At 41.7% G+C, this 288,358-nt stretch overlaps 4 protein-coding genes and 1 long non-coding RNA gene across 15 annotated transcripts in view; 3 read left to right on the top strand and 2 right to left on the bottom strand.

Moving 5' to 3' along the window:
* Positions 1-408: 408 nt before the first annotated feature.
* Positions 409-78,152, bottom strand: XRN1 (5'-3' exoribonuclease 1). Of its 3 annotated transcripts, XM_065410507.1 has the most exons (43): positions 78,043-78,152; positions 69,220-69,452; positions 67,193-67,290; positions 66,776-66,885; positions 66,574-66,684; positions 66,256-66,338; positions 59,884-59,971; positions 59,634-59,802; positions 52,524-52,591; positions 49,621-49,755; positions 48,193-48,259; positions 47,431-47,536; positions 46,789-46,878; positions 46,154-46,310; positions 45,505-45,624; positions 43,982-44,151; positions 42,106-42,226; positions 41,907-42,005; positions 40,693-40,796; positions 39,996-40,127; positions 31,314-31,476; positions 30,322-30,435; positions 29,487-29,585; positions 28,261-28,376; positions 26,015-26,161; positions 24,470-24,559; positions 23,543-23,678; positions 22,508-22,564; positions 21,672-21,804; positions 16,120-16,189; positions 9,716-9,941; positions 8,922-9,023; positions 6,950-7,045; positions 6,537-6,651; positions 5,938-5,999; positions 5,291-5,401; positions 4,633-4,761; positions 4,194-4,350; positions 2,816-2,997; positions 2,421-2,534; positions 2,214-2,331; positions 1,153-1,313; positions 409-702 (listed from the first exon to the last, which is right to left on the bottom strand). In XM_065410507.1, the coding sequence occupies exons 1-43, from the start codon at positions 78,115-78,117 to the stop codon at positions 409-411; spliced, it is 5,328 nt and encodes a 1,775-aa protein (XP_065266579.1). In that variant the 5' UTR covers positions 78,118-78,152. The 3 variants fall into 3 exon arrangements, with proteins under 3 accessions (XP_065266579.1, XP_065266581.1, XP_065266582.1); XM_065410509.1 differs by lacking the exons at positions 5,291-5,401; positions 8,922-9,023 and adding an exon at positions 2,111-2,125 and having other exon boundaries at positions 1,153-1,333; positions 2,210-2,331; XM_065410510.1 differs by lacking the exons at positions 5,291-5,401; positions 8,922-9,023.
* A 327-nt stretch (positions 78,153-78,479) lies between these two features.
* LOC135883920 (uncharacterized) lies at positions 78,480-81,774 on the top strand. Of its 2 annotated transcripts, none has more exons than XR_010561665.1 (3): positions 78,480-78,627; positions 79,895-80,036; positions 80,814-81,774. It is a non-coding gene; the product is annotated as an uncharacterized LOC135883920 (long non-coding RNA). The 2 variants fall into 2 exon arrangements; XR_010561666.1 differs by lacking the exon at positions 80,814-81,774 and adding an exon at positions 80,411-80,490.
* Positions 81,775-83,634: 1,860 nt separating this feature from the next.
* ATR (ATR serine/threonine kinase) lies at positions 83,635-163,816 on the bottom strand. Of its 2 annotated transcripts, XM_065410739.1 has the most exons (48): positions 163,758-163,816; positions 162,749-162,840; positions 160,024-160,167; positions 153,483-154,372; positions 152,107-152,286; positions 151,707-151,732; positions 150,949-151,131; positions 149,430-149,623; positions 147,754-147,906; positions 145,143-145,341; positions 143,951-144,210; positions 142,697-142,887; positions 142,484-142,584; positions 141,525-141,696; positions 140,594-140,764; positions 139,323-139,517; positions 138,747-138,932; positions 138,064-138,156; positions 132,989-133,119; positions 132,659-132,802; positions 130,885-130,978; positions 129,473-129,598; positions 122,974-123,180; positions 121,411-121,524; positions 121,030-121,145; positions 120,399-120,519; positions 118,273-118,410; positions 115,219-115,426; positions 114,518-114,696; positions 113,332-113,496; positions 112,095-112,186; positions 111,383-111,474; positions 110,607-110,784; positions 108,810-108,986; positions 108,232-108,391; positions 107,516-107,695; positions 105,051-105,193; positions 104,372-104,469; positions 101,992-102,224; positions 101,368-101,502; positions 100,385-100,585; positions 98,642-98,785; positions 94,982-95,132; positions 90,908-91,064; positions 90,536-90,689; positions 88,641-88,792; positions 85,474-85,579; positions 83,635-83,808 (listed from the first exon to the last, which is right to left on the bottom strand). In XM_065410739.1, the coding sequence occupies exons 1-48, from the start codon at positions 163,814-163,816 to the stop codon at positions 83,635-83,637; spliced, it is 7,959 nt and encodes a 2,652-aa protein (XP_065266811.1). The 2 variants fall into 2 exon arrangements, with proteins under 2 accessions (XP_065266811.1, XP_065266810.1); XM_065410738.1 differs by lacking the exon at positions 151,707-151,732 and having other exon boundaries at positions 149,430-149,659; positions 150,949-151,137; positions 152,096-152,286.
* Positions 163,817-196,847: 33,031 nt separating this feature from the next.
* PLS1 (plastin 1) lies at positions 196,848-250,480 on the top strand. The gene is made up of 15 exons (XM_065410565.1): positions 196,848-196,917; positions 204,994-205,157; positions 207,773-207,902; positions 211,249-211,381; positions 212,388-212,469; positions 217,455-217,620; positions 218,337-218,479; positions 220,947-221,042; positions 225,764-225,959; positions 238,839-238,917; positions 240,908-241,022; positions 242,413-242,546; positions 245,727-245,850; positions 249,744-249,868; positions 250,345-250,480. The coding sequence occupies exons 1-15, from the start codon at positions 196,848-196,850 to the stop codon at positions 250,478-250,480; spliced, it is 1,893 nt and encodes a 630-aa protein (XP_065266637.1).
* Positions 250,481-254,765: 4,285 nt separating this feature from the next.
* Positions 254,766-288,358, top strand: part of TRPC1 (transient receptor potential cation channel subfamily C member 1) — a 35,884-nt gene continuing 2,291 nt past the window's right edge. Inside the window, exons 1-12 of one of the 7 annotated variants that reach the window (XM_065410443.1) lie at positions 254,766-254,901; positions 256,389-256,543; positions 260,190-260,291; positions 262,261-262,463; positions 265,965-266,096; positions 268,654-268,849; positions 270,290-270,626; positions 275,269-275,408; positions 279,709-279,852; positions 284,886-285,061; positions 286,876-287,077; positions 287,679-287,873. In XM_065410443.1, coding sequence (XP_065266515.1) covers positions 254,766-254,901; positions 256,389-256,543; positions 260,190-260,291; positions 262,261-262,463; positions 265,965-266,096; positions 268,654-268,849; positions 270,290-270,626; positions 275,269-275,408; positions 279,709-279,852; positions 284,886-285,061; positions 286,876-287,077; positions 287,679-287,873 — 2,118 coding nt within the window. The remainder of the gene's footprint in view (positions 254,902-256,388; positions 256,544-260,189; positions 260,292-262,260; positions 262,464-265,964; positions 266,097-268,653; positions 268,850-270,289; positions 270,627-275,268; positions 275,409-279,708; positions 279,853-284,885; positions 285,062-286,875; positions 287,078-287,678; positions 287,874-288,358) is intronic. The other 6 variants (XM_065410444.1, XM_065410446.1, XM_065410445.1 and 3 more) reach the window with 6 other exon arrangements.

Genomic DNA, 288,358 nt, shown 5'->3' on the forward strand with positions numbered 1-288,358 from the left:
CCTAGGCACCAATGGATCGTGTGGTGACCTTAATTCAGGATTTTCTGGCTTTTATCAGTTTAAGTCAAGATCTTTAATCAAATTTTAACATAATTTTTATATGTATTTATCAACAGCCTGGAAAAGCCTAGCAACTGAAATGTCTTTCACTCTTTATTATACTTATTTTTTTAAAATAATGCTTTATGATTTTTTAAAGGAGATATAAACACTGGGGTAAGAGGAAAAATAAAATCATACTTAAAATGGTTGATTTTTCTAAATAGCACTATGATTTTTTTAAGGATATATATATCTATATCTCTATATCTATCCTTAAAAATCATAAATTTTATATATATGAAATTTTATATATATACGAAAAACACTGGGGGAAGAGGAAAGATAAAATCAATCTAGCTACAGTATTTATTCTGAAGATTTTGGTGCACCAAAGTTGACAGCCAGTTTTCTTGGCTTTCGTTTGCTAGAAATGTTTGGTGTTGATTTGTTATGAGGAACGCCTGGAGTAGCTACGTTGTCTTGAAAAGAAACAGCAGACTGAACAGCTTGAGGAGATTTTAAAGGAGTTGAAGTATCTTGTTGAATGAGCTTGGTGTCAGAATACATTAGCTGTTCATTCTTTAGTGGTACAGCTTGAAGGGAGCTCTGGAATTCTTTGAACTCGAAATTTTTCTTGCTAGCAGCCCTTTTTTTAGTTACCTTTAAATCAAATAAATATTATTTAAAAGAATGTAGTCTCACAAAACTGCAAATATACCACTATAAAAATGCATATAGAGCAGTTTAATAATTTTCTAAAACTAAACAATGTATCATGGGAGTGTCTTTGCAGCTATCATATCTCTATTATAAGATTACACGATTGTCACCCTGAAGCCTAGAATATTGTGGAGTCAGTGTGAAGACATGGAAACAGCTACAAGCATGGTTGAGAGCTCTCTTTGTTCAGAATATCACCATGTTGAAACATCACTGGCATTCAGGGTCTGATACGGACCAGTTTTTAAGTTCTCGGCCATTTTCAACTTATGTATACACTTGACTTTACAAGTTACAGCCATGTGATAGCATGGGCTTTCAGCTTGTATATAAATACTTTTAACATCTTTTATAAAAATATGATCTCGAGACAATTCCTGTCATGCTTACCTGTAGAGGAATAAACTGGTTGTGAGTACCAACTGGTACAGTTCCTGCAAGAGGCATATTCCCGGGATATGAACCAGGATAGTAAGATTTGCCATGAATAGGCACTGGAGCTCTCCATGGCATTGGACCAAACATGTGAGATGATGGAGGCATCATATTAGCTGTGAAAAACAACAAACAACTTTTAGTTTCTATTATTTCCTTTTAGGAGGGTGGGGAGTTCTCCAAACCCAGAGTATCTCCAGGATATTTTTTCACTTTGCTTCTTTCACCACAAAGGCCCTGTTTTACAACTGAGGAGGGCAGAATGCACTCTCTCTGGATCCAGTCAACAATGCAAAGACTGAGGAGAAGTGGGGGAGCAGTGCCTGCTTGGGGAACTTGAATCCTACACTATTGCTAACTGCCTAATTGCTGGTCACTACTGTCACAACCCTTCTTACACTCTACAAAAATAGCAGAGCATTAATGGTACCATGGGAATTTTCAGCAGGCTTTCTTGGGTTGTTACATCACGACATTGCTTGGCAGAGGGTGGCAGGCTTCCTACATAGTATCTCAGGGAAGTACTGAAAAGACTCAGGAGAGCTGGTTCCAAAAAATATGACAAAGAGTGGCTTGATTTGCCAATTCACAGATGATTGTTAGCTATAGGAGAAAATACTAGAGAACTGTTGAGATGATATGGAGGGGAAATCACAAAAGCAGAGCTTTCTGGCAGGTCCTAGAAGTAGATGCGTCTTCCCTCCTGCTGACCAGGACCAACAGTTCTAGACTGCTTCCCATTGTATTCAGGAGAAAAACCAATAGATAGCACATTGACATATGTCCTGAGAAGAACAACCGAACAAATGTTAAGGTGTGGAATTCTTTGTTTTTAGTGTGTGTGTCCAGGAGAGGAGGTTCATGAATTTCCATTTTCAAGGAGGTTCAGAGGTACATTTACATACAGCAGGACCTAAAATGGTGTTCTCTAGAAGTCACCCATCTTCACAAAATCCTATTAGAATTACAGTCAAGTTTTCAATTATTTGAAAAAAGTGTATTACTCAAATACCTACCAGTGGGTTGGGTGAAGACTGGAGGAATGGATCCAGGTGGTACAGGACCTCCCATGGACTGATAATTTGGAAACACCGGTGGAGGTGGCGGCAAAGAAAAGTTCACTCCTAAAGAGCTCTAGTTAAGAGAGAATAATTTATTATAACAGGCTCAATGCAATAAAACAAGACAAAGATACTAGGTGTTATACAATACACTGTTCTCACCAATCGTTGTAATGCAAAAAATGCAGCTCTCTCCTTGGCTTCATTTTCAGAGTGACACTGAGGTCCATGTACTAATAAGCCATTGGATAATTTTACTTGACAAACTGTCATGGTCTAAGAAAATAACATAAAATAGATTTTTTTCATGAAAGTTTTTTTGTCATCACTATATGCAAGCAAACAGAAGAGCTAAAAATTAAGACAGATTAACATAAATTAATACAATAGTTTTTAGTATTTTATTTTTGGAAATGAATCAAACCAAACAAGAGGCACTAAGGTCTCATCTACACTGGGATTTTAGTTATTAGTGCAAATTCATAGCAAAGGGCATGATTTACATGTGTGCAGCTTACTCCATCGGCCTGTAGTTCTACCTATAAAACAAGCCTTACCTGTGGTGTTCTGAGGAAGGAGAAATCTGGTTGTGGCATTCCAACCAGGGAACAAATACGAGAGAGTTCAGATACTGGGGTAGACAACGCAGACTGTGGGCCAAGGAGAGGGTGACCTCCAGTTTCCAAAACCTGAGCATTATGAGGGCCTCCTACACTATGAGGCTTGTTCATGTAAGCAGCTATAAAAAAGAAAGAAAGAAAGAAAGAAAAAAATAGTATCAGGCAAAAATATAAAATGACAATTCTAAAACACCAACACAGAAGCAAGTGTGGGGAAATAGAGGGGGGGGGGGGGGCTTCTTTTTGATAGCCAGAGCTTTGAATCTGTGGGCCCCGAAATAAACCCTCCAACAGAGATCTGTTATGCTGATGGCCTTTACACAGAGTAGAGCAGGCCTAAAGCCTGAACAACACGATTCTCTGCCAAACTCGGTCAAAGGTAATGACCAGAGGAGGGGAAAGGAAGGAAGGAAAGAAACACAGAATAATGCTAAAAGCTGCAGCAAGAAACTGCTTTAGCAATATAATAACCGCAAGTTTATGAAATCGCTCGAAAAATAGAATATCCGCTTACATTAAGAAATTGTTTTTGCAAAGAGTTAATCATCCTTGCTGCTACAGCTATTTGCAACATTTTCCAATTCCAGCTATCTGCAAAAATAGCCAATCATAGATCCTCTTTAGGCGTCCCATGGAACCCCCCCAATCTTTAACCAAAAGACCCCGGAAAATAACGTGTCTTGAGAAATGTACCCAAACTGGTGCCAAGTACCACCCCTGGGGAAAACCACCAAGCGCCCCTCTACCCAAATAAACACCCACTTCTTGGAAAATTAATAAGGAAGGTACCGGGGGGGGGGGGGGGGGGGGAGAAGAGACTGACCCCGACCCTACTTTCTTAACTCGCGGTTTGGGGGAGGGACTAACCCCAACCCTAATTTCTTAACTCATGACTATTGTTTGTACTTTGCTTGCGGTTTGACGAAATAAAGCAGCCTGCGAGCTGCTGCTCAGGGTGTTAGTCTCTGGACTACACCCCAGTGCACTGGTATGTATGTCAATAAACTGGCCTCAGGCTTGAGTCTTTGAACTAAAATGACTGCGTGGGGGTCTTTGACCACAACACAAGTATATTTGAATACATTCCTGGTATTTTCAGAATGTCTGACTTTAATACTACGCATTCAAGAGATTACTTGGGTAGTGTAGGGATTTCCAGTGCTGAATTGTAAAAAGGGGATAGAAAATATGGAAAATTCTACTGTTTGATCCTGAAAACCAGTATCAATAGCAATCTTTTTACTAATTGTAGAGATAAGTTAACATAAGGCTCTTTTGCCTATTTTGTCGAGGATTAGCTGGTATATGTACATACCCATTTTTTTTGTTTGTCTATGCTGCATGGCAGCCCCATGGGAATCCTGCCTAGCAGAGGAAGCAGGAACTTCATTAATCAGTGGCTTCGTTTCATTCTTGGTTTCTATGTCAGAGCCATCAATCTTCAAAATTTCTTTGAGCATCTGTGTTCCTTTCTTTAGAAAAGAAGAAAATATTCAGTAATCCAACGAAGTTTAGATAGCACTATTCAAAGTGAATAAAAAATACTGCATAATGATAACCAAAATTGCAACTTTTGATTTCCCTGAAAAGTAATATTTTACGATTAACTATATATGTTATTTGCTTTAATAAAAGTTAATTAAATATCATTATGTTTAATAAAGTAATATGTAGTTTTGTTTGTAAACAGAAGTATAAGAAGCTAAGAAAGCAAATGCTAAATTGTCACCCAATGGCTCCCACAATACACAAACCATAGCAAAAGACTGTGGAGACAGATGTTCTTCATTGGTGACTCTTTCTTCCTTTGGATAAGATGATTGCACTTCATTTTCTTTGGAAATTTTCAAAGATGCTAGAAGATTTTCAAGTTCATAGTCCTTCTAAGGAAGAGAGGTAAGAAGATACTAAAAAATGAATGTAAAACTTTGTACTTAAAATAATAAATGCCATGACCAGAAATAACTGGTTTAAAGAAAGATTAAGTCTACTTCGGGCTATTTAGTTTTGTCAGTGTCTGATCCTAATGTGGCTCTCTATATGTGGAACTCCATTCAAGTCAATGGGGATTGTGGGCATAGATTGACTTCCAAGTTGAAAGTATCTAAGCCAGGGGTAGGCAACCTGCGGCTCGCGAGCTGATTTTCAGTGGCACTCACACTACCCAGGTCCTGGCCACCAGTCCGGGGGGCTTTGCATTTTAATTTAATTTTAAATGAAGCTTCTTAAACATTTTAAAAACCTTATTTACTTTACATACAACAATAGTTTAGTTATAAACACACGAAACCTTAAATTAGAGTGAATAAATGAAGACTCGGCACCCCGCTTCTGAAAGGTTGCCAATCCCTCTAAGCATTAAAGGGCCAAACTAGTCAGAAGCATGCTCACATTTAACGAGCCAACTCTTACCTTCCCAGCTATACAGGACTCATCAACTGAAGCCTTCTGAATTACAGGCACATTTGGACTTTCATTCCTCTTCAAAAGCTTAACATTATATTTATTTGCTCCTGCAAAATTCTGAAAGAAATTGCAATATTGATTATTACACACTAACACCTCACAGTTAAAATGTAGATCAGCTGAAAATAATCTGCAAATTGTATTTCACAAGCTATCATTCTTGTATCTGAATGGACTACACCCTAATGGAAAATCCATGATAACATCTATGTTTTGCAATTATAGTATCAGCTTTAAACATCCGAAGCCAGAAAAACTGCAGAATAATGAAAACAATGGAAGAGATTAAAAAAACTTCTGACATGCTTGCTAGCATCAGTCTTGGAATGACATGTCATAATATGTATCATGTCTGACAAAAGCATCACCTCTCATTTTCTGCCTGTAAAGGCTCCAAGAACAATGGTACAATGTTATATAAAATTTCTAAAGGATAAAAACTGCCACAAATACAAGAACCTTCTGATAGCTGGCAGCAGAATTCACTGAGCTGCTCAGTGGAGAAAATTTGTAAAATGACGAACTAGAAAATAGTAATAAAAACAATTAAATAATTATTGGAATACATGTTCTCAATATAAGAGGAAATATACCTGTTTATTTGATATTTTGTGTGTTTGACCTTCATTTCTTGGAACTTTAGAATCTTCTTTAACTACAAATAAATTAGTTTACATTATCAGCTGCGCAAAGGACCATTTCTTTTTAACTGCTTTTAAAAGATACGAAAATAATCAAATTGACTCCAGAAACCATTATATGTCCCCAGTTAGTTTAAATCAGAATTATATTTGAGTTTATGTATCAAATATTTGTTAACTCCAACTTCACTGTTCCTATGCACTTTTCTTGACAGGATAAAAAAAGCAAACATTAAATTTATGTGATAATGCTTATGTAGCTTTACTCGTGTCTAGTAAACATGTTTACTTTTGCTTCCAAAGGTTGTACATGCAAAACATCCTCTATAAGTTTGATAATGTGGGTCAATTTGTAGAGAGGTCAGATATGCTTAAAAACAGCCAATCCTGGTCCATTTGGGCTCAGTGGGACCAGGATTTGACCAAAATATTACAGTAAAACCATTTGTTTATAAAACGTTGATGGCAAAGAAACTCTGCAGATATTTCTATAAACAATCAGAAACACAAGCCAGGTTTTTCAAAACTAGATTTCTAATTATAGTACTTACACTTTTTAAATGGCTCCTGTTTTCTTTGCTGGCCTTTAAGGGTACTCTCATTGAAGCCTGGTTTGTACAACTGGTTGTCAGTTCCTGGCTTTGTTTCTTGAGGTAGGATTGCACCCTAGGAATTGAAATATTCACACATTTAATATTAACCAGAAGACAGACACACAATCATTTACAATCTTTACAAGAGGTCATCACCTCTTTCTACAATTTTTAATAAAGTTTTATCATATTACACAAAACTAGCTAGTCTGATCTTTGATATTAGCCTAAAAATGTTTAACCTTGTGATGAATTCAGTGACAATGAAGAGATAACTCTATATTCTACGTTGTCCATACATAACATATTTTCTCTCTAAACAGAAGGAACTTCAGTGAAAATGTTACTCACAATGTCAGTTATACACTAACCTTTTCATTCATATTTTGTTGAACATGTTGAGATTTTCCAGACCCTTGCAGTGATTGCCAAATGCTGCAAAATTCATCATCTTGTTTACTCTGAGCCTGGCAAAATATTTTTAAAAAAACCTATAAATACAACTTTTGCATCAATAGAGATACAAATAAATTCTTAAGGCTTGATTTTCAAAGGTACTGAGCAACTGCCCTTCCCAATGACTTCAAAAAGAATTTTAAGGTGTTGGTAACTTCTGAAAACTAGGCCACAAATATTTATACTATGACTTTCCCTAAGTGTTTCCCTAAAAATGTTAAAATGGGATTAGTTTGTTTTGATGTTTTCCCTTCACCAGTAACCTCTAAATATTACTAAAATGAAAGAGTATAACAAAATGCATTTCAAGTTTTCTTCCAAAGGCATGCATGTTCCCAGGCCATTATCTGTTTCATTGCTAAGGCATTGATCTTGCAAACCTTCATCCAACAGATCTACTCACTTGAGTAAAGTTATACATGCATTTGTGTAGGAATGGGGCTCAAATATGTAAACAACAATTATTAAGAGGATCTTATGGCTTAAATGGGAAGATGCGTATAAAAAAATCAAAGATTTTTTTGGATTTTTTTTTTTTAAATTTAAATCAGTTTTTTTTTTAATTTTGTCATTTAAATTATACTACATTTTTCTTTTTAAAAATAAACCTGTTTAAATGAAATCTGATTTAAATATAAAATATGTTAAGGCTTAAACTTACTATAATCTCTTAAATCATTTAAATAAAAATAAATATTCTGAATCAATGAGCCTCTATCAAAAACTTTGAGTTAAATGCTCCTTTTCTATATAAAAAAAGAATCAGGGGAAAAATTCTAACTCTTGAGGTCAAGCTTTATACATATGGCACAACAGATCAGCTTAAGTTACTTAGGAGACTGTCTCATTTTCAAGAGACTTAGGTAAGTAGGAACTTAAGCTCCAGCCACTTTCACTTAGACTTATTTGAAAATTTTCCCAGGCTGACCTGAAATAGTCAGTTTAATTCACTGACTACAGTTACTCCCTCTGTTTAATAAATCATTTAGTTGGAAAAGTGAAACATGTTTCAAAAAGAGAAGTTTATGGATCCAAAAAAGTTAAGGTTTTGTTTAATAAAAATAAATTTTATATGCTGTTTTGCATGTTTAATTAAATTCCAGTTACCATAAATCATTAGCAAAAAGTTAATTATCTAGTAAATAAGCAAAATATCTTTCACCATTTTCTTATCTAAAATGTACAATAAGAATCTAAAAATAAGCAGCTATATAATTGCTTAAATAAATGAATACAGATAGTGTAGCACAAAGATGACCAAATCTAGCAAAAATGCTCTATTTAGTTGTAAATCAACACATTTTAATGGATATATCAATGACAATGCACCATTCTTTAGAAAATAACTGAAGTACAAATGGAAAAGTTAATTAAAATTGATTTAATTCAAGGCTTTCCACTTGGTGATTTAAATAATGATTTAAATTGCCTTGATTTAAATCAATCCATACTGAAATGGGGTAATACACTCACTTCCTTACAGACTCATTAAAGGCTGCCTCAGTCTGAATCTGGATTACAAAACACCTGTGTTTGACATGGGTAGTCTGGCAGTGCTAAAAATCTGTAAAGCCATGGCAAAAGGACACAACTGTAAATAGTGAGCCATTACAAATACTAACAAGCAAGCTGGAAATCCAGCCATACTCACAGCAACAGCTTAACTCTTACTGTGTATTCATTTGAATCCATTATCTTTTTATACTGTGATGATCAGGATAGTGTATAACTTCCTTTTGGCAAGTATACTTTGCTAAACAACAACCAATTTAATTTTCCGTTTGATTGTGAGTGATATTTGCACCAATGTTTTCAAAAGGTTTAAATCCATCTGCACATAAAATGAATATGGATTTTTAATACCCAATAACAAATCATAACACTTACTTTTTGTTTCTGATTGCTGCCCAAAAATGATCCTTTCTGTAGTGAAATGGAATTGCCCTGATTTTCAGCCCTGAGATTGTAATGCTGTCTTCCATTCAGTTGCTAAATCATCGATTTAAAAAAGTAGGTAAGAGGTGTTTCATTGTTTAAGTTATTTTGTAGAATGATTTTTCTTCCACAGATTTACATTATGAGAAAATTCTTAAACAAGAAATCATCCCTCAAACTCTCATTGTTCTTTAAAGAAACTGCTCATTAAGATAAAATAGTTAAATTAGGCCTATGACAACTCAGTCTTATTCATGCCATTTTTCTTGTGTATTATATTTCCAAAATGAACTGAATTCTCACCAAGGTACAAAATAGCACAGGAAAATTAAGTCTTCAATTTATTCTCAGCAGGGATACAATCCTGATCCAGAGGAACAATCACTATTGATGGGGGTGGGAAAAAAGAAGATAGTTGTCTTTCTGCCAAGGTTGCTAATAGAAAGGCTACTTTAGACACTTGCCCACTAGTAACTGGACTGAAGCTACCAACTTCTTTCACAAAGGCCATCAAACTGCTGTCAGAGGGACCAAGGTTTTGGGCAATTTGAATTTTGGATGGATCTGAATTAGTGTGTTAGTGAATTAGTGTAAAAGGCTCCATATATTACTGAGTCACTAAAATCTGTCTAAACATAACCATGAAAAATACAAAATTCTGTCAGTATCAATGAAGATCCAACCACAGTACTAACTCCATTTCTATGGAAAAAGGATTGTATATAAACTAAAGAGAAAGATCTTACTCGAGTAGGAACAAAAAGGGAACGTGGAGAATGGTTGAGACCTCCTAGATGCACTTTTTGTGAGCATACAGATGATGAATCAGATGAGCATGAGTTGTAATGATTCACAGCTGGTTGTGGTTTCACTATGGCTGTCAGTTTCTGATTTCCTGTTTCGGACCGACTACCATGAGATAGGTTAATTAAGGCACTTGTTGGCAGACGATAACCTCTAGCAGGTGAGCACCTAAACAAAAAAGAGAAAAACAAGTTAGATAATTGTTTTAAGTTGTTGATTGTCCACTGCCTGTATGCCTCAGTTAATAGTACTTTTGCCTCTGGGCTAAAAGGCCACGGATTCAAGACTGATAGCAAGACCTGGGACCATACCTAGTATTAAAATTGCAGTAATGTCCTTTGGCTATGATGTTAACCATATGATGTTCCCTCCTGCCTGCCTTTGGTGACTAGCCAAGTTAAATATAATACATAATACTACTCTTTGAGCTTACATAGCCCCTTTCAAGCAATGAGTTCAAAGCACTTTATAAATATTAGTTAATCATCACAGCATGCTTTTGAGGTCACTATTGTTATAACCATTTTACAGGACGATAAATTGACACACAAAGATATTAAGTGATTTGCCTAAGGTCACACTTCAAGCCAGCACCAGAATCAAAACACAAAACATTAGTGTCCTGGTTTCTAGTAACTTCTATATCACACAATTTCCTAAAAAAAGTGTCCTAAAATGGAAGTTGTAGGGTACTCAGTGCTTTTGAAAATATGACTACTGATTTAAGTACCTAAATATGAATTTGGGATCCATAATAGAATGAGCCGGCCCTTAAAGGGAAATTGGGATCAGCCCCACCTGTCCCTACTTTGCCTCTCAGGGGATGATTTGGGATGGTGGCTGGGTTAGGTGACCTGGATCACAGGGTAGCCCAAGAGCAAGGACTTCTGTACGAGGTTGCCTGCTCCCTCAAAGTAGGAAACCACCAGAGGGTAGGAAAGACCTAGAAGAGATCTCTCCATAGAGGGTCAGAGTCTGGAGTGGGCTGGCAGAGCTGGGACCTAATGCTTGATACAAGGGTGAAGGGAAGAGAGCTGCAGGGAACCCAGAGGGGTTCTGGGGTCAGGAAGGACTGGGGAAGAAGCTGTCCCTACCAGCCATAAGGAAAGGCATGTCTGGAGCTACTTGCAGAAGGAGCAAAATATTTTAGAGGGAATTAGGAGCTCAGGAAGGGCATGGAAAGGGGACAAGATCTAGGGAGACATTGCAGAGGAGACATCTGCATAGACTCTTCTATGGAGAGAAACCCACAGGGGGTAGAGTAGGCTTCTGGTGGTGAGGGCCTACAACAACTGGAAGAGATTCACAGGGAGCACAGTAGTCTCCTGTAGGAGGAAGCCCTGAGATTAGGAAGTGGAAGCAGAAAACTTCAGTAGCCTAAGGGAGCAGAAAAATTATTTGGATTTTCATTTGGATCTTTCAGTTACCCCAAAAGGGGGTTGAACTTTATGTCACTTGGCAGAAAGGCTGAGCCACAGAAGACCATGTGAGAGACAGACAGCTTGCAAGAGGTGCTTCAGCTCAGGATACTGGTGACATTAAGCATGGATGCAAGGGGGTGCTCCAAACTGGGAGTGTGCCCCACTGCACATTTATTTTATATTAATAAACCAGACTAGAGAAGGGGAGAATAAACAAAAAGCATTGGTTGGTTTAGCTGCAGAAAAGGGGACATTGAGGCAGCAGCAGGATCTGAAAATGGATGAGGCAAGAGCCTGTTACAGGAGCATAACTGTAGGAGGTTATTCACCCTGTGCCGTAACTGAGGCTCTTCAAGATGGTTGTCCCTGTGGGTGCTCTATTTTAGGTGATTCCGCACCCCTGTGCTTGTAATCGCAGATTTATAGTACCAGTGCCTGGTTGGGTTGCACATGCGCTGTCCCCGTCTTGCACCGCCTCAATTGGTTACATAGCACCATGCGACCAACCCCCCCCTCAGTTTCTTCTCTATCTCAGAGTATCCAGTGTGAAAACTCTGAAGAGGAGGGGAGAAGGAAGGGTAGTGGAGCACCCACAGGGATAACCATCTCAAAAAACCTCAATTACTGCACAGGCTAAGTAACCTTCTCTTCTTTTTCTAGCAGTATCCCTGTGGATGCTCCACTTTAGGAGACTCTAGAGTGCCCCTCGGTGGAAGGAAGGGGCTTCAGAGTTGAAGTCGTGACAGATGACAAAATCATAATCCGCATAAAGCATCCGAGGATGAATTCTGCTCTATGGCATAAAGTTGTGTGAATGTATGGGAGGATGCCCAGGTTGCTGTTTTGCAGATGTTCATAATGGGGACATTGTTAAGGAAGGCTATCAAAGCAGAAAGAGCTCTGATGGAGTGTATGAGAGTCCCTGGAGGGGGTTGTAGCTGTTGTTGGTGATAACAAAAGTCAATGCATCTGGAGATCCATTTAGACAGCCCCTGTTTAGATATGGCATTTCCTTTTGATCGTTCTGTGATGGAAAGGACAATTTTGGTGACTTTGTGAAAGTCTTTGTTCTTTCGATGTAAATGGCTAGCACCCTTCCGACATTCAGGGTGTGAAGTGCTGCTTCTCTTTTATTCCCATCGGGTTTTGGGAAGATGGGAGGTGAATGGGTTGATTAGATGGAATGAAGAGGCAACCTTAGGTAAGAACTTGGGATGTGGTCTTTAAGTAACTTTATTTTTGAAGACTGTTGTGCATGGGGGAGTGTGCCATAAGGGCTCCCCGTCCCCCGTCCCCCCGTGAATTGTTGTTGGGGCAGTGAGGCTGTAGCCTCCGGAGAGCTGAGGTAGGCCCAGATGAACTCCAGTTTCTGCGCTGGTGAAAATGCTGATTTCTGTGCATTTACTTGTAGGCCTAGACATGTGAAAAGAACTATTGTGTTTTAAGTAGCTTCTAGTGCCCCTTGTTGAATCAATGCTTTGAGTAAACAATCATCCAAATAGGGGAATATTATGACCCCTTGTCTGCATAGGTGAGCCACCACCACCATGAGAACTTTCAAAAATACCCGTGGGGCCGTGGACAGTCCGAAGGACAGAACTTTGTACTGAAAGTGGCTGGCTCCTAGAACAAACCTGAGGAACCTCCTGTGTGAGAAATGTATTGTTATATGAAAATATGCATCCTGGAGGTCAAGGACAGAGAACCAGTCTCCTCTTTCCAGTGCTGGAATTATGCTTGCTAATGTGACCATCCTAAAGTGTTGGGTCTTCATGAATTTGTTGAGTTTCCTTAAGTCAAGAATGGGCCTCCATCATTCTTTTTTTCCCCCTAGGTTAAAAAGTAATGAGAGTAAAATTCCCTCCCTCTATGTTGTGTTGGTACTAATTCTACTGCACCTAGGTGTATGAGATGGTTTATGTCCTGTCACAGTAGATGTTCATTAGAGGGGTACCTGAAGATGAACAGGGATTGAGGGGGTGTGTGTGGGGGAGGGACACCGAGGTAAATGGGATGGAATAGCCAGTCTCGATGATCTCTAATACCCATCTGTCTGACGCGATAGTCTGTCAAACTGGATGGAATGGGGTCAGACAGTCTCTGAATGAATGGATGGGAGGTGGTGGGTGTTTCCAGCACTTGAAATTGTGGGTATCTCGGGCCCTCAACCAAAATTGTTGTCTTGAAGTATTTGCTGGGCTGTCAAAGACTGGGACAGGGACTGTCGTCATCTTTCAGGTCTCTGCTTCAGTCTTTGAGGTTGTGCATAAGGCACAGACCGGAATCTTTGTGCTGAGCCATACTTGTCCTGTTTTTTCTTATTCTTAGGCATGTATATGCCCAAGGATTTCAGCGTTGCTCTGGAGTCCTTCAACGTGTGAGGGGATTCATTGGTTTTGGATGCAAATAACTTGGGGCCTTCAAATGGGAGATCCTTGACCGTTGATTGTACCTCTTTGGGAAACCGAGAAAGGTGGAGCCAGGATGCGCATTGCATAGAATCATAGAATATCAGGGTTGGAAGGGACCTCAGGAGGTCATCTAGTCCAACCCCCTGCTCAAAGCAGGACCAATCCCCAGACAGATTTTTGCCCCAGATCCCTAAATGGCCCCCTCAAGGATTGAACTCACAACCCTGGGTTTAGCAGGCCAATGCTCAAACCACTGAGCTATCCCTCCCCCCCACTGAGCTATCCCATGACTACGGCTGGGGTGATGGAACATGCCGCTGTGTCTGCCGAGTCCAGTGAGACTGAAAGGCTGTTTGAACAAGAAGATGGTCCTCCGAGATGGTCGCCCTGAATTGTTCCTTCTTTTCTTCAGGCAGAAACTCAATAAAATCCAATAGTTTTGAGTAGTTTGTATAATTGTACTTGGCCATTAACGCCTCATAGTTGGTGATCCTAAATTGTAGAGTTGCCGATCAATAGGCCTTACAACCAAAAAGGTCTAGTCTCTTCCAGTCCCTGTAGTACGGGGTGGTTCTGGAGTGGTGTTTTCTGCCCCATTCATTCACTGCTTCCACCACCAGGGAGTTTGGTGTGAAAAAAGGAATTCCACTCCCTTAGACAGGACATAATACTTTTTATCTGCCCTTTTGCAGGTGGATGGGACAGTTGGCGGGGTCTGCCAGATGGTTTCGGCTGGGTCCATGAGGGAGTCATTGATTGGTATGGCGATTCTGGAGGAAGTTGATGTGTGTAGTATGCCCAGCAGCTTATGCTAGGAGTCAGGCACCTCCTCTCGTGGAATGTCCAAGGAATCTGGCACTCTCTTAAAGAGCTCCTGAAATTGTTTAAAATCATCTCATATGGTGGGAGGTGGGGGCATGATGGTTTCATCGGGGGAAGAGAATGAGAAAGTTGGCTGCTGGTGCAGCTTCTTGGTCTGAAGCCTCCTCCAGTTCCTCAGCCACCTCTTCTGGAGGTTCGGAGGGTCCTGGTACAGAGGGTGAAGGGGAATGTCTTGACCTCACCCTGGGTGGGCTGGAAGCCTTGTGGTGTTGTGTTCGGTATGCTGCCCATGGTTCCCAGTAAGGCCACTTGTGGTGGGAAAGTCATAGGTCGTGGCATCCATGGGCGTCTGTACTAGCTCTGAGTTTGAGATCCCAGATGATAATCTCTGTTATGATGGACATGGTCTGGCAGATGTATGAGGAGGCGAGGAGTGATGGGCGGCGTAGATTTCCCCTTCATCCTAATCATCCTCATCACTTGAAAAGAGAGGAGCAGATCTGGGCAGTGCAGTAAGATGGCTCGGTACCGAGCATGCTGGAGTGATGTCGGTACTGGGAAGAGGAGATTCTGGTGTAGAGACCAGGAGATCCTTGTGTCAAAGGAATTGCTGAGGTACCAAGAGCATCGGTACCTATGAAGGCTTTAGTGGTGGTACTGATATCTGGGGTGCAGTTGTGGTGCAGTGCTGAGGATCGCGCTCTGTGTGCCGTGGAGGCAGAAGGTGGCACCGTAGCTTGCAGTGCTCTCGAACTGCTCAGCGCTGAGTGCCTCATCAGCTCTGATGGTACTGAGGCAGAGGGTTTTGCTTTCCCTTTGCTGCCCTTGTCCGAATTAGCCCACTTAGGGTCTTTTGCTGGTGCGGTACCCACAGTACCGCATGGTCCCACTACCTCGGAGGTGGAAGGCCCGGTATAGTTGGGTACCGATGGGGTCTGCCGAGTTGGAGAATGCAGTTTCTTGGTGGATTTCTGAGGAGGGGAAGCTGAAGCCTGCTTTTTTAGTCACCTTCTTGGCAGAGCGCTCTTTTGCCTGAGCATGTGAAGGGGAACCTCTGTCTTGGCCCATTCTGTTTAAACCTGAAAGCTTTGATTAGAGCAAAATTTTGTGGCAGGGTAAAATAGGTGAATTCTGTTGCTGCAGAATATATAGGGTACTGCTTATAATGACTGCTGTTTTCACCTACACTTGCCCCACTACCAGCATCAAAGTCACTTCCTGTTTTGTAAAGTACTTTTCAGATACTATAACCTGAGCATGAAAGGCACTATTATAAAACCAAAATCTATTTCCAGTGTGATTAGAGACATGCAGATAATAATAAATAGTATATTTTAGAAAACATTCTATTTGCAAGCACATCTGCATAGCCTAGTTCTCTAGTCCTTTGCGTGTGGCATCAGGGTGGTTGCTTTGGAAAAGCTAAGAACTTCACTTGGGGATGTCAGTATCAGGAGTAATAAGCACTTCTTCAGAGAGACAGATTCTGTTTTCATGCAATTGTCTCTAGTCAAAGAATGAGGGACAAAAATACTGAAAACATACATTACAGAAGCAAAACTGCCTCTAAATGGAGTTGGTCAAAGTTCTCATGAGGTATTTAAAAACACTCACACACATCAACAAAAAGCCAGTAATTTAAATTCAATTCAGTCTCACAAGGGTACAAAATCGGTATGAGCAAACACAGACCTTATTGTTAGGCCTCCAGGGAATTCTTCATCGAACAACACTTCAAAGAGTACATCCATTTCTCTGCTTGCTGTAGAAAATAATGACATGCACAGTCAGAAAGTAGCCTACTTGCCTGTCTACCATTAATTGCACATAGTGGTAATGAAGAAGACATAAAACTAAATTATTATTAGAGTGACATCTTAAATATTCCTATGCCCCATATATAAAAATTCATTCAGTTATTTGGAAACTCCTCAAAAAAGGTCATGTGTGATTGTCCTCTAGGATATGCATAAACTGTAAATCTACTATAAGCAACTATAAGTAGCAGTGATCTAGAGTTGTAATTTTGATAGCAGTCCCTAATAGTCTGTTATTTTCCCAACACACAACTGTACTTTCCTTTGGGTATTTAATGATCAAAAGAGGAAACATTCTTTCCTCTAAATAGCTAACCCTATATATCGGGCCTACTTGATTTTATTTTTGTTGCACATTTTTTTAAACACAGAATATGTAGTTTGTTCTCTGTACAATGATGGTATGGGCAATGGCACAGAAGCTTTATGGATATAAAACCATCTGGAAAGAGACACAGTAGGTGAATCCATACATCCAGGCAACCAGAGACCAACAGTTTTGAAACTGGCTCTCAGCAGAGGATATCACTTGTATATACTCACTAAACAGAGGAGATACTGTTTTATAATTTAATTATAATTTCATTAAAGTGACTATTAAAAAGTGCCAGACTAGAGGAATATCTACCCCACTGTTTCTCAAACTTTTTCATGTAGTGACTGCCTGCGTAGGTGAGTCCTTTCATCCAGATCCCTCAAAAGAGGTGCCAAAGATATATAGCAGTGGTTTTCAACCTGGTGGTCCACAGACTGTCTTATATTTCCTAAGGGGTCCACATCTCCATGCAAAATTTTTTAAGGACCTGCAAATGAAAAAAGGTTGAAAACCACTGGTTTATAGGGATTCTGGTATCTGAGGAAGAATGGTTGCAAGTAATACTGAAGAGAAGACTAGATCGAAACCACAGGTTGAGAATGTATGCTCTACTTTAAGGTGAGTAATATTTACTCCTGGGGAAATTCTGCACCACCGCACATGCATAGAATTTATGTCCCCCGCAGATTTCTTTGCTTCCCTGCAGAAATATGACTTTCTGATGGAGAAGCAAAGGGAAGCCACAAGAGCAGTCTTGCGACCCTCCCCAGCAGTATGTTTCAGGTGCCCAGGGCAGCTGGCAGAAATCACTGTGGAGCAGGGGGTGGGACTGGGGAAGACCTGGTGGGTGGCTCCTCCCCTGCACCAGGCTCAGCTGTTAGTCCCAGCGGGACTTCCTCTTCCCCTGCATGGCACCCGGGGACGTGTCAGACCCACCCCCAGATTTATCCTCCAGCTGTACGAAGCTCTGCAAACTCCACCCCATCGCTTCCTGCACCCATCTCTCCTTAGCTGCACGGGGAGGGATCACTGTACAGGGAGCTGCTCCCCCATCCACCCAACCCGTGCATCCAGACCCCCTCATACTCAGACCTTCCAGCCAAGCCTCACCCCCTCCCACCCAGAACTTCCCCTCCACCCACCCAATGAGACCCACGTCCCCTGCCCCTGGACCACCCCAACAAGCCACCCGCACCTGGATCCCCACCCTACTGAGCCCCAACCAGCTGCACCTGGATCCCCACCCCACTGAGCCCAACTCCCCCAGCATCTGGACCCCCGCACTGAGCTCCCCTGCCGAGCCCTATCCTCTCCATACCCAGACTCTCCCCCCCCGCCACTGAGCCCCAACCACCTTCCCCTGGACCCCCTGGCAGAGTCCCATTGTTGTTGCACTCAGAACCTCCCCAACAAGCCCCTGTGCATCCAGATCCCCCCCGCACCCAGATCTCCAACTGAGCTGCCCATACCCAGATTGCCCCACACAGAATCCTCTCAACCCACAGCTGGACCTCCCACACTAAGCCCCTCCACACTTGGATCCTGCCTTGCTGAGCCTGCGTGCCCACACCTGGTGCACCTGGCACAGAGGGGCAGGGCCCTGGGGTGTTTCTGGTGAAGGCCCAGTCCTTGTGCTGTGTCAGGGTTGGGTGCAGCCTCCCCGTCGAATCCATGTCCCGGTGGGGGAGCTGCACAGTGATCTCCCACCTCTGTGCAGCCAGTGGCCTGTGTTCCCCAATGCCATGCTGGAGCTTCCATATTTATTTTACAAATAAAATTTGCAGAATTTTTTATTTTTTGGCGCAGAATGCCCATAGGAGTAAATATTTAGTGGAACTTTATGTATGATAAAAACATTCGGACCACCACTATTGTGTCCCTCTGTTTTACTGTCTGTCTCTCCAATTTTGTCTCTTCTCCTATATGCCTTCCCCTCTTTTCTGGTATATGTTCCTTCTCATTGGCTTTACTGCCTGTCCTTTATTAAGGCCAAAGACTAAGTAGTTCTACATTCAAGGGTAGAGCTACTTAACACATGAAGTGACTGATAAATGAAACTACGTTTTAAGCATTCACTGTAGGGCTTGTCTACACATGGAGTTAGGCCAGAATTAACTCTGTGCGAACATGCTTATTCCAGAATTAAGAGTGTCCAGATATGGAGCTATTTCAAAATAGCTATTCTGCTTCAAATTCACATTTTACCTTATTCTGGAATAACTTGTGTAGACAAGCTCCTAGATATGTTACTAGGAGCTTTAAGTTGGATGTGCTGCTTAACTGGAGAATTTTAACTGAACTCTCTCACACTGCTAGAAAGTCTCCTCTCTAGAAATTCAAATTCTTTTTTTAATTGAAGTTTTCTATCACTTTGTCAGAAACTTTGGAGTATAAGCAAATTCTGTCAGTTTTCTTCCTCACTTGTTACAACCAGGGCCAATATACATGTGGGAAAGGCTGGACAAACCTGTTACACTTTCTCTAATCCCTCCCTCCCATTCAGCCAGTTAGACTGGATTCTTGAGAAACCAGAAGAGTTGTGTACTTATTTTAGATTACAAAACACACATGAAGAACAGTACATATCATTAGGAGTTTATAAAGCACTATGCACTCTAATGGAGCTATATTATTCACAAATAGCACTCTCTAAATTCTCCACTCTATCTGAGGCAATTTTTTTTGTTCCAAATGGATTTTATCTGTTCCGTCATTTTATCTTTATTCCTCCACAAGACTTTATTAGATGTGAGAAGAGTCAACAAAATATTAATCTCAGTTCCTAAATAATCCCTTCAGCTTCATTGGGTAGAGGACCAAATGTAACTGGAGACAACTTTCTCATGCTCTTGAAAATTCGAGAAACCATCTTCCAAAGCCGCTGCCTGCTCTTCCCACCCCAAGAAAAACCAAAAACCAAATGCATACCTCTCTCATTTTCTTGAGAGCATTCCAACATCATGCTCAAATGACAGCATATGACATCTAAACCAAACAATGTTACTGACTAGGGCTATCGATTAACTGCAGTTAACTCACACAATTCAAAAAAATTAATTGTGATTTAAAAATTTAATTGTGATTAATTGCAGTTTTAAACACGCTGTTAAACAATAGAATACCAATTGAAATTTATTAAATATTTTGGATGTTTTTCTACATTTTCATATAGTATTCATATAGTGTTGTAATTGAAATCAAAGTGTATATTATTTTTTATTACAAATATTTGCACTGTAAAAATGATTTAAAAATTGTATTTTTCAATTCACTTCATACAAAAACCTGCATTCAAAAACAAAACAATGTAAAACTTCAGAACCTACAAGTCCACTCAGTCCTACTTCTTGTTCAGCCAGTCACTAAGACAAACAAGTTTGTTTACATTTACGGGAGATAATGCTGCCCACTTCTTATTTACAATGTCACCAAAAAGTGAAGAGAGTCATTTGCATGGCACTTTTGTAGCCAGCATTGCAAGGTATTTACGTGCCAGATATGCTAAACATTCATAGGCCCATTCATGCTTCGGCCACCATTCCAGAGGACGTTTCCATGCTGATGCCGCTCGTTAAAAAAATAATGCTTTAATTACATCTGTGACTGAACTCCTTGGAGGAGAATTGTATGTCCCCTGCTCTGTTTTACCTGCATTCTGCCATATATTTCATGTTATAGCAGTCTTGGATGATGACCCAGCACATGTTGTTCATTTTAAGAACACTTTCACTGCAGATTTCACAAAACGCAAAGAAGGTACCAATGTGAGATTTCTAAAGATAGTTACAGCACTCGACCCAAGGTTTAAGCACCTGAAGTGCCTTCCAAAATGTGAGAGGGACGAGGTGTGGAGCATGCGTTCAGAAGTCTTAAAAGAGAAACACTCTGATGAGGAAACTACAGAACTCAAACCACCAAAAAAGAAAATCAACCTTCTGCTGTTGGCATCTGACTCAGATAACGAAAATTAACTGCATCGATCCACACTGCTTCAGACAGTTATTGAGCAGAACCCGTCATCAGCATGGACGCATGTCCCCTGGAATGGTGGTTGAAACATGAAGAGACATATGAATCTTTAGCGCATCTGGCACATCAATATCTTGCAATGCTGGCTACAACTGTGCAATGAGAACGCCTGTTCTCACTTTCAGGTGACATTGTAAACAAGAAGCGGGTAGCATTATCTTCTGCAAATGTAAACAAACTTGTTTGTCTGAGTGATTGGCTGAACAATAAGTAGGACTGAGTGGACTTCTAGGCTCTAAAATTTTACATTGTTTTATTTTTGAATGAAGGTTTTTTTTAACATAATTCTACATTTTTAAGTTCAACTTTCATGATAAAGTGATTGCACTTCAGTACTTGTATTAAGTTAATTGAAAAATACTATTTCTTTTGTTTTTATACAGTGCAAATACTTGTAATCAAAAATAAATATAAAGTGAGCACTGTACACTTTGTATTCTGTTTTGTAATTGAAATAAATATATTTGAAAATGTAGAAAACATCCAAAAATATTTAAATAAATGGTATTCTATGATACAGTGCGATTAATTGCGTGATTAATCGCGACTATTTTTTTAATCGCTTGTCAGCCCCTATTACTGACCCTTTGGTCACATGAAAGTTACCAAACGACTGATCCTGCTCTAATGGGGGAAGACCACAATATTCAGATCCTGAATCCAAATACCTGAATATAATCCTAGAGTAGCTTCTTCCTTACCTCCCACTGCAACAAGCTTTAGGGTCCCCACAACCATGAACTCTCTTCTTGGGGGTGGGGACAGAGACTTTAAACCCTGGATCCAATGGCCACCTTCCAATCCTCCCCCTTGTCTCTCCACATTTTGCAGCAATAGTGCAGAAAAGACTTCTGCACTTGCTGTTACACTGAGCCTGAGAACCCACAGATGGCACAGTAAGTGGAACGACCGCATGGTACATTACAAACCAAATTTCTATTTTTTAATTGTGCCTCATCGCCAATCTGACTCTTTATTAATACTGTTCACAATTAAATGAAAAAGAATAAAAGCTTACAGCAGTTTGTTTTCATGACAACCTTATAGCTAAAATATGATCATTATTATGAGGAAAACATTACCTCCTTTAAGTCCTATAATGGTACCTCGAAGACCAACTGGAACAGAAAAGTTCTCCCTCACATTGACAACACGGTCAAACAGTCGATACTCTGCATCTCTGTCTGGAACAACCCCATTCTGTTGTTCTAAAGGCTGACATTAACCAAAATACTATATTAATTCTAGTAAAATATAAAGATATAAGTTATTCTGATTTTAATAACAAATGAATCATGGATTTAAAACTTAAAGAAGTTGAAATGATTACATTGTTTTCAGGACACAGAAAACAATTTGAACTGTTCTCTCAACAACCAGGTAGAGAGTTACAATTATCAGAAAACATCCTTTTATTAATAATATTGCTAACTAGGAAGCTGCAGTGCTACTCAGTGCTACTGAATGAGCCCATGAAGTTGACGGAAGGCACAATCAGAAATAATGTTCAGCTTCTCTTGTGCCACCAGCTGTGAGATACCCAGCAAAGCAGCCTAGAGCATACAGGTGCCATGAAAAGAGCAAAACAGGCATTTAATATTCTTTTTACATATATTACAATTATGGAGGGAATGAAAGTTGTAGAATCAGCAAACAGACAGAAGAAGGCAAAAGACATATGCTACCAAACCACATGAGAGTCGATAATTGAATTTCTGTCCCATTTATGCAGCAGTCATTGTTATTAAGTAACTCCACACTGAAACTGATTTTCTAGGAGACACCTTAATTAATCCTGTCCCTACTAAGTGAAGTGCCCTATAATAATTTTTGAAAGTTCATGAAGTTTGTCCAGGTTATATTTATTTTACATATGTTTAATTTTATTATAAAAACTAACAGCCCTCAAATGACTTACTCTATACAGCAAATGGGGTTTCACCGTCACTCGCACCTTCTTGTTACTCTTTCTTTGCTAAAGGAAAGGGACAAAAGAATTTTAAAAACAATTAAGTAAGAAGTCTGAAAAATTATGCCATTGTTTTGCAATGTCTTAGATAAAAAATGCCCACTATCAGTCTGAAGTGAAAACATACGGGATTTTTTTTTGATGTGTTGAGCAAGCAAGCAGAACAGGGATCAGAATACAGTAGGACTTCGGAAGAAAATATATGTATATGTGCTCCATGAAAATGTACTGCAGGCATTCTTCCGGTATTAAAGGAGGAGACACAGTTCTCAAGACTTTGAATCATGCCAAAACACTGTATTTAAAAAATACTTTCAAGTAACTGGATCTAAGAAGTCAGGTTAGTCTTTCTAAACCATGGCTTAAATTATTTAACCAATCCCAAAACAAACCCAAAGTTAATATCACTTTTGCTTCTGGATCCTTCTACACAATCTGGAAGAATATCAACCACTTGTCTCATGGGGATTTGCTACACATCATGGGACTTAATAACCCATTTAACACTTAATACTTCCTTGCCTATTTTTGTTTTATTTTCTCTTTTACTTGAATAGATCTGATGAGAGAGACCTGTGAGGCTGGAGGAGACTGCCTCCTAGTTATCTGCGGATCAAAGGGAAACTATTTGGGAAACAGAATGGAAGATTGGGTTTGTGTTTGGAAGACATTGTGAGGAGTCCAGGACCTCTTTGGACACAGATTCTTTTCCCAAAATCATTCACAGTCAGGGGAGCTCAGAGTAAATCTGACTTAACTAACTAGAGAGAAAAGAACCAAAGAGTAGACAGACTGCTGAGGCCCTTTTCTGAGTTGCTATGACAATTTATGATGCAATTTAGTAGCTTACAGTTCTTCCAATAGTCTCTGTAGTATTTGCCATGCCACAGAAAAACCATTTTCTGTAATCTGAATAAAGTACTTGGACAATAAAAACAACTGCTTTTTGGTCCATCACTAGTCAAATCTATAAAAATTCAGTACCTTGCACTTCTCTAATTCTTCTTCAATTTTCTCTACAATAGCTGCATCCAGAATTTGTAAGTCACAAGATGAACGAGATAAAGCGCTGACAGGATGCGCCTTTAGCCAGGCAACAATTTCTTGAACTCTCTCAGCACTATATAAAAAAAATTACATATTGATCATAATTGTTGAAGGCTTATATATTATTGTGGACTATACGCAGTTTCTGGATTTATAATGTCACCAGATACTACAGTAGTAGGCACATCTTATAACTGGATATAGTCATAACAAACACTGCTATGTAGTGCTCCGAGAGTTTAGTATAGGGACAAAAAAATTAACCATGATAGACTGAGGCTTCAAAAATATAAACTAAAATGCAGACTCTTGAAATTCTATCTTCCAGACTAAAAATCTGGATTTTCAAACAAAAATCATTAAAAACACCCCATGAAGATTATTTTAAAAGCAAAAATTAAAAACCATAGAGAACTAAACTGTACAAATATGAGGTATAGGTGTGATAAATAGCTGGCTCTAGAAACGACATATGTAATATCCTGATAATTGTCAAAATCATCCTTTAATGAGTCTGGTCCTGAAGAAAAAGACAGGTTTCAGTTATTTAAAAAGGCCACCATTATGTGGTGGCAGCCATTTTCAGTACTGTCAAATCCCTCTTGCCACCAGTTTCCTGTCTACCAATCTTCAGGTTGGGCAGTTTCCCTGCCTGCAGATATTTCAGTACTTGAAGAATTTCTGCACATTTTTATTACAGCAAAATTTCTAGTCTAGTATTTGGACTGGATGATTCCAAAAATACTGAAATAATTGTACCCTTCTTTGCTTTGCGACTTCAGCAGTTTTTGAGTGTACAGAGGTCAATATCTGGAACTTGTCATATAGAATACTATTTAATCAAAATGAAAAAACATTGCTCACCCATTCTCGTCCTCCCCAGGCCAAATATCATCTTCATAGAATATATCTTCTTGACTATTTTTGGCAATATAACTAAACAGTTCAGGGACCCTAATAATAAAAGAGATATAGTTTCACATACAGCACAGTCAAAAACAAGTGCTTAATAGACACAAAATAATCTGGAATCCAGGGTGCAGTAGCTTTTCATAAATGTACAGAGTTTTATTGGCCAAATAGGCAGTGCAATATGCTGACTAAAGATGCAAAATCAGAGTTCTGTCCAAGATCATCTCTTGCGAGGACTCAGAACACACTAGAAGTAAAATGAGACATTCCCTTTCTCTAAGTCCACCCAACTCCATCATGCAACCTCAGAAGCAGTACTGATGGGTTCCAGAAAGGCCTGTGTCCTGTCCTCTTTGGTTAAAAGGCTGGATCTCTATGACATGGGAATAAAGAAGAAATTGGAAGATCCCACATGCTCCATCCCCTTCTCCATAAAATAAACTTACGTTATAGAGACAGACAGTTGCTGAGGGATTCTAATGATGACAAGTTACTGGAGAGGAACTTGGATGGATTGGGATGTCACCAAAGCCCCACATGATAGCTTAACATTTTGCTTTTTAGGCTGTTTATTTTTTTCCATTTATGCAGTCATTTTTACATAATTGTAGTCAGCCTCTAGCTGTTACTAAGGGGCTAGACAATGACTAAGTGATCTTTCACTGTGAATATAAATCCGTGAGATATCATGTGTACTACATGCTGAATGACAACAGCACTGGTCTAGAAATGAAAGTTTAATTCGTCTCCTCCACAAGATCACTTCCACACACTAGCCTCCTTCATTTTAGTTTTTAATTCCTCATCAATCAGGAGAGACTACAATGGGATATAAACTGATTTCAAAGTGGTTCCAGAAGGTAATATAGACAGTACAATAAAACTGGATTTCCTATGCAGTGTAACTATTATAATATGAGGTGTTTTCAAATTCCAGCACACTGGAGCAATATGTGTTTATGTCAATATTCTATGCAACAAAATGAAATAATTTAGACACCTCCCACACGCAGAATGTCTTATTACAGTTGTCACCATCTGATTTTGAAACACAGATCCTGAATTATAGCCATCTCTTCTCTTCAAATAGAAAGTGTTCCAAAGTAACTTCTAAATGTAAGAAAACTAGTGTGTGTCTACACAGCAAAGAAAAAGCCATGACTGGGTACAGATTGTACACTGATGATATGAGGAAAATATCATTTCTTTCAATTTCTTTAATCTTAGCTTTAAGAATCTTCCATGACATTCTTAATAATGTTGCTGAGTTTGTTCCTTTGCTATTTCATGTTCAATTATAGTCCGTTTTAAGTCTAAAAGTCAGAAACACCTCAAAATACTTCATTTGATGCACTTATTTCTCATTAAACCAGGATTTGGGTTACCCTACCTCCAGTCCCAGAGTCATCAATAATAAACTTTTGCACAGTGAATAAAACCCATTTACAATTTCAGTACAATAATTTCAGAAATATGACATTATTATTCAACTCTTACCTTTCTAAATACTCAGCAAGAAGTTGCTCCACTGCAGAAGAATACATCCATTCATTTCTAACCTTCTTAGTATAGCCAGGGACCTCTTCATTCTTCTTATTAAACTTCAGATTCAAGCCCACATTTGCCTTGTGGTCTCCATGTGGACTGCAAAACAAAAAATTACGTTTTGTAAAGGAAAAACTACTGACATCTGACTTGAGCCTCAGAAAAGTTGTTTCTGATAACATCTTTATCTGCTAATGAAACTGACCTACTTTGTAAAGCACTTTGAGAATTACTGATGAAAAGTGCTGTATAAGAGTTGGCTATAATCACTCTGTGGGATGTAACAGGAAGCAGGTGTTTTGAGTTTTAGGAAAGCATATCATGTGACTTTTGGATTACTATCTTTTTCACAAGTTGTATACAATTGCATATTTTTAACTGTTATTCAATAAATACATATATACAAATAAATACTCTGAAACCTGTCAATAAATACACAAATTACAAACAAACAAAGATTGTCAACTTTGTGGCATAGAGTTAGTGCTCTGTACTACAAGAGGGAACTCCAATAGAGTCCTAGTTCCACCCTGGTGTCCTCCTCAGCACTACCAAGGGCTGGACACACTTTAGAGGCATTTTGCCTGGCCTGAAGTAGCTCAGGTATCTTGGGTTGGTCAACAGTAATCTTTCTAGCCAATTAAGAACTGTTAACGGGCTTTGAATATAGTCTTCTCGGGGTCTCCTTGCTTTGGAAGGTTGGTTGTAAGGGTGAAATATATTTACAGATGAGGGATTTAAAGAAAAATTCTCACCCAAAATTCACTTGACGGAAAAGTCTTTTATACTAATGCCCCAGTTGAGGGTTATTTTTTTAATTGATTTTTCTTAAAATTTTAATAAAGCAATTTCAAATGTACAGTTTCCAGCCTGGGCCTCATTTTCTGATTGAGGCAGGAAGGGCATCATGACAGCATTGGGCGGCATAAACTCAGAACAACATCCTCTAGAATTATGGTCTCAACCTACTAGCCTCCTAGGTGCTGCTGCAGATTTAACATACTGAAGGTGTCTCCAAGAGAAGAATCCAAAAAAATATATGAAGTATAGGAGTACGTATGATTCAACTGGGATTTTTAATTTGATTTTTCAATTTTTAATCTGATGCAGTATTCTACTAATGGTCAATTAGAATATCACTGCAACTAAACAATTTTTTGGTACTTAGTAAATCTAAGCAATTCTTAGTTTAAAAAAAAAAAAACAATTAAACAACCAGAACAAAGCTCTGATTCAGAAAATTAACAAACTAAGCTTCCGTTAACTGAAGAGTGCATCTTTCTGAAAACATTGCTTATATCAAATACGCTATCAATACAATTTTATATCACAGATCCCATTAGAATTTATGAATACTGAGATGTCAAATAGGATGAAAACATAAGAAAAATCAATATAGTAAATTCTGTTTACAGTAGCTTCCACTTATTAGCAACCCCTTGGCTGCTAGCCAAAAGTTGCTATTATCCAGCAGTTGCTAATAAGTGGAAGGCTTAGCATGCTCCAGCGCTCCCTTCCCTGTGTGCAGTCTCCTGGCAGGGCATAGCCTGGAGAGTGCAAGGAGAGATATCATGCAGTTCCAACACCCGGGATGCAGCCCTCCTCCCCGCTATTGCCTATGGCCTCCCCTCCCAGCCTGCAGCCCCTTATCTCCTTGTATGATCCCATGTGCAGTAAGGTTTGCTGGGCTGCAACTCCTCTCCCCACTACTGCCCAGCCCACAGCCTCTTACCTCCTATACAGTCCCATGTGCAGACAGGTTTGCTGGGCTGCAGCCCCAGAAGGAAGCGCTGGGACACGATGAGCACCGGCCACAGGTAGGTTTGCGGTGCTGCAGCGAGGGAAGGCATGCCCCAGCCCTTCCATTCCTGGATGCAGCCTCATAAACCTATCTGCAGGGAGTGCTCTGCACATCTCAATACGTACTTCCCTGCCTATAGACTCGCAAACCTGCCTGCAGGTGGGGCCTTTCTTTAAAAAAAGTTGCTAATAAGAAGCATGCCAGTGCCAATATCCTAATCCTATCAACACTGATGTTAATGGGATGGGATTGGTTCCTGGCAAAATGTTCCCATTAACTGGAAGTTACTAATATCAGGATTGCTATTAGGCGGAATCTACCACAGCATATAATCTACAATTTTACATGCATAATTGAGAGTTTTAATTACAAAGAAATTTATTACAGTCAAACATACTTTCTCCTGGATCCTCTTCCAATAAATATGCTTCCTGTAAACCTGGAGACAAGATATCCACTCACTCCAAGACGACTGGCTAAAACGTATCCAGGATTGTACTTCACAGAATATTTCTTTAAAAATAAAAATATATTACTATATACTAGGACAGGATAGAGGCAATAAAGTACTATAATTATTTTTAAAAGCCCATTTATTTCCTTTTAAAAATTACCTTCCAACCCTATATATTTCTCTGCTATTCCTGCACTAAGGGTTGGGAGGAGAGGAAAGGAAACCAGCTCCCAGAACTCTGCAGGAGACCCTTCCATTGGTCTGAGGATCCAGAGAGGAGAAGATAAGTGATGAACATTTCCCCTTTTCCCATCCCAGGGCAGGCCCAGAGGAATTTACAAAGTTATTTGGGGCAGGGACTGTGTTGCTAGAGTGTCTAGCTGCAGAACGAGGCAGACACCTAGATTGGGACCTTGGGGAGCTATTATAAATATTGAGTAATAAAATACAATATAGTCCCTGAGCTCAATGTGTTTGAAAAACACTGAGCTAAACCAAGCGAGAACATCTCGCGTCTTGCTCTGAAACTTGTCAGCTCAGGCTCTTACAGATCACTAATGGGAACTAGTTCCCAAGGAAAGGATCATCAACTGAAAAAACCCTGCTGTCTTGTCATGAACTGCCTAAATTCAGGGACTAACTGCCAGAGTCACCCAGCTGACCTTAACTGTCACAATGACTAGATCTCCTGAACAGACCAATGTTTTAAATATTGCAGTTTAAGGTGTTAATGGCAACCAGAAATGAAAGTGAAGCCAATGCAATCATGTGAGTAAAAAAGTTACAAGCACATGGTGATCCCCGTTTCTCACTGCCCGGAAATATTGTTTCTGGTCACCAGATGCTGGTACACATAAAGGAGCAGCACAACTGGCAGCCAGATTCTAGTAGAACTAGACCATCCCACAGAGGATGCAAACCATGGGACATGGGTATGGAACTGCACGGTAAGAGTGCAGTTCAATGATCTGAACAGACCTTGTATTCAGCCTTACAATATATTAGTTAAGATAGTCTCCCTGAATGAGAATGTTTTAGTACTTCAGTCTTTTACAGAAGGATATGGATTGCGGCACAAAAGACAATTGGGATCTGTGAAGGAAATTTGCCACTGACAAAAATATCTGACACAATATTTAAGTATTTACTGGATTTACAAAAATACTTACATGCTGGTTCTGTATTAAGGAATCAAGCTGGGGTTCACACGGGATATTGAAAACTACACGAATTCTACCTTCTGTGATAACATCACATGAATCCTGCACCTGGTAGAAAACAAAGTAAGTTAATAAACTTAATTCACTTCTCTGCTGGAATAATTGAGGTAAAAACTCTAGACTTATACTTTCTGTGAGAAGCCTAAGCTACATGTGTAAATTCACTGCATAGATTTTTATTATATATATATATATATATATATATATATATATATATATATATATATATACGTATATGTGTGTGTTTGTCTGCCATATATGAGAGAGATGGTAGACAAATACTACCTCTCTCATTTAGAAAAAGAGGTCATTTAAAAACAGACTTGGCACCAGACTTTGGGGTCTATACTCTGTATAGATAAACTGGGCAGTTTATCTGTATAGACCATAGGTCAAGTGTGGGGATGGGCAAAAACACCTTAAAGCTCAACTTTGCCCTCCTCAGATCTTGGTGCAGCTTCTTTACAGGGCCAGTCCTATTGCACTTAGTTAGGACAGCTATCAGGCTGACTGCAAAGAGACCCAAAGGAACAAAACCATAGCTGATGATCATGATGTTGATGGGACATTCTGGTTATGCTCCTTTTTCCCTGTTACGTTAGCAACATGGTAGGGGAGAGGCAGGAGCTCAACCATGTCAACTAAGCCACCAAAGTAAAGCAACCTGGGTTGGTTAGACTGACTCCAGAGCTAGATTCTGCCACACAGCACCAGAGAATCTGGCCCTTGATATTTATAGGCTTGTAAGAAAAGAAATCTTGTAAGAATAAATGTTTGAACTAACTTCTCCTGTGCAGCCATAGTAAGGAGTCCCCAGCATAAAGACTGTACTTCCAGGAGGAAACAGATCATCCAAGGTTTTGATGTTGGAGAAACGAGAGTCAAAAGCACTGATATCCTACATGAAATAAGAAGATAAAATCTATGGTGTTAAAATATCTATCAATCCCAATATGTTCTTTAAACAGGTCTGCTAAATAGATATTTATTACCAAATATCGAACAATCACTATAAAGTAAACTACAAACTATTTCCTTCATGCTAACCTCACTACCTAAAATATACATCAACTCAGTTTTTGAAAGTAATACTGTCAGTGAAATTACATAAAGCTACTGGGCTACATATGGTCCAAGATGACTACTGTATTTTATTCAAAATGTCCTCCCAAAAGTTCGTGGCAATCAAACTAAAATATGCAGTAGGGTCACAACTTTTGTGACAAGAGCCTTCAGTCTAGCTCCCAACACTTTTGAAATGGGAGTTTAAATGAAAAAATATATACCATTTAATGTTGCTTTTGACAAAGTATATACTTTTTGGACTAGAAAGGCTGCACTATTACCATAAAATTAAGTTGCTGATTAACTCTTTTGTTATTTGTCTGTTTTAAAGTATGCATTCTAATCCAGGGGTTCTCAAACTTCATTGCACCTCAACCCCCTTCTGACAACAAAAATTGCTAGACGACTCCAGGAGGGGGGGACCGAAGCCTGAGCTCCACCGCTCTTGGTGGGAGGGGGCAAAGTCGAATCCCAAGGGCTTCAGCCCCAGGCGCGGGGCATGTTACCTGAGGGGCCCCCTACACACACACTCAAGGCTCAAGCCCTTGGTCTTCGGCCCCGGGCATTGGGGCTCAGGCTTCAGTCCTGGGCCCCAGCAAGAGGAATGCCAGCCCTTGGCCACTTTGGGGTCCCGACCCACAGTTCTAATCCTTTCCTAATGGAAAGGAAAATTTTATAGAAGAAAAGATTAAGAGTATTTGGAATATTTACCTTGACAATAGTTTGGTAAACAAAAGGAAGAACTTGTTTTGACCACTGCTTCTCCAAATAAACTTCACCATTTGGATTTAGCTGATATCTACGACCAGTGAGTAACTGGGCATATACAACTACTGAGGTTTCATTTATAATTATTCCTTTTCTCCTCTGGTAGCTAAAGGAAAAAAAAGGAAAACATTTATTTTGATTTAAATACATGGAACTTCCTAACACAAAAAGGAAGTTACCTTTATGGTGGCCTTAACCAATGTATTTAAATCCAAACAGAAATTATTCTTGAAATTATGAATATTTAAATAATTGTTTCCTGTTTTATAAGTAAGAACTATATACAGGTTTAACAACTCTGAGGCTAAAGTGTTATTCTAGATCCTATGTGAGTCATTCACTGTACTATCTGAACACCTAGAATTATTAGCCCCAAGATATGGGGATAAAATCAGAAAATTTCTTACCAATAATTTCCTTGCTGCTAGCAGCGTCCTCCCACAATTCTTGAAATTTGGGCTACTCTCCTCTCTTTGCAGCTCAGGGAGGTGAATCAGAGTTTTGGAGCCACATGGTCTTGCCACACCCCCTCATCTCCTGCTTGCTTCCAGATGAGTTATTCACAAATTGCAAAACTTGCTACCATCATTAACAAATATTCCAAAGATGACAAAAATAACTACATACATTAGGCCAGGGGTTCTCAAAAACTTCATTGCACTGTGACCCCCTTCTGACAACAAAAATTACTACACGACCCCAGGAGAGGGGACCGAAGCCCAGCAGTGCAAGTAGGCCAGTACACTCCGGTACGCCGTACCAGCAAGCTATTTATAGCTGGTACGGCATACCAGAAAGACACAGCAGCAGCCCTGCTGGAGGAGAGGGCTGGGGGTTCCGCTCCTTTCCCCGCTGGGAGGGGAAGCGGGAAAAGGAGCAGAATGCCGGCAGCTCCTCCAGCGGCTGTACCGCTCCCAGCTCTGCCCCCCTCAGCCCTGTCCTCGGGCAGGGCTGCTGCTGCAGTACGAGGAAGGATGGAGACGCAGCTCCGTGCCTGGAAGGGCAGGGGGCGGGTCTGGGAGTTCTGCTCCTTTCCCCGCTGGGAGGGGCAGCAGCGCGGAAAGGAGCAGAAGCTGGCAGCTCCTCCGGCGGCTGTACCGCCCCCCCGCCCAAACCCTGCCCTGCGTGCAGCCAGAGGAGGACAGAGCCCAACCCCCCCCACGGCCCAGGTAACATGGGATGGATGTGAGGAGGGGACGGAGAGAGCGTGGGGGCTCTGCGGCTTGGGAGTCACATGGACGGTCACGTACCCCCTTAGCTGGTGCCCCCCTGTACCGGTAAGACATGGATTTTCCTTGCACCACTGCCAAAGCCTGGTGGGAGGCGAAAGCCAAAGCCCGAGCCCCACCGCCCCAGGCGAAGAGGCCAAAGCCGAAGCCCCACCGCCCCAGGCGACGAGGCCAAAGCCCAAGGGCTTCAACCCCCAGACAGAGGGCCTGTAATCTGAGCCCCACTGCCCAGGGCTGAAGCCCTCAGGCTTCGGCCCCCGGCAGTGGGGCTCGGGCTTCAGCTCTGGCTCCAAGCCCTAGCAAGTCTAAGCCAGCCCTGGTGACCCCATTAAAATGGGGTTGCGACCCACTTTGGGGTCCCGACCCACAATTTGAGAATCGCTGCATTAGACCAAGGAAGACTATCATATGGTAATGATTCCACTTAATAACTGACCCTTGACTGGTGAGCCATCCAGGATGAGTAGAATTGTGGGAGACTCTGCTAGTGGAAAGGAAATTGTTGGTAAGAAATTTTCTGTTTTGCAGCCCAGCATCTCCCACAATTCTTGATGTCTGAGAAGCAGCAAGCAGATGTACGGAGGCAATAGAAAAGGTCAGAAAAAGGAAAAACCGTATCTCTTCCCATCTATAATATTTACTCAAAGGGCAAAATCATTTCCAGGCCACTGCCTACAGCACCTTCCTGCCAAAGGACGCCGCTGCAGAAGACAGGAAGTCCCCCTTCTAGTGATTGATAAAGGAGGCAGCATTTGACCAGGTGGCTGCCTTACAAATTTCTGCTGTGGTTGCATTAGCTTTCTGTCCACAAGTTTGCCAGGGATTGCATAGAGCGTGCCCTGACCCCTTCTGGAACTAGAATCCCTGATACCTAGTATGCTTCCACAATGCATAATCTAATCCACCTAGCAACAGAATACATGGCATCTCTGAGACCTTGGTGTTTTGGATAGAAGGATACAAACAGGGCCCCTGATCTCCTTGTGACTTTGAACATTTGAGGTAAATTTTCAGAGCCCTTCTGACATCTAAGGTGTGCCATCCTCTCCTCAGTGGGATGTTGTGACCTTGGAAAGAATGAAGGGAGAACCACTCTTGAGAAGCATGGAAAGAAGAGTTCACGTTTGGGATAAATGATTCCAGAGTTCTGAGCACCATCTTGTACTCAAGAAACATGGAGTAAAGTTCCTGCATAGAGAGCGCCAACAGCTCCAACATTTGTTTGGTGGACATGATGGTAACAGAAAGCAAGTTCTAATGGATAAAGAAAATGCTGACACTGATGTCAGTGGTTCAAAGGGATGGTTTGTCAGGGCTCTCAACGTAAGTGGCCCACTTGGGAAAATGAGGTCTAATAGCCAGCTTGGCTAACTGGACTGCCGTAAGGAATCTGGCTACCTAGAGGTTCTCTGCCAGAGAACCTACAGATTCTGCAAACATCATGCTACTAAGGGCAGACACCTGATGCACAATGGTGCTGGATTGAAAACCTTTGTCAAAGCCTTCTTGGAGAAAATCCAAGATAGCCAGAATTCGTGGATTTCTTAGATTTTCTTCATGTTCCTGGCACCAGCTGCAAAACTTGGTCCAGATAAAGGAGTATACTTTCAATACTCTTCTAGAAGTAAGAAGCGTTCTGATAACTTTGGAGAACAGCCCAGTGAGACCAGCGCTTCCCTTTCAATAGCCAGACTGTTAGATGCAGCCAGTTCAGATCGAGATAAAATACAGGACCTTGTGAGGAAGTGCCCCATCTCTTCATAACCTGTATTGGTGAGCCCAATTTCAGCTTTATCAGGTCCAAAAACTGAGTCTCCTCGGCCAATGTGGGGTTACAAATATTACTGTTGCCTATTCCTGATTTATTTTCTGGACTGCCTTCCCTAGTAACGGGAAGGGTGGAAATGCATAAAGGAGGCCTTGTGACCGTCTACATGATAAGGCATCTGTCCCCATGGATCTAGTGTCCACTTTCCTGGTGAAATACTTTGATCTCTTTGTGGGTATGTGATTTGCAAATATGTCAGTTGAGGACAGGCCGAATTATTTGATGATTAACTCTAAGACCCCACATTGGTGAGGAGACCCAGTTTTTTGACCTGATAAAGCTGAAATTGGGCTCATCATTACAGGTTCCGAAGAGATAGGGCCTCTCCTCACAAGGTCCTGTGCTTCATCCAGACCTGAACTGGTTTCATCTAACAGCCTGGCTATTGAGAGGGAAGCACTAGTATCACTGGGTCTGTTCTCCAAAGTTATCGGAACGCTTCTTACTTCTAGAAGAGTATTGAAAATAAACGCCTCTATCTGGACCAAATTTTGCAGCTGGTGCCAGAAACACAAATCAAATCCAAGAAATGCAGGAATTCTGGCCATGTTGGATTCAGGCACCACTCAGAGTTGTTCACTTTGTGCCTGCTAAGCAAGTCCATCATCTGGTTCAGGTCTCCCTTTATGTGAACTTCCCCGAGGGGGAGGAGAGACTGCCCTGCCCACTGCATGATTCGCATTGCTTCAGCATGTAGCGCTGGGCTTCTTATTCTTCCTTGGTTGTTCACATACGCAACCATGGTTGTGTTATCTGACTGAATCAGAATGTGGTTCCCCTTTAGGCCAGACTGGAAGCTTCATACCACCAGCTTGACTGCTCTTAGTTAGGAAGTTTATGATGTGGGTTCTTTCTCCAGGTTCCAGACACCTTCAGCTATTTGGGATCTCAGGCATGCCCCCCAGCCAGTCCTCCACCAGGCTGACATTGGTTGTGAGGATCAGGGGATCAGGAAGGCATAGAATCATAGAATATCAGGGTTAGAAGGGACCTCAGGAGGTCATCTAGTCCAACCCCCTGCTCAAAGCAGGACCAATCCCCAGACAGATTTTTACCCCAGTTCCCTCAATGGCCCCCCTCAAGGATTGAACTCACAACCCTGGGTTTAGCAGGCCAATGCTGAAACCACTGAGCTATCCCTCCCCATGCATATGGGCATGTCCTTGCAGACACTGCCCTGGGCAGACCACTATTTTAAAGAGTTGATTACCAGCACTGGAAATATCACTTATTCTTGCATGCATTCTGGGAAGTAGTCCCATACTTTTAAGATGCAGCCTTAAAGGTGCCTGATGTGTGACTGTGCCCATGGAATGATCCCTATGCACAATACTAGGAGGCCTACTGTTGAAGGCTCAAGTGCAGTTCCAAAACAATGAGAGGAGATCTTGAATCTTCTGGAACCTCTAGAGATAGACATATTCTTGCTAACGAGTTGTCTATGTCCACTCCCAAGTGAGTTATTTGGGTGGATGGAATCAAGGAGCTTTTCTCAATGCTGATAATAAAGCCATGTGCTTGCAAGAGATTCAAGGTCAGGGACGTAGCTCTGTGTGCTGTTGCTTAAGGTGGAGCTCTGATGAATATGTCATGCAGGAAGGATCCCCTGTGACCTGTGTCTGGGTATGATTACCACCAACTTCTTTGTGAAGACTGGGAAGAAGGAGAGAGGGGGCCTGAGGACAAGCTGAATGGCAGCATTCAATATTGATGTTGCTTCCTGCTATAGGGAAACCTTAGGAACCTGCGATGGCACAGTCTGATTGGGATTTGGAGGTATGCATCCACCAGATTCACTGAAGTCAGAAAATCCCAGTGGGACAGGGATAACACCATAGAGATTAGGATTTCCATCCAGAACTTCATTCTCTTCATCCACTTGTTGAGCCTTTTGAGATGTAGAATGGCTCAGATTCCCCTTGTATGCTTCTGAACAATAAAGAAGTTGGAGTAGAACATTGAGAATCTTTCTTCTGAGGGAACACTCTATTACTCCCACATCCGGGAGGTGAAATATCTCATTCTGGATTAGACCATGCTTTTCAAGATGGCAGACTGAATGAAAAACAGATGGGGTAAACCCCATAACTTGAGGAAGTATCCCTGACTCTCAGTCTTCCTGACCCACTGGTTCCATGGTTGAAGGAAATGGGAAATCCTGTCCCCTAGTTTCAACTCTGGGCAGAGACCTATGCGGTCTGTGTCATAAAGAGGCTTTGGGAGTGGCAGAGCTCAGGGCTTTTCTCCCAAGCCATAGTTTCTCTGGAGAACCTGCTCTCTCGTCACTGATACTTCTGCCAGGATGAAGGCTGAAACAAATGCCTTTGTCAGAAGGCCAGTCTATAGTCTCTCAAAGGCATCGTGTGGCCTCAGAAGAGACTGTTTAGATTTTGAGGCACTGTCCACCACCACCTTATCTAGCTTCTCTCCAAAAAGCAGGCCGCCCATGAATTCAGCAGAGCACAGCACCTGCTTCAACTAGCTATCCACCTTCCAGGGACAAAGCCATAGATGGTGCTTGGTCACGGGGCTGGAGGCCATGGCTTTGGCTGATAATCCCATCATGTCCTTTGAGGCATCAGCAATGAATGCTGTTGCCGGGGAAACTTTCTTTAAAATAGAGCTGAAGTCAAGGTCATCTATTCTTGAGGGCTCTGAGATCTTCTAGCCAGGAGGGAGATGCTTTGCAACATAAGTAGCTGCTAGGGACACCTTGAGAGAGGCTGAGGAGGCCTCAGTCTATTTTTGAGAGGGGCCTCCATTTTTCTATCTGTGGGGTCCTTAGGATAGAACTCCTCTTCTGAAGGGATAACCATATTGTTAGCCAGGGATGCTACAGCACTGTTAACCTTTGGTATCTCAGTAATTGAGACTTCTGATTCCTGGATCCAATAGAACCAAAGATCATTTCTGTTAATGTGCTTGCCTGTGTCTGGCTTACCCCATTCATCCCTGATTACTTCCTTGGAGGAGGAGTGTAGGGGAATCACTGCATCAGGTGAAGCTTTCAAGGGGAAAAATTTCCTTAGAGGCTTACTTTTGGTATTTTGTTCAGGTTGAATCTGAATAGTGGATACAACAACCATGTTGCACAGGGTCTCAAATTTCTCAGAGGGGAAAAATCCTTTGCTGAGTCTTTCCCTGGTCCTGACTGGAATCAGAGCCTGACAATTTACCATCCTCTGTGGAGGAGGGGAAGGAGGAAAAGTAATCAGAGGACTCATAACTCCGAGATCCTTTAAGCTTTTTCTTCATCCTTTTCACTTTCTTTGCCCCCCCCCCCTTTTTAAAGTGTTTTTAGCTCACTTAGAGAGCATATGAGCTCCATCGCAGGTTTGATAGGCCTTTTGCAGCTAGATTGCTGAGGGACTGAAGTCCTCTTGTGATATTTCTTTTTGAGTCCTCCTGGATCCCATCCCCTCCCAGAAGGGAGAGGGGGAATGCTTCCAGGGCCCTCCTTGTGGGAAAACTGGGAAGGGAAGTCTGCCTCCTCTGGTCTTCAAGGGCTCCTTGGAACTTAACTCTTGAGTAATCTGACTTGGATCCTCCTCATCCTTGAACACTCTCCCAACTCTTCCCATAGACTCCAGGTCCATTTTTCCCCACTGTGACCAAGCTCCGAGCCTGTACTGGTGGGTCCCGTGCTTCCAGGCGGATTCAGTGGCCTCAGAAGCTCGCTAAGGCCCTCAATGTGACCTCCCTTTCTCAGTATAGCGGCAAAGGTCACAGCTTATTGAGCTACTTTCATCATAGGCCAGTATGGGAGGTGGGAAGGTGGAATACCCACAGTCTCTGTTGCTCCTTAGAGCTCAGTAGGTGCAGTTCAGCCTCCTGCCTGGACCAAAGTCTGCTTCCCCTCTCAAGGGGATCTCTGTAGAGCAGGGGGGGGAAGGTGGGAACCCGGGCCCGCCCTCTACTCCAGGTTCCGGCCCAGGAACCGTAATGGTAGCAGCTATTGGCGGCTTTCCAGTCACCACTGACACCTCTTTGATTCCCTGGGCCACTTCCCCATGGTCCCCTTTTCCCCAGCTTCACCCTTACCTCAGGATTCAGCAATGCTTCTTCTCCTCCAGCTCCTTTCACCTGGCCCCACTTGAGAGAACTGGAAAGGAGAACTTTTAAGCAGTATGAGTGGGACCTTAATTGGTTCCAGCTATCTCCATTACCCTAACGGCCTTCACTGGTTAATTGGCGTCAGGTGTCTTGATTGGCCTGGAGTAGCCTTTGTTTGGCTATCCAGGGAACAAAGACCTGCTCATTCTGAGGCTGATACACCTGCCTTCCACTACTCTCTTATATCCTTCTGGTCTGAGTCCATCACACCATATTAGAGTCTCATCTGCTCTGGTGGGCAGGGGATCCTACATGACTGTCCCACTCATAGCTCTGGAACCTAATAGAGTTAGGAACGGAAGGCTGGGTGCAGACTGGGCACAAAACAGTATCTGCCAAGCCTGGGAGGGCAGTCTCACAGATGGAGCACTGTTTGGATTTCATTCAGTGCTTTTTAGGCTGCTCTTCCATACCTCCATGTGCACATGAGCCAGCAGGGAGGCATTGCAGCTGAGGCTCTGGGGGATTCCAACATCCAGCTAAAAAACTGGCCCAGGGCAGAGGAGAGGGTGGAAGGGCTGCTCACCACTACACCAAATTTTGACCAGAAACCCCTGGGGCAGATGTAAAGGTTGAAAAAACTGCCATCCACACAGAGGCAAAGAAACTGGAAGCAAGCAAGAACTGAGGGGGTGTGGCCAGATCATGCGGTTCCAAAATTTTGCTCCACCTCCATGAACTTCAAAGAGAGTAGAGCAGTCCAGACATCAAGAACTGTGGGAGGCACTGGGCTCCAGAAAAAATGGAAAAATTTAAATTACGATACCAAAGATGTCAATGTTATTGATCCACCCTGCATGTCAGTATACAATTAATCATCTTGCTGCTGCATGGGCACCTGAACCCCACACAGTTGAAAGACCTGTCCAACAGTCCTCCTAGGGACACCTACTGTGCTCCAAAGATCTTCAGAGTGGGATGGGGATCACAAACCCACTTCCCTCTCCAATGTTTACAGCAAATATGCAGTAGGATTCAGTAACTTCTACAGGGGGTTCTGCTGCTGTGGATTCATTCAAATTGCACTGCATGCCGGATTCCCTCATATGCAGAGAATGCATGCATTTCTGAAAGCCTTGGGAAGCCCCAGAGTGCAATGAAGATGGAATGAAGCCAGAGTGGTGGAACCTCTGGAAGGATCACTGAATGTTGCTGCAACTACAGGAAGAGAAGTGGGTGTTTCAACTCTTCCTTCAAACAAATAATGGAGGGGATCGGTCAGGAGAATTATTAGTCAACACTGCTAATAAAAAACAGTTCAGTTTACAAAGTTAGATGCCATTATGGGAGAAGTAATTATTAAGTGACTGTGTTTAATGTTTCACCCCAAATTCTTATCTTTCAACACCCTCATTCACTAGCTTGCCATCTTCTAACTAAATCCATAATGAAGCAACAAAAAGTAGCTGAGCTTTAAACAGTAAAATTACAAAATTTAATTTTCTAACTACTTACTGTTCTGAAATCCCCTGAACTTCTTTCAACCAGATGTTCTGTTCTTTCTCTCCAACATATGCCACTTTAGTTGGTGGCACAGTGTTTCCCAGGTAAAGCTTCTGTGTTCCATGTGGCTCTTCCAAGTAAAACCTTAAAGATATTATAAGTGTATAATTAACTTCAACAGATAGATCTGCACTTTACTAATTATTAATGCACTTATTTTAGTTAGAAAATATATTTGCTCTTTTTCAAGTATTGGAAGACTTATAGGATGGTTTCCATTCCACATCAACCCACTTAACAGGCCAGATTCCCCCACACTTGTGAAAAACCTGCATGGGGTGTGCAGAGAGGAAAACTCTGCCAAGAGATTCCCCTGGCAGTTTCCCTCAAATTATTCTGTCCAGGTTTCTGTGAGAGAGAGCCTCTCCCATTAGAATAAGCATGGAGTTTGTCCCACAGATCTTGAGGGAAACAATGGAGATCTGTGCCTCCATAGAACTATCCAAGCCCCAAGAACCATGTTAAACAGAGCTTCCTCTTCTAGCTGCTGCCCTGAGATGCTCTGTCCCCTTTTAAATAAGTAATTTAATCTAAGTGCACTCTGAATCACTGCTTTTAAAAAATAGTTTGACTATTGTGTAGCCTTTGGAACATTTGGGAAAGTAAATGAGTAACATAGGCAGACAACTTTCCATGCAATTGTTCTTACTTAGTTTCTCCATCTGACACTGAAATAACTCTGGCTTCTTCAAGGTGTGGCCAGTTAACAAAAACAGACTTCCCAAGCACCAAACTGGCTACATTTTCTACAGACTGAAAAACAAAAGTTACTCTACTTCAGTTATTCTATCAAACAAATAAAATTACTGCAATATGTGTCTATAAAACACGAAATTAACATGAAAGCATTATTGACTATAATAAAAAATTCTAATTTGAAAGTGATATCAGTGATACACAATGAAAAGCCTTAAGAGCTTTTAACACATTCACTTTGGATTGTGATACTTATTGTATACTTACGGAAGCCCACCATCCTCCCCAAGCTTCACAGCCTGAGCCGCTACATCTACACAGCTATTTTTAGCGCAGTAGTGCAAGCCCCACGAGCCCAAGTCTGTGACCCAGGCTAGGAGGTTCACTTTCATGAGCTGTGTAGATACCCTTCCAGTTAGCATTAGAGAGAGTAACTTCCAATATTTTAAAATGGGGACAAAATCCAAATCCTCCAACAGATTCCCACTAACCAAGGACATTTAATCACCCTAATTTCTCCTCCCCCACCCTACCCTTTATCATTTAATCTCTTTTACTATTGACTACAGTGCCGTTTATTAAAGTTTTTTTCTTTGAGCTTATATAGGTAACCATCTCCAAATGTACAGTGAAACCTGTCATGAGACTACTTGAAGAACTAGTAGAAATGAGAAGGCAATATGACCTAAAGGTCTGAGCCTGGGACTGAGACACAAGAACTCCAGGAGTTCTAATTCCAGCTTCTCTAGTGATTTGTTCTCTGGCCTTGGGCATGTAACAGCCTCTGTCTGCCTCACAGTTTCTCCCTCTGTACAAATGCAAGGGAAACTTATTTACCTCATACGTTGTTTTGCAAAAATTAGAGTGTAACACATTTATGCAAAGCTCCATGTGTAAACCAAGCATTACTGCTTGCCTAACAGGGACTGAACAAAATTATACCAAATATCTTGGTAACAATTTAAATTGGTTACTTAACACATGGGGTTGCCTATGAGAGGTGGTCCCTAGGGCAGGTTTCACTGTACGTATTTTTCTCCTTTGATTTTCTCCTATGATAACACAACACAGAAGGTGATATAAATAACCTAACCTTAACTTCTCATTGGGCATATTTAACTAATATAGTGCATAATTAAGACTATCATTAGAAAGAGAGATACTTACCGGCTCTTTTGAATCCTTGTCACATATGATTTCTAACAGCATATTCTCACCATGGCTGCTCTGCTGGAATACTTGTACCCCACTTTTTTTAAGACAGAACTAGGTGAGAGAAAGACAGCACACAAAACCTATGTCAAATCTTTCCCTAATAATTTGTGAAATAGTTGGGGTGAAATGCCAAAGTATAGTAATCATTTACCTTATGTGCAATATGTTTTAGAGTAGGAAACCCACAAAAATACAATGCGCTCGTGTTAACTTTAGTTATCTTATTGTGGGTTATTTCTACATGCCAGGCATCCAAAGATATTGTTTTATACCTAGAAAATAAAAATATTAATAAAAACAATGTATTTACTAAAACAACTTCAACAAAGAATATCATGATATCAAGGAAAAGTTAGTTCTCAACATGTGTACTGGAGAAAACTACTTTAAAACTCTTCCTAAAAAAATCTCTCTTTAAACATGATCTCATGTCCTTCATGGATAATTAAAGCCAGTAAAGAGATGTTAATAATCATAATAAAAAATGGGCTTCTTTGTTGAGCCATCTGTCAGTCATGCTTAAACAAGCAGTGGTTAGGCCCATGCTCAAGAAACCATTTTTGGATATTAACAACTTCAGTAATTGCCATCATCTCTGACTTTTCTAAAAGGTTATCAAGAAGTGATGATGAGTTAATTCGAGAAATTTCTTTGAATCTTATCAAGTTGGGATTGTATTTGACTATGACTGGAACAAAGACAGTTATCCATGGATTATCTACTTCTAACAATAGACAAGGGTATGGAATTCATGCTGATTTTATTAGATCTATTAATAGCTCTTAATTTAATTAACCGTGATGCATGGACAACAAGCCTGCAGAATCTTGTACTAGTCCTTCAATGGGTGTGCGCACACACTGAGGTCCCATAAAGTATTGTTGGGCAACTAAAAGCCTCCCTATAGGCCCTCACTTGTGGAGTCCAATCTTGTTATCCCACCTTTTCAATGAGTATGTAAAGGTGCTAGGAGAGTGAGACTCAATTCTGTGTCATTGATATACTCAACTGTGTTGACTGCTCATCAACCAGAGAGGTTACTGGCTCATTTCTTTCTCTGTGCACGACCAAAATAGGGATATGGATGAAAGGCAGCTTGCCATGACTCAGTTCAGATAAAACTGAAGTAGTGTCTGCTGGCCAGAGGAAGAAATAGGAGCAATAGGTGTAAACAGTATATACATACTGTTCAGAGAGTGTAATACTTGCCTTTTAACCAAATATTTTACAGACTCAAAGTCTTATTAGAGTCATCGTTATTGCAAAATTCTAAGATAGTAAAGGTGGCACACGGTACCTTTCATCATCTAAGGATCTTCATTCCTCTCTAATTGGAACCTTACAATAATACTCCCTTGGCTTCACTACCTCCAAACTAGACTATTGAAAATATTTTTCTTAGGGCTATCCTTGAAGATCACCTAGAAGCTCCTGTTCATAAGTACAGCTGTCTGCTTCCTGAGTGAGGCAAATAAATCACTTAACACCTGAGCTCAACCCTCTGCACTGTTTGAGCACAATTCAAAATGCTAGTGATAATCTTTAGCACTCTAGTGCTTTAGAACTGGCCTGCTGAGGAACCGCCTCTACCCAGGTATTTACATCATTCTCTTCACAGTCCTCACCCTATACCTCACTGTCACAGTTGAGATTCTCTGGGACGCTCTTGAGGTCATATCCTGGGTCTTACCTTCATAAGACTGGTAGCAAGGCTCTCAGAGCATCCCACCTTGGGAATCTGCTTCCCTTAGTGCCTTGAGAGTCACCAAACCTGCAGACCATTGCGTAAGGCATGTGGTTTAGTGTCTGGTTAATTTGTTTTGCAAAATGTGGCTGCTCTGGCTTTTAGCAACTATGACTATTATCATTCATCACGGGCAGCACAATTAAGTGTCTGTTTTTACTGTTTCTGTACCAATTGTTAGATGCTGTGACTAAAATGCTAGGAAAAAATATCAAAATTCTAAAAACAGGTTATCCAAATATTTTTTGGTTGATCCACTATAGAATAATTACTACCGAATTACCTGGTGTGGCATCTTTGTATAGCAGGGAACTTCTCTGGCCATGGTGACAGGTATTTGAACTCTGTGTCTTTGTCATACCAGTACATTAGGCACTCACTGTGAGTATTCCTTCGCTTCTCATCTTCCAATAGGCACTTGTTGCAAGATTCCATGGCTTGCAGCAATCGTTTCTAAATTAAAAATTCCACTGGTAGTTAATTTTTTTATTAAATTAAATATTTTAAAACTCGTGGTCAAAGTGAGATGAGCCATCAAAAATATTTCAAAGGAAAAAAAGTATAATCTTCCTGACTCAAGCTTCCCACTCTACTTAAAAACTGCATCTGCTATTCAAGTCAATCATCCTCCCAGCTTTCTCACTTCAAGAATTTATCTCCAAGGCAGGTGGATATCTGCACTTTGCTGGCCAACATAACTAGCGGATAAGTGCTTCCTGCTTTTTATCCTGCTCCCATCTAGAACAAAATAAAATGATTAACTTGGAATCTGTCTGGGGCATGAAAACTGGACACAAATTTGCCATAATGTAAAATTCACTTCATCCTCTTCCAGTTTAAATTTAACATACACAACAAAAACCGAACAGATTCTGCTGGACAATGCCAGGTAACAGGCTGTGAACCTCACAGAAATTGTGTAATGACTACTGTAGATGCAGATACTCATATGTATAATCATTATATTCCCCTAGGTCTTCCATATAATAGTCCCCATGTGAACAGTCATTTGCTCCCCATATCTCAGAAACTCATCAAGGCCCCTAATCGTGCTCTGAGAACCACGCAAAGCCCTCCAGTTCTCAGTGCAGGACCTGAGCCTTCATGACTCTACTCGGCTTCTTTCTCTACTTATTATTTTCCTTTCTGGGTATTCCTGTTATTATGATGATAATTTCTTTCATTCTTTGACCGGCTCAATCTTAATTTCATACAAACTGATATACTGTCAATTGTTACCTTGTATGCAAAAAAAAAAAAAAGAAAGAAAACGAAAAAAAACCTTGATCATTTTATTTCTTTTACCTTTGCTTTAAAAATAATGACAGATACTTTGAACCAAATTGAAATTTTAAATGTTTCCCTTTAAAGTCTTCTGCCTATTACTGTTTGTTCATATCAAGTGATTTTTCTTCTATATAGACTTTGTCCAAGCTGCTTTTTTTGTACATTGGTGTATTTATGAAAAAATAAGGGGTCTATGGAAAAAAAAATTCGAACTAAAACAAGCCACATACTTACAATGCCAACAATCAGAGAAAGCCAATTTTTCAAGTTTAAATTACTACTCCTTCCAAAGCGAAGGTTGCTTGTAGAAATGTAACTACCAGTATTCTGAATTAAAAACATTATATTTTAAACTTTAAGGTTAACTGTGAATTTCCAGGCAACACGTTTACATTTTTCAATGTCCTAATAATCATATGCCAATTTAAAACTTATTTATTTACAATCTTAACTGTAACTTATGCAAGAGTTTGTCTGGGTTTGGTTACACATTTTTTTTCATGAGTTGAAAGCACTCACCTCATCAATAAATGGGATTAATACTACTGCTTCCCATTCTTGCTGTTTTCCATTTAAGTCTGTTTTAAAGTCTGGAGGATAGTATTCTATGATTGGAGAATCTTCGCTAGTCATCAAATGCTAGAAAATCAGAAAGCAATACAACAGGGGAATTCAGTCTGGCTATATTTTCATAGACAATTTAAGATTCAGTCTAGGATGACAAAACAGGTGAGGCATGATGTTAAATCAAAGTAAAGGCTAAACTGGAATGAACTCATAGTTTAACTGCCTCATTCAGAAATTACATAGTGCATCCAAAGATTGTATTAGAATAATTTAGTAAATGTTATGCTTTAAAATCATATAATTACAATCTAAATGTCAAGCTCAGTTTGACAACAGGAACAGAAAAGATAGCAGAAGAAAGTTGCTTATTTAAAAAAATAATAGGTAAACCGGACCCCCGCATTAACGCGGGGTTTTGGATCCATGCGTGGTCCCGTGTTAACGCGGGGACCACGTTACCATGGATTCCAATGATGGTAAGTAAATTTGGGATCCATGCGTGGTCCTGCGCTATAACCGAATTTGCACTATATGGATGCGCGTTCTAGAGAGGGTCCGCAGTATATGATAAAACTGGTAAAAATCAAATTATAAAGCCTACCTCGTAGCATTTAGGTAGCAGATCTTTGCTAGCTGCTGGAAGTACTGCTAGAAGCTGTTCAAATGGCATGAAAGGTTTTCCTAACTCAAACTGGATTTTGAGTTTACTGATTTTGCGAATGTCTGATAGGTAAGGTGCATAATGATAAGGGTAATACCTACAGAAGAAAAAAAAGTAATTTGAGTTAATTTCAGTACTGCAACATATACAGTACAGAGGCAAACAAACATACATTAAATCAGGGATTGGCAACCTTTCAGAAGTGGTGTGCCGAGTCTTCATTTATTCACTCTAATTTAAGGTTTCGTGTGCCAATAATACATTTTAACGTTTTTAGAAGGTCTCTTTCTACAAGTCTGTAATATATAGCCAAACTATTATTGTATGTAAAGTAAATAAGGTTTTTAAAATGTTTAAGAAGCTTCATTTAAAATTAAATTAAAATGCAGAGCCCCCCCGGACCGGTGACCAGGACCTGGGCAGTGTGAGTGCCACTGAAAATCAGCTCGCATGCCGCCTTCGGCACACGTGCCATAGGTTGCCTACCCCTGCATTAAATGGTGTCAATATATTACTCAAAGTTCACTTGATCCCAACACAAGTCAGGATCTCTCATCTGACATTCATTCTCTTACCAGCTCCATGACTGAACCCCATGGTAGTAATAGTGCAAAATCCACTGTATTGCCTGGACATAACATTCAGCCTGATCAGCCAGGAAGTCACTTAAAAGAGAAAGAAATGTTACGTATTGATTTTTTCCCTTGTTTATTTACTTTTTCTAATATATGATTCAAGGGAAAGCTTCTTGAACAATTAGCAACTACACGGTCTTCTGGGCCCCTTTTGGAGTCATATCAATGGATCTTCCTTCTGGCACAGGAGGGCTTATCATGGCAAACTTCTCAGTTGACTAATACCTCTGGCTGATACAAAAAGAAGTGTCATGGCTATAGCTTAACACCAAGAACTCCTTTCCTGAGGACTGGATATGCTGCCTTAGATTCCAGATACTGAAGGTATGTCAACATACAATTAGACACCTGCAGCTGACCCATGCAAGCTGACTTGGGCTCGCAGGGCTTGGGCTAAGGGGCTGTTTAACTGAGGTGTAGGAGTCCGGGCTTGGGCTGGAACCCGGACTCTAGGACTCTGCAGGTGGGGGGGTCCCAGAGCTGGTCCAGCCAGTCACAGATCTTTAATTGCAGTGTAGACATATCTTAAGAGACCTGTCTTCTGTATTTTAAAAAGTGAAAGCAAGCTCAGTATAGACTTACTCTGAAACTACTTCCACACCCATCTTAGTCATATAATACGTTCTCTTGTATTGCCTGAACTCAGTCTCAAAGAGGTCTTCATCTTCTTGTTCATCTTCCAATGCATCTGAAATGAAGCCAATAAAGAGACTGGATTAACATTCATTTCTTAGCCAAAAGATTTCAGACTGTTCAGTGTTGACATTGTTACTGTAGTTTTATTCCTGAATTCACAGTTGAAGAGAAATATTCCTTTCTGTACAGGAAGAGAATGAACAATAAAACATGTATCATTCAGTCCAAAACCTTACTGGATTAAGAGTCTGCAAATGGTCAAAGGTTGTAAAAGTTATACAATTTGCCACTATGTGCTCTGTGACCAAAAAAACTTATGGGAGCAGGCTAAATGCTGTCAGAAAATAATAATCTGCACACTTATAATTTGAACCAAAATATAGCAAAGATTTAATAGTGACTTCTAATATCACTAAAAATTCATTGTTTTTATAAACTGACCAATATATTTCAATTTATAAATGAAAAAAATTACATATCCTATGCTTTGGTGCTTTGGACTAGTTTTAAAACAAACGCACAAGCAAAAAAGTAAATCCATTATTTTTGTCCTCACCCACATAGGTTACTAGGAAAAAATATATTGCTGTTATTTTTTTAAGTTGTATTTGTTTTCACTTCCTTACCAATTCACAATTGGTTTCCCAAATATTTGTACAGATCATCAGGGTTCTGCTGTATGTATTCTGCATAATACTTTGCACTTACTTTTAGAAGTCATAATTCCATCCTCAGTTTTCTCTAGAGCAGCCAAACACATGGAGTTTTCCTGAACCTATTAAAATTATGAATTCACAGTTGAGATAAACAAAACAAGAAATACATGGCAATATGTAGGTAACATAACACATTACCATTTAATGTGCAACTTAAAAACTAAAATGCTGAAGTAATTTTTTACTTTTTAAAACAAACACCAAAAGAGTTGCACTTGTTTTGCCCTATAACTGTTTTTCAAAAATGCTTTATATATACATACATACATACATACACACACACACACACACTTTTTTTTTTTAAAGGAACTATGAGGAAAAACCCTTTTAAATATTGTTTAATATCTATGTCTGATTAAAAAGCCTCTAAAAAAGGGGGGCAGATGGAATTTATTTGATCACATTGGCCAATTATTGTCTTCATTTGGGTGCTACATTTTTCTTCACTTATAGTAGGTGCCCGCGACATCATCAGCCCCTAATCTAGCCACTTTTCCACAGTAGCCGTGAAATTAGCCTTCTGAGCAGCTGTCACTGACATTTTATGGATCAATCAAAAAGGTTATCTACTACTGTACAGCTACCCTCCACACCTATGACAGATGAGAAAGTATCCAAGAGTACAGCTAGTCAGATTAAAACATATGCATTTTAAAGCATATGGCTTACTCTTACAAAACTGAAACAGTACTAGTGAGTGGCAGAGTTAAGTACACTGACGGAGTTGATCACAGCTGAGTTTCATGCTGCTGCTGCTGCTGCTGCTGCTACTACTGTCAGTACCACTGGAAAAATGCCACTGTGCAGAAATAAGAGTGGTCCACTTCTGCTGCTGAAGGCATATAGGAGGGGCAGACAGAATGGAAACTAGGAGTTGTGAGGATGGGGACATAGACAAAAATAGAGGAAAGAGTTAGTGAAAGAGAAAGAAGGTAATACCTTTTAAGTGACTTTAAAACAACATTGCCATTTTGATGTAAAATCTAAGATATCAGCTCTGATGGAGCAAGCTATTTACTTAATCAGCATCAAACATCTGACTGACACACCCATCTTCTGAGCTGCCAAAACTAACTTTCACAGTATGACTTCTCCCTCTGAATTATGTTCAATAGCAGCTGATGGAAAGACACACTGATTTCTTTTATTTTTTTTAAAAAGTATGTGCTTAATTTGAGAAAAATGGCAATGGAAAGTGCGTATGAATGTATAAGTATGTATAAGACAGATATATCGCTCAACAAATATTAAATTTTTCCATCATTTCGGATTTCTAAAAAGCCAGAAGTAAAAAATATAAAATACCACAACATTTAACAGTTTGAGATTTTAAAAATAATTTAACAGATCTTTACTCATATGTTTTGACAAATAGCTGAGTATTTCTACATTTTCAGAGCTGTACATTTAAAATACCAACCTTCTGTTTCTTTTGCTTATGGCTTCTTGCCTCTTCTGCTGCGATACCAGCTGCCTCATTGAGGTATTTATTGCCTACTTTGCTTTCAAACCATTTTAGGTCTACAAAGACTTCGCTGAAATGTTCACGATCAAACTGTGTACAGAGATTAAAGTAAATTTAGAAAAATTATTTTAAAGGCAATGTACACTATTGCTGAATGAACACTGTAGCATATGAAACAGAAAATGCAAGCCATTTTTGTCATCTGTAAGAGCTGCATTAGATTACATAAAATGTTATCTGCACATGAATGTTTAACCCATGAGCGGAGGCAATCTAACATGAACTACCTCTTATTATAGAGGCAGAAAATGTATATTGAAAACCTACTTTTTCTTTTTCTTGTAACCTGAAACAGTTTAAAGAAATTAGATGATTTTTGAATTATATTATCCATCCTACAATATCACAGAATCACAGAACTGGAAGGGACCTCAAGAGGTCTTCTAGTCCAGTCCCCAGTACTCAAGGCAGCACTAAGTATTACCTAGACCAGTGGTCTCCAACCTTTTTACGCCCAAGATCACTTTTTGAATTTAAGGGCAACCCAGGATCTACCCCGCCCCTTCCCCAAAGCCCCGCCCCACTCACTCCACGCCCCCCTCCATCACTCACTCTCCCCCACCCTCATTCACTGGGCTGGGGTAGGGGGTTGGGGTTCGGGAGGGGGTGCGGGCTTTGGACTGGAGCCGAGGGGTTTGCAGTGTGGGAGAGAGCTCTGGGCTGAGTCTGGGGCAGGGCATTGGGGTGCAGGAGGGGATGAGGGGTGCAAGCTCTGGGAGTTTGGGTGCAGGAGGGGGCTCCAAACTGGGGCAGAGTGTTGGGGTGCAGAAGGAGGTATGGGGTGCTGGCTCTAGGAGGGGGATCAGGGCTGGGGCAGAGGGTACGGGGTTCTGGCTCTAGGAGGGGATCAGGGCTGGGGCTTGGGATGCAGGAGGGGGGCTCAGGGTGCAGGAGGGTGTATGGGGTGCTGGCTCCAGGAGGGGGCTCAGAGCTCGGGTGCAGCCTCCCGCCAGGCAGCACTTACCTCCGGCAGCTCCCGGTTGGTGGTGTAGCGTGGCTGCCGCTAAGGCAGGCTCCCTGCCTACCCCAGCCCCACACCGCTCCCGGAAAGGGCCAACGCGCCCCTGCAGCCCTTGGGGGAATGGGGGACGGGATGGCACGTGGCTCCGCTCGCTGCCCCTCCCTGCAAGCACCATCCCCGCACCTCCCATTGGCCACAGTTCTCCATTCCCGGCCAATGGGAACTGCAGGGGCGGTGCTTGCATGCAGGAGCAGCGAGCGGAGGGAGACACCCCCCGGGGCTGGGCTGGCCGCTTCCGGGTGTGGCGTGGAGCAGGCAGGGTGCCTGTCTTAGCGGCAGCTCCGCTGTGCCGCCGGAGATGTCAATCGACTGGGAGATACTTAAGACTGGGAGGCTCTTAAAGTCTGAGAGGGGAGGAGCGGAGCAGCTCAGCTGGAGCCCGGGAGGGGAAGTGCCAGGCCGGCGGCTCGGGGTCCGGAGGCAGGGGGGGCTGCCCGAAGCCGGTAGCGCTCGGGCAGCCCGGCTCTTAAACAGAGCCGAAGAGTCAGCGGAGGAGCAGAGCCTCCAGCCGCGGCTGCTCTGCTCCTCCCCGACTCTTCGGCTCTGTTTAAGAGCCGGGCATGGGGGCTGCCCGAAGCCGGTAGCGCTCGGGCAGCCCGGCTCTTAAACAGAGCCGGGCTGCCCGAGCGCTACCGGCTTCGGGCAGCCCCCATGCCTCCGGACCCTGCGCCGCCGGAGCCCGGGAGGGAAAGTGCCCTACATGTACCACTTCCCTCCTATCCACAAGGCTTGTTACCCTGTCAAAGAAAGCTATTAGGTTGGTTTGACACAATTTGTTTTTGACAAATCCATGCTATTATTTATCACCTTATTATCTTCTAGGTGTCTGCTAACTGATTGCTTAATTATTTGCTCCAGAATCTTTCCGAGTGCTGAAGTTAAGATGATTGGTCTGTAATTCCCCAGGATGTCCTTATTCCCCTTTTTATAGATTGGCACTATATTTTCCCTTTTCCAGTCCTCTGGAATCTCACCCATGTGAGATAATGTACCATCTTATGTCTAGGTACATTATAGAATGTCAATAGTTTTTGGGTCAAATGTTCATGTGCAGATAACACCTTATCCACGTTGATATGGTCCATGCCTTTTGTCACTTCTAGGACAGATTACTGCAATGTACCATAATGGGACTGGCTCTTGAAAGCCACCTGGATTGCTTCAGCTAGTGCAGACTGCTGCTGCCCATCTTTGTGAGCATCTAACACTTCCATACTCTAAACTGATTCCCCATTTGATTTCAGGTGCAATATAAGATAATGGTTATAATCTAAAGCCAATTACTTAATTTTCTGCCTCTCTCCCCAAAATCTATTATGACAATCAGATCAGATGGCAATTGGTTGGATTGTGTGACAAAAGTGCAACTGGCAGCAGGGTCCTCATCTACAGAATTGGCTCCATCTAGTGGTTTATCAGAGCTAGAGTATGGTGCTTTCCTGGCTAAAGTTCAAGGCATATTTAAATAAGGCTTTTATGTAAAACTGAGGGACAGATCCTCAACTAATATAAGTTTCCATAGAGTCATTCTGTAAAAGATTCAGGGGCAGATTCTTAGCTGATGCCAATTGTCAAGAGTTCTATAGATTTAATCTTCTACGCAGCAGTGAGATAGCTCCTTGGGTGAATGCACTTCAGCTTTTGTCCAAAATAGGAGGCTTGAACTCGCTATGAAGACTGTATTTTGATTGCATATTTTTAAAAATATGAGGCACTCAGACACTATAGTGATGGGCAGCCCTATAACATATACACAGTACAAATAAAGGTTACTTACATCTGACAATTTTGTAAGATATTTCTCAAAGCGTTGTAAGTTCAGATGCCCACTTTCATTAATGTAGCCTATTGGGGAAAAAATCATGTATGTATTTAAAGACTTACACTAAAGTTCTATGTGCAATAATACCCCCCTTTTAGACACCCAATAAAATCTTCTCCAGTAAAATTGCAAAGCTTTCTAACACATCTGCTGAGGATGTCAATCAAATCTAACAGCAACAAAATTAACTGTCCTTACTTTCAAACAACTGAAGTTAATGTACATTCTAAAACTCTTCATAATAATTTGTTAACTGATGACCAATTAGTGCATATAGGATTGAAACTGAACATTCCCACCTGAATATTCTCCCACTGAAGCCTAGACACTACAATCTTTCATATTTTAGTTTCCATAGAAAACTCCTTCTCTTCACCCAATACCCCATCCAGTTTTCTCCATCCACTGTCCCACTACAGGCCTGAAACTCCATTAACCCTCTGCAATTTCTTAATATTTTAAAGATGCTATACTATACTTTCTTTGTTCTCCCAATACAGATTGGATACAATACTCTCATCTAAAGTCTACATATTTACCTGTGATTTCTCCATGCTACCCACTAAACAATTAATCTCAAAAACTACAGTTTATGGATAGACTTCATAACTTGTGACAGCCACATTGGAAAAAGTAAATATAGCTCTCCCATAAAAAGGAATCTTGAAAATAATAAGATATCAGTAATAAAACTGATGTATCATGTAAGCATTCTGGGGCAAGTGACAAAAAGTTTTGGTAGCTCAAAGATTTATCGGTGAAAAAGCGATACGAGACATCACTCATATCATTGCGGTCTTTGCCCCTTCCCATACTTTTTCTGGATCTTTTTTTTATTCTTGCCAGGCCAATAGCAACAAACAGTAATGCTGTGAAAAAGTGTTAATACCCATGGAATCAGATACAAAAAAAAAAAAAAAGGCAGTTACCCGTTCCATAACTGGTGTTCTTTGAGATGTGTTGCTCATGTCTATTCCACAGTAGGTGTGAGTGCGCGCCACGTGCACCGGTGCTGGAAGTTTTTCCCTTAGCAGTACCCGTAGGGGGGAGCACCGCTGCGACCCCTGGAGTGGTGCCGCTATATCGTGCTATAAGGGGAGCCACGCGCCCCACCCCCCCTCGGTTCCTTCTTGCTGGACAACTCCAACAGAGGGGAAGGAGGGTGGGATGTGGAATAGACATGAGCAACACATCTCGAAGAACACCAGTTACGGAACAGGTAACTGTCTTTTCTTCTTTGAGTGCTTGCTCATGTGTATTCCACAGTAGGTGATTCCAAGCTATATCCATTAGAGGTGGGTAGGAGTTTACGAGTTCCCGGGATGCAGTACCGCTCTGCCGAACCCGGCATCATCCCTAGTTTGGGAGACAATTGCATAATGCGCAGTGAATGTGTGAACTGAAGACCAGGTGGCAGCCCTACAGATGTCCTGGATAGGGACATGGACTACATAGGCAGCTGACGAGGCCAGAGCTCTCGTTGAGTGTGCTCTGATGATCGGTGGCGGGGGAACCCCTGCCAGATCATAGCACGTGCGTATGCACGAGGTGATCCAGCGAGAAAGGCACTGGATGGAAATGGGCTGCCCCTTCATACGCTCGGCCAAGGCAACGAAGAGTTGCGAGGATTTTCGGAACGGTTTAGTCCGATCCAGGTAGAAGGCCAGTGCCCTACGCACATCGAGCATGTGAAGGCGGCGTTCTTCATTGGAGGAATGGGGCTTGGGACAGAGCACGGGGAGAAAGATGTCCTGTTCCATATGGAAGGCGGAGACCACGTTCGGGAGGAATGCAGGGTGTGGGTGATGCTGGACCTTATCCTTGTGGAAGACCATATATGGAGGTTCCGAGGTCAAGGCCCTGAGCTCTGAGACACGTCGGGCCGATTTGATTGCTACAAGGAAGGCTACCTTCCATGAGAGGTGAGACAAGGAACACGTGGCCAAGGTTTCAAAGGGAGGCCCCGTGAAGCGGGACAAGACCAGGTTTAGGTCCCATTGCGGTACAGGGGATCTAGCATACGGGAATGAACGGTCAAGGCCTCTCAGGAAGCAGTAGGTCATAGTATGGGAGAAGACCGAGTGCCCTTGCACCGGCGGGTGGAAGGCCGATATGGCCGCCAAGTGTACCTTGACAGAGGCGGGTGCCAGCCCTTGGGTCCTAAGGATAAGCTGGAGCGGTGCAGACGATGGGGAGACTCCCCACTCCCACACCCACATGGAAAATCGGGACCACTTCGCCAGGTACGTCCGGCGTGTGGACGGCTTCCTACTTTCCAGGAGGACCTGCATGACTTCCTCAGAACACCTCCTCTCCTCGTCTAGCCACTGAGCAGCCATGCTGTCAGGTGGAGAGTGGCCAGATTGGGATGAAGGAGGCGGCCCTCGTCCTGGGAGAGGAGGTCCGGGCGTAGCGGCAACCTCCTCGGAAGGGCTGCCAGTAGGTCCAGTAGGGTCCCGTACCAATGTTGACGGGGCCAGGCTGGGGCGATAAGGATGATACGCTTTGTCTGTTTTCACTTTTTCTAGGACTTTGCCTATAAGGGGAAACGGTGGAAAAGCACAGAAAAGCTGGTCCAACCACTGCAGGAGGAAGGCATATGAGATCGCGTCCCTCCCCAACCCCCCCCCCCGGAACAAAACTGGGGGCAACGCTGGTTCTGGCGGGTCGCGAACAGGTCCACGTGGGGAATTCCCCACTCTCGGAAGAGCCGGTGAGTGACCTCCAAGTGGAGAGACCACTCGTAATGGGGGGAGAAAACCCTGCTGAGGCGATCGGCCTGTGTATTGCGGGCGCCTGGTAGGTGGAAAGCCCTCAGGGAGATGTCGTGGGCTATACAGAATTCCCACAGTCTCAGAGCTTCCCGGCAGAGGGCCGAGGACCGTGACCCGCCTTGCCTGTTGATGTAGAACATCGCGGCAGTGTTGTCCGTAAGGACTCTGGCCACCTTGCCGCGAAGCTGCGTGACAAAAGCTACACACGCCAACCGTATCGCCCTGAGCTCCCTGACATTTATATGAAGGGACAGGTCTGAGGTTGACCACATCCCTTGGGTTTACATGTTCCCTATGTGGGCTCCCCAGCCCAAGTCCGACGCATTGGACGCCAGGTCTATTGACGGGGCCGTCTTCCGGAAAGGAACCCCTTGGAGCATGTTGCCCGGGGAGGACCACCATTGTAGGGAGGCGATTACCCGGGTCAGTACCGTGAGGACCTTGTCCAGACCGTCCCGGGCCTGGGAGAACTGGGAGGCTAGCCATAGCTGGAGGGGCCTCATTTGGAGCCTAGCGTGGCAGACCACATACGTGCACGCCGCCATGTGCCCTAGGATCTGAAGGCACGCCCTTGGTTGTCACCGGAAAAGTCGTGACCGAGGCGAGACCTTTGAGGGTTTCAAACCTGCCCACTGGGAGAGAGGCTGTGGCCCTTAAGGAGTCCAGTTGTGCCCCTATGAATTCTATGCACTGCACGAGGACTAGCGTTGATTTTGTCTCGTTTACCAACAGGCCAAGATTGGCGCATGTGGACAGGAGCAGGTCCACATGGGCCCTCACCTGAGACCATGAGTTGCCCTTGAGAAGCCAATCGTCCAGATATGGGAACATCTGGACCCCTTCTCGTCTGAGGTAGGCCGCTACCACCGCCATACACTTTGTGAATACCCTGGGCGCTGTGGATAGGCCAAATGGGAGAACTGTGAACTGGTAGTGGTCGGGCCCCACCAGGATACGGAGGAAGTGCCTGTGCCCTTCGAAAATATGTATGTGGAAACACGCGTCCTGAAGGTCCAGGGCCATGTACCAGTCCCCCGGGTCCAGGGAGGGGATGATAAAAGCCAGGGACACCATGCGGAATTTGGAGCGGACCATAAAACGATTGAGATTCCGCAGATCTAGGATGGGCCTGAGACCCCCTTTCGCTTTTGGGATCAGGAAATATTGGGAGTAGAAGCCCCTGCCCTGGAATTCTACTGGCACTCTCTCCACTGCCCCCAGATGTAGTAGTTGTTCCACCTCCTGACCTAGGAGGTGAATGTGCTCCAGGTCCCCCGAGCCCACCAGCGATGGGGGGTGGTTGGGCAGGGTGAACTGAACTGCAACGTGTAGCCCTTGGAAATGGTGTTGAGGTCCCAGTCGTCCGAGGTTATTCGTGACCATTCCCCATGGAAGGCAGACAAATGGTTGCCGAACACAAACTTTATTAGTGGGGGAGTTTCCATGGCAACTGCCTTGGTGCCCCCCTGCAAATAGTCAAAACCACCTCTTTCCCTGCCTCTTGCCCTTAGAGGGCCCAGGCTGTGGGGCAGAGCGGGACTGTCGTTGAGGCTGGCGCTTTTGGTCTCTCGGCCTCTTGTAAGGGGACTCATATCTGCTCTGCGTAGGGTGAGCTGACGTCTGCAGTTTGGCCTTGCCCTTAGCCGGAGGGACGTAGAGGCCCAAGGTCTGCAGGTTGGTACGAGAGTCTTTCATCCCGTGCAGCCTGACGTCCGTCTGTTCGGCAAACAGGGCCTTCCCATCGAACGGCAGGTCCTGCATGAGGAACTGAACCTCCGCCGAAAGCCTGGACAGGAGGAGCCACGACGCCCTGCACATGGAGATCGCGGAGGCCATCGAGCAAGCCGCTGTATCCGCCGCGTCCGATGCTGCCTGCAGGGCTGCTTTGGCTGCCGTTGCTCCCTCGTCCACCAATGCCTTAAAGTCCTTCCTATCCTGCTCTGGGAGGAGTGGCTCGAACTTTGGCAGGGACTCCCATCAATTAAAATCATATCATCTCAGTAAGGCCTGATGGTTGGCCACCCTGAGCTGGAAACTGGAAGAGGAGTAAAGTTTTCTACCAAAAGAGTCTAGTCTCCTGGTATCTTTATTCTTGGGGGTGGGCGTGGGCTGGCCCTGCTGCTCCCGGTGGTTCACCGATTCCACCACCAGGCAGTTAGGTACCGGGTGAGAATAGAGGTATTCATGGTTCTTGGCCGGCACGAAATACTTCCTCTCAGCCTTCTTGGAAATCGGGGCCAGAGAGGCAGGAGTTAACCACAGGGCATTGGAGATGTTGGCTACTCCTTGGTGAAGGGGTAAAGCCACACGGCCCGGCACCGAGGGGGACAGTACATTAAAGCGGGAATCGGATGGGCCCTCCATCTCCTCGGCCTGCAGCTGGAGGCTCGATGCCACCCACTTTAGCAGGTCTTGATGCGCCCTGAAGTCTTCCTGTGGAGCAGAGGGCGGTGCCGTGATGGTATCATCCGGTGCAGAAGAGGAGGCCGGCACGGGGCTGTGGGCCGCAGCCGGTGCATCAACCCCCAGGTCGGAGTCCGAGCGCGGAGCTGACGACTCATGATCTGTCGATTTGTGCCATAGCCTAGATAGCGAGGCCGACGGGGCCTCGGATGCCCCGGCCACCGAACGGGTTACCGCCTGGGTGGGCATCAGCGGCTGCCCATTGACACCATTGTCCCTGCCATAGGGCCCCTTGCCACTATCCATGCTGCGGGCCAGGTGGCACTATCTGGTCCGGCTGATCAGTACGGCCCAGCGAGGGTGGCTGAGTGCCGAGGCCGAGGTCACCACCAACCGAACGGTACCATAGGAGCGGTGGGAGCGATGCCGTCTTCCACGGGACCGGGACCTCGACGTCGAGGATCGGTACCCCCCGGAAGTACTGCTCCAAGATTCGCTTCGGCGCCTGGAGCTGCGGTGCCGTGGGCTGGTGACACGCGGCGGGAGCCCCGTGTGTGACGTCTGACTGAGCGGGAGCGTCGACGTCGGTCGTGCTGAGACCGGCTGCGACAGCTGCGTCGTGAAGAGGAGCGCCTTTGACACCTATCTCGGTGCCTACGCCGGCTGCTGCATGGCGTGGCAGGACCCTGAGACTCCTGCCCAGGCGGCACCGAACTGGGTAACCTGGCTGGCATCGAGGGTGGTGAACGCGAGCTGCGAGTGGACCTGTCGCTGCGTGCAGAACGGGGTAGAGAGCGGTCTTCAGAGTGAGAGCTGCACCGTACCTGGGAGGCCTGTCGCGCACCCAGCAGCGGTTTGCCTCGAGACCAGGGGCCCGCCACCGGTGGCACCCCGGGCACCGGCAAGCTCAAAATGTCTCGAGCTGCCTGTAGAGCCTCCGGCGTCGATGGGATCGGGACCGCAACAGAGGTGCGTGTCGACGCTGCCGGGCTACTCCGCTCAGCACGAGTTGGAGGTTTCGAGCCCGGGGGGAACCAAGGGCTGCCCAACGCGGGACCAGCCTCTCCCCCTTCCTTCTCACAGCGCCGCTGCGAAGTCGAGCTCTTCCTTTGCTTCTTGGAAGGGGAGCGGTGCCGACTGGGGAAGGGGGCTTTGCTGCGCATCGACAATGCGGTGCCCGGCGCCGAGTCCGCTCGGCGTACCGGAGTTGGAGCCAGCGCTGATTCCATGAGGAGAGCGCGAAGCCTGATGTCCCTCTCCTTCTTAGTTCGTGGCTTAAAAGACCTGCAGATCTTGCAGCGTTCACTCACGTGAGTTTCGCCCAAACAGCGGAGACACTCAGCATGCGGATCACTCCTTGGCATGGAACGGCGACAGGAGTCGCACGACTTGAAGCCTGGGGCACAGGACATACCCCGGGCCCACAATAACAACTGAAAAACTACTTTCTACGAGCTACTAATAACTAGCTAAAGGTACCACTAAGATCAACTGGAAAGGCTGCAGCAGAGCTGGAGCAAGACGTTCCAACGCACCTTCACTGGTGGCAAGAAGAAACTGAGGGTGGGGGGAGCACGCGGCTCCCCTTATAGCGCGGTATAGAGGCGCCACTCCAGGGGTCGCAGCGGTGCTCCCCCCCTACGGGTACTACTAAGGGAAAAACTTCCGGCACCGGTGCACGTGGCGCGCACGCACACCTACTGTGGAATACACATGAGCAAGCACTCGAAGAAGAATTGACTAGCTCACACTTCAGCAAGTACTATCAAACAATATTGTTATACTAGTAAGGTCTATATAAGCAACACTTCAGTTTAACCTTTCCTTTGATTTCTGTTCCAGAACTATAAGTATGTTTCTGTTTAAATATATTTTTTAAATTACTTACCTCCAAGTTCTGGCAGGATAGCCATATATGTTTTATAAAGAAGTGGCAGCGCATCATGATTAATATGTAAATGAGGTAGATGAGGAATAAAGTCATTGCCTACAAGAAACCCCATTAAGATCCAATCATCTATTATCCTTTCAATGTCATATTGAAAGGAAATCTTGTCCTAAAAAATAAGAAAAGCTTTATGATCAAGTCTGTATACAAAGTTTTAACGTCTTTTGCCCATGGTTCCATTAATACTTACTTTTACTGGTGAAAATTCATAGTCAATATATTCTCTCATTAATGACAAGTGCAGTAAGTGAAATGTGGTTTCTTCTGGGGCACATGCTCTGTAAATTATTCAAAACATGAAATCAACTATTTATAAATATTTCTGATGTATATAATAGTCCACTATAGTTATCCAAAAATAAGTACTCAGCTATTATGTATTTGGCTGCATTGCTAAAGATTATGATGTCTGAGTACTTGTTGTCAGGAGCAAATAAATACTAATTGCATTTTACAAAGACTCTGTTTCAATAATATAATTTTGCCTTACTGGCTACCCAGGAAATGTTCTAAAAAGCAGCAAAGACTCAGACTTCAATCCAGCAAACAATTACACTCTTGCTTAATTTTAAGCATGTGAATACTGGCAGTGACTTCAAAATTAAGCACATAAGTGTTTGCAGAAGTCTGCTTTTAAGAAAATGGAGATGCCCAGTTTGGAAAAGCGAGTGTGGTCCAGTGGATTCAGCATAGGTATGGTAACTGGGAATTCCTGCGCTCTAATCCTGGCTCTGACATTGACTCAGTATATGATTTGGGGCAAGTCAATATAACTTGTGTCTCAACTTTCCCACAAGTAAAATGCGAAAAATCTTTATTTACCTACTTTGAAGATCTGATAAGATTAACTAGATAATATCTGTGAAGTGCTCTGGATATAAGAAGGGTTACATAACTCATAAGTATTAATATTGCTGGGGATCCCCCGTCATAGACAAGCCTGTGGATGCACACATACACACACTGCTGATTTTGGCCTGGGAGTAGGCTATGAATATAAAATACCCTCCCTCTGAAGTTTATCTGGGTGAAAGCCAACCCTATGCAAGGTTGGTGAACTAGGCCCTATGCAACACCTAAATTCCATGTAAAGGGAATAAATGCACAAGGGCTTCAGACAGTCAGGAAGATTTTTTTGTTTTTTTTTTCCTTCTCCTCAATGGCTCTGGGAAGAAGGATAAAGGAGTTTGAGGCGCAAGTGGTGTTCTCGTCCATCCTCCCTGTGCAGGGAAAAGGCCTGGGTAGAGACCGTCGAATTGTGGAAGTCAACGAATGGCTATGCAGGTGGTGTCGGTGAGAAGGCTTTGGATTCTTCGACCATGGGATAGTGTTCCAAGAAGGAGGAGTGCTAGGCAGAGACGGGCTCTACCTAACGAAGAGAGGGAAGAACATCTTCACAAGCAGGCTGGCTAACCTAGTGAGGAGGGCTTTAAACTAGGTTCACCGGGGGAAGGAGACCAAAGCCCTGAGGTAAATGGGGAAATGGAATACCGGGAGGAAGCACGAGCAGGAGAGTGCAAGAGGGGAGGACTCCTGTCTCAGACTGAGAAAGCGGGACAATCAGCGAGTTATCTTAAGTGCCTATACACAAATGCAAGAAGCCTGGGAAACAAGCAGGGAGAACTGGAAGTCCTGGCACAGTCAAGGATGTCATTGGAATAACAGAGACTTGGTGGGATAACTCACATGACTGGAGTACTGTCATGGATGGATATAAACTGTTCAGGAAGGACAGGCAGGGCAGAAAAAGTGGGGGAGTTGCATTGTATGTAAAAGAGGAGTATGACTGCTCAGAGCTCTGGTATGAAACTGCAGAAAAACCTGAGAGTCTCTGGATTAAGTTTAGAAATGTGAACAACAAGAGTGATGTTGTGGTGGGAGTCTGCTATAGACCACCAGACCAGGGGGATGAGGTGGATGAGGCTTTCTTCCGGCAACTAGCAGAAGTTACTAGATCGCAGGCCCTGGTTCTCATGGGAGACTTTAATCACCCTGATATCTGCTGGGAGAGCAATACAGCAGTGCACAGACAATCCAGGAAGCTTTTGGAAAGTGTAGGGGACAATTTCCTGGTGCAAGTGCTGGAGGAACCAACTAGGGGCAGAGCTCTTTTAGACCTGCTGCTCACAAACCGGGAAGAATTAGTAGGGGAAGCAAAAGTGGATGGGAACCTGGGAGGCAGTGACCATGAGATGGTCGAGTTCAGGATCCTGACACAAGGAAGAAAGGAGAGCAGCAGAATACGGACCCTGGACTTCAGAAAAGCAGACTTTGACTCCATCAGGAAACTGATGGGCAGGATCTCCTGGGAGAATAACATGAGGGGGAAAGGAATCCAGGAGAGCTGGCTGTATTTTAAAGAGTCCTTATTGAGGTTGCAGGAAAAAACCATCCCAATGTGTAGAAAGAACAGTAAATATGGCAGGCGACCAGCTTGGCTTAACGGTGAAATCCTTGCTGACCTTAAACGCAAAAAAGAAGCTTACAAGAAGTGGAAGATTGGACAAATGACCAGGGAGGAGTATAAAAATATTGCTCAGGCATGCCGGAGTGAAATCAGGAAGGCCAAATCACACTTGGAGTTGCAGCTAGCAAGAGATGTTAAGAGTAACAAGAAGGGTTTCTTCAGGTATGTTAGCAACAAGAAGAAAGTCAAGGAAAGTGTGGGCCCCTTACTGAAGGAGGGAGGCAACCTAGTAACAGAGGATGTGGAAAAAGCTAATGTACTCAATGATTTTTTTGCCTCTGTCTTCACGAACAAGGTCAGCTCCCAGACTGCTGCACTGGGCAGCACAGTATGGGGAGAAGGTGACCAGCCCTCTGTGGAGAAAGAAGTGGTTCGGGACTATTTAGAAAAACTGGACAAGCACAAGTCCATGGGGCCGGATGCGCTGCATCCGAGGGTGCTAAAGGAGTTGGCGGATGTGATTGCAGAGCCATAGGCCATTATCTTTGAAAACTCATGGCGATCGGGGGAGGTCCTGGATGACTGGAAAAAGGCTAATGTAGTGCCCATCTTTAAAAAAGGGAAGGAGGAGGATCCAGGGAACTACAGGCCAGTCAGCCTCACCTCAGTCCCTGGGAAAATCATGGAGCAGGTCCTCAAGGAATCAATTCTGAAGCACTTAGAGGAGAGGAAAGTGATCAGGAACAGTCAGCATGGATTCACCAAGGGCAAGTCATGCCTGACTAACCTAATTGCCTTCTATGAGGAGATAACTGACTCTGTGGATGTGGGGAAAGCAGTGGATGTGTTATTCCTTGACTTCAGCAAAGCTTATGATACAGTCTCCCACAGTATTCTTGCCAGCAAGTTAAAGAAGTATGGGCTGGATGAATGGACTATAAGGTGGATAGAAAGCTGGCTAGATCGTCGGGCTCAACGGGTAGTGATCAACGGCTACATGTCTAGTTGGCAGCCGGTTTCAAGTGGAGTGCCCCAGGGGTCAGTCCTGGGGCCGGTTTTGTTCAATATCTTCATTAATGATCTGGAGGATGGCGTGGACTGCACTCTCAGCAAGTTTGCAGATGACACTAAACTGGGAAGAGTGGTAGATACGCTGGAGGGCAGGGATAGGATACAGAGGGACCTAGACAAATTAGAGGATTGGGCCAAAAGAAACCTGATGAGGTTCAACAAGGACAAGTGCAGAGTCCTGCACTTAGGACGGAAGAAACCCATGCACTGTTACAGACTAGGGACCGAATGGCTAGGAAGCAGTTCTGCAGTAAAGGACCTAGGGGTTACAGTGGACGAGAAGCTGGATATGAGTTGACAGTGTGCCATTGTTGCCAAGAAGGCTAACGGCATTTTGGGCTGTATAAGTAGGGGCATTGCCAGCAGATCGAGGGACGTGATCATTTCCCTCTATTCGACATTGGTGAGGCCTCATCTGGAGTACTGTGTCCAGTTTTGGGCCCCACACTACAAGAAGAATGTGGAAAAATTGGAAAGAGTCCAATGGAGGGCAACAAAAATGATTAGTGGGCTGGAACACATGATTTATGAGGAGAGGCTGAGGGAACTGGGATTGTTTAGTCTGCAGAAGAGAAGAATGAGGGGGGATTTGATAGCTGCTTTCAACTACCTGAAAGGGGGTTCCAAAGAGGATGGATCTAGACTGTTCTCAGTGGTACCTGATGACAGAACAAGGAGTAATGGTCTCAAGTTGCAGTTGGGGAGGTTTAGGTTGGATATTAGGAAAAACTTTTTCACTAGGAGGGTGGTGAAGCACTGGAATGGGTTACCTAGGGAGGTGGTGGAATCTCCTTCCTTAGAGGTTTTTAAGGTCAGGCTTGACAAAGCCCTGGCTGGGATGATTTAGTTGGGAATTGGTCCTGCTTTGAGCAGGGGGTTGGACTAGATGACCTCCTGAGGTCCCTTCCAACCCTGATATTCTATGATTCTATTTTGGTTGGGCTTTGGGCTTGTTTGGTCTCCTTCCTCTGTCATATCAGAAATGACTACAAAAGGAAATGGGATGCTGGACAGGGTGGGCTAGTACTCTAAGATTGCACCAAGCATTCTCTCTCAGGTGCTAATCTGGGTGATTCTTGCTCGCATGCTCAGGGTCTAACTGATCATCATATGTAGGGTCAGGAAGGAATTTTCCCCCAGACCACTTTGGCAGTGATCTCTGGGGGTTTTCTCCTTCCTCTGCAGCATGGGTGCAGGTCACTTGCTGGGATCATCTGGATATAGCCCACTTAATCAATTCTGTGTCATTGTGGGGGCCTTGGTGCACCTCAGTCCCTCCTATACTCTGCTTGTGATACACAACTGTTTAGTCTCCTGTGGGCTGTAATACCTTGGTTTCATTTTGTTTGGGAGACAGACCTGTCCTCGCTTACAGACAACCCCCCAACCTAAAGCAAATACTCACCAGCAACCACACATCACTGAACAAAAACACTGACCCAGGAACCTATCCTTGTAACAAAGCCCGATGCCAACTCTGTCCACATATCTATTCAAGTGACATCATCATAGGACCTAATCACATCAGCCAGACCATCAGGGGCTCATTCACCTGCACATCTACCAATGTGATATATGCCATCATGTGCCAGCAATGCCCCTCTGCCATGTACATTGGCCAAACCGGAAAGTCTCTACGCAAAAGAATTAACGGACACAAATCTGACATCAGGAATCATAATACTCAAAAACCAGCGGGAGAACACTTTAACCTGTCTGGTCATTCAATGACAGACCTGCGGGTGGCTATTTTACACCAGAAAAACTTCAAAAACAGACTCCAACGAGAGACTGCTGAGCTGGAATTGATATGCAAACTAGATACAATCAATTTAGGATTGAATAAGGACTGGGAATGGCTGAGCCATTACAAACATTGAATCTATCTCCCCTTGTAAGTATTCTCACACTTCTTATCAAATTGTCTGTACTGGGCTATCTTGATTATCACTTCAAAAGTTTTTTTTCTCTTACTTAATTGGCCTCTCAGAGTTGGTAAGACAACTCCCACCTGTTCATGCTCTCTGTATGTGTGTATATGTATCTCCTCAATATATGTTCCATTCTATATGCATCCGAAGAAGTGGGCTGTAGCCCACGAAAGCTTATGCTCTAATAAATTTGTTAGTCTCTAAGGTGCCACAAGTACTCCTGTTCTTTTTGGGTTTAGTGTGTGAGTGCTGGAGCCTGTGATATACAGGAGGTCAGACTAGATGATCTGGGGTCTCTTCTGGCCTTAAACTTTATAAAGCATGGTCCAGTCCTTTTGCACTGGAATTTATTTTGGGTTCTTGGCTAGAGCACATCAACAAGAGCTATGTATCTCTTTAGGTACTTACATGGCTCTCATTACCATAGTATCTGAGAGCTTTCCTGTACATACAAGATAGCATGTTCTCTCTCTCTCTCCGGCCCACCCCACCACCAAGAAGTTTAGGATCTGTTTACATGGGGATAGTGATCAGAATAGCTTCCCGTGTGGACACTTTAATACCAGAAGAAGGGGCCTTCTTCTGATTTACCTTTATCTGTAGATTAAAGGAAATTGGGAAAAGGTATTCCTATACTCTGGAATAAGAATGTCCAGAGGGGAGCTATTCTGGAATAGTTTACTCCTCAATTGCCATTCTGGTCAATTTCCCCATGTAGACAAGTCCTTAGTGTTTTGTTTTGTTTTTTTAAATGAATGAATCTATAAGAACAAGAACAATCTATTGTGGGAAATAGTATCAGTATAGTATGAGCTGCGTGCCCTAGGGCACGAAGCCAGAGGCACGATGTGGTGCACTATAGCTCTCAGGATTTTCTAGCAGTTCAGTTGGTATTAGGTTCCACAAGAACCAAATTGCAGACTTTTTTTCTATTTGTTCATTCAGGCAAATAGAAAATATTTATATTAACATAAATATTAAGATTTATAAAATAAATTTATATGAATTTATAATATTCATCCATAATCAAATTAAAATACAACAATTACCTGACTGATTAAATATGCAGTCATTTAAAGAAAATATTCTAAGCAACCCTGCATCTTTTGGATCTCCTTTCTTCCTATAAATAAGATTTTTAGAAGCAGTTTACCTCTGGGATTTTTTGCCACCAAACCTGACTTCTTCTCTTAAAAGTGAGAAATGTGACTCATGACTTGTTAATCCAAGCATAATCTGTGGAAATAAGAGATTAAGAAGGGGTTTTATTATTATTCATGAAGTGACCAGTGTCAGGATATTTCCATGCTCCGTGGTTCCTCATTGTAAATTTTTAGTTTGCCATAAATGTCAAGTTTTTTGTTTAATAATGTATTATAGTCATATATTCCAACAAAATATTGAATAGATGCCCAAGTCACACACATAATAGCCTTTTGTCATTATAAGTATAAAATATATTTGCACATACCAAGTCAGCATCTAAACCATATAGACAATGTCTTGTGTTTGGATCGTAATCAGGCTTTGTTTTCTCTGATCGGATAAATTCCATAATTTTATGCTCTCCTTCACCTGGTGTCTAAATGCAAAGATAAAACAATTCAGTAAACACTATTCTGAAAATACTATTTAAAAAAAAAAAAAAAAATCAGTAATATAAACACAATAACCTCGTGGCCTGATAAGTAGACAGTTACGCCATGCCAGGATTTGTCTGTGGAAATCTTCATATTTACAAAATACTTCAGATGTTCGTGCAACCTGGCCATGAAATCAGTCCCTAGTAACAGAAATCTACAAGTTACATCTTCTGATACATTGTCATTTTACGAGTTATTCAAAATTCCATTTATACATTTATGAGGGATATTAGCGATTAGTGATAGAAAAAACAATTCATTTTTGCAAAGTGTGGAAGGTGGAGTACTTTTGAAGAGTTTTCAGGTTTTAAATATTAAATTTGGGTGGGATTTTCAAAAGTGCCCAAGTGATTTAGCAGAACAAATCCTATTGAAAAATCAGATGACAGAAAGGCAAAATGATTAATCACAGCAATTCTCCTGTAAGTAACCAGCACATTTTCCTACCTGGTGTAATACAATTGGAGTCAAACCTGGCTTCTGTAGGGAGAACATCTCCTTTTTCTAAAGCCTTCTTTATTTTGTCCTCTGCTTCTTTTGCTGACCTAAAAAAACCATTGAATTTTACAGCATTGTATGTACACTATTTTTTCCTCAAAAAATTAAATGTAGAGTTCCTTCTTAAAATAAATTAAAAAGAAAATGTAATTCTTAGTCAGTCTTTTAATTTTGTTTTTAGTGCACATAGAAAATAAAGAAGCTGTTTTGAATTTTCTACAGCAAGGATAAGATGTATGCTGCACATATACTAGTAATATATACAGGGCTGAGAAGACCATTTGGGGGCCAATGGGAGGAAAAGAGAACCAGCTGGCAGCAGATAAATGGCAAGTGTCAAAATACTGACTAAGCTAATCTTTCCCCCCTCAGAATTAAAGGACATAGAAGAGAAAATAATTTGTGGACAATCTCTTCATTTTTATCTTGATGCTTTCCTCCCCACTCCCACCTGTCTTCCTTCACATTTTTCCTGATATTGTTCTATCCTTTTTTAATGTTTTAATTTTTCTTTAAAACCCTCTGGCTTTCTTATTTGTTCTTTTCACATTTATTTTTTAGCCACAATTATTCTCTCTCATCTCCTCCTCAACCCCATGCCAATCTTGCCTATTGCCCCACCAGTTGTTTTTCTTGTCCTCCCAATGGTCCCCAAATGGTCTCCTCACATCTCCAAACCTCTGGCTTCCTTCCTTACCCTTCTAGTGACAACAGTAAGAGGCAGGTGAAACCTGAAGAGAAACAGTCTACAGTGAATGGAACTCCCCATAGCACCCACTGGTGAAGAAAAGGAAGTACTGTAGTATCAGTTGTTCAGAACAAAAAGAGGAAATGGCCAGCCCTATCTCCAACTTCCAATATGCCCTGTCAATGTGGCTGCTGTCCCCAAAGTTCACAAAAGCTGCTAGGGCAAGCAGTAAACATCAAGATTTTAATGATCTTTACTGTATATGATCTAGATGTAAACTACATTATTTAGCTAGCCTGATGGCCAATGTTACTAGAGACTAGAATTTTATTAGTTCTCAAACCTCAGTCTCTTTCCCTCCTCCACACTGGCTGTCAAGGAAAACTTCACTATATACAGTGACCACAAAGGCTTCTTTAAGATGGCATTCACAGATTCCAAAAGCAGCCCTATTACTGCTTCTTTGCACAGTGATAAACTGGAATATGTAGATTTATAGAAAAACAGTCTTAAAGATGGAAAAAGAAGCAGCACCTATAACTTCTGTTCCCAAAAGATACATGCTGTGCTAGATCACCATTCTTGGGTCCATGCTCCTTTGAATGACCAAGGCACAAATTTTACAAACTCAAAGTTCTAAGCCAGGGGTTCTTAAACTGTGGGTCGGGACCCCAAAGTGGGTCACAATCCCGTTTTAATGGGGTCGCCAGGACTGATGTTAGACTTGCTGGGGCTTGGGGCTGAAGCAAAAGCCCGAGCCCCACCGCCTGGGGCCAAAGCTGAAGTTTGAGAGCTTTAGCCCTGGGTGGTGGGGCTCAGGCTTTGGCTTCAGCCCTGGGCAACGGAGATCAGGTTACAGGCCCCCACCCAAGGCAGTGGGGTTTGGGCTTTGCTCCCCTCTCCTGGGGTCATGCAGTAATTTTTGTTGTCAGAAGGGGGTCACAGTGCAATGAAGTTGGAGAACCCCTGTTCTAAGCCATTGGTTCCAATAGGAGATGATTTATACTAGCCTCTGTAGTGCTGTGCAAACTGCAAGTTCGCTTCAAAAGCAAAAGATGAAAAGTACTCCCTGGTATACAGGTTTTTTTCAAATGCACTGGCAAAAAATCCTCAGTTCTGATTTATGACTGCCCAGTTATTATTTAACAAAACCCAAACAATGCTATAGTCAAAAGCATCATTTAAAACTATGTATTTAATACTTATTTCAATTTGTAAATTTAAAAAATCTCATAAAAATGTGCTGTCCTATGGATTTATAAACAGGGCAACATTAAAATGTTTTCACCTAAAACGTCTCCCACGCTGCTGGTTCATTTTTGCTCTTGGAGCCACTCCATCAACTGCCATGAAGAAAACCTTTCTTGGTTTAATAATGCGAAATAATACTTCCAAGTAGTGAAAAATATCAGCAAAGATCTTATCATCTGAGATTCTGAAGTGAACATCGTCATCATTAGGGTGTGAACACTGATGGATGATACCATTCATATCCAGGTACAAGTTGTCAAATTCTGGAATCTAGAAAAAAGTCACATATAATATTAGGATATCAAGTTATGTTAGTACTGTAAACAGCACCTATCAATCACAGACCTAGAAAAGGTTCCCTTTCTTCAGTGATAGCTGAAACAATAGAAGCTGCCCTCCAAGGCAGGAAAAGCACAGCAGGACCTGAGCTGTGTGAGCCAAGGCATTTTCCTGGGGACTGATTGTAAAAATAGGGGCTAGGGCATTGATTGGGTCCAGCAGACTGTATCAGAAGGAAAAAGCTGCCAGAAAACCAGCAGACAATGGAAGATATGTAGAGACCATGGCCTTGAGTAGAGAGCAGAGACAGAATTCCTTGGGGCACAGGACTCTCTGGAAAAGGCAGGCTTTCAAAATGTGAGCAAGGAAGCTGTCTGCCATTTGTTCCTACTATTTCCAGGAAAATGGCACTTTGTGTACATTCTTTGTAAATAAACAGAATTGCACCAAAGAAATATCTTGCTCGTATAAATAATGCAGCACGGCTCCAAATATTGGCTAACTGTTTGGACCAAAGGGCAACAGTACCATCATATTTTTGTCCAAAAAACATAATACAGACAAGGCCAGTCTGTAAGAAAACATATACCCATTCTGTACACATATCTACTGCTTGATTTGTAAGTACTCCTAATCATAAGTACTCCTGGCAGTTTCAGTAGGACAGTTTCCTCACTTCCTGTGATGACCTGTTGTGTTGTTGCTGAACCATCCTCTCACCTGGGCCAAATAACTTGTAGGGCAGGGGTCGGCAACCTATGGCACACGTGCCAAACATGGCATGTAAGCCAATTTTGAGTAGCACGCTGCTGCCTGCCGCGGTCCCGGCCCCCAGCCCCACTCAGCCCCCCCACCCACTGCTCTCCCCTGCGGGGGCAGGAGGCAGAAGCTTGGTCCTGCCGCAGCCAAGCTTCCCCCTTCCCCCGCTTCTTCCCCCAGCGTGGTGCTTTCCTGCCCCTCCTCCTCTCCTTCCCTGCGCTGATCAGCTGATGGCCCTTGCGAGGGAGAGGGGGATGAGTGGCAGAGTGCTCGCTGCTCCGTAGAGGAGGCAGACAAGAGGTAGGGACGGGACCTTGGGGAAGGGGGTGGAACAGGGCATATCCCTTCCAGCCCCCTGCCATGAGCCGCTCAGGGCAGGGGGCTGGGAGCACCCCCACGAGCTGAGCACCCCAGCCCTCTGCCCTGACCCCTGAACCTCCCCACACCCAGCCTTCTGCCCTGTACCCCCACACACCCCCAGCCCTCTGCCCTGACCCCTGAACCCCCCCACACCCAGTCTTCTGCCCTACACCCCCCCACACACACCCAGCCCTCTGCCCTGACCCCTGAAACCCCCCCCACCCGCACTGCTCTCTGCCCTGACCCCTGAACCCCCCACACACCCCCAGCCCTCTGCCCTGACCCCTGAACCCCCCCACTGCTCTCTGCCCTGACCCCTGAACCCCCCCACACCCCCACTGCCCTCTGCCGTCCCCCACAGCCCCCATCCCTCTGCCCTCACCCCGAACCCCCCACACACCTCCAGACTTCTGCCCTGACCTCTGAACCCCCCACACACACACCCAGCCCTCTGCCCTGACCCCTGAACCCCCCCCAGGTCTGGGGTCCCGGCTGCCAGCCCCTTGCCAGCCGGCGTCCCGGCTGCAGGCCCCGCTCAGCCCGCTGCTGGCCTAGGTGAACAGAACCCCAGGCTGGCAGCGGGCTGAGCAGGCTGGCAGCGTAAGATCAGCATTTTAATTTAATTTTAAATGAAGCTTCTTAAACATTTTGAAAACCTTGTTTACTTTACATACAATAGTTTAGTTATATAATATAGACTTATAGAGAGAGACCATCTAAAAAACGTTAAAATTTATTACCGGCACGCAAAACCTTAAATTAAAGTGAATAAATGAAGACTCGGCACACCACTTCTGAAAGGTTGCCTACCCCTGTTCTAGGGGAACGTTTCTGGGTTTGCGTTTATAATCCAGAATTCTAGATTTAGGAGAAGCAGAGTACTGGGGAGCATGGAGGAAAGGAAGAGGTAGAGGCAGGCTTAAGACAGAGGTAATACATCTCTAATCTCTAGCAATACCTAGCAGTCTTGTTGGATATGGAGCTCGATCTGCAATGTATAAGAATGCAGCTGATGTATGGTGCTCACTAATTATTTCTCTGCACTTCCTGGAATGGCATTTAGTCTCTCTAATAAAGGAACTAATTTTGTGGTCTGAATAAAACTGCACGCCCAAAGTCCATCACATCCACACAGACACCAGCTCTCTAGTCCCAAGGGATGGTGTGTTGCATTGACAGCACTCTAAAAAGCTGCAAAACCTTGGTGATCCACATGCCCTTTTCACATGAAGCAGAACATATGGAAGGGTAGCAGATGACATTTTCTACATATGAAGATGCATGCTGTGATGAAATTTATAAATAATCATCTATGTTTTACATAGAAAATGCCTTTTATGCCCTCTCTCTTCTATCACGTTTTCTGCAAGAGCAAACAGAAGAAGAAACAACGTAGCCCTGTCCAGTAGTGCCCCCTCCCCCTTCCTCTCCTTCAAACAAAACAAACCCTTGCTTGTTTCTTCAGTATTTGAGTAGCTGGCCCAATATTTTACATCATTCTAGTATTCTCACTTATGAACTCTTCTGAAGATAAGAGAACCACAGAGAAAAAGTATGTCTCACCTTCACATGTATTTAAACTGTTTGCATACAGCTCCTAGTATTTTGAATTTGTTAAAAGAACAGGAGTACTTGTGGCACCTTAGAGACTAACAAATTTATTAGAGCATAAGCTTTCGTGGGCTACAGCCCACTTCTTCGGATGCATATAGAATGGAACATATATTGAGGAGATACATATACACACATACAGAGAGCATGAACAGGTGGGAGTTGTCTTACCAACTCTGAGAGGCCAATTAAGTAAGAGAAAAAAAACTTTTGAAGTGATAATCAAGATAGCCCAGTACAGACAGTTTGATAAGAAGTGTGAGAATGCTTACAAGGGGAGATAGATTCAATGTTTGTAATGGCTCAGCCATTCCCAGTCCTTATTCAATCCTAAGTTGATTGTATCTAGTTTGCATATCAATTCCAGCTCAGCAGTCTCTCGTTGGAGTCTGTTTTTGAAGTTTTTCTGGTGTAAAATAGCCACCCGCAGGTCTGTCATTGAATGACCAGACAGGTTAAAGTGTTCTCCCGCTGGTTTTTGAGTATTATGATTCCTGATGTCAGATTTGTGTCCATTAATTCTTTTGCGTAGAGACTATCCGGTTTGGCCAATGTACATGGCAGAGGGGCATTGCTGGCACATGATGGCATATATCACATTGGTAGATGTGCAGGTGAACGAGCCCCTGATGGTCTGGCTGATGTGATTAGGTCCTATGATGATGTCACTTGAATAGATATGTGGACAGAGTTGGCATCGGGCTTTGTTACAAGGATAGGTTCCTGGGTCAGTGTTTTTGTTCAGTGATGTGTGGTTGCTGGTGAGTATTTGCTTTAGGTTGGGGGGTTGTCTGTAAGCGAGGATAGGTCTGTCTCCCAAGATCTGTGAGAGTGAGGGATCATCTTTCAGGATAGGTTGTAGATCTTTGATGATGCGCTGGAGAGGTTTTAGTTGGGGGCTGAAGGTAACAGCTAGTGGTGTTCTGTTATTTTTCTTTGTTGGGCCTGTCTTGTAGGAGGTGACTTCTGGGTACTCGTCTGGCTCTGTCAATCTGTTTTTTCACTTCAGCAGGTGGGTATTGTAGTTTTAAGCACCTACAAGATCTCTATCAAACATTCTTAAAACTACAATACCCACCTGCTGAAGTGAAAAAAATATTACCAATATTACTCCTTCAACTTCAACAGAATTGCTCCTGACTGACACCAGCAAGAGAAGAGAATCAGGCCTTCATGTTTAATGGTTTCTATCTGCATGTAATACCTGCTCATTCTCTATTAAAATACTGTACACACTGGATAGCAAGTAGACTAGCATGTTGCTGGACTGTAGCAAATATAAAATAGTGAAACATGTCCAGTCTGAATTCAGTTTCATAATAGTCTTTGTAATTAAATGTTAGAATACAAATTATCCTGCATCTTTTTGCAATGAAGATAAATAGTGGGAAGAACACTTTACAATATTAATTTAGGCAAACATGTATTTGTACAATGTGTAAAGACAAAAATGTGAATAGTTCCAAGAAATAAACAGAACAGTTTCTCCTTGTAGTGATTAACTGAATGGGGGAAAAAATCACACAGTACTTGCCAATTATTTAAAAGATATGCAGAATATGCCGTTCTTCCAACAACTATGGAAAACTATGATATAGTTAACATGACATCATTCTGCCTCCTACAGAATGTTTTTAGTTTGAGAGTTCAAAAGGAAGTAGCAGTAATAAAACCAAAATCAAATAACTAACACTAAAAATTTTATTGCTCTGATGGTAAAAGAAGATAAAATAAATTTTATGAGTCAATTAGACTTCGGAGGCTTTACTCAGTCAACCTGTCCACACTTGGTAATGCATAATGCCTCAGCAAATTCAATACAGAGAGCACCAAATTATTGATTACTAAAGCCCTAAATGTTCTGGTCATCAAAAATTAATGGTCCATCTTGCTCCAGTTCTTGACTTTGCACTCAGCCAACTGATCACCAGAAACTGTCAATCTGTAGAAGGCACCTCCCCTTCCGGTTCCAGAAAATAGACCAAGGGTGAACATTTCATAAATCAGTCTTTCTGCCAGATTCAAAAAGATCAAAACATAGTCTCTCTGGATATATAAGGAATTCTGGGGGTACTAAAAGTTAATTTTCTTTCCTTGAACGCATGGAATTATCTCTTGGTTGAATGATGGATAAAATACTCAGAGTTTTCCTTTATTCCTACTTTTTTCCATGTAAAGAGCCTTAAGATTGGTGGTAAAGTTATATAGAGTCAATCAGCCTATGAAAGTTGACCCCACAAAGAATCAATCTCCTAACCCTACAAAAAAGCCCACGGAGTCTCGAATTGCTGACATCAACAAGGCTCCCCAGGCTGTAAAGGACTGTATTCCCACAACCAACTTTATGCTGTGATGGTGCTTTGCAGGCTGGCTCCACAAAGGAAGGGGTGGGTGAGCAAGGAGGTTCATGCTAGTACCTTTCCCTATTCCATCTGGTTCTGCTAGCAGTGGCTGCTGCTGAGTTTCTATTCTAGGAGGACACTAGGGCCTTCATAAAGGATATCAGATGATAAATTCTACACACTGATATGAATATGAATAAACCTAGTAATTAAGAGCGCTGAGTGAAGACTGCTTCTTTTTGTTCAGCGAGACTATAGTTAAAAGCAACATCCCTGACACTGGGAAAAAAAGTGGTACAAAAATTAGTTATAAATAACCAGAATGACTGTGTAGATACACGGGGCACTGTGCTAACATTTCAGAGTTCAAGCATTGGCTTATAAAAACATTTTTTTATCTACTTCAGACAGAGCCTCTCTTTCATACAGAACATGTCAACTAACACATTTTAACAGTACTTTTTAGGTGTTGTCTCGACCAGGATTTGAAGGTATGATGTTAGCACGTGTTAGCTAACACAGTAACAAGTTCTTTAAGTCTAGTACAGACAAGGCACTGTATATTTTCAACAGCTGCTAGCTGGTTATATTAAAAGACCATTCTAACGATACACTTTTTATCCTACTGTTTCAAAGAAACAACTTACACAGTACAGCCCCAAAGAAGGCATAACTACATGGTTTTCTGCTTAAAAGCAGACTACTCTAAGTGCTCTAAAATCCACCACATGCTTACTTGGATTGTCTTGAAATTTGCTGTACCTCGTGGTTCCTAAAAGTTTCCTAGTTCACGTTAATGTAGTCCTCTTCAAACAAGACTACATTAATGTGAACCAGGAACCTCTTAGTTCGTGCCCGCAACATCTAAACAGAGGAGTTACAGCGCAGTACTTTGGTGCACATTCCTATTCAGACCTCCATAGTCTAAACTGCATGGCCGTGTAGACATAGCTGAAGTCTTTACTAATCACTCAACTGATCTCAGTTACTTGGCGTACTTCTTAGCTAATGCATAGCATTCAATGTTCCTTTGGGGAAGCAATACTGAAAAAGTTATTAATCTTAGAGTCTGTATCTACAGGTCGGCTTGTGCTCAATTGCTGAACCAAAGAGACTGAAATGCGCATATGTAGCAAGACTCTGTCAGAGTCAACAGCCAGAAATTTTTTTGGCAATCTGTTGTCACAGTAACTGGATGACTCAAGTGGACATGCTGTGACCATTAAACCCATGCACAGCTGAATGTGAGCCCTATCCATGGCAGCTTTCTGAGAATGTGTGTTGTACATGTTCCTTGCTCTCTGCCTGCATTCAGCAGGGAGCTTATTTTGGAATTTTTGTCCTGAGACCAAAATTTCTTGTTTAAGTGCAATATTTTAGTGTGCTCTAAAGTTCATGTAGTTTTAAAAATCAGTTTTCGAAGAGGCTTGTCCCACAGTTGGGAATGCAACTTTATTTTAAAAGGCATTTAAAACCATTTTTAAGTAAAGGATTCACTTACACTAGGCTATGTTAAGGAACTACTTTAAGAACCACGTTGAATTTTAAACTTTGTTTGGTTCTGTCTACACTTTCTGGCTAAACTATGTTAGAAATTGGTTTAGTCAGAACCACATTTAAATGAGGAGAGGCTTAAGTGTCAACAATTATGATGCAACAGAAATCAAGGGCCTTGAGTGTACATACATTTGCTCCCTGTGGAAGCCAGGTTCAGTTTAATTGAAACCTGTTATTAATCGATGACTTAAGCGAAACTAAAATAAAGCCAGGTCTACACCTAAAAGTTTTGTGGGCACGCTATCAAAAGGCCTAGCGTAGACAGTTATACTGATAAAAATAGGGTGCTTTAGCCAATATAGCCTATTTTGCTCACTGAACTGGAATAAACTATACCAGCAGAAGTACTCTTTGGTGGTATAGTTGTATCTACACTAGAAGGGTTTTGCCAGTATAGCTAAACGAGAAAAGTTTTTTTAATTGTAGACAGCCTCATAAAAACCAAAATAAGAGTGTCTACAAAGCCTTCCGCACTGGTTTAACTAAACAGTTTAAAATCACACCTTATGTTAAGTTGGTGCAACTCTGGGCAGATAAAGTCAAAATGAACAAACAGTTGACTGGGAGTATGATGAAGCATCGTTAACAAACATTGTTTTATGCTTTCAACCCCCTCTGAGCATCCAGCATAGACTCTGGTAATTTCGAAGACTAGGATATTACTGCCCCTTTATCTAGGGCAGTGAATCTCAACCTGTGGCCCAACCAGCACACAACTTCAGCCCATGTGACATTCTCAGGGCCATACAGGTAGTATATATATTGTGTGGATGTGGCCCATATAACACAGAGAGCTGCATATGCAGCCCTAAATGATAAAAATGTTGAGAACCACTGATCTAGGACAAGAGGTTAGTAGTTTAATTGTCCTTTCATCTTTGAAAGTCTTCTTTTCTGTTTTCCATTCTTTCCTCTTTCTAACTACTTAGGGTTTGTCTACTTGGGGAATTATTCCAGAATAGCTATTCCTGATTAGCTCCATGTGTGGATACTCCTTTTCCAGAATAAAAATGCCTTATTCTGAATTAGTTTACCATGATTTGGAATAAAGCACTCTTATTCTGGAATAAAGGCATCCAGACATGGAGCTAATCAGGAACAGTTAATCTGCTTTAAATTCCTACCTTATTCTGAACTAATTTAAATGCATAGACAAGCCCTCCACCCACTAACTATATGATTTTCAACCTCTCTTTAATTTACTTTAAAATAATATGTAGCTATTCTAATAAACATCAACATGCTGACTACAGCAATATATGTCCACGTTTCCTAATCATATAATATTTAGATGTCTACTTTATTTACTTTTAGATCACCCTCAATTACTTAGATAGAAGCAGAGTTGGACCAAGGCTAAGCACTTTAAAAAACCCCACCATGATGTTGTCTTCTACATCCAAGCAATGCTGTCAAGCAAAACAGCTGCATTCTATCTTTTGAAAGGCGCCTTCCAAACGTACCTAGAGGGGTTGCTAGCAAGTTTATTATGCCGTGTTATAAAAGGCCAAACTAAGCAGCTGCTGAGCTAGTCCTAGACGTGTTCCGGGAAAGGAAAATAAATCAACGAACGTAAGCGGGAAGGCGACTAGCAGGCACTGCTCTCCCCATAACGGCAGGGCTGGCACCTGCCCCAGCCTCCCAGCAGCTGTGTTTGCGGAGGCGTGTCAGCGGGGCCCGCTTCAGAGCTCGCTCCCTGGCACCGTGGCCTGCGGGGAACCCTCGGGAGCGGCCTGGCTCCTCACAGGGACGAGGCAGGTCAGCGCAGCGCCAGAGAGCCGGGCACGAGCCCGGAACCGTTAGCGGTGCCGGGCCCGCGCTGGCTCCCGGCCGCCCTCCGCTGTGAGCTGGCTGCGGCGAAGCACTGGGACACCCTCCCGTACCCGGAGAGCGGCTGGGACAAGGCGGGTGCGCACCCCCCAGCCCGCTACCCCCGGCCCAGCGCCGCTCACCTGATGCTCCTTCAGCACCTGGCTGAGGCAGGGATACCGCTCCGAGACCCACCGGTAGAACTTGGGGACCCCCATGGCCGCCGCCTATCCCAGCCCGACCGAACCCAAACAGCCCTTCCCCCACAGCCGGCTTCCTTCCGGCGCGTCCTATTGACAGCCAGGCCGCCCAGCCACCACAGAGAGCGGCGCAGAGCGGCTCTACTCCACCCATAGAGACTGAGGCAGAGACAGAGCGTCTTTCCTCACAACCTTCTGTCCCCCGCCGACGCTGGGGCAGCCCTGCGGGCAGGTGCAGGAGCTCGCTCCCTCCCCCCACCCGCAGGGAGACGAGCCAGCGCAGCCTGCCAGCCGGGCGCCCCCGACTCTCGTGAGTGACCCCACCCCGAATGTGCCGGTGCGTCCTCCGCGCTGGGATAGCGCAGACCTGCCGGGGTTAGCCCGTTCGGGGCGGCAAGAGGCCACCGCGTCAGTGAGAGACCCTACCCTCTCTGCCTCGACCGCCGGTGTAGTAGCCCAAACTCAAACTGCTCCCTGGCAGAATTTCCTGTGCCACTACACCGGCGCTGCGGTTAGTGAGTCGCAAAGGTGAGGTATGGACGTTTGAGGTACAGACATCTGTCCACCAGCAGGCACCCCACAGTGGGTACAAGTTTCAGGGCCGCCCAGAGGTGGGGGCAAGTGGAGCAATTTGCCCCAGGCCCCATAGGGGCTCCGCGAGCCCTGGCCCATCGGCCGTCCGGGTCTTTGGCAGTATTTCGGCCGCGGGGGACCCTTCAGTCGCTCCGGGTCTTCGGCGGCGGGTCCTTCAGTGCTGCCGAAGACGTGGAGCGACTGAGGGGCCCCCCCGCCACCGAAATGCTGCCAAAGACCCGGACCGCCGCTGGGTGAGTACAAGTGCCGCAACTCCCCTGCTTTGCCCCAGGCCCCCTAAATCCTCTGGGCAGCCCTGACAAGTTTGGGTCCATAAGCGGGCAAGGCTCTTTAGCGGCCCATAGCAAGACATCAGCCAAGCGCTGCCATAGGGACAATGATCTATGTGAGCCTTGCAAAACTGGTATGAAAATGTACAAACCCACGTGCCATTCATCCACCTTCCCCTACAATGCTTGTACAAAACCAAACCCCACTCACCCTGGTTGAGTGGAGCTTGCCTATGCTAGGGAAACACCTGAAACTGTTCCCCTGCTTAACAAAGGCCTAAGCAATGCTAAGAGCTCAGCTGCAGGTAACTCAATGGTTACAGCTGCTGTGCTCAGCACCATGCTATCTCACCCTGCTGGGAAAAGAGCTAATAAACAGGATGCTGAAAACAGCATTAGCAATCAAGAAGCTTTTCAAAACTTTTCCAGGTGTAGATCAGGCCTGGGGAGCAGAATGTTGCAAGGCAGATCTAAATAAGGAGCTGAGCTAGATATGAACCAAGGACTGGAAGGCTCCCATTAGGTTTCCTGGATCACTGAGTTACTTACACCAGGGATCGGCAACCTTTGGCACACGGCTCACCAGGGTCAGCCCCCTGGTGGGCCGGGCCGGTTTGTTTACCTGCCGCGTCCGCAGGTTCGGCCGATCGCGGCTCCCACTGGCTGCGGTTCGCCGCTCTAGGCCAATGGGGGCTGCGGGAAGCGGCGCAGGCCAAGGGATGTGCTGGCCCTGAGAAGTGTCCCGGGACCTTGCTTTGGTCATGTTGTCATGTCACCTGGTACTAAACACCATCTTGGACTTCTAGTGATTTTCCACTAAAAGGAGGGGGAGGTCAAGACTGGGAAACAAAAGATTCCGGCCTTATGTAAATTCTAAGTAAGGCTGGGGAGTAAATTGATCTTGGTTCACTCTTCACTGAATCCCCACCCAGGATGACAGCTGGAAAGATCTAAGAAAGGACGAAAGACACCGGGGGGAAGATGAGCCCTGTCTGGAAAAGGGATCTGGTCTCTGAAGATTTAAGCTGCAAGCAGGGTAGCTAACCTGCATTCTGCCCAAAAGCAACATTTAGGGTGAGAAATTACTTTCTTGAAACCAGTCTCTAAGATTTTAAGCTTCGTATTTGTGTTTTATTTGCTTAGTAATCTGCTTTGTTCTGTTTGCTATCCCTTAATCACTTAAAATCTGTCTTTGTAGTTAATAAACTTGTTTTTATTATAAAACCCAATTTGTGCAATTTATAATTTAAAACTGGGGCAAGAAGTTGTGCATATCTTCCTCCACATTGAGGGAGGGGGTGAATTTATGAGCTTACATTGTATAGAGTTCTCTACAGTGCAAGACATTATTATTTTGGGTTTATACCCCAAAGGAGGTGTGCATGTGAATGTCCAAGCTGATTCCTCCCACACAGAGCTAATCTCAGTGTCTCTGTGTCCACTTGCAGCTGGGTGTGTGCCTACCTGTGTGTATGCCGGAGAAAGCTTGAGGGCCTGGCCCAGCTAAGACAGGGTGAAGAAACCCAGGTTGGTGGAACTGGCAGAACAAGTGGGACCCTAGCACATCAGGTGGCATCCCAGATGGGAGGTCCAAGCTGTCACAGTGGGATTGTTTCCAGCTTCTTCCTATCATAGGCACTGGTCATCAGTTGTGTGCAGAAGTTCCTTTTCCCTCCTGCACAGTTGTGCGGAGTGCTGCACAGCACCTTTTACATTGATATCATGGAGGCATCAGCTAGGCTCATGCCCAGCAGAAAATACAGCTTTGCAGCATCACTCTGTGCTGTGACTACAGCACAGTGGGTTCCCCTGTAGCTTTTGGTCACTTGGCCTTATGGTTTCTGTTCCCAGGAAGAGGCTACCCTTTCACCAACCTACCCAGAAGGGTTCTCCGTTGGCCACCTTAAGGAGGACAGAAGAGGAATTAGAAGGGAAAGGAGGAAATACCAAGGATGAAGGGTACCAGGGAGAGATGAGATATTGAATTGAGAGAAGAAACCAGCATCTGTACACAAGGTTTTGGGGATGACTGCATAAGAAGCAGAGAATGGAGAAGGAAACATCTGAAAAACACACAAATTCCTTTAAAAATTAAAAAAGAGAAAGTAGAGAAACAGAAGGAACAAATAAATAAGGCAATACTGAAGAGGATATAGGTATTTAGAAAAAACAGGGCTCATAAGGGACTGGGTAGAAACTGCATAGTTAACTATAGTTCTAGTTCAAACGTATAGATCTTAATCAGAATATGTAAAACAGTATAAGAACCTCCAAGCTAGCTTTAGCTCGACAGTGTTATTTACATTTCAATTTGATGTATCATACATCACCACCTTATTGTAGTACAAAAATTACCCAGCATAGGATCCAAGTGATGGCATTTTAAAAACAAATATACCTGGAAGCAGGTTTGGGCAAGCTAATGTATTCATAGGACAGCATTAATCCATTTCAGCATCATCTTTAATGTTGTCTTATTTTAGATGACCGTCCAGGTTCCCAGGAGAACAATGGCAAAAAGATATTTACAGTTCTGCATAGTATTTAAATTCAGAGGGGCATTGCAACCTATTTGAAATTCAGATTAACTAGGAATGACTATTTGCATCTGGCTGCAGAACAATAGCTGCTACATAAAGGACTATTACACATGTATACCTGCCTCTTAACAGAAGAAACTTTCAAAAATTATATACTAGATTTGCCACAATATTTTCTAGCCCGTGTCGCACAGTTAATACTTTCTTTTGTTACTGATTTAGGAAGCACTCTGGACATTTGTTTCTCCCATCAGTGAAAATTGAATATATTCAAAAACACATTACTTACTTTTGTTTCTAGAAAAACTGTCTCTGACTTGAGTGGGAAATAACAGGGGCTGGAAAATTGCTTCACATGGGAAAACCTACGAGAAAGCAATGCGAAATAGATTTGCCAACAGTGGAGGAAACAAGGGGTTCTGTCCAGATGCTAAAAGCAGGGGGTCCTGTGCCTGAGCAATGACTCTGAGGGGCTGCTCTTTCTGCAGCAATGGAGTCACTGTGCTAAAGATTCCTCTAACCACTTCTCTACGTTTTCCCTTAATTGGGTTTCACAGTATGGCAGGCTGGGGCAAGGACATTAGTGCAGCTTCAGGATACATTAACATTTTGGCAGATTCCCCACATTATGTTGGTGGACATGAGTTTGCCCCTCCCCACCAACAAAAAGATTTCTATGGTGTGAAGGGACAGTAACACAAAGGCCCCTCAATCCCTTTACTTTCAGAAGGATGGAGATCCAGCCGTGCGTGGAGGGGCTATTCTGTGCACAGATCCCAAGGAATGATTCTCTCCATTATAATGTATTACTCCTACTGCACCATATATGTTCATGACACTTCATAGACAAATTCTAGATCTCTGCCCCAAAGAGTTTAATTTAAGTTAGATAATACACATGCAAAGAGCAGGGAATTAGAATACAGGCCATTTGATTACTTTAATTCAGATTATGTATGCACCTTGTAATTCTAGGTGGGGTTTTTTTGGTGGGGGTGGGAAATGGGAACAGTAGAGATGGAGTGTTATTTTCAAATGGTGCTCAGAGGCAATAATGGTCATAGTATAACACATTTCATTCTATTTGGGTTCTTAGTGGAAGGCTATAAAAAGTGTTTCTGTGGGGGCTGAGGACTTTCTCAAAGTAAGGTGGGGTTGAGTGCACAAAATGATGTTTTCTAGCATAGGGGAGGGGTGTAAAAACAAGAAAGTACAAGTAAAAGAAGGAAATTAAGGGCATGAATGATCTCAGTCACTTCAGAAGGCTAAATCAGGAAATGCTATTGTCTTCAATTGGAGGAGTTTGTGTGTTATAAACCTGCCTCTTGGTGACACACACCATATTATGCTCTACTGGGTGGTTTAGAGGAATGAAAATAGGTCAAACAGGTGCTACTAGTTGATACAATAGTTTGAAATGCCTGAGGGCTTCCCATGAGCAATAGCAAAACTTCACAGAAACCTAGGTGAGAATGAATATCTTGCAAAAAAGTTTCTAGTTTTGGAAAACCCCTCTGAAATAGGTACATGAATACAGTTACAGCTAAAAATCCCATTTCAACCATGTTGATATAAAATTCCATTTTATATACATTCTCTTTTTTAATATCAACTCTTGTCTCCTACAAAAGAAATTAATTAGAAATAGAATAAGTTTATCTCCCTCCCTTAAAAAATATATATAAAACATTTTATAAAACTAATTTGACCCTGCTTAGATGTGGGAGTATACATACACATTCATAAATATTGTAGATGAATGCAAGTATACAGGAAACCACACACCTGCATCATTGAGATGACTGTATATTCTGTTTAGTAGTTCATTTATTGTATTCTGTATACATAAAACAGTCTCCATAAATACAAATATCTATGTATAAATGTATGTACCTTCAAACTCATACAATGCAATGAGTGCATTTATATATGTATACAACATACACAGCATATGTACTACAACTATATAGTATATATTACATAGACTGCATATTAAGTTGCAATATAGATATGCACAAAATCAGAAATCAACAAAAGTAGTAATTGTAGAAAATATTACAGTGACTAAAAGAATTCAACAACGTTTTGTTTAAAAAAAAAATTATAGCAGCATAAGTTGTGAAGGCAGTATTTCACATATATGGAGCCCAGCCCATGTACATCTGGCAGAGCAGGTTCTCATTGTTTGCTTCTTGAATAAGGTAATGAACATGCCCTTCAATAGACAAGGGCAATCCTTTTACCCGGTTCCTAGTCTTAATCACACCCTGTAGCCGCTGTTCTATGTCAAGGACATGAGTCTTGGCCTATGACAAGGAAAAAGAAAACTTAAAATTCACATGTCCATACATTTGTCACATCTGTAACAGAAACAGTTCCTGTTCTTCCAAATAAAATTTTGGACAATTACAGCATGTATTCCAGATCCCACATAAACAGATTTAATATACAAATATCTATGAACTTTTTCTGAAAATAGTTTGAAGAAAATGAACAAAGTAAATCATTCTAAAGGACTGATTGCTTGTTGGGCAAGCTATAGCCTTAGCATTACTTTTACAACAAGACCTTATTAAAGATTGAATAAGCTATTGCACCACCTCTTGAAACAGGTAGCAATGAAATGTGGTTTATTCTATATAAATCCTTTCATTATCACAGTATGTATATGGCTCAGTAACACAGAGGCCAAGAGTCAACTGTAGTCAAAAAAGTATGTTCCAGAAAACATTCAAACATATTACGTTCAGAAAAGCAATTTTTTACCTGAAAATGGTGGGGTTTTTTTGTTTGTTTTTTTTGACTGATCTAATGTGGGCCAGATTGGAAGAGTTTTCCTCTGATGTCAAAAAGTGAGTCTGCAAGTATGAACCAGACTTGAGCCAAATAAAGTATTTTGACTAATTCTCAACAATGAAAACAGGCAAAACACACAACTATTATGCCATACACATACACTTACACTGAAAGAAGCTATATATTCCTTAATAAGATCACTCATTCATTTATCTTGTATATTGTATAACATACAAAAAACTACATTAAAAGAACAATAAGACTGTAAGGTCAAGCTCTTAAGAGTTAGGAAATGCCAGAATTAAAGTTGGCTGTACAAACTTACTTCAGTCCCCTTATACGTACTCAGCCCCATTATGATACAGATTTTAATTACATGCTTGATGCTGCTCACATACCCTCCCCTCCCCCCCCAAGATCTCATATCTTGGAATCTCTTGCTTACATTATCCAAATTTAGATCATGAACTCTAGCCAGTGTCCCCATAAGGCACAGAAATTTTCAAGATAATCCATGTAAGCATGTGAATTTTACAGTACTTAGAAGAGTGGACCTTTGAACAGACAATGCTGCTCAACCATAACTACTGCAGAGCTGGCACTCCCTAATAATGTTCTTTTAATGTAGTTTTATGTGTGTAACTTGCTAGGTTGTTAAAAGAGCAAGAGACTCCATTCCAGACTCTGAGCAAGAGACTGGGTTCCATTCCAGACTCTGGAGGGGACTGTGCTCTACTGGGTTAAGATACACTGATGGTAGAAACAGTGGAATCCATAGCACAGACAGGGCTCAAGTGGCATCATCACCATGTCATCTAGTAGCTTTGGATAACGTGTTGGTAAAAATGCATGAGCCCTCTCTACACTACAGCTTCCATGACAGATGGAGCTGCACTTATGGGTCCTAATTTTACCAGTATAGACACAGCCTTAGAGAATGATGCGAAAAAGGTACAGTAGGTCTCATGAAGGTTTTTATTGAAATATCAGTCTCATATTTTAAGGATTAAACAACAGCAGAGATATTTAATAAAAAACAGCTGGAATAGGTTTAGAAGAAAAAAACCCAGGAAAGTAAAGCTTTGCATAAATTAGAACAAAACAATTGATGATACTGTGAAATATAAAATAATGAAATGTTAGTTCTAGAGTAGATCAAACTTCTTGCAACTGACCTTTTCATTGACAACTTCCCCAGTTTCATTCACCTGTGCTTTTGTATTACCTTTCACTGGTTTACTCCACTCTACAAGGGGATCGTGGATAAAAGTCTTCAAGACACTAAAAACATACAAACAAAATAAGTGTTCATTATGTGGGAAAAGGATTAGTTATAAACTTCTTTTGACCATGAAAAATTAAATAGAATCTTTTGACTATTAACTTTAATTTTTAAAATGCAAGACACTTTTTCTGTTTGCTAAAATAAAACATTACTGCTTAATATTCATAATTAATCATCTGTAATTCTTTATTTCCTAAAGGAAGGAAAAACATTAATGAAGCCCCTCCTTTTATTTTAAAGAGTCTATTTCCTTTACAGTTCTCTCCACAGTATCACTACTGGTAATTTCATAAAGGTTAGCTTTGTCCATGACTGCAGTCATAAACAACACAATTATTCTTTTGAATCTGATCTTGTATCCTCTAACAGCAGCTTTTGCAATTAAAATAACAGAGCAGCATACCTTTCAGAAGGCAGTCAAAATAATGGCTTTATTACTCGTCTGGATAGGTTAGTGGAACAGTAATGTAACTGACAGCCCTCAGAACATGAGCTATCTTCCATGTTTCTCTGAGTAAAGATCTTAAATGTGTTCTCAAGTTAATGAACAGTCTAGTGAAATATGTAGCAAGTGTGTGACAACTCCAGGAAGTAAAAGCAGATTATAGAACATCCAATTTAAGCACGAATCCTCTACAGACTCTTAGTCTGTATTACAATTAATCCATCATGATCTAAATATTGGCAGGCCAAATGCTCAGAAATGGGATACAAGCACAAAGGAATAAAGACACTCTATGCCTGTCATCACAACTGCGCATCACGGATTCAACTCACAATGGATCAAATTTTGGTGCCCTTAACCAAACAAAACTAACGTTTATTTAATGGACATTTTGTATAACGAAGGACTCCACCGTTTGGCTCCAAGTGAATATTAAATATAAAAATTGCCATTTTAATGAGAACTGCTACCCTTCATAGCTCCCCAAAAATTCTTTCAATAAGATTACTACTATCTGTTGCTAGCTTTAAAAAACACATGAAACTCTTTTACATAATGTTTTCTAGAGAAAAATTAAATGATTCTTTTAACATGCAACAATACCACCACAAACAAAATTAACGTTTGTTAAAGAGAACTGAAGAAAACCTGTCGTCAAATCAATGGTCTCCATTTATCCCCTATGCCTGGACTTCAGTTTGAAAAAATGTGGGAGTCAGCATTCAGCCAAATTTTTATGCCACTTGTGATAGAGGTGCATACTGTTTAATATATAAAACAATACAGTGAAACCTGCACTAAGAATCATCTCCACGCTGACTTATGCAACCATTGAAAATTATCCAAGGTTTTCAGTACAGTTTGTTTGTGCCTTAGAAAGTCACCTGGTACGAGGTAACTTTGTTTTTGCTGTTCCATTGGGTAATGGTGCAAGATGGACTTCATGGTATCTGTTTTGAAGGTATTTTATCCTTATTTTGGACTTGGAATGTATAACTAATCCTGCACAGACAACACTGAAACATGGGCAACTTCAGGATGTGTGTCACTGGAGCAAGACCATACACTCAAGCCAAAAGTTTAGAAATTTAAAAATGTTGGACTCACTCTCAGGGTGAGAAGGCTACTAAGAAAGTTTCAGTTTTACACTCCAGAGTAGCAGCAGATAATGGGTCAGATCTTTTGCAAGCCTCTTTGCCCTGAACTAGGTGACTGTGACGCATGGCTAGAAAGGGTTAAACATCCTGCAAAATAAATAACCCTCAAAAGACATGTGGGGAGATAATGATAATTCAGAGGTCAAAAGAACATCCTATCATTTAAATGAATTGTAAACCTGGGATATCTCTGTATTCATCTCTCTTTGAAATGTATAACAAATAATCTGTGAATGGTGGAGGAACAAGCAAACTTCTTTATGTTAATTCTATACCTAAATACCGGTGATGGACCTCCTTCAAAGTCATGCTAATTACCTTTTGAACTCCCAACCACTCAAAAGACATGAAATTGTATAAAAGATCCTTGGGTCCTGATTCTGTCATCTCAGATCTGCTTAGGCTTCATCAGGGGAAATTTGAGTCACAAGACTGAGGTCCCCATTATGCTGGTTCGCCCTGAATATGAGATTTGGACATTGGACTATAACCTATGAACTATTTCTGAAAGAACTCTTTGCAATTACAAAGCTCACCATCTATCCTATGAATCTGAACCTCAGTGAATTGAACTCATGTCTAGATGTATATATTGATCTTCTAACCATACTTTCTTTCTGTTGTTTTTAAATAAATTTTAGTTTAGTTAATAAGAATTGGCTGTAGCGTGTATTTGGGTAAGAGGTGAAACATTCATTAACCTGAGAGATAATGTGTCCGATCCTTTGGGATTGGCAGAACCTTTTCTTTTATATGATGAAATAAGATTTACAGAAATTTTCATCATATCTGACATGGGTATCTGGATGGAGGCCTGAGGCTGGATCACTTTAAGGGAATTGTGTTGTTTGGACTTCTGAGTAACGAGTAAGGTAATAAAGAAGCTGTTTTATGCTGTCTTGGTAAATCTAAGTAGTGGAATATCCACCAGCTTTATGGGGATTGTCTGCCCCATTCTTTGCAGTTCACCCTAATTGAGTGATCATAGCTGGCCCCCATTGGGACCTCGGTCACCGTGACTTACAGCTTTCTCAAACAGGCAGCCAAGGATTCCCCCAGTACCTGAGAAGAGCAATGCAGCTGAGGATCTAGCTCAAAAGAACTAAGCAGAAGAGGGTTAAAGCAGAGACAATTTGAGGTAAATAAAAACTAAAAGTTATATTTTGAGAACAACCAGAAGTTTAGTATAAGACGGTAAAACTTCTATCCACAGTAAACCTTGGTACTTTTTCTTATTACTAGTTAGAAATTAACTCTATAGTTAACAAAATGTGTTGACTAGCTATACAGTTTTATACATAAAGTGCATGTCAGACTCAATCTGTGTTACTGGAAGAGAAGTTTTTTCTCTCTCCAAAATAACTGGCTCAGGGACCAGCAGTTAACATTTCAAGTTTATATCATAAACTAGATAATTTTATTATAAAAACCTCTTAAATACGGATTGCTATGTACCTCATTAGAGGTTCTCTCTGATCACGCATTAGCCTCATTGTGACTTCACAAGCTCTTCGGAAGAGACCTTCTGTTCCCATTGGACCCATTCCATTGACCATATTATGAGTGAGGCGAAAAGGTACAATTTCTGGAACGTCAAAAGTTTCCCCCTGCAAATTAATAAAAAGTTAATTAAATCTGAAGTTAACTTCAGAACAGTTTTTCTGATTTATTATTTCTATCAAGTTTCTTTTCCAAATTGTATGTCAGACCACTGCAGGCCAAACAACTAACTTATCTTGCCTAACTTTTGCCATTAGAGTAAACCAAATTCAGGTGATTCTGGCATAGAATTGAATTGGGTTATGTCAGCATTGCTTCTGGAGGTCTCATCCTAGCTAGCAGACATCTGGCCATATCACAAGTCCATCTCACCATTTAGGAAAATTTGGCATGAGCAAAGGATTGATATGGGATATAGAATAATAAAGGTGACAAAGACTAGGATTTTGGTGCAAGATTGATGAGAACTACCAAAAATTCTTTAATGTTTTCTGTTTTAAATCATACACCAGCTTTCAAGATTTAAATTTTATCTTTGTTCCACCACCTCAGGCAAGTTCTGATGATAGTTTTAAAATCCTCACTATTCTCATAATTTATAGATACATAGTCAAAACATTTTGTTTTAAAAACAAGGTTGAATAGGACCAATAAGGCCAAATGGTTGGCACTGAAGATTTAACAGGGCAACTAGCTGAACAGGACCCAGGGCCGGCTCTGGCTTTTTTGCCGCCCCAGGCAAAAAAGCCTCCGGCCGCCCTCTCCCCCCAGAGGGCGGCCGGAGCCCCGGGGGGAGGGCGGCGAGCCCCGGCGGGGGCTCCGCTCTCCCCCCGGCGGCCAGGGGGAGGACGCCGGGGGGGGAAGGCGGCGAGCCCCGGTGGGGCTCTCCCCCCGGCGGCCGGGGGGGAGGATGGCGAGCCCCGGCGGGGGCTCCGCTCTCCCCCCGGCGGCCAGAGCACCGGGGGCAGGGCGGCGAGAGGGCGGCGAGCCCCAGCTGAGGCTCGGCTCTCCCCCCAGTGGCCAGAGCGCCGGGGGCAGGGCGGCGAGCCCCGGCTGGGGCTCGGCTCTCCCCCCGGCAGCCAGAGCGCCGGGGGCAAGGTGGCGAGAGGGCGGCGAGCCCCAGCTGGGGCTCGGCTCTCCCCCCGGCAGCCAGAGCGCCGGGGGGAGGGCGCGGGGGGGGAGGGCGGCCAGAGCGCCGGGGGGAGGGCGGCGAGCCCGGCTGTGGCCCCACTCTCCCCGGCAGCCGGAGCGCCGCGCTGCCCCCCTCCAGGTGCCGCCCCAAGCACAAGCTTGGTGGGCTGGTGCCTGGAGCCGGCCCTGACAGGACCCATATTACATATTTTTGAATTAAGCCAAGCACCAACTAGATTGTCCAATAGAAATACCAAAACCCATTCTGGCCACAGTTAAAAAGAAAACACCACTTTCTTCCTCGGCAAATTCTCTTTTGAGTGACTGATGTACAAAACTACATTATTCACAACAGCAGTGACAGACAGAAAGAAAGAAAGACTAATTGGAATGTTTTGTAAACATCGAGCAAGTACTCTGACGTGTGCTGACATTTTAGTGCATCCAAAGAAAGCTCGTGATGCTGCCTGAACAAAAGACTGCTTTAATTATCACGGCATATAGAACAATAATGCCTTTGTGTACGATTTTTTTTTCCATTGGCTATATAGGTTTATATACTCTAAAGCATCTGAATAGGAAACACAATGATATATGAATATCATGATAGATATTCTGAGTCTCAAAATAAAAGAAATACTGAAAAAGCAGGAGAGATTTGTGGATTTTGAACTTACAAGTGTTTAAAAAATAAGCAAGATCAGCAAGACATTTCCTACCTTATTGAACAAACAGTTGAAGTCCACATGCACACATTCTCCAGTCAAAGAATCAAAAAGAATATTTTCACCATGGCGGTCTCCCAAGCCCAGTATGTAACCAACCATTGACATCACTGCAGTGGAACGACAATAGGCTGATCTGCTACTGTACCTACAGAAAATAAGGATCCAATGTAAAAACCTAGGATCACTTGCCCTTGCACAACCTTTTAGACAATTTAGAGCTTTTAAATAGCTTTTGTGCTCTATGTGAAAAGCTCCAGTCTTATTTTGCTTAGTACATATTTCATTTTCTGTCTGCTTTATCTTCATTTACATTTTGTGAAAATAAACTAGTGTCATTAAGCTAACATGATCACAGCAACTGACCATAAAGTAGGATCAGGGAATGTTCTCAGAAACCATTCATGAAAAATAGGAGGATGTCGGGGCAGAAGAGTTTCTTTGAACATTTTCAGCTTTTCAGATAAAGGTGCTGACTTCGGAAGCATGTGTTGCCGTAGCTCCTTTCCAGTCATATAGACTCCTGTAAAAGATTTCAATCAGATGTAACAAACCAAGTCTTATTATATAGTCTCCCCAACTACTATTTAGAGTTCATCAAGTGTAGCTTAAAATACCAAAATTAGAAGAGGTTTTACTGTTTTAATTAAATTAATATTTAAAAAGTACTCAGGCAACTCAGGAAAAAAGGCAGCTGTGCAAGCACATTACAAATTCAGATCTTGGCTGAGCCAGGTTACATGAAGTAAACAAATTCCCTTCCACAATAAAATCCCTAGGATCCATCAATCATGCCAGTTGACACATGTGAAAGACAAAGCCTCTATTGTCATCTGCAGCTCAGAAAATTTTGAGTGCTGTGTGGTTGACCCAGATGAAGTAGAAAAAAAGTAGGGCTGTCAAGCGATTAAAAAAAATAATCGTGATTAATCGCGCTTTTAAACAACAATAGAATACCATTTATTTTAAATATTTTTGGATGTTTACTACATTTTCAAATATATTAATTTCAATTACAACACAGAATACAAAGTGCACAGTGCTCACTATATTTTTTATTACAAATATTTGCACTAAAAAACAAAAAAAAATTATTTTTCAGTTCACCTCATACAAGTACTGTAGTGCAATCTCTTTATCATGAAAGTTGAATTTACAAATGTAAAATTATGTACAAAAAAAACTGCATTCAAAAATAAAACAATGTAAAACTTTAGAGCTTACAAGTCCACTCAGTCCTGCTTCTTGGTCAGCTAATCACTCAGACAAACAAGGTTGTTATAGTTTGCAGGAGATAATGCTGCCTGCTTCTTCTTTACGTCATCTGAAAGTGAGAACAGGCATTCACATGGCACTGTTGTAGCTGGCGCTGCAAGATATTTACGTGCCAGATGCGCTAAAGATTCATATCTCCCTTCATGCTTCAACCACCATTCCAGAGGACATGCTTCCATGCTGATGATGGGTTCTGCTCTATAACGATCCAAAGCAGTGCGGACTGACGCATGTTCATTTTCATCATCTGAGTCAGATGCCACCACCAGAAGGCTGATTTTCTTTTTTGGTGGTTTGGGTTCTGTAGCTTCTGAGTTCTGTAGCATCAGAGTGCTGCTCTTTTAAGACTTCTAAAAGCATGCTCCACACCTTGACCCTCTCAGATTTTGGACGGCACTTCAGATTCTTAAACCTTGGGTCGAGTTCTGTAGCTATTTTTAGAAATCTCACATTGGTACCTTCTTTGCGTTTTGTCAAATCTGCTGTGAAAGTGTTCTTAAAACGAACATGTGCTGGGTCATCATCCAAGACTGCTATAACATGAAATATATGCAGAGTGCGGGTAAAAAAGAGTAGGAGACATACAATTCTCCCCCCAAAGGAGTACAGTCACAAATTTAATTGACGCATTATTTTTTTAATGAGCATCATCAGCGTGGAAGCATGTCCTCTGGAATGGTGGCCAAAGCATGAAGGGGCATATGAATGTTTAGCATATCTGGCATGTAAATACCTTGCAACGCCGGCTACAAAAGTGCCATGCCAACCCGTTCTCACTTTCAGGTGACATTGTAAATAAGAAGCAGACAGCAGTATCTCCCGTCAAAGTAAACAAACTTGTTTGTCTGAGCGATTGGCAGAATAAGAAGTAGGACTGAGTGGACCTGTAGGCGCTAAAGTTTTACACTGTTTTGTTTTTGAGTGCAGTTATGTAACAACAACAAAAATCTGCATTTATAAGTTACACTTTCACAATAAAGAGAGTGCACTTCAGTACTTGTATGAGGTGAATTGAAAAATACTATGTCTTTTGTTTATTATTTTTACAGTGCAAATATTTGTAATAAAAATAATATAAACTGAGCACTGTGCACTTTGTATTCTTTGTTGTAACTAAAATCAATATTGAAAATGTAGAAAACATCCAAAAATATTTAATAAATTTCAATTGGTATTCTATGTTAGAAGTGCAATTAGTTGTGATTAATTTTTTTAATTGCGACTAATTTTTTTTAGTTAATGATGTGAGTTAACTGCAATTAATTGACAGCCCTAAAAAAAAGTTTTTCCAATGGTCAACTATGATTTTATGACGCTGCTCAATGTAAAGTTAAGTTTGTTGAAAAGCAAAGGATTCTGATTTTTCACTGGAAAGTCATTGTGGCAGTTAATTTGATAAATGATAAAGATTAAAAACAAGTATAATAAAAATGACAAGCAAAAATTAAGAGTGGACATAAAGCCTAAGACAAAAGAAAAGCCAAGCATTATTTTATTGCTCAGTACTGTACACATATTCCTTTTAATGACAATGAGCTTCAGCAGCAGTACTAGTGACATAAGAATGGATTAAGAAGATTAAATTCTCAGCACTAAAAGAAAGCCACATTAGGTTTATCTTTGTGATGCCCTGAAAAACATTAATAGCAAGTTTAGATATTCTTGCATTTATGAGTACAACAAAAAATCTGCCAATGGTGTGCTGGTAATGGCGAAATAATATCTGCTGCATCTTCCCAGCATTCAGGACAGGATAAAGAAATTTCTTACAAGATAATTTTCTTTCTGCTAGAAGCTTCTCTCCTCATTCATAACAAATGGGAAATTCCTTCTGGAGGCTTCAGTTGAAGGTCAGGGCTTAGTCCTGGAGCCTCTAGCAACAACACTGGAACATCTCCAAAGTCCATAGATGAGAGCCATTACCCATTTGTTATGAATTAGAAGAGAAGCTCGGCAGCAGAATGAAATTATCACACCTTCTAAAGCTCAGTTTTGTCTAGAAGTTTGGGGTCTGATCACTTGCTTTCTGTCTCATTTACTGAGAGCTACAATCCCATCCAAACAAAGGCAGCATAAATCAGCCACATAACTCCAGGTTTGAGAGGTACTGTATAGCCAAGTAAGATAATGCATCACAGAGCTCATTTTTGCCTAAAATTTATAAATCTAAAAAGATTTTCTATAAGCGTGTGATGGGGTGTATCAACCCCGCACTGGTACAGCAGGGGTTAACCCTTCTCTTTTAGCTGAGGAGGCCACACTCCCCCAGCTCTGCTGGGCATGCTCCAGCTGGAAGCAGGATATAAAACCCAGCAGAGCAGCTCAGTCTGGGCTGACCTCCGTGGGGAAGGAGGTGTGTTGCTAGCTCCTGAGGGAGGACCGCCTGCACTCCAAGACGTGGAGGCCAGCCAGTCAGAGACGGACCCCGACACACTGGCATGGGACATTGCAGAGAGGGGAGAGACTGGAGAATCCCTGAGACAGAGAACCCCAGACACTTGGGTAGGAAGCAACCCAGGGAAGTTTGGCAGGGAAACAGTTACAGAACTGGACCAAGGCTTGGCGTGTTTTGTTTGGAGCTCTGCCGAGCTGGTGGTGGGCAACCCCGCCACCTATAGGGCCCTGGGTTGGGACCCAATGAAGAGGGCGGGCCCAGGTCCCCCTATCCTGGCCACCACCCACCCCAGGGTGCTGGTCCCGCTCACCAGTATTACGGACTCTGGCCCTAGGCCGCACTGCCCTGAGAGAGGGCCGTATCACCGACTCTGGCCATTGGGCTGCACTGCCCCAATAGTAAGGGCGGTAGTACAGACTCTAACCGCTAGGCTGCACTGCCCTGACAGCAAGGGGCTGAAGTATTAACTCTGGCCATTGGGCCCCGTTGCCCTGTGATTAAGGCTGTATTACAGACTCTGTCCACCAGGCCGCACTGCCCTGAGAGCAAGGGTCGTATTAAGGACTAAGGCCACGAAGCCACGCTGCCCTGAGACGTTGGACAGCCCTTCCAACTCAACAGCGGAGCTGTGATGCACCCCGACCCACGCCCCCCCGGGGTGATGAGGTGTATCAGCCCCGCGACAACAACGTATGTATCTCTACTTTATTTCATCTCATTGCTCTTTGTCTGTCCCCCTCACATGAATTATTATATACAAGTTTTTTTACCCTTCTCCTTGTACAGTTTGATCAGGATATTTCTTAAGCCAGCCGTGTTGTTCACCCATTCAATTATCCCACATTCATCATTTAGTGGAATAACTGCATAGGTTCGAATATGCAGTTCTCGCCTACGTGACTCGGCATCCTTTCTTAAGCACTATTTATAAAACAAAATAAATAAATAACATTACCAAATATCATCACAAACACAAGATCAAAATAAACTGATAACTTTAACCAATTTGTCCCGCTGGGGAGGGAACCCCAGTTATTAGGAAGAGCAAGGTAATAATAATGGGGGATTTGATTATTAGAAATATAAATAGTTGTGTTTCTGATGACCAGGAGAACCACATGGTAAATGGTATGCGGCATACTAAGGTTTAGCTGCTAGTAAGAGATTAAAGCGCAAGACCTCCAAGGTAGCATTCTCTGCAATGCTTCCAGTTCCATGCACAAGGCCAGAAAGACAAGCAGAACTGCAGGGTCTCAATGTGTGGATAAGATGATGGGATAGGGAGGAGGGTTTTAGATTTACTAGGAACTGGGGAACCTTTTGGAAAAGGAGCAGCCTATACCAGAAGGATGGGCTCCATCTCAATCAAAATGGAACCAGGCTGTTGGCATGTAAAATTAAAAAGGTTGTAGAAGATTTTTTTAAACTAAGAGCTGGGGGAAAGCTGACAGGTGTGGAGAAGCGTATGGTTTGGGAGGAGACATCCCTTAGGGATGAATTTATTAAAAGAGGAACTCTATATCTTAGTAAAAAGATAGGAAAGAAGTTGATAAAGTACACATAGGAGCTAGTGAGGAACAGTCAAACATAAAAAAGAGTCCCATTTAAATATAACACATGAAGGCAAGCAACTGAATATTGACAAAATGTACAAGTGCCTATATACATATGCTAGAAGTCTAAATACTAAGATGGTGAACTAGGGTGCCTGGAATTAAATGAGGATATTGATATAGTAGGCATCACAGAAACTTGGTGCAATGAGGATTATCATCAATGGGACATGGTAATACCAGGATACAAAATATATAGGAATGACAGAGTAGGCTGTGCTGGTGGGGGAGTGGCACTATATGGGAAAGAAAGCGTAGAGTCAAATAAAGTAAAAAATCTTAAATGAATCAAACTGTACCACAGAATCTCAATGGATAGAAATTCCATGCTTGAACAATAAGAGCATAGCAGTAGGAATATACTACCAAACACTTGACCGAGATGGTGACAGAGACTGTGAAATGCTCTGGAAGAGTAGAGAGGCTACAAAAACAGAAAACGCAATAATAATGGATGATTTCAATTATCCTCATATTGACTGTCACCTCAGGGATACAGAGATAAAATTTCTGGACAATATAAATGCCTGGTTCTTGGAGCAGCTTGTCCTGGAACTCACAAGAGGAAAGGCAATTCTTGATTTAGTCCTAAGTGGAGCACAGGATCGGGTCCAGGAGGTGACAGTTGAACTGATCAGTGATAGTGTCCATAATGTAATTAAATTTAAACATCCGGGGGTAGGGGGACAAAAGGGTGCCAAAGAAACTACCACAGTAGCATTTAGCTTCAAAAGGGGGAACTATACAAAAATGAGGAAGCTAGTTAAATGGAAATAAAAAGGAATAGTAACAAGGGTGAAATACCTGCAAACGGCATGTAGACTATTTAAAAACACCACCACAGAGGCTCAAACTAAATGCATACCCCAAATAAATAAAAACCCCCAAAACCAGTAAGACGACAAAAAATGCCACCATGGCTAATCAGCAGAGCAAAAAAGGTGGTTAGAGGCGAAAAAGTATTCTTTAAAAATTGAGAATCAAATCCTACTGAGGAAAATAGAAAGGAACATAATCCTGGAAAGTCAAGTGTAAAAGTATTAGGAGGCAGGCCAAGAAAGAATTTGAAGAGAAAAATTTTAAGTACATCAGAAGCAGGAAGCTGGCCAATCAGTCAGTGGGGCTACTGGGCAGTTGAGGTGCTAAAGGAGCACTGAAGGATGACAAGGCCATTGAAGTGAAGCTAAATGAATTCTTTGCATCGGTCTTCATTGCAGAAGATGCGGGGAAGATTCCCACACCTAAGCCAGTCTTTATAGGTGACAAATTTGAGGAACTGTCACAGATTGAGGTGTCAATAGAGGAGGTTTTAGAACAAACTGATAAACTAAACAGTAATAAGTTACCAGGACCACATTCACCTAAGAGGTCAGAAGAAACTATCGCAGAACTAGTAACTATGGTATGTAACCTATCCCTTAAAATCAGCCTCTGTACCAGATGACTGGAGGATAGCTAAGGTAATATGATTTTTTTTAAAAGGCTCCAGAGGCAAAACTGGCAATTACAGGTCAATAAAGCCTAACTTCAGTACCAGGCAAACTGATTAAAACTATAGTAAAAAACAGACTTATCAGAAACAAACACGATCTGTTGGGGAAGACACTCCCTTTGTAAAGGAAAATCATGCTTCACCAATCTATTAGAATTCTTTGAGGGTGTCAACAAACATGTGAAACAGGGTGATCCAGCTGATGTAGTGTTCATGGATTTTAAGAAAACCTTTGACAATATCCCTCACCAATGGCTCTTAAGCAAATCTCGGCTTGTCTACATTAGCACTTTACAGTGCTGCAACTTTCTCGCTCAGGGGTGTGAAAAAACACCCCTCTAAGCGCAGCAAGTTTCAGCCCTGTAAAGCACCAGTGTAGTCAGTGCACCAGCGCTGGTAGCTACGCCCCTCGTGGAGGTGGGTTTTTTTTAGAGCGCTGGGAGAGCTCTCTAAAAAACCTCTGACTGCCAGAATCTGGGCCTAGACAACAGGGGGTGGATCACTCAAAATTGCTCTTTTCTGTTCATTCCCTCTGAAGTATCTGGCACAATCAGTAGACAGGGTACTAGGTTAGATGGACCACTGGTCCGACCCAATATGGCCACTCTTATGTCTACATCTAAATTTCCCCCACCATAATCTAGGGTTTTAAATTCTGAAATTCCACATTTGCAGTAAATCAAAAGTAAATAGAATTCTTAAATCTCCTCCCTACTTGCCCTCAAAAAAAATAAATAATGATTTTACAATAAAGATCACTGGCTGAATAAACCCTTTAAATAGAATGTCTGGGTTAGTTAGTAGGTTAGTATTCCAGAGCCACTACCATTTTCCTTGACCTCACTGAAAATATAGTATATTAACATTAGGTGAACTAGTGAAAAAGACAATCTGACTAGGATAAAAATAGTCTCTTTCCGTAGTTGTTAATGTTTTGCCATAATCACTGTTTATCTACCCATCATTGCCTAGCAATGAAGAAATCCTCAGTAAGAGGGAGGTGTAAAGGGGAAACAATTATCAGTAGACAGGGTTAGGGTAGGGTAGGGGCAGAAAGATAACAAGTAACTCCTCCAAATTTTACATAGACTATTGTTTTCTTGAATAAAGTCCCAATTCTGTGAGCATCCTCAACTCCCACAGAAATCAGTGGGAGTTGAATGCATTCAAGACTTTGTAGGATTGGGCACTAATTGAAGTAATATTTTTTCCCATAAAGATTTCTTTTTCAAGGATGTAGGGAGTCAAATACTTTTATTTGTTGATTACTTTATCATTTTTCTAGTCAACAAGCATAGAGAAGATTTGCAAAATCATCTTCAAACCTTATTAATCAAGGAATTAAACTCCATGAGTCGGCAATCTTTTCTTAGGTCATCTTTTGGCTTACACATCATAATATAGGTTTTTCCATCTGAACCTTTTAAAGTAATCTTTTTTGGTTTTTGAAGAGATGCAAGGATTTCCACCTAAAGGAAAAATGGAAGTAGTCATTAAATCTTGTGGTTATTCTTCAACAAAGTCTTGGGAATCTTAACAGCCACATTTGTGCTAGCACTTCCTATTTTAGTTAGTTTACAACTCATTTGACCCTAGCCAAAACTTGATCTTAGTACCAGTGCCCTTCTTTCAGGTTGTAGTACCAAAAAGCTAGCCATCAATCTGGTCCTCAGTGCTCCTTTTAATTAGTATGCACTCTTATTTGAGCAGTAAATATAATTATTAAGAAACCTCTCATCATTCTCACCACCTCACTTCTAGCTAATTAAGTAGAAAAGTCAACTTAGCTGCAATTTATTAAAATGACATCTAAACTATGAGCAGAGAAGAGGTTTACCGTATCATAGGGTTACCATTCGTCCGGATTTACCCGGACATGTCCTCCTTTTTGTGTTAAAAATAGCGTCCGGGGGGGAATTTGCAAATCACTAAAAATGTCCGGGATTTCCCCCCCAGGCAGAGCGAGGCGCGGCTGGGAGGGCTGCAGGAAAGTCAGCCGCTCGCATGGGGCTCTGGCAGCCAGAGCCCTTCCCCCGCAGCTTGCCGGGCTGGACTCCGGAGCAGCTGTAGAGCTCCTCCTTCCCGCCCCTCCTCCCCCGCATTCTGAGCCGGCCGGCCTGCCGGGCCGTTTGCATCGGGCCTCGGCAGCTCCTCCTCCCCCCACTTCTCCTTCTCCCCTGCTCCCTCGCTCCGGCAGCACTGTGCGGGGGCAGGGACCGGGTTGTGTGTTGCGCTGGGGAGCGCAGCCACGTGTCCGGTTCCGCACAGAGCCCAACACCATGTTCTGAGCGGCAGGGTAAGGGGGGCAGGAGAAGGGGCAGGGAGATTTTGGAGGAGGCAGTCAAGAGACGGGGGGGGGGGGTCGGGAGTTCGGGAGGGGCTTTTGGGGTGGGGTGGAGAAGGTTTTGGGCAGTCAGGGTACAGGTAGGGGGTAGGGTCCTGGGGGGCAGTTAGGGTGGGGGAGGGTCTTAGGAGGGGGCAGTTAGGGGACAAGGAACAGGGAGGCTTAGGTAGGGGGTGGGGTTCTGGAGGGCAGTTAGGAGCAAGGGTCCCAGGAGGGGGCAGTCAGGGGACAAGGAGCGGGGGGGGGGGGTGCTGGGAGTTCTGGGGGCAGGGCTGTCAGGGGGCAGGGGTGGGGAGAGGGATCGGAGCAGTCAGGGGACAGGGAGCAGAGGGGTTTAGATGGGTCGGGAGTTCTGGGGGAGGCTGTCAGGGGGTGGGGAGTGGTTGGATGGGGCGTGGGAGTCCCAGGGGTCTGTCTGGGGGTGGGGGTGTGGATAAGGGTTGGGGCAATCAGGGTACAGGTAGGGTACTAGGGGGCCAGTTAGGATGGGGGGAGGGTCTCAGGAGGGGGCAGTCAGGGGACAAGAGGCAGGGAGGCTTAGGTAGGGGGTGGAGTCCTGGGGGGCAGTTAGGGGCAGGGGTCCCAGGAGGGGGCAGTCAGGAGACAAGGAACGGGGGGAGGGTTGGGGGTTCTGAGGGGGGCGGGAAGTGGGAGGGGCAGGGGCGGGACTAGGGCGGGGCTCCTCCCGTCCTCTTTTTTGCTTGCTGAAATATGGTAACCCTACCGTATCATCAAAGCCCGCAATGTAGGCCCAGCGTCCAGGAAAAGGGTCATGGTTAGAATGTGTGCCAGGAATCGATGGAAGAGTTGGTATCATTACAGACTGTAAAGGAATGAGGATCTCACTAAATGTCTGCTCTTCTACTAGCTTTTTAAGTGTTTTGAAATGAACACTCATGCTTAATGTTGAGTTGTTCCCATCAACCTAAAATAAATAAAAATCAATCAATCAAGAAACATTTTGCTTAAAATACTGAATAAGTCCTCATAATAATATCACTATCTTTCTCTTTAAATTATGGAATAGTTTTCACCAAACAGTGAAAAAATATACGATGTTTCAAGATTTCTATTTGTGCTAAAATGTGGTCCATTAGAATAGGGTAACTTAACTTTTATGATGTCTCTATATTTTAGTTCTTCTCCCACTTAGTTTCATTAAATGCAGTTGCTGAATTTTATCCCAATTAACGAGTTCAGGGGTTCACCACTAACACTAGAGATAGCCTACTCTTTTGAGCTAAAATCTTTTAAAAGTTATTGGAGGGGGAAAAAATCACTGACCATAAGTAATGGAACATACAAGCAACATAAAAATGGCTCATAATTCAAAAATATTGTTAATATAAATAAGATGCTTATTTAGAAAAGAATTCTCTATACAAAATTGACAGGCAATCTTCCTAGAAAACTTAAATATTTAAAACAATCATATTAGTTCGCTATTTAAGTTTTAGCTCCAAAATGTTTATTTCCTCCTGTCTAATAGATTTCAGATGTCAACAGAACATTTTACAAGATACCCCAATTTAACAGAATTACTCAGAGACTATTTAATTTAATTAGTTGATGCAAGCTACAGAAAAATATTTTGCATAGCACATTTAAAAACATTTTATTTAACATTAATTGCTATGTCTGATCTGCAAGTCTTGTTTTTATATGTTTGGTTGGTTTTGTTGTTTCTTTTGTTTTTTGGACAAGTACCGGTTTGTTGCATAGCTCTAGTAGTTTATCTGTCAGGCGTGTTGCATCTCCAATAAATTTTCCTAAAGATGCCTTCATATGAATAGCTTTGTTTAGGATTTCCTTGCATCTGTTCACACGCATTGGGTAAGAGGACTGCAAAAGAAGATAAAGTTAAAATTTACTAAACCTATATACCTAATCTCCATTACACAATCCTGAAGTGATTGACAAATTGTATTTTTTGCAGGATATTTAAAGTCAGATAGTTTAACAAATTGGAGCACAAATCAAAGATATTCAGTATTAAGTTTCATTAAAAATTCCACAGCTTTTCAAGACTTCATATTTTCACACCAGGTAGTAAAAGTATCAAAAAAACAAAACTGCTTAAAGTGACAGAAAAAAGCCTTGAGATTCTTGAACTCTACATTTTTCAAGCTATAGTCTCTGAATTTATAACACAATGAAATTATAATCTTTGTGGCGTGCAAAATGGGGCAGAATATCACATTCTTATATCTCAGTAGCTGCCCATTTAAATACCTCGTTTAAACATACAGTAAACAGGTTATTCAAATTTCTCTCTTGTAGATAGATTTTGTATGAACTTTTATAAAAATACAGCTATCCTTATCAAATTACCTTGGATACAGCTGTCACCATCCACATTGCTTGTTGAGGGTAGGTTAGAAACACTTTGGCAACAATCTCCATCAGAACAACAAAGACTTCCTCATGAGAGTGGCAGATTCGGGAGATTAATTGAGAGAATGCTGTCAAAAACTGATAAGGAGCCAACTGATTTGTGTGATCTGTAATCACCTTATTTATTTTAGCTAAATCATTTCTCATCTGTACACGATCCGGACGACCAACTGGAAAAACACAATACAGTAAGTTTAGAGTCATATTTCTCTGAACTGCAAGTTTATAAAAAACAAGCTACAAACCTAAAGAACTACGCTCATTTGTTAATGATTTTTTGTTTTGTTTTTTTTAAACAAAAATCCTTCACCCTAAAGTTTCTCTGAGTATTATACACAAATTCAGTGCACAATTCTACATTTGCTTTGCTTGGGGAACTCCCACTGTCATGGATAAGCAAGCCTTTAAGTTGAAAAATTATTTGCTTCTCTCAGCCCCATTTCTTGTCCCTGAAAACAAACTAAATTAACTGGCTTGTGTACAACTATATTTTCTATATGGCATACATTACTGGGGTATGTGCAAGAGTAAGTGATTTATAGCATATTTGCTACATAGCTTGGATTGCCAACATGGATTTTATTATAGTATTTCAATACACCGCTACCTCGATATAACGCGGCCCGATATAACACGAATTCGGATATAACGCAGTAAAGCAGTGCTCCGGCGGGGGCAGGGCTGCACGCTCCAGTGGATCAAAGCAAGTTCAATATAACGCGGTTTCACCTATAACGCGGTAAGATTTTTTGGCTCCCGAGGACAGCGTTATAGCGAGGTAGAGGTGTTGGTGTCACTAGGCCTGAGTGAACCAAAGTTCTTCCATGTTTAACTCTAATCAACCTCAAAAGCTAGATGCATGGAATGTGTAAACAGCCAGTTATCAATTACAACCCCCCTCACACTGGTACCAAGCGGTAATAACGAGGCCTGTATGTTTCTGACTGGAGAGGAGATGATAAATCAAGGGGAAACAGGACCAGATAACGGTTTAGAGAAGTGTTACTAACAAGTTAGATTTATAGCCGCTAGAATGATTTAATTGCTTGAATGTATAAACATGGCTTTTGTAGAAGAAGGGAGAGGGAATGGGGGAAGGAAGGGGGGAGAGAAGGGAGGGGAGAAGGGGGGGGCTTAGTTGTAAAATGTATAAAGAGAGAAAAACTGTTTATGCTGGTGTGCTTGATCTGAAACTTGACTGTCTCCTTGCACCACTTTGAGATCTCAAATAAACTTTGTTTGCTTCTCCACCCTGGTGTGTTCATTGGCGCGAAGCACACCGGGCAACGAACCCCGCTGTTGCTGTCCTCGGGCCCTCTGTGCCGGCAACAGAGGTGTACTTGGTAGTAAAAAATGCTACAGGTAAGGCCATAAAACCACTATTAATGCTAACGCACAAAGCCAGATTACTTCCCCAGAATAGTGCACAGGGGGCTGAAAGCCATCAGATCTCTCCAGGTAGAGATTCTGGTGTGTGTATCTGGGGCAAGACGAAGAGAGGAGGAGGAGAAAAGAGTCCTTGGAAAGTGTGGAGCAGGCATACGAGTTCCTATATCACCTCACCCACTACAGCACCCAGCAGATATCAGGAATAGGAGGAGCTGTGGTTGCAATGCTACTGCACTCTGAAAAATCTCATGCTGACATTCAGCCACTGACATATCAGCTGGCATATGCCAGAACAGCCCCTTTTGTGTCTCACCCCATGCCTGCTGTGAAATTTCCAAAGAAAGACTTTTGGACAGAAATGCTGCATGCTTGGACACTGCCCAAAGGAAAAGATTTTGCTTTGGTTTGGTTTTAAGTTTGAACAAAACTCCTTCAGCTACTGAGTCCTGCAAAGGTGAAAAAATTGAACACTTTACTGCAAATGTTTTCACAGTGAACTGGCTTGATGTTGGTGAAAGGGTACATGCAACATATTTATTTTTCTCTGTTTCCTTACTTTTGGCAACTTTAATTTGAAATTAATGTTGCATGCTTAACAAACGTTTGCAATTATTAATTCAATTCTGAGGGGGTTATAATCACATGTAAAATGCTTTTAGGTGACATCTGGTAATGTATAACTTTTTTTGCTTTAAATTATGCAAATTTTTGGGAAAGAGTTTAAAGTTCACCAGTTATATACTTTGTGCATATAACCTTAGGCACTTTCTTGTTTTAGTCCATATAATGGATTGGGTCATTTTGGCTGCATTTCAAAATGCATGGTATACAAGCCAAAAAAACAGAATTTTATACAGGTTTCACAGCTCTTTCTACATCCTTTTATGAAAATGTAACATAGCAGAAAAACAGTACTAAAAAGTTCTACCTTTTTCATATTCATATGCTTTTGCTCCAAAGTCAAGCCACAGAGATAACATTCTTGGCATTGACTGATAGATGAATTGGTTTCCATACTGTAAAGACCTGCAATTACATATCCACACCTATAATTAAGATTCAGCCTTTTATACCATATATTTAAGAATGTGCAAACAAACGTAGAGCTTTAAAGTGATGTACATATCTATTCTGATGTTTATATGTCTATTTTAGGCTTTTGTAATGTCTGTTACTGTAACATATAATGCTGACTAACTCACATCCACAGGAATTATCTGCATCTATCACTTAGAAACTTGCTCCAATCAAAAGCACAAAGATAATCATCAACTTAGTAACGGCTAGCCTTGTCTCATTTCATTTTGAGACAGCAAACACCAGCTCATTTTAAATGGATGAAAACATAAGAATCTAACAATTAATTTCCCTTTAACTAACAAAATTAATACAATATATAATTAATACAGAACTGGAATAAAATAATTTTTCTACAATTCCATGCTTCTTCTTAAGAATTATTGCAGAAAAATTTGAAGTCAGACAGAAATACATAAATTTTAGCATTCAAAAACAAGAACAATTTTTGGAAAATGAATTGGTTTGATTATGTTATCAATATAATTCTCTTTCTAAGAGACCAAAGCAAAGACACTATATCATCTAACCTTCCAAAATGATGAACTATATATCTAATCAGATCTCCCTGCTTCTCCATCTTGTTGTCAGTTACCATAGGCATCAGTTTATCGTAGTATTTAGCAAGATAAAAGTGTCCATCCTCCCATTCTGGCAAGAAAAAAGTAACATCCTGCAACAAAAATGAAAAAAAAAAGTTATCTTTCTTGGAAGAGGATTTAAAATAAGACAGGTTTTGTTTTTATGACAGAAAACTTTTATTATTTACCTCTGTACAAAGTGGGTATAAAAGAGTATCACACCAATCAGTAGTGCTTTATATCCACTCTGCACAGGTGTAAGTGACTATACAAGGTACAAGGGAGAGAGGTATCAATCATTTGTGTCTGGTTTTGGTCCACCTCCCTGATTTGGTGACAAGACAGCACAAAAGGATCCTTGTATGCAGTGTTGTTGTATCTGTATTGGTCCCAGGATATTAGAGAGACAAGGTGGGTTAAGTAATATTTTTTATTGGACAACACCTGTTGGTAAAAGAGACAAGCTGCTTCTTCAGAAATCTCAGTGGAACTCGAAAGTTTGTCTCTCTCACCACAGAATTGTTCCAATAAAAGATATTACCTCACACACCTTGTCTGTCTAAAAGATCTTTGAGGATATTCCCAATAGGGGAAATTATAGTTTATTTAAAACTAACATAACCAAGTGTTTCACTACAGACAGGACGTGACTGCTTTTTTTCCCCATTTTTGACTAGTGAAACACCAGAATCGTTCATTGCTTCTCTATTTCTTTTCTAAAAGTAAGATCTTTCAAATAAATGCAGGGAATTGTGTCACAGAAGTTAGAGGGGAAAGAGTATATTAAGTCATCCAGTTTCTGTCTGACAATGCTGAATTGTTCCCAACAGTACCTTTTCTAGCATTTTATATATTATTGGCAGAAGAGCTTCTCTCACTTCTCATTGGAGACTACCACATAGCCTAAGACAATGGTTCCCAAATTTTTCATGGCGTGACCTCCTTTGGGCTCACCTCCATTAATGCGACCACCCCAAAGTTTTGAAAGGGGAGGGGTCAGAAAATTAGAACAACAAAAAATAGGTCTTGCCACCAGAGGTTGGGGGGTTACAGAATGAACCCACCCGCACTCACCCCTCAGCGGTGACTCAGCTCCCTGCTCTGGGCATTGTGACCTTGCCTCTGGCGCACAGGTTCGTGTCAGCACCGCTCAGTTTTGGCCCAGCCCCCGATGGCGGGCAGCCAGGCTAAATTTGAGTGAGCGGCATTGTGACCCCATGCGCCAGGCTGCAATGCCTGAAATGGGGAGCCAAACCCAGCCAGTCTTGCAGGACAGGAGCCACTTCAACTGGGACATATTCTGGCTTTCTTGAATTTTCTTTTCCCCCCTCTTTTTTCTGTGTCTCATGACAATTTGGGACATGCTGGGTAAAAGATTTCAGTCAAAGACTATGAGAGTCAGCCTACAATTTCCTTTCTTAATTCCATACATTTAGCATATAGGGTTGGATTCTCCAGGCCACTAACTTCATAGTCTATTTAGTACCATAAACAACTTGTGATCTGAATGACAAAGCTATTGACAGTGAAGTTTGTGATACACTTTTTAATTTTTTTTTAAAGCAATATTGCAGGAATAGGGTGGCACTAAAGGTAAGATTCAGCTGTGCTCGTCCTGCCACTTGGAGTAGAACAAAGGTGAGGTGTACCAAATAGCTCAGCAACTCCAAAAATATAGCCCAATGCTGGGATTCCACTGCTTTCCATGTCGAGAGCAGTGTGAATTTGATTTTGAGACTCTCTCTATGCTTACTTTTCTAAATGATTTAGCTACAGGATTATTATTAGTTCTGTAGTAAGACAGAAATATGAATGTGGAAAATCTCAAGTGTAAAACCTTGAGCAGGCTTGTATTTAGACAAGCATTAGAAAAAATGTTTGATAAACTGGTGATTCAGTAGGCAACACTCTTCTTTCCAAGTCAATATGATGTTATTGGGCCCTGTGCTCTTTTCTAGCTCTCCAGAGGGTGGTAGCATCACCTCCATGACACTCCCACAGTAAGATTAAGGAGGATCAATAGACATTATTCTCTACACTGGACAGTGAGAGAGCACTATCTGCCAAGCTGTCCCTTCAAAGTAACCCAATGACATACCGGTGAAAAATTCCAACCCCTAAATCCATTAGCAAAAAACCACAAAATTATTCCTCATATTACTCCATTGACTTCAATGACACCAAAGATAGGTTTAGCTCTTGTTGAGAGTTACAAACTTATGTATCAAGAGGTTTAACTAAATTATCCTAGACTGTAAGCTCCATAGGACAAGGACTGTCTTTTTTTTACTACATGTTCATACAGCACCTAACAGTGAGGACTATATCTCTGTTTGAGGTCTCTAGGCTCTACTTTAATGTACATAATAAATTATGTATGAATATATGATTACTAAATACTGTGTTGTTTTCACCTTGTATTTTTTCATAACTGCATTGCTTTCAAAGTTGGCAGTTTCTTCCATAAATCTGCCAACCAGCAACATAGCCCGACCATGGATTAGCTGACTTTTGGTGTCAGATGCTGCTTTAATCTCAGGAAAACATAATTCAACTCCCTTCTGAAGAACAATGAGAGCCTGATGCACTTCACCCTTAGAGAAAGAGGGAAAACATTCTTCAACATATGCCTTTTGTTTGTTTATTTTAAAGAAACAGAACAGCTTACTTTTACTAACCAAGAAAAAACAATGTTATGTTCACAGCTGTAACATCTTGGGGACAGGTAAGTAAAAGCCTTGGTTTATGATTGCACAAACGAGGCTCCAACAATCCCTTTAGCTTTCTCTACTGAAACATCCACCTACTGTCATCCATTAAGTCACTGATAAATACTAGTTTCAATAATAAAAGTTAGAGCATCTACCAATTTTCTTCATTTTGTCCAGGAACTAAGTTTAGAAACTTCCATTTACTGCATGCTTGACCTCCTCCTCAGTTGCACCTGCAGTTCAATTTACTACATTTATTTTAATTGCATTTCTCAAAACCACTAGCACTCAAGAGTCAATTCATAACTCTTACAAATGCATTAACATTACAAATTTATTGTATTTTTGTTTAAATTAGATACTTACTTTTACTCTTTTATGCATCTTAATTTGAATCATTTCATTTCTTTTTTGCTTACCTTGGACCACAGCCACTTTGCTCGTTCTATATACAGTTCAGATAGCGTGGATTCCCCAGCATTCAGAAGAGCATTGTATGCAGTTTGGTGATGACCAGCTTTTCTTGCAACTCTGGCACTCTGGAGCCAACATTCTCCAACTAGTTCACTGTAATCCTGTCTGTGGTGATTTTTTCCAAAACAAAGTTCCACTTATAAGTGCTGCCATTACAATCTCAAATACATATAATAATGTATTGAAATAAAACACAAATAGCTTAACAAACTGTTTATTACAAAAAAAGTCACTTTAAATAAACATTCATAATACTTTTATTCTCTGTTGTTTATCCCCCCTAAGTCTGGAAATAATTATTTTTCCCTGCTGATCGCATCCTCTCTCACATGGAAAACACCGCTTTTGTCTTGTATTTGAAATTTAACAGGGCTGTTTTTGTTTATAATGTAAATTTCAGTAGATTCTTACCATAACTCACTAATATGTGCAATACTATGTGCAATACTATTACTGAATAAGAGAAAAGCTAGTATTCGATTGATATGCAACATGGAAGGATAAGAAATAATCATAGCTTCACCTTTTATTGAGGCTAAGCAAAGCCCTTCTGAGTGCTAAGATGGGTTCTTTTGCTCTATAGGAGTTCTGTGTCATTTCTATACGAGCAATCCAGTTCAGAGACTCTTTACCATGGTCACCATCCATTTGCTGAAACAATGGTATAATACTGTGTTCCAGTTCACACAGCATATGTAACCTATGGTGAAAGGATACGGAAATGTATTTTAGAAACTGTTTGCCATTTTCAGTTACATGTATCGTATGTTTAGCATTTGTCATTTCATTCCCAAAGCTGACCACATGAATACTCCAAAATACCATGCTTCCTTAAAAGAAAATACATCAAGAACATCTAAGTTAGTGAACTGGTTGTTGTTTTCTCACAACCTCCTCTCTGAACAACAAATAAACTGAGCTCAGAAGCAATGCAGTTTGCTAAGTATGGGCTCAATCCCGCATTCCTTCTTCAAACAAAACTCTCACTGACTTCAATGGCAAATCGAGTAACCTGGGTAATGAATGCAATATTTTTAAAACAATTATAGCCATTTTCTTTTAGCAATAATTCTTATGAAAATATAGCACCACCATTAGAATAACTTTTATAGAAATGGTAAAAGATCTTTGTCACCGTTGAAATTCCAAAGTTAAGAACTTAAATAGTTCTTATTTCTCATTAACTAGTAGACTAAGTTTGGAGAGTGTATAGCTGACGTGAGAATAGTGACGAGATGAAGGCTTGTGAATAGTCAAGAGCAGGGGTCCCCAACGCGGTGCCCACAGGTGCCATAGCACCCGCCGGGGCGTCTAAGTGCGCCCGCGTACTGGCCGGCGGATGAGCATCCGCCGAAATGCCATCGAGAAGCAGCGTCATCCAGAGGTGTCGTCGCCGAAATGCTGCCGATTTTCGGCGGCATTTCGGGGACGCCTCTGGATGACGCTGCTTGTCGGCGGCATTTCGGCGGCGACGCCTATTGACATTGTCGCTTGTCGGCGGCATTTCGGTGGATGCTCGTCCGCCGCCACAGTCCTCCGTGGCTCATCATCTGGTGCCCGCCAGACAAAAAAGGTTGGGGACCACTGGTCAAGAGCATTTGGAAATGTAGAATTCTTTTGAATGGCATCTTCCAATATAAGCATAAAACCTATCTGGTACATAAAACAGAATTTTTTTTAAAATTGAGTTGGCAAGCAAGTTAAAATGTATATTTTGCATGAAGCCAAATATCTTCATTGCCATGTGGAGGTATAGGATATAAAAAGATAATACTGAACCTTTTTCTTATGCAACTTCTACAGCATTTTAAGTTAAACTTCAGTTCAACTACACTAAACTGCCTTTAAAGGAAAATAATCTCTACTTGTGTTGAGTCTAGAAATGAAGGACCAAATTCTGCTCTCAGTTACAGATGTATAAATATAAAATCTCACTGAAATTAGTGGAGTTAATACACTGGACTAAATTTCAGGTTTTAGCTGTAGTGTTTTTAGGGCAGGAATTGGTCTGAGGTGTTCATTTTCTGACATGCATATATGAATTCGCTTGCTGATTTTCTGATGAGAGTGCAACAAAGAAAAATTATGAATATTTCCAGGGGAGATATAACACAAAATCTCAGTCAATCAGGAAAGGTTTGCAATTGGTATTGTATATGTGTCTGTTGTCAGAAAACACAAGACACCAATAGGTCAGCACCATTTATCATCGAAAATGAAGAGTTCTTACTGTTGATTACATGAATGAGATACATGCATTTTAAAGTGAGTTCTTTAGTTCTTGAACACAATGAAGTGCTATACAGAAGCCACAAAATACCTGATAATATGTTCATATCCTCGCTGATAGGACCCTCTTTCAAAGCTTGCTGCTGAGAGGGGTACAATCTGCTCTGCTCGAACAACTTTCAGTGTCTCATAAAAAGCTGCTGTGTTTTTCTTTTTGGCTGATAACAACAATTGTCCCAGTCTGACACTCCAAGTACTGGACTTCACATCTAGGGAACAAAGAATCAGAAAATGCATTTCATTAGCTGCTCAGGCATAGCCCATAGGTGCTGAAACTAGGGGTGCTACTGCACCCTCTGGCTTGAAGTGGTTTCCATTATATACAGGGCTTACAGTTTGGTTCAATGGCTCTCAGCACCCCCAACTACAAAAAATGTTACAGCATCCCTGTCATAGCCTGTCAATAATGTAACATTTGAGAAATGTTTAGTGGAAATTCTTGATCAAACAAACTTTCATCAGAATTGGTCCAAATAGATTTCAAAAAATTTATGACAACATAAAAAGGAGTACAACTTTAATATTTTATTATTCCCAAGAGATTTCAAGCAATTTGTGCCAATATGTGCTTTTAGAAATCCTATAGGTGGAATTTTCCAAGGAGCCTAAAGGGTGTTTGGCCTGAAGATCCCTTGAAAATCCCAGTCATAAAGGATCAGATAAATTTACAAAAACTGTAAAGTTAACACCAGCTGATATTTCACAGATCAAGAAATTTGCAACAAATGCCTTCTGGTTGAAGCTGGCCAAATTTGAACATATATAATTGCACAAAAATGTTCTCATTTTGACATCTAGTTTTACTACCTGCAGCCAAATAATTTTCCAATAAATCCCAGTGTGTTAGTTTCCAGGCTGCCTCCACTCTATATGTGTTCAATTCAGATGTCCACTCCGGCCTATAAAAGTACACACAATCAGAACACAGTACAAAACCAGCCAGTGCTATAGCTATTATATTTTCTTGGCACAAAATGCATTAGTTCTACATTATATAAACTAATTAACTCTTAAACAGTAAAACCCCTATATTACTTGAAAATCAAAGGTATGTTAACTTGCTATGAATAACGTTAAGTAAAAAAAAAAAAAAGTGATCAATTTATAGTAATTTGAAATTGACATCCCATAAACTGAGTCTTCAAATGGTATATATACTTTACTAGGAACATATTTTATGATAAAAAAAGGATGAACTTTCTGGTCAAAATTCATTACTGTGCAAGGAAAACTGTATATTGGAAAAAAAACATAGAAGAAAGAACAAGTATGTGACAATCAACAATACGCTAACAATGAAGGATTCTTTTTTCCTTGAATAAATTAAAGCATATATCTATCTGCACTGAGTATTATACACAAAGGAAGTAGCAGTATTTCAGACAGTGTTGAAACCCTGAAGTTAGAGAAATTTTAAATGTTTTCATTTTGTCCATAAAATCCTATTTCCACACTTCTAGATACACCTGCAGTATTAGAACTTTTTATTATTCAAACAGGGGTTGTATTAAATTATTACCTGTTGGCAAGCACTCCATTCACCTGAGTGATTACAGTAGATAACTGACCAAGACCTAACATGGACTTCACTACACCATGATAATGAATGATCTAGAAATGCAGATAGAATAGATCAAAATACACATTGCGTATAATCAAGAGATATCATATTGGTAGCTTCTGGGTGCATGTACATCAATTTTGTTTTTTTCATTATTCTTTTACATTTTTTTTGTTATGAATAGGACATGGAAAGAAAAAAGTTTAAATAATTAAATTATCACAGCTAAAAAGAATAACCAAATTCACACCAAAAAAATCAAATTTGGACAGAACTCCCTGGAAAAGAATCTCAGCTGATATAAGTAATTTCTAAGGTGTGTTTCAGAACAAAGTAAAACTTGTTTTTTAGTACATATGTTTGAGAACTGCTAGGGAAAGTTGTGAACAATAATGTAACAAACTCACTGTCACGGGGTAATATACTCCTGTGGCCCAGCAACCCAGGGGCTAATGCGGGTACTGCCAGCCAAAGCTGACTGGCAGCCTCACAGCAGCTAGGAGAATAAAAGAGCTAGGAAGCAGAGAGGCAGGGCAGCTGCCAGCGGAGCAAGCAGGTGGAAGAGGAAAACTCTGACAGCAAGCTGCTGAGAAGCAGTGCAGAGACAGAACCCTGAGAAGGGCCGATCGGATCAACAGGCTGAAAAGCCTACAGAGATAGAGACCAAGAAAGGTAGGAAGGAGCTCAGGGCACAGCAGGAGTTATGGAGTCCTGATTCTGCCTGTCTGTCTTAAGGGCCCTCAATTGGAACCTAATGGAGTGGGCGGGCCTGGGTTCCCCAACTTATTTCTCAGAGACTTGAGAACTGAGGTTTCCAGACTCCCTGGGGACCAGGACCACATGACCCCACCAAGAATAAAGGGAAAATTCCTGCACCTCACTGGGACTCAAGCAAGGGGAACCGACTGACTGCCCTGCCATATCAAGCAAACTATGGTGCAATCCTGCATTTGGCCAAAGGGGCCACTGTTGCATCAACACACTCGCTCCCATACACATCTCAATTTCACTTTTAAATTAAAGGTGTTTGGAAGCTAGAGAATGACTTGCTCCAGTTTGCCAAGTATTGTTTATAGTAACTCATATACAGTCATTGCAGCATTATAAATGTTCATATTTTACATATATATTCTAAGCCTCTATCATTATATTTTTTCACCTTTTTGTTGGATGATGAATGTGACTTTCATTTTACCTGGTCAGATTCCAGCTGAATAGCCCTGTCATAACAAGCTGTGGCATCTCTCAGCAAACCAATGCTTTCATGTTCAAGGATTTGTTCTTTGAGAGATGGCTCTGCTTTCCGAATTGCGCTTACCCCAGCTACTCCATCTGGTTCATGCATAGCAGCATATAATTTCTTTTTTTGAACATGGAAAATATTACAATTGAAAACATAAATCAAACACAGTGGTTCAGCTATAAAGGCCAACAACAAGACATTTGTATAATGTGTTAAGAATCAAGCATGTTACTTAACTGTCATGTAAAACTGCTCCAAAGCAGAGTTCTTAGTTACAAATTATGACTCTAAGACATCACATAACTGAACAATAAAATCTTTAGACATCTTAGAAGATTTTGCTGGCCAAACTTCCACATGAACTTCAGTCATTCAGTCATTAATTTTCATATGTCTCAGTAACAACAATCTCATGTTACTGAATGGGTACCATATCAAATTTATTTGAAGCAACTTACACAAAGGATAAAATAAAGTACTGTATTATGCAGTAAGTTGTATAATACAGAGTTGCAAATGCATATGACTCTTACACATCACAGAAGGAGTGTTCTAGATTATTTTTCAAATTAGGAAATCATTGGGCAACTTCAACCATGAGAAGAAATGAACTCTAACAGGAACTCAGCTAACATATAAGTTAACTATGCCGCTTGAAAATAATTCTTCATCTTTGTAATACACACGGTGTGCACTCTTCCTCTATTTTAGCATAAATTACTTCACTTTACAAAAAGATTTCATAATTGTAATATTTTATTTATGTAAATCATGATTAGCTTTTATTTATTTTAAAAAGAGAGTCACGTTCATTGAAAGACAAAATTGCTCTTTTTTGAAAAAAGGAGCCATTTTAGTGATAATTGTAGATTTTTATTTAATTTTCTTGTTTTCTTCTAATAAAGAGAAACCTCCTCCAGCTTATCACATAAGCAGACATAATGAGCAGGGGGAAACAGCCCTTGCTACTTGAAGATAGATAACTGTCTATTGCTGCTTCAGACAGCAACAGCATAACCACATCTGCAATCTTTGAGAAAAGACAAAGGGAGGGGTAACCTTAAGTGTTGACAACTCTAAACATGGCCCACCTCTGTTTTCATATTCATTTTAAATGAAATCAAAAATTAATTAAAACCTGCAAAAATCCAAGATGCTCCTGAATATTTTGTTTCTTTTCTGTGATGAATGATTCAAAGTGCATTACAGCCCTTGTGTATGCTTTAGAGCGAAAGGAAGCAGCAGCCAATGTATCCTGAGGTATGAGGTCTAGAAAACGTGTCACACTTTGATATTCTGCATAATCCTCACTTGATGCTATGGAATAAAACAGTTTAAGAAGTTTATCATCCAAGTTTCATTTATAAAGTTATCATTAAAGATTAAAGTTCAGTTCATCCATTACCCCAAATTAATCATTTAATTAAGAATAAAGAGTCTCTCTTCTATAAATATAATTTCTTAAAAGCAGTGTAGCTGCATGTTCTTAAGATTTTCAAGGCATCATATATATATATATACACATATATAAACTTAAGTGTTATAGAAGATTTCTAAAAATAAATTCAAGATAAAAGAAGAAGTCTTAGAACATCTGTTTCTTAATTTATGAATCCATAGGTTTCTCAAAATAGCAGCTAGAAAACACTATGAGGATGGCAAGGGGATACAGTGTTAGATTGCCAGTAGTATGGACTTAAGAAATCATAGCAATAGTCTAACACTATCTTGGCAGCGAAGTTCCATTCTTATGTGGTCCTAATTTGAAGGGACGTGTCTAAATGTTTATTTTAAGAATACAAAATTCCTTTTATATACAATACAAAGAACATCACTAACCTTTCAGATCCCCTCTGTCTTTGCTTGACTTACTAACAGTTTTCTCAGCAATAAGCATCTGGAATTTATGTCTAGCCCATTGTGTTAGATGATCAAGCATGGAAAACACTGTCTGTGTACTTAGTTGACTCAGATCTGATGCACTATCCTGGAGTCTTCTAGTGCACAGGTCATCGTGTTTAAGAACAGCCATGATCTCTGCATACACCTACACAGAGGTTAATATGAAAAAAATCAAAACGTTTTTAGTTTCATCAAAGTCTGCAAAATATTAAGAGACAACAGATGAAACAGAGGTCAACCTAGAAATATTCAACATTGTAACAGCATTTGTTAAGTGTTGGCAGTGTTTTTGGGGCAGTATAGAGTTCTTGCCCCAAGGGCCTAAAGACAGAAAAGAAAAGAAAAGAAAAGAAAAGAAAAGTGTACCAATAAGTACTATACATGGAAAAAGACACAGGAAAGCATGGTGAAGCATTTTGAACAGCTTTATGAAGAACAGATTACTGTTCAGCTAAGTGTCTTCAGAATATAGGTAAGTAAATGGTGCTTCCATGCAAGTTAGACACACTCTAACTTAAGTAAAATGACTAACAAGATGACTATTGGTTAGTGGATCATGGGATGGCTAGTTTTAATTTTATTTTTGCTTTTATCGGGGTTAATGAAATGTTGCTAGATCTGTTGACCAAGATGTAAGTATGGGTGTGTGAGAAAATATTCCCTTCCCACCGCCCCAAATACATACATACACACACGAGGAATTTGGCAGTTTATGACAGAGAAAACAATGGTAGTTTCCCCAGAAATGGAACATGCAAGTAGGGACATCTTAACTAACTATAAGATTATAAAACATAGTTAAGTCTGATTAATTTGCAATTCCCTTCTCAGAGTTTTGTAGGGCTGGAAGGGACCTAGAGAAGTCATCAAGTCCAGCCCCTGTATTGAGGCAGGACCAAGTAAACTAGACCATGCCTGACAGGTGTTTGTCCAGCCTATCCTGAAAAACCTTGAATGATGGGGATTACACAACTTCCCTTGGAAGCCTATTCAACAGCTTTACTACTGTTATAGTTGGAAAGCTTTTCCTAATATCTAACCTAAGTCTCCCTTGCTGCAGATTAAGCCGATTACTTCTTGCCCTGCCTTCAGTGGACATGGAGAACAACTGATCTCAGCACTTTATAATACCCCTTAACATATTTGAAGACTTATCAGTTTTCTTTTCTCAAGACTAAACATGCCCAGTTTTCTTAACCTTTCCTCATAAGACAGGTTTTGTAAATCATTTATAATTTTTGGTGCTCTCCTCTGGACTCTCTCCAATTTGTCCACATCTTTCATAAAGTGGACACAGTGCTCCAGCTGAGACCTCACCACTGCAGAGTAGACTGGGATAATTACCTCCCGTGTCTGACATACAACAATCTTATTACTACACCCCAGAATATTAGCCTTTTTCACAACTACATCACATTGTTGACTCATATTCAATTTGTGATCCACTCTAACACCCAGAACTTTTTTAGCACTACTACTACTTAGCGATTTATTTGCCATTTTCTAGTTGTGCATTTGATTTTTCCTTCCTAAGCGTAGTACTATGTACTTGCCTTTACTGAATTTCATCTTGTTGAATTCAGATCAATTTGTCAAGGTCATTTTGAATACTAATCCTGTCCTCTGTGCTTGCAGTCCCTTCCTGCTTGGTGTCATCTGCAAACTTTAGAAGCATACTTTCCTCTGTTATCCAAGTCATTAATGAAAATACTGAATAGTACCAGACCCAGGACTGATCCCGGTGGGACACCACTATATATGTCCTCCCAGTTTGACAACAAACCATTGATAACGACTCTGAGTATGGCCTCTCAACCAGTTGTGCACCCACCTAATAATAATTTAATCTAGACCACATTTCCCTAGCTTGCTTATGAGAATGTTGTGTGGGACAGTGTCAAAAGCCTCACTAAAATCAAGATACATCATGTCTACTGCTTCCTCCCATCCATTAGGCCAGTACCCTGTCAAAGAAGAAAATTTGTTTGGTTTGGCATGATTTGTTTTTGAGAAATCCATGCTGGCCACTCCTTATAACCCCATTATCCTCCATGCACTTACAAACAGATTGTTTAAAAATTTGTTCCAATATCTTTCCAGGTATCAAAGTTAGGCTGACTGGTCTACAATTCCCTGGGTCCTCTCTGTTTCTCTTTTTAAAGATAGATACTATGTTTGCTGTCCTCCAGGCCTCTGGGACCTCACCTGTCCTCCAGTTCTCAAACATAAATGCTAATGGTTCCAAGATTGCTTCAGCTAGTTCCTTAAGTACCCTGGCATGAATTTCATCAAGCCCCGCTAACTTAAATGCATCTAACTTTTCTAAATATTCTTTAACCTGTTCTTCCCCTATTTTGGCTTGCATGCCTTCCCTCTTCAACATATTCTACAGCAATATTAAGGGCCAGATTCATTCTCCAGTTTCTCTCAGGAAAAACCAAAACAAAACCCCCAAAACCACACGCACAGAAATGGAACCCAGCCTGCGAGCTCCTAATAACAAGAAGTCCACACAGAAAGGTTGTGGCACAAGACATGCATGAACTCTGCTCTACAGGGGGACTTGTGCTCAACCAGCTTTTCCCCTAAAATGAAAGTCATGGCCAGGTCAGGGGAAATTAGAGGACAGAGCACCCTGAAGATGCACCAATCCAATTTACTGCCTGGGCAGGGTGTGGAATGCCTATTTCCTCCTTCTATAACTCTAGCTCCTGATGCTGCTGCAGCCCTATTTGGATACATAGCCTCCCCGCTTCTGAGGTCAAAGCACAGTAGACTACTCAGAGGAAATAGTTTCTCTGTAGAGCTGATGCACCACCTATCAGCAGTAACTTTTAAGACTTACTCAAAGCCTGGCTGAACATTTATATTATTAATACAGAAGAGTGTTAAATACCTATATTGTTTCCTTATATTGAGCCCTTCAAATATACTGCTATGCTGCTTCAATTTTAATTCTTATGAAGAATGTACAGGAAAACATCATCTCACCTCCTGTTGGTCCTCCTGATTGCATCCCAATAAAACATAGACAAGAATGTGTGGAAGAAGGTAGATCGTCACTTTGAAGTCATTTTTCATCATAATACTGCAGCAGCTGAAGACTTTGCTGGCAAGATCATGTCGCACCTGTAACAAAAATTGTATTTTTCAGGAAGAGTGTTTTTTGTAGGTAAAACGTATGTGGCTAGCAGAATTGTTGGAAGTTTTAGACAATGTATAAAAATACAGTTCTTGTTACTGCTGAAGATAAATTATCCCATCCAATTTATTGGTACCTGATACTCTCAGTCCAACGAACCATAAACAGATCATCAGACTTATACTTACAAAAGTGAGGGACTATCGTATGTGGGAGCTATGGATATAGGGAGGGAAATACATCAGCATTGCTACTGTCTGAATGTTTTCAGGATTGGCACACTAGTATTAGCGTGCCATTGTGGAGTTGTGTCTACAAAGAATTTCTGGAGAGCAGGGCTCTTCACGCAGCCATAAGTAGAACCCCTTCCTCTGTCCTACAAAGATGCCAAGGGAATGGGGATATAAATTGTGATAGACCCAGGCCAGCTGGGAACAGCAGAGTAGTAGAAGGCAGATATACTGGCCACTGGATAAGCAGTTTTCTGTTCCCTGACTGACCAAAGCAGGGGCTGCTCCAGGCTAGGGTGGACACATGACTCCAATTAACCTGCAAAGAGTCAGTTGAAGCCATTAGGCTAATGAGAACCCTTGACTCCAATTAACCTGCAAAGAGTCAGTTGAGGCTGTTAAGCACCTGACTCTAATTAAGGCCCCTCTGATACTACAAAAGGGCTCACTCCAGTCAGGTCAAAGAGAGGCAGGGGAGAGGAAGTGTGGCTGAAGGGCTGGGTAATGCAGACACCCTGAAACCACTGGAAAGGGAGCCCTAAGGTAAGGGTGAAGAAGGTGTTGAGAGAGAGAAGCGGGGGAGCTGTAGGGAAGTGGCCCAGGGAAATGTAGCAACTCTGGCAGTAAAAGGTCAGTTGCCAACAGCTGCTGCCATTAGGGTCCCGGGGCAGGAACCTGGAGTAGAGGCCGGGCCTGGGTTCCCCCCAACCTGCCACTACAGAAACACCTCCTGGGAAGGTAAGACAGGCCCCGTCAGGACAGGAGACTCGACTGTTCTTGAATAAGCCCGTAGGGACAACAGCGATTGTGGGAGTTCTCTCACCAACCTCCTTGCTGGCTTATGATGAAAAGGGCTCAGTAGACTGTACCCTGGCCCTAAAGAGAGAGAAGGGCTACGTGGAGGGTTGCAATGAGCCTCTGATGCTAGCATAAACTGCCTGGAAGTGCAGGACCCACGGGGATAAGGTTGGAGATCTGCCACAAAATCTATTCATACTTTTGTCAGCAGAAAAAGCCACTGTAGCTGGTGAGTTAGGGTGGCTCCCTTTTAGTGTGGTTCATTTAAAAACAAAGTTTTGAATGTATCACCTACATATGATGGCATGGGGGTGGGTGGGAAAAGGAGGACAACGTAGATGGTTTCTATGTGCTGGGATTGTGTAACTACAGGGATATGAAAAATGTGACAGGCTTCCTTCCCTACATTTCTGAGAAGGAGATTTGAGGTTTATATCTTCTCAGAAACACCTGAGATATTAGTGCTCCTGGCAACTAATAACGTATTTTACATTTTTAGTTTTCTAAAATCTACAGAGAGGTGTTAAGATCTTGTTAAAGCCAAAAGCTTGAAAGAATCTTAACTATGGTGCTGCCAATATGCCTCCACAACAAGTGACAGAACTAGAAACAAAAAGTTCATATTATACATAAGGACTGTGGATGGTTATATGGGTGTGCCTTGGTGATACAAAAAGTGCTGTAATTTGTGCTAAAACCATGCCTGTAATCAAAAAGGCCAATCCCTCAAAGGGCCAAGTATCCTTAGCCTCTACTGATTGCAATGGATGTTAAGCGTACCAAGTATCTCATCGAATTGGGCGTAAGTGAGATTTTTGCCCATAGTTTTTTCCTCATTTCTTTAACAGACAGGATTTGATGAAGACTAAATATACTCCACAAACATTAGTATACTAGCTCACCAGTTATCTTTTCATTCAAATGCATATAGCACACATTGCAATTACCTTTGTTATAAGATAACCTGCCCAGGTTGCTGACCATTCTGCAAAATTGTTGCCTAATTTGCTTAAGTAAATTGGCTTCTTCATCTTAGACCAGTTTACAGCCTTCTGGTAACTCTTGTATCTGTAATTTTAAAATCCAAGTTTAGTAAATGGGTACTGTTTTCCTATGTGGAAGAAAGGACACAGTCCACAAATAACCAGGAAAGAGTTGAAGTTAGCTTCTATGTTTTTGTAAGAATCAAAAAATCTCAAACATACAGTATGTAAAAAGGCTTGAATCCTATTGGAGGTCATACCTGTACTTTAATGAAAAACAGAGATAGGGATGATTTCATGGCAGTTTTTAAAATCTCACTCTGAGGACAAACTGCCAGGCCTGAATGTGTTATCTGTGCACAGAATATTTTTCTTTGTGATTTGCAAGTCACTGAAGGATTTAAATAGTCAAGTGAGAGACAAGTTAGCATTATGCAGAAAGAATAGGGCTATATTTGAGTTTTATACCTATGCACACTCTTCCAGGGAAGTTGGCAAGAGTGGCATGCACATAAACAAAACCAAATTATTGTTAACTTGGAGAAAGATTTATTTTAAAAGTTGTACTCCAAAGATTTATTTCAATGACACATACCGTGTATTTAAGTGAGGTTCCAGTATTTCTTGAACATGCTCAGGAAACCTCCTCCAAAGCCTGGAGCCTGGACAGTCAGTGTTTGTCTCTCTACAGTCATAGATGGATAGTAATTCCTAAAAATGTATTAACAGAAATACCATCTTTAAAACTGCAAATTACTCAAAATTCTAGTAGCCATATGGGATTTGAGGAGTTAAAAACTCTTACAGTATCCTGAATCACATACTAAGCCCACCAATATTTTAAGTGAAATGTTAGAAAGGTCAAATATATAAATATGTTCCTTAAAAATATTTGTTGTACAGATTCTGCATTTCAGTGCAACAAAGAAAACATTCAATAATAAAAACAAATGTTCTAACAAACATGCTGCCTTACCTGAATGGCATACGCTGCAGAATCTTGAGCACGGACATTATCAGCATAAGCCATGAATGCTCTGGTTAGTTCCATTAATAATCCATGGCCAAAATTTGGATCCTCCACTCCAGCCTCAGTAACAAACAAAAAAATCAAATTTATTTAAGAGGCTGGCTACTGGCTCAAGAAAGAACTTTAGTCTATCACCTTTGGAGCCCGGTTTCAAATTGGGGTTAGATGAGAAAGGAGGCTGATGTTTGATGATATCTGGCCCACAATTCACATTCACTTTCAAAGGGACCTGGGGGCCTAACTCACTTAGACCCTTTAGAAAATCCCAGTCTGAAGGAAAAAAGCTCTATGCAATACACAGTGAGAGTAAATTTTCAGTTTCTGTGGAAATGGATTGAAAATTAATTGGTGCATGGTTTTAATCCCAAACTGTACACGTCACAAGACTACCACAATACTGATAGACTTGCGAGTCTCTATGAAACAGCCCCAGGTTTGGAATAGCAGGCATGTTCAGAACTGAGGTATTTTGAGAGAGTTTTGGTGACTGTTGCCCACACCATGACTAACTCAAGCCAGTACTATTAGTCCTTCACTTCCATGAGCAGTAAATTCACTTTCAATTCATGGTCAAATCCTGAAAGGTGCAGAACATCTACTGAGCTTTTGCCACGCCCAATGATTTCAGCAACTCTTAGGGTTTAGCCCTAACTGAAATGCTTGAACAATTCCTAACAAATGACATTAGTCATTACAAAATCACTACAAGATATAGCACAAATCAAAATCTTTATTCATGGAAGTGAGTTACTGACAAAGAAAGAAGGCTACTACTATCCATATTTGAGATAATATTTCTGTACAAGTAACTTTCACAATTGCTGTCTGCACTGTTTAGCTCTAGATAGTGCTAGGAGCTTAATTTTCAGGAAATTTCTCCACCCACAAATTATGTATTTTATAATGAAGACATTCATAGTTAAACAAACCCATACACTCCATGTCATTCTACTTCCATTAAACCACATTATTTATTTTAAATGTTCATCCACATTCTCCACTGGTCTCATATTTAGACATAAATTTTACAAAATGGTGCCTAGGGACTGAGCCTCATGACTCCAATTAAGGTTACCCAGAGCTGCACAGCTACGTCCCTGCATAATACTTTATAAATGCATCCTTCGGAGTTGACATTGCTCTGAAGCATAACCGTTTTCTGACACTCAGAAATGTTTACATGTATAATGAAACGCCAGCGTCACTGATTTGAAAAAGTATCCAAGTTTTGTTTTTAATTGAATTATAAACTGATTTAGTCTCTCAAGAACTTTATTTTAAATGTCTTAAACAGAGCATTTTGTGGAACCACCAGGGATGAGTATTGAGATTCGCTTACCCTAAGTCAATTAACAGCTTTTAATAAAACTTGATGCTTTCAATTTGTGCCATTCTGCAACATTTTACTACCCAACCAACTATTTAATTCAATACAACATTTCTCTTCTGATTGCAGTTTCAAAAGTTCACAGTATCATATGATAGAAACTCCAATGTAATGCTCCTTACCACAAATGTAAAATTATTTCCTTGGGTTTCACTTGTTGAAAAGTCCAGTCTACCTGGATCTATGGCTCCCAGCTCACCTAAACATTCTCCACAAAGCAGTCGGGCTTGAGAGTTTGCATCCTGACAGCCAATTAAAAGCACAGTTACTAACTGGGAGATGACTGGCTCCACAGTTTCACTGTCTGTTGCATATTTTATCAATTTTTCCTAAGAAATTGAAAGAGGAACAGAAAGAAAACAAATAATCAATTATAAGTGTGGATATAGCAAAGTTTATCTTATGGAGAAACAACAGTAAAAGATCATCTTTCCTCCATATTTCACCATTCCATAACCCTTATGTTTGTCATCTCCTGCCTGTTCTGTTTAATTTACGGCTCAATTCTTGCATCGTCTACCTGCAATGCTTACTCACATCAGAAGTAAATGGTGGTACTCGTGTGAATAAGGGACACAGGATCTGGCCCTCAGTTTGTCTCCTACTCGAAGTCTTTCATTATCTATAAAGAATCGCACACTTCTATGGTACTGTAGAAACAAAAATTTGATTTGTGGGGACTAGGACATGGAGCCTGGTTCCAATTCATTAAACAAAACAGATATTGTCCCACACATTACTTTAAATCTTATTCTTATCTATTTAATTTTGTTAAATAACTTGTTAATCACACAACTGCACATAATTACAGGAAGGATTTGTTCTAATGAGAAATAACACAGCCCAATATTCCACCACAAAAGAGAGCTAATCTGACAGCCATTTATTAATGTATCAACACAACAAAAGTCATAACACACAAGGACAATTTACAATCTCTTATCTGGCTTCATAAATTAGAGGAAATGCCTTGATATTACTCATGCCCATCTGTAAATAGTTCTGGCATTAGTGAGTACATATGGATGAGAGAATGTATTCCCATCAACCACTTTGTAACTATACTTGTGCACAATATGGTTGAGTTAGAAAATGCAGCGAAGGGCTGAAGTGTTAAATGCCTTCTTTGTTTCAGTTTTCACCAAAAAGGTTTGTAGTAAACGAATGACAAACATAAAACAGGTAGGATCTGAGGCTAAAATAGGGAAAGAACAAGTTAAGAATTACTTAAAGCAGGGGTTCTCAACTTTTTTCTTTCTGAGGCCCCCCCGAACATGCTATAAAAACTCCACAGCCCAACTGTGCCACAACAACGGTCTTTCTGCATATAAAACCAGGGCCGGTGTTAAGGGGTAGCAAGCTGGGCAAGTGCTGACTTAAGCTATGGTGGTGGTCTGCACTAGAAAATTACATTGTTTTAACTACAGCACTTGGGGTTTGAAAACCCACATCCTGGAGCAGCATAGTTAAGCTGGTTTAAGTCCCTGTGTAGACAGTGCTAGGTTGATGGACTAATTCTTTCGTCAACTTAGCTACCACCTCTCAGGGAGATTGATTACCTATGCTGACAGGAGAACCTCTCCTTTCAGGCTTGGAAGTATCTATTCTGAAGCCACTACTGTGGCTGCGCTGTTGTAGCTTTGAAGAATAGACATTTCTTATGCTGATGGGAGGGGTTCTCCTATCACTGTAGTAAAGAATTCTTCCATCAGCCTAGCGCTGCCTACATTAGGACATATGTTGGCTTAACTACATTGCTCAGAGGACATAGCTGAATCCATCAAAGTTTCTAATGTAGACCAGCAATTAGTCAAGTTAGATGTCTAAGTTGGCAGGGGCTGATGAAATACATCCTAGAATACTCAAGGAACAAGCTGAAGAGATTGCTGAGCCATTAGTGAGTGTCTTTGAAAATTCATGAAGGACAGAAGAGCTCCCAGAAGACTGGAAAAGGGCAAATATCTATAAAAAGGGAGGAAAGGACAACCCAGGGAATTAGACCAGTCAGCTTAACTTTCATACCCAAAAATGGAGAGAATAATCAATCAATTAATTTGTAAGCACCTAGAAGATAAGGTGATAAGAAACAGTTAACATGAATTTGCTAAGAACAAATAATGCAAAACCAAGCTAGTATTGTTTTTTGACAGGGTAACAAGCCTTGTGGATGGGGGAAGGCAGCAGATGTGGTATATCTTACATTAGTAAGGTTTTTGACACTGTCTCACATGACCTTTTCACAAGCAAACTAGGGAAATATAGCCTAGACAAACCTACTATAAGGTGGGTGCACAACTGGTTGGAAAACATACTCAGAGTAGTTACTAATGGTTTACAGTCAAGCTGGAAGGGCATATAGAATGGGGTCCCACAGGGATCCGTCCTGGGTCAAGTTCTATTCAATATCTTCATAAATGATTTGGATAATGGCTGAGAGAGTACATTTAATTTGTGGACAACACCAAGCTGTTAGAGTACGCAAGTGCTTTGGAGGTCATGATTAGAATTCAAAATGATCTGGTAAGTCGAACGTTGGAAACTATTTGAGCCCTGGACTGACTGACTGACTGACTAGCCAGTCGTCTAGATAAGGGTAGACCTATGCCCCTAACCTCCTCAGAAAAGCCGCCACTTCCACCATACATTTTGTGAACACCCGCAGAGCTGCAGACAGGCCGAATGGGAGGACCGTGAATTGGTAGTGAGTGGTTCACTACGAATCTGAAGAACCTTCTGTGTCCTTGATATATCGATACATGAAAACAGGCACTCTTAAATTGACGGCGGCATACCAGTCTCGGGGATCCAGTGAGGGGATAATGGATGCCAATGTGACCATGCGGAACTTAAGAAAATAAAGATAGTTGTTTAGCTGACACAGATCTAAAATCAGTTTGAGACCTCCCTTGGCTTTTGGGATTAGAAAATAATGGGAGGCGATCCCCTTCCCTCTTACATTCTGCAGAACCTCTTCCACTGCTCTCATATGAAGGAGAAATTAAACTTCCTGGACCAGAAGCTCTTTGTGAAAGGGGTCCCTGAGGAGGAAGGCTGAGAAGGAGGGGTAGAAATAAAATGGAGGGTGTATCCACTTCCATCGTGCTCAACACCCAACAGTCCGTGGTGATATGACCACGAACTGAGAAAAAGGAAAAGGCGGTTTGCAAATAAAGGAGAAACGGGGTCTGGCATCACAGAAACTGGTATGGCGTCCTCGAGTGTCCCATTAAAACGCCTGCTTAGAACCCCAGGCATTGATGTCGAAGTAGAAGGGGGTGGTGGCCTACGCCTTAAACCCCTGCTTCTCCTGATGGGCAGCTGGGACAGAGTAATGGAGAGGCTGTTGAGGCCTGTAGTGCTTCCTTGAAGGAGCTAGGGTGTACAATCCAAGGGACTTAAGAGTCGCTTTTAAGTCTTTTAGACCATGAAGTTTCGCATCAGTCTGTTCTTAAAAAAGTGAAGCTCCTTCGAAAGGCAGGTCTTGAAGTGTCTGCTGGACCTCCTGCAGGAGTCCCGAGGACTGTACCCATGAACTCCTGCGCACGGCAACTGTTTAAACCATGGACCTGGCTGCTGAGTCAGTCGCATCCAAAGCAGCTTGTAAAGAAGCCCTCACCACCGATTTTTTCCTAATCCACTAGCAAGGAGAACTCTTGCCTGGTCTCTTGTGGGAGTAAGTCCTTGAATTTCTGCATAGAGTCCCACATGTCAAAATCATACCTGCCCAGCAGCAGCTGCTAGTTTGCAATTCAGAGTTGTAAACTCCCCCCCCCCCCCCCCCCGGTAAAATAAACTTTCCTACCAAACAAGTATAATTTCTACGAGTCTTTTGATTTTGGGATTGCACCCTGATGACCTTGTCTCTCTCTCATTGGCAGCAGATACCACCAGGGATTAAGGGAAGGAGGAGAAGATATAGGTATAAAGAAACTCAGAACCCTGGGTGGGAATAAAGTATTTTCGTTCAGCCCTTTTTGAAGTGAGGGGGAGGGATTCAGGGGTCTGCTGCAAGGTCTTAACAGGGTCCATAATGTCTTCACTGAGAAGCAGGGCTACTTTTGAAGAGCCTGCTGCAGCTAAAATGTCAACTAAGCTATGGTAGGATTCTTTCACTACCTTCACCTATATGCCCAGATTTAAGGCCACCCTCTTCAACAACTCTTGGGGAGCTTTATAGTCATCCGAGAGAGGCAACATACCCCCTCCTGAGACCACCTTGTCTAGAGAAGAGGAGGCGGCCAGCACTGGCCGTGAAAGCTCTTCCTCTCTTTCTGCATCAGCTAGATCCTGTTGAGCTGGCTCTTGCTGTTCAGTACTGGACTCGGTACCAGAATCCAGATCACATGCTGCCCAATGGGACAATGCCGCCCTTCTTTTCGAGGCCACCGAACAGGAGCGTCTGGAATAAGCCTTGGAAACCTGAGGAAAACCCCACAGGTTCCAAAAGGGCCAATGGACTGGTGTAGGTCCCCAGTGAGCTCCTGGCCAACCACTTGATGGTACTCCTGTGCCTGGGACCATAAACAAGTGGAAATGCCTGGAAGAGTGGGGAAGAGCAGTTCTTTGGATGGAAGGAGTAAGACCCAATCTCCAACTCAGAAGATGAGTCTCTGTCTGGTGACCACTGTGGTGCTACTCCCACCGGTACTAGAGACCAGTGCCATGGTGGAGATGTCCACACTGTGGCAAGCATAGCTGGTTTCCTTTTTGATGGTACACAAGGGCACAGTACCGAACTATGGAAGAATCCCAGCGGGTTCCCTCCTGTCCACCAATAACATCGACTTCTGTACTGCCGGCAATACCGATACTGACAGCTAGTGAAGGTCTCTGGCAGCAGCAAACGCCTCCAGTGTGGTCGGTATCGAGACAGTATTAGTACCTAGCTGTGCCACAGATGTAGACAGCTCTTCCTGTACCGGATTTGACAGTGTCTGCATAGGTGCTGGCATCAATGGTGACAACGTCTGTGGTGCTGAAGTAGAGAAGTGTTTTGGCTGAGATCAAGCTCTACTCTGATCCCCATGCCTGGCAGTCTTCAGTGCCAGGGATCACTCCTTTCGGCCGGCTGTTTCTTATGCCTTTTTCTATGCACTGGGGATAGTGATCGGTGCTGAGACTCTGGTACAGTAGGAGGAGCACTCCTTACCGAGGCACTCGGTGCCGAGTCTGACTGGCCTGGCTCCAATGGAGGTCTCAGTGCCACTGCCATGAGGACCCTTCTTTCTGCAAAGCTTAAAGTCCTTGTAGATTTGACAATGGTCCTCAATATGAGCTTCTCCCAGGCACTTTAAGCAGCTTGAGTGCAGATCGCTCAGGGGCATAGCCTTGTGGCAGAAGGCCCGGTGACCAAGGCACCGCCTTGGCACCAGGGAATGGACAAGAATTTCGCAAAAACCTGAAGTTACAGAACTTCACTAAAATGAACTAAAACTAACTACAACTAACTATGTTCAGAAAGAAGATGACTACTACCACTGAGAGATCCTTGCTTTTGCAAGCTAGCAGTTCCAGCGACTGTAACAGGCAGTAAAAAGGAACTGAAAGGGCGTAGGTGCTTTATACCAACGCATGGCAGCAAAGGATGGTCAAGCTGCCCCTATGGGTACCACTGAAGGAAAAATTTCTGGCATCTGTGCTCGGGACACGCATACACCTAGAATGGGGATGCACACGTGCAATCACTTGAAGAAGAAAATTGGGTTTGTTTAGTCGAAGGAGAAGACTGAGGGGTGGGGGGACATAATAGTCTTCAAGTATATAAAAGGTTGTTATAAAGAGCAGGAGGATAAAATTGTTGTCCTTAACCACTGAGGACAGGACAAGAAGTAATGTGCTTAAATTTCAGCAAGGGAGATTTAGGTTACACATTAGGAAAAATTTCCCAGCTGTAGTTAAGCACTGGAACAAATTACCTAGGGAGGTTGTGGATTCTCTGTCATTGGAGGCTTTTAAAACAAGATTAGACAAACACCTGTCAGGGATGGACTAGATAATGCTTAATCCTGCCTTAGTGCAGGGGATGGACTTGATAACCTATCGAGGCCCCTTTCAGTCCTACATTTCTATGGTTCTACGATAAGCCCAGGAGCAGATACCTTCATATTAGGTTTTAAGAAAACTTTTTCTTACAGAAAAAAGAAAAATCTACATTTGAGAGTCTGCAATTGATCATGGATTTGTTAACGCAGCCTGCTAAGCCAGAAAACGCTTTAACAGAACAAAAAATAGCAGATTACTTTTCCCAGTAACAGTCCCATTACAAAATCCCTCTTCAGTTCTGGATTGATTTATTTCTTGCAATGCTGGGCTAGCACTAGAGGAAGAGAACGTGTTTACTTCTGAACAGCTCATTCAGTTCTGATTCAGCAAGGATCCCACACAAAAAGTAGGGTTTGAAAACCCTGTTAAAAGAGAAAGTTAGATGGGAACCTACCACCTCACCCATTCTGAAGTCAAAGGACATCTATATGGGTAAACTGAGAATACAAAGACACCTCATCTACCTTGCTGCTTATTGTAAGAGAAAACAGCATCCCAAGATAAAGGAAAATGATACTGTTGGTCCAGACAGTATCATAGTTCATCTTTAACTGCATTCATCATAACAGCTTTTTATACCTGATTTCTATACAAGGTTTCCTTCAGACTGGTCAGCGCGTGGATACGAACATCTACATTCTCATGCTGAATAGCTTTCATGGATAGCTGAAGTGTTGGCTGCAGGTCAGTGCTTTTGGAGGACTCCTGAACAAAAATACACAGCGTATAGCACAATGATTAACCACATCAGGAACATGGTTAAAATCTCCAAACACCTCAAAAACATGAGAAAATACACATCAGCCACCTTTTAAAGTAGAAGTCTCCTAAACCCATATCCATACCCCATAATTTTTTGTTTGCTCACAGTGGGAGGAAAACATATTTAAATTAATTTTGTTCTCATAAAAGGTGTCATATTGACAGAAGGTTTTTAGTTTTATTTTCTTTCAATTTAGAACACTAAAGAGTTCCCATACACAGGCCCTGAGCACCCTGCCAAGAATTTCACATTACCAAATGAAATACTATTTATTTTAATCAGCTCACTACTCCTACCAAACAGTAACTCTTCATACAGGTACTTCTTCCCGGCCCGGCGCACGCACGCACACACACACACACACCCCTTGTAACGCCTTTCCAAGGCGAGGCAAAAGAAATAGGCCCTGCACTGTGCCCTGCAAATAACAAATTTGGGCTATTTTGGATCAAGGGCAAAAGGCCATTCCAAAAAACAATGGTTTTCTTCACAGTATTCATCATTATAAGATGATATATTATAGGGACCAGTTTAGGATTTCATATTCTGAAATATGATAGTATTTGGTAGTTTTTCTAACAAGATATTCATTGTTAAAAGCTAAGCTGGTAAGGAGTGAAGTGTTTTTAAGATTATGAAGAATATTAAATAAAGCACATAAGATACAGGGAAGTCAAAAATTATAGAAATATTAACTCTTACACTACTCTGGGAGTGTAATGTGTCAATGAGAATCTGGCTCTATTGTGTGGTACACATTACCAAGTTTTCCTTTATCTGTATAAGTATTATCTCCATTGTATAGCTGGGCAAGTAACTTAACTTCAGTTTCCACAACATCATACAGAGAATTGTGGCAGAGCTAGGAACTGAATCCAGTAGTCTCTCTGTTTCCAGTTTCCTTCACTGACCAAAGGATAATGCTTCATTTCAATTACGAAATGTACACATGCATATATCTAGATTTTTACCGTATTAGCCTGCCATTTTGTGAACACGCATTCTCTTCAAAGAGAAGCACAATGGTTGAGATTTTCAAAACAGTAAGGGATTTAGAGACACATCTTCCATTACATTAAAATTAAGTGAAAACGTGTTGGCTAAATTCCCTAGATTGCTTTAAAAATCTCACCCATAATATATTATCAGTATAACATACAATACTATATTGCCACACCTGGGTTTACATCATTAATTCTTTTGGTACATAAAAATATTAAAGCTGTACCTTTCTATATTCCTGAAGGACTATTTGAATTTCTTTCAGTTCAGGATGGTCAGGAAGAAAATATATTTCATGAAGAAAGTCTTGTACTGCATCTCTAATAATGTGGTGTTGTTTTTAAAATAAATATTACAAAGATAAAGAAATTAGTACAAATTAAATTTGGGTCAGAAAATCTTACAAGGCTATCAAAATAAAGTAATAAAATGTAGTAACAATAGAAGAACAGAGCTTTGGTGAAAAATAGGATAAAATGCATTCAATATGTTAGAAATAAGTTTTCATTTAATTAGTTAACCTAATTAAAAAAAAAAAAAATTACTTCTCTGGCTACTGGACTTTATCTGAAATAAGTGTTCTTTCCCCCTCCCATAATCAACTTGGTCTCTTAAAAGATAATTCTTTCCAACCGTGGGAGCATTTTAGCTTCTCCATCCATCACTCAATCCCTCTCGAGGTACGTCTACACTGCAGCTGGGACCATGCTTCTCAGCTCAGGTAGACAGACACGCTAGCTCTGCTTAAACTAGTGTGCTAAACATAGCTGTGTAGCCAGCGGTAGCATGGGCAGTGGCTCAGGCTAGCTGCTTCAGTATGTACCCAAAACAACTAGGCAGGTGTGTATTCAGGCAGCTAGCCTGAGGTGCCATCTGTGCTACCCCTGACCACGCTGCTACATTTAGAAAAATAGCTCAAGCAGAGCTAACGCTCGCCTGTTCACTCAAGCGGGGAACAACCCTCCCAGCTGCAGTGTAGATATTCCCTCAGAGAGGTGAAACTCTCCTCCTCCTGGGAACTGGGAGAAGGGTGAGAATAATCTAGTTTTGTTTTGCTTCCCATTCTGGGAAAACACACACAAAACATATCTACCCAATGTGAACCAATATAGCAAACCAATGTGCTCCAACGATTGCTTAACCTATAGTGCTTCCCGTTGGCCAGGAACAGCGAACCGCGACCACTGGGAACTGCGGGTGGCCGTGCAAATGTAAACAAACGATCTGGTGGCCCGCCAGCAGATTACCCTGATGGGCTGTGTGCGGCCCGTGGGCTGGAGGTTGCCCACCACTGTTTTATAGGCAACATAGTTCTTGACTAAGATTTGGAAGATTTTTTCTGAAATATAGTATGGCTAATTACTAAGACTTGGGTCTATCATATTAGAGACCTGGATTCTATTCCCAGTTTGTATGACCTCTCAGTGGGAAAGGAGGCCATACTCAATAACATGGTTGTGAAGGGCACAGAATTATTAACACCTGTCACTGGAACAAACAAGTCTAGAACCCATGGGCCTTTGGTTCCCAGCCCAGTACATCTTCCCCTTAGTCCAAAGACAGTTTGATGGGGGAAACCAGCACTAACAGGGGTGACCACCATTGTCATAGCATGCCACAGACAAAATGACAGAGGCAAGACAATGGGACAGTGTATGTGCAATGCTAATGGAATTATCAATGGATTTTGGCAGCAAGCCAGGAACAAGCTGTATTAAGAAATACACAGGCAGGAAAATGGCAATCTTTCAACAGATTGGAACGTGACTTCATGAAAATTTGTTAAGGCTTGGCCAACATAAAGACACCTCACAGGAGCATCTGCTCCCAAATTTCAAAGTCTGCTGCATGTTATGGAGGTGTTAGAACTCTTGAAAAACACCTTTACACTACAAAAAAACCTTACCATTATTAGACAGTTTTAATATAAGGGTTGCTACCACTCCCACTATCATACTTGAGCCACTAATGCATATGCAAAATATTTCCAGTCACAATACCTGTTCTCAACTATGAGAAAATAAAATATTGCTGCAGTTTCTTTTGGCTGGACATGTATGAGGGGCAACAAAGCTACTATCACATGACTGAGCAGGGAGCCAAGGTAAGCGTGATCCAGGCATCGAACAAAACAGTCCCATGATCTAAATGAAAAGGAAAAACAACAAAAAATAAATATTTTTTTCTGCATATGGGCATTTTAAGTGAATCATGACATGCAAACACTAAGTATTTAAAATAATTTTAGTTTCATGAGCTATAGGTATACACCAGAACACCCATACACAGAATTTGAAATAAGTTGCTGTCTGAGTACATTGTCAATTCACCTGCAGCATAACTCTGGAAAGTCATCCTTGTATCTTAAGCCTGTTCTCAGTGTAGTCATCATCTTCACTCTCACTGAACTGATATGTTTGGAACCCATAAGCTTCATTAAAGACATCAAACTGCTTAAGGCCTGAAAATAAGGAAAGCTCTCTTGAACAAAATAGATATTTGATAAATTAATTGTACAGTGAAATAAGAAATTAACTGTTAGATGTTAACTTTTGTCCATAATTTGCAGCTGAAAGTTTTATACAAGAGTTTAGTTGTTAAATCATTAATTTAATTAACATTAATTTAAAACTTTATGGTCAAAATTAAAACCACACACCATTTTCTTTGAAACCATTAAAGCAACTTCCAAATTCCTATTGTATTTGTATACAATAGTGTCTTGATTAGCTGCAATAGCAAGGCTATTGAGTAAACATAGTAAGTGGACATAGTGTACTTAGATTTCCAGAAAGCCTTTGACAAGGTCCCTCACCAAAGGCTCTTATGTAAATTAAGCTGCCATGGGATAAAAGGGAAGGTCCTTTCATGGATTGAGAACTGGTTAAAAGATAGGGAACAAAGAGTAGGAATTAATGGTAAATTCTCAAAATGGAGAGGGGTAACTAGTGGTGTTCCCCAAAGGTCAGTCCTCGGACCAATCCTATTCAACTTATTCATAAATGATCTGGAGAAAGGGGTAAACAGTGAGGTGGCAAAATTTGCAGATGATACTAAACTGCTAAAGATAGTTAAGACCAAAGCAGACTGTGAAGAACTTCAAAAAGATCTCACAAAACTAAGTGATTGGGCAACAAAATGGCAAATGAAATTTAATGTGGATAAATGTAAAGTAATGCACATTGGAAAAAATAACCCCAACTATACATACAATATGATGGGGGCTAATTTAGCTACAAAAAGTCAGGAAAAAGATCTTGGAGTCATCGTGGATAGTTCTCTGAAAATGTCCACGCAGTGTGCAGAGGCGGTCAAAAAAGCAAACAGGATGTTAGGAATCATTAAAAAGGGGATAGAGAATAAGACTGAGAATATATTATTGCCCTTATATAAATCGATGGTATGCCCTCATCTCGAATACTGCGTACAGATGTGGTCTCCTCATCTCAAAAAAGATATACTGGCACTAGAAAAGGTTCAGAAAAGGGCAACTAAAATGATTAAGGGGTTGGAACGGGTCCCATACGAGGAGAGATTAAAGAGGCTAGGACTCTTCAGCTTGGAAAAGAGGAGACTAAGGGGGGATATGATAGAGGTATATAAAATCATGAGTGATGTGGAGAAAGTGGATAAGGAAAAGTTATTTACTTATTCCCATAATACAAGAACTAGGGGTCATCAAATGAAATTAATAGGCAGCAGGTTTAAATCAAATAAAAGGAAGTTCTTCTTCACGCAGCGCACAGTCAACTTGTGGAACTCCTTACCTGAGGAGGTTGTGAAGGCTAGGACTATAACAGAGTTTAAAAGAGAACTGGATAAATTCATGGTGGTTAAGTCCATTAATGGCTATTAGCCAGGACGGGTAAGGAATGGTGTCCCTAGCCTCTGTCTGTCAGAGGGTGGAGATGGATGGCAGGAGAGAGATCACTTGATCATTGCCTGTTAGGTTCACTCCCTCTGGGGCACCTGGCATTGGCCACAGTCGGTAGACAGGATACTGGGCTAGATGGACCTTTGGTCTGACCCGGTACGGCCTTTCTTATGTTCTTATGTAAAGGGCTCTTTGACCTGAAGAGATTTCAATCACATACAACTATTATAGTATTTCAGTGAGTTGATTGTAAAGGAAGGGCAGCCATCATGCAGAGAATTTGTATTGGAATTTGAAATCCAGTCTCATTTTAGTTACTCAGCTAATTATTAAGGACTTTCATTCATCACTATACTGCTTGTCTCATACTCCTATAACAGTTTTATCTTCAAGACTTCAGAACTTTCTTCAAGATCTTTTTGCTGCTCAAAGTAATATAGTGGTTGTCACCACCTTGATCATGGTCTTCTCAATGCTGAACACTAACTGTTGAAGAGAAGCTTTACTGCTGTCATCCCTCCTTGCAGCTTATGGTTATAATGACTACATAGCACATATGGAGGTTACTCTGTCCAATAGTTTTCTAGGATTTGTGAGGGGGCACACCCTCCCTCTAATAAGAGAAGGCTAACAAGTTCTTCTGGGCTCAGCCAGCACTAACCAGGCACACCTAGAAAGGTTTGCTCTGCCTGGAGAGAGAAAGCTTAAAAAGGCAAAGCCTGACAGAGGAAGGGATGATGACTAGGGAGAAGCCTGCTGTATCTCAGGGCTAGGTCTACACTACGGGGTGGGGTGGGGGGTCGACCTAAGATACGCAACTTCAGCTACATGAATAGCATAGCTGAAGTTGCGTATTTTAGGTCGACTTACCCGGCTGTGAGGACGGCGGCGAGTCGACTGCTGCCGCGCCGCCGTCGACTCCGCTTCCGCCTCTTGCCGCGGTGGATTTCCGGAGTCGACGGCAGAGCCATCGGGGATCAATTTTATTGCGCCTTCACTAGACGCGATAAGTCGATCCCCAATAGATCGATTGCTATCCACCGATCCGGCGGGTAGTGAAGACGTGCCCAGAGACTGCAAGCTAAAGGGACAGATCAACATAGAAGAAGACAGTCACAGACCTTGCAACTCCTGAGACTGCATGGACCAGGTTTAAAGTGGGAGTGACCCAAAAGAAAGGGCTGAAGGCAGATCCTAACCCTGATTAAAGACGCTATACCTGCAGATAAGCCAAACCCCAAAAGGGTGACAAAAAAGATTGCACCACCTTTGTCTCTTTTTTATTCTGATTATCCCTGTCTCAGGGGAGGGAGAGAGAAAAGAACCTTTTTGTTTGTTTTGTCTTCTTTGGAGAATTCCCTGTGTGCCACAAGCAAGGAATGACTCTATAAGCAAACCAAATCATGGGGGGGGAAGGGGAAGGGGAGACTCCCCGCCACTGGACACCAAAAAAGAACTGCAGCTAAGGTTTCTAAACCTCCCATCCTCCATTTTAGTACTTTGTAGAATTCTCAGCAATTTAATAAAGGGAAATACTGACATATAAAGTTTTCTGGAAGTCCACAATAATTCTGTAATCATGCCATTATATAAGCATCACAATGAATTCTTCTCTCAAAGAAGAAAATCGTTTGCAACAATAAGAATACGAGCCATAAGCCTCCACCATTACAGAATTTACAGTCTTTCTTTATGTAATCTCTGGGGAACAATAACCAGACGACTAGCAAATTTCTATTATAAAAGAATGGAAATATAAATCCTTAAGTAAATATTCATTTTACTTTTTCCCTTTAAAACTTCAAACTTTGGACATGGTCATTCTCCTAAATGGTATAAACAGAACACAACATTTTTCTTTTTACATTTCACAAGATCCACATAATCTTTCCATTAAGCATTACCTTCTGTAAGCATGTGTAATAAATTCCCTTTGTATAAAAATGTTCTATTCAGAAAATAATGAATTTTCCCTTCACATTTTAAGAAGCAGGGAAAGAATCTTCCAGGCTCCCCAAATTTCACTCCCCCCCCCCTTTCTAGAGGTCCTCATGCTGGAGAATTGTTTAATACTTATATAGTGCCCTTAGTATGCATGGCACTTTAAACAAATAAAAAAATATGATTACTTTAGAATGTAAGCTCTTCAAGGCACGAGAGAGACAGATAAGAAATGACAAAGAAAGGGAAGAGAAGGATGAGGATTACAATAGATAAAGAATGTTAAGCGTGTATGAAGCATGAAAGAAGAAATTCAGGAATAAGTTAGGGCAAGGAACAATATGCAAATAACTTCAGAGGTAAATCATGAAAATTAGATGAAAGGAGATTTTTAAATATAGATTTTAAAAGGCACAGAGTGAAGATGCTTGCCACAAAGAGGTCATTCCAGACAAAAAGGGCCATAAAAGACATGAATGGAAAGATTCAGTGGAGCGGAGACAGAACGTAGGGCAGGTGAAGCAAAGGCTGAGATGTAAGCAGGGGTAGATTTATGCAGCACCTAGAAAGTGAGAAGAAGTTTACACTTGATGTTCAAATAGACAGGAAGCCAACAAAGGGATTCAAGGGGTGACAACAAAAACAAGGTTACTCTAGCGGCAACATGTTTGATAGACTGAAGGAAGAGTCAGTAAGGCCAGAGGAAGTGGTGACTACAGCAGTCCAGGCAAAAGAGACAGAGAACCCTGTCATGAATCAACAGTGGGATAGAAGAGGGGACAGATTTTAGAAATGTTATAGCGGGAGAGTAATAAGATTTGACAAGAGACTAGTTGGGGAAAAAACAACAGAGTGGAACTGAATTAGTGAGCTTGAATGACTAGGAAAATAGTGGAGCTGTCAATGGTTATGGTGAAGGAGGCAGAGAAAGAGTATATAGCTGCGAAACCTCAGCAGATGTTTTAGCCTTGTTACATTTGAGAGAGTGGCAGAATATCCAGGAGATATCAGAAAGACAGGAAGAAATGTGAGCCCAGACTATGGAGGAAACGTCTGGGTCCAGAGGAAGATTTGAGAATCATCAGGCTGGAAGCAAGACAAGAGATCATGGGAGGACAGACTTCTAGGAACAACAGAGAGGGGGAAGAAGAGGAGTCAATATAGATAAGGTGGAAGGAGTGTTCACCTAAGTTAAGAGGCAAATCAAGCAAGGACAGAGCCATATAATGTAAAGATGAGAGTATCTCAAAAAGAACTCTACAATATCAAAAGCGGGAAAGAGATGCAAAGGTGACCTTTAGATTTGGCAAGGCAGAGGTTATTTCATTTCAACTGGAAGCAGCTCCACAGAAACGGTCAGCACCACTCATCTGCCAGAAAGGGCTGCTTAAGAGAGAACCTGGCACGTTTCTCATGGCTAAAAGGTATTGCCTCAGAATTGCAGAATTTTCAGATTTTGCCATGAGCTTAATACCAATTTCAAAGCAACAACTTAATCCTTGCAAGGCAGCTTACTGTGTTGGCCATCATGTTGCCTGAAAACACTGCATACTTGTCCTTGTTTTACAGTTCAAACTGATGTTCACTCACCATTTTCTTATCTTCAACGCCAACACTGGAGCTCAATAACTGCATGTTAAAAAAGGCCAAGATACCCAGCAATTTAGGTTGTAGATAATCAGCCTAAAAAAATAAATAATAAACTTTTACCAATAAGACATTCTGAAATATTTAGAGATTAAATATTAAATTGAGACAATTTATCCATTATAGTTCCTTGTTTAAGTAAGTTTCACAGCATATTAATAATTTTTGAACAGCATGTCAGGTTTCACATTTTGCCTGACTGCATAAAGTGAATGGAAAGACATTTCACTGTAAGCACATCTTTATGGTAAAATAAAAAGGGAATCTATTAAGATAACCTAACACACATCCCAAAGGGCAAACAAAGATCCTCCAATATATATATATAATTTACTTTGAGAAAGGCATTTACAGAAATATCACTGGCTGCACAGACACCGTTCTACTACTTCTATTATATGGAAGTTTCTTCAACAGGTTGTGCGTTTTTATACTTATTTGTGTGTTTTGTCTCCACATTACAGAAGTTCTATTTAATGTAGGGTACTGAAATATTAAAATTTCTTCAGGTTTTTATATATTAATTTTTAAGAGGTGCTCAAAATTTACTACACTTCCTTTCCCCTTCCTCACAGTGGAGAGTGAGATTGTTGAATTAAAAACAGATGTAACTTATTTCTCCTTACCATTAGCTCAGGTGATGTTATGTCTCTGGGTCCCTGATACAGATCATCATTCGATGCAAATGAAGCCAATATTGACAAACCATTGAAGACCTGCTGATAGTGCTCTCCTATACGTAGCAATAATTCATTATGCAATCCCTGGTAGTCTTGTCTCAACAAGCTGCCCAGTTCTATTTCTGTTTCATTCTATAAATCAATACCAACAGCAGAGAAAAAACAAATGTTATTATACTCAAGATATACAATACAAGGTAGATTGTCTTATGGAAAGAACCTTTGAGTCCAATAGCTCTAAGAAAAAACTTACATTCATATAACAGACAATTCAAACCTTCCAAGGTAGAGCTCTAAATTTAGCTGCCAGCTCAGAAGAAATTTGTTCACAACCAAAAGGGACTGACTATAAGCTGACAAAACTATTCTCCATATACAAAAAATACATTTAGAAAACGAAATTGGTGTAATAACTTCTCATGTATTTAATATATTGTGTTTAAAGAGGAAAAAATATCCCCAGCTTGTCATCTATTATTGCTCCTAATCTGCACATGTAAAGCTGGCAAATGCTCAAGTTACCTTGAGGTAGTGAAGTGCTCGCTCCAGCTCATCCTTAGAACAGGAACAGACCAAGTGGGAAAAGATGTATTTGAAGTTGTTGATTAAGATTTCTCTTCGGTTTACATTCAGCTGTTTTGCTATGGTTCGAATAAGTGCAGACGCTGCAGGACTAGCCTTGGCAGCAAGGTCAGGCAGTAGAACTTGCAGGGTTCGCTGATAAATTAAAAGCACAACACTTACAGAAAAAAATCTGTATTTAATCTTGGTATGCTAATATGAAATTATACCTGTACACCTATTATCTTGATTTAAGGTTGACTTAGTGAGAGCGACTCAACAGGGATACTAGAGAGGAAAATATCTTAGTCATGGAAAGACTAATGGAAAAAGAGTAATTTCATAGGGCTGCAATAATAGGAGATATGAATCCATACAAATGGCAAGTGAAAGTATAGTTCGTCTAGTTAACCTCTCAACAAAAGGAAATCTAGAGGAAAACAAGAACAAACAAACCACAGCCAGAACACTTTGTCCTGTCCAACTGTTGCACATTTCCCCACTACCAACAAACCAGATGCTGATCAAAAAAGTTTGAGCTTGTGTGAAAACTTTGGCTATGTTCCTAGTTCATATTAAAGTAGTCCTCTTCAAACAGGACAACATTAATGCAAACTAGGAACTTATAGTTCACATCTGCAGCAGCCACACGGGAAGTTACAGCGCAGAACTTTGGTGTGCACTGCTATTCATACTCTTGTAGTCCGATCTGCAGGGCAATATAGATAAGCTCTTTGACCTTAAAGAAAATAAGCAGTGTTTATATTAAGGAGGGCAACAAATGAAGATGTTATTTAACCAAAGCATCTTGGTATTTTCTGCTTGAAACAAAGAACAGAAGGTTACTTAGAGAGAAGGGGGAAAAATATCCTGAATGAGGGCTCAAAAAATGGGCTCAAAACAGAGACTTTTGATTGAACATCTTATCCACTCAGAAGCTGCAGAAGCCAATAAATAATAAATGAGTACTTTTGTTTAATACTTGGGTAGTTTGCCTCCCCTCAGACTCTGAACCACTCAATATGCCGCAGTTTCTGGATTGAACATCTCCTCCCTGCTTAAATTGCCAGCAGCAATTCTAAATTATCCCAATTTATAGCTACCAATAATTAGAGGAGGAGGGGGTTAAGAAACAAATCCAGAGTTACAAGATTTACAGGAAGATAGTGGACTAAAATTTAAAAAAAAATCCAAGCTCACAAAATTCAGAAGTAAAAAACCTATCAACTCACAGACAGAAAGCGGTTGAGGTCTGGGAAATCAAATACATTGGCAATTTCAGATAACGTGTCCAGGGCCATCCTTCTCTGATGAGCAGCCTCTTGTTTTTGTAGCTCATTACTCTGGCATGGAGTGTTAGAAAGTACTGCCATCTGGCTGGAGTGCAGGGATTCCACTAGAAACTAAACATTAAAAGATAACTTTCAATATTAGTTTTCCACCTCCAGAACATAAAATCCACACTCAACAAAGATATACAGCCAAGCACTTAATCTAAGGATAAAAGTTTTAGCTTCTCTTTCTTCCTGTCTACATTTTTCTTCTATTTACACTAAATTGAGGATGACCAAAACTGAAAACCATGGATCATTACATTTGACGATACTCAAGTTGTAGTTTAAAAAATTTACTTTGGAAACCTTAATGGTGGCATGTCATCCAGCTAGAAACTGATGTTACATTACTGCCTTCTGGGAATATATAAAAACTGAAAAGAACTTAACCTTTTAAATAACCTGTGGGAAAAATCACTGTTGCATTATGAGTGTAACATAAGATCAAATGTAATATCAATTTTAAAAGTAGAGGAAGTGTGCCATATAATGCAAAAGATTATGTGGTTCTATTATTTCAATACTTAGGGAGCTGGGACATGAGAGGGAAACAGAATGACACTGCTGGTGTCACAAACCCAGTCAAAAGTAAGAGTCCCAGTCTTCCTTGAAAAGGTTAATTTCTTTTAGAAAATTATGTCAAATAGAACTCCTCCTATTTGTACTCTACATAAAACAAAAGCTTTTTTTTAAATTTTACTTTCAGCACCACTTTTAAAAGTGAATGAGGAAAACATTGCCACACAAATTCACATCTGTGAGGCAATGTTTTCCTTTGCAACCTAGCAATATAATGTGTGCTCCCGAAAGTAATACTCTTTTTCCTCACCTGACAGATAGGTTTCTTGTACTGACTGAAAAGGGCTTGCAGTTTTATAGACTTGGCGGCAGCCAGTGCTCTAATTTCCGTATATGCTGCTCCAGCCACGGATGCTGACTTTGACAACAAACAGTGCAACAAATGCAAGAGCGCAAATGGCACCAAATCCCCTTTCGCTGCCCTTTCAAAAGTGAGCAGAAAAAAATTACACTGTTAGCATGAAATGCTAGTTACAACACTAGTCAGACTACCTCTAACATATGCAGGTTACCATGATAAATACAATTTGTCACTGTATTTTTATATAATCTCCTATTGTACACAAAATGGATGCCATGGTAAAGAACAGATGATTTCAACAAATATGAATATATAGTATTTAATCATCATTTAGTATAAAGACTTACTCTTTGAATGGACTTGTCTTTATTAATTATAATTAGGCTTGGCAGAATTGAACTTTTAAAATTAATTTTGAAGGATAATATCTTTATTTTATCAATTTAAATTTTCACACTTTTAGGAAATTATGGGATGTCAGACAAGAATTATTTAGTGATAGTAGACAATGAGATTCCAAAAGGTAAATACTGAACCGTAACCATAATCATATGTGGAAATATTTGTCAGTTTGTGTGTGTACAGTGAAATCAACTTTTCTCAATAAAAATTGAATCCTTCCAAAACCAAATTATAATGCTATCTTTTCCTAAAGAAAAAAAATACTGTCACTTGGGCTCTGACCCTACACAATTGGACCTATGACAGAAGACCCTTCCACGTGGAACCCTAGTGAATACACCAAGGCTCAGTACAGATGCAAGGGTCTGCCTGTGTGGATGTATCTGCAAAGATGGGGCTCTGAAGAGTATTATTCTTGTATTCACACCTGTGCAACAAGTTTCTCGGAACTATAAACCGAAAATACTTACGAATGGTTCAAAATAAAACATACAACCAAAAGGTACCTTCCAATATCCCCTGTTGTTAGAATTAATGTATCCTTCAACTCATTATTTCTTGAAATTTTAGCATTTGTATAGGCCTCTTTCATTCTTGAAACAAAAAGCTGAAAAAACAAATTTGAAATGGACAAAGTATTCAACATATTAGTTAAACAAGATTGTTTTTGTTGTAACAGTTTTGCATTTTTGGCATCAGAAAAGAAGTCTTGGGTTCACCTCTTTTATGAATCCTTCCTCGGAGTCCAAGGATGCCAATATGTTCCTGATATTGTCACTGAATGCCACTCTTACATCTTTATCTGGATCTTCCATTAGATTTAGTAAAGCTCCAACAAGAATCTTTACATCCGATTCATCATCTCTAAAGTCCAGATGTTTGCAAAGATGAGGTATATTCTCTATAAATGCTAAGGGAGAGAGAAATGGGTTGAAGAAGGAAAAGGAAGATAAGTGTTTAATTCTTTTAAAAACATACCAGAATAATTAATGATAAAATAATATACAAAAACATCAAACAGCCTGTTTTATATTTCATAAAGCTATTAAAAAAAGTGTCAAACAAAATGGCTATTTATAATTCAGATTTATATCAAATGTTAGACTTCTACTGAAAGGTACAGAATGAGTAACTACAGTAGATATTAGATTTAATTGGACTTAACATCTACAACTAACATCTGATACTAAGTTAACCATGCTTGAAAGTTCATGTTTATATATCTATAGTGACATTTGTTGAGCAATATGGTGTACAGAAATACACAAGTGGCTACTGTAGTTTGCTTACACTGTGCATCACCATAACTATTTTGTGAATGCTGACTGTACGTTAGCCAATAAAAATATTAAGATGTCAGTTGTGTGGGTTGAGGAACAGAAGCTGATATGATATGTCAAGCATTCATTTTTTTTGCTTCTGCCAGCTAGAGCCAATGGAAAATATCATGAGCACAATTTCTCTTTGCTTCCAGAAAGCTTGTATATTCGTGCTTCCAGAAAGCTTGCATATTCATCCACCATTTCAAAAGTCAAGTGCTTGACCTATTTGGGAAGGAGGTCTACTATTAATTTATAACATACTTAAAAGAAAGCAAATAAAGATTGAGAAAATGGGATGGGAGACAAAAAAGACCAAAAAGAGTGGAATTAGTGAAAGGTATTAAATAGAAGATACAAATTAACAATTAAGGAGAGGCCCTTTAGTGCTAAATGCTAAGCAACCACAATCCTCATTGACTTCAACACGAGTTGAGGGCACTCAGCGGTGAGGTATCACACGTCAGACTTACCAACACATAAGTTGTGTTGTCAGACCATACGCAAACACTCTTCTTCTCACCTACTGTACAAGTTGCAGGTTGATAGAAGGAATACAACACAGAAGTCGGGTGGCGAAAAAGGACAGTGCAAGTAATTTTAGTATACTACATAAGAGTGTGAAGGCTAAGAAAAAAAATAAAATCACTTTACCTAGCTTTACTGAACTAGGTACTTTGCTTTCAAGAAGATTAAAAAATGGCTTGAAAATGGAGGCTTTCACTGAACATGTATTTTCATGAGCAGAGATCACCGTGAGGCTGCTACATAAAATATCATAAGTTACATGCTCAATATCAGGTTCTGTTAATTGAGGACTTAAATTAAATGTCCCAGCAAGACAGCAAGCTAATTTCCCAGCAATACTGGCACAAGCCTTCTTGACTAACTCAGAAACATCATTGATTTGGTCTCTGTAATGAAAGAAGAAAAAAAATCTTCAGTATATCACTTAATGAGTCATTTGCAATTTATATGCAATACATTCAATAATTTCCATATATTTAACAAGTTAAATTTTAAAAAGTGTTTACATAAATAGTTGCTCTCTATAATGGCTATTTGTTTTTCTTTTTTATCACTGACTCAAACTCTGTGCTAAATCTACAAGGGAGGTGGACAGGGTAGAATGTAGATGGAGAAAGAAGGTATCTTTAATCTGGTATACTAGCACAGGAATAGGCAGGCTGCATGTGCAAAATTGGGCAGAGGGTAAGGCAGGTACATGGGAGGGGGACAGGTGAAAGAAAACAGAATGGGACTGTATAAAAAGCTATGAGGCACAAGCATAACTTCTTTCACAGTTTGTTGCACAATGAACCCCCTTCCCCATGTTTGTTTTTGTTTATCTAGACCAGGGGTAGGCAACCTATGGCACGTGTGCCGAAGGTGGCACGCGAGCTGATTTTCAGTGGCACTCACACTGCCCGGGTCCTGGCCACCGGTCTGGGGGGCTCTGCATTTTAATTTAATTTTAAATGAAGCTTCTTAAACATTTAAAAAACCTTATTTACTTTATATACAACAATAGTTTAGTTATATATTATAGACTTATAGAAAGAGACCTTCTAAAAATGTTAACGTGTATTACTGGCACGCGAAACCTTTAATTAGAGTGAATAAATGAAGAGTCGGCACACCATTTCTGAAAGGTTGCCTACCCCTGATCTAGACTAAGATTGATGGGCAGAGAATGTGTCTTTTATATGTTCTGAGAGATCCCTAGTACATTTTGGATGCTATATAAATAAATAATAAAATAACAATCCACCAACACTAACATTCCTGCACTAGTTTTCTTTTTCAAGCATGTAATCGGAAAAGTGAAAGCAGCACTAATACATACAAGAGAGATTTGGGAATTATGCTGTAGGATTTCACACTTAATTGGTGCAGGAAGACAGGGAATCCTTTAACACAACTAGCTCGGATGACTTCATGGGGACTCTGTAGTGCCCAATGGTAAACACATTTTCTCCAATCCAAACATATGTTTTTTGGGAACAGAGACAGAAGGAATACACAGTGTGACTGAGTTTGAGGTGCTATGGAGGAGAAGAGGGAGAAAAAACAAAACAAAAATCAAACATTACATAAGGCTTTGAATACTATTAATTCTTTGTTGTTGCCAATAGGATAGAAAGAACAAGACAAACTGGTGGAAAGAAAATATACTGTAGAAATATGAGACAATTTCTTTAAGGCAATTAATACAAGGCACACCTATGTCTCAGGTTTCGCAAACAGACTTAATATGCTATGGTTTATATACACCATTCCTTCTGTTTTAATCTTTGCTCTCTCATTTAAATAAGCTATTTTTTTCCCCTCATGCAGTGTTAACCTAGCCATATTGTTCTCATATTAGGCTATGTTTTAGTCATGGGTATTTTTAGTAAAAGTCATGGACAGGTCACCGGCCGTAAACAAAAATTCATGGGCTCAGTGACCTGTTCATGACTTTTACTAAAAATACCCACTATGACTAAAACTTGGGTGGCGGTGCTTGGGGGGGAGGAGGCGGTCCGGGGGCGCTGCGGGTGCTGGGGGTGGTGACCCGGGACCCACGCTGGGGGGGAGGGGAGAGGAGGCGGTCCGGGGGCACTGAGGGTGCTGGGGGAGGTGACCCGGGACCCGCGCTGGTGCTGGGGGTGTTGGTGGGGTTTCCTACCGGCTCTGTTCCTGCAGCTCCTAGGTGGCAGAGGCAGGGGCTCCTCCGCTGATCCCACCACAAGCATAGCCAATGGGAGCTGCGGGGGCAGGCAGCGCTCAGCACAAAGACGCCCCTCCGCCACCTAGGAGCTTCAGGGGGCCCCCCCACCCCAGGTAAGCACGCCACACACACCCCTGCCCCTAGCCCTGAGCCCCCTCCCACACTCCCAAACTGCTGCTGCTGGCCGCTCAGGCAGCCCCTGGTCAACACCAGCTGCTGCAGAAGTCACAGAAAGTCACGGAATCCGTGACTTCCATGACCTCCGTGACAAACTTGCAGCCTTAACAATTAACACAGGCCATAAAACAAAGGTATACGGTGTGGCCAAGTTAACATTGTAAGAAACTTCTTCCCCAAACCTTACTACTGCATCAACTCTATTTTTACCATTTAACATGCTTATACATGTTCAGAGGTGTTCCTCTAATAATTCCATATTTGTAGGTGACACAGTCCTTGCAGAAGCTGTTTGGTGATGTATTGGTATCTAAAGAGACAACTAACGCACTTACTACTAAAAAGAGAGATAGACTTGGGAGTCCTTATAAATCATAAAGAAACCAGCTAGCTTGGAAGACTGAGCCAAAAGAAATCTGATGAGGTTCAACAAGGACAAGTGCAGAGTCCTACACTTAGGATGGAAGAATCCCATGCACTGCTACAGGCTAGGAACCGACTGGCTAAGCGGCAGTTCTGCAGAAAGGGACCTGGGGATTACAGTGGATGAGAAGCTGGATATGAGTCAACAGTGTGCCCTTGTTGCCAAGAAGGCTAATGGCCTATTGGGCTGCATTAGTAGGAGAACTGCCAGAAGATCGAGGGACGTGATTATTCCCCTCTATTCAGCACTGGTGAGGCCACATTTGGAGTACTGCATCCAGTTTTGGGCCCTCCACTACAGAAAGGATGTGGAGAAATTGGAGACAGGCCAGAGGAGGGCAACGAGAACGATTAGGGGGCTGGGGCACATGACTTACAAGAAGAGGCTGAGGGAACTGGGCTCATTTAGACTGCAGAAGAGTGAGGGGGGGATTTGATAGCAGCCTCCAACTACTTGAAGGAGGGTTCGAAAGAGGATGGAGCTAGGCTGTTCCCAGTGGTGGCAGATGACAGAGCAAGAAGCAATGGTCTCAAATTGCAGTGGCGGAGGTCTAGGTTGGATATTAGGAAAAACTATTTCATTAAGAGGGTGGTGAAGCACTGGAATGGGTTACCTAGCAAGGTGGTGGAATCTCCATCCTTAGAGGTTTTTAAGGCCCGGCTTGACAAAGCCCTGACTGGGATGATTTAGTTGGGGTTGGTCCTGCTTTGAGCAGGGGGTTGGACTAGATGACCTCCTGAGGTCTCTTCCAACCCTAATCTTCTATGATAGCTTTCTGGCACTTTAAACGCCTCCTCTCAAATGCAACATATGGCTGGAAAGAGATACAGATTTGAGGATTTGGTTGGCCAGTTCACTGTTCTCTATTGTGTCAGACTGACTGGATATTCATGGATACAACATTGCACCAGTTCACATTCAGAAGATTACCCATACAATCATATGGGCTAGAATCTTCAGTGAAATTTTATGTTGAACATAAGTTGATAGGTAAGGCCTGGTACATACCAAGTTATGCTTCCTGTTTGTCACTAGCAAATGGATTTATGAAGCCCATATGAAAGGAACAGCAATGTATATGCAGCATATTAAATACACAAATGTGCAATCATAGAAGAGCTCTAATATGGTATCCATACTTACAGAAACTATTTGCAATCTGTTGGCTCAGATCTAGAAGATCTGAGCTGAAAGGAGACAGCTTGAAAGAAGAGTCATCAGAATGGCCATATATCCATGGCAGAGATAACATTCCACATACATTTTCAAGAATCTGATCATTAAGATGGCTCTTCCCTAGGGAAAACCCACATAAAACCATATTTGTTAGTCTACATGGCTTACAAAATGGATGTGTATATTATACTTTATTTAGTTACAGAGTAGAATACATTATATTTTCCTAAAGAGAAGTATAGTACCAATCCACCCATGTTATCAGAATTCTGCATTTTAGAAATGAAACAGTAAAGCAATTATGTATTAGAGCAAAACATTCTAAAGTTATGTGAAAAAGTACCATCTACAAAGTTCATTTCTTAGGCACAGTCACTGTCCACACATCGGTTTTGGCCAAAGAAGAAGAGAGACAACAGAAGCACACACAAATGAAAAAGGAAACAGTTTATTAGTTTTCAAGACGGATGCATTCCACAAAGAAAAGTCTTCCCACAACCTCCCAGTTGATGAAACTGCCTTTAATGCAACTAGGATTCCTATTGTGTACAGTAACTCCTCACTTAAAGTCGTCCCGGTTAACGTTGTTTCGTTGCTGATCAATTAGGGAACATGCTCATTTACAGTTGTGCAATGCTCCCTTCGAACGTCATTTGGCAGCCTCCTGCTTTGTCCACTGCTTGCAGGAAGAGCAGCCCGCTGGAGCTAGCTGGTGGGGGCATATAACCAGGGTGGACCGGCAGCCCCCCTATCAGCTCCCCACTCCCCTAAGTTCCCTGTGCAGCAGTCGCCCAGCAGGCTATCAATCGGCAGTTCAGCTGTCCCTCCCCCCACTGCCATGTGCTGCTCCTGCCCTCTGCCTTGGAGCTGCTCCCCAAGCCTCCTGCTTACTGGGGGGGGGAGGAGAAGGGGGAGGGCTAATGTCAGGGTGTCCCCCTGCTCCTACACCCTGCTTACCCCTTCTCCATATAGAGCAGGGTGGGGACACGGACGGAGAGAGACAGAGAGAGCTAGGGGCAGCAGCTGCTGTCTCAACTTCCTGATCCACTTAAAAAGACAATGCACTTAAGAGTGGGTCAGCTTACTTAAAGGGGCAGTGTGCATTTCTCTCTCCCACACACAAGGTGCGTGTCTGTCTCTGTCTGCTATGCTGTCTCCCCTCCCCTCCACTCCTGCTGCCTTTAACAACGTGTTAACCCTTGAGGGCTCAGCCGAGTGCTAGTTCATCAAGGCATTCCCTGGGAAATACCCCACCCTCTGACTACACCACCTCAACCAAGCTTCACAATCATCATAGCTGTGAACAGTATTAAATTGTTTGTTTAAAACGTTGTGTGTGTGTGTGTCTGTGCCTGTTGAAAAAAATTTCCCTGGAACCTAACCTCCCCATTTACATTAATTCTTATGGGGAAATTGGATTCGCTTAACATCGTTTCGCTTAAAGTCGCATTTTTCAGGAACATAACTACAACGTTAAGCGAGGAGTTACTGTACATTGAAAAGTGGAGCATTAAGCTCAGGCACAAAGTCTAAACTTTAATAAATTCATCCATCACAACAAACCAGCCAACTTCTATCTGCATTTTTAAGTTTATCAAGTATCAGAATTCAGCAAAGAGCTTTTAATTTCAACAGCTTCTCACCTTGCATATAAAATAAAGCATCAAAGATTTTCACTATTCTGTCAATCACTGGCTCCAGGTTAGCAATCTGAGCAGTAGACGCTAAAAGGTTCCTGCAGACTGTCACTACTCTCACAACGAAGTCAGAAGAAATCCAGATCAGTTGTAAATTCACCTCAGAATCTGAAGACCAAGCAGCATTACGTTTATGACTGCTTAAGCTACACATATGAGCAACTTTATGATCCATGCTATTAAAGAAAAAGATTTAGAAATCATGTGAACGTTGTAATGTTGTGAGTTTTTTCTAAATTATAACCAAAAGTCTATCTATGAAAACACTCCTATTCAAAATGCAGGCAGCTTTCCTGCAGTTGCATGCAGATACAGTAACTCCCCACTTAACGTCCTCTCGCTTAACGTTGTTTCGATTTTAGGTCCCTGCTCAATTACAGAACATGCTCCATTTAAAGTTGTGCAATGCTTCGCTATAACGCCATTTGGCTGCCTGCTTTGTCCACAGCTGGCAGCCCCCCATCAGCTCCCCTATGCTTCCCCCCCCCACAGCGCCTCCCACCGGCCAGCAGACCCCATGGATCAGCGCCTTCCGCCTCCTCCCCCCGCCTCCTACCCGCGGCAATCAGCTGGCTTTTGGTGTTCAGGAGGGAGGGGAGAGGAGTGAGGATTCAGCGCGGCGGCTCCCCCTTCCTCCCTTGCCTCCTGAACGCCGCGGTCAGGAGGCAGGGGAGGGAGGGGGGAGCCTACGCGTCAAGTTCTCGCTCCTCCCCCCTCCCTCCTGCCCCCTGAATGTCGCAAGCCAGCTGATTTCCGCGGGCAGGAGGGAGGAGCGAGGATGCGGCACATCTCCCTCCTCTGCTTCCTACCCGCAGCAATCAGCTGGCTTGCGGTATTCAGGAGGCAGGGGAGGGAGGGGGAGTCTGTACTCCGTGTCCTCGCTCCTCCCTCCACCCCCCTGAATTCTGCAAGCCAGCTGATTGCCGCGGGCAGGAGGCAGGAGAGGGAGAAGCGAGGATGTGGCGTGCGGAGTAAAGGGGGAGGGAGGGAAGAAGAGGCAGGTTAACGGTGGGGGCTTGGGGGAAGGGGTGGCGTGGGCGGGCCAAGGGTTGAGCCCCTAGCCCCTGGTGCTTGCAGAGTAGGGGAAGCTGACGCTGCTGAGCAACGTGCATCTCCTAGCCTACAGCACCTTCAGCCTCCTTGCCTGCCTCATTGTCTCCAGTGCCAGTGGGCTGTGCCTGTGTGGGGTAAGGCGGGGGCACCTCCCAACTATTGTACTGTACTGTATGGCAAAATAATTTTCCTGGAACCTAACCCCCCCATTTACATTAATTCTTATGGGGAAATTGGATTCGCTTAACATCGTTTCACTTAAAGTCGCATTTTTCAGGAACATAACTACAACGTTAAGTGAGGAGTTACTATATGTACACAGGTAATCTTATAGATGTTACATAAGTTTACAAAGGCGTAATTACACATTTACAAGACACCAGTAGATAGATGGTCAACTTGGTACTTTTACCTGTTAGAATTCTGAGAACAATGAACAGTACACAGGGCAGCTAGTCGTAGTACTACTGCAATCCCTTCTACAATGTGAAGAATGTCTGATGTCAGAGCATCTTGCTCCAGGAGAAATACTAAGGAGGCAGCTTTCTTGTTTATTGCATTCCACAGCATGCTCTTCATTTTCATGTTCACGGGACTAAGCCTGTAATTAACCACATTATTTTTTAAAAGTATTCGTTCAGCAACATACAATTCCTTGTAAATGATGCTAGAACTAACCAGTTTTGGAGGTAGGAATGTAGCTGTAGAAAAATGACTACTTAATTCTTATATTTTGAGTGAACCCAAAAAAACAACAAACAACTTCAGAAGCATAAATTAATATTAATTCATGAGGAATAAAGCTTTGGTCAATTATTCTTGAAAAAGTCAGCCACACATGAAGAGCTGTAGAAGACGCAATCATCTTTTCTAAAAGTGTTATCATGGGTCAAAGATGTAACTAACTGAGAAAACAGAACAATGGAGTGCTTTAATGTTGCCCCTTGGGTGAGATGGGTTTTTGATGGTCTCTTTTGTCCATTAATTGCAACATCAGGATCTAAAACGTGATCATTCAATTCTACAAATAACGAGTAAGTTTAAATAGGAATAAAACTGTATTCGTTTTTAAAATTACGAATATCTACACAAATATTTTTAAAGTGAAAATGAAATACATGTGGATTATATATTATGATGGAGTATTTCGGATTCCAGAACAAATATGACTGGGTTATATGTTGTGTTTTGTGTGGCTTACACAAACTCACATAAAAACTATGAAACAGACAATTTTAAAATATTACATACTCTCTATTTTGCTATTTTAATGTATAGCTATACAAAAAATCAAAGGTTGTTTGATGTTGATGTATTAAGCAACAAATGGTATCCTTTTTTATTTTAAATTAAATTTGGCAAATAATGATTTAATCCATAAAATGATCTCTGGATATTTATACTTTGAAAAATAAAATTGAAAAAAGTAGATCCAATGCAAGTGTTGCATTGTAAGATGCCAAGAAGAATTACATTAAATGCAACTATTTCACCATCCAGTTAACTGGCAAGATCTAACCAAACTGCTATAGAAGATAGTTATTGAATAAATATCATACGCTGCTGGCACCGGTGATTTCTTTGGATGCTTCATTGATAGACTTAGTCGTTGCTTTTTTTCTGGAATTTCATCACTACTGCTGCTCCATCCATCTGTATCAGAGGTATCCAGCTGGTTCTGACACTGAAGCTCCTGAATGATTTCCAGCCCTTCTGTTTTTAATGCTGCATAAAGTGGACTCACCAGATACTACAACAGACAAATGTGCACACACACAAAAGTAGTATTAAGTATGCTGTTTCTTGTTTTGTCAAGAGAGATGGGGAGGTGGCAATATTTTGTACAAACGTTTCACAAGTTTATGTCAGCTCCAGAAAGCGGAAAAAACTCCTGTACAAGAATCTGATTCCACAAACACTTATACACATGGAAAATTAATTTACAAGAGTAATCCCACTGAACTCTATAAAACTACATAGAAGTACTTATGTGAATAAGTGTTTTCATGCCTCTCAGTTATGTGTCAAAAGCTTTCATATACCAATGCAGCTTTCTGTGCTCTTTTCTGAGAGTGGACTGCTATTGCTAGTTCTCTTTCATTCACATTATATAGCCATTAGTCAGGATTATCCATTCAGTCTGTTTTATTCCCTTATTTTAGCTATACAATAAATATCAGGGAAACATGTTACTTCTATGCCATTTATTTTTGTACTCTACTTAGGTTTAGAAACCAACTTTGCACAGAGACCTTGAAAATCCAGCACGGGTTTCCTGCTTGCTAGACTACAGTGCTGGAGGTAGTCTTTATCTAGTCAGGTAATTTTACCAGGGTTGTATGAAATTGTTATCTGCTCCTGTATACTGTTATCCTGTCCTGTCATAAACTACATAGATATCTGTAGCCTCTCCTAAATTTCACAGAATTTTTTAATAAGTTCAATAAGATTCCCCCAACCACCATACAAACACATCAGTAGCATCTTGGCTGGAAGAAACATTATCTAATTTCTCAATCTTTTACATATAACTAAAGATGACCAATCTGCATTCATTAAAAACAACCTATTTATTAATAGAACTCAAAAAATGTGCTAGACACTTTAAAGTGTAAATAGAGATACACTGTACATTCTTCAGGACAGGGACAATCTTGAGCCTCAATTCTACATTATGATGTGTGTGGGCAAGACCCTGTATCTGCCTGGAGCTCCACTGGCTTCATGTGGCTCCATGCAGGCATAAAGGTCCACCCACACACATCACATAGCAGAATCAGGGCCTGAATTTAGATATTATATAATTACAGAAACAGAAAGAAGGACATGATTTACCCGTAACCCAATAATCTACCTTAAGGCATTTCTGAAACACTTAGTTTCTAGGTATTCTTCCTTACATAGATGGATTACAAAAACAACAAATATTTTTTCAGATTAACCTACCTCTTGTTCTTCTTGACTTCCAACTACATCAACAAAAATTCCGCAGATGGTACAGATATGGGCCTTTCTTACTTCTAAAGCAGATTCATATCCAGCTGGAACAAACTTCAGAAAATACTGAAGTATGTGACACAAAGCAGCTTTCAACTTTTCAGACTTAAGCTGTCTAAGCACATCAGCTTCAAACAGTGCTCGAAGCTTCTCTAACAGCATATTTAGGTAGACAGGTTCAATATTTACATAAGAATCTGTTTCAAAAGGAAATAATGTCCTCACCAAGCGTAACAGTGGTTCTCCAAAGAGTTCTAATTTTCCAACATCCATTTCAAGTACTGACTGTAAGATTCCAAAAAAGACTGTGAAGAAAATGCCAGCAGGCTGTTCTGGTGGCCCTCCTAATTGGATCAATTTTATTAAAAGGTTCAAGGCTAAAGCTTTAATTTTTGGTCTACCATACTCCAACAGTGAGCAACCTATCCCCCACAGAATAAGGTCCTCTCTTGCAAAAAACACATCAGAAACAATGTCAATCAGAATGGTCATTAATGTAATTTCCAAACATTCCACATCATGCATGCCCATCAATTGTAACGTGGCTGAGGTTAAATAACCTAGATTTTCATTTGTGTTGCTTAAAAATCTGTTTACCACCACTGGCCAGGCTAACAAGTTCCTCTGAAGCTGCCTCTGTATATTTCTTTCATGCAAGAAAATTAGATCTTGGAAAAGTTGCAGTAAATCCTTTGTCAGCACCTCAAAAACAGTGCAGCTTTTCACTTTAAAAAGCAACAGGAGAGAGCAGATGACGTCACAGATGTTCTTGTGTAACACATGGCAGTTTGGAGCTGCAGCAATTCGCAGAAGCCTTGTTATAATCCAATTACTAAATTCTAAATAGAAAAAGAAAAACACACACAAAAGAAATATTGTGATTCATATGCTACAGGATTTACTCTTTAGAGAAAACTATACAAATAATGTTTCACTAACAACTATACTTAACCCTCACACCCCACCAAAGATGAGATGAATATAATTAGCCACAATAAATTGTATTAGGGTGTCCAAAATACCCATCTCATGCCACAGCCCATGGCTGACAGCCTATTCCAGCACAGTTTCCTTCTTTCACTATGGCTACTCTAAGCCCTGGTCTATACTATGAGTTTAGGTCGAATTTAGCAGCGTTACATCGATTTAACCCTGCACCCGTCCACACGACGAAGTTTTTTCGACTTAAAGGACCCTTAAAATCGATTTCTGTACTTCTCCCCCGACGAGGGGATTAGCACTGAAATTGACCTTGCCGGGTCAAATTTGGGGTAGTGTGGTCACAATTCGACGGTATTGGCCTCCGGGAGCTATCCCAGACTGCTCCATTGTGACCGCTCTGGACAGCGCTCTCAACTCAGATGCACTGGCCAGGTAGACAGGAAAAGGCCCGCGAACTTTTGAATCTCATTTCCTGTTTGACCAGTGTGGCAATCTGCAGGTGAGTGCAGATCTCATCAGCAAAGGTGACCATGATGTAGTCCCAGAATCGCAAAAGAGCCCCAGCATGGACCGAATGGGAGGTACGGGATCTGATCGCTGTATGGGGAGACAAATCCATGCTATCAGAACTCCGTTCCAAAAGACGAAATGCCCAAACATTTGAAAAAATCTCCAAGGGCATGAAGGACAGAGGCTATAACAGGGACCTGCAGCAGTGCCGCGTGAAACTTAAGGAGCTGAGGCGAGCCTACCAAAAAACCAGAGAGACAAACGGCCGCTCCGGGTCAGAGCCCCAGACATGTCGCTTCTATGATGAGCTGCATGCCATTCTAGGAGATGCCCCTACAACAACCCCACACCTGTGCTTTGACTCCGTCAATGGAGTAGCACGCAACAGGGATGCGGGTTTTGGGGACGAGGAAGATGATGAGGAGGCTGAAGATAGCTCACAGCTAGCAAGCGGAGAAACCGTTTTCCCCGACAGCCAGGAACTGTTTCTCACCCTGGACCTGGAGTCAGTACCCCCTGAACCCACCTAAGGCTGCCTCCCGGACCCGCCAGGCGGAGAAGGGACCTCTGGTGAGCGTACCTTTGTAAATATTATACCTGGTTTAAAAGTAAGCGTGTTTAATGATTAATTTGCCCTGGCATTCTGTCCAGGTCAGCTACTGGAAAAGTCTGTTAACGTGTCTGGGGATGGAGCGGAAATCCTCCAGGGACATCTCCATAAAGCTCTCCTGGATGTACTCCCAAAGCCTTTGCAAAAGGTTTCTGGGGAGGGCAGCCTTATTCCGTACTCCATGGTAGGACACTTTACCACGCCAGGCCAGTGGCACATAGTCTGGAATCATTGCATAACACAGCGTATGGTCCCGGTATTTGCTGGCATTCAAACAACATCCGTTCTTTATCTCTCTGTGTTATCCTCAGGAGAGTGATATAATTCATGGTCACCTGGTTGAAATAGGGTGATTTTATTAAGGGGACATTCAGAGGTGCCCGTTCCTGCTGGGCTGTTTGCCTGTGGCTGAACAGAAATGTTCCCACACTGTTAGTGGGGGGAGGGGTGAAGCGATCATCCCAGAGAATTGGGTGTGGGGGGGGGGTTAGTTGGGTTTGTGATGCACGTTAACCCGAAAACCGCAGCCCCTCCTTTTAAATTGCCAACCCATTTTAAATAAAGAGTCTACCCATTGTTCTCTAAAATGTCTTTTTAACTACCACTCTCCCTTTTTTTCCCTCCACCAGCTGCTGATGTTTCAACGCTCACACTATCTTCTCCTTCCCAGAGGCTAGCGAAGATTAGAAGGTGAAAAAAACACACTCGCAATGAAATGTTCTCTGAGCTCATGCAGTCCTCCCACACTGAAAGAGCCCAGCAGAATGCGTGGAAGCAGACAATGTCAGAGTCCAGGAAAGCACAATATGAACGCGAGGACAGGTGGCGGGCTGAAGATGATAGATGGCCTTCTGTCACCAAGCTGATGCAAGAGGCAATGCTGAGGCTACTGGAGGAACAAACTGATATGCTCCAGCGTATGGCTGAGGTTCAGGAAAGGCAGCATGAGCACAGACCACCGCTACAGCCCCTGTGTAACCAACCGCCCTCCTCCCCAAGTTCCATAGCCTCCTCACCCAGATGCCCAAGAACGTGGTGGGGGAGCCTCCAGGCACCCAACCACTCCACCCCAGAGGACTGCCCAAGCAACAGAAAGCTGGCATTCAATAAGTTTTAAAGTGCAGTGTGGCCTTGTCCTTCCCTCCTTCCCCACCCCACCCGGTGCTTCCCTCCTCCCCCACCCCTCCAGGGCTACCTTGGCAGTTATCCCCCTATTTGTGTGATGAATTAATAAAGAATGCATGAATGTGAAGCAACAATGACTTTATTGCCTCTGCAAGCGGTGATTAAAGGGGGGGGGGAGGGTGGTTAGCTTACAGGGAAGTAGAGTGAACCAAGGGGGGCGGGGGGAGTTCATCAAGGAGAAACAAACAGAACTTTCACACTGTAGCCTGGCCAGTCATGAAACTGGTTTTCAAAGCTTCTCTGATGCGCACCGCGCACTCCTGTACTCTGCTAACCGCCCTGGTGTCTGGCTGCGCGTAATCAGTGGCCAGGCAATTTGCCTCAACCTCCCACCCCGCCATAAACGTCTCCCCCTTACTCTCACAGATATTGTGGAGCGCACAGCAAGCAGTAATCACAATGGGAATATTGGTTTCGCTGAGGTCTATCCGAGTCAGTAAACTGTGCCAGAGCGCTTTTAAATGTCCAAATGCACATTCTACCACCATTCTGCACTTGCTCAGCCTATAGTTGAACAGCTCCTGACTACTGTCCAGGCTGCCTGTGTATGGCTTCATGAGCCATGGCATTAAGGGGTAGGCTCGGTCCCCAAAGATAACTACAGGCATTTCAACATCCCCAACGGTTATTTTCTGGTCTGGGAAGAAAGTCCCTTGCTGCAGCTTTTGAAACAGACCAGAGTTCCTGAAGATGCAAGCATCATGTACCTTTCCCGGCCATCCCACGTTGATGTTGGTGAAACGTCCCTTGTGATCCACCAGTGCTTGCAGCACTATTGAAAAGTACCCCTTTCAGTTTATGTACTCGCTGCCTTGGTGCTCCGGTGCCAAGATAGGGATATGGGTTCCGTCTATCGCCCCACCACAGTTAGGGAATCCCATTGCAGCAAAGCCATCCACTATGACCTGCACATTTCCCAGAGTCACTACCCTTGTTATCAGCAGCTCTTTGATTGCGTTGGCTACTTGGATCACAGCAGCCCCCACAGTAGATTTGCCCACTCCAAATTGATGCCCGACTGACCGGTAGCTGTCTGGCATTGCAAGCTTCCACAGGGATATTGCCACTCACTTGTGAACTGTGAGGGCTGCTCTCATCTTGGTATTCTTGCGCTTCAGGGCAGGGGAAAGCAAATCACAAAGTTCCATGAAAGTGCCCTTACACATGCGAAAGTTTCGCAGCCACTGGGAATTGTCCCAGACATGCAACACTATGCGGTCCCACCAGTCTGTGCTTGTTTCCCAGGTCCAGAATCGGCGTTCCATGGCATGAACCTGCCCCATTAGCACCATGATGTCCACATTGCCGGGGCCCATACTTTGAGAGAAGTCTGTGTCCATGTCCTCATCACTCTCGTCACCATGCTACCGTCGCCTCCTCGCCTGGTTTTGCTTTTGCAGATTCTGCATATACTGCAGGATAATGCGCGTAGTGTTTACAGTGCTCATAATTGCGGCAGTGGTCTGAGCGGGCTCCATGCTTGCCGTGCTATGGCGTCTGCACTGAAAAAAGGCGCGAAACGATTGTCTGCCGCTGCTCTGACGGAGGGAGGGGCGACTTGGCTTACAGGAAATTAAAATCAACAAAGGGGGTGGGTTTGCATCAAGGAGAAACACACACAACTGTCCCCTCAAGGATTGAACTCAAAACCCTGGGTTCAGCACACCAATGCTCAAACCACTGAGCTATCCCTCCCACCACTATTCAGGGAGGGAGGGAGGAGCAAATGAATACAAAACAAATCTGGTCTCTTTCTTGTTTTGATCCATTCCATCTCTCTTATACATCTTAGGCTGGCAGCAGACTGTGCAGTACAACTGCTAGTCATCGTCATCTCCTGGGTGCTCGCCAGAAGACGGTGCAGTACGACTGCAGGCAGGACTGAATCTCCATGAGACGAAACTTAAAAAGAGAATGACCTGGAGTCACTCCCATTTATGTCCAGGTGCCCCTGACAGACCTCACCGAGGTCTGCCAGGATCACCCATGTCTGCCCAGGTGCCCCGACCGACCTCACCGAGGTCAGCTAAAAGAGCACCCAGGAGACGACGATGATGGCTACCAGTCGTAATGCACCATCTGCTGCCAAAAGGCAATGAGCTGCTGCTGTGTAGCAATGCAGTGCCACGTCTGCCAGCACCCAGGAGACGTACGGTGACGGTGAGCTGAGCGGGCTCCATGCTTGCCGTGGTATGGCGTCTGCACAGGTAACCCAGGAAATAAGGCTTGAAATGATTGTCTGCCGTTGCTTTCACGGAGGGAGGGAGGGACGGGGGACGGGGGGGGGGGGGGGGGGGGGCTGACGACATGTACCCAGAACCATCCGCGACAATGTTTTTGACCCATCAGGCATTGGGAGCTCAACCCAGAATTCCAATGGGCGGCGGAGACTGCGGGAATTGTGGAATAGCTACCACAGTGCAACACTCCGGAAGTCGACGCTAGCCTTGGTACTGTGGATGCACTCCGCCGAGTTAATGGTCTTAATGGTCTTGAGTGGGGACACACACAATCGACTGTATAAAATCGATTTCTAAAAAATCAACTTCTATAAATTCGACCTAATTTCGTAGTGTAGACATACCCTAAGTCTTCCCTGCTTCCTCTTAGGCAAGTAGCTAACCTCATCACCCTCACTGCCCACCAGTTTTCAGCAACTAGCCCACTCTTCAGCACAGAGCCATTCTTGATTTCATGTAAGAAAATTTCCATCCCTTAGCCTCTGTTGCAACCGCACCCTGCCTCCATATTGCTTCTTCCAGGAATGGGGCGTTCGCTGAAAAGGATTCAGGAAGAGGAAGTGAATTCCAACTGGAGGAACTGATTTTGGGTCAGGACGCCTGTCTCAATATACACTCCCAACCGCTGCAGATCCTTCTTCTGTCTCTTTGGCACGCCACCTCTTAGCATGCTTGCCAAAACCCAAGAAATTACCACATCTTCAGGATACCTCCCAGATGGGAGCTGGCCACTGTCTTTATGGACAAGCAACAGTGATGAACAAGAGGGTCAGACTCTGTCCTTGGATATGTATTATGCAGTCCACATGTACAGAAATCTAATGCATCATACATTTAAAACAGGCTATCAAATATTCATTTAATTCACAACATGCAAAACAAGCACGTGAAAGAGAGCAAAAATGGGGACGCGGATATTTGTTTAATCTGCTGGGTATAATATTGAAATGTAATAGGTTATTTTCAGTGCTTAAATTAAGCAAAAATGTTTAAGAAAACTCACCTATGCAACTGCACTCAGTTTCCTGGTGATTTTCACTCACATTTACAAACATAAGGGGTGAAGATTTCATGATGTGTTGAATAAAATCAAGGAGCATCACAGAACTTGGCTGAGAATCAGTTTTCTTGACAAGTTCCAAAGCAACTGAAAAGAAAATAAATAGTCCCATTGCTACTGCACCTTAGTAACTTCAAACTTCAAGGAAAGAAACATTTCCATATGGGAACTACTGTAGCGCAACACAATATGGATTTTGTATGGCTACAAATCAGGAGAATATTTCATTATTACGTGCTCACAATATACATATTCTCAACTGTAGATACTGTATGTCACATCAATATATATGAAGAATTCAATTGTACAAAAGATATTTGTCTTAATTACTCATATGGGTACTATCAACGTGTATTAAAATGCAATTCTTTTAATACCACTTATATATACAAACAGTAGAAAATGGCAAACAGTAAGACTTGCTGTTTTTCCCAACCCAAACTTGATGAAAGTTAGAGAAACCCAAGCAGAAAACACAGTAAAAATTATTCTAAGGATGGAAGAAATGTAAGGCCCCTCTCACCACCACCACAGCCTGTTGAATCCAATACATTCAATGAAATAATTAAGAAATCCTGGATTATCCCATAGTTAGCTTGCACAACCAACCAAAAACCTCTAACCCGTCACTACACCATCTCAGATTTTTCTAAATCCTCATGGTTTATAGAAAAAGACCGGGGAGAAGTTATTTATACAAAATTTTCAGGATCAGATAGCAATTAAGTTACCAGAGGATTTATGTGATAATGTCCACGTATTCAGAAGCAACATTCAAAGCAGATTTTTTTTATTAGTAGAAAAACAGTGAGATAGAATAGAAGATCTCAATCACCTCATGTGTCTCAAGAAATAACAAACACATCATAGTGGATGTCACATATGTGCGTGTTACTTACATGACCAGTTCATTAAGCAAAGAGCCATATCTAATCTATTGGATGAGATCATGTCCCTGAAATATCTATTTGTATATCTGCAGCAAAGTTGTTATATAAATACAAGACAAAGGGGATGCATGTATTCCAGAAACAGCAGAGCTTTGTTAATTCCCACTGACAACTAGGAGCTCCACTATGAATTAACAAGTATTAATATTTATTATAACAGCATTCTAAAATTAAAAAATTAACTACAAATATTGACATAAGAACTAATCCTGCAAATCCTTTTTATGTGAATAGGGTCCTACCAATTTCCTGGCCGTGAAAGACATGTCATGGACCGTGAAATCATCCCTTCCCCCATGAAATCTGCTCTCCTTGCTCATGGAAGCCCAGGACTCCTAGCTGATAGTCCAGACACGCTGGGGAGGGACAGGAGTTGCCCTTCCCCTGCATGGCTGTTCTTGGTGGGGAGATCACACCCACCTCCAAAGGCAATGCAGAAATGAGGGTGGTACACCCTCACTCCTGCATTGCAGGAGCCCAAGAGCTGGACTCCAGGCTTCTGTGCCCCCCACCCCTGCATGGCTCCTGCTGCAGTTCCAAGCGCCAAGCTCAGGGATTCCTCCCCCAGTGGCTCCTGCTGGGCTGGGGGCTTCTGCTCCTGGTGGCTGCAGCCGGGGCAGCCCGGGCTCTGGGGTTCTGCACCCCCACCTCGCAACTCCTGCCGCAGCTCCGGGCACCGAGCTTCCTCCCCCGGCAGCTCGGACTCAGGGCTTCCGCCCCTCTCCACCGCGCCAGCCGGGGCTCGGGGCTTCCACCTCCCCCCAGCCAAGGCTGCCAGGCTCTGGTCTTCTGCCCCCTGACACTCCAGCCAGAGCTCGGGGCAGCTTGGGTTTGGGGCTTCTGCCCCCTAGCCACAGCTCAGGGCAGTCCGGGCTCGAGGCTTCAGCTCTGCAGCTGGGGCTCGGGGCTCCTTCTCCCAGGGCTCCTGCTGGGGCTCAGGGTGACCCATTTGGGGCTTCCACCCTAGGGCTTCTTTGGGGGGCACCCATTTTTCTAGGGGGGCTCCCAAATTGGTCAGGGGCCCCTACCTTAATCTGTCACTGGCTTGGACTAGCAGCTAGGAGCCCCCAGCTGGAGTACTCCTAGCAGCATGGGGGAGATCCTACCCACTTCCACTTCCGGGAACCTCCTGTAACTGCAGGAAGCTCAGAGATTGCTGCCTAGGCAGCACAGAAGTGAGGGGTGGCAATCTTAGGAACCCACCACACACAACAACTTTGCAAACCCTCCCTCCCCACAATCTCATTTTGGGTCAGGACCCCCACAGTCACAACAGCATGAAATTTCAGATGTAAACATCTGAAATTTTTAAACTGACCAATTTTAAAACCCTCTGGCCGTGAAATTGACCAGAATGGACCATGAATTTGGTAGGGCCCTACTTATCTGCAAGTAAGGGTTTTCAGGATCTGGACCTCAAAAGTACATTTTACGATGCAGAAGCCTTCATATTTAATGCATCATAATAGCTGTTTGTTTATTCTGACAATTATAGTTTAGGTTTAAATATACTAATTTATATTATACTAGTAAGTACTTTGTTATATATTTTATAAAAATAATTAAATCAAGAGAACATGAGACCTAGTTTTGTTACTAAATGTGTGTTGAAGTGAGAGGAAGAAAGTACCAAGTTTTTGATGAGAATGTACAAAATGCAGATTAGCAGGGTTCCACTGAAAGAAAGGGATATGCCACTAAAAACCTGCTTTACTTACCAACATCTACATCTGTAAGTATTCTGTCAATGAACTGGCAGAGAATTTGTCTTGGCTTCTGCACAACAGTATTATATTCCTCTGGACTGGCACTGAAATTAAAAATAAAGCTAGTTATAAAATGTATATTACCACCTGAATACTTTTTCATCTTAAAGTAAAAAAAAAAGACCAGTTATTTAAAATGTCTGAGCAATTCAATATTATACACTGAATTTCAGATTTAGCATTGGTTCCTTCTAAAAGTCTTTAAAATCAGAAAAGGTTGTACTGTGTATGAGAGAAGCAGGATTGTCAGGTACTGCACTGGGATGCAGCAAATCTGGTTTCTATTCCTGGCTTTCCCATAGTCTTGTCATGTGACTTAGAACAACTTAACCTCACTGCATCTTAATTTTCCTCTCTGTATAATGGTACTAATAATACTTTCCTACATCATAGCATTGTTGTGAAGATAAATCATTAGCATGTCTGAGGTGCTAAGATATTGCAGTGAGTGAGCATCGTAGATAAACCTATAAACAAACAAGTGGTCCATAAAGCTTTGCAGAGTTAAATAACACAAAGACAAAGTTAATAAAAAAACAGCAGCAGAGAGATAGTCAGAGGTTCAGACACTGAACCTCTCAGGGCTTCATAGATTTTAGAATAGATGGAGAGTAGATGAGGTCAGAGAGGACTGTGCCAGGAGTTCAACCATCATGATGGGGGATTTTTTGTAATATTTGTTTCAAATAATATTTAAAGTGTTATTTCTAGTTGTTTTTAATAGCGCTGCATATAAATCATCATCACAGCTTGGGGACCCAGCTGCCACTGTACATAAGGAAGTCATGTTACGGCTCTGCTATAAGGCTCGTCTAGGGACCAGCGGTGGCAACCCAGCGTTTGCTGAGTGGGTTTCCACGGGACATGTCGGAGCTCCAGCAGGCGCAGCCGGACCGGAGACTCCTGGCTCCTGAAGGGAGCGAGGAAAGGCGGTGTCTGTGCGGGGTCGCTGCAGACCTACCTGCCCAGCTCCCTGAGGGCTGGGATCATAGAGGCCAGCTCCAGCCCCTGCTCGGCCATTGCGGCAGCAGCCTCATTGACTGGGAAACGCCGCCGCTCGCGCTGCAATCTGAAGCGGGAGAGAGAGCTCTCGACGGTGCCCGGCTGGGCTCAAAACGCCTCAGTCAGTTCCTAGCAGGCCGTAGAGTAAACGCGTTCTCCTTGCTCCCTGGTAGAGGCTGGTCTGTTGCTCTGACGCGCCCCGCGCGCGCGCAGCTTTGCCTCAGCTAAGAGCAATACATGAGAGAGATCAGTGATGAATGTATTACAGCGCAGACTTTGAGGGCTGGAGATGAAACACTTTTTAACAAATACATAATTAAACTACCGCTGATAATTCACTGCAGATCAGCAATGCGATGACTGCAGGAGTTGTTCATTCGGGTTTTAAAAATGAAAATGCAGAAATAACATTCTCTAGGCAGTTTGTGCACCCCAATTGCGCAAATCCGCATACTGGCAAGTATGCAGGGACCTTAATGTCTTTTATTGCTACGGGGATGCCAGCGCCCCAATTTCTCTGTCTCAAATACACTGAATGCAATGGCAATCTTTTTCATTCACTCCAATATTGTACAGACAACATTTGAAGCCATTCAATCCAGATTATAGATTTACAAGTACTATGTATTTATTCACCTGATTTAAAACTCAAGCCGTTTTTTCAATCCCAGGTTTTAATTACCCTCGAGAGATTTGTCACTGCCAACAACAACCTATCAACTTTTCAGGGATCACGTGTGTAAAACAAAAGGAGGGAGGGAAAACGGTCACAAGGAAAATAGGAATGCAGGAAGTTCCTCGTGAGATGGAAGTCATATTTTGTAATCATCAATAACATTTTTCTGCTTCGTGAGCTATTTTTCCCCATTGGTGTCTAGTAATTAAAGAGGTCTGAGGTAAATTTGGCTCTAAAATTAGGTCTCGTGGATAATTATGCAGAGAAAGTTCCTTCAAGTCACCAGCAGACTCACAGCACAGCGCAAGTCTGAGGAGCTCCCCCGGGAGATAAAGGGGAGGAAAAGTTCTCACTCAGACTCAAGGCTGGCTTTAGGCGTGTGGGCAACAGGGTACTAGCCTAGATACCAGATTTAAGGGGTCGCTGAACCATGGGTTCCTCAGTGCGAGCTGACCAGTATGGGACGCCCTGGCCCACGATTATTTTTGTATAATAGGCTCATCTCGCTATTCTTCACTATACCGGAGCAAGGATACGCAAAACCGGGGCTCCTATTGGGGAGGCAGCCAGCCCGCTCCTTCTCCCTGCCCGGAATGGGGGGCGTGGACTCTGCCCTGCATCATCCCATGTTAATACTTCTTTTTCAAGAGGGTTTTAAAGCAGTGAATTCTGTTGCTCTATGATGCCCCTGCGCTAAGAAACATGCCACCCTCCTGGTTACCTCACAATTTCCCAGCAAGGGCAGGGCCCCTGGTTTCCCCCTCCATCTTTCTCCTCAAGGGCAGGGATTCTTGGTACCCCCATCATTTTAATTCCTTCAGCCACAGACTGTCTAATGAAGACACTGGACACGGACACCTTGGTAGTGCCACTCAGTCCTGCCCAGCCCTCTGGAGGGAGCTCGCCACTCGGAGCCGAGCCCCACTCCAGGGACGCAGTAGGATTGGCCTCGGCAGCTGCCTGTCCAGCGGATGTTCGGTGGCTCCCGGTAGCTACTAGCTGGTGTCTTCTAGTTCGCAGCAAGTATTGTAGCCGCGGCTGGCACAGACGCCGGAGCCGGAGCAGGAGGAGGAACTGATACAAGACCAGCAGCAGGTAAAGGGGTCTGGACAAACCCTTGTGTTAAATGTGCCCTCCAGCCACCTTTTGGAGGGGGGAGGAGGTTCCTTGGCTTTGCTGACAAGATGCATTTAATGTGGTTCCCAGAATATCTCCGGCACAACTTTACGCTTTTTACAATGCATTCTAGCCAGCCAGCTGCTGCTCTCATTGGGAAGGTTATATTCAATATATTTTAAAACATTCAGGTTATTTTTACATTTTAATCATTTTAAACAAACAGACTTTAACACATAAAGTATGAAAAACAGAATAAAATCCCCCAAAAGGAGCTTGCAGCAAGTTGATCATGAGGAACTAGACCTATCAGATCTCACCTTGACAACATGCTTCCTCACACCAGACACCAAATTAAAGGTATATTTTAATAGAGTGAATAGGATATGATGGAGAATACGGAGCTCTTTTGAATCATATATTGCCCTATATAGTCAATCTGCAGGATATGGAGACAAAGAACGAGTTTTCTCAGTGTGTGAGTCTATATGTAGATATTAATAGCCAGGAGACTAGGCAAGGGGGAATTGTAGTTTTGATTTTGCTTTCCTAATTGGGACGTAGTGTCTTTATTGTATTTGTTTTCAATCATATGAACCTCTTGCTTGCATTGTTTATGGTGATGCATGTAAGCACACGCTGAAATAAAATCCTCTTTTGTGGTTTCTGTTTCTGGTGCCAGTTTCCCAGCTCTGAAGCTTGAATGTTGCATGTAAAACAGACAAGGAAATGAAATGGATGTGCCTGTGTCCCAATTTCTGAATCGTTTTAAATTAATGCTCTTCAGGAAGTTGTTGGGAGTTCACTTTTCATTCATAACTGGTCACACTCCCCCCCCCCCCCATGATATGCAATATATACAGCTAGATTTAAATAGCTGTCTGCTTGATCTACCCTTTCAAAATCAAAGCCCTATTTGATATGATAGGAAGGAACTGGGATATTTCAGAAGACTTTCAAACACACAATTGTGTTTAATCTTTATTTTTTAAATTATTTATTGCAGTATTTGCTGCTAGTTTAACATACATACCAACCCCTTTGAGTGTCATTCCCAGTATGCAGTCAGCAGCCCTAAGCTTTGCCTGGTGCCTGCCATGTGGCATTGAATTATGGAATGAAAAGACCAGAGATCAGATTAAACCAGAGATCCAATTTGCAATTTTCTGGTAGGCATATACATTTCTGCAGAATTTAAGCTTTAATTTAAAAAACAATTGTCCAGCCCTTAGGGTTGTGAAGATAACCTTCCAAATATGAACTGATGCAGCACTGTTTTCCTGAGTCTGCAGCTAAGCAGAAATAATAGAAAAAAAATGTGAACTGCACTATTTGTGTTAACTTTGTACACAGTGGCAATTCAAATGTCAACATTATTACCTGTTTAATTGCTGGTAATTTTAGGGGGAAATCTAGCTATTTTGGGACTGTAGGACCAATGTGGGTAGAGTATTAGCATTTTTTTAATTCCAATCGCAAGCCCAGAGAGGGTATATAACACAATTTTATTAGGCCATAGGGTACATAAGAGCCCGACTACGACACAGAAGTGCTTAAATAAGTATTTTTCCGTACAAGCCTCCTAGTCCCGCAGTGAAATCACAATAATGCTTTTATGACATATATTTCTATAACATTTCACTGTGTTATAAATTCAGGATTATATATAATTTCATTTTAAGACAGGGCCAGTTACTAGCATATGCCAATTATGCCAGTATGTGATACTCCTGCTTTTTCTGTGAGTGCCTCTTCTATGAAATGGCCTTACCCAACAGTCCACCACAACCAAGTCCCCTGACAAAATATGAACAATTAATTGTGGGAGCCTAAGTTTCTCCCATTTGTCAAAGTCCCCCTGCTATTTCCTTCCAAATGATGTAATCTTATTGCCAAATGTCCCTGTGTCTGCCCTGCCCTATTGCTAAAACTCTCTAATATTCCCCTAATGGCAAGAAACCGTGACCCGCCCCATACTCAAATCCCAATGTGCTATGTGGGCTATTGAAATCTTCTAGAGGCTCCATATGTCTTACATTTTACAGAGCCCCACAAAACCCAGAACCATCCCTGTTTCAGTATCCATTAGCAAAGACCAGACAGACAATAAGTTGCTCAGTAACTTTTTTTTTTTTTTTGACGAGGATCACTTCTTCTATCTCCCTTTGCTGACTTTCTCATTTTCTTTTGAAGTCCCTGCAAGCTCCTAATTAGCATTTGATTTAGTATGTTAATAGACTTCTACTGTAAGAAACATAATCATTAGATAAGGAAATATGTGTCTCCCACCTACTGTCTGGAGAAATTTGTCTCAAGACATGACTGATCTCCCTTTAACTACACGGTCTTAAGAACATACTTTACAATGTGTATATACATATCTTCTTACACACTATCTGCACATACATCTCACAATTATCATGACCAGTGTGACACAGACTTTCATTAGAGGCCTTACATGACATTCCTTGGCAGACTAGTATGTAGACACCAGGCAGAGGGCATCCGTGTAACACTTACGTACCTCTGAGCCCTCTCCCAGTTGGTACAAAGAGGTCCCTGGGTCACAACCATGTCACCGACTCACCTGAGCCAGGGGGCATCTTGAGAAATAAGCTTGCCTAATTTTCAGGAGCCCAGTTAATGTCTAACTCAGGATGAGCCACCTAAGCCTTACTTTCCACAAAATAAATCATAAGTCTCTCATTGACCTAAACAAAAAGTACAGTCAGACTTAGTCTCTGACCAGGCCTGACTTCACACAGAATTGACCTTTAATAGAAGCAGCCAACCTTTTTTATCTGGCCTGATGGGCCCTTGTTGGCCTCTGCCTGCTCTTAGTCCTTCTAGATGCAGGAGGACTAAGTAGTTCTTGTTCCTCCAGCAGCTGACCCAAGGCAAACCCTGAAGGGCCAAATTCACTGCCCGTCTCTTCTTAAAGAGCCACTTCGGAGGGCAGGATACACTAAGGTAGTCAGGTCTTTGGCAAGAGGCACAGAATGCCTGGTACACTCCATCATAAACCAACGCACAGTGCAGCTGCTGTGCTAGCATTTGCTGCACTAGGAAATGTTGACCCAGTGGAGGATGGCATGATGATCAGACCTGCTCAGAGAAGGGCAGTCAGGTTGGTGGAATGAATACCTGGGCCTTATAGATACCAATTTGATGTGAGAGCAAGATTCTGATTATAATTTATCAGTTGTATGGGGCTACAAGTACACCTGATAGCCTATGTGTTTACCTGAAGGTTTATTTCCATATATGGTCATGAAGGTTGCACTAACCTATCTGACAGAATGGATGATTGCCTTGTAGATTGTACTGTTTCCTGTACATCATAAAACTAGAATGGAATGGCACAAGTTAAAATGAAAGTAAAATCCAGTCCTTAAAATGAATCCAATAATTGTAATATTAGTTTGATTACTGAAAATAGAATAAGAGATAAATAAAAATTGATTAGAAGAAAAGATTTAAAAATAAAACATTAGGTAAGGACTGAAAACTAACTGGCCACTAAAAAGCAAATGGGTAGAAATTCAACTATATGACAAAAGCTGTTACAATAGATAGAGCAAGTAAAGAAAATATAACACATCACAAACAAATAAAAATGTTTCTTGTGTCTCTTTTGTTTTAGATCTATATGTTATCTATATAAGCCCTGATCTTGAAAACACTTATGCTTTAGCTTAATTTAACTTACATGAGAAGTCCTACTGATTTAAATGGGTTTACTCCTGGTGTAAATTTAAGCATATGTGTAACTGTCTGCATAATTAGTAAGTTATTTGGGGTTGGGATTGGTCTTGCATATTTGTAAAGCATCTAACACCTTTTTGGGTGCTAAAAAAATTGAATTCTGCCAAGCCTATTTATATTTTTATTTTTCATATATGTAATTTTGATGGATAATATCTGTGCTTCACAGTTGCTGGAGATTATGGAGGTAGGTCTGGAAAATTATTAAATAATAGTAGATATTAAGATTTTAAAAGTTAGAGCTTCATAAACTGTCAACATTGGATGTCAAAATATGCAAAGTAAATGTCCTTAAATCAACAAATCATACCTGTTTTTACAATTAATTGAATTGAAAGGATGGACTTTATGTTCCCAGAACTTCTGCATTCCACCAGCATAAAGTCAAAAATACATGGGCTTTGTGTGGATGGAACAGATTTCATTTCATACAAAAGTTTGCACCCATATCCTTATGTTTAGCACCCATATCACATGCCAATAGCATCTAGGGCCTGCCTTTTTATACCAGTGACTAATTAAAGAGAATATTTTCATAGCACTCAGAAAGACATGTGGAATACTTATGGCAGGAATTCTTCACATTCTTGGGTGGTAATTGTTGCTGTGAGAAACCAAACAGTCATTGGATCTAAAACTGATCAACAAAATGGCACTGGATGATACCTGTAATAGGATCGGATTCCAGCAAATAGAATAATCACCAGGGGTGGCAGGTTTGTAGAAATTTTGGTGGTTCCCAGAACCCGTCCCCCCCAACTCCTCCCCTCACCTGCCTAAGGCTCTGGGAGGGAGTTTAGGTGGGGGGGGGGGAGGTCTGGGGTGTAGGCCCTGGGCTGGGGCAGGGGATTGGGGTGCAGGCTCTGGGAGGGAGTTTGAGTGCAGAAGGGGATAGAGGTTGGGCTCTGGGAGGGAGTTTGGGTGGGGGAGGGAGTCTGGGGTGCAGGCTCTGAGATGGAGTTTGGGTGCTGGGTGCAGGCTCCGGGCTGGGGCAGCAGGTGGCGGTACAGGAGGGGGTGAGGGCTGCAGACTCTGGGACTGAGTTTGGGTGTAGGCTCTGGGCTGGGGCAAGGGTGGGAGTGCAGGACGGAGTGAGGGGTGTAGGCTCTGGGCTGGGGCCAGGGGTGGGAGTGCAGGAGGGGGTGAGCGGTGCAGGCTCTAGGAGGGAGTTTGGGGGCAGGAGAGGGTGTGTGAGAAGGGGGTAGGGGTGCAGGCTCTGGGATGGAGTTTGGGTGTGGGCTCCGGGCTGGGGCGGGGGCATGTGTGCAGGAGAGGGTGAAGGGTGCAGGCTCTCGGATGGAGTTTGGGGATGGGAGGGGGTGCGGAGGGAGGGGGTGCAGGCTCTGGGAGGGAGTTTGGGGGTAGGAGGGGTGCGGAGGGAGGGAGTGCAGGGATGAGGGCTGTGGGGTGTGGCTGGGGATGAGGGGTTTGGGGTGTGGGAGGGGCTCAGGGCTAGGGCAGAGGGTAGGGGTGCAGGGGGGTGAGAACTGGGGCTGGGGATGAGGGGTTTGGGGTGTTGGAGAGGCTCAGTGCTAGGGCAGAGAGTTGGGGTGCAGGGGGTGAGGGCTCTGGCTGGGGATGTGGGCTCCTGGGTGGGGAAGGGCATGGGATGAGTTTGGGGTGCATGCAGGTTGCCCCGGTGCTGGGGCCAGAAAGGAGGTCTCCCCTCAGCCCTCTCCCTGCTGGCAGCAGTGAGCTCTGGGGTAGAGGCCCCCCTCTCCCTCCCGGCAGCACACTCACCCCGCACCACTGTCACTGCACGTGCTCCTAGGGCCCCTCTCAGGTCCAGGAAGCCTCACTGGGGGTGGGGATGGGGCTGCCCCTTGCCCAGTGTTGGGCAGGAGTGGTGACTGTGGGCTGCGGGGCCCCGTGTGCTGGTGGAGGATCCCACCGGAAAAAGGAAGGGACTCCGAAGCGGAAGGGCAGGTGCAGGACAGTCTGCCCTGGCATTAGTAGATGGGGGGCACTAAGACCCTGCAGCAGCAGTTGATGCCAGGAGCCAGAAGAGTGGAGTCAGGGTGGAGCTGCAGGGGAGAGGCAGGGATGCTCTGGGGCCTGGGGAGGTGCATGGGGGCATCAAGTGGGGGCTGGGGGACACTCGGGGAGGTGTGGGGGGGCAGCAGGTGGAGCTGGGGGAGAGACCCGGCCCCAAACATTGGTGGAGCTGGGCCCCCAGGCCCTGATTATTGCTGGAGCTCGGGCACCACGGCCCCATATAACTCGCTGCCCTGATAATCACAGTAGCTAAGGAGCCCATATCCTGACTAACTATTAGGAAGCAATGCATTCTACATGCAGTACTAAAAAAAGAAATCTGGTCAAGCCAAGACTTTTGGGTATAGAGGATTTGGGGAGGTTTGTAAACCATGACCTATAGAATGTCATAACAAAACACCAATCCATTTCAGCCTCAAAGTTCAAGCACTTGACTAATGCTCATCACTTATTATGGTATGGAAAAGGACATTTAAAAAAACTAATGTTAGTCAGATGGAATTATATAAATAAGGAGTTCTGGTTATTAATGTAAAAGACAACAACACCTTTGAAGTCTATATGATGACTACAAGTCTTCGTAGTCTTTCATGTCAAATTTTATTGGGAGACCATTTTGACTTTATTGGAGCTATTTATGTTTTAAAAAAAGAGGGGGAGGAAGGGCAGCAGAATCTAACATTTAGTAAAGGGGACTCCTCTTCTGCTCTCCCATATGTGTGTGATATAATTACTAGTTACATGATTTAAGCTTTGGTTCATTGACAGATTATACAGACCTTTTGAATGTTTTCCGTTTAATCAGAATGGGTGTAGACACCCATGTACCAGCAATCGCCTTATTATACTATGTTTGTTTTTCATATTACTAAATATAAAATAATGGATGAGTTCCTGGGTTTTTTTAGACTCTGAATTATTCTAGTTAGATGTTTCTAAAAGGAATAAAGATGATGCATTGTAACAGCTCATCAGTGAGATTACAGTAGATTCATTTACAGCATCACTAAGCCACAGGGATAAATTATTTATAAAGGAAAAGAAATGTGTATGTGTTGGTGGGGAGGTGATTATCATCTTTCTTCTGGTGTTCTCTTGTGCATGTTCCCTTATCAGTGACATGTATTAGCCAAAGCAATCTGCTCAGGTATCAAAGTTAGAGTATTAATTCATTTAAATTAGCTAACTTTTTTCTCCTATTATAGTCATTGGTAAATTTCAGTCTGCATTTATGAGCCACCCTCTGGTAACACCTCTTCAATGAGATAAAAGCTGATTTACCAGGCCTTATATGATCAGGAAGATTTTGTTTACTTGAATGCTAATTTAAAGGATTTGTCACAGTATGAGCTGTAGGATTGAGTTGTTTTTGATAAGTAGATTTCAAAGAGTTAGTAGGGACTTTGATCTGTATTATGTGTCACTAGGCAGCTGCATAGTACTAAATTATTTTCGTAAGAATCACACCCTATGTGTTACTGTTTGTAGCAGTAAAGGTAATTGTGGATTGCTCCAATGTTAGCCAAAAGCACAAGTCTTCCTTTTCTAAACAGATTTAACAGAAAAAATCCTCAGTACATTCAAGGTTAATAAATGCTCTAAATAAAACCATGCTTATTCAGTACAATGGTACACATTGCTAGCCAAATTCTGCCTTAGTTTCTTCTTTGCAATCCAAATCTGGCCCAGTGCAATTAAACTACTACTCTAAATTGTACTTAAAATGTATGATTTTTCTTTGTGAAGAAAAATGATTTCTGGATTTTCTTGGCAGATTCCTTCCCCATAATTATCATTTGAGTGACTGATTTTGCTCCCTCCCTTCCCCCCCCCCCCAGTGTACAGCTGGTGAAAGCCTCATTACACTGAGAAATATCCCATCCCCCCTCCCACTGAGATGGTTTACAGATGTTATCGTGCATGTTTTAATTTTCTTAACAGGTTCACATTTTTAGACTTGCTATCTTTCTGAGACCTTCTAGCTCCTCTTTGAACCCTGAGCTTTCCCCTGGTACATAGTCCATCTTTGTGTCTATTTATTTAAAAGAGATTTTTGTTTATGCCACAATGGCCAATTAGTACTCTAAACAAAAACAGTTCATTTTTCCTACCCAGGCCCTGAATGATGTTATCTTCAGCTCTAGGGTACAATTTTTAAAAAATGAACTTTTTTTGTTAATCCAAATTTTTTGTGTTCCTCTTTTAAATTTTTCTGTATTAGGCTTCTGAATTTCTATTTACTCAAGGGCATTTCTGTGTCAATCTTTCAATTTCTTACAGTATTTTTACCTGCTTTGTCTGCTATTTCACTGAGATCCCAGCTAATGCTACACATATCCCCAGCTGCACTAACTCTGTTATTAGAAATATAATTTCATTGATTAAATCACTATTCCATACTGAGACACCCTTTTAATCACTGTAAGGCCTGAAATTGAATTAAAAAAAAAATAACTGCCACTGTTGGGCATACACATTCAAGATCCAGTTTAGTGCTAGCATAATTGCTGCTAGTTTGGCTGTCATGACAGCTACAAAATTGGATATTCTTTTAGACGTACTAAGTCAAAATTATGCTATATGCTTTTTCTGCTTTTTCGATGGGCATTGTGGGACACCTCCTGGACGCCACTTAGGGTGACATAAGCAAGGCAATGTCTACACTCACACTGTGTTGCTCTGACTTTGTCACAAAAAGCTCTATGCCTCCCATCCAGATGTTTTAATTATGTTGGCATGGCAGGAGAGTTAAATTGGTGGGAGGAGCATTGCAGAGTCTACACCTCCACTGTTTTGTTGATGAAAGCTGACTTCTGTAGACAAAACTCTGTAGTGTAGACATGGCCTAAGTATTACGTCCTCAGGTGGAATCCCTCCCTTAAATGTAATCAGCACTGCTGTTGATGGCTTGCTTTCTCCTCCTTGTTTACTAGTTAGTTAGTTGCTAACTTACTAACCCTTTATCTTTTCCTATGCTTTCAGTTATCTCAGGGATTGGCAACCTTTGGCATGCAGCCCGTCAGGGAAATCCGCTGGTGGGCTGGGATGGTTTGTTTACCTGTAGCGTCCACAGGTTCCATGTGGGTTCAGTTGTAAAGATCAGACCAGAAGAGATTTCTTTTTCTCAGAATTTTCAAAATAATTTCACATCTTTCTTAGTGCCACTTGGATGCGGGTAAAAACTACTGAACAGTTTGAGAGAGTACCTACCACCCAGATACTATGGCTCTATAAATACCTTGGATAAAACCAAATACAACTTGACTGATGTTAACCTATGTAGATCCTGCTATGCCGGGGTGGGCAAACCTTTTGGCCCGAGGGCCACATCGGGGTTGTGCAACTGTATGGAGGGCCAGGTAGGGAAGGCCGTGCCTCCCCAAACAGCCTGGCCCCCACCCCCTATCCGCCCTCTCCCACTTCCCGCTCCCTGACTGCCCCCCTCAGAGCCCCCAACCCATCCAACCCCCTCTGCTCCTTGTCCCCTGACCGCCCCCTCCTGGGACCCCCACCCCCTATCCAACCCCCCTGCTCCCTGTCCCCTGACTGCCCCGACCCCTATCCATACCCCCGCCCCCTGACAGCCCCCCCGGGACTCCCACCCCTTATCCAACTGCCCTCTGCTCCTCATCCATTGTACACGCCCTCCTGGGACCCCCCGCCCCTAACTGCCTCCCGGGATCCCACCCCCTTATCCAACCCCCCCTGCTCCCTGTCCCCTGACTGCCCTCCCGACCCCTATCCACATCACAGGCTCCCCGACAGGCTCCCAGGGACTCTCACTCCCAACCCTCCCTGAAACTGAAAGTGGAATAAATTTCTTCTCTCGAAGTCCTCTCTCTGAGAACTATGTCTTGCCCTTGTAGGGGAGTTGAGTTGTCAATAGGATGATAATGAGGAGCATACTTTATTACTTTACCAGCAAGAGGAACCCTTTGTATACAATTTAGCTTTACTGCATGTATGGAATTTTGCTTCCTCAAGTGCTACAAAATGTGTAAGAGCTGTCATAGAAAATTTGTTGTGCTTGGTTGAAACATTCCACTTTAATTTGGGACACTCTTGATTGATTGATTTATATTGCAATGTTAGAAATGCTAATACAATTAACTAAAAAGCAAAAAGGCATCACAGCAAGTTGGAAAGGCTACAATTATTACTATTATGTCTTGCAAACTTGGGGAATATTGTAGCATTATATTCAGAGTATGAATCTACACAAACTGTCACATACAGGGTATGTCATTGTTAAGCATTTTAAAAGCCTATTTTTAAACAAGAATATTATAAATTTATGTTGATATCCAGAATACTCAGAATCCAAGTTTAGCTGAGCAAAAAGTCAAAATGTAAAGTAAAGGTGATCTGAGTTACAGGCTTACAGGATTTGAGCTATAATAAGTACAGTGTTCTATAATTGGTAAGGTGAAGTTAAAGGCACATCTTTCTTCACATTGTGGAATTCTAAGTCATTAATTTAGAGTAAACTTTTAGTAGACCTTATGCATCTTCCGGTGCAGGAAGACTGATGATGAAACCTTTAAATATCAAATAATGTCTTAAAAAATTTTCAGACTGCATTTTAAGTTTGTATGCCCTGACCAACACAGTTCTGTGAGGTTAGTGTTCTTCCACTGCCGGAAAACAGTAAATAATCTCTCTAATGCAGCCATGCAATATTCTACTCATTGATTTCCCAAAGGTGTATAAAATATTAGATGTTTTCAGTGTGACAGTAAGGATGGATGATTTTGCGAGTCTGAGGCTGGTTAATTTTCATCCTGATTTTGCATGGCTATTATAATGTATCCTTGAGCTGAGTGATTTTTGCTGTGGTCCAATGAGGAAGATTAAAATAAGATTTCAGTAAAATATACAGACTTTTCAGTGAAACCAGTCAACCTTTCAGCCATTGATAAAAGAGCCTATACTTCCCATATCAAGTTAGCACAGGAATAATATACATATATACACACTCATATATCAAGGAGAAATAGGGTTGCCAACCCGGCTCCAGGATTGTCCTGGAGTCTCCAGGAATTAAAGATTAATCTTTAATTAAAGATAATGTCATGTGATGAAACCTCCAGTAATTCATCCAACCAAAGTTGGCAACCCTAAGGAGAAATAATAGGGCACTGTCAAGATTGGGTGGGCCAAAATGTTACTTTGTTCTGTTTGTAAAATTATGAAATTCTTTACCTGTGTTCACCCTCTCTAGAATGCTTCAACGCAACCCCCCCCCCCCAACTCAGCCCGCATAGGCACCCCTATAAATAGCAAACCAATGGAACTAGGTTTTCAAAAGGACTCAGGGCCAGGTTTTCAGGTTGTCACCATCCATAACTGGGACCAGATTTTCAAACTGCTCAGTGCCTAGTAGCTTCCATTGTGGCACATATGGCTGGATTTTCAAAGATTCACTTATACTGGCACTTAAATAGGAACTCTTTTTTTTTTAAATTTATCTCCCTCCCTTCTTTCTGTCCTTCCTTCCTTCGGGAGAGGTCACCTGGCAGTGGTCGGCTGAGGAATCTTTGCCTTTACCCAGGCCTTGCTTCAGGAGCTAAGGCCTGGAGATCTGCTCTTCTTGTTGGTCTGCCACCAACTGAGCTCTTTCCCCCACATTAGCTTATTAACCATATGTTGCCTCCTCTCGGGTAACCCCCTGTGCTCCACACACATAAAGAACAGGATATTCACCAAGCTTACGCTCATGGAATTTCCTCTTAATATTTACTGTTCGCCTCACTGCAGAAGTGGCAAAGAGTTCAGTATCCAGTAGACCTAGGGATCTACCAGAAGCAAGAGACATCTGCAGTGCCACCCATTCCTCTTGCTACCGTTTGAGTAATATAGACTTCCTCCCTGCAGCGGCCAGGAGCTTCTGGCCTCATGGGGAGGATGTTTCCCTTACTGCTGCCTTTGTTATACTTGCTCCGTTGATAAATACTGAGGAATGCCAATCTGCAGTATTTCCAAGTCCTATCTATTAAAAAAACACAAATCAGGCCACATAAAAACATATGTTTTGCTTAAAATTATGAGATTTGGGGAGTTTTTAAAAATGAACAATTTGGGAATCACTGTATTTGTCTTCTGTTTTCTGAGCTTTATGGTTAACTTGGGCCACATTTTCAAGTTTTTCTCCACATCCATGGCAGCTAGAAACTTACTGTTTAAAAAAATTAAAGCTGAGATTCTCACCTAAACATGTGGAGTTGGGGCTTTGAGGAAAAACATTAAATAAGATGAGACTCACAATAAAATCATCAGATTTGGTAACACTAAGTTTGTAAACTTTTACCAGGACTAAATTTATTTGTTTGATTATGTGGTACAGTACCAGTAAGTGAACTTAATTTGTGTTCCAAACAAACTGGCTTCTGGGGCTTTGAGCAATAAAACTTCTCTTCTTCTTCATTACCAAACACTATTTATCAACCCAAATTTAACAAATATGTATCTTCTGAAGGCCATAAACTGAATAATAGATAAAATTTCTCAATCTGTCAAATCTGCAGAGGACATATGGATTTAAAGTACTGCCATTTCCACTAACTTTCACTTGCAGATTGGTCACATGAGGGGGAAGGAGAGACTTCCACAATGAAAAACATCCTGATGAATTTTCCATGACGAAAAATCCTGGCTTGCTGATAGTGTAGTATCTGATCAGTCTAATCTGCTAATAATCTTTTGAACCATGTAGAGCTGGACAGGAATTAGCAGGATAACAGAAGGCCATTTTCCATCTGATAATTAATAAGAATGTGAATTCACTTGGAATTGTGTGTTAACAATAATTGCAATGAATTAAATTTCCATACATATATATGTTAGATGTACTGCTGGGTGGAGACTTTTGTACATTTTGTACTACTATACTTAATGATCATTACATAATTAACTTCTGGGGTGACCTTAAAATAAGCTCCTTAGTATTGGCTAGCCCCATGGCTGTCGGCAGGATTTCTAGTGATTGTAGCGACCTAAGGACTCTTACTTCAGAGACTAGCAGAGATCAGGCATGTTGAGAGAGAGACATATGGTTTCCTGGAGATTGATGACAGCTACACCAAGCTTAGACCACCCACTGCCTATCATGCTACTTGTTTACTGATAGTTTTGTTCATAGGATTTTAAGATGTCTAGTGCTAACCACATTAGTATTGTTATACCCCAAAGAGAGGGAAAATGGGTCATAATGATCTTGTCTTAAAGGACAAATAATTTCTGAAGGTATGACTGATATGGAAGGCTAGATTCTTCAGTGAAAAACATTGACTTGGTACAATCTGTTCTACCTCTTAAACAGCACTGAATCTAGAGCAAATAGAGGCATGGGAATGTGGGGGAAAGGGATTGTTGGCTGGCAAAAGGCATTAAAGAAATATGTGATTTTTAATTACAGAAAAACTTTTGTAGACAGGTACCATTAAGTAAATTGCAGTAGTTTGCTGGATTTCACATTCCAGTAAGAAGCTCTGGAAAGATGATCTATACAGCACTAAAGGTGTGTAATTGTAATTTACTGGTAGCAGCAACAAACATTGAGTGTGAAATGTATTATGATAAGCACTTACTGGGCAAGCAACTATTAGATACCCTTGGGAAGGTGTTAGTGTTTAGTTTTAATTTCTTTTATTCCCTTTCTGATTACTTTCTTCCTCTTATTATATATATGTGTTGGGGTAAAGATGATATTTGACTGAGGTAGGCTAATATTTGAATTGAATAAGATGAAGGGGTCTATCATCACTTTTAGTCATGGGGTATTTAAAGATGAAGTATGGTCTACTGAGTAGGACAGCAGATGGTAAGTCAAGATTTTTGCAGTGTTGCCAACTTTCATGATTTTTATCACAATATTTGGTGTTTCTCTAAAAGCCTCAGCTCCAAGAGTTGTGGTGTTATGTAAGAATCTCAGTTTGTTGTAAAAAAAAAACCCCAAACTAAGTTTCCAGCTTGTGTGGTAGTGGATAAAAGATTGATAATGTGATCTAAGTGTAATGTGAAGTCTCAGAAAACAGAAGGCAAGTAGAACCCAGCATTTATTATTTTTAAAAATCTCATGATTCTTTAAGCAAATCTTATGATTTGCAGGGGGACATAGAGACTGAATCATGATTTTTGAACACTTGGGGCTGCCATTACTGCTTCAGGGTCTATTTTCTGTTCTGGCACTAGCTGTGCAGTGCTGGGCTGCATTGTATAGTTTACTATGCCCATCTGTAAATGGGTATAATATTTTAAACCTATCTCACAACGTTTTTTTAATCTTAATATTTGTAAAATGCTGGAAGATCCTTAAAAGGTATTATATGAAAGCAGAGTGATATTATTGGGTCAAATCTTGATTTTCTGATTCAAGTTTTACTGAGTCCTTAGGCAAAACTCTCAGTGAAGTTAATGCCTAAGTACAGAATTTAGGATTTGTCTCATTACCCAATATATATCTCTATGATATGTATGCTGTAAATTCCTATTAACAGTAGTGGGAGTTAGTGCATAATTCCACTTTCATGATGAGAGAATGTATCTGCATAAATCTAATTTAAACTGAGAAAAGCAAGGACATTTAGGGTTGAGGCTGCCATTCCATCTTTTACTCATTCCTGGTATTGCAGTAAACTTGATATGTAAGATCACCGTAGGCATAAAAGGGTGACTTGAAGACACAGTGGCAAAGGGATTGCTGCAGGTGTAGACTGTGGAAGGGGAAAGATTCTGGAAGAGGGATAGGTGGAAGGGCAAGAGAGATCGGCATAGCCTATGTGGGTTGTTGGGGGAAGAAGGGAAGGCCTCGATGTACGGGAGGGTGGGGGTGGGGGTGGGGCTGTGGAGGAATGTTGGGCAGCTTCCTCTCTTCTGCTCTCTCCCCATTAGCTTCCCCCATTCTGTCCCTATGTTCTGTCAGTCCCTTTCCCCCATTATGTCCCCTTTCAGCCCCATTTCTTCCCAGTCCCTTTACCTCCCTGCCAGCAACACACAGCACCTGTCACCTCTTAATTCCCTCATATCTTGGGCTCCACATTGACCAGACACTCACCAGGGGACGAGTGAGGGGAGGCAAGGAGATTGCCTAAAACCTGGCATCACAGTTGCTCCCCATCAGCCAGGAGAAGGAACTTTAGCTACATACCTGTGTGACATAGAAGCTGGGATAAGGGTGAATGTGACCATGCTGCCAAATGTGTGAGTGTCAGGCAAGATGCATGATGTTTGGCAGCCCTGCCCTCCACACCCTCTGTAAATGGATGAATGCTGTGTATATTGGGGGGTGTTATACTAGCACAGCCATTCACAAGGGCAAAGACCAATACTGTGAGCTGACGGTCAGTGGGGCTAGAGGATTTCTTAGTGGGTAGGTGCAGGAGAGTTCTGCTTGTTTGAAGAGACAAGGAAGCACCTGAGTAACCATACTTACAGTATGGAAGACTCTATCCTTGGGAAACAGTGACTCTGAAAAAGACTTGGTGGTCATGGTAGATAATCCACTGGACATGAGCTCCCAGTGTGATGCTGTGCCCCAAAAGGGCTAATGTGATCCTTGGATGTATAAACAGGGGAACATCAAGTAGGAGTAGGGAGGTTATAGTACCTCTGTTTTTGGCACTGGTGCAACTGCTTCTGAAATACTGTGTCCAGTTCTGGTGACCTCAGTTCAAGAAGGATATTGATAAATTGGAGAGGGTTCAGAGGAGAGCCACAAGAATGTTTAAAGGGTTGGAAAACATACCATACATTCAAGCAGCTATATCTATTTAGTTTAACAAAGAGAAGGTTAAGAAGTAACTTGATTACAGTCTATAAGTGCCTACGTGGGGATCAAAAAATTGATAATGTGATCTTCAATCTATCAGACGAAGTTATAACAATATCCAATGGCTAGAAGTTGAAACTGAAGAAATTCAGGCTGAAATAAGGTGTACACTGGTTGATGCTGATGATTATGAAGAAGTGTTAATTTTTATTTTAGTACGTGTGTTGTAAAATCTTTGAATTAGGGATCATTGTCTTGTTCTGTGTTTGTACAGCACTTAGCAAGCTAGATTCCTGGTCCATGAATGGGACGCCTACGTTCTATCACAATAGAAATAGTAGTAATAATCAGTTACAATAATTATTAATGATAAATAATAATCTTCCTATTTGTAGGTTAAGTCAAATTGTGCTATAATTGTTCATTTATGTAAGCCGTCAAATTTAGATTTTATTGGTAAATTATAATGCGTGTTTGATTTATAGTCAATAAAATATAATGACATTTTTAAAAGAACAGACATTTGGTCTATAAAGGAGACATATTACCTATTATGTGCCACACCTGTCCTGATACACACCAACTGAAAATAACTGAGATTCCATGTATGGATCACCAGCTACTGATAGTCTTACTTTAAAGAAACCCAGGAAGTTAATCAATATGGATTTGCAGCTAGTGATTTTGAGCTTTTTCTTAAAATTTCCCTCAGGTAGCTCTAATTGTGGTAGCAAGAAGGGGGAGCTGTAATGTTGATGAGGTGCTGGCAGCCACAGACGTTTTTGCCATCCTGTTACCTAAACTTGCAGTTGAGCTGGGTTAAAGAACATGGGGGTAACAAGCACTGGTGCTGTGTCTATACTAGAGCTGCCACATTAATACCACCAATGGGGCTGCATCAGTGGTAATGCAAATGCAGAAAACTTTAAGAAAAAGCTCCATATATACAAAGCCAGAAGAGGAATAGGTGTTTCATTTTGCCATTTTACCCTTTGCACCTTTTGTAACTCCTCACCTGATAAAATGACAGTAACTATTTATGTTGTAAGAAAAAGAAAGAAATATATAAAGAGAGTTTAAAAAATTGATTGTAAAATTTTTTAGATGGCAAAATAAGATAATTTATTGTATTTCAAAAGCCAAAGAAGTTCAGATTCTTACTACATCTGCACTTTCATTTTCCTTCTCTGCATTTTTACTGACATAGGTTAAATACCACACCCACAGAGTAGGCTGGACTTTTACCAAGGCAAAGGTCTTCTATGATAAAACCGAGAGTTGGCAGAACCTTTAGCAGACTCCTTTTTTTTCCAAACATTCACTTTGGGGAAGAATTAATTGGAATCCTCCAGTACAAGATTCACAGTTGATTTGATTGATTTAACATATATCTGGACAGTAATTTCCTGGTGGTGTTTAGTTGTCAACTAATACAGGTATGCTAATTAATTTATCTTTTTATAGCACAAACTGGTGAGATAATGGTTTGGGCCATAATCGCTCTATTATCTACATTGGCATCTGTTGAGCTGGGAGTTGAAGGTGCTGCAAAGAGCAATTGTAGCTCAAAAAGTGGTCAGCACCAGCCAGGAAGGGATGCAGCCAGGGAGCTGGTTAATTACCATAGTGGTGATTTGCTGTGGCACTTCTGGACAGGAACTAACCCCCCGCAGAAGAGACCTCACCAGCTTCAGTCCCTCTATTTTACTATCATTCTATCAGATATTTTCAGATTATTTACAATGCCAGTATCCTCATAATGTCACAACTTCAAAGTTTTAAAGAGGCCTGTAAATGGTTCCTGATTTTGATATTTTGAAACTGTTTTTAAAGATCTGTATAAATCCAGGAGCTTTATACTACCGTTGATTCACACCAAATTCCTATAGAACAATGGCAGGATGTGACGCATTGTTTGGAGAAATAATAGTTTTAGCTTGTGAGAAGATTCCCTTGCTGTCCTGAGGCAATATACATTATTCATATTACCTGTGTGATCTTAAGGCAGCTAAAATGTCTGAATTATGCCCCAACTAGGTGTGTAAACTGCAGAAGTTACTGCTCCCTTTCATAGCAGTAAGGTGCATAGTGTTTTTTGTAGATATCTTTTTTGAGACCCACGTGGACTACCTATCATTATTTCCTACTACTCTACCCACATTTTCACATACAGTGCCCCCATTTCAGAATGCTGCAGATCTTCTATGGACAATGTGCATAGTAGCATATCAGGGATTGTTGTGGGAGGAAGGAAGAATGGTCCAGTGGTTAGGGCTCTAGTTTACTTTCCTCCTCTGCCACAGACTCTCTGCTCTCAATTCTAAAGTTCTGCTCCAGTGACTCCTGGCAGCCAGGAGGAGCAATTTCCTGGAGAGACTTCCCAAGCACCTGCTGTCCTGGCATAGAAAATGCTCAGTGCAGATAGAATCTTTGGAGAATTTTGCTGCCACCTTCTAGCAACATCTGCTGAGTATGTGCAAACAGTAATTTTCAGAGGCTTATAACTCAGTTAAATTTGGATGGACTTTCCTGGGGATAGCAATAGGTACATCTGATTCCAGAGTGACTTTCCAGCCACGCTCCAAAGCATAGAGGTGATAGAGCTTCTCAGTGAAACAGTTGTAGGAATTTTCTTCCTTTGGAAAAACAATGTCTTTTTCCCTAACCCCATTCGCAGGGACAGCTAAACCACTTTTGCTGAAACCTTTAAAAAATTCAGCCTAAGGCAGAAACCCAACATGAAAAATTTCAGCTCAAATGGTTAAAATTTGACAAAGTTATAAGCAGTTGAAAACAGGATCTTATAATGCAGAGTGTTTAGACAATCTTAACTGTAGTCATCGATACCAGCTCTGCCTGTAATAATAATTCTGAAAGAATGTTATCTTAATGTTGGCCTTGCTGCAGTATCCAACCTTTCTATTTCAGTGTTTTCTTACTGATGCTGAATACAACAGTACAAAGCATGTGTATGCTGAGATCCTCTTGAATGATGTATGCTAAGGTAACTGTGTGAAGCTGATACTACTGATGAATTTGCATAGCTGTTCTATGTACTCAGCAGGCAAAGGAGACTTGAGGCGTTTTGTTTAAATGAAAAGCTAGCTTCTAAAAATGTTTGTTTGCCCTTTTGTACAAATTGGCTTGATTCTGATCTAACAATCATTAATTTTTCCTTGGAGTGATTCCAGTAACTAAAGTGGAGTTGCTTCCAGTTTATACCAATGTAAGTGAGATCAGAATCAGGTCCATAAACTGTGATCTCTAATTTAGAAAGGTCATTGTTTGACTATACCAATTCTTGACCCACCCATATTTACTTTTAAAGGTCACATACAGTACAATGGAAAATGTTGATCATATTATACATCTCAGAATCGCTGTGCTGAATGAAGAATGAATAACTCTTGTGTGTGAATTCTATAGTTAATATCATACAGCACAAGAAATAAGTTTTATTTACTGAAAATACATTTGTCATGAATCATTTTAATTAATCTGGCTAATCTGCCTCCAGGAGAAACCAATACATAATGCTTTGGAAGAAGGAGAAACACACCAACTCCCCCACCCCCAGTAATGTATCTGTCTACTTTCATAATGCTGTACATGCAATGGATGGGAAAATTCCATGTTTGATGAATTTATATCTTGAAGCATCACATTTGATCAACCATTATTGCACTGTTTTTCAATTGCATTGAATATCTTCTTGTTCTTGTACTATGAGACAGAGTAAAAAAGAGGAGTTTGTCAGTTTGTACTCGTATGTTACATAATTGAGGATAATGTACCTAAATTGTGCCTCTGCATCTCCAATCATCAGGAATGCTGATAGAAAAGTAGTTTTTCATATATAAATCTCAACATATATCTAATAGCCTTCACTGACTTTTTCAGCTGTCTTAAAATTAATTGATCAAATTTTGATGCACTCCTTCAAGGGTAGGGATGCCATTGAATAATATATTGTTATACATTTATTTTGTGTGTGGTTTTCTCTCTTTTTAAATGTACCCAAGCATCCTACTTGTTCTTTTAAGTGCAATTGCATTCTGGGCAGACATATTCTCCAAGGACACCTATGATTTTTCTTCATAGCACTCAGTGTTAAGATCCCATTAGTCTACGGGTTATGAGAGCTCAAGGAATCCTTTATTATGTGTATTATTTCCAATGTAAATGACATCTGCGACTATGATGCCACATTCCCCCAGTGTGTTTAAATCCATTTGAAATTTCTCCAATCTTCAACAATTTATACTAATTGAGACTATTAAGTATTATCTGCAATGTTCATAAACTCGCTGGCTATTTTTGTCCTCCATTTGTCTCAAAGAAGCCGAAAATTTCAGCGCTAAAAACTGAACGTTGCCATTTATAGAATCCTATTGATTGGTATGGATCTCCAGTGACTCTTTTGCAGTAATTCATCCTTCTGCATTGTGAAAGGATTGACTTAGCTGACCTAAAACATCCTTTCCCGTTGAGTATCTTATCAAGTCTTGAATAGTTCCAGTCAAGCTACCTTTGTCTGTAATCTCTTTGGAGCAGGAGCCTTGTCGTCTTATCTTTCTATGATACAGATGCTGGTAGCACACTATTGTCTCTATTTGAGTAATAAAATAGCGAGAATTCTGTAAGTTCCTGGGTAACTTGTTCCACTGTCTAACTCTGCTCATCGTTCCCATGCATTTTTACTATGTTTAATTAGCATTTCCCCAGGTGCTGCTGCAATGTAGTATTATTTCCTGTTCTATTCTCATTGTCTAAAGAGAATAACTGGTGTCTGTTCTCTTTGCAAAATTCCTTTTGGCTGTTTAGTAGTGTTATGTTTACTCTCATATCATGTACTATGGTGGAAGCCCTCCCCAAATTAATGGGTAAAGCCTTGCCCTCTTCTCCTTCAAATGTAACCTCAGGATTCATCTGCAAAGTGGCTGGAGGTTTGGGGATTTTTGCTTCTTTATGATATACACAGAAGGCCTGAAAGATTTTTGTTTGTTTTTCTTTCTAGCCGAGTTTTTTCTGATTATTTTTTATTATGGAAAGAACAGGAATAAGTCCAGGCTTCTCTGGTTGTGCTGTAGGGCCTCCTGCAGGATCTCCGGGATGTGTACTGTTACAGTGGCAGCAGAAGTTTGCTTTGAATGGGGGAACAGAGATGCATAGAGAAACCTGAACATCCTAAGCACCATGCTAATCCTGGCGAGCAGGGAGTTGGGGAGCATAGCTCTGTATGGGGAGCATGGGACGATCAGGGTGTAAGGGATAGAAGGGGAAGGAGGATGGGTGCTCTGTGTGGAGAGTGCGTTGAGGTACTGAGACTCAGCCCAGTCACCCTAGTTCCTACCTGCTCCCTGGCACTGCATCGGTCACACCAGCCTCTCTGGGTCCTGCTCTTGCCTCTCTCCCCAGCAGATCCGGAGTCCCACTGGGTCTGAGAGCATGAAACAGCTCACTGAAGAATGACACAAGGGTGGAAACAGAGATTGGCTCCCACAATATTTCCACTATGAGAGCACTAACCCCCACTGCTCCCCCGGTTCCACTACTCCTGTACTAGTAGCCCTTACATTAAGGGACAGGGGTGCTGAATCTTTCACAAAGACTTAATTGAAGTTAAGTAGACCTTAACAAAACCAAAACAGAGTTTTAAACATTAAACAAAATCTTTTCTTCTCTTGATTGCTCAACTTTTACTTTCTTGGCACTTGTGTCACCGTTTCACTAGCTTGCCGGTTATCAAAGGTTGTCTACGCTGCAAAAAAAGATCCACCACAGCAAGTCTCAGAGCCGGGGTCAACTGGCTCGGGCTCATGCTGCGGGGCTAAAAATACTAGTGCAGATGTTCGGGCCCAGGCTCTGAAACGCATTGAGTGGGGAGGGTCTCAGAGGCTGGGCTCCAGACCAAGCGCGAACATCTACACTGCTACTTTTAGCCCCGTAGCATGAGCCTGCGTCAGTTAACTGGACTCTGAGACTTGCTGCACAGGGTTTTTTTTGCAGTGTAAACGTACCCATAAAGTTTTCCAGGAACTACATAGGAATTAAGTTTCTCATATAAAAAAACATACAACACTCTTTGAAACAAAAATCCTTATTTGTACACTACATAAAAGCAAAACAGGGCACAACCCCCCCTTTTTTCCCCTTTTCAATTAGATTGTAAGGTTTTATTGCATAGACCTTGTCTTCCTGTAGGACAGTGCCTAGTACTGATTCTCATCGGGGTGAAACCCTGGCTCCACTGAAGATAATGGCAAAACTCTCTGACTTAAATGGGGCCAGAATTTCACCCTAGAGCTTTAATACACATATTCAATACTAACATTTAGTTTGCATGGCTCCCCACAGCACACATTGTACTCAAGATTAATGTAAAATCCCTCTGAAAACTGGTTTTGTAATGACCTCACTGCTGGCTAGGAGAAACTACCTTTTTTAGGAAAGCATAAAAACTCTCGTTGAATCAGACCTGAGCTTAATTAATAGAGATTCCTGTTTCTTTTGACTCAAGAGAAGTGATTTCAGAAAGATTGATCTGTGCTCAGCACATTCGTTTAAAGAATCCTAAGTAAACTGAAATACGAATGCCAAAGGTTAAAGTACAATAATATTGTACTAAACCATATAACAGTCTCTGTCTCAAAGCCTCAAAATACAGAGACAGAAGACCCTTTGTGCCTTTTGTAAATACCAATAACATAAAATGTTCAATACTTAATTTAGAAGCTGTAATTTTTCTGAACAACATTCATCTGGAGAATTATGTTAGCCTGCTTCCGATTTCGAATAGGGAGGATGCACAGCTATAATGAGGAAGGCTGGATATTTGCACCTGGCGTAGGAGAGGTGTGTCTTTAGCAACAGACAAAAAGAACAGTCACAAAAGAAAATGGGCTCTGCAGACAGCATTTGTCATGTCCATTATAGTTACAAAGGCAGCTGCTGCTTAAAAAGCAGGCAGATGAATTTGAAACACAGGCTAGGGCAGAGCTGGAAAAAGCAAATTGCCAATTGCCTGCAGGGAGAGGGGAAACTATTGGGCCCTCTTGCCAACTCACGGCTCTATTTTTTTCTGGCAGATTCAATGGTGGGTGAAAAAGAGAACAGGAGGTGCTGTTTGGCCTCCTTACTGTATCCTCAGCTGTCACTCAGCCGAGGACACTCCAGGAACATCAGGGAGGCACCAACAGCACTCTCTCTCAACCATATAGGGACAGCTCTAGGAACCACCACTGCAGGGTCTCCCCCGTGCACTCAAGCCACGCTCTGGGTGCAGGGTACAGGCAGTAGAGCTTTTGGCCAGGCTCAGTGTGTGCCCATTGAGTAGAGAGGGCAGGATTCCTCAGAAGGGGACATGCTTCCTGGGACTGGCACTGGCACAAGGGCTGGTGGAAGGACAGAGAGGAGACAATATGTGCTTTCACAACTATTCTAGGGCTGCAGAGGCTTGTTCAGCCCCTGGCACAGGCTATAGGAACACAGGCAGAGCATCCCTAACTTGTACTCCAGTTGCAACATCCTATATGTTCTATACCAGGGTGCAGAGTCATACTGCCCATGCCTCTTCCCACCCCTTTCTCCTCTGATTCATGGTGGGGGCTCCTGCAGAAGCACCTCTGGGCCTGGCCTATAGTCACCTCATACCAGAAGTATTTGTAAGCTTTGTCTTACAGCTGCCCTACAGGTAACTGGTTCAAAGTGGCCATAGGCCAGTTATGAATCAGGCCCAGTACAGACAGGAGACATGACAAGCCCAGAGTGATTATTAATTACTGTGGGGTTTGCAGAAGAAGTGTCTTTAGGAAGGGCTTGATTGTGGAGGTACATTATGCCAGTTGAAGAGGATTGAATAGTTTGCAGCCACAGCACTAAAGCCACACAACCATCAAACAGATTGCTGTCTATCAATGCAAAGTGCACCCATCTCATGACAGAACACACTTGCACATTTCCAGACTTTATTTTGAAATCCCTATTAGATCAGTAGTTTTGATCTTAGAGCTTGCTATGACTGGGCTCCCAAATGCATCTTCTCTCTCCACACAAACAGGTCTTAGAGGACTATTGGTGTCCCCAGTGGAAATGGATACAATTCAGAGCTGGATCCAGATCCGAATTTCTCCAAAACTGGGATAATGGGATTGAGAGTTTTGTCTTAGATTATAATAACTAGAAACCTGCTGTGAAGTTCAGACCTGGACCTGAACTTTCCAAGAGTTTGAGGTGTTCAGGTATGGACCTATGTCTGAAATTAAGTCCAATATTTTTACTGGGTTCAAGTACTACAAAAGTTGTCTGATTCGACCATCAGTTACTTGAAATCTTTTTATATGAAATATTAGCCTAATAAATACTTAAAAGGTTTTGGATCAACTAAAATAAAGGGAAATTATTGTAGCAAATTAAAGATTTAAACAGCTCTCTGTTACAGTGAGTCAGAGTTTATTTACAGCATCAAAACTTTTCAGAAATCTGTTTTGATTCTTTATTTACAGAGTAATAAAGTAAAAAGTAAGATCTATTTCTAGGATGCACATAGAGGACTTCAACCCCCACGATATTTAATTGCATAGAATGACTACGGAGGCTGAGCCAATCTAACTTAACTGAAAGACTTCCATTGATTTAATAGGCTTTTGGGTCAGGCCCTAAATGATGTTCTCGCAAGAGTGAACTTCCATTAATATTTTATTCATAACAAATCTGTGCTAAACACACTAAAGAGAGAACTGCCTTGAAGAGTTCAAAATGAAAGAAACATAGCATAAAACACGTGAAGAAATCAAACCTGGTTAATAAGCAAGTGCAACTATTAATGCAACAGAACCTTGTGAGTCTTGAGGCTACTTTTGGGTGCTAAAGAACCTGCATATTATGTCAGGCATAAGTTATTCATTGGTTTAAACAGAAGCCAATACTGGAGCTGTTTATAATAGGAGAATCTGGCACACTTTAAAAATGGTACTTTGATAGCTAAAAATAGCCATTTTCTGCACCCCAGAAATTTAGTTAAACCATGTTGGCATTTCACTGATCAGCATGGTCATCTGTAATTCTATCATATGATATTTTAGGCTGCTCCTTGGAAGAAAATGTGTTGATCTTATTTATCTGTTTCATTCAAGGACACAGGTTTCTATTTTTAGTTACTCATGTAACCTACATATCAGAAATCAGAGGGTACAATTAATCTGAAATAGAACACAAATTATGAACAAAAGAGAGTGAAACCAATAATGATCATATATATCAACTTGTGAGCAATTATTTCTGTTGAGATTTGACCAGTGGTTAACTAGTGATGTAGAGGTGTTGCAGTTCTCTGCATCTGGCTTGCTAAATATTTAATCTTGGCTTTGATGGTCTAATCCTGCTCCTGAAAGGATTGTCCCGACCATTATTGCTGTTTCACAGGACATTAAGTTTCCCTGGGCACTTCGATATGAAGGTTAATTTTTTTTAATTTATCTATATTTTGCAATTTTTCAATGTTTAGTTTAATGTCCGTTTTATATATTTATTAATTCAAGCATCTTACCAGCCTACTCTTCCTCTGCACTTCTGAAAGGCCTGCATATGTATTTGTATGTATGTGTAGAAAAAGAGAGTTTATACATTGCAAATGAGTTTTGCAAAATGCAGTTGTGGGGAATAGCATTTAAACAGCTAGGATCTTTTTTATCTAGTTCTTAACTGAGATCCAGTGACAGGTAGAAAAGAGACTTAAATCACCATCCACACAGGGCCAAATCTCATCTTACTCATGGGAAGTAGTTCCAGTGGAGGCAATGGAAATACTCTCTTGAGTAAAGTGAGCAGGATCTGGTTGTTTATTGCCAAAACAAGGCTTTAAGAATGCTTTAGCTTTCTTATCTGATGTTATAAAACAGGGATCGGCAACCTTTGGCACGCGGCTCCTCAGGGAAATCCGCTGGCGGGCTGGGACATTTTGTTTACCTGCAGTATCCGCAGGTTCGGCCGATTGCAGCTCCCACTGGCCGCGGTTCACCGTTCCAGGCCAATGGGGGCTGCGGGAAGTGGTGTGGGCCGAGGGAAGTGCTGGCTGCCACTTCCCGCAGCCCCCATTGGCCTGGAACGGTGAACTGCGGCCAGTGGGAGCTGCGATTGGCCGAATCTGCGGACGCTGCAGGTAAACAAACTGTCCCGGCCCACCAGCGGATTTCCCTGACGGGCTGTATGCTAAAGGTTGCTGATCCCTGTTATAAAAAAACAAATTAAAATACATTCATTTTAAAACAGGAGACATATTTGCTGAAATGAGAATCAGATTCATAGAATACACAAGTCACACCCTTTATATACAATACTGAATCCAGATAAATGGTTAAGAGAAATCCTCTTATTTACACCCACCAACAATCAGCTAACATGCTTGTGATGGAGGTAGTGCCTGGATAAATGTTTTGTTTTTGTATTTCATTCAGATGCTTTCCACTCATTGTCATATTATTCGAGCAATATTGCGTGTTTTACTTACACAAGTAGTCGGAGCCACGCAGAGTTGCCAACTCTCACTGTTTTAATCCCATGTCTCACAGTGTTTGGTGCTCTTTCAAGAGTCAGGTTATAACATGAAAATCTCAGTTTTCATGTTTTTTTAAGGAAATTTCTAGCTTTCAGGGGGGAAGGAATAGCTCAGTGGTTTGAGCATTGGCCTGCTAAACCCAGGGTTGTGAGTTCAATCCTTGAGGGGGCCATTTGGGGCAAAAACCTGTCTGGGGATTAGTCCTGCTTTGAGCAGGGGGTTGGACTAGATGACCTCCTGAGGTCCCTTCCAACCCTGATATTCTATGATTCTATGGCTGCAGAGAAAAGCTTGAAAACATGAACTATGAAGATTAAAACAAAGAAAGGAAATTAAAAATCATTACATTTAAAAAAGATAATAAATGGTTATTTTTAAGACAGAAATTATTTTGGGGGTTCTGACTCATGTTTTTTTAATACTTGGAGTTGGCAATACTGATGAAGTCAATAAAATTGCTCACATGACTAAGGCATGTGGGATATGGCCAGCTATCTGCAGCATAGACTTGTCAGTCTTTCTTTCTTTTGGCCCTCCCAACATCCCAACACTTCCTGCTGAGTGTTCCTCTCTCACTAACTCAGCAAAGATTCTTTCTTAGAGCCTATGGTACCCTCAGTCATTGCATGATTCCATTGACATCAGTGGGGGAGTTGTATATAGACAAGAATAGAATATGGCCTTGAGCCTTCTGCACTAGAACTACTGAAGCAACCAAACCAAAAAAACCTAGCAGTTTAAATAGACACTGCAGCTACTGTCAGGAAAAAGTACTTAAAACTGGTGAGCTTTTATCCTTAATTATTTTTATTAAATAAAGGGATGGTAAGAATACATATAAAATATATAACAGATATAGATATAGATAGGTTAAAATAGCCCATAGTCTCAGATGGAGCCATGTCATGATCACTAGAGATTCTATAACAATTTTTGTACAATTGCAGTGTTAGCTGGCTAAATTCCATTGTCCGTCTACCTAAATGCCTCCTGAATATGATATTTTTCATATTTTTAATAATACATACTGGAATCTGTCTAATCCTTTTTGTTTTTGTTTTTTGCCAGTATGTGTTCTGGCTCCTGTTTCTCCTGATAGGTGCTATAAGTGTGAGGAACATTAGCATATTGAGAAATCAGGCCAGCATTAGGAAAACATGGCCAATCAGAACACAAGTATAATGAATAAACAAGAGACAGAATACAACTTGGCCTGAAGAGGTTCGAACAGATTCCAAAATATATTTAACACCCTCCCCCCTCGAACTCCAGTAACATGTGACTATCAGGAGCTCTGATGTTCCACCAATTGGAGCCCAAGGATGGAGCTTTCTATCTGAGCTGGGCTTCAAGGAATCCTGGTTCTAGATACCAGTAAGCCATTGGGTGGAGAAGTGGAGCCTGGTGACTCTGTGGACCCAGGTTTGAGACCTGTGGGTTATGACACAGCAGGAGTGAATCTGTGGCACCACCTGCTTTTCTCATTGGTGAGTGGGGAGAACATGCTGCACTCTGTTGTAGGGTGTATCAGCCTTTGATGTCACAAAGGTGGTGTTCTTGCAGTAAGACAACTAACTCACAATAGTTATCTCACTGTAAAATCCTGAGTGAAGACAAGGCACTTATAGTGTTTATTGTGAGGTAGTTAGGTGAGGTCACCGCTATACCCACCCTGACCATGGTTGACCTTGTCTAGTTTATCTGTGATAAAACTGAAGTCCCTTGTCTCCACTGCCAGATAGCTAACACGTCAGTTATCCCGTAGTAAAAAGACACCCTATTTGGCGGAGAAGACAAAGCCTCAGTGGCTTCTCCTTCATGCACTCTTCCAGCTTAGCAGGAGGAATCTATCTGACTGTTCTCAATAGGCAGAATGCCCCATGGAACTGCTACTGCTGGCTACCCCCTTATGTGATTGTGGCTAAGCAGCCACAATCTGGATATGCAAACTCATTCATGATTGCTTCTTTAATGAGAAAACAGAAAGCAGGATGGGGAGGAAATTTAAGTGGTTAGAATAGGAGAAGAACTTGTTTTTGTGAGTAGGATTTTAGATTGACAAGAATGTTTTATATAAACCAAATTCTGATTCCTGTACATCAGACGGTTTGTATTTATTATTATTTATATTACAGTAATACCTAGGGGGCCCCATTGTGCTAGGCACTGTACAGACTCACTGTAAACAGACTATTGCTGCCCTGAAGAGCTTACAGCCTAAATAGATAAGACAAATAAACAGGAGAGGAAAATGGACACACACAGTTGTGAAGTGACTTGCCCAATAGCACACAGCAGTTCCATGGCAGATTTGGACATATAATCCATCTCTCCTGACTCTCAGTCCAGTGTCCAATCCATTGGGCCACATTGCAGTTTTGAGAAAAGAGTACAGTTTAGGACATTAATCATTATTTTTGTGCACCTGCAATGGAGGTGCAATTGCTTATAGCAGCTCTGAATTTGACTATTATGATGCAAATCCTGGTCCCACTGAAATTAATGGGAAGATTGCTAGTGACCTAAATAAAACCTGGATTCGACCCTTAGTGCACTGCAGCCTTGATGTACTGGACAAGCTTGACCAAGATACAAATCTGTCATTTTCTCTTTTAATAAAAGTGAAGATTCAATATTTAGCTGTAGGGACTGTTGTGAGCTTTGTGCTGGGGCAGTAGGGACTGCTAACAGCTGCATATAAAGAGCATAACAACGTGAAGATGGGTGGTCCAAAGGCCTGAATTTGCGTGCACAAATGGGGCTTTTATGCTGCACAATTGCAGGTACAAATATAGACTTGCATATTGAGAGAATGGGATGAGGCCCCTTTGAAAATGTGGCCTTAAGAACAAGGGTCTAAATTATCCCCTTTCATGTTAAAATCCATGGGAGGGGGCTCAATGGGAGGAATTTTCAGGGAGGAACCCTCACGGAGTTTATCAGTCCTTCCCTGTGAGGATGGTGTTTGGTCTCCCATGGAATTGGCTATGAGGCCCACCCCAATGTGACATTCCCCTCTGGTGTTATCTGGACCGGTGATCTGCTAGGTCACTCTAATCCTTGACTCTGGGAGCCAGCCTTACCCTGCACTGCTGTGAGAACCCCCACTCCTGGGCTGTTCATGTACAGGCTCTGGCATGTAAACTGCTCCCAGCTACTTGCAACCGAATGACACTAGCCAATATCTCTGGTCCCAGAGACAACCTTAGAAACCTTTGTCTTGCAGTGCCTATGCCTGCTGGACGCTGCAAGCTTATATGAGTTCGTCAATTTAACAAAGAAATTGATATGTATCAGGCTTGTTATCCCAAGGAGAGCCTCTGACACGCTTCAAACCAAACGCACTGCTTCAGGTAGAATAAACAAACAAATGTATTAACTATGAAGATAGATTTTAAGTGATTATAAGTCAAAGCAGAATAAGTCAGATTTAGTCAAATGAAATAAAAGCAAAACGCATTCTAAGCTGATCTTAACACTTTCAATGTCCTTACAAACTTAGGTGCTTCTCACCACAGGCTGGCTGGTTGCTCTTCAGCCAGGCTCTCCCCTTTAATCAGCGCTTCAGTCGCTTGGTGGTGGTGGTGTCTGTAGATGTAGGTGGAAGAGAGAGAGAGAGCATGGCAAATGTCTCTCCCTTTTATCATGTCCTTTCTTCCCTTTTGGCTTTGCCCCTCCCCCGCCCCCAGAGTCAGGTGAGCATTACCTCATCGCAGTTCCAAACTGACCAAAGGAAGGGGGGTGACTCCCTCTAGAGTCTAACAGATTCTTTTGTTACTGCCTAGGCCAGCGTCTTTTGTTCCTGTGAGGCTGGTCTGGGTTTGTCCCATACCTGCCCTGATGAGGTGTGAACTGCCTCTCTGCTCTTGGAGAGTTTTTGTTTGGGCTTGCTTTAAGCCATGAGGATACATTTTCAGCCTCATAACTACATACATGAAATTATAACTTATAACCTTACTATAACATTACTGTAACAATTACTATAACATCACTATAACAACCATGCTCAGGGCATCATGAGACTTCCGAAGACACCCAACATGACAAACTTTGCATTGGATACCACACAATCATTTTATAAAGATGAACATGGGGGTGTAGGGTGTTCCCCGAAGGTACAGAGTGTCACACCCAATCCCTAGGGAGCCTCAGGAGGCCAGGGCCTCTTTAGCTGCCCTGATCTATGGCAAACCCAATGGTGCCTGGTAGGCAACTTGATTGGAGCCAGGCTACCAAGAACTCCCCATGTCTGCTGCTACCCCTCGAATGTGGTGCATGTGGGGGGAGGGAAAATAATGAAGTCCCAGACTGTATTATTTTTCCAGCAAATCTCCAGGGGGCCTGCCCCCAAACTGCCCAGTCTCCCCCCATTCTTCGGTATGAACCCCAGACCACACCAAGCATCTTTAATGGGGTCTGGAGCAGGAACAGAATGGTGCTATGGAAGAGGCCAACACCCACCTTCCTCCATGCAGGAAGGATAGAGCTAGATGCAGAGGGTCCCCTATGCATGGATATGGGGGGATGTTCTCTGAATTAAGATTTGTTTCCACACAGCTATCCTAGGCCATTTTATAGGGCTCGATCCTGTGAATGCTGAGCATGCTGGCTCTAATTGCAACAAAGCACTTAAGCATGTGCTTAACTTTCAGGATATGAAACAGCTCATTGAAGTTAAGTGCTTTGTTGGATCAGGGTCAGAGTGCTCAGCACCTTGCAGGACTGAGCCCATAGTGCCAATCATTGTTATACATTGATAATCTGTTGCAGTTGGAAATGAATCATACTGTAGCCTGAGATTTCTGAAATTTGAGATGCCTATTTCATAATGAAAAATTGCTCAGTGAAAACCCTGCAGATTATAGGTACATGTTTATACTATGAGGAGGTGAAAATGCAGGGTGTGTAAAAATAGGTGTTGCTATTGTAAATTCTTAGTCATTGTTACAATAGAGAGAAGTGCTAGATGTTTGATATTCTCAAAAGTTCTATTCATAGCACTATAGGTGGGGCAATCCTGAGAGATTACTTTGAGGACATAGTACCTCTTATGCCTATTTACAAGGTTCAGTGACTTAAGTAAGTGCCTGTTTGTAATTGATGCTTTATTATAACACCGATCATTTATTATTGCTAGGCATAAGGAATTGAAGACAACTGCTGTCTCTGTCAGAAGATGGAAAACAACATAACCACAATTTCTCGTGAAGAGCTGGAAGAACTCAGAGAAGCATTCAGTAAAATAGGTATGTTTTCTAGATGAAAGAAAATAATCAGCATGCCGTGAACAATATGAAGCTATACAATTTCTTTAAAAACAATATCTTACAGGGATCATGTAGTGTTATACATTGTATGTTTAAAAACACCATGTCTCCTCACTGGTATTGTTAATAACCCCTAAGAAGATAAGAAAATGAAAGAATTTTCACACTATTTTTATTTATTTATTTTTTAGCACTAGCACTTTGTTGCAATGTAAGGTTTTAAACACAATGGGTGAATGTTTAAATGCAAATAAAATTCTATTTTAGTTGATCTAAAGAAGACTCTTGAAATTTTTATTTTAGTATTAGGTTTTGGGCTAAAACCAACGGGCAATTTCCTTTTTCATTTGGTTACAGGTTTTAGTGGATTAATAACTAGTTCTCTTGCACCAAGTTAAATCTGATTTACATTTCTAAGTAACCTGAACTTTGTGATCCTTGATCTTGTCTTTGTAGAGAGTAAGTCATGTTAATAAATAACTAAATATAATTTCATATGCTTTACACGGTCTCTGCAGGTAAAGCCTAAGGCTATGGTCAGAGTACAGCTTAGGTTGATATAACTTATGTCGCTCAGCGGTGTGAATAAGCCACCCCTCTGAACAACATAAGTTACACGGACCTAAGCACCGGTGTGAACAGCGCTATGTCAGTCAGATCGCTTCTCCCACTGACATAGCTATCACCACTTGCAGGCACTGAAGTAATTAAGTCGACAGGAGGAGAGCTCTCTCCTGTCGGCGTAGAGCAGGGGTCAGCAACCTTTCAGAAGTGGTGTGCCGAATCTTCATTTATTCACTCTAATTTAAGGTTTCGCGTGCCAGTCATACATTTTAACGTTTTTAGAAGGTCTCTTTCCATAAGTCTATAATATATAACTAAACTATTGTTGTATGTAAAGTAAATAAGGTTTTTAAAATGTTTAAGAAGCTTTATTTAAAATTAGATTAAAATGCAGAGCCCCCCGGACCGGTGGCCAGGACCCAGGCAGTGGGAGTGCCACTGAAAATCAGCTCGCGTGCCGCCTTTGGCACCCGTGCCAGAGGTTGCCTACCCCTGGCGTAGAGCATCTGCACTAGCAGTGCTACACCACTGCTGTAAGCTCTCTAGTGTAGCCATAGCCTAAGAGTAAACATGAGTACTAAATCATTTTGTACTATATTAACTGACCCTCACCTCCATGCTACAATTGGAATGCTGACAGACTCCGATCATCAGCGGGCGGGATCGAACCGGGGAACCTCTAGAGCTTAGTGCATGAGTCTCTACTGCATGAGCTAAAAGCCAACTTACTCTTAGCTAAGGCTGTAGAGTTGTCTCAGTGCCACTAGATGGGACAGAACACAACAACCAGAAGGCGTGTGGGTTACATAATGTCTTTGTGAACATTTAAGTTTGTCTGGTTTACTTTGTTTTCTGTTCTTCCTATTAAATATTATTCCACAGTTTGGATACTCAGAGTAGATATCTCATAGTCAGAGTCACAGTAAATGGGTCTGAAATGATCCTGGCCAATATATATGGATGAGTGTGACAAAGTGGGACTGTTCTTAATGTTTCCTCTGAATACTGTGTGAGTGCCTCAGTTTCCCCTATGCATTTCTTAAGTCTCTAGGTGGTGGGGAAAGTCCAGTGTGCATAAATCACTGACACTCTGTCTCCCTGGCAACAAATGGCCAGGGTCCCTTCCCCCCCCTGCAAGGAAATAGCTAAAGGTAAACAAAGAGATCAGGTGACCTCCTGGCCCAGGAAAGAGACAAAGCCCAGAGAAGGAGGGGCTGGAGGGGGTTTGAGAGTTGGAGCTGGCTGGGGAGAAGGACTGAGGGAGGACGTGGGTGTCTGGCTCTCTGAACCCCATAATGGACCCGGCCGAGGGGTCCCGTTCGCCGCTGTACCTACAAGCTCTGTTTTAGACCGTGTTCCTGTCATCTAATAAACCTCTGTTTTACTGGCTGGCTGAGAGTCACATCTGACTGCAAAGTGGGGGTGCATGCAGGACCTCTGGCTTCCCCAGGACCCCGCCTGGGCGGACTCGCTGTGGGAAGCGCACGGAGGGGCATATGCTGAATGCTCCCAGGAGAGACCCAGGAGGTGAAGCCGTGTGAGCTTCTTGCCCTGAAGACAGTCTGCTCCAAGGGAGAGGAGGCTCCCCAAAGTCCTGACTGGCTTTGTGGGGAGCAGTTCCAAAGCATCACCTGGGGACTCCGTGACAATGAGCCTCAGACTTTTTTCATGGATTGCTTGCTGAGCTGCACAGAGATACTTATAACCCCACCGTAATTGCAGGCAACTAAGATTCTAGAGCAAATAATTAATAGATCCTTCCCTACTAACTGTAAGCCAACCAGGCTCAGAATCCAAAATAAAGTGGAAAAAAGTTGACACTAGAATTTGGGGGTTTAGCAATCAAACATCAGTTGAGAACTACATATTGGGGTATTTACCCATGAATTTGGGCCTCTCATCAGCACAGCTTCCATAATTTCTGAGAGCAGCCATAATCACAAAGCAAATGATTTTATAGAGGTGGAAAAGTAAATCAATCCACAGAATGCAACAGATATGTCAGAATCTAGTGGCCAGTAATTAACCACATAAGTTTGAAGGAATCTGGACACCATTTTTAGAAACAGTTAACTAAGAAACACACAAGGGCCAAGTGGCCAGTCCAAACCTCCTTTCCACCCCTCTCCCCTTCCTCCTTCCCCTTGACGCTTGTCCCCTTTTTCCCCCCATGGTTTTCATGCTTTCCCTCCCTGCCTTGTCAGTGTTGTCTCCCCCATTAGTTGTAAATTATTGATTCAGTTGATTTTACAGTTTAATATTAAAGTTATTAAAAAGGTTTTTGCATGTGTATGTTATGCTGTGTTGTATGTTACAGATGGCAATTTTAAATTTATAGTTTTTATTTTTTGTTGTCTTTTTTGGTTTGTATTGATTTTGGCCAGTGGATACATTTAATGACAGGCCCAGTAACCATGTCCCTTGATTTATCCAAGCTCCCCCGGCATGCTGCCGAGGAAAAAGTCTCTAGTAAGAAGTGCTTAACTTCATGCAGGAGAAAGGAGTTCCCCCTCTGCATTCAGCTTAGTGTACAAGAACATTTTGACAGGATAACTAATAAAACTGCTAAGCTAGCACTTAGTAAACTAAAAAGATTGAGATTCTTTCCACGGAGTTTAGTGCATGAACTCTGGACCTATGAGACTTAACCCCATGCAGTATTTATTAATTGATATTTTGAATAAATAATGCATTGAGGGAACAATGCCCAACAGCAAAACAATTTGCTGCATGTCGGGAAAGTGCTGCCACTAGCAGTGTATAAATTTTGCTTATGTAACAATGTGCTTGGTTTAAATTATAAAATATACTTTAATGCCTGGTGAAACCGGGTCAGACCCTTCATTGCATAGAAAATCTTCCAGTACTTTCTTATAGCATTTTCAAAAGGACTCCCAACACATAATAGAGTCCACTGGAAGCAGGAGGACAAGAGGATGCAGCAGTACAGATCCCTCACAACAAAGCTAGCTAACAGGTTAAACAAGGTCATTTGTAATATAATAGACATGGGCCAGATTGGATTTATTCTTCAGGGGCCAGTCTCACCACTATCATTAGAAATAAACAACAGATATAGGGCAAGAGACAAAATATATAGAGCAAGTAGTTGCTACCTCTTTGAAACTGGTTGCATCAGGTCTGAATTCAGGCCATAAACTACAGCTATTACTATATGCAAGTGACATCTTGTAAGTAAGAAGAGAATTAATAACAGACCATCCACTCTATTTGGAAGCTGATAGAGGATTTTGGCATAGTCTCAGGATATAAATTAAACTGGTCAAAATCCAAGGTTTTTGCTATTAATAAGGGTTTGTGACCTTGCCAGGGCCGTCCTTAGGATTTATGGGGCCCTATGCAGTATTATTAAACTGGTGCCCATATGCCCGATGGCAGCCCGGGCTTGCATGTGTATTTTAGATAAAGGTGGTCTTTTGAATGATTTATTTAAAAAACTATATGTCTGAAGATCCAAGCATTTAAGGCTAAAGATGAGTACTCAGATTGTGCATCTAAAAATCTATGCAAGCATTTTTTAGAGATGTGATTTTATAATCTTCAGCAACACACTAATGAAATATTTTTAAAGCAAATTTTAAACTAAGGTCCTGTAGACTAACATATTCTGAGTAAATATTACAATAATGCACAACTGTTTTTGTCAGTAAATTCAGAAACTGACAATATACACCTGGGGGTTGGCAAATGCCTGTTAAATGGTTTCATTACCACTTGAAAAATAACAGGAGTACTTGTGGCACCTTAGAGACTAACAGATTTATTAGAGCATAAGCTTTCGTGGGCTACAACCCACTTCTTCGGATGCATGCTAATAGGTCTGGCAGGCTGGAAGGCTTTTTCACTTTTAAGTACTAGATCAGTGGGACCACTTGAAAATTGCTTAATGATCTTTCCAAATGTTGTCTGTACTGTTAGCTAACTATTGTAAAGCGCTTTGGATAAAAGCGCTATATAAAAAAACCCTAAATAATTAACATTTTTTTGTTCTACAAATAAAAGCACACAACTCATATTTTAATATCAGTAGTCTTACCTTTCTAATGCAATGGATGTGCCCTCTCTCCCCTGCCACGGCAGCCCCTGAGCTTGGGCTGGGAAGGAGGGGGGGTCTCTCCCTCTTTCCCCCACTGCAGCAGCCCCCAAGCTGGGGCTGGGAAGGAGGGGGGTCTCTCCCTGCCACAGCAGCGGCAGAGCTGAGGCTGGGAAGGAGGGCTGTCTCTCCCCAGCAGCCGCAGCCCTGAAGCTGGGGAAAGTCGCCTCTTTCTCTGGCCACCGCAGCCCTGCATGTCCCAAATTCCCCCCACCCCCTCTTCTCATCCCGCTGCCCCCTCCCACCTACCCCTTATTCCCCCCAAGCCACCACCTCACCTTACATGTCCTGTCTTCTCCAGGGTCCAGGCACCTAATCAGTGGAGCCACACCTGCGCGGCTCCACTAATTAGGTGGGTGGCCCTTCATTCTCTCGTGTGCGGCCACCCAGGCATGCACCTTAGAGGGAACTATCTGCAGACCACCTGAATGGAGCTTGCGGACCACTGGTGGTCTGCAGACCACATTTTGAGAACCACTGTACTAGATCCCCTCTGGAGGAAGACTCACAAGGCTACAGCAGCCAGCTGTGGTGGGAGCCTGAAGGAAGGGTCAGAACAGGGATAGGAAGAGGTGGGAGCAGGGCCGTCCATACGCAAAGTACGTCCATACGCAAACTTTTTTCCTGGTGCCCTGCGCAGCTGCATGCTGCTCCAGCCCCTGCCCCACCTCTTCCCCAGGCCCCCCGCCCCAGCCCTGCCTCTTCCTGCCCCAGCTCTGTCCCCACTCCACCCCTTCCCCAAAGCCCCCGCCCTGCTCCGCCCCAGCCCTGCCTCTTCCCGCCCCTGAGGACTGCAGCAGGGCCGGGCATGCACTCACCGGCGGCGGGAAGTGCAGGGACCTGGCCCCAGCCGTGCCACCCACATGGAGGCCTGGGGCCAGCTCCCGACCCCCACCCCCGTGGAGGCCTGGGGCCAGCCCCCCGCATCCCTGCAGAGGCCTGGCACCACCCCAACGGAGGGGCTGCATAGGGCCCCAGAATAGCTAGGGACGGCCCTGGGTGGGAGGGTGGATACTAAGACCTAGGGGTGCCCCAAATTTTTGGGTGCCCTACGCAGCCGCATATGCCTAAGGACGGCCCTGGACCTTGCTGTGTCTTTACCTTGAAAATTTAAGAAGGTGCCTAAGAAGTGTATAGCACAATTGGGCCCAGGCCTCTAGGTGCTACCACAATATAAATAATAACTTAAACTGTATGGACCAGATCTTCAGCTGGTGTAATTCAGCATAGCCTATTGATTTCACCGTATGGTGATTTACACCAGCTGAGTATCTAACCCAGGGGTCGGCAACCTATGGCACGCGTGCCAAAGACGGCACGCGAGCTGATTTTTAATGCACGCTCCGGCAGGCAGCAGCGTGCCATTAAAAATCCTGCCCAGCCCAGTCCGGCCCGGCCCGCTCTTCTCCGCCCTCCACCCCCCCAACCCCCTCCCGTGGGGGCAGGGGGCAAGGGGCAGGGGGCAGGGGGCAGAAGCTGGGTCCTGCCGGCTCCTGCCGGCTCCCCTGCCTCTTCCGGCAGCGTGCTGGGGTCCTGCCCCTCCTCCTCCTCTCCCTCCCTGCCGGCCGATCAGCTGATGGCCCTTGCGAGGGAGGGGGTCAGGAAGGAGCAGAGTCAGCCTGCTCACTGCTCCCGGCGGAGGCAGAGAAAAAGCGGGGGCAGGGCCTTGGGGAAGGGTGGGTGGTGGAATAGGGGCATATCCCCTCCAGCCCCTTGCCCTGACCCCCCCTCATATCCCCTCTGCTCTGATACCCCCTCACACACACCCAGCCCTCTGCCTTGAGCCCTGCGCCCTGCACACCCCCTAGGTCCCTGCCCTGAGTCCTGCGCCCTGCACACCCCCTAGGTCCCTGCCCTGAGCCCTGTACCCCCCTCACACACACCCAGCCCTCTGCTTGACTCCTTCACCCCCCCACAACCCCAGCCCTGACTCTGGCACCCCCACACATACCCAGGCCCCCCACACCCCATGCCCTGACACCTGCACCCCTTCACATGCCCCCACCCCTCTGCCCTGACTCTTGCACCCCCCCACATCCCCAGCCCCCACCCCATACACCCCCCACATCCCCACCCCCACTCTGAGCACCAAATGGGAGCTCCTGCATGCCCCCCCACATTCCCACCTGCACCCCTCGCACCAAATTGGAGCTGCCCAGGTAAGTGCTCCACACCCAAACCTCCTGCCCCAACCCTGAGCTCCCTCTCTCATTCTAGCTCCTGGCCAGACCCTACACCCCAACCCCCAGCCTGCTCCTTCACCCCCAGCCCCGTGCTCAGTGCACTCCCACCCTCAGCTCAGTGCAGAGAGAGAGGAAGAGAGTGGGCCAGAACCAGGGAGAAGGTAGGTACCCACTGTATGTGGGCAGGGCTGGGACCCCAGACCGGCAGCGGGCTGAGCGGGTCCGGCAGCCAGGATCCCGGCTGGCAGGAGCCGGCGGATGGAACCCCTGAGCGGCAGCGGGCTGAGCCGCTCAGCCCACTGCCAGTCTGGGGTCCCGGCCGCTGGCCCCGCACAGCCCGCTGCCGGTCTGGGGTTCTGGCTGCCGGACCCTTGCCAGCCGGGGTCCCGGCCGCAGGCCCTGCTCAGCCCACTGCCGGCCTAGGTGAACAGAACTCCAGACCAGCAGCGGGCTGAGCAGGCCGGCGGCGTAAGCTCAACATTTTAATTTAATTTTAAATTAAGCTTCTTAAACATTTTGAAAACCTTGTTTATTTTACAATACAACAATAGTTTAGTTATATAATATATAGACTTATAGAGAGAGACCTTCTAAAAAACATTAAAATGTATTACCAGCACGCAAAACCTTAAATTAAAGTGAATAAATGAAGACTCGGCACACTGCTTCTGAAAGGTTGCCGACCCCTGATCTAACCTATGTGTATTCCTTTGTGATTAATATATATAATATATGGTACATTCTCAGAAAGAAATGTTGTGCGATAGATAGTAATCTAATTTCTCACTTTCTGATCATTTTAGACAGCGGGGGCTGCAGGCAGGGTGTCTGGGGCGGCAAGCTGCGGGGGGCGCCCTGCCGGTCCCTGCGAGGGCGGCGGTCAGGCTGCCTTCGGCGGCTTGCCTGCGGGAGGTCCCCGGTCCCGCGGATTCGGCGGCAATTAGGCGGCGGGTACGCCGAAGCCGCGGGCGGACCTCCCACAGGCATGCCCAGGTCCCCGCGGGACCGGGGACCTCCTGCAGGCATGCCGCCGAAGGCAGCCTGCCTGCCGTGCTTGGGGCGGCAAAAAAGCTAGAGCCGCCCCTGATTTTAGACCATCACTCTGCTAAAATGTTCCTTCCCCTGATTGTTGCTTGGTAGTAGTGTTATAGCACAAAATAATAAAAACATAAAAACAATGTTTTCATTTTACAGATATTGACAATAGTGGGTATGTCAGTGATTATGAGCTTCAAGATCTTTTTAAAGAAGCAAGCCTTCCCTTGCCAGGCTACAAAGTGCGAGAGATTGTAGAAAAAATTATAGCAGTAACAGATAGCAACAAAGATGGGAAAATCGACTTTGAAGAATTTGTGTCGGTAAGTAAGACAGTCCTCTCAGGCTACCCTTTAAGACAGAATTATTTGGATTTGGTACCAGAAGGCTATACATGCAGTATGAGATAATTATGAAACTGTATTTTAAAGAGCATATTGTGTGACATGGTGTAGGTTTGCCATACAGAAAACACCACCAGGTCCGGTGTACAGTATGCACTAGGCATGCAATTTAATTATGCTACAGGGATGGAGGTAGGAAAGGACTGTATCACAATATTTATTCAAGGGTATAGGAAAGTCATTCCTCCTGGACTGCTCATTGGTGTTCAGTGTTCTGGAAGGACCACAACTACTGATAGGGCATTAGAAAATCAACACTTTGAGAATTACAGTGTGTAGCATGAAATTCAATGGGCATTGCGTGCTTCACTCCCCTGGGCTCCTTTGAAAATCCCAGTGTTAGTTCTTTTCTAACATATTACATATTCAAGGTATTGTATAAACTTTGAAGGATCAGTTACCTTGCCTAATAGGAGATGGAACTCTCCAAAGTGCCCAGCATCTCTAGGAAGATGGAGTAGGGTAGCAAAATTAAATGAAATCGCTGGAGAATATTTCGAGAGCAGCATATATAGTAATTATAAACCTTCACTGATTTCTGAACGGGAAGATAGTTATGACGACAGCATGATAGTTGATTGACTATTATGCAGCAACTGGCCACTCTAAAAAAAGTTTTTTAAGAATACTAAAATCATTTATCTCTATTTTTTCCCCAATTCAATAACTGTTTTTAGCATAATGCTGGAAAATTGCTGTCTCCATCCACCCTTTTCTTAAAGGAACAAGTTTTAACAAATAACAACAGAGAAGCAGCTGGCATGCTGGTGCCACAGCCTACATCATGCTGACTAGTATTGTCTGTTTTCTTGTCCTCTCTGTCTGTCTGTAGCCACCCGTCATTTCTTTTCTTATATCTAGATTGTAAACTCTTTGGGGCAGGGACCATCTTTCTGTATGATGCTTCTGAGGTGCCCAGCCCAGTGGGGTCCTGATAAGGGCTGGGATGCCTAAGCACTACTGAATATAAATAAATAATGTTTTAAATGGCATACAATTTTTACGCTGCATGACCTGTTCTCTCCAGCTCTCATTGTGGTCTTTGGGTTCCAGTTTTGGGAATAGAGTATAAGAAGAACCATACCCCAGAGAATGCTCCAGCCCAGTACAAAGAAGCACCATATTATTGGAGGTGCTGTCTTTCAAAGGAGATGTAAAACTGTGGTCCTGATCACTAAGTCATTTAAGATCCTATGGTACTATTCATAAGAGTAGGGCATTAACTTGGTGTCCTTGCCAAATTCCAACTTTTGTAATCACATTCAGACTCTAAATTCTCTCTGTAGTTTCAATTAGATAAAATATTATTTGCTTCTGGTCATATAGATCACTGTGCTCACATAACAATGTAGTTTCTCCTCCTGTTTCAGTGCTGGATGAAGTATCCCTATGTATGTCTGCTGGGATCTTTCATAAGATGAGATAATATTTCAAACTTTCTTTCTCACCTTTACTGGCTTTAATTTGGACAAAGTGTGAGAACTCAGAGCTAGTTCTCATGAGTGCCCTTTTCTGCCTCCTCAAAGGAAGCGGTCTGTGCCCCTCACCTTCAAGAACTGTCAATTCAGCCCTTCCTTTAAACAAAGTTGGATTATTATAAATTCCAGCCTTTAAATCCTGTTTGTGATACAAGATGCCTGTACCATTGCGCTGAATCACTGTGCCATATTTAGGACTGTTTATTTTTAAAAATATATTTAATCTGCAGGGGGACCATCATTTTTTACATGGGTCAGTGGCTGGAGCGCTTCATTTGTGAAAATCAGCTTCAGACTGATTATTTTCTTGCAAGCAAACAATTTTTGCTTTGAATCTACAGTATTGCAGCTGTTTATACGAATAAAACAAGCAATTTGTTACAATTTGCTAGGGTATGTTGGCATTTCTACTGGAAATTCTAATTTACTTAGGTTCATAACTGAACCATAAACACTTGTGTATCAATATTGCAGCCCACATAGCACATAACTTCACAACCAAGTCTGAGATCCCTACAACACTTAGGCATAACGAGTAAATACAGGACAGAGTATCAGTTTTATCTGACAATTTCCTTATTTTGGTGGGAAGTTTAGACATAATTTTAATGTTAGTGTTGGTGTTGGTATTTTATGACTGTTGTGCATGGAGAGATGTACCAACTATCTCCCTAATAACATGCATCTCTGTAAGTGACATATAACATCCTAGTATAAGAAGCAAGACAAACTGAATGGGGAAATATTAAAAATCTCTTTTCCCAAAAATATCTTTGTTTGATTTAAACAGTTTTTTTTTAAATCAAAATATCTGTGAAAAGATTTGTGGGTTGTGAATCTAATATTTGGAGATTAATAACATGGCTTAGTAAGGCTAGAGTCTTAGCTATTCACAAAACCAGCAGACGTCTATAACCTCCTTATATTGTACTATATCAAAGAAAGAGAGTCAAAATAATTACCAATATTTCAGTAGTTAGGTGAGTTGATAGTTTAATAGTCACCCTAAGGTTATGATAATTGATTAAATGCTCTTTCTTTTATGTCCTATTCCAGGTTATTCATGAATTGAAAAGCAAAGATATTAGCAAATCATTCCGAAAATCAATAAACAAAAAACAGGGTATTACAGCGATTGGAGGAACTTCACCAATTTCCAGTGAGGGGACACAGCACTCTTATTCAGGTAAAACACTTGTCCTTGGCACTAGAAAAAAAGAAGAAAAACCGTAATTGGGAAAAAAAAATTCTCTCAAAACCAAACCAGTATAAGGTGAACCTCTGCAGTGCAGATGCCAGGGCTCTGTTTTGTAGAGATTGTACTGTTCAGTTTGCTGGTCACAGTTCTGTGCTGCTCCCAGAGGTAAGTCAGACTTTGCCAGAGCAGAAAGTGGAAAGAGAAATCTGATTACAAGGAAGCAAGAATTAAAAATAGAAAGCCTTTTGTAACAGGTTTTATACTAAGGGTTTGTGTTTGGTTTGTTAATCTACTCTGTGAACCGTTGTTTTTTTCTTTTACACTCCTGTTGAGATGTATACAAGGGAACCCACATTTTCATTTCCATGGTGCAGAACCAAAAATTAAAAAAAAGTTTACAGTACATGTTGGAGATGGGAAAAGCCTATTCGATCATCTAATCTGCCCCCTTGCCAATGTGGGGTTGTTCACTACAGTATGTTTTTTCTAAAGCTTTGTTCAGTTTAATTTAAATTTACCAAACAATGGCACTTCAATCACTTCCCTTGGGGAGATTTTTGCACAGCCTTTAAATTTAATAGGGGGGAAGCTTTCCCCAATATTCAACCTACATTTTCTTTCTTAATTTCATCCTAATATTTTTAGTTATACTTTCTTCACCTATGATGAAGAATTCCTCTGTCTCTATTTGATGATTACACTCTCTAGATATTTATAAACTGTTATCATGTCCGCTGCTTAGTAGTTTTTTGTATATACGTAATTTATCATCCTGATCATTTCTGTTGTGCTTCTCTGGACTCCCTGCAATTTGTCAATATCCTTCTGTTTACCAACACTTTGCCTTCATTTATCATGAGTTGCCAAATAACTCACTGACAATATATTGTCAAAGTAGGACTGTATGAGTATATAAGAGAACAAGTCATCCTGGATCTGTCCAGATAGCAAGGCACCTGTACTTTTCTACTTGGGAAGAGGAGGGCCCCATCAGTAATGATTTGGTTTTTGGTGTCATTTTATATGATGGAATGAAAATGTAATGCAGAAAAAAATACAATTGAATGCATTACTCTTGTCCTGATAAATGTCACTTCTTAGGGATATTGCATTCCTGGCTTTGTAAAACATAGCTTTACAGACGTCTAGAACGTAGTGTTCAAAGGGTCTCTGTTTTGTGTATATGTATTTATTAGTGCATGCAAACGCAACATTTGTGCATCTAAATAGGCCAGGGGTCAGCAACCTTTCAGAAGTGGTGTGCCGAGTCTTCATTTATTCACTCTAATTTAAGGTTTTGCATGCCAATAATACATTTTAACATTTTTAGAAGGTCTCTTTCTATACTTAATTGGCCTCTCAGAGTTGGTAAGACAACTCCCACCTGTTCATGCTCTCTGTATGTGTGTGTATATATATCTCCTCAATATATGGTTCACTCTATATGCATCCGAAGAAGTGGGTTGTAGCCCACGAAAGCTTATGCTCTAATAAATTTGTTAGTCTCTAAGGTGCCACAAGTACTCCTGTTATTTTTGCGGATACAGACTAACACGGCTGCTACTCTGAAACCTGTCATTCTATAAGTCTATAATATATAACTAAACTATTGTTGTATGTAAAGTAAATAAGGTTTTTAAAATGTTTAAGAAGCTTCATTTAAAATTAAATTAAAATGCAGAGCCCCCCGGACTGGTGGCCAGGACCCAGGCAGTGTGAATGCCACTGAAAATCAGCTCGCATGCCACCTTTGGCACACGTGCCATAGGTTGCCTACCCCTGAAATAGGCGTTTGCCTGTGTAGATCTTTAATTGTGCACCTATTTACCTGATGTATACAATTATCGTTTTGTGTGTATAACTAATGGTTTTGGTTTACTGTTGTTTTGTTTCCGTGTTGTTTGTGGGGGTTGCTCACACACCAAATGCAAAAGAGAGACAATTTTTAAAAATAGGAAAATGTGATTGTAAAAAATCACAAAGAGGAACTCGGGGCAGATAGGGTACCTGAAAGGATTTTTAGCTTTCTTTTTAAAATTGACTAGATTCTAGATTGATGTTTTCCATTTAGGGCTCAATCTTGCAAGATCCTGAGTGCGCTGGCCCTGATGCAGCCAAGTACTTAAGTGCATGCTTAACTTTATTCACGAGAGTGGTACCACAGAAGTTAAGCATCTGCCTAAGTGCTCTGCTGGATCAGGGCCAGAATGCTCCGCATCTTCTAGGATTGAGCATTTAAACAGTAGATTGTTTTTTTTAGTTACATATAACGTAGTTAATGAGTGGCAGTTTTGAATTTAAAGTTCCCTGTGATATTTAGAACCATAATTAAGATTCTACATATTGGACATGGATAATTTGTGTTGGCTGAGAGTTCTGTATGTGATAACTCTGTACTATCTGTGTTCTGCTCTTATAGCATCGACTGCTTTGTTTAAATATTTCTCCACAGCATTGGATATAACCTGTCTCAGGCCATGTCTACACTTACCGGGGATTGATGCTGCTGCGATCGCTGCAGCAGGGATCAAGTTAGCAGGGCTAGTGAAGCAGGGCTAAATTGACCGCAGAGTGCTCTCCGGTCGACTCTGGTACTCCACCGGAACTAGAGGAGTAAAGTGAGTCGATGGGAGAGCATCTCCCATTGACGCAGCATGGTATAGACACCGCAGTAAGTTGACCTAAGCTATGTCGACTTCGGCTATGTTATTCACACAGCTGGAGTAGCATACCTTAGGTTGACTTACCACGATAGTATAGACAAGGCCTCAGACAAAGACTGCTTAGCTCTCAGGAGCAGGGACCCACTATATGGAAACTGAAAACCCAGTGAAGATACAGATATTGTAGCTTGATTGTTTATGGGCTTAATAAGCATTCTTAGACACAAGTATTGAGTTCTGTACACATCCCCTAGATATGAAAAGGGAAAGGGTCTTTCTTTTTAAGTGTTTTAAACAAGAACAGGCCATAAATCTCCTAAGGTTAAATATAACACAATAATTCAGACCAAATTCTTAGAAGTGCTGCCAGCCTCTGAAAGACAGAGTAGAAAGCAGACTGATCTATTGCCATGTTTAAGCAGGGTCCTCTCTGCTCAGCTCTGGCATATTTCAAATATACTAATTCCCCTCCTGTTTAACATAATCACAGAGACACTGAACTTCTGTAGTAAGTTTTAATAATACTTTTATCCTTATTACTGTGCTTGGCAAGTAGTATTGTGATATTCTATGGACAGTTAAATAATATTTGTCCACCATAATAATAATAGATTATTTTAATGGTGTCCTGGCTCTTATATTACTCAGTCGTTAATTTTTTTGTTTTTCAGAGGAAGAAAAGGTTGCTTTTGTTAACTGGGTAAATAAAGCTCTTAAAGATGATCCTGACTGTAAGCATCTCCTTCCCATGAATCCATCAGATGCCAGTCTTTTTAAGTCACTTGCAGATGGCATCCTCCTTTGGTAAGTCAAGAACTAAAGAAAGAATAAGAAAGTTGTTCTCTGAAGGTCAAATCCTGATCACATTGAAATCAATGAAAGTTTTGCTGTTGACTTCAATAACACCAGGGTTTGACCTTTAATCAATACTTCTAACAAGTCATAGGATTGGGGGAAATCCTTGTCCTATAAATCCTTCTTTAGTGAATATATATTCTAAGTCTAATCTATTTAAAGAGTCCTTCTATTTAAAAATGATGTGCTTTGCATAACTGTGTGTGTGTTGTTATAAATCTGATTGGCTGGAGAGTTTTCTACTTTAAACCAGTGGAATTATATCTTGATCAATGCACATACCAGGAATAATCAGACTCTTCAGAAATTAGATCATTGTACCACCCATCATGCTCATTAACAGAAATAATTAGACATCTCTGCAGTTTCTAATATTAGAAAGCATTATCCAGTGGTTAAATCACAGCACTGGATAGTCAGAAGATCTGAATTTTACTCTTGACTCTGCTACAGATTTGCATGATGTCTTTCAATTTCTCTCTGCTGCAGTTTTCCCAATTAGTAAAACTGGTAATTGCCCATGTCATAGGAGTACTGAGGGCTTAATTCATTATTAATTAATAGAAAAGGGCTTTGAGACCCTTCTATGGAAGGCACTACAGAAGTACAATATGTTAGTTGTAAGATTTACACTACCATGTTAGAGTGGCTCTCAGCATAAGTATATTCAATTCTGCAGTTGTCTGAATCTTCCTGAGAACTTCGTTAGCAGTACAATCAGAGCTGGATTCCTAAGCATAAATCTGACTACTCCACTTTCTTATTTCCATGTAGGTTCTATGGTTTCTGGTTTTATTGGAAGTTGTTTTTGAAGGGGAAAAATAGGAATTTCCCTTGGTGCTTTCAATATATCAAGCAACACTTTTAGACTTCCCACAAAAAAGTGATGCTAATGTTTTGCTTGAAGTACCATTGTTTAGAGAGATGGAATAAATTCTGACTTTTTCTTCCCCAGCAAAATGATTAATTTATCCCAACCAGATACAATTGATGAAAGAGCTATTAATAAGAAGAAGCTCACTCCTTTCACTATTTCTGTAAGTATGGCATCTTTTCTGGCACAAACTAATTATATTTCAGGAGGCTATTCATATAGCTTTGTTTAATAGCAATTTTGCTGTAGATTGAAATGGGAGCAGATCAGGTCCTATGTGTGGATTTCAAGGTGTCAGACAGCCAGGTAGCATTGTTTGCTTGCACGGCGTTGTGTTTTCTGGAGATCCATAGTACACTCTAGTCCTTGATGAAATGCAGAGCTGGCATTTCTCCTTTCAGCTTCTAGGTCTTTAATATTTTCATGGACTGCTACCTACCTTCTCTACTTTCCTGGTCTTTCCCCTTTCCAGGTGTCACAAGTGGGGCTGCTTCTTAGCACTCTCTGCAGTGCCAAACATACTATTGCTGTTGCTCCCTGTTTTAAGTCCTAAATTGGGCCACCTGCTAGAAGTAGGGCAGCCTGTGCCATAAGCTGGTTGTCAGTCTCTCAACAATTAAATAGAAAGAACAAGCTCGGAATTTGGCTGTCTGCACCTTTAAAGAAACAGATAAAACCACAAAGGCAAGTACTCAGTTGCAGCGCTTGAAAATAAGGCCCGGGGCCTCTGGACTAGCTCTGAGGGGCTCCTCCTCCATCTCAGTCTCACCCAGCACAATCCCTGAGCAGCTGCAAGCAAGCCTTCTTAACTGGCCTGCTGGCTCTTAATTGGTCAGTGTCTTCTCCTGGTCCTTCTAGGCAGGGGCGGCTCTAGCTTTTTTGCCGCCCCAAGCACAGCAGGCAGGCTGCCTTCGGCGGCATGCCTGTGGGAGGTCCCCGGTCCCGCGGATTCGGCGGCATGCCTGCGGGAGGTCCGCTGGTCCTGTGGCTTCGGCGTACCTGCTGCCGAATTGCCGCCGAATCTGCGGGACCGGCGGACCTCCCGCAGGCATGCCACTGAAGGCTGCCTGACTGCTGCCCTCGCAGGGACCGGCAGTGCGCCCCCCGCGGCTTGCCGCCCCAGGCACACGCTTGGTGCCTGGAGCCGCCGCTGCTTCTAGGTCTCTGGAGGACTTGCTGAAGCTTACATTGTTCAGGTGCCTATGTGGTAATGGGGAGGTATTATCACATAGTCGCATTTCCCCTCCAGGAGGACTCCACTGTTCAGTTCCCTTGTGATTACTGTGCTTTTGTTTTTCCTCTGCATTGCAAAGTACTGGAGCAAATGAGCCATACAAAATAATCAGCAAAGTAAATTGTTCTTTGTGTGGTTATCTTTTTTCCAAGATGGACTCATTATGGAAGCCCATCTTCAGTAGTTTCTAAAGTAGGGGTAGGGTTAGCACTAGAATACGTTTTTAAATTGTCTGAAACCACCTTTTTGTACTTCTGAACTACATACTGAGTGCTCAGTTACTACAATGATAGGGCCACATAAGTACCTAACATAGGTAAGTATGCAGACAAAACATTGCTTACATAGTGTTTTGGATAAACAAGAAGCACCCTGACATGGTTCATTATTAATTATTAATTATTATTATCATGATGTATTTATATTAACATAGCACCTAGTAGCCAAAGCTATGGATCAGGACTTCCATTGTGCTAGGCACTGTACAAACATAGACAAAAGACGGCCCCTGCTCCCAGAGAGCTTACAGTATAAATATAAGACAAGAGACAAATGGATGCAGACAGATGAAGGAGTACAAGGAAATGTACAAGGAGACGATATTGGTCAGCATGAAAGGCACTGGTATTAGCAGCTTAACCATTGTCAATTTTATTGTAGGCATCATGGCAGAGGAGAGTTTTTAGGAGGAATTTGAAGTAGGATAATGAGGTAGCTTTGTGGGAGTTTATGGGGAAGCTAGCATCAACCACTCCATAGTGAATGAGAGATAAGTAGAGCGGCGATTGGCCAAAAATGGCCGTGAAAGTGAAATAAATCAGCTTATGTTTGATGCAATAGGAAAGGGGAACCAGAGGAGGCATTCAAGAGAGGGGCGAGATGGTCAAAGGATGGACTAGGAGAATTACCTTTTCAGCAGTATTCTGAATGCATACAAGTTAGGCATGACTGCATTTGTCAAGGCCAGAAAAAACGATGTTGCAATAATCTAGACATGAGATGATGAGAGCCTGGATGAGTTTTATCTAGGGCAGTCGATTAATCACAGTTAACTCACACGATTAACTCAAAAAATTAATCACGATTAATCGCACTGTTAAATAATAGAATACCAATTGAAATTTATTAAATATTTCAGACATTTTTTTACATTTTCAAATATATTGATTTCCATCACAACACAGAATACAAAGTGTACAGTGCTCACTTTATATTATTATTTTTATTACAAATATTTGCACTGTAAAACTGATAAAGAAATAGTATTTTTCAGTTCACTTCATACAAGTACTGTAGTGCATTCTCTTTACTGTGAAAGTGTAACTTACAAATGTAGATTTTTTTGTTACATAACTGCACTCAAAAGCAAAACAATGTAAAACTTTAGAGCCTACAAGTCCACTCAGTCCTACTTCTTGTTCAGCCAATCGCTAAGACAAACAAACTTGTTTACATTTATGGGAGATACTGCTGCCTGCTTCTTATTTACAGTGTCACCTGAAAGTGAGAACACGCATTCGCATGGCTCTTTTGTAGCCGGTATTGCAAGGTGTTTACATGCCAGATATGCTAAACATTCGTATGCCCCTTCCATGCTTTGGCCACCATTCCAGAGGACATGGTTCCATGCTGATGATGCTCGTTAAAAAAATAATGTGTTAATTAAATTTGTAACTGAACTCCTTGGGGGAGAATTGTATGTCTCCTGTTCTGTTTTACCCTCATTCTGCGATATATATGAGCCGTAACTAGCTATTTTTGCGCCCGAGGCAAGAATATAAAATTGCGCCCTCCCCCGCTCCTCTGGCAGCGCCGCCCCCCGTTGGCTCCTCTGGCCGCACCCCCCTCTTGGCTCCTCCGGATGCGCCACGGCCATGCTGCGCCCCCCCCACACTCCTCCAGCCGTGCCCCCCCTTGGCTCCTCCAGCCGCACTGTGCCTTGCCCTCCCTTGGCTCCTCCGGCCGCGTCCCCCCCTTGGCTCCTCCGGGCGCGCCACCACCATCCCCCCCCCCCCCCGGCTCCTCCAGCCATGTTGCGGCCATGCTGCACCCCCCCCCGGGCTCCTCCAGCTGCGCTGCGGCCATGCTGCGCCCCCCCTCGCTGCTCCTGCCGCGCCACTCCCCCCTTGGCTCCTCCGGCCGCACAGCAGCAGCACCTCCCCCTCTAGCTTTTTTTTTTTTTGCTTGGGGTGGCAGCAAAAAAGTTAGATCCGGCCCCCGCTCCTCTGGCAGCGCCGCCCCCCTTTGGATCCTCCGGCCGCACCCCCCCCCCCGGCTCCTCCGGATGTGCCGCGGCCATGCTGCGCCCCCCCCACACTCCTCCAGCCGTGTCCCCCCTTGGCTCCTCCAGCCGCACCGTGCCGTGCCCTCCCTTGGCTCCTCTGGCCGCGTCCCCCCCTTGGCTCCTCCGGGCGTGCAACCCCCCCGGCTCCTCCGGCCATGTTGTGCCCATGCTGTGCCCCCCCCCCCCTTGGCTCCTCCAGCCGCGCCGCCCCCCCCGGGCTCCTCCGGCCACGCTGCGGCCATGCTGCGTCCCCCCCCCCTCGCTGCTCCGGCTGCACCGCTCCCCCCTTGGCTCCTCCGGCCGTGCCGTGCCCCCCCCCACTCCTCCGGCCGCACCGACCCCCCTCGCACCTCTCTCCTCCGGCCGTGCTGTGCCCCCCGCTCCTCCAGCCGCACCGCCCCCCCCTCGCGCCTCGCTCCTCCGGCTGTGCTGTGCCCCTCCGGCTGCGTCCCCCCCTCGCGCCTCGCTCCTCCGGCCGCGCCATGCCCCCCCCTGCTCCTCCGGCTGCACCGCCCCCCCTTTCGCTCCTCACTCCTCCGGCCGCACCGCGGCAGCGCCTCCCCCCCCTCGCTTTTTTTTTTTTTTTTTGCTTGGGGCGACGGCAAAAAAGTTAGACCCGGCCGTGCGCTCCCCACCCCAGCTCACCTCTGCTCCGCCTCCACCTCCCTGGGCCTGAGCGCGCCGCCGGTTGTTTCTCCGTGCTCCCAGGCTTCCCGCGCGAACAGCTGATTCGCGGGAAGCGGGGGCTCGGAGAAGCAGGGGCGGAGCGTTTAGGGGAGGAGGCAGAGGCGGAGAGGAGGTGATTGCGCCCCTCCCCTTTGTGCGCCCGAGGCAAGTGCCTCACTCGCCTCGCCCTTGTTACGGCACTGCCATATATTTCCTGTTATAGCAGTCTCGGATGATGACCCAGCACATGTTTGTTTTAAGAACACTTTCACAGCAGATTTGACAAAACGCAAAGAAGAAACCAATGTGAGATTTCTAAAAATAGCTACAGCACTCGACCTAAGGTTTAAGAATCTGAAGTGCCGTCCACAATCTGAGAGGGACAAGGTTTTGAGCAATGCTGCAATTTTGTATTGTATTCTAGTGAATTACAAAACCTAATCTGAGTGTTCGTCTAATGCAGGGGTGGCCAGCCTGTGGCTCCAGAGCCACATGCGGCTCTTCAGCAGTTAATATGCGGCTCCTTGTATAGGCACCAACTCCGGGACTGGAGCTACAGGCGCCAACCCCTTGCTCTGCCACAGGCCCTGCCCCCATTCCACCCCTTCCAGCCCCCTCCCCTGAGCCTGCTGTGCCCTCACTCCTCCCCCTTGCACCCCCAGAGCCTCCTGCACGCCACGAAACGGCTGATCGGGAGGTGCTGATCGGCGGGGCTGCTGGTGGGTGGGAGGCGCTGGGAGCAGGATGGGGGAGCTGATGTGGGGTTGCTGACGTATTACTGTGGCTCTTTGGCAGTGTACATTGGTAAATTCTGGCTCCTTCTCAGGCTCAGGTTGGCCACCCCTGGTCCAATGCATTGGTTTATGTAACTTTAGAAACTCACAAAAGAAACAAAGGTGGTGACTACTGTTTTAAAACTAACAAACTGACTGGCTAATTTAGTTAATGTTGATGTTTTAATTAGGAAAACCTAAATCTTGCCCTGAATTCTGCATCAGCTATTGGCTGTACAGTGGTCAACATTGGATCACAAGATCTAAAGGAAGGAAAACCACACTTGGTATTAGGTCTCTTGTGGCAGATCATTAAAGTTGGTCTTTTTGCTGATATTGAGATCTCCAGAAATGAAGGTAAGAGAGGAAGTAATGTCAGGTGTTCTCTCTCTTTCTCTCTCTCTCATCTCAAAGCAACTTTTCAGAAATCGGGAGCAATTCAGCATCACCTTTCATTCCTGTCCAGGACTTGTTCTTCCATTAAGCCCAGCCCTGCCATGTCCCTAGTATGAAGTCCTGCCGTCTGATTGGTGGTTGGTCCCAGGTCTGACTGACCTTTGTTGTGTTTGCATTATTTTCTTGGGCATCCTGTCATCTGTTTGTCTTCTGCAATGCCCCACCATCATAATCTTTTAGACTACAGCCATTCCTGTATCCTGAATTCACATTATGCTCTCCTTTTAAATTCTTCATTTGTCTTAAAATCATTCCACTTTACACTGGCCATCTTTCAAAGAACTCTTATCTCTACTGCCTCTAGCTTTCTGGTGTCTATTTAATTTAATGCAGCTGTTTTCAGACCATAGAATTACTGTTAGTACACTGGTTTGATACTCTCACTTTATGACTGTAATGTTTTTATCAATACATAATTTCGACAATTTCTGTGTGGCACTTGTGGCTAAGGCACATCTTTTAACCTCATCCTTGATGGAACCGTTGGCATTGGCTTCCTAGGTACACATAGAAGTATACTTATTGTGGTGTCAGGTGCGATAAAGTATACAATCTGGGATTAAATGTTTTGTGACCATGATAGCAATAATTCAGCTTTTTTTCACATTTGCTTTTAGCTCTTATTGCTCTGCTAAATGAAGGGGAAGAACTAGAGCAGCTACTGAAACTTTCCCCAGAAGAGCTCTTGCTACGTTGGGTGAACTATCATCTGGCCAATGCAGGATGGCAGAAAATCAACAACTTCAGTGAAGACATTAAGGTATATACTTGTCACTCTAGTAAGTGAATACAGTCGTGCCAAAATGTCACATTTTTAGAAACAAAAGATTGAGACCAGAATTAGTGATCTGCTTTTTATAGGTACATAGTCACCAAATGTCTCCTAGCACTGCACATTCTTTTGACCACACATGATTATACTGTTTAGTTGCTGATGCTGTGTATCAACTAAGGATATGCAGCCCAAACCAAGCACTTTCCACATAGCTTAAATAGCAGCCCTTATTCAGGAATCTAAAAATTCCAAATTGTAATTAGAACCATTTGGGATGAATTGCACACTCCCACCCACAACTTTACACCTTGCTCTTTAACCCTTCCCATGAGGCATAGGCGCCGACTCCGTGGGTGCTCCGGGGCTGGAGCACCCACGGGGAAAAATTGGTGTGTGCTTAGCACCCACTGGCAGCTCCCTGCCCCCCCCCCCAGTTCACCTCCGCTTCCGCTCTGGCTCCGCCTCCTCCCCTGGGTGCACCGCGTGCACGCTTTTCCCCCCTGGCTCCCAGCGCTTGCGCCGCAATACAGCTGATTCGCGTGGCAAGTGCTGGAAGGGAGGGGGAGGAGGGGGAACGCACCGCACTTGGGGAAGAGGCGGCGCCGGGGCAGGGATTTGGGGAAGGGGTCCAATAGGTTCAGGGAGGGGGCGGAGTTGGGGCGGGGACATTGGGGAAGGGGTTGCAATGGGGGTGGGGCTGGGGCAGGGAAAGGGTGGAGTTGGGGCGGGTCAGGGGCGGAGGGGCGCGAGCACCCACCGGCACCGGGGAAAGTTGGTGCCTATGCCATTAGGCCTCACTTACCTTTGTTATCTTGTGGGGAGGAGAATGTGGCTTTCAGCCATCACCTGGCTCATCTGTAACAATAGGTGATTGTCCCTCCGCCACAGCTAGGGATGTCAAGAGACCACTCCCAAAGAAGACACATCTGGTGGGCCTTTTGGCCCTTTAGGGGGGGGAGGGATAGCTCAGTGGTTTGAGCATTAGCCTGCTAAACTCAGGGTTGTGAGTTCAATCCTTGAGGGGGCCACTTAGGGATCTGGGGCAAAATCAGTACTTGGTCCTGCTAGTGAAGGCAAAAAAAAAAAAAAAAAAAAAAATAGGGGGGAGGGATAGCTCAGTGGTTTGAGCTAAACCCAGGGTTGTGAGTTCAATCCTTGAGGGGGCCACTTAGGGATCTGGGGCAAAAATCTGTGCTTGGTCCTGCTAGTGAAGGCAGGGGGCTGGACTCGATGATCTTTCAAGGTCCCTTCCAGTTCTAGGAGATGGCATATCTCCATTAATTATTATAATTATTATTATTATCCAAGGAAAATCCCTCCCAGTTATGGTCCCAACCAATCCTGCAACAAAGGAGGCATACTAGTGCCTTGCTGCTGATTCAATTCACTGACTTCATGGGGCTGAAACACGCTCTGGGTCCACTGTGGAAGCTGGTAGATGTATCCTTCTCCTTTGTCTAGTATCAGCCATGCAGTATAATGTGTGCTCAATGCTGCATTAAGTCCAATAAGAGACAGCAGCACTTTTAAAATTAAAAGTGAAGGGGCAGTGTTCCCTGTGGGTAATAAGTGAGGGGACTCTATGGACATCTTCCCTCCACTAATTTCAGAATAACCATTAAAGATAATTATGTAGCTGTCTCTGTATTCTTTATGAAATACTGAGGAAGAGACTATTTACAAAGAAAATAAACAACTAGCTTTCTTTTAATGGACAAGTGCAAATCTAATCAAAATGTCCTTTAATATACAGGACAAGTATTAAACATTTTTAATATTTGCTGCTGTTATCAGAAGGACAGGTTTATCCCTCTGTCTTTTTAGTTTTTAAGGGAACAGGGAATGCAAAAACATGTATTGAACATTGCATCTAATAAATATAATGAATGATAAAACAAATAATAGACTCCCTTTAACTGGGGCATCTTGGTCCACAATCTATTGTCCAAGTTAATTGGCCTATTAAGAGAAGAGGACATTTTAAAAAAATCAAACTGTTTGAAAAGACTTATAATTAACTAAAATATTGTACTGGCTCATAAATATTAGATCCACATCATTTCATTTTTATTTTCTTTTTATGAAAACTTTATTTAGTAACTTTTGTATCAAAAGACTGGAGCTAGAATTTCACTCCTATTTAACACCTGCCTTAAATATCTTATAACTCTTAGAACTGGCTAGTACATTCCCAATAAGAAGAATTTATTCTGTCATGATTAAACAGCAGTCATTCCTATTCACTATGTCATTTGGCTAAACTGTGAAATGGCTCAGTGAAATGGCCTTTTTGATTAAGTAGATCTTGACTAAGGGCTTGATCCAAAATCCATTGAAATCAGTGCAAGTCATATTGATTTCAATGATCTTTGCATCAGAGCCTACGTGCAGTATACTATATTCAGAGGAGTAAATATTTGCTTATTCCCTACTATTGTATTGTTTGTTTTAGGATTCAAGAGCCTACTACCACCTGCTGAATCAGATTGCACCCAAAGGAGACAAAGATGATGAAATTCCCATTAACATTGACCTTTCAGGGTTTAATGTAAGTATCCTGAGGGTCAAAAAGATACCTATGTCTATTTAACAGAGACCCCATCTACATATCCAGGGACTTGGTTACATGCAGAATACAGTTCCATTTTGTAGTGCAGACAGGAGCATAACCAGATTCCTGCACCATGGAAAAGCTTTGAACTCTGCAGAACTAGTACAGTTTCAGGATACTGTTGAAACATGATTAGGTGCCTGTCACAGTTTCCAGGGGAACTGTATCTGTATTTCCCCCTGCCCCCATGGTCCATTTAGTGCCCAGTTATATCTCAGGTCTCCAGCCATCACCTGTGTCTGAGCAGGGACCCTTGTCCCATTCTTTCTGACCAGTGGATTTTAAGGCTGCACAGCTCTCTGCCTTACACTGTGATATCCCCAGTAAGCCAGTCTGCCTAAAGGCCAGTGCCTGTGCTTTGGTTTCTCTCTGAGGTCTATGAATAGTGTATCGCAAGCAGTTACCAGTTACCACACAGCAATTTCTAAGCAAGCATCTTTATTCTTAAGGAAAAACATCACAGAGAAAATATAATAAAACCATAAATAGATTTAAACACACACTAAACTTACCAGGAGTCACCAGTCTTATGGGGGTCTAGTTACCAAAAGTCTTTCCAACCCTTCTGCAAGGTTGGGGTTCCCCGTGGACAGAAGGTCCTGTCCATTTCCTGAATCAGAAAGAAGGCCCTAGCCTGGGTCAGTTTAAACCCAGCCTTTTTATATCAAAAGCCCTTTCTTTGTCTGTTGGCCTCTGGAAAACTTACTGTGACCCAGTATATGCAAGTCTAAACCAAAAGTGGTAACTCTCTGGAGGTATTTACAACCTAAGTAATTCACCTTAATCACTCCTATGACACTTTTTGGGGTTAAATGAGGCTGTCTGTGGGAATTTCTACCACCTGCACACAGAATGAAGAAGGAGCTTTGTCTGTGCCAACCACGGGAAAAGCTCCCCAATTACTGGCTGCTGGCAACACAAGCGCGCCACTCCTGCTCTTTCCCAATACAGGCTAACAATTTACACACTTTGTTACACTCAAGCGTCCCATCCCTTATGTGCTGGGCACCAGCAATGTACACCAAATCTGCTGCCTCCGTGGAAGCAGTGCACCCCAGTTCACTGGTTTCACCTCAGTTCAACAGCCTCTTTAGCACAAGGCACTTAGATGTGTCCATAGTAAAACCAAACTGAAGTTTATTTAACAGAGCTTGAGATACAGTTTCTAATAAAAGCAAATATAAGGGTTTGGAATCAGAGGGTTACATTTAAAAGAAAACCATAAAACGCAATCTGTAGCCTATTCTTCTTAATAAGTTACTTTCCTGTCTAATGAGGTATTTCTCACCCAACAATCCGTCTTTACAGCACTTGTCCAATCCAGAAAAAGCTGGGATTCACCTTTCATGAGACGCTTCATGAGACAGGCAGAGTGTCTCCTCCAGAATGGATAGCATTGTGTGCCCTTTCTTCTTCTCTTAAACAGTTCCAGTCTATTGTCTCTTAGACCTAACGGTCCCCTGTTCAGAGACTTTTATTGGAGTTCTTTTATCTTTGTAAATGCTCAAGCCTACATCTGGTCCAGACAGTAAACACAGGGCTGGCTCCATGGATGTCAGTTGTTCTCAGTGCTGATTGAGTCAGCTCTGAGACTCCCCCACAAATTTCACTTCCCTCAGTTTTGGAATACAATATCCTAGATGTTACATAACTCTAAAATTCTTTCCTGTACAAACATCTAACGATAACCATGACAATCAGCTAGTTCTTAGCTTTTGGTAGAGATCATGCATGACCCCCTGCGGTGAAATATTGAGAAGATTGTCAGACACAGGGGTAATGTATCTGCCTGGGCCAGAGGTGAAAGGAAGCCGGTACGGTACAGCGTACCGGTAAGAAAGTGGCCGCCAGTACACAGCTGACCGTACCAGCAGGGCCGTTGATGGGGTGGGGCCAAAAGGGGCAGCTGCCCCAGGGCCCGGCGATTTAAAAGGGCCCGGGGCTCTCGGTAGCGGATGGAGCCGCTGGCCCTTTAATTCGCCGCTGCTACCCTGGGGCTCTAGCAGTGATTTAAAGGGCCCGGGGCTCCCAGCTGCCGCTGCCATTACCACGCCAGTGGCTGGAGCCCTGGGTCCTTTAAATCTCCGCCAGAGCCCCAGGCAGTGCAGGCCAGGCAGGCAATGCTGAAGGGCTGGCTGGGGGAGTCTGGCCCCAGCCCCGCCCCTTCCGCCTGAAGCCCTGCCCCTGCCCAGAGCTGCCCCCCCAACCTTGCCCAGGACCCCAGCAACCCTGCGTACTGGTAAGTCCGTTAAGTTACTTTCACCCCTGGCCTGGGCACATCTGTGCATGTCTGTATCACGACCCCCACTGTTTCTAGTTCCTAGAGAAGCTGTGGTAACCCTCTTCCCCCCCTCCCTGAGTTGCATGCAATCCCTGGCCCACAGTGATACATAACCCATTCATAAACTTAATACAACATAGTCCCCAAGAGATTGCCTGGGGTTGCAATATCTGTCACAGTGCCTTCTGCCCTACAAGGTGGAACTGTGTCAGGGGAAACTGTTTTGCAGTCGGGTCCCCCAAATATAGATGTCATCTTAGCATCCTATTCTGGGGTCCTATTCTCTTTCTCAGCTGAAGAATTCTAACTGGGCTGTCCAGCTTTGTTCTAAAACTCAGACTGGGAAAAAGAATGAAGACTTGTAACCTCCTGTTGTTCCTTCAAACCAGATGGCATTTAGAGGTAGGAAGGTTCCCTTCCATTCATCAGCAATGATGGAGGGTGTGGGAAACTTCAGGCCACAACCGCAAAGGGGCAGGAGTGTTCAGAACCCTTCTGTTGAGCCTTAATCCAACTGAGAGTGAGAACATTTCTCCTCTTGAGGGGTGCTGAGTAAGGTTGGTTGAAAATTTTCCATTGCAACTGTTTTTTGACAGAAAATTGGGTTTTTGGCTAAATGAAATTTTTCATGGAAACTTTGTTTTCTGAACATTTTAATTTTTTGTCAAAAAATAAATACCACAACCCTGCAATATTTTGGCTGAAAACCAAAATATTTCTGTTTTCTGCTGAAAAATTTCAATATTGATATTTCTACCAAAAATTTGAATTTTTTCTATGCCTCCCCGCCTATATTTTGACCAGCTCTATTGCTGAGTACAATGAGCTTACTCCAATACCAGGGTTATACTGACTCCTCTCAGAAAATGACAAGCTGACCTAGAGTTCTGAGTTGCTGAATATAGAAAGTGGGATTTCATTATTTATTGTTATCAGGCTGGCCCGGGACTCCTCCGGGGATAACAGAGTGTCAGCTGTCAAAATACTCCTTAGTATTTTTAGTAAATTGTCCTGGTAAATGCTGCATCTTATGAAAGCCATAAACGTATTGATCACTTAACTCCTTGCTGCTGCTAGAATTACAATAGCAAGGTGGTTTTGAGGAAGAGTGACTCCCCTAGAACTACTGATTTGTATCAAAAAGCGTGGGAAATTCTAGTACCGGAAAAATAAATTAATCATGCCAGAATACCTCAAGGGAGAAGGAAAAAAGGTAACTATTTAGAAATCTGGTGAAACTTTTTTGAAGTTTGCTGGAAAAGGGTCATCACCCACCACCAAACCTGACAGTTTGAGAACTTTTTTGAATACTAAGGAAGGGAGAAATCCTTTCAACAACAGTGAATGTTGAACTAAAAATTAAGATATTAAACTAATGATAACAGATATGAGGGAAAAGGAGAAAAGTTTAATATCACAGAGTTTTGGTAATATAACTAATAAACAGGTTACATGTTTAAATGTAAGAAAACCAGAATTTTGGACATAAATTATGAAAGACTTTAGCAAACACTACCAACTGACAAGCCAGAAAAGGAAGATAAATAGTAGAAAAGCATCAGCCACAATATGTGATCAATACCACAAAGTTGAAAAGAGTGACTGGTAGCAGTTCTCAAAAGTACAGCTATAGGGACTTCCATAGACCAATTTGTAATTGTTTATATATTAAGTTTATCTCTATTTAAGTTGTAAAACAAGTTTTATAAGATTTCTATTAAAAGAATGAATCCATTAATAAAATAATAAGAATAAAAAACAGCTACAGAGTGACATAAAAATACACAGCACTTTTTTATAGGAGATCTCTTCCTCAAGCTACTCCTGTGCCAAAGCTCTACGATGGAGAGACCTGTTTTTTCTTTTGGATTTTGGGTGGCAGCCATGGCTTTCCAGAGTCTTGCCCAGCCTACATGGCCATGGATATTTATTGGCTGTGATCTGAGCAGAAGATGAGCAGTGACTATTGGGACTATATGTACATCTACATGCTGCATATGATGTGGGTTGGGTAGACCTACTTCTTCTAGGTAAATGAATAATGCAAATAAACAAAAACCCCTTCTACAAGTTACACAAACTGCTCACTAATTGATGACATGATTTTTGATTGTCAGATTATGTTCACTAACTATGGCAATTAAGAGGATTCAACAAGTGTTTAATTATGTTCTAGAAGAAAAAAGGATGTCACCTTCTGAAAAAGGTCCAAACAATACCTTCGTTCTGAACAAGGTCTACATCTGTATATTATATTCTGGGCCTAATCTTTAATTATGATGCAATTAAGATGAGAATCCAGAGAAACAAAAAAGAACCAGAAAAGTCAAAGTTCATTCAAAATGTTTTTTGTTTTTGTTTTTACTTTTTTTTCTAGGAGAAAAATGACTTGAAGAGGGCTGAATATATGCTTCAGCAGGCAGACAAACTGGGCTGCAGACAGTTTGTCACTCCAGCTGATGTAGTTGCAGGCAACCCTAAACTTAACTTGGCTTTTGTTGCAAATCTCTTTAACACATACCCAGCCCTGCACAAGCCTGACAGTTCCATGTATGATCTCAATTTACTAGAAGGTAAGCTCTTTCAACCTATACTAGCGGTGAGCAGAGAAATAAGAGCATTAGAGAGTGGGTATAACACATAAAAATTAGGTCTTCTGACTTATAAAACCGCATTCTTCTTCGAGAGATGTCCCTGTGGGTGCTCCACTCCAGGTGTTGGTGCGTCCCTGCGCCTTCGCTCGGAGATTTTTCGTAGCAGTACTCGTACTGGCCACGCATGCGCAGAGGCTGCCCCCCGCTGTGAGTCTAGGATAATAGTACGCATGCATGGCCAATCTCCTCAGTTCCTTCTCTACCGTCCCCGGCCTGAGACGGAGCTCAGCAGACTCGTTAGGAAATCCCTCACTTTCTTACAATTACCTGTTATAGTAGTTAGTTTGTTGTCAGTTCTTGTTAGTCTAGTTTATTAGTTCTTTATCTGTAAAAAAAAAAAAAAATTCTCTCAGCCGCAGCCGCTTCTACCATGCCTGGCTCCACAGGCTTTAAGCGCTGCTCTACGTGCAAGGATGCTATCCCACTCTCTGATGGCCATTCTCTTTGTATAAAATGCCTGGGGGAAACACACATTCCCCAAAAATGTGCCCACTGTACCAAACTCAGTTCCAGGGCACGAAAGGACAGGGAGCTCAAATTGAAACTGCTCCTCCTGCAGAAGTCTCTCGGGTCAGTTTCAGACCCAGCCGCCGGCTCTACTGCCCGACACAGCCCCCCTGCTTCAAAAAACCTGAAGAAAACTTCAAAGAAGGGGCAGCCCTCTCCAACAAGGAAGTTGGTGAGGCACAAAAGTGCCTCAGGCAGGTCAACAGTTTCCCTGCCTGTGTTTCCTCGCCTCAGCACTTTTGAAGAGCCGGGCTCCTCAGGCACCGCACGAAAGCCGCCTCAGGTTGCGGCGGCGGCGCGAGGCTCCGGTGCCGAGGCTTCAGGCTTTCAGTTGCCTGCCTCGTTTATGGCACCGTTCGGCACCGAGATGGACGCGGTGCCGACATTTCCCGCCCTGGCTGACCCTCAGCGGGCTGATGTTGCCCCCCCGGCACCTACCACGGCACCGGCAACCGCGGCACAGACTGACAGGGAGATCAAAGGCAAAACCCCTGCTCAGAGGAATGTTCCCTCAGGGCAACTTCCTCCTCCACAGTTTTCACCTCATTCAGGAGCCTCACCTCTTCAATTTACTCAGACAGCAGATCTATCGGTGTCACCTATTCTGCAGTCTCCCCTGATGACTGCCTGTTTTTCTCCAGTGCATGACTCAGGATCAGAACAACCTTCCTCCAGTGAGGAGGAAACTGATCCACAGGCAGTTTTTTCTCCTGATCAAGGCTCCCACACCACAATCAACAGGGGTTACAAACAAATCACCTCAGCCTGTTATCAGGATCCTGCCCCATGGGGAGTGAACCCTTGGATGGCACCACCTATGCCCTACCCACCACCATGGCAATGTTGGGCACCATGGGTATCGTACCCATGAGAACGCATGCGCTACGGCACTTCGACCAGGCGCAACGCCGGTTTAGCACCGCCACGTGACGGATCTGCCGGTGACATAAGATACCAGGCAGCACCGTCACACTCCCAGGAGCAACTGAGTCCTGCTCCTATTCCAGCAGAGCCCGACGTAACGCCTGAGGAAGCCTTACTTCCCCTTCCTCCAACACCGTCGGATGACTATGCAAAATTCCAAGACCTCTTTAAAAGAGCTGCCGGTGACTTAAAAATTAACTTGGAGGAAGTCACTGAACAACAGCATGAGCTAACAGACATCCTGCAGCCCTCTTCTTCCTCTAGAGTGGCATTGCCAATCAACATAGCCCTTTTAGAACCTGCTAAATCCATCTGGCAGAATCCAGCCACAAGCCTACCTACCTGTAAACAAGCGGACAGGAAGTATTTCATCCCTTCAAAGGGCTCTGAATTCCTTTTTACCCATCCGGCGCCAAACTCATTGGTAGTGGACGCAGCGAACCAGAGGGCCAAACAACAGTACGCCCGCTCCACCCCAGCCAACAAAGACAGTAAACGCCTGGACCTCTTCGGCCGTAAAGTATATGCATCCTCGACGCTACAGTTTCGCATAGCTAATTATACCGCAGTCCTTGCAAAATATGACCACAAAAATTATAGTAAGTTCATGGATTTTATTGATCACATCCCAGAGCAGAAGAAACAACAATTCACAGCTCTGGTTTCCGAGGGACAAACCATATCACGCACCGCTCTCCAAGCGGCCCTCGATGTAGCTAACACTGCAGCAAGGTCGACCGCCACAGCAGTGGTCATGCGACGGGGTTCATGGCTCTCTTCCTCCTTCTTCCCTCGAGAGGTCCAGAGCACCATTGAAGATCTTCCCTTCGACGGGGAAAAACTTTTTGCCTCCACCACAAACGACATGCTTCATTCGATGAAGGACGCAAGAGCAACCCTCCGGTCCCTAGGCCTCCAGCCACCTGCGACCAGAAGACGACAATTTAGATACCAACCTTATCAACGTCCACGCTACCCCGCATTTACACAACATTCCTATAGACCGCAGGAACAACAGCAGCCGCAACAACGCCAAAGACCAAGATTCCAACGTCGTCGTCCTAACTCTACAGGGGCGCTGCAACCCCCTCCAACTAATAGGCAGATTTGAAGCATTGGTCGAGGGTTTAGAAAACAGCGTTCCCACTTCAGCCGGCACACCTATCTTTGGACACCGCCTACGACCATTCTCTCATCAATGGCAACAAATTACATTCGACAAATGGGTCATAGAGGTAGTTACAATTGGATACGCCATCCCCTTCCTCTCCCTCCCTCCCACCCACCCACCCTCCCCGTCCCTCTTCAGGGACCCATCTCACGAGCAACTACTCTTCCAAGAAGTGCAGCATCTCCTTCAACTGGGAGCAGTAGAAACTGTGCCAGAACGACACAGAGGGAAGGGGTTTTATTCCCATTATTTCTTAACAGAGAAGAAAAATGGGGGATGGCGACCAATCCTCGACCTCAGGCGGCTCAACAAATTTGTCAAAAAGCAAAAGTTCAAGATGGTCACTCTCACCACTATAATCCCAGCGCTGGAGCAGGGCGACTGGTTTTCAGCCCTCGACCTACAGGACGCCTATTTTCATGTGACTATACACCCATCCCACAGACGATTCCTACGCTTTACTCTCGGCTCCACACATTTCCAATACCGGGTTCTCCCCTTCGGACTGTCCACGGCCCCCCGTGTTTTTTCCAAGATCCTAACCGTAGTTACAGCCTACCTCAGAAAACAAGGGGTCGTAATATTTCCTTACCTAGACGATTGCCTCCTCAAAGCTTCAACGTTCGACGAAGCTCTCCGATCCATACAACTTACCATCGATTGTTTCCTATCTTTAGGTCTGCAAGTAAACAAAAACAAATCCACATTATACCCCACTCAACATCTGGAGTTCATAGGGGCATACCTAGACTCCCGGACGGGGTTGGCATCTCTCCCACCAGCCCGCTTCAATTCTATAAGTCAACTGGCCACAACGATTCGCAACAGTCCCCAGGTGACTGTCCGGGACTGCCTACAAATACTAGGTCACATGGCCTCGTGCACCTCCGTCGTCCAAAATGCACGTCTACACATGAGGTGCTTCCAAGCGTGGTTGGCCACAGTATACAGACCGAATGTGCACCTTTTAAACAAGACTCTCTCCATACCTATCCGAGTCAAAGATTCTCTACAGTGGTGGACAATTCACTCCAACCTCTGCTCTGGAGTCCCCTTTCTTCAGCAGGCTCCATCCCTCATACTGACGACCGATGCATCTCTGACAGGATGGGGTGCACACATGTCTCACCACACAGCCCAGGGGCTTTGGTCTTCAACCGAGTCCTCTCTCCATATAAACGTCCTAGAACTTCGAGCCATTCGCAATGCGTGCCGTCAATTCCTGCCACTGATCAAGAACCAAAACGTACGCATAATGACAGACAATATTGCATGCATGTTCTACGTGAACAGGCAAGGGGGAGCTCGATCCCACTCTCTGTGCACAGAGGCTCTGAAGCTCTGGAACTGGTGCATTGCGAACAACATCCGGGTATCAGCGGCCTATCTTCCCGGAGTGATGAATACCACAGCGGACGAACTAAGCAGACGTTTCCCGTGGGATCACGAATGGGAATTAAACGAGCACACCATTCACAACATATTCCGCATTTGGGGCTACCCAGAAATAGACCTCTTTGCAACTGCAAAAAACAAGAAATGTCCCAGTTTTTGCTCCAGAGCAGGGCTAGGCAAACATTCCTTGGGAGACGCATTCATGATCCCATGGAACCAAAACTTACTCTATGCGTTTCCCCCGATACCGGTTCTGAACAGGGTCCTGATAAAAATACGAACAGATGGGGCCAAGGTGCTCCTAATTGCCCCATCATGGCCCAGACAGCCCTGGTTTCCGTTTCTCACCAAAATGTCGATTCGACCACCAATCCCCTTGCCTCTCATTCCGAACCTCCTATCACAACAACACGGCCGTTTTCTCCACCCCAACCTACCCATGCTCCACCTCAAAGCATGGTTCCTCCATGGTTCTCCCAAACCGAACTAGATTGCTCTGAACAAGTTCAAAGAGTGCTCCTACATAGCAGAACACAATCTACTCGCACCACCTATCTATGTAAGTGGAAACGATTCACACACTGGTGTTCAACTAAACAACTTAGTCCCACGTCAGCATCTCTTCCGCTCATACTTGAATACCTATTGGGCCTTAAGCAATCCGGCCTTTCTTCCAGTTCCATCAGGGTCCATTTAGCTGCTATTACAACTTTTCATGACAAAATCGATGATACTTCTGTATTTGCTCATCCGATCACCAAGCGCTTCCTCAAGGGACTACAAACCCTATACCCAGACATAAAACCACCCACCACTCCGTGGGACCTTCATCTAGTTCTATCTTGCCTAACTCAGCAACCATTTGAACCCCTAGCCACGTGCTCCCTTTTACACCTTTCGATGAAAACAGCATTTCTAGTGGCAATTACCTCCGCCAGGCGGGCAGGAGAAATAGCAGCTCTTATGGCAGACCCACCATATACGCTATTTTTCAAAGACAAGGTTACCCTCAGGTTACACCCCAATTTTCTTCCTAAGGTACACTCGTCATTCCACATTAATGAGCCGATACACTTACCAACCTTTTTCCCGAAGCCACATGCGAACTCATTCGAAGCCTCAATGCATACACTAGACGTACGTAGGGCCTTGTCCTTCTATTTGGATAGAACCAAACCTTTTAGAAATTCTTCCAGACTTTTTGTCTCCATCGCGGAGCGTTCCAACGGTACGCCTATTTCTACCCAGAGACTTTCGAACTGGATTTCCCAGTGCATCCGGTTGTGCTATCAGATAAAGAAAGCTACACCTCCAGACGGCATCAGAGCACACTCCACTAGATCTATGGCTGCCTCTGTAGCATTCTTACGCAAAGTTCCCCTGGCTGATATCTGTAAAGCAGCCACCTGGTCCTCTGAGCACACATTTGTTAAACACTATGCCCTTACTCAAGGCCCTCTATCTGATACACGTTTGGGCAGGGCTGTACTATCAACGGCGTTCCTATCAGATCCGAAGTCCCTACCTCCTTAAGATATACGGCTTTTAAGTCACCTGGAGTGGAGCACCCACAGGGACATCTCTCGAAGAAGAAGAGGAGGTTACTCACCCTGTGCAGTAACTGACGTTCTTCGAGATGAGTGTCCCTGTGGGTGCTCCACTACCCACCCTCCTCCCCTCTACTTCGGAGTTGGGGTAGCCTCCGTTGTAGAGAAGGAACTGAGGAGATTGGCCACGCATGCGTACTATTATCCTAGACTCACAGCGGGGGGCAGCCTCTGCGCATGCGTGGCCAGTACGAGTACTGCTACGAAAAATCTCCGAGAGAAGGCGCAGGGACGCACCAACACCTGGAGTGGAGCACCCACAGGGACACTCATCTCGAAGAACGTCAGTTACTGCACAGGGTGAGTAACCTCCTCTTCTATCTCTATGTGATTGTGCCTATGTAAACACTAATATATAAAACTACAATTAGTTTTTCAAATATTAGCTTGTTGTAGGAACCTCCCTCATTCCAGATATCAGAATGTGGGTTTTCCCTCACGGATGTTGGCTCTGACAAAAGGCCGATTGAAGGTTGGTCTACACTATTAAATGTTTCTAGGATAGCTATGTTGGTTGGGAGTGTGAAACAGTCCCACACCCCAGCCAATTTAGCTATGCCAGCAGCTCCTCTGTCGCAGCTGCAACAATTCTGACAGACGAATGCTTGTGTCAGCATAGTTAATGTCATTCGGGGAGGTAGTGTAGCTATGCCAGCAAACTCCTTTTGTCAGCATATGCCACCTTTCCATTAGGCGCTGTTGCTGATATTGCTATACCGGCATAATTATAGCAGCAAAGGCTCTGTATTGTAGATAAATCCTGATTCCTGAATAACCTTCTACCACTTCATTTGCTGAGCACAAAATTCCCCCCCATGAGCTCCTTAGGATCCCCCCCTCATCAGATTACCATGAGCATGATGTTTATACTCTGGTTGGGAAGGAGGGCATGTGGCTTCCTCCATAGTTTATGGCAATACCACTACCTGGGTTGCATGCCAAGAAGCGCTTGGTATCTTGGTGTTGTACTGCACTCTCAGGGTTTTTTATACGAACATTTCATTGCACATTATCTGGACTTTCTTTTAGGAACAGGGTAATAGATGTAGCGGAACTGCACTATTCTCTTAAAAGGGTAGAGTAAAGACAGGCATATTCTAAAATTCTTGTCCTAGTATCCCTTCACATGACAAACATAATTCCATTTAATTTTCCAGCACTTTTAAACACAAAGAGCCAAGAACTGCTATTAAAAGTCCCTTGGAGATGGTTGCTTGTACCCAAGAGCAAAATAAGGCCTAAAGTCATGGGCGGCGGGTATAATAGGCCATGGGAGGCGCAACCAGTAGGCAACTTCCTAATTTCTGAGGTTAATATGTGTATATTAAATGGCCCAAAGCTACAGAGTTCAGATCCAGACCCATAGAGTGAGGATGTCAAGATCTGTAGTTTTGATTTCATACATTATATTGATAGGTGTCAACTGAGAAATTTGGGGCTGGATTTGTATCCATACTTCCCCAAAGTTTGGGGATGCGTGAATTCAGGTCCATCTCTAACATTAGTATTGTATATAATTACACCTCTACCCGATATAACGCGACCCGATATAACATGAATTCGGATATAACGCGGTAAAGCAGCGCTCCGGGGGGAGGGGAGGCTGCGCGCTCCAGCGGATCAAAGCAAGTTCGATATAACGCGGTTTCACCTATAACGCAGTAAGATTTTTTGGCTCTCGAGGACAGCGTTATATCGGGATAGAGGTGTATATACAAAAATAGCAAAACTATTTGCTGACAGCAGAGGAACACTAAGGCTCGAGAATACTGAATTCTATTCCTGGTTCTGAAGGGGAGTGCATTCTAGTGGTTACAGACCCTTCTGCCCTATCTCCTCCAGCCTGCCCCTCCTATCCCTCTCTCTGCTCCTGTTTTCCCACAACCAGTTCCTGTTCCTTTCTGCTCCCATCGTGCCTAGCCTGTCCCTGACCCTCATTTCTTCTATCTCCCACAACCTGGATTTTTCAGTCTGCCCCTCTGTCTCCAGCTGCCTCTCTGTGTTTCTCCTCACTTCCCACCCTCTGCATTCCGGCAAGTCAGGTTGCTGCTTTCTTCTCCTCCAGGCTGTCTGGCGGGCAACCGTGCGGGCACTGAGAGCATAAGATGTACAATCTCCCTCTTCTCAGTTTTAGTGTCTGGCACCACAGCTATCCTTGACACCCAGAAGGAACATTTGCAGGAAAAGTCCTATTCTTTCCCTCAAGACTTGGGATGCAGCATGCTTAGTCATTCCACGAGGAAGGCACATGCTCAGTACAGTTGGCATGTAGGAACTTTGTGGGGATGGAATATACTCAGTGCAGTCAGAATCTTCAGAGAAATGCTGCCAAACTTTAACAAACCTCTAATGAGTTGCAGTTTTCAGAGACTCAAAACTTGGCCAAATTCAGGTGGATTTTCACATGGATGGCAAAAGGCACATCCCTTATGCTAATGTAACACCTCTGCCAAATTTCAAGTCTCTGTACCAAAGCATGGAGATGTTAGAGCTTCTCTCACTGAAATGGTTTGTATCAACTTTTTTAACATGGACATACAACATTTTTTTTCTCTAACGTCATTCTCAGAAATAGTTGAATCATTTTGCTGAAACTTTACAAAAATATTTAGACCAAGCCAGAGATCTGGCATGGAAAATTTCAGCCTTACCAGTTAAAATTTGGAAAAATTATAAGTAACTGAATACAGGGTCTTGTAATGTAAAGTGTCAGGCAACTTTAACTCACAACTCTATAATATCCATTTTAGAGATGAGGAGAATCCTAATACTGTTATCTATATCGTGGCACTGATACAACTCTCTCTTCTTCTCCCCTATCTATAATATAACTGTGCAGTCACATAAATTTGCATAATCAAAATAAATATATTTCAGACAGAAGGCGTTACTGGTAGTGTTTTGTTCTGCTCTTCATTTCCCCTTGAGTACTGTAGTATGAGCAGCATTTACACCAGTATTGTTTTTCCCCCGGTGTTGTTATATAAAAGATAAAACATTCATTTCTTTATAGTTTTGTCATTGATGGCTGTCATAATCTGACTCATAATTTATAACACTTTCCTATTTTGCCTCATGAAATGCAGATTTGACCCCTCCTAATGTAGGTACTGTATTTAGTACTTTTCTATACTCCGTAAATGTATTTGTCCTGAAATCTTTTTGATTTTTCTATTACTATAACCACTTCTGTCCTTTTCTCCTGGTTGGTTTTGCATTGTTCTTACACTGCTATCTTTGTTTTAATATGCCGTCACAATCATGAAAAACACAGATATAACATAATGCATTTATAACATGGGGGCAAGTCTTCCTCAATTCAATACAAATGCCATCTAGCTTCTTTCAGTGGAATTACCCACACAATTCTCTTGAATTACCCACCCAGTGGGAGTGGGACCCTTCCAAGATCCAGGATCTAATGCCTAGGAAAAGTTGGCTGGAGGGTAGTTGAAACTTTAACTATACACCTACAGGAAAGGCTTCACTTTCCTGCTTTAAATTCTTCCCCTTCCTACTAGTGATTATTTCCCCATGAAAGAGCAGAGTGTAGTCATCCCTGTCCTTTCCTGTCTTGTTTGAGTTTAAGTTAATGAAAGCTGGCTGAGCATTAATTCTGTCCTCCTTTCCATGTATTGGATAATGCTTAATCTCTGTGGTGATCTGCATGTATAGGGACAAAGGACAGGCCCTTTCAAGGTGCTCTTCTTCCCATATAAAACTGCAGAGAAGAAAAGCACTGACCCCCATAGTTGCATGACCTTTATTGGGCTACTGCTTTTTTGCATTGTGCCCTCTGGGAGTGGGATCTGTCAGGAAAGTAAAACAACTGGGGGCAGGGCTTCCATTTCTCATAGAAGGCTGAGTCCTAGAAATCTCTGTCCAATGAAACATCGCCCATCCATGTTCCCCCCAGTATGCTTTTTGTCTCCGCTGTGGTGTCACTGCCTGGCCAACTGGCAGCTCATACTCCTTCCATGGGCTGTTAAAGCCACAGAGAGGAAATTATTTCTACTCAGAGCAATAGTAACTTATGTAGCAAATTTCACCAAAAGTTCTGCTGCGCTGAGAGAGAACTGTACCATGCTAAATAGCTATTCCTTGGACACCTATGACCATCTTCTTGGCTACTTCTCACTCAGCTGCCTAGTACAGTGGTGTCAGAGAGGAGAGAAGTGGCTGTGTGATATGAGGAAAGCTATCTCATAACCATCTTTCTCCTCTGGATGGCTCCATGCCCCATTTCTGTGGGTTTTCCATTATTTGACGTTCTTTTGCACCATGTAGCAGAATATATGACCCCACAGTTGTTCACAAGATATTTTTTGAACAAGAAAATGGAAAAATGGCTGGTCAGTTTTCAGCCATCTGGAAAACTTAAGAATTCTTATGTGATGCATCATAAAGGATCTTTTTTAGAGTGGCATATTAAATATAGTAAGCTATTTTTAGTTCCTGAATTCCTACTAGTCAGAACTGCACTTTTCAACTTGCACGCTATTGCTCCTATTTGTCTAGTTTGGATTCTTTTGGCAGTGTTCAGCATGCTCTTTAAGATTCTCAGTGTGAGTGGAGTTGCTCAATATTTCCTTTAGTATCTATGTTTCCTTAGTATGTTTTCCTGGAAGCATTTGGCTTTTGTCTTGGGAATGGACCAATGTCCTACATTTCAGTCAGGGATTGATTTTTAGTTACCCCAAACTAACTAAGATCGATAGGTCTTAAAATCTCCACTAATCCAAAAAGGGATTTAGGTCCAGAATATATCATTTCTATTCTCCTTAAATTAGTACTTGTCAGCTTGCCAGAAGCTGGGAGTGGATGACAGTTGGTGGACTACTTGATGATTGCCTGTTTTGTTCATTCCCTGTGAAGCACCTGGCATTGGCCACTGTCGGAAGACAGGATACTGGGCTAGATGGACCATTGGTCTGACTCAGTATGGCCGTTCTTATGTTCTTAATATATAGTCTTTCTAGTTTTGAGTATTTTTAACAGAAAAATATTGGAAAGTTTTAAATAAATATCCTGTTGTACAATCAAATTGTTTAGGCCTAATCTGGCAACTTTTTGGCATCCTTTAGCCTCCCACCTAGTCCTTCAACTATGAAATTGACAAGAAATGATGACAGAAATGCAGGGAGTGGGTTGAGTGTTAAAATAGTTTCCATTTTGTTTTGTTTTAACACACATTTATCAATAAATGCTTCTTCTTTTTTTGGGTAGGTTTTTATTAGTAAACATCAGTTTGAAAGTGAAACCAGGAATACTGAATTACACATGACTGAAAGACCCCAAAACTTAAAAAATCTGCTATAGAATGAAAGTCTTGTAAGTTTCCAATGTGCCTAAAATTAATCCCAATACTAATTACAATTAGAGTGGGTTGGAACATTTTTGACTAAAGGTAGTTTGTCGGAATACATTGTATCATTGAAGCTGATACATTTTACAGAGATGTATCATTTCTGACAACATTTTAATTGACAGGTTTCTGAGATCCGGGGCTCTCTTGCCACTGCTGACTGGAGAGACACCTGAATAAAAAAACTGACCTTTTTAATCTGATGATGGTCGTTTTGACACAATTCCATTTTGCAAAAACATTTGAAAGGTGTTGATTTTGTTCCAGTGGAGAATGAAAACAAATTTCAAAACCTCAAAAGTTGTTGCAAAATGGAATTGTCCTCCGTCCAGCTCTAATTACAAGACCAAATGAGATTCTTCTGCTGTTGTTTAACCTAGTTTGAACAAACTCAGTAACATTAACTATTAAGAAACAAACAAAATGTAAATCAAAGCTTCGTTCAGATGCTGCTGCATTCAAGTTCTGTGACTATCACTCTTCCACTGTTTCAGGATAGTTCATCTCTCTTAAATAAAAACATCCCTGAGCGGGGAGAAAAAGCTGTAACTTGTGTCCTGCGGATCATCATCCTAATAGAATAATAAGTATTTTCCAGGCACACATTTTCATCTTAAGTGTTTCTTATTGTTATTTCTTAAATGTGCTATTTATTGAAAAGCAAATGGCATGTGCTGTATTATATCATAAATAGTGTAACACAGATGTTTAATGAAAAGGTACACAAGGAAAAGTATTATAATACCAGGTACTTCCTGGTCAATAAAAAGGATGAGTGAGAGAGGAAGTTGGGAAATAAGAGTGCACATGGGAAGCGTAGCTCCACAAGTAGTAGGGAAAAACCAGTAGCCTGGCAAATCATTCTGTCAGAGTGGGAAAGTAGCCTTATTGATGATAGGTACTAGTCATCAAGGTAAATAAGGACAATTCAAATCTGTGGAAAGCGCAGATTTGTTTTTCCACAGAATTTTCTGGATTCCCCAGAAGCAAAGTTGCCATTTAAAACTTCAAGAAGCATTTAGCCCTCTTGGTTGGGAAGACATCTTAACCAATGCAATGCTGTCATATTGAGTCTGCAGCCATGCAAACTGAAAAAATGAGGTCTATTGCACTGGAAAAGTCTCTCAAGGGAAAAGATCATGTCTCCAGTGCTTTGAGCTCCTGCTGGGGAAGTACTGTATGTAGAAGCAGAAAATACTGGGGTTCTCTGGAGAGAGGACAGAAGTTGTACTGTCTTTAAGAGATTAAGATACCATGACAATAGGTGCTCTAGAAATACCTTTGACAGACAGATGCCACATAAAACAGATTTAAACATGCTGTTTATCACAGTATCAATCAAACTAGCTTCTAGTGGATTTCACTTGATCATTAACATTGCTATTACTCCTCAGCACTTGCTCCACAATACAAATCTTAAATGTCTAAAATACAAACCAATAATATGTCCGATATTGTATTGTATGGAAAAACATTTTTATAGAAAATATATTCCCCAAGTCTTCCCTGTGATGTGTCTGGCCTTATGCCCAGAATCCGGAGATCTTGAGTGTGTCAGGACTTTCTCCATCCCTTGGCCAATAGAGATTACTCCTATAGAAAAGTTTCAGAGTAGCAGCCGTGTTAGTCTGTATCCGCAAAAATAACAGGAGTACTTGTGGCACCTTAGAGACTAACAAATTTATTAGGTACACATATTTTCAAGAAAAAAACTAGCACAGGAACTATTCAGAATAACTTTTGGTGGTGTATGCGTATAAATGATTTAAACCTGGCCTTTTAAAACATCTTCTCCAAGTCATTAATATGGATTACATCTATTGCTATAGGAGAAAGTAAGGAAGAGAGGACATTCCGGAACTGGATGAATTCTCTGGGTGTAAGCCCATATATTAACCACTTGTACAGGTAAAACTTTGAATTCTGATTTTTATTTATTTAGTCATTAGCTCTTTTAGATGCAATTAAATAGACATTTATGTCTCACTGGAAAACCCCACAAAAACAATATCCAGAAAGTGAAGCTGCATTTCCAACAGAACTATAAATAATAGAAAACAGCATTACTTAATATTTTTTTAAAAAGCAAAAATCAAGTAGTGAGCCTATTGCAGTGAGTTTGCAAGTAGAGCACTGGCTAGTCTAAAACATTTGGTTTGGGTGTTACCTAGAACCTGATACGGAATGTCAGGAATTAAGATAAGATAAGTGTTAATTGTTCGAGAGAAAAGGATTTCATAATATACAGCAAGTAAAACATGTTATGAGAATTAGTGTTGACTATTAAATGATAAGAGTAAATGTCAGATATGTCAGGAAATTTACATCCAACTCTGACACTTTTCTCTGGTCCCATAGCATAAGCAATTGTTGTGGGGTGGATGACTACACTATGACATGATGATTAAAAGAGTTGTTGTTTCCAGCACCTCAGATCTTCCATTACTGTTACCACCAGTGGATCTGTATTGGTAGTAGCTCCAGGAGGAAGTCTTGGGCAAAAAGTCTACCCAATACAAACCCTTTGTGTGCTTCCATTTATTCATCTGTAAAAAGGATATAATAATATTTAAACTATCTCAAAAGGATTTTGGTGAGACTTAAGGTTTATAAAAGACTTTTGAGATCCTTGGATGAAAGAAACTAGAAAGTACAAAATATTATTCATTGTTTCAGTAAGTGATGTAGGCAATTAAGATCATTTCTGAACTAACAGGGAAAATATAGATACTGATATAGTAGACTGGGAGGAGTTGCAGGTGGTGTGATCATGGTAGGCTCACAGGGCTAACCTCCACTCATTTCACAGTAATATCTGCAAGCTAACTAGAAAGGTATTGCTGGCTTCCTTCAAATAGTTAAGATCTGCTTGTACTTTTTCATACTCTGTTGCATCCAAGCTGATTTGCTAAACCTTCACATTCACCTAAAAAGAACCAAATCTTGGAAGGTACACTTAACACTGACAAGGATTTCCTCCCTCTGCTATGTCTCACAGAGACTAACTATAGCAGACATTTTTATATTTATTCTTTTACTAGTTTAAATAGGAACTTTTGTACTCAGGGAATCTTCAAATATATAGGGGGTTAAAAAAATTAAATCCACTTTTCTGACATTTCTCATCATTTTTGAACTTGTGCTGCGCAGGGAGTTAGTTCATATCCAAGCAAATTGAAAATGTAATATAGCGAGCAACAATGATGTGTATATGTTTAAATGTTGTTGGTAAAACCAGATTCCATGTGTTCATGCTACTAGGATTCATTGGGCCATTTTGTTTTATAACTCATATAAAGTGAGGTTGTCTATAGTATAGATTGTTTTAAAATGGACAATAACAACTAATGACTAATTTCCAAATGTAGGTCTGTTTAAAAAAATAGGAATGCTACTTATAATGGGGAAAATAATAGTTTTCTTAACTCTATTCTTACTCAAAGACTATTTTTGCTTAATCTTTCTAACTATGTTCACCTATGGACAGAAACCAAGCATGGAGAATTTCAGCCTTGAATGTTTCAGAAAGATCTGAACAACTTAAAATGGAGGATTTTAATGGCAACTGTTTGGCAACCTTAACTATTAGTGGTTGCTTCCCTACCACCAGCTATAAATTCAATATCTAGGGACAGTCAGTGGTCCTGCCTATTCAGTGAGAGTTGTGAGAATAACAAAATTGTGAAATTAATTTAACTTATGGGAGGGATCAACCAATGGAAGGTATAAATGTGGAGAAACCTGTTCCAAGACTGGTGCAGGGTTTTGTTTTGTTTTTTATTTATGTGAGTGGAATTTCTTTTTTGAACTCTCTCATCTGTTCATTTTCAGGGGTCTCATATTCTTGTTAATATACTTAAAAAGCACTCTCAATTGTTTTTCTGCTGCTTTGATCTAGTGACCTTGCTGATGCTTTAGTGATCTTCCAGCTGTATGAAATGATTCGTGTGCCAGTCGAATGGAACCATGTTAACAAACCTCCGTATCCTGCACTTGGTGGTAACATGAAAAAAGTCAGTAAATATTCTGTGGTGCATTCCAGTTATAAGGGACACCTGCTACTGCATTGTATTGTATCATCTTGAATTGTGTGATCTTGTGTCCCTGGACTGTTAGCTCTTAGTTAAATTGGCCATATATTTCAGTTTTACTGAGACAATCCTGCTTAAAAGTACCCTGGGGTATTTTCCCAAGGAAGAAGGAGTATTTTTGCTATATGTATCTTCTTGGTTTTTACACACATCACTTTTTGGTAGTATGAGAAGCTGGGAAAATTCATTTAATTTATGAATGCTAGTCTATGCTGTATGAGTTCTGCTCAGTATAGTACACTTGAGTTACTTCAGAAACTAACATTTGTTCACATTAGAATCCTTGTGAAAAGTAAAAGATCATGACCTAGATATTGGATGAGCGGGTTAATGTGGGGGATGTTCCCTCACAGTGCAATTTTACATCAGGCTGTATGAGTTTGTACAGGCCTTGCAAAATCTAGGGGTTCTGGTCAGTTATATGATTATGGAAACACCAAAAATGGAGACCAAGTGTATTGATTAGCTGTTATTTAAACTAGTCTGTAAAGATTTTGTATGCTAAATATAAAAAAGACTCACTCTGATTGTTTAGGATTCATATTCATAGATTTTTAAGGCAGAAAGGACCATTATGATTGGAGTATGGTCAAGTGAGAACTCCTTTTTTCCACGTACATTGGCAGTTTTAGATTACAACACAGGATGCATTCACTTAGATTCATTTATAACAGACACATTTATTTTATATTTTAGAATCTCAGCATCTATAATTAGGATCTTACATTTTACAGTGAATCCCATAACCCTTCTCCAAGTTCCTACGGCTGGGTCTGTCTTTTCCTTATTTTCTCTATGATCCAGACTCAGCCTTGATGTACGCAAGTGCAACTTCATTGACTTCAGTGGAGATGCAGCAGCTTACACCAGGTGTCACTTTGACTCCATGTGCTCAGCTCTGTCAGAGAGAGAATGCAAATGTAATGTTTTCATCAGGGGTGCTGGAACAATTTTTATAGTGTGGGTGCTGAGAGTCATTGAACCAAAGTGTAAACCCTGTATATAATGGAACCCCCTTCAAGCCAGGGGGTGCTGCAGCACCCCCCTCACCCCTAGTTCCAGCACCTATCGTTTTCATTCATTCAACTGGGAATGAGATTGTCACAGGAATCTTAAAAATTTGTATTTTGATCTTCAAAAATGGTGCAGCAGTATAATGACTTAAAAGTAGTTCTGAAAGAGTTAATAGACCTTACATGGTCCCCAGTCTCAGCATGGGTAACATTGGGACAAGATCGCTCAAAATATTATTAAGCCTATATGTGATATTAATATATTTTATACCGATAAAGTTTAAACATTTCATTTTTAGATTGAGAATTGTAATTATGCAGTGGAAATTGGGAAGACAAAGGCCAAATTCTCCCTGGTTGGTATTGCTGGACAGGACCTAAATGATGGCAATGCAACTCTGACCTTGGCATTGGTGTGGCAGCTGATGAGAAGGTGAGGAGTTTTTAAAATTGTTATATGCATGAAGAGCATAATGGTATCCACACAAAACCATCACAAGTTAGTCAGTTTTTTGTACCCAGACTGCAAATTTGTTCATAATCTAAGGGCTAAATTCCCCTGTCTACAGTGAAGACTGAAATATTTGGACCTAGAAATTATAGAAATATACAGTGTGCTGCAGTGAAATACTCATTGTTGCTGTCCTCTGTATGAATTAATGCTACAGGAAGTATTAAAGAGGGACAGTAGTCCTCCCCGTTTAAGACTGAAACCTAGCCTTTTGTACTGTATTAAATTAAATCAAGACATATTTCATTAACACCAAATTAAAATAATAATTTTGTGGATTAAAGCAGAATCTAAATAATTTCAGTTCAAATTCTTGTTGAAGTAATTATCTTGATTTTGAAATCAAAAGTAGTAATAGAGCTTGTTTATATTCTTAACATTTTTAATTATTTCAATTCAACAGAAAAATCTTGGCTTTTTGTAAATTAAGAACCACCATCAATGATGACAGGTCCAAAATTTCCCCTATCCCATAAAGTACTTATGTATTGGCTTTCTGAAAATATCAACACCTAGAAATAAGGCAGCAACACTGCCAACAGTCCTTGTTGGAGCTATGGCAGTTTATACCACCCAAAGATTTGTCCCGTATTATGGAACTGTGTAAAACTGCAAAAATACTGAGTGTACAACAAATAGTGAACCAACTGTGATGGGTTCCCCCAGGGGTGCCACCTGGAACTGGGGTACTACTGAGCCCTCTGACCCACCAGCCTGGGCTCTCTCTCACACTGTGCTGCTGTGACAAGCTGCAATGCCCTCCAAGCTTGCACTTTCACCAGCATTCACACAGGTAGGGATACACCCAACTGCAGTTACATGCAGGCTTTCTAACCACCAGCCTCCCAGCCTACGACCCCAGAGCAGTACTGTCCTGCCCTGGTCAAATCTGGCTGGGTTTAATATCCAGTCCGCCTCTCCCTCAATGTGAAGAGGACCATGCACACTTGTAACCAAGCTGAGATTTTCCCCAGAAACCTTAGTCAAATGCACACTGGTTTGGATTAAAACATAAAATAAATTTATTAACTACAAAAATATAGATTTTAAGTGATTATAAGTGATAGCAAACACATCAAAGCAGATTACATAGTAAATAAACAAAAATGCAAACTGATCTTAACATACTAGATAGGTAGGATATGAATTAGCAAATTTTCACCCTGAGTGATAAACGGGCTGGCAGATTCTTAACGTACAAGCTGCCTTTGCTTTGCAGCTTGGGTTTCTCAGGTTTTCATACACAGTCTATAAATCCCTCTAGCTTGGGACCATCACTTCCCCCAGTTCAGTCTTTGTTCTTCAGGTGTTTCCAGGTGTGTTGTTGTAGGGAGAGTGAGGTACCATCATTATGTCATTTCCCCCATTTATATCTTCTTCCCACTTGCTGGAAAGCTCTTTTGCTGTGACCTGGGTCGAACAGTTCCCATTGTGTAGTGTTATCTCAGAGAGGTTTCTACACAGATCTGGGGTAATCCTTGTGCTTGTGTGCATTTCCTCAATAAGCCATTAACATGGTTTGACCTTTTTAATGTTGTACCTGAAAGGCTGCTTGTGGGTGTTTTCAACCTCACAATATGTTTCAGTAACACATACATAGCCAGACTTCATAACTTCACATACGATGATAGCACATACAATCCAACAAGATATTAATGTCTATCAGATCAAGACTTTTAGAATGATACCTCGCAAAGCATACTTTGTGCAAAACATATCCTAATTATCTGACAGTGGTGAATAAGGGGGTGCCAGCGTGTCACACCAACTATTGGGACAAAATGAAAATTCTCCATGAGATCAAAGTTCTCTTGGATATCTCTCCTTAAGATGATCCTATTTCTACTTAAACAGATATTCCTGAATGTTTTTTCTTGTGCAATTTTATGTATTGGCTGGTAATGGAAATCTGGAAATGTCCCGGCATTACATATTTGAAATTCAGAATTTTCACAGTGTACCATTATTGAAGAACTGGTTTATGGACTAAGAAATAATGACAAGAATTAAAAAAGTCATAGTTTCAAAAAACCCAGCAAACCAAAACAAACACCATAGGTGCCAACTCCATGGGTGTTCCAGGGCTGGAGCACCCACAGAAAAAAAATTAGTGGCAGCAGCTCCCCCCCCCCCCCCAGTGCTGCCTGCCTGCCTGCTGCCCCACCGATCAGCACCCCCCTCCCTCCCAGCGCCTCCTGCCCACTGTAATCAGCTGTTTTGCGGCATGCAGGAGGCGCTGGGAGGGAGGGGGAGCAGTGGGGAGGGGGCGTAACTGGGCAGGAAGAGGTGGGGTGGGGCGGGGCAGGAAGAGGCAGGGTGGGGGGCAGGACCTGGGGTGGAGCGAGGGTGGAAAGAGGCGGGATGGGGATGGGGCGGATGCAGGAAGAGGCGGGGTGGGGGTGGGGGCTTGGTTAAAGGGGTGGGGTGGGAGCGGGGCCTGGGGTGGAACGGGGGAGGAATCCGGCGCCTATGACAAACACCATCCTTGGACAGCATTAATGCTATAAAGTAGATTATTTATTTCACTTTACTCCCCATTTCCCTTATTGTATGGAGCAGCGATTCACTCTGGTGGATCCCAAAGCAAGACTGAGATCTATGTTTGTGAAATCAAAGTCCTCCTAGTAGATCTAGCAGGAAATTCTACAATATCTTGTATAATAATTTCAACTTTTTTTTATAAAAGAAAAATGTGATTCTAAGCCACAAAAACTGGCAGAGAGATTCAGGGCAGTGTATTTACACGACTTTTATTTAACTTTTTAAAGTGATTAGAGGTCAAGTTGTTATACCATTTAATTTCACCAAATGAAGTTAGTTATGATATGGTAAATAAAATATATGTAGAAAATCTGATGGTGGATAGTATGATATCTGGAATATAGTTATATTCTTGTGACAGCTAACAAAATATTTTTGAAGTAGAAAAATAGGTTACAAAAATAGCTTACAGTGTAAAATAAGATGTAAAGGTGAATGGTTTGTACATACTCCTCTTGTCCTGAAGAAATATTTTACTATCTTTTACTGCATAATATTAGGAACACAGAATAGTTCTATATTTAATTTTTAGAGTCAAACACTGTTTTCTTTTGGTTACAGGTATACTCTTAATGTACTATCAGACCTTGGAGAGGGGGAAAAAGTAAACGATGAAATTATTATTAAATGGGTAAATCAAACTCTTGCAAATGCAAACAAGAAAACCTCAATTACCAGCTTCAAGGTAATCAAGAGTCTATATCAGGACAGAAGACAAGTAAATCAATCTGATATGGGCTTTTTAAAGGGACAGTGCTATATAGGTTAGGTTCAACATTGGCTCTACCTTCAATTGGCATAATCTGATAAAAGAATGTCTTTGGGATTCTATCTTCAAAAATGTTCCACAACTCTTGTGATAAGAAATTAAAAGCAAAATCAAATGACAGTTACTGCTTATCTAAGATTATAAAGCCAAATTATTTTCAATTTTTTATTTTTATTTTGTCAATTTTTATTTTATTTTTAATTTGTCAATAATTTTCCATGTGCCAGTGTGGCTAACTAGACACTTCCCTGATTTGCCTGTGCAAATATGGAGGTTTGGGCACTCTGAGATTTATGGATACAAATATAGAGTACAATTCTGAAAATGTATCTTGTTTTGAAATAATTTCTCAGCACTTTTGAAATATTTCAGCCCTTTGAAACTATTTTCTCCTGTGCTGTAGCAGAACAGCAGAGGGAGCACAAGTTAACCACAAACTGTAGTCACCGATTTGTGCTGACACCTCTACGAATGCACAGCAGACCTAACAAAACAGATCAATGTCAGCTTGTACTTTGTAAAAACACAGGGGAAATATATTTGCCAAATAGAAAAGGAGAAAATTGATAGAAAAAGTTTATCCTTCTGCATTTAATACACATCTGCCCAATCACTCAAGAGTGTCTTTATCTCTCTCTTTTGAAATGATAGATTGATAACCACACTTGCACATCAGTATAACCCCACTATAAGCATGCAACTTCAATGCACACTTTCAAAGATTTAGGCATCTATGCTGGCCACGGGAGGAGATGAAGAGCCAAGCTATTTAAATATTTGAGATCTCACTATGTTGTGCAACACAGTTATTCAAGGATTTCGCTCAACAAAATGGCCAATTTTCATTTAAACCAGTGTAAATCAGTAATAACACTGGTATAAATCAGGTGTAAATGAGAAGAGAATCTGGCCCATTATCTTCATTAATAAACTCTTGTTAAAAATTGATTGGTCCGACAATGGTAAGTCATAAAAATTACTGAAAAGTATTTTTTCAGTGTCTCATTTTAGATCTAGGGAAATATTACTTGATATATTCCCCCCCTTCACTTAAAAAAAATACTGACTGTTCTATATACACATGCATCAGTAAGAATAATTAGACATTTATTATTTGGATTTTTCTTCAGTCTTCGGTTTCCAACAAAACCAAATAGCATGCATGTATAGACTAGAGAGGGTCATGGGTCACTGAAATTCATTATAGACCATTAAAGTAGAACCATGCTGGATTGGCAACAGCCCAAGTAATTAGAATTACAGAGATTTTTTGACCTCTGAATTTGGGGAGACATACGTCAGCTTAATCTTCTCAAATAAACTAATGAAGTGCTATGATTAAATGCACAGATTCTGGTGGCACTATGAGAATTGGAGTGAACTGGAAACCTTAGGTTTAATCTGGTTGGTGAGGGCAGGCACATCACTTGGATTATGTGATGAGCTTTTAGGGAATGGAGCCAACTGCTTCCCGGCTTTCGCACCTCCTGCTGATTGATCTCTTGACTCATCTTGCACTAGGCTGCTCATCTGCTGTAACAGTTGGACGGAAGCAAATGCAGCAGAGGCACCTGCTATTTTAAGGTTAAGAGGAAGCACATCTTAGAAACAAAATTCTCAAAGTACCATCTGAATTCTAGAAATAGACAGACTAGGCCATAAACTGGCAGCAGGAAATAGTTCCATTAGGAGAAAGGGGAAAAGATGAAAATACTCATGTACACTGAAATGTTATTCAGGCAATAACTTTCTGATTTTTTAAAAGAAGCTTTAACAGTATTTGGACTGCTTAGGACTCCTTTCAAAGCTTGGTCATTTATTTATACATAGGGGAAAATAGCTTATTACCTTGGAAATAGGAGAGAACTCTGAAAAGTAGGGCAAGAAGTAAAACAGCAATATGGGGAATGATGTTCTCGCTTCTTATACAAGTGGAGGGAAGAAAACAACTGCACATGTGAGGTGTATGTTTGGGCATGGAGGGCTAGACAGAGACATCAGCTATGCTGCTTTCCGCATCTCCACAGCAACACTGTAATGGGGCACTGCTAGCTGGTGAGGAACAATGCCTTGATGTGGCACGATCCCCTGGGGATGGGGGACTAAAGTCCATAGCAAATTGGTGCAGCTGTTACTGTTGGTTTGACAAGCGTTAACTCCTCTACATGGCATTAATATTTAATGAATGGACAATGCATGGTTGTAGGTGGGAAGTCAGACCACAGCATAAGATGATTGTTTCCGGAGTGAAACAGAAGATTTGATAACTGCACAGGAAGGGTTGAACTTGGCAAGTGTGTAGGGGTCAGTGAGGGTTGACCCTGACTTTTCCATTATATAATTGCATGACATGTCATAGAAAAATATAACATGAAGTTGAAAGTTGCACCTTTGAAGAAAAGATTAGGGAGCAGCTCTTCCACCCCAGTGGCAGCTCCAGGGGCCTGTCACAGTGTCTGCTCCACTCACTGCAGTGGCACCTCCTTGTGGTGTATCTGGGGATTAACTCGCCACTTGAGATTTCTCAGCCCTTTGTCCCAATTTCTCACTCTGCAGCCTCCTACTCCTTTCTCTCAACCCTGAGAGTGACTGCTGAAACTCTTCCCACCCCTTCTGCTCTTCTCTCACTGGTTTTATACAAGCCCAGCCTCATCCTGCCCTGCTGGGCTTCAGGTTCAGTTAGGATTGTATATCTCTCTTCCCCCACCCAGCTCACCCACGTGTAGCCCACCCTGTCAAATAGCCCCTTCTGAGCCAATTTTGATCCCTTCATGGGATGGTGTGGGGTCAAGATCCCATCACAGGGCCATAAAGCTAGCTCACCTGGTCAACTGCGGCTGTTCCCTATGTTAGGAATGACCAGATGACATAAACTTGAGGGCATGGCTTGAGTGCCAGTAAGCTCTATCAACCCCTAGCTGCCAGAACTGTCTTTGGGGATGCTGGCAGCCAGGCACAAATTAGAGCAGCCCTGAGGACATCTTTGCCTTTGTCATGCTGTCTAGAGTGGGTCACGATCATGAGTGCCTGCCTCCGGACAGACTGTCAAGAAAGCTGTGCAGAGACCCCAAATGGGTCTAATGTTTTGTAATTAGATTTCACCAACCCGGTAACAAATGTGAACTCCTGAAGCACTATAACAGTCTAACCATGGAGTCACAGACAGTCCTCTTGGATATTCCAGTCTATCTTGCCACCCAGGCAAGCTGAACTTAGTTGGTTGCTATACAGCAAAGATCACAAAAGATTTAGTTTGCTTTAAGTCCCAAGAGACCAGTCACTTACCCCAGGTCAATTTGTACCTCAAAGCTCACACCAAAGACATTGCTTGTGGCCAATTCTGTAATGAACTAACTAAGGATTATTAACTAGGAAAAAGAAATTTAGTTTTTTTAGCATCAACAATGTGCCCAATACATAAAAATTAAAACCATGGCTGTCTTGAAGATCTTACAATCTAAAAGATCAGTCACTGCTGTTAATAACAATACTGGTGTCACTAAATGAAGCAAACTGTTCATATTTGTTTAGCAGTACCAGTTCTGAAAGAGAGAAACTATATGGATTATTAACCTGATCTTTGAAAACTCCTGCTGACTTTACCGTAAGTTTTCCACAGACAAGGAAAGCAGGATTGGGCCTTTAAGTAGTAAAAAGAGAAAATAAAGTAGAAGAATAAAGTATGATGCTATCTTTAAAAAAAAATTAGGTTGCCATAAATTTTTAGTTTGCATTATAAAAATACTACTAGGAGAATTAAAGGAAACCTATTGATTAATATTAATTAATTCATTAACTCTTTCTTTTAGGACAAATCTATTAGCACTAGTTTACCTGTACTAGATTTAATAGATGCCATTGCACCAAAAGCAATTCGTCAAGAAATGGTCAAGAGAGAAGATCTTTCTGAACAAGACAAATTGAATAATGCTAAGTAAGTGTTTAAATCATATTTTATATTTTCTTGCACAGAAATCAAGCTTCTGAATTACTGATACATCAAAAGAGAATTATATTCACCTACATTTGTTTTTTAAATATGGATAAATTACATTTTAAATGGTAAAATTTCTAGACACTTTTTCTAGCATATTGAAAATACCAAGCCAAATTCACTGCTGCTGTAAACTGGCAACTCCACTGAAGTTCTTATATTAATAGTCTGACATAGCCCCTAATAGTTAAGAAAAATAAATGCTCTAGTAGATTCAAGCAAAATAAATGTCTCAGTGCAACTGTTAATACCTATTTTCGTTCAGTCAATTACATTCATTTCCCCAACATTGAAATATTGACTGGATGTGTATATTTTACCTTTTTATCAAAATGTGTTAATAGTTATGGTATGTCTCAAAACATAGGGAATAGATACTAGTAAAATAATATTATTTTCTCTCTTGTTTTTTCAAGATATGCCATTTCAGTTGCTCGAAAGATTGGTGCTCGTATTTATGCACTGCCAGATGATCTAGTAGAAGTGAAGCCAAAAATGGTTATGACAGTGTTTGCATGCTTGATGGGAAGAGGACTGAACAAAATAAAATAATTAAGACATTTAATAAAAGTTTCTGCCATGTTAAACACGATAAATGCCTCACAGTTTACAAGATTCTGAAGTTTAGTGGATATAAAAACAGAGATAAATTTGTATGTGCAAGTATGGATATATATTCATTAATTACATTTTAATAACTTGTTTATACTAGTGAAGGTTTCATTCAAACAATTTCATATTACATGAATTATTTATGCGTTAATAGTTCTATCAGAATATGTTCATTACCGAATTAAGGTTACATTCTTGTATTGCTTTTTAAAAAATCTTGTAAATCAAGCCTGGTTCATACTGTTTTCATAGAGTGAAAAGGATCAGCAGCTTTTAAAATATGTTATTTCAGGATCTGCTGTGAATATATATTTTTGTGGGTGTTGTTTATGTGTAGTCATAGCTGTGTGAAAGTCCATTTGAACACTGTTATATTTTCCCTAAACTGAACAAGGATCAGCATCATTGCCCTATTCTCTGAAGGCCTGATCCAATTCCTGCTGAAGTCAATGAGAGTCTTGCCACTGACTTTAGTGAAGCTAGTTTGGACCTGTGATCACCATATTGTCTAGAATTTAGTGATGTTATTCATAATGTTGTTGAATCTTTCATATGGGAGTAAACACCTAAATGTATCAGATTGTTTTTTTACAAAACAACAAACTTTCATCAAAGTGAAGAATAACACTAAATAGTAAGGCAAATGTGTACCATGGACATTACTGGAAGATCTGTGTTTATATTAACCCTTGCAGCTGGAGTAAATATCTGAACTTTCATAAATTGTTGTATCAGAAAGCAATAAAGAGAGCTGGCCAGTCCAGTTTGGGGACTCAGCTTATATGTACTGCATTTTCTTTTGGAATTTTATTTTAAATGAACACGTGTATATCTATTTTTCTGTCAGAGAAGATCAATGTCATAGAAAGGGTGCCTTGATTGCAAGAAATTCTTCCTGGAAACATACAAAAAACAACACATTGCAGTATCTTCTGCACGGAGAAAGACTAATAGTTATTTGATTATGATTTTGGAAATGAGCATTTGTATTCCTTTGTCTGTACCTATAAATGTTAGCCAAACACTTATGGTACTTCAATTTTTAATAAAATTATTTTAAAAGCAGCCAAATAAGGCAGAATACTCAACTAAATACCTAGTAATTGTGGAGTGAAAAAAAAGTAAAAGCAGCCACATTGTCTCCCAAAACATGAAAACAATAAAAGCAACTAAAAGCAAGATACAAGAACAATGAACAAACAGGATTAGACTAAATATTAGTAATCTAATATCTGACACAGCATACTGACACGAAGAGGACACCTCAAACTAGATGATATTATATAAGGTGATACTGAATGGCTGTCAGAGGATTAGTGATGGGGTACAGAGCCTTTCTTTGCTTGGTGATTCATAGGGGCAATGCCCACCTGGTCCATAATAAAGCTGTTAATATTTGCCAATATTATTCTATTATTATTTCTATCCTCAGTTGCATTAGAAGACATCCAACCCATGGCCAGGGAACTGAATCTTCTGACACAAGATTTGATGCACTTAGCTTGGTTCTGGAGACAAGTTAGTTCATGGCTGGAAGTCTTTATTTAAGATAGATTGAATCTAAGTCTTTTTCGCTCAGCCTCCATACTACAGGAACTAATGCTCTACAGTACCATTATCCTTCTTCCTGAGATACACAGCTTCAAAAGTGAAAAAAATATTTTTCTGACCAGGCTTCTCTGACAACGGGTTGCTCTGTATGCCCCACTGTCTGTTATAAACTATTGCTAAACTGTCACACTAGAAAAAACATGACAGTCCTGCATGGCTCACTCCCAGGTGTGCAGAGTTACTCTGATTGTTGTGAACATGATTTCTAGGGATAACTACCTATTGATATCTGGGAGTGCCTGAAGGTCTATCCTCCAGCCTAAGGGGAGGAGCAACTGAACCTGGGGCTCAAATGATTCCGGAGGTCAATTAATAAGAAAATAGGAACCAAAGTGTAGGGAACCTGAGGGGGACACCGTGCTGCACAGGCACTGGCTTCCTCCGGGCCCTGGGGGTGCTCGAGCCTCACTCCACCCCAGGCCCCGCCCCACCAGGCCTCTTTCCCCAAACCCCCACCCTGTTTCTTCCAACCCCTGTTCCGCCCAAGCCCCCTCCCCACACCATCCCAGCTTCTTCCCACCCAGTTCCGCTCCCTCCCCCAGGCATACCAGTCCCAGCTCCTCCCTTTCCCGCCCCTTGCCTCCTGCACACCTGGGAACAGCTGATCCGGGAGCAGGGGAGGAGTTGATTGGTAGGGCCAAAGGCAGATAGGAGGCGCTAGCGGAGAGCTGGCTGCCAGTGGGTGCTAAGCACTCACTAATTTTTTTCCATGGGTGCTCTGAGCCTCCAGGGCTGGAGCACCCACAGAGTCAACGCCTATGCTGAGCAGAGAACCCCAGACAGCACCCACTGCTCCTCAAAGGGATCTAAGGAGCCAGTGGAGGCAGCCCAGAGGAATTCTGCTCAGATGCGTGATCAAAGGGAGGAAAAGCAGCAAAGAGTCCTGTGGCACCTTATAGCAGTGTTTTTCAACCACTGTTCCGCGGCACACTAGTGTGCCGCGAGATGTTGCCTGGTGTGCCGTGGGAAAAAAATATTAAACCATGCTTGAATGTCGGAACTGGTTACTAAAATTTTTGAATCCCACCACTGATGTTAAGGACTATAAATAGCTCAGAATATCAGCTTTGTGTTCAGCCAAACAGGCCCAGGTTGCGCACTGAATAAAGTATTTTATAATTTTTCATATTTCTGTTTACTTACTATTTCATAATAAAGTAATTATAAAATACTTTCTTTGTGTTTATTTGATTCCTATTCAAGAGAATTACTTTATATATAGTCAATATAGGCACAGAGTTAAATTTTTTAACATTTTCTAATGGTGGTGTGCCTCGTGATTTTTTTCATGAAACAAGTGTGCCTTTGCCCAAAAAAAGGTTGAAAAACACTGCCTTATAGACTTACAGACGTATTGGAGCATGAGCTTTCGTGGGTGAATACCCACTTCGTCAGATGCATGTAGTGGAAATTTTCAGAGGCAGGTATAAATATGCAAGCAAGAGTGAGTCAGGCTAGAGATAACGAGGTTAGTTCAATCAGGGAGGATGAGCCCCTCTTCTAGCAGTTGAGGTGTGAACACCAAGGGAGGAGAAACTGCTTTTGTAGTTGGCTAGCCATTCACAGTCTTTGTTTAATCCTGAGCTGATGGTGTCAAATTTGCAGATGAACTGAAGCGCAGCAGTTTCTCTTTGAAGTCTGGTCCTGAAGTTTTTTTGCTGCAGGATGGCTACCTTTAAATCTGCTATTGTGTGTCCAGGGAGACTGAAGTGTTCTCCTACAGGTTTTTGTAAATTGCTATTCCTAATATCTGATTTGTGTCCATTTATCCTTTTACGTAGGGACTGTCCAGTTTGGCCGATGTACATAGCAGAGGCTACCCCTCTGATACAAAGGGAGGAAGGCAGTCTTGCGCCATGGACAGAGTGTGCATTAAAAAATCCCCCCACATTTTAAAGTTCTTTTTTGGAGTGCTTTTAGGACTCATGTTTTCTCCACAACCATGAGGGCTAAAAATATACTGTTTTTTAAAATGAAAGCTGAGCGTCTCATGAAATCACGTGACTTCTTGGGGGGGCAGGGTGAAGAAAATCACCACATAAGACTCATGATAAAATTGTGAGATAGCAATAACTAACACCATCATCTTTTTGGTGTGGTAGGTACTGAGCTACCCCAGCACTGAGGCCGCCTCTCATGCTGGATAAAACCTGCCCCCCTTGCCCCAGAACAAGGGACACCCCTGGGAACAAGGGGGAGAAAAGGGACTCAGGAGGAACAACGAGATGAGGAGGAAGGGGGGGGGGGCTTAGGAAAACAAGGAGAACGGCCATGGCGCGGGGCCGTTAATGCACCTGGCGGGAAGGCGGGGGCAGGCTCCCCGGGCGGCCAGCGCCGCTGAGCGGAGGGAGGGGGAGAAGCAGCTGCCACAGCCTGAGGCATCGGAGTCTGGCCTCCCTGAGTCCCGGGTCCCGCCCCGCGTCCTCCAGCCAGGCCCAGCCCCTCCGGGGCCCGTGGCTCCCATCCGCGCCTGCGCAGCCAGCGGGGCGAGAGGTCGCTCCCCGCCCTGCTCAGTGTTGACAGTATCGGGCTTACGGTACTGTTGTCCCGGTGCGAGGCGGCTGACTGGTCCGGCCCCCCCCCGCACCCCGATGGGCCTGGCGGAGCCGGCGCCATGGCCGCCCTGTACCAGAGCGCGGACCCGTCCGCCTCGGCCTCCCCCAACAAGCTGCTGGCGCTGAAGGACGTGAGGCAGGTGAAGGAGGAGACCACCCTGGACGAGAAGCTCTTCCTGCTGGCCTGCGACAAAGGTGCGGCCGCGGCCCGCCCCACGGCCGCTATCGGGGTCGTGTGTCACGGGGGCGGGACTCCGCCCCTCTTCGGGGGCCGGAGGTGGCCTGCACCGGGTCTCTGCCCGCCGGGAGCTGCGCTGGGCAGCGAGCCGGCCCGGAGGGGAGCCGGGCTCAGGCCCCGCAATCCCTTTGCTCCCAGTGGGATTTCAGGCATAATTAGGTTAGGGCTGTGGTCAAAGGTCTCCTCGCAGCGCAGGCTGCACAAAGCGCCTCTTTAGCCGGAGACCTTTTTTGCCCATTGAATTGTTATTGGATGTTTACATTAGAACACAATGAAAGAAGCCCGGGCACCACAGCGGAAGTTAGCAGGCAGAGGAGACAACTATCCATCATATGAACTTTTACACACAGGGAAATATAAAGGACATAAAAGGCAATAAAAGTAGAGACGAGGGAAAGCGGGAGACTTCTTATGGCTTGTAATCAGTTCCAGGCAGGGACCATACTTTCCTGTGTGTTGCACCTTGTGGAGGCCCCTGCACATAATAATTTGCTTCCTGTCCCATAACATGGATCGCTGAGTCCCAGGGGAAGTTCTGTATTACTTCTCTCTGGTTTCTTCCTCCTGTGTGAATCAGGGGTGAGTGGGTTCAATAATGCTGCATCATAATCTGAGTGTCCCCCTTTTTATAATTAAAAACTTGTAACACTGACAAATAAGAGTCAAATTAGAAAAGAGCCATTTAAATAATAGAATTGAAAAAGAGACAAACTCTGATTTGGCTCCTCTTTGGTCTCATACAGTACATAGGCATCATTGCCCTGATTATTGAAAAGTACTTATACATGAGTTTGTACTGGTGGGACAGAACAAGGAGCAATGGTCTCAAGTTGCAGTGGGGGAGGTCTAGGTTGGATATTAGGAAACACTATTTCACTAGGAGGGTGGTGAAGCACTGGAATGCATTACCTAGGGAGGTGGTGGAGTCTCCTTCCTTGGAGGTTTTTAAGGCCCGGCTTGACAAAGCCCTGGCTGGGATGATTTAGTTGGGAAATGGTCCTGCTTTGAGCAGGGGGTTGGACTAGATGACCTCCCGAGGTCCCTTCCAACCCTGATATTCTATGATTCTATGACATAAGCAGAAACTTAATACTTTCCTGAATAGAGATAGATCTAAGCATGTGCTTAAATGCTTTCCTGAGTTGGGATTTATGAGGGGTGGGGAAGAGTGACTTAATTGTGTTGTTTAATTTCACATCTAATGTGAATAACCCGTTTCTAGTTTGGCTGCCTAGCAGCCTTTTATGTTAAATATTTTTGGTCAGATGTCATGGATTACTGGTAGAGTATTTCATATTTAATGACATCTTAAATTTTACAATGAGCATATGCTTTGCATTTTATTCTAATTGATAAAAGTATTATGTTTTATTTAAATTTCAGAATATATACCAGTAAAAATGAATCCAAAATACTAAGACATATTCATACGTTGCTTTTTTAGGTGACTATTACATGGTTAAGAAACTCTTGGAGCAGAACAGCTCAGGTGACATGAACATAAATTGTGTGGATGTGCTTGGGAGAAATGCTATAACCATTACCATTGAAAATGAAAACTTGGACATATTACAGCTTCTTTTGGATTATGGCTGTCAGGTACAGAACCATTACACACTCATTATTGTCCTTGTTGTTTTCTGTTGTCTTTTCAGAACCTGTAAGAAAAATGTTATCAATTTTGTCCTTTTTCAGTTGGTAAACACTGAATATTTCCCCCCCTCCATGCCTACCTCATGTTTCTAGTGAAGCTTAAATAAACTTGGGAAATTTGTTTATTTTTATGTTAGTGCATCATCATCTTCAGTGATGTCAGTAGAGCTCTGGAAATAATTTGGTTATTTGCGCTGCAGAGCAAGTACACATGTTGTTCCCCAAACAAATTACTGACTACTTTTTAATATTCTGCAATGGAATTGTAAATTCTTAAAATATTTAGAATGCAAATATCACTTTGCCACTAGATTATAACAACTTTTAGGATGGATGAAGATTGAAGTTAGAACATTAAATATTCTTTTCAAGTATCTTAGCTCTAGTCTAAAGCAAGCATATATTTCTGTAGTTCAGAGTTCAGGTACAGTGTATTCTTAAATACACCTCTACCCCGATATAACGCTGTCCTCGGGAGCCAAAAAATCTTACCGCGTTATAGGTGAAACCGCGTTCTATCGAACTTGCTTTGATCTGCCGGAGTGCGCGGCCCCGCCACCCCGGAGCACTGCTTTACCGCCTTATATCCAAATTCATGTTATATCGGATCGCGTTATAGCAGGGTAGAGGTGTAATTACATTTTACATGATCTTAAAAGTTAATTACGATATAAGAAGTAGTACAGGTTTTTTTTCCTGTTTCATTTCAGAATTGCAGAATGTTGCTTCTTTTCCACACTGCGGTTAGAATGAGGCTACGTCTACACTACAGGGGGGGATCGATTTCAGATACGCAAATTCAGCTACGGGAATAGTGTAGCTGAATTCGACGTATCTGATCCGACTTACCCCGCTGTGAGGACGGCGGCAAATCGACCGCCGCGGCTCCCCCGTTACGGCGCTTACTCCTACCTGGGCTGGTGGAGTACGCGCGTCGATTCGAGGATCGATTATCGCGTCCCAACGAGACGCGATAAATCGATCCCCGAGAGATGGATTTCTACCCGCCAATCCGGGCGGGTAGTGAAGACAAGCCCTAAGGTTCAATGTAGATCTCTGACTGACAGGGATTTTAATCCAGTGGAATAATGAAAGTGCATCTACCTGTGAATATTTAGTTTTGACTTACAAGCTTTCTGTCTGAATCTCTTGCCATCCCTCAATTCTTCTTTGCTCCCAGGGTTGTTCATGTGATTGTGATGATGGCTAGCTCTCCCTCCAAGCCTGCTTTCTCCAACTGTCTTTCAGGCAGTGGAAGCATGTCCTGCCTACCAAGCTTTCCTTGATAAGACGCTGTTTCCTCTGCTGCTAAGAGGGGACAAGTTTCTATTCTAACTTCCCCCTTGTTCTTTGTAAACTTTACATTTTTGTTTAAAAACAATGTAAAGTGAAAAATAAAAGGTGGTTTAACTTAGCCTTGCAAAAGCCTCATGAAAAGTTACCAGCCCAGACAGAACCTACCCTCTCACCTTTACCATGATGGTAATGTAGAGAAACTGATATTTTACTCCCACTTTCAAAATAATTATTTGCTCCATGCAGGCTAATGGAATTTTGGAAGGTTGGCTTAACTAAAGATGATCGCTATTAAAATTTATGATTGATCAGCAGTAAAGTTGAAAAATGGTGGAGGCTGGGGGAAGAGTTACAAAGCAACAGAATACAGTAACTTCTCACTTAACGTTGTAGTTCCTGAAAAATGCGACTTTAAGTGAAACGATGTTAAGCGAATCCAATTTCCTCATAAGAATGAATGTAAATGGGGGAGTTAGGTTCCAGGGAAATTTTTTTTTGCCATACAGTACAGTATAGTACTATAGTTGGGAGGTGCCCCCGCCTTACCCCACACAGGCACAGCCCACTGGCACTGGAGGCAATGAGGCAGGCAAGGACGCTGAAGGTGCTGTAGTCTAGGAGAAGCATGTTGCTCAGCAGCAGCGGCAGCTTCCCCTACTCTGCAAGCACGAGGGGCGGGGAGCTCAACCCTCGGCCCGCCCACGCCACCTCTTCCCCCAAGCCTCCACCCTTAACCCGCCTCTTCTCCCCCCCCTTTACTCCGCATGCCACGTCCTCGCTCCTCCCCCTCCCTCCACTGCCTCCTGCTGGCTTGCAGCGTTCAGGAGGAAGGGGGGAGGAGCGAGGACATGGCGCACAGGCTCTCCCTCCCTCCCCTGCCTCCTGAACACCGCAAGCCAGCTGATTGCTGCGGGCAGGAGGCAAGGGGGGGAGGTGCGCCGCATTCTCGCTTCTCCCCCCTCCTTCCTGCTCATGGCAGTCAGCTGGCTTGTGACGTTCAGGGGGAAGGAGGGAGGGGGGAGGAGCGAGGACTCGGCACGCAAGCTTCCCCCTCCCTCCCCTGCGTCCTGCCAGTGGCAATCAGCTGGCTTGCGGCATTCTGGAGGCAGGGGAGGGAGGAGGAGCCTGCGCACCGAGTCCTTTCCCCTCCCTCCTGAACGCTGCAAGCCAGCTGATTGCCGCGGGCAGGAGGCGGCAGGAGAAGGGGAAAGGGCGCTGATCCACGGGGTCTGCCGGTGGGCGGGAGGCGCTGTAGGGGGGGATGTAGGGGAGCTGATGGGGGGCTGCCAGCTGTGGACAAAGGCAGCCAAATAACGTTATAGCGAAGCATTGCACAACTTTAAATAGAACGTGTTCTGTAATTGAGCAGGGACATAAGATCGAAACAACGTTAAGCAAGAGGACTTTAAGTGGGGAGTTACTGTAGCTAAGGATCAGTGTACAACCCTGTACAGCTTCATTCTTGATTATGGTTCTCTGAGCTCATCTACAGTTTTACCACGCCAAGTAGAGATATTCCAGGTAGGAATTATATTTTGTGTTGCTAAAACAGCAAGGAGCTAGAGACTCTTCCTTGATCCTTCTTGAATGGTTTGTGTCTCTTTTTCCCTCATCCCAGACAGGATACAACATAGGCATTTTAAATAGCCCTCAATGTTGGTCCTTCTCTCACATTTCTTTAAATTATATCTTGTTTCCAGGACCTAGGAGTGAAGTTTGTTGAGGAGGATCACTTTCCTTTTCAGATCATTGTTGGTCACTCTTGCAGTGGAACAAAACTGTCACAGTGCCATGTTAACTCACAGAATGACCCAAAGATTTGAATCTTCACCCTATACATGGTAGTGTGGATGGATAATGTTGATTAATGCTGCAGATTATGCATTGTTTTAGTGGGACACACTCCTATGGATTTAGTACTGACTTCGAGCTACAGTGTCTTTGCTTAGATTAACAAGGATTGCAGGTTTGGCCCTGGAGAATAGTAGTGCAGGAGAAGCTTGTTTGTATTAGTTTTCTATCTATCTTCCATTATGGTGTTTTTAAGATCACTTTTATTCTAAAATGAATTTAATCTGCTCCTGCATATTTCTTATATCTGCCTATAATTGTAGTGATTTTTCTTTAGCATCTTCATCATTTTATGGCAGTCTTTTAAAAAAAAAAATCTCTGTAGTTCTTTATGTAGTTGAGTACATCATTTGCTGTTTACATTAACTTCAAAATTCTACTTTTTTTTTGCATACTATCTATTTTACTGTTGCTTCAGATTTAACCTCCTATTTTCTCTCTTCAGTCAACAGATGCACTTTTGGTGGCGATTGACTCAGAAGTGGTGGGAGCTGTTGATATATTACTTCATCATCGACCAAAACGATCCTCAAGACCAACTATTGTAGTTAGTACTCTTAATTCTTGTTAATTTTAGTCGGTACACCAGAAATTAAAAAAAATATCCTCTAAGGCTAAGAGACTGTAAAAAATTAACTGAAGACTAAGGTCTAAATTCTGTCCTGTTACAGCTGCAAATCTTCATATAAGGATCTTGATTTGAATAGTATATTTACACTCTTAATTTAAAGTTAGTGATAACTATCATAATACATACATGAAAAGAAAAAAATCAGTGCTTGTAAATCCTTTTTGTAGTACAAATTATTGGCAGGTCTGACTGACAAAAAACAGTATATTTTGGGTAAAACTTCACTGAACTTAAGATTCATCTGAAATTTCTACCTTCATTTAAAACTAATAATTTGAGATCCTTCCTTACAATCATTAAATATCAAGGTGCTTTAAAAAGTTTTACTGAGTGGAAAAACCTTGTAGTGAGTAAGCATGTCTGTAATGCTGCAGGAGTGAGTGAGGTGAGTGTGCGTGTGTACACGTGCACATTACAAATCAGTTGTGTATAGCTTCTCTGCACCTGAATACTGGAATTGGCAAAAAAAAATTCACCCAAGAAAAAAACACTAATTTATTAATGAAAATTAAAAAAAAAAAAAAAAAAAAAAGATACTGAATTCTATTTTTCTATGGGCAACTTTTAACAATTTTCTTTCCTCATAACAAGATTCTCATTCTGACATTTCCATGTGGAAAACGTTTTTAATCTTTTAAGTTTTATTCCAAGAGGAAATAAAAAAGGAAGAGACACAATGAAATAGGGCTCTTAAAAGAAAACAGTTGGGGTTCTTACATATTGTACCAGGCTGTCTCTCTCAGAGCTACAAAATGGTTGAATTTTTGTGTGTAAATGGCTCATGAATATATAAGTGGATTTCATTTAACCTTAACACTGTTCCCTTTCAATGTAGTATTCCTTACAATATATATAGCTCCGAGTATTCCATGTTGGTACAGTACAAAGCAGAATTCAAGAGAGATTGCCTGTGGGTGGGTTATGAATTGCGTATTTTATTTTGTGTTAGGGATGACTGACTCACAAATTGCAGAATGAAGCAAAGTCATGAGTGAATGGAGCGTGAACATTATCTTCTCCAACTCACGAAGAAAAATTTTTTTTGATACTGACCACCTGCTTTTGTTATGAATTATAAATTATTTCTTCCTCAGCAGCCAGGATTCCCCAAAGTTCTGAAGGACTCTTATTTTGCTAAAGTCATTGTCTCATGTTTCTCACAGTATGTTGAGGAAATCAAGAAGGTAAACTTTCCTTTAAGTGGGAATTACATTATAGAAGGGGTGAGCTCCGATTTTAAAGTAAATGAATTAAAAAAAAAAAAAAAAGACTCGAGTATGGACATATAGAATTTTATCAGAGAAGTAATGGAACATATAGAGAGAACTCCTTTACAATACGTGGGGGAAAATGCTGCTGTTTCCATCTAGGTCTCTCCAAGTAATGCAGGTTGCAAAAATTAAATGTTTATTTTTCATTGCTCATATGAATTTTGTATTGGTGAAAGGCACCAAAATTATTGCCCTAAAGACTAAAAGTTCTTTCTTTATCCTCAGAACAGGTGCAATGTGAGGAGCAGCTGAGTAGTCTTTCCACACTGCTCTGTTAATGTTGTTTAACCCTAATTGAGGGACAGTTTCTGGTAATGTGAGGGTTCAGTCTTCATGAAGACTGTCCTTTTTGCTGACCATAATTAATGTGAATATTTGTCCTCTGAGAACTGAAATGAGACAATAGTGTAATTGTATCTGTAGAAGGCAGGCAATTTCCAGTATTTAGATAGCTTACAAATTTGTGAAATCAAGATTATTGGTGGGGGGAATATTTTAATCAAAAGTTCACTGTGGCCTATGTTGATCAATCATGTTGTACACTAATTTATAGATAAACGTTTTAATAAAGTTGCATGTGATAATCTAAAACACTTGTCTAAATGTTATTTCAGAAACTTATGGAGCGTATTCAGAACCCAGAGTACTCAACGACTATGGATGTAGCACCTGTCATTCTAGCTGCTCATCGTAACAACTATGAGATCCTTACTATGCTGTTAAAACAGGATATATCTCTACCCAAACCTCACGCTGTTGGCTGTGAATGCACCTTGTGCACGGCAAAGAACAAAAAAGATAGCCTACGGCACTCCAGGTCAGAAATATCAGATCTTGGTAATAACAAAAAATCCTCAAGGTATACCTAACTACATATATCTATGGCATCATTCAGAGTCAGGTTTGACATGTCTCTCTTTAAGTTGGGGTTTAGCGGTGTATTTTATCTTATATGTTTATTAGGGGATAGATTGAGCTTGTATGCCTTAGTGGAGGTCAGTGGGATTTCCTTCAGTTTCCCTCTATGATCTGAAGGTGTTTATTCAGATTTGTTTTAAATATGTCTTTTTGTGAGGTGTTGGGGATTTTTGGGTGCGGGAGCCATAGAAATAAAATTTGCAAATAAAAATAAAGTATTTTTATTAACTAATTTCATGAAGAAAAAAGAGAAAAATTCATATATAGTAAGTTACCTAATTTCTTTCAATAATTGTAATTTATGCTAGAAGGAGGGTTGTAAGCCTAAGAAAACAACAGATTATCGGAATTTACTTTGGAAAATGGAGAACTAAAATTCCAAACTTGTAAAATTAAATGGAATTTTGTATTTTACATTTTATGTAATTATGATGTAAGGGTGCAAATGGAAAAGCAGTTTGCTAACTCAAACCACAAATTTTATTTATTAAACTCAACAAAATACTTCAAGACTGGAAATGATTAGATATTTGAGGCGTTTATGGAATAATTCCCACACACATAAAGGTAGTATAAGTGGACCGTAGCTACAGTCTTACATTTTGAGCAACTCTTGTGTGTCTAAATGGCTCAAAACTAAATTGAAAGCACTGGTATTGGCATTCAAATACCAAGGGCAATATTCTGATACCCTTACCCACATTGGGTAGTACCTTACTCCACGAGTATTCCCATTGACTTCAGTATAAGTAAGAATATCAGAATCTACCCCAAGACATCAGTGATTTAGGCAATGTCTACGCTATGGACCTTACAGTGATACAGCTCTACTGCTGCAGCTGTGCTACTGTAAGCTCTCCTGTGTAGCTGTTCTGTGCTGGCAGGAGAGCTCTCTCATGACCGCATAATTAAACCACCCCAATCAGCGACGATAGCTATGTCGGCAGTGTCCACACTGTTGCTTTTGTCAGACGGGGTGGGGTGTTTTTTTTTTTTTTTTTTTTTTTTTTTCTCTTCTCACACCCCTGACTGACAAAAGCGTAGACGTAACCTAAGGGCTGGTCCACACTACCCGCCCAATTCGGCGGGTAGAGATCGATCTTCTGGGATCGATTTATCGCGTCTCATCTGGACGCGATAGATCGATCCCAGAAGCGCTCCCCCGTCGACTGCGGAACTCCTGCTCGCCGAGAGGAGGAAGCGCTGTCGACGGGGGAGCCTGCCTGCGCCGCGTGGACCCGAAGTAAGTAAATTTAGTTCGATATAGGAAATGTCGACTTCAGCTACGCTATTCTCGTAGCTGAAGTTGCGTTTCCTATATCGATCCCCCGCCCCAGTGTGGACCTGCCCTTAGAAATACCTAAGATAGTTACATGTAGCTGAAACTGAAATGAACTATTGAGATTTGACTTGACAACTTTGTTCCAGAGTGGAAGTGTAAAGGTGGTGTGGGAAGTATGATGCACATGTTTTGGAACTGTGAAATTACATATACATTTTGCAAAGGGAAAAGCAGTGCTGTAAATGAGATTAACACACCTACATTTGCTACTTTCTCTGGACTTCGGTATTCTGACGTTATAGAAATTGCTGACACTTCCTTTGCAGATACAATGTGGATTACATGAGGTAAAACTCTAATTGTGATGATAATTTAAGAGAGCTATTGTATTAACTATAAATTACCGCATTTACAGATTTTTTTTTTTCCGTTATCGTTCTCATGACACTCAAGACTAGAGCACAGTGGAGCAAATTCTCCTCAAAGCTCTGACCTTTTGAAATCTTATGACAAATTAGCATGTGATTTATTTTTTAAACGTTTTGCTGGTTGCTGTTTAGTTCAATATAATAAGTAAAAGTTGTAGTGTTGATGGAACCTAAAATTCTCAGTTGCAGAGCATGAGTTGGAAAGACTTTTACTAATTTTATATTCTAGTCTTTAAAAAAGTTTTTAACTAGGTTTACATCCTCTCTAGCTGATCTGTTTTGCATTTAAGTGAAACACTTATTTCCTTGTCTAATGGAAATAGTTAAAAATTGATTTTTGATCCATTAACAACAGATATTTTTAAATTGGAATTTATCCTTCTAGTTTCCAAAATAATTTTTACATTGCTTTTTAGAGATCTTTGATGGAAATCTTGGTAACTAAAATCTTTCTTGGACTATGTTTATGCAACGGATTATGAAGTTTATTTTTATTGTACTTACAGCCCATTAATTTTCCTTTAAAGTTCATACTTATTTTACATACTACAACAATCTGATATTAGCAGGATGAGAATTACTGGTCATTACATAGATGAAGAGTATTTCCTGATCCTTCCCCCACCACACAAGATAGGATCATGTCTTTTTTTTTTTTTTAACCTTCCTCATAGCAACCCAGAGTTCTGGCTAGTTAGGTAAGGTAGTTAAAAGGGAGGGAAAAACAAACCCAAAACTTTGTTGCAACTTGCAGCTGGTGTCCAGTGCATTTAGACTGAATGGGCAACATGCTCTTGGGGTAAAAAATTGAGCATGGAACCCAGGAGGCTACTGGCATCAACCTGGGTTGGTTTGGAATGAGGGTGGTCTTAAATCTCATACAAGCTAAGTCACACTAGTGAGTACTCTCATCTCACGAACAAGGGTGGGGTATAAGGATGTTGTCTTCCTTCCCTCTTGGTTACTGTCAACAGTTTTACCATACTGGACCCAAATAGAGGCATTTTGCTTCCTGTTCTCCATTGCTTTGAGATTCATTTAATAAAGTTGAGGCCTCTGCCCTATTTAATACATTCCTTTTGACTTTCTTTCTGTGGGTCATGATTAATGCTATGTGACCGTGCACCTTTGAAATTCATGTCATTTACCAGTCCTGTTGTCTGATTGGAACAAGCATTACTTTAACTGATGTCTTCTGCTGCTGTACTGACTGTGGTTGGAATAGCAGTGAGGAGAAGAGAGCGAGCCAGTGTTGCAGCCCTTCTATGATATAAACTCCATTTAAAATAGTGGGAGTTCTGCATATAAGAAGGACTACAGAATTGGACTCAAAATCTTTTCCTCCTTTGACACATCACATTAAATGCTTCTCACTTCAAAACTCTAAGTGACCCAGTTTGTTGTCTTTAGGCCTAAAATAAAAATAAAAATCAGTAGGCATAAATGCTCTGGGAGAGTATAAATGGAACTTTAATTTCCTTTTGTCCTTTTGCAATTGACTTCAAAGTAGATGCGAGCACCCTACCTAGTGAGATTTATGAACCCCTACCCCCGATTTTATGGCTGTAATCTCTCTTTAAATTAGTTTTAGCTTTTCTGAGATTTCAAGACATATTGTGATTTGCAAATGCTAATCAAATGAAGCTGCTTCATCTTAAGAAGTTGCCTTACTCTGAACCTTTCGTCTCAGATTTCGTCTTGACATCTATCGTTGTTTGGCCAGTCCTGCCTTAATAATGTTGACAGAGGAGGATCCAATCCTGAGAGCTTTTGAACTTAGTGCAGACTTAAAAGAGCTAAGTCTTGTCGAAGTTGAATTCAGGTAGGAATGAAAAGAAATACAAACTTACTTTTATCTCTATTTTGTTTTCCACATAGCTCATGTTTTTGTGGGTTTTTTTTGTTTGTTTAGCACTGTAGTTAGCTATTTAAAAAAATCAGATTGAGAATAATGGTGGGGAATGAATTAAGACTGATGAATAATCAAACACATTTCGAACACATTGCTGAGCAGTGTCAGCCTCAGTATGGCAAAATGAAAAAGTTTTGGCAATGTTTAAACTACCATTTATGTCAGCAAAATTTATGTCGCTCAGAGGTTTAAATATTCCATGAGAGATTTTACAGCGGCGCAGCTTCATCGGTACATCGATGCCACTGTAAGCTCTCTAGTGTACACATAGCCTTAATCATTTGATCCACACTTGAGTGTGTTTAGTGTCATCAGCTTTTCACCTCCCCAGATCTGAGTTGAAATTTGAAGTGAATTGTTATTAAAAACTAGTTGGACACCACAACACTTAGTTCCTAGCCCACACAATTTCTAGCTTACTCATATCTCAAACATATTGTGTAATTTGCCAGGACTAACATAACAAGGAATTCTGCAAGTCAGGATTGGGGTTCATGTACACACTATACAGCACTTATCCACACGGAGTCTGAACAGGTTTGTTTTTTTTTCTCTTTGCTTACTCTATATGAACACTAAAATGTAAAAATAAATAAATAAATCTTTGATACCAAAACCACCATGTCTATATTATAAACCAACAAGCCACATGATTTTATGTTAAACTAAGCAGGCTTTTTTCTTGTTAAAAATTTCAAAATATTTGGCAACTGTTAATTACCACTTCTATTTAAAGTATTCATATAGAGGTTGGATTTAGCCTTTTGTAAAGAGAAGGGAATAAAATGATGCAAGCTAAAGAACTGCTGTTAGATGTTAGTTTATAAGACCATTAAGACTTAAAGCACAGGCTTATTCTAATAAGGAAAAACTGTGAAGACCCTGAAGACCTCCTGGAGCTGCAGGAGGAGCAGATCTGAGATGGGGGGCACAGAATTGATATGATGTGGGAACTTGGGGGACAGAATTGATTTGGCATTGGGAGGGGGCAGGAAAATGTGGAACTGAGAACTCCTGCAGCAGCGGCCAAAATCACCTTACTATACATTTGGGAGAGTTGGCGATGCTAATTGCCTATCTGTGGGAGGAGGTGGAAGTTAAAAAATCAAGACACACCAAAAAATCACAATATTATTTTTAATATTGTAGTAGTCTTAGCTGATTAAACAAGTTTAGGCTCTGCCCTGACACTGCTTTTCATACTGAAGTTACAGCCCCAATATCTTAATACTCTATTCTGCTGTGAGATCTGCTTCAATAATACAACCTCCAGTGTATGTTGTGACCAGTAGTAGGAGTATATTTCTGATATAATAGATTAAGTTGTATCTAATTTTTGCTTTCTGTTGTAAATGGAGATCTCTTTAGAAACACTCCTTTTTATAAGGATAATACATTAAACCACTATTTTAAACACATCAGTGTATTTTTAAAATACAAGGCTGCTCTGAAAAAAACTACTTATTTACCATTATTAGGTACATTTAAAAAAAAAAGTTCAAGTAATTAAAAAAAAAAAATCTTTCATGCATTGGAATGGCTAGTCATAACCGCATCAGAAATTTTGTAAAAGTTATTCTGTAGTAAAAAGAGGTTAAGCTTTACATTTGAATTGTTGCATGAGTCACATGGCTCTTCCTAATTCTCTTCAGAAATGCTTATCTGAGCACACAGTCTTGAGTCTCTGTATCTGTATTGCAACAAAAATGCAGTGGTTGTATCTTAGTCACAATTTTTAAAAAATAAAATGGTTGAAGGAAAAAAGTGAAATCTTTGAACAAGGATACAAATGGAACCAATTTAAAAACGTGAAGATAACTTGTATTGAAGTATATCACATTCCCTGGTGAGCCCAGCGGAAAGTGTGATTTTTTTTTTTCTGTATCTATAATTCTATGAATTTAATAAATCAGTTCCAACAAATAGACTTAACTGTGAACTGGTGGGATTTAAAAAAATTCCTACATAAGAAATGGTCAACTTTTTCCCATGCTGTGAATTATCATAAGATAAGAAATTACCGTACATAAGAAATGGTCAACCTTTTCCCATGCCGTGAACTATCGTAAGAAGATTGTGACTGTTAGTAAATTTTTGTGAGGGAGACTGGGAAGTGTACATTTTAACCTGTGGAGATTGAAACTCTTAAGTTACAAGAAAAAAGAAGGCAAATATTATTAGACTACAGCTCTGTTTAGTAATTTCACCTCCATAGATCCGTAAGATTAGGATACAAAGGATGGTGCACACAGAATTGAAGTACATTGTCACACTGGAAACTTGCATAGATCTGACTTCACTGTGAATTTAGAAAGTGCTGTTGTGCCCTAATTTTATATAACAGATTCATATAACTCAGTTTTGTTAAGCATAACTTTCCATCCCCCCAATTAAGAGATATAATTAATGTGTATATTGAAGTCTGAGTCAGAGATACATTAATATCTGCTACTTTTGTATTTTCTAGAAATGATTATGAGGAACTAGCCCAGCAATGCAAAACCTTTGCTAAAGATTTACTTGCACAGGCACGGAACTCACGGGAGCTGGAAGTTATCCTAAACCATACAGCTAGTGATGAGCATGTGGACAAACGAGGATTGTTAGAAGAGAGGATGAATTTGAGTCGCCTAAAACTTGCTATCAAGTATAACCAAAAGGAGGTATTTCGGTCTTTCTCTATTAATTTATTATAGATAGGCTTGAAAGGATTAGTTTTTTGTCGGTAAATATAGATTTCACTGTACACACACAAACTGATTAAACAATATTTCCTTCAACGGCAATCAAAATTTACAGATAGGCAAAGTAAGAAAAATTTGACAGGTCGTATAAAAAAAACAACCCCAAAACTATCTACAGTGAGTGAATTTGCCATACTTACAGCCACAGTGTCATAGAGTTTAAGGCCAGAAGGGACACCAAATAATCTGATCTGACCTCCTGTATATCAGATGCCGCCACCACCATCACCCAGCACTCGCACCCTGAACCCAACAATTAGACCAAAGTATTACAACCCACAAGAGACTGGACTATTATGTGTCACAGATAACTGTTAAGCAAACATACAAAAAGTATTTCAGATGCACTTCAGTTTTTGATCATACCTTTTTTACCACTGTGATTAGATGAAATATAGCATCTTTTTTTCCTGTGTGGTATGAGAAAAGATCCATCCATCCCTCTCTCCCTCCCTCATAAATAAATATTTTATTGCTGGCAGGTTTGTTATAGTGGGAATTTTTCATGATAGGCTTTCTGAACTATTATGGTTGTGAAGGAGGAATTATTTTTTCTATTCATCTTGAAATTAAACTTCAAACTGTACTGAAATACAAACAGTTTCTGACACGTACTTTTCTAACAGAATTTTTATTTAAATCCGTTGATCTACATAATATTTCAGACTGAAAGTTCCTGCTTGTGTGGGCCCTGATTTAGCAAAGCACTTTAAAAACAAGGTTAACTTTAAGTGACAGCTTAAGTTCTTTGCCGAATTAGAGCCATAAAAAATAAAAGGTAGATCTGACTGGTATAGGATTACTTGGTCATTTTAGCCCTGATTCTGTAAGGCATTGAGGGTCCTTAATTCCTGTTAATGGCAAAGACATCACAATGCACAACACAATGATGTTAGTGAACTTTGGGGGCACATAGTACCTCACAGAATTAGTCCCATAGGAAGCAGCAGGTTTTGGAAAATGGCATGGCTTTTAGGTCTGTATAACAGTTTTCTAAATGATAAAAAAAAAAAAGAAACAGTTAAATCATTCTTAATCTTACTGTTATCCTGGCCTCTCAAGAGATCTATTCTTGATATCCATAAAAAAAACTAGTGCTGTGGAATCCATGTTCTAAACTTGTGGGTGGGAAAGGAGGTGAAAATATTTCAAATTTGTGATTATCTTACTAATATTTTCCTTTTGTCTCCATATTAACATTTTAAAAAGTAACATTTAAAAATTATTCTTTCAAGATAATTATTTCTACTTGCTTAGCAGAAAATGTGTAATACCGTATGATCTATAACTGACTTATAATGGCTTGAGTATAGATTTTTAATAATGGTTACCTTAATCAGGGCTTGTTTTTTTCCCCAGTTTGTTGCCCAGTCTAACTGCCAGCAGTTTCTCAACACTGTGTGGTTTGGACAAATGGCAGGCTACCGACGCAAGCACACGTGTAAGAAGATTTTGACTGTTTTGACAGTTGGCATCTTTTGGCCAGTTCTGTCTCTCTGTTACTTATTAGCCCCTAAATCTCGAGTAGGTCGAATAATTCACACTCCTTTTATGAAGTTTATTATTCATGGAGCTTCATATTTCACATTCCTGCTATTACTTAACTTGTATTCACTGGTCTACAATGAGGATAAGAAGAATACAATGGGGCCAGCACTTGAGAGAATAGACTATCTTCTGATAATATGGCTTATTGGTAAGTATCAGATGGGTAAAAAGTTAGACAAAAGGTTCTGACATTGGCCATTTCATTGATCCAGCAATAATGTTGTGTGCTACTCTGTAGGAAATGAGAATTCCAATCAATGCTTGGCATCCCTTGGCTGGCTGGAGGATAAAGGGTGAAGGAAGTGACATACTTATGATCTAATGTTGTAGCAATTCTTAGTAGTCAAAGAAAGTAACATTTCATAGAGCTCCCTGCCAGAGGGAGTGACCAGGAATGCTATTTTGGAAGGTTTGGTAGAGTGCTGCTGTCTCAGGCAAGAATGATCATGTGTGATATGGTTTGGGATATTAAGATGATAATGTGAGAACTATGTATTTTAACTAAGTTGTGGGACTATTTTAAATAATGACAAAAAAAGTAAGCACATGTGTTCCTGATATGATTAGTTACTCCCTCCATAAGAGATAGTGAGAGATTGCTAGTGATTTTTTTCATTGATGCCAAATTGAAAATTAAGAGTTCAGAGTTCATCTTAATTTTCAACACCCTTTTCATGATTGGGTCGTTTTGTTTGTTATGTCGGCTGTTCAGCCATTGTGAGCCAATAGGTTTTTTTTGGTCAGCCACCTACAAAGCAGCTGTTTAATTTCTGCTAAGTCCTGCTTTTCTTTTTCTCTTTTTTTTTTACAAAAATGTAGCTTTCGTTTGGAATTTTTAAAGTGATCTTGGTTCTCTCGTGACTTGGGGCAAGGTTTGAAATTAGGCTGATGTTTGATAGAATTTCAGTATTGGTAGTTAAAAGTTTCAAAAGGTAGAGAAAATGTAACTTAAAAGATCATATTAAGCTTCTTGGAAAAACACATTCAGTTAAAACTTTTCATGCACTTTATGCAAGTTGATAAAATTTATCTGGGTTGAAATACTTACAGATTCTTGGAATAAATATGTATTTATTTCAGCTCAATCAACTCCTATACCGTGTTTTCTTCTATTTCAAATTGATTTTGTTACTGTATGAGTTGTGGATCTCTGGAGCCATGAGGATTTACCTATATTTTCCCTACTCAAGGCCCTTTATTGATGCAGCTTTAAAAAAAAAAAAAAAAAAAAAAAAGGATGGAATTTGGTCCAAGTGTTTGCTGCTGAGCAGTGCAAAATCTCTTCCTTCTAAGTTTTAAATAGGAAACCTCCGCAGCAGTCTAGTCCCCTACAATCCAGGGAGGAGGAGACCACCAATTGAACCCAGTTTCCTGTGTGACAGTATAGAAAAAGATTGGTAACTTGGCCTTGCATTTCCAGTTCTGCTATGTTTGATTTTTAGTTCAATTTCAGATAAAAGGTAGAGCCACTGCAGAACTGGAAAATGGCTTAAGAAGAAAAATATTTGATTTTAGTCTTTTATGTAAAATCCTCTTATTTGGTATCTGAAAATCATTGATTTTCCTTTTTCTCCTTTTGTTTTCTAATGGTATTTTAAATTTGTCTCCATTATATGTACTTCCTTTTTATATACCAATATCATTGATAATATCAACACATCCCAGAGAAGCATATTTGCAAGTTAATTGTGGTTGGTGCAAAACCAGTAGAGGGAGCACAGATACTGCTTTTGAGTAGAGTAGGTCCCAAAACTTTCACTGTTCTGTTTTATGAATTTGTCAGCCCTTTTAATGGTTTTCTTTTAAAGTTGAAATCTCTAGGACTTTGAGAACCAAATTCTAACAGCCTTAACATATGTTAATACTTAAGACTATAGACAGACGTAATCTATATCCTCATTTGTTTGATTGGAAGTTTGTAAAATACTAGTGTTGCAAAGTTTACTGTTTGTGTCTAAATTGATTCTATTACTTTTAAAAATATATACTTTGTTGAATGTCTAGAAATCTAAAAACTGTTAAATAATTCATAAGCATTTTTTAAACTGTATTTACTCAAAAGTACCAGCAAGTAATATCACATTGTGGATTGGTGATAGTTTAGGTATGTATTAGCCCTGTCAAGCGATTAAAAAAATTAATCGCGATTAATCGCACTGTTAAACAATAATGGAATACCATTTATTTAAATAGTTTTGAATGTTTCCTACATTTTCAAATACACCTCTACCCCGATATAACGCGACCCGATATAACACGAATTTGGATATAAGGCGGTAAAGCAGTGCTCTGGGGGGGCGGGGCTGCGCACTCCGGTGGATCAAAACAAGTTCGATATAATGCGGTTTCACCTATAACGCGGTTTTTTTGATTTTTTGGTTCCCAAGGACCGCGTTATATCGAGGTAGAGGTGTATATTCATTTCAATTATAACACAGAATACAAAGTGTACAGTGCTCACTTTATATTTATTTTTATTACATATATTTACACTGTAAAAAAACAAAAGAAATAGTATTTTTCAATTCACCTAATACAAGTACTGTAGTGTAATCTCTTTATCATGAAAGTTGAACTTACAAATGTAGAGTGATGTACAAAAAAAACTGCATTCAAAAATAAAACGATGTAAAACTTTAGAACCTACGAGTCCACTCAGTCCTATTTCTTGTTCTGCCAATCGCTTAGACAAATAAGTTTGTTTACATTTGAAGGAGATAATGCTGCCTGCTTCTTGTTCACAATGTCACCTGAAAGTGAGAACAGGTGTTCTCATGGCACTGTTGTAGCCAGCGTTGCAAGATACTTACATACCGAATGCGCTAAAGATTCATATGTTCCTTCATGCTTAAACCATCATGGACATGCATCCATGCTGATGACAGGTTCTGCTCAATAACAGTCCAGAGCAGTGTGGTCCGACGCACGTTCATTTTCATCATCAGAGTCAGATGCCACGAGCAGAAGGTTGACTTTCCTTTTTGGTGGTTCGGGTTCTGTAGCTTCCTCATCGGAGTGTTGCTCTTTTAAGACTTTTGAAAGCATGCTCCAGACCTCGTTCCTCTCAGATTTTGGAAACCACTTCAGATTCTTAAACTTTGGGTCGAGTGCTGTAGCTATCTTTAGAAATCTCACATTGGTACCTTCTTTGTATTTTGTCAAATCTGCCGCAAATGTGTTCTTAAAATGAACATGTGCTGAGTCATTATCCGAGACTGCTATAACATGAAATATATGGCAGAATGCGAGTAAAATAGAGCCGGAGACATACAATTCTCCCCTAAGGAGTTCAGTCACAAATTTAATTAATGCATTATTTTTTTAACGAGCGTCATCAGCATGGAAGCATGTCCTTTGGAAATGGTGGCCGAAGCATGAAGGGGCATACAAATGTTTAGCATATCTGGCACGTAAATACCTTGCAATGCCGGCTATAAAAGTCCCATGCGAATGCCTGTTCTCACTTTCTGGGGACATTGTAAATAAGAAGTGGGCAGCATTATCTCCTGTAAATATAAACAAACTTATTTGTCTTAGTGATTGGCTGAACTATAAGTAGGACTGAGTGGACTTATAGGCTCTAAAGTTTTGCATTGTTTTGTTTTTGAGTGCAGTTATGTAACAAAAAAAATCTACAGCACTCAACCCAAGGTTTAAGAATCTGAAGTGCCATCCAGAATCTTAGAGGAACGAGGTGTGGAGCATGCTTTCAGAAGACTTTAAAAGAGCAACACTCCAATACGGAAACTACAGAACCCAAGCCCCCAAAAAAGAAAATCAACCTTCTGCTGGTGGCATCTGACTCAGATAATAAAAATGGACATGCGTCGGTCCGCTCTGTTTTGGATCGTTACCAAGCAGAACCTGTCATTAACATGTCCTCTGGAATGGTGGTTGAAGCATGAAGGGATTCTTTAGCGCATCTGGCACGTAAATATCTTGCAGCGTTGGCTACAGCAGTGCCATGTGAACGCCTGAGCGATTGGCTGAAGTAGGACTGAGTGGACTTGCAGGCTCTAAAATTTTACATTGTTTTATTTTTGAATGCAGGTTTTTTGGACATAATTCTACATTTGTAAATTCAACTTTCATGATAAAGAGATTGCACTATAGTAAATAAAAATAAATAAATAGTACTTGTACTAGGTGAATTGAAAAATACTATTTTTTTTTTACAGTGCAAATACTTGTAATAAAAAATAAATAGAAAGTGAGCACTGTACACTTTGTATTCTGTGTTGTAATTTAAATCAATATATTTGAAAATGTAGAAAACATCCAAAAATATTTAAATAAATGGTATTCTATTATTGTTTAACAGTGCGATTAATCCTGATTAATTTTTTTAATCGCTTGACAGCCCTAATAAATTGTAAAATCCAGAGAAATTTCTAGTAAGATTAGGAGTGATAATGATTTAATCCACAGGTGGAAAGAAGCCTCTTTAAGGAAAAACAATAGACCTAGCATACTTAAACCAGCCTCCAGTATAACAGTAGAGACTGTGCACTAAAGATATGTTCCATGCTTCATGAGTAATTCTATGAGCAACACATATTTGACAACATTTTGTGTCTGGACAAAGGGAGGACAAAACTCAATACTATTCAGATAGAGTTACAAAATTCCCCCTTTCCTCCTTCTCATTAAAACACTTCAAAAAGAAGTAGGTGCCCTTATTTTAGTTTAAAAGCAAAACAAAACACCCATCTGGAACACACTAGAACTAGTAGAAAGCCTATACAGTATAATACAGTGACATCTTTTTGTTTTCTTTTTCTCTCCACCAGGAATGGTGTGGTCAGATGTCAAAAGACTTTGGTATGAAGGCCTGGAAGACTTTTTAGAAGAATCTCGTAATCAGCTTAGTTTTGTCATGAATTCCCTCTATTTGGCAACTTTTGCTCTCAAAGTAGTTGCTCATAACAAGGTGAATATCCACAACTCAGATCTCAAGCCCAACTGGGGCTGATTGGGGGGAAATACAGAATTTTTTTTATTTTGACAAGGGCTTAGGAAAAATAATTCTGCAGTCCTAAATATTTAAGGCCATAGTCTCATCTTAGTCTGCACATATTTAACACTGATGCAGAACATAAGCACATGAGGGGCTAGCAACAGTTTCTATTTTGAAATTATAGTTTTGCTAGATGTAAGGATGTTTTGTTGCATTTGCTTAAACTCCAGAAATAGGGTATGAACTTATACACATACCCCTGTCTGAAACTGGCACGTCAGCTACCCTGATTCTTTAGCTTTTTAGAGAGAACTAGATTTGACCTATATTAAGGTTGCTGAACACTTTCTATTATAGAACATTTTTTTTTTTTTTTTTTTTGAAACTCTAACGCCTCAGTTGTATGCAGCAGGCCTTTTAAATTCAGCAGGGAGAAAGCCCTGAGGCCAGAAAAGTGCCTTTTCTTTTCTCCATTAAATTCTGTTGACTGAGGTGTATAACCTTTGAAAATCACCATTTCCTTTCTGTTGGTTACATCATAAGCAAAGTTTTGTCAGCTTGCAGAAATAACTGAACATGAATAGTCTCAAAGTCTGGGCTAATGCAGCAGCAGCAGACACTGCAATGGGAACCTTATAGCAGATCTCCGCTCTGGCAAATGAGAAGGGAGAGAACCTGGTCAGGCATCCCTGAACCTAGCACATGGTTCATCTCCCCTCTCCGTGGGTGGGGAAATCACATGGGAAGGAAACTTCTGTTTCCTGGGGGGGAGGCAGAGCGTGCCAGGCTGTCCCTGACTACTTGCCCAGATCCAGCAAATAGGTTTGGTGGTCATTCCCCTGCTGGGAAAACAGCCTTCTCCTGCTGCCAGCTAATTTAGTTATCTTGTACTTCAAGGTGTGCAATAATGTTGAAAATTCAGAGTTCAAACCTAAGTGATGATGAGGCATTATAAGTTTCTTCAGTGACACATGACAGAATTTGTTTTTACCCTTTCCTTTTAAAAAAAAGTCTAGGAAATTACATACAAAAAAATTTAACAAACCTCATTAAGATTGAAAAATCAAGTATTCGGATGTTAGGAAATGCCAGAATGCAGGTTGCCACTTCAGCCTTCATTCCTTAATCCACCTGGCAGGTGTGTACATTATGAAACAGTCTTTTGTTACACAGTCACGTACTATTTTTTTTCCATGGGATCGCAGCCTCATTTAGTGTACAGGATAGATGGTGTTCAGGGTGTGAATCAGGATTGTATAATCATTGAGGCTGTTTGAAGGATCTGTAACTCATTTGCTCTGTAAGGTGTGTGGAGAATAAGGTAACAGACTGCATGAAGAGAAAGGCTTGGCTTGTTGTTAAGGTGAATGCCACCTAAGAAAACTGAATTCTGTCCTTCCCCCTGCCACAATCTTATGTGTTGCTCAACAAGTCACTTAAACCAAATTTCTGACAGGTGGCCTCTAATCCTGTGTTCCTCATTTTCTGTGTAGCCGTCTTGAGATAGCTGGGGCCTGACTTGTAAACGTGTTGAACATTCATAAATGAAACTGAAGTCAATCAGAGCTGTGAATGCTCAATACCTCTGGCAATAGTGCTTGCAACCCCTCCCATCATGGTATCATCTGCAGACTTTATAAGTGTACTGTATGCCATTCTCCAAATCATTTATGAAGGTATTGAATAGATCCAGGACTAGGACAGATGTCTATTGGACCCCACTCGTTATGCCCTTCCAGTTTGACTGTGAACCACTGATAACTACTCTCTGAGTACAGTTTTCCAATCAGTTGTGCATGCACCTTAAAATATTTGTGAAGCACTTGGTGATGAGCACACTAGGAAAGACCATTAGAAAATGAATTCTATATTCATTGCAGGCATGGATGGTGTGCAGTAAATAAGGCAGGGACCACTAATTGAATGATGAAAATAAAAAATATTGAACAGCTTCCTCATTCCATACTCGGGGAAGAAAAAGCTTACAGGGTTGTAACGCCTCATATGATTATACTTGGTGCCTTCTGATAATGAAACAATAAACAGACAATCATTATTGGTACATGAGACTATAATCACAAACAGCTTCTGCCCTTCCCGAGGAGTTGGAAAAAGAAGTAAAATCGCAGTCATTCAGAGAGAGTCCTCTGACAAGAAATATGAGGATCATTTTCTTATTTGCTAAATACAGAAATATTTCTGTAACCTTGTTCTCTGATATTTCAGTCTGATAATTATGGAAGGCTTTTCAAGAGGGATGACCCTCTACAAACTTCTAGTCCATACAGTTCCACCATTCTTTTCAACCCTTCTGTTGTACATGGATGTTTAGTCTACTTCCCAGTGGCAACACTGTAATGTCAGCATTAATTGTGTTATTGCTGATCATTTTTTAGAGGATGGAATTGTTTTAGCGAGCAGTAGGGTGGTCCAGTGTTTAGGTTGCTAGCCTGGGACTTGGGAGATCTGGATTCAGTTCTTACTTTGCCACAAACTGCCTGTGTGGACTTTGCCAAGTCACTTAGTCTCTCCATGTCTTGGTTCCTCAACTTTAAAATGGGATAATAGCACTTCTGTACCTCACTGAAGTGTTATGAGGATACAAATATTAGTTTGTGAGGTGCTCAGATATTACAGCCCTATATCAGGGCCTATACCAAGGCCCAGTGTGGTATGTTGTTCATGCACATAGTGAGTGTCCCTATTTCAGAGTTTACAATCCTAATAGACAAGACAGAGTAGGAGGGAAAACAGTATCTTAGATATAATGGGAAAGGGGAGTTTGAAGCCCATGAGGCTCTGAAATGAGAATTGGTACAGGGAAAGAAATGCAGAGGGAAAACAGGAGAGAGACAAAGACAGAGAAGAAAAAGGAAACTAAAAAAGGATGAAGCCGAAGGGTGGGAAACAAAGGTCAGAGATAGCAATAATCTTAAAGTTGATATATTGTCCTATGGAGTGCTGAATGTGATATTGAACAAATAATAAAACAATTCAGTTACACATTAAAGTCGTAGTCTACCCTTGGACATTTTCAGAAAGTTCTATTGGGAGTTTTACTGTGGATTGAGGGGAGTATTTAATCCTAAATTTATACCCCTTGTCAATGGACAGTAATTAAAAGTGGAATTCAGATCTCTCCATTCTGAGTGATCATCCCTTTCACCAAAACCTGAACCTCTCCCAAAACTCGTCATTGCTTTTGAGGTCCTTATGCTGAGTTTTTTTAAGTATTATCTAGGAAGATCTTGGGGTTGGAAATAAACCTATGAGCTGTTACCTCTGCTTGGCTGTCATAAAAGAAACCTTCCTGATAGATCAAATTGGCCATTAGACTACTTACTTTTCTTCTGGCAAAATTCCTCCTCAAGACTCAAAAGCTCATTCAGTCAGAGCATTCTCCACATCATGGACAGAAGGAAACAGAGCATAAAGAAATCTGTAGGGCAGCTGTTTGATCACTGGTGCATTCCATCATCTTTCAGTATAAGTGATCCTGGGCTGGATTGCTATCATTTGGGCCAGACATGCTCCTATCTGCTGATGCAGCTTTCTGCCATACCATAGTCTTATGGCCTGCCATGAAATAATAAATGCCAAAATTATGTATGCTCACTCCTGCCCTCCCTCTCTTTTGATCTGTTTCTTATTGCTTATGATTTCTCAAGTGTGACCTCTTGAGAGTGGCAGATATCAGATGTGTGAAGGGTAGAAGTGTGTGTATACTCATAAGACATCCATCATTCTAAAGGAACCATTATCTCTAAGTCCTCTCCCCTTCCAAAATTGGTTAAGACCTGCAAGTCTATCATCATTACATAAGTTGGTTTGTTCTGTGTTTTACAGTATTTTTTTACTTATCGTTATTTGTTTTACAGTAGTGCCTATATCAGGGCCCTGTGTGGTAGGTGCTGTTCATGCACATAGTGAGAGTCCCTATTTCAAAGAGTTTACAACCTAAATAGGTAATACAGAGTAGGAAGGAAAACAACACCCAGAGAAGAAGTGACTTTCCCAAGCGCCCACAGTAGAGGTGAGTGGCAGAGCCTTGAATTGAACCTAAGTCACCTGACTCCCAGTTCAATGCCCTATCTACTAACCACTCTGGCTTGTATCTGTATAAAGTGTTGTTTTAGCTATATAGAATACATTGTCTGAAGGCAAACTCATCATTTATTGTAGAATACCTTTGAATTACAATTGTGATAGTTTTTTTTTTTGTTTTTTTTTTAAATAATGTAAGTAACTTCAGCTTTTTGTTTTGAAACTCTAGTTCCATGATTTTGCTGATAGAAAGGACTGGGACGCATTCCATCCTACACTGGTGGCAGAAGGTCTCTTTGCTTTTGCTAATGTTCTTAGTTACCTTAGACTCTTCTTCATGTATACAACCAGTTCTATCCTAGGACCACTTCAGGTAAATAATATTGCTGACAGAGAAAATGCTAGACTTGAACTTGTACATATGTATTATGATATAGTCTTTAATTGCATGATCATATACTATTTTTTCCATATTCCCCTCCCTCATTCAGGGTACAGGATGGACAAAATTAAGATTGAGCATTCAAATCTGGCATTTCCGAACTTTATAGAGTGCTTGACTTTGCAACCTAACATTCTTTTAACAGATTTATTTTGGCTCTAATAAAATGTAGCCCCTTAATTGTGCTCTGAAAAGGATAAGTAATAGAAATTTCACATGTTGAATTTTTAAAAAAATTCAAGATAGAAGTTACTTTAGAAAGAATATTTGTGTTTTGTAGCCGATTAACATTAACTGCCTCTTTCTATAATCGTCTCAAACAGTTCTTTTCTCTTGTCTTTGTGTCTCTTTCTAGCTATGGTTCTGTATCTCCAGTTATTTTGCCACTTTTCTTTTTATTTGTTTCTCATTTTTCTTCCCCACACACGTGCTCACACAATGAAAAAGCATTTGCATACTTTCAGGCAGCTACTTAACATATTGATGTTAAAGTAAGAGTATTACTTTAATTTCAGTGTATTTGTATCTGTATTTGTATTGTTGTAAAAACATATCTCCTACATTTCAAAGAGGTTTGCTGTTTAACATACCTGTTTATGTACTATATCTTTCTTATGTATTTTTATTAGGCAGCTATGTAGTGAAGTCAAAATTCTGAATAAACAAAAATAGTCAACAGTCACCCTATTCAGTTTCACACTGAATCTTGTTATTACTGTTGACCAGTACAACTTGAGCAACAACTCTTAAAGTATTTTCCAAAAGTAGGTCACAAGTTCAAATAGTAGTAATTAAACATGGTGTGGCACCCCAACAGAGAAAAATGAAGGGAAGCTACTGTGTTCTGTTGGCTGTTAGAGATATTTTTAAGTACTGAATCATTTTACATGTTGGCTTATGAAACCTATTTTAAGAAATAAGTCAGTTATAAGTTTTAGTACTAGATATATTAAAAAGAGCTTTTTACAAAATTTGGTTTTGTGTACTAACATTTTCAGCTTTCAAGTTGTCTACAAATTATAAACACTTGGAAAGATATAATATGACTATAGTTAGAGTAACAGGTATCTGATCTGTGTACTAGTTGCCTGGTCCACTGTACTCTGAAGAAAGTGCCTTTTTTTTTTTTTTTTTTTAACTTCCATGCAGCTTTCATGTTTTGGCAGCATAATTTTGTTTTGCTGGGTTTTGTAACTTGTTTTGAAAGGATGAAAATTATAAAATTAAGGAAATACTAAATCTGACAGCTCTTACTCTCTGTCCTAGGTCGCAGCTTGGTACAGAGATCCCTTACTTTTCATATAGTCCAAAGATGTATACATCCTATAAAACAGCAGTGTACTACTAATCTCTGGATCCAAAATATATATAATGCCCCCAAAACAAGAAAGCTGCATGGAAGTAAAACTAAAATCACTTTCTTTAGAACACAGTGGACCACAGTGCAGCACATACGATGGCCCGTCTGTCTGTCTTTCCGTAGTATTATAGCTGTTTTGGTCCCCAAATATTAGAGAGAAGGTGGGTGAGATAATATTTTTTATTGGACCAACTTCTGTTGGTGATAGAGAAAAGCTTTTATGCTACACAGAGCTCTTCTTCAGGTCTGGGAAAGGTACTCAGAGTGTCACAGCTAAATAGAAACTGGAACAGATTATGTAGTATAAGTAGTTAACACATATTCTAAGGGATCATTCAAGGTGAAGTGGCCCGTTAACACCCTGCAGTCATAGGACAAAAACGGGGGTTAGTGGGCTATAGATTGTCATAATAAAGACACTAGAATTATGGCTTATTAAGACCATGATTTGTAGTGTCTAGCAAAGTTATAAATTTAAGCTCGCAGGCTTGTCTTTTGAAGGTGTTGTGCAGGTTTCTTTTGAGGGCGGAGACTGAGAGATCAGATATGGAGTGATCATTTTGTGAAAAATGTTCACCCGGGTGATTATGATGTTTTTGTCTTTTATCGTTTTTCTGTGTGAGTTCATTTGAGAGCGTAAGGATTGTCTGTTTTCACCCATATAGTTGTTGTTGGAGCATTTAGTGCAGTGGATGAGGTACACCACATGTTGTGATAGGCATGTGTAGGGCCCATGGATCTTGAAAGGTGTGTTGTGGAAGGTATTGATCATCATAGCAGTGGAGATATATCTGCATGTTTTGAATCTGTTGTTATTGCAGGACGTGGTGCCACTTTGAGTTGGTGGGTCCTGGTCTGGAGCTTTCTGCTGAGGGTGAGGTTGGGGAGTTGTTTGAAGGCCAGAAGAGGGGGACTTGGGAAAGATTTCTTTGAGGATGTGGTCTCCATTGTGTGGGTTGTAATTGGTTAACGATGTTCCACATAAGTTCCAGAGTGGGGTGGTTGGTGACAATTAGGGGATGGTGCGGTCAGAAGGGGTTTTATTTCTGTATTGAAGCAGATTCTGTTGGGATATTTGGGTAGTTCATTCCATGATGCGATATTCTTCTTTGGTGGAGTGTCCTTGTTTGGTGAAGGCAGTTTTAAGTGTGTTTCTAACTTTTTTCTTGGAGCATATTCTGTGGTATCAATAGGCCTGGCTGTAGATAACCAATTTCTTGGTGTGTTTGGAGTGGTTACTTGATCTGTGAAGGTAAGTATTGTGATCTGTTGGTTTCTTATATATAGTTGTCTGTAGGGTTCTACTGTTACACCTGATTGTGGTTTCCAGGAAGTTGATGCTGGTGTAGGACTGTTCTAGAGAGAATTTAATGGACGTGTGGTGGTTGTTGAAGTTATGGTGGAAATCTATGAGGAGTTTAGATCGTCTGTCCAGGGGATCAAAATATCATTGATGTGTCTCAGGGGCATCCTTGGTTTCATAGTACAGTTGTCCAGAAATTTCTCATTAAGGTAGCCAGTGAAGAGGTTGGCATATTGGGGAGCCATCCTAGTATCCAGGGCTGTTTCCATGGTTTGAACAAAGTGTGTGTGTGTTATGTAAAATTGTTATGGGTTAGGATAAAATGGATGAGTTTAGCAATGAGTTTGGGGTGGATATCTGAGTGCTGTCCATTGTATTGTAGATATTTGAGGCAGACAACGATTCCGTCGTTGTGAGGTATATTGGTGTATAGGGAGGCAAGGATGGTGTTCTGAGGGAGGTTGTTAATGTTGCGGAGTTTCTGGAGGAAGTCAGTTGTGTCTGTCTATCGTGTATATTTGTAGTGACTCAGAGATTAGGGTTACACTTTTACATGGTTAAATCTGTTTTAGAGCTCACATACCCCGTGATGTAAGGGCCATCATATGTGCTGTAAATATTAGATTGTGGAATAACTTTGTAGTACTTAAATGTGGGAAACAGCTCATACTGTATTTTTGTTTAAATGTCATACATTTTACATAGACCTAATAATGCACTTAGCCCTTATCTATACTGGAAAAATATACCAATTTAATTTGTTTTGAAAAATGATTTAGTTAAACTACTGCAGACTTTTATTTTAGGTGCACTTACATTGGTAACTTAGGGACATGCATCTAAATTAGCTGTATTTTTTTTGTGGAGTAGTAATGTACCCCACAAATGGGTGTAGGTATGGTATTTTGTGGTCTACACTGAATTATGCTACCTACAGTTTTGGTGACTTCGATGTCCGTATTAAATGCTACATCTACTCTTAAAAGGAACTTGATAAATTGGTGTTGGCATTATTGTTCAGATGCAGCACACTCTGATGTTTGTTGCTCATTTGCACTTAGTTGTCATCTGCATTAAATTATGAGTGCAGGATATTGTGTGCAAATTAATGATTTACCATTTATTGAAAGGCAGTAATTTGCATTGTTAGTACCTGAAATTTTTTCTTAAACATTTTGTTTTGCCTATAATAACTTAAACTGATTTCTGAAAAACAATTTAACTGGTTTAAGGAAAACCATTTGTTTTACATATTTTGTAACACATTAATTATCCTGTAGCCTAATTGATGGATTGGTGTATTGATTATTGATTAATTTCTTAGGCCACAGTAGTCAATAAGGGTTCAGTCTAATAAGTGGCTACAGCATCAGAAAGATTATTAACAATGTTATTAGAATGAGAAATTGACAAAGCACATGAGAAACAGCTGCAATTTATCACAAGTCCCTCTATTAACAAACCCACGAAGTAGATAAAGTTTACAGTCCCACAAACACTGAAATACAACAAAAGAAAGGGTGCAAAGTGTTAGCTCTATGGTTGGCATCACTCATGTTTGCCTCTTGCTGGGGAACCCTGAAGTGTCACTCATTATCTTCCTCCACATCTTCATCGTCACCATCATCGCCAGTGGATATCATCCTAGCGTCTCCTAAGACACGCAGGTCAAGATACAACTTTTATAATATGCTGTGCTGACACTCACTGGGGTTCATACATATTTCTGAAGGTTTCAACCCCTTTTCCTTATTTGAACTTCCACACCCCACTACTTTTGGGATGCTCCACTTTTCATAGGTTAACTTGTTAGTTCCCCTTATTGTTGTTAACATGTACATTACTCAGTCACCAGGACAACTTGCTGACACCCTATGTCTGCAAAAATCCCCATAAAACTCTAAGCAGCTTCATCTGGTACATTGCAATATATATTTTCTAAATATTAGCAGTTTAACACATGTATTCCTTTGACTGTTTCATCTTGTGATCCAGGGTAACTCAGCTGCTCAAATCTACCCGTTTTTAGGCCTGAGGCCTTATTTGTCTAAGCCTAATATCTTACGGGCCTGTTGGTTATGTGTTACAATGTTAAGAAATACTTATATTTCATCTCTATATCCTAAATATACCTGATATTGACTGTTCTTGGCTACAGTCCTGAATTCTGATACAAAGGTATTGACATTAAATTTAAAAATGTAGGGTTCACAATATTTTTTCTGGTAGGGACTGAGTGAAGGAATATTGATAAGTTATTAATATTTCATTGTTAATGGAAATTGGTAATCTGTTCCACAGATTTCAATGGGGCAGATGTTGCAAGACTTTGGAAAATTCCTAGGGATGTTCCTTCTTGTCTTGTTCTCATTCACAATTGGATTGACCCAACTGTATGACAAAGGATTTACTGTAAATGAAGAGAAGGACTGTGCAGGGATCTTCTGTGAACAGCAAAGCAATGACACATTCCATTCGTGAGTTTTAGAATGTTAAATAAAATATTAATTTAAAAAATCTGCTGCAGGACATTTACGCTGACTCTGCAGGATATTTACCTGAGTGGTGTATGTATACTGGAAAATTATGACCTGGATTCACCATAGTTGCAGCTCCACCAATGGTATCAACTGAACATTAATGTATTGGCAGGTCTCTAAGTAAGGATAGATAACACACTGGTAGAAACACAAGCATCAAGTCTATTCACCAGTACAACGTGAGTGGTTTGAATTTCACAAAAAACAGTGTAGACTCAGCCTATTGAGGCTAAAATGACATTCCCTAACACAATTAAGAAACTGTTTCCTACTGTCCACACTTGTAATAAAAAAAAGGTATAATGTGGGCATTTCCACTTATAGTATACAACAGTACTAGCACGCTGTTGTTACAGTGCAGGCGGTCTGTGGAGTATTGTGATTCCCAACAATCCATTATGAAATTCCATTTTCTGTGATATTTAAAACTAGTACTGGGATAAAAATTTGCCTACAAGACCTACCCTTGGTAAGCTTTTATTTATTTATTTTAGTGAGGTAAACAAATTTAATGCATATGACGTGAGGAGTTAATAGCACCAACTTGAGCCAACAAGTGCTGTCATTACACAAGCTTTGCTCTACTTATTGGATTAGTATTTGGATATCAAGTGATGAAAAGCTACTAGATAACCTACATTGCTGCCTACTGCAATTGGTTTTTATGCTTGTAAGTACAAAATTGTAAAAGAAGAAACATAGAAAAGTTTCAATTTACAGATACTTTCTTCCATTTCAGTCAGCTAAAGATATCTTTAAAAATTTTTTGAAGGCTGTTAAAATAATAATATAAATTGGAGTGCTTTGGTATTTTTTAAATTGTAGAATGACAGAGACATTAAATTTGTGTATGCACAGTGACAATTTTTTCATAATTCTGATAAGCAGAAAATTTGCACACCGTGGGTTGATCCATATGTTCCTTCCTACATTAACAACTTCAAGATGAACTATAAAGACTCAAAAATGTTTATTTTTTTTCTAAACTATACCTGTTTAAACTGTAGTGATTCGAAATTTGAGGTTCATTTTATTTTAATATATTGTGAAGTGTCTCCACAGCAGCTGGGCATTAAGTTGAAATCAAGGTGCCTTGAAGATCTATACTACAGTATGGCTTATAAACTCAGTGATCTGCAGATAATAAAAATGTTTCATATGCGTCCACTGAGATTATAAAGTTGAATTACTTGGTGACTGTCTCTCTGGGAAAACTAGAACTTCTTCAGTGATAGTGTTTCATTATTATGTTGATCAGTTACCATTAAATACTGAACCTCACTCGTATAAGACCTGATCCAAAATTCAGTAAAGTCAATCAGAGTCTTTATAGTCACTGTGTTGGGCATTGGATTAAGCCAATGTTGCATCTAGATATTGTCTATTTTTGTTTTGTTTTTTTGGAGGGGAAGGGTTGAGAAAAAGTATTTTAGGGAAAACTACTATTTTAAATGTAATGATTTGAAATGGAAAGAAAGGCTCTGATATATTATTACTTAGGGCCAGATTGTGATACCCTTACTGACAAGTCTGTAGCACGTGACTCTATAAATAGCCCTGCTGATTTGTGGGACTGCTTATGATGTAAAGAACTATTCAACATAAATAACAGTATCCGTCTGGCCCTTAATTAGTAATTGAATGAGGCTGGCAGTTCATGCTGAATAATTGAATTCACATGTTAATTTCTTTTACATTTGTGTGAAGGTTTTTTATATGTGATCTAACCATAGATTATTTTGTTTTTGTAGGTTTATTGGCACCTGCTTTGCTCTGTTCTGGTACATATTCTCCCTAGCACATGTAGCAATCTTTGTCACTAGATTTAGCTACGGTGAAGAATTGCAGTCTTTTGTGGGCGCTGTTATTGTTGGTACCTACAACGTAGTGGTTGTGATTGTCCTTACCAAGCTCTTAGTGGCAATGCTTCATAAAAGCTTTCAGCTGATAGCAGTAAGTAAATTAATTATGTATTATTTTTTAAGTCAAAGTGTCAGCAATGTTCTTGGTGCTGTACAAGAGAGAGTTAGTCTCTACACTGAGGATTCTAGTCTAATGCCTGATTGTGGAAACATACGCATGAGTAACTTTATGCACGCAAATAGTTTCTATGAGTTCACATGCATAAGTATTTATAGGGTCATGAACTGAATGGCAGAGATCAGACAAGAATGTTTGGCTTGTCTATTTTCCCTGTTTTAATTGTATCAAAGTATTGTAGTGTTAAAAATTTTTTAAGTGCGGACACGTGGGAATTAAAGATGAAGTCTAATGGCAGCTGAGTATAGAATCAGTTTTTGTCAGTTCATTGAACCTTTTGGTTATTTTAGATATTTCTTTAATGTGCATTTAACATGTGAGTTATACACACTAGTAGTTGACTTTTTTTATGCCATAGCATATATTGGTGAATTTATTCATTGTTTGTGTTTAAGGTACTGGAAAATGTAAACCACATAAAGTTACTAACATAAATTCTCATAACATTACATATTTTTTTGCAGACTCTCTTGTTCATTTTACCACTGTTATCTTAATATTTCTGGTATTTTAGAATCATGAAGACAAAGAATGGAAATTTGCTCGTGCCAAGCTTTGGCTTAGCTACTTTGATGATAAATGCACACTACCTCCACCTTTCAATGTCATTCCCTCTCCCAAGACTATCTGCTATCTCTTCAACAGCCTTAGTAAATGGATCGGCTCTCATACTTCAACTGGCAAAGTCAAACGTCAGAATAGCCTAAAGGTAAGAAATTGTCTGGAAAGTTAAGTGTATGTTAACAATCATACAAATATTCCTTGCTAAAATGAACCTAAGAGAATTTATCTTGTTGTCTACTCTGGAAGTTCCTATCATGCTGTGGGTAGTATCATAAATAAATCACAATAATATATTCTAAGTATAGTCTTAGTTATATTCAAAATAATGGTTAAGCTGATAGGGGATTCAGTTGATGAAGAATTAAAGAGTAAGAATATAATTGCCCATCAACATGATTTTTATGGAAAATAGTTCTTATTGAACAAACCTGATGTAATTCTTTGAAGAGATTATAAGTTTAGTTGATGAAAGTAACTGAGTAAATGTAATATACTTATATAAGATCTTTGATGTAGTACCACATGACACACTGATTAAAAATTAGCACTATACAATATCTGCAGAGCCCACATTAAATGAAATAAGAAGTGGCTACCTGATGGAGCTCAAAAAACATTGTCAGTGGGGAA

The sequence above is a fragment of the Emys orbicularis genome, chromosome 9 (genome assembly GCF_028017835.1).
Source record: "Emys orbicularis isolate rEmyOrb1 chromosome 9, rEmyOrb1.hap1, whole genome shotgun sequence".
NCBI classification, from domain to species: domain Eukaryota; kingdom Metazoa; phylum Chordata; order Testudines; family Emydidae; genus Emys; species Emys orbicularis.

What these genes read in the sequence shown, in the direction of transcription:
- PLS1 (XM_065410565.1), top strand. Translation starts at nt 196,848, where the DNA reads ATGGAAAACAACATAACCACAATTTCTCGTGAAGAGCTGGAAGAACTC. An exon ending in TTGACCTTTCAGGGTTTAAT is followed by an intron (nt 221,043 to 225,763) that starts GTAAGTATCCTG and finishes TTTTTTTTCTAG; the next exon opens with GAGAAAAATGACTTGAAGAG. An exon ending in TATATTAACCACTTGTACAG is followed by an intron (nt 238,918 to 240,907) that starts GTAAAACTTTGA and finishes GCTTTGATCTAG; the next exon opens with TGACCTTGCTGATGCTTTAG.
- XRN1 (XM_065410507.1), bottom strand. Translation starts at nt 78,117, where the DNA reads ATGGGGGTCCCCAAGTTCTACCGGTGGGTCTCGGAGCGGTATCCCTGC. An exon ending in ACAAAATATCAAATAAACAG is followed by an intron (nt 5,402 to 5,937) that starts GTATATTTCCTC and finishes AATTTCTTTCAG; the next exon opens with AATTTTGCAGGAGCAAATAA. An exon ending in CCTTCCTCAGAACACCACAG is followed by an intron (nt 2,535 to 2,815) that starts GTAAGGCTTGTT and finishes TTATTTTCTTAG; the next exon opens with ACCATGACAGTTTGTCAAGT.
- ATR (XM_065410738.1), bottom strand. Translation starts at nt 163,816, where the DNA reads ATGGCCGAGCAGGGGCTGGAGCTGGCCTCTATGATCCCAGCCCTCAGG. An exon ending in TGCTTTATTTTATATGCAAG is followed by an intron (nt 147,907 to 149,429) that starts GTGAGAAGCTGT and finishes GGTTTTCCCTAG; the next exon opens with GGAAGAGCCATCTTAATGAT. An exon ending in CAGGTTATCTTATAACAAAG is followed by an intron (nt 118,411 to 120,398) that starts GTAATTGCAATG and finishes TTTTTGTTACAG; the next exon opens with GTGCGACATGATCTTGCCAG.